The sequence below is a fragment of the Elgaria multicarinata genome, chromosome 17, assembly GCF_023053635.1.
Source record: "Elgaria multicarinata webbii isolate HBS135686 ecotype San Diego chromosome 17, rElgMul1.1.pri, whole genome shotgun sequence".
NCBI classification, from domain to species: domain Eukaryota; kingdom Metazoa; phylum Chordata; class Lepidosauria; order Squamata; family Anguidae; genus Elgaria; species Elgaria multicarinata.
In genome coordinates, this window is record NC_086187.1 from 18,777,506 (window position 1) to 19,003,671 (window position 226,166).

The following is a 226,166-nucleotide window of genomic DNA, read 5'->3' on the forward strand; positions in this document are numbered from 1 at the left end:
ACACTGGATTCCCACAGGTATAACCAGCGGTTGACTTCGAATTCCAGAACCTACTTCCCTTTGTGAAGTGCTCTCCGCAGGCATCCAACCATTCGTTTTAGTAAACACCTACCCTCTAGGGTAGAAGGTGATCTGCTCATACAGACATCATATGAGATGGAAGGCACAAAGATAAAGGATATCCCAACCCCCTCAAATTGGGCGACGGTTTGCCCGTCTCCCCCCTGAAGAGAGAAAACAAGCTAACGACTGTTCCTATAGCTGCTCCGAAACAAATCAATCACACCAAAATCAACCAAAAGAAAGGGAAGTAAATAAATAAGAAGAAATACATCTAATATTTAACATCCACTCGTGTTTTTTCTGCTTTACTTTACAGACCAAGGTAGACGTGGAGTCCATAGGCTGGCTACATTTTTTCATTACAATTCTTCAATATAGATTCAGTCTCTTCCATAATCTGAGGAAAGGCTGTGACAAACACTGGCGTGTCCTCATTTCGGACATTACACTGCTAACACGAGTAGACCGCTCCCAGGCGCTATTCGCTACAAGAGCTGAATGGCTGTGGTAATGGAGATAGGAGAAGCCGGGATGGCGTGGTTCGCACCCACCACATTCACACGAAGGCAGGCTTGGGCACTCCGTCCCGGAGATGCAGCTGACAATAGCCTTTTTTCAGGCGTTCCCTTGTGATTGTAAATCACATGGAAGGGGAGACCCGCCGGCCGTCAGACAGTTGTAACGGCACTTCCAGCAAGAATAATGTCGGGTTGGACAGCAACAAGCGCTGGTTAAACAGAAGCAGCTGTTCCTCCAAGTGTGGGGCCCACTGGCTGGAGGAGTCCGCCGGCTCAACAAATGCTCTTGATGTATTGATGACTTTGCAGGCGTTTGAGATGTGAGAGCAAAGGGCTCAAGCGAGAATGACAGACTGCGTTAGGTGGGAGGTGGAGGGGGGACGGAGGGAGCAACTGCTCTGAATTTGGAAAGAGGATTGCTCAGTCGTGCTCGCTGCTGAGTTAACGCCTCCGCAGGCGTATTCGGCCATGCGTTTCGGGAGGGCAGCCGTCGTGGCGTGCAAAGACAGCAGCCAAAAGAGCAGGGGGGGGGGGAGAGAGAGAGAGAGAGAGCACACGCCAAGAGTAAGTTGGCATGCAACCACCTCTCCCAGTTCTAGTCAAACTTCTCTTTTAAAATTTTGTTTGGATGTCAAAAGCATTCATCTCGTAAAGAAATGGGGCAGGATTGGGCGGAGGGTCCCAAACACTTGGATCAGACTTAACGAACTGCGTCTGCAGCCTAATTTGGAACGAATGCAGCAGCGAATGAAAAGAAAATGTTTATTTCCCAATATATATTTTTGAAAAATGAGTTTTAATACCGCACCACCGGCTGGATCAGTGTTGTTTCGCAAGAGCAGGCTGGGCCGATCCACTCTTAAGCAAAGGCTTTTCACTCTTTGGTCTTCCCCAAAGAGGTGGGTGTAATAAGCCCATCATTCCCCTAAACCAAGAGTGGTTCTCGCTGGGTCACACAGACCAAAGGTGTAACTAGGGCAACATCTGGTTTCCTGCAATGACCACCGAGATCTCTCTGGGAAGACCACAAGCAGGACATGAGGGCTTGGATATGCAGCCCTTGGAGAAGAGAGAATTAGGAGGTGATACAATAACCACTTTCCAACATCTGAAGAGCTGTCCCAGTGATTGACCAAAATGGCTCTCTATTGCTCCAGAGCAGTTGTCTTCAACTGGTGAGTCACGACCCAAAAGTGGGTGACGAAATCAATCCAGATGCATCGCGGTAAAGCTGTTGCTGCCCCAATTGTGAAATGGTAAAAGTGGGTCCGGTATTGCAGGCGGCTCTGGACCAGTTGAAGACCACTGCTCCAGAGGATAGCTCAAAATAAAAAGGGATTTTGTCTAAAAGTTAGGAAACACTTTGTGATGGTTTTCAAGCAGAGTTTGGACAGCCACCTATCAGAGATGCTTTTAGCAGCGGATTTCCTGCATTGAGCAAGAAGTTAGGACTATCTGACCTAGGGAGGTGGTGGGCTCCTATAAGCCTCTTCCAACTCTACTATTCTATGATTCTATGACCATGGATGTTTCTACCAACTCTACGACCCCTGGGGTTTTATGTGCAGTAGGCAATACTCAGTGCAACTGAGGGCAAAGTAACACACATTGGCACAACGCATCCTAACTTTACACATAAAAAGTAGGACCTAAAATTCGCTGGGCCGTTTGGAGGCCTTCTAAAAGGCTCAGCAACGGCAGCTGAGTTGCACTACAGCAGCGAAAGAAACAACAGCACAGTAAGGAAGCATTCGTAACAGAACTGAAAAACAAAACAGCAGGGCTAAGAATGCCGTTACATAAATCTGGCCCATTTAAAATACAGTGTGCCTTTCTGGACAGCCAAATTAAAAAGCGATGTTGCAGAGCAGGAGGAGAGGGAGGAGGAGAGGCAGGGACGGAGGAAATGAGGCAGTAAAAGGCTAGCCACGCGTCTGAAATTCTCCTAACCCAGATATCTTCCTGACTGTTAGAGCAGTACGACAATGGAACCAGTTACCTAGGGAGGTTGTGGGCTCTCCCACCCTAGAGGCATTCAAGAGACAGCTGGACAAGCATCTGTCAGGGATGCTTTAGGGTGGATTCCTGCATTGAGCAGGGGGTTGGACTCGATGGCCTTATAGGCCCCTTCCAACTCTGCTATTCTATGATTCCTTGATTGTGGAATCCTGAACTCTGGTCTTCTTTCTAAAGTAGAACTAAAATATTAAGAATCCTTTATTTTTTAAAAAATAAAATTGTATACAGAATTTCCAAATTTTTTACCCAACACTCTGCACGAGCCGTTTGTTGCAACACATGTCCCTGTCTCTCTCCCTCAAGGGATCATGCTCTTGGGAAGCTGAGTTGGAGCAGAGAAGGTTAGGCTGGAAAGGGACGGATTGGGGGTGGGGTGGGGTATGTGTAGTCCTCCAGATTTTTTTGGCCTACAACTCCCATCATTACTCCTTGATGGCTATACTGGCTAACGCTGATGGGAATTGCAGTCTTGCAACAGTTGAAGGACCACGGAGCACACCCCGTTGAAGGGCTAGATAGAGGCGGTTGGTGGGGGAATCTAGGATGCTGGGGCATTAATTTGGGGTGAGAAGAGACAGAACTGTAGGCCGGTGGCGCTGTGCTGTGATGGTGGAATTAGTACTGGAAAAGCATTTCCTGCCTTCAGTTCAGAGGTGCTACTCTCAGCATATGGCTGGTGGGAGATCGAGCCAAGTATAGTTTCATATCTTCTCAGAAATTCAGCAGGTCAAACAACTGGATTCTTATTCTGCTTTGTCTCCTTGTTGTGGTTGAACTTGTCTTTTGGTCAAATGACCCTCAAGACAGCTAGCATAATGATATAAAACTATTTAAACATGAACAACATTTTTAAAACCTCAAGTACAGCCGGAAGAGTATGCAGATCCTCTCTGCAAGAGAGAAATTTAACTATTGTACTCCTTGTGTAGAGTATATTGTATAGCCAGAGAGCTTTGGCTATTGGGCGGTATAAAAATGTCATAAATAAATAAATAACATTACCAAGGCACGCATGCGCGTTTGATAAGCCATCTCGCTGTGATCATACATATTGCATCAAGATCAGCATTGTTTTACCACCCAGGCACATGAAACGCACCTGCGCATCAGTACGATGCTGCATGCAAAGGGTACAGGGAGAAATGAAAGCACTGGGAGCCTGTGGCAAACTGCCACACGTATTCCAACTCCAGAGTCGGTTTTAGTTAAAGCGGAATTCAAGAAGAGCCAGATGTAGGGCAAGGTTAGGGCGGTGTAGTGGTTAGAGTGTTGGACCTGGACTTGGGAGGTGAGGTTCTAATCCTCACTGGGTGACTGGGCCAGTCACCATCTTTCAGCTGGACCTACCTCACTGATTTGTTGTGAGGATAAGATGGAGAGAAAGAAGGCCATGTAAGCTGCCTTGGGTTTATTGCAAGAGGGGAAAGGGAGGGTTATAAATGGAATAATTAAGACACATGGAACAATCAAGGAACAGAACAGGGACCATGGCTAAAATGCGAACTTGCATAGGAGCTAGAAAGGTGTTGTTCTGTTGACCAGCAAGGACAACAGGACAACTTCCTGTTCTCTGTACCTGGCCAATCCAGAGGTTTTTATCATGTCTGCCAATCACCTGGAGCAACTCCTCTATGAGGAAAGGTTACAACAACTGGGACTGTTTAGCTTAGCAAAGAGGTGAGGAGGGACATGATAGAGGTATACAAAATTATGCACAGTGTGGAGAAACTGGATAGGGAGACATTGCTCTCCTTCTCTCATAATACTAGAACCCAGTGGGATCACCCTATGATGCTGATTGGTGGGAAATTCAGGACAGATAAGAGGAAGGTCTTCTTCACACAACACATGAAGAATTTGCTACCATAAGACACAGCGATGGCCACCAATTTGGATGGCTTTAAATGGGGAGTGGAAAAATTCCCGGAGGAGAAGGCTATCAATGGCTGCTAGTCCTGATGGCTATAGGCTACCTTCAGGGTCAAAGGCGGTATGCCTATGTACACCAGTTGTAGGGGAACATGGGCAGGAGGGTACTGTTGCATGCATGTCCTGCTGGTGGGTTTCCAGTGGGCAGCTGATTGGCCGATGTGTGAACTGAATGCTGGACTAGATGGATCCTCAGTCTGATCCAGCAGCACTCTTCTGAAGTTTTGCTGTGGACACCAGACACACAAAAGCCACCCTGCAAGGACATAACCTAAGGTTTAGTAGGGCTGCATTGTTGGCCAAATCCGGGTACTGTCGTCTCAAAATGACTCAAAAGCCCTATTGCTGTGCCATCTGTCGGAAGTGTAAATATTTTATCACCAGGAACAGGGTGGGGAAGCGAAGAGATAAAAACACATTTCTGGAAAAAGGCAGCAGGAGGCCACAGAGATTCCAGCCTTCGGCTCATTTGCCAGCAGTTAATTACCAAGAGTGTGTTAAACGAGTCGCTGCTGCCATTTATTGCCAAGTTGCAGTGAGTTTCACTACGCGCACCAAATCAATGCCTAGTTTTACAAACCAGCCACATGTTTAAGTGAGGCCTAATTATCCCCAAATGCACGTATTAAATTATTAGGTAGCAACAAAAATACACAACGCTGTTTGGCCTGGTACACAATCATTCACATTTCAATCATCGAACACGCACAGGCTCAAATTTAAAGAAATTTCGTAGGGGCAGATGCCTGACAGATTAAATGCCCCCCTCCCCCAACACACACACACAAGCCAATTTGTGGAGTGGTGGCGGTGGCAGCTCTGGAGTGACGGATGCTTTAATGCAATGGTACCCGAACTCTTGATTTTTCTGGATGAAAATTTGGAGCACGCCCAAAAGACGCGTGCATATTTCATGCGTCTTTTGGGTGCAGAATGGCGCAAGGTAATATTGCCTCTCTGAATCCTACCTTCTGCTTTGTCCAGTATAATCAGGTTCAGGAACAGAAAGGTGCTTTCTGGGTAATGATGACGTTTCAAGCGCATCTTCTTCGCCTGTGTCATAGGTCTTAGTGACACCTGCATACTGCTACTCCCACCCTGACAGAAGGAAGGTTGGAGTGAAAAGAAGAAAAGAACACACAATATTGCATAGGGCCTTTCTGCTTAGAGAAATCCTAGAGTGGGAGAAGCAGGCTTAATTTTGAATACTGCTAAATATTTTAAAATGCTAACTGTACCCGGCATAACATACGCCGTTGTAGCATAAGTTTATTAATTAAGTATCATCGCGGGGGCGCGGGCTGCTTGGAGGCTGCCGATACAGCGCCGTCTGGCAGACCTGGGGGGGGGAGAGGGGGAGCAGGTGTCCCCCTCTCCCCAGGGTTCCTGTCAGCCTTGGGCTGCCCGCCCAGCTCGCATGAGATTAGGCTGGGGCCTGGGCTCGCAGCAGGCGAGCGGCCCCCCACCCGGCCACCAAGGGCCCCGGGCGTGCCTCACTCATGCTCCAGACCATGGCACTGCCCCCTTCGTGGGGGGGGAGTGAAGAGGCAGAAAGGGGGGTAGGATTACCTTGGAAAGCCCGGAGGAGTCAGGCGAGGGGCTTAGCAACCTGTATCAGCTGTTACACGTTGTTACTGTTGCTTAGCAACCTGTATCAGCTAAAGCCTTTACGGAAACATACCTAAGCGTTTTATATATAGAGATAGAATAGATATTGTGGTATATCAATCTATTAAACAAATAAATTTGCCTGGGGGGGGCACCCTAGTGCCCTCCAGATGTTTTGGACAACAGCCACCCCTAGCCAGCATAGTCAATGGTCAAGGATTATGGGAGTTGCAATCCCAGCCAACTGGATCATCCCAGGTTGCCTTCCCCTACTACTAGAATGTCTAACGAAGCACCTGTCCTGGCATGAACCTACCCATACATTACACTCAACTAAGGCCCTCCTCCAGGTGCCTTCTTTGAGAAAGGCTCAGGTGGCAGCAAGGGAGAGGGCCTTTTCGGTGGTGGCCCCCAATTACAGAAAAAAATCCCCAGCGAGGCTGGCCTGGTGCCAACGTTATCCTTTCGGTACCAGCTTAAGACCTACCTCTACTCCCAGGCATTAGGCAGCATACAATAGGTGTGGGTTTTTTATCCAGTCATGCATTATTGTTTGGATGTGTGTATGTATCTACTCTTGTTTATATATTTGTAGCTAAATTATTTTTATATTATGCAGAATACTGAGTGTTTAAGGTTTTTAATCTTTGTCAACCGCCCAGAAAGCTTTGGGGCGGTATAGAAAAGCAATAAATGAATTGTAACAGAAAGTTGCCCAATAACAAAGTCGGACTGTCTAGCTATCCAGCCCAGTACAATCCACCCTGACTGCCCACAGGTCCCAGTCAGAGGAAATCCTTCCCAACACATGGTAGAAACTGAACCAGAGACCTTCTGCATGCAAAAACACATGTTCTGTTTTGGGAAGCACTGTCCCAGGGAAATGCTGGGGCTACCTTGGCCTTCATTATTGTGGGGAGGTAGCGGGTTGTGCAGGGAATGAACGACGTTCACAATTCTATCCTCTCCCTCGTAGCAAACTTTTCAAACTTATAAACCAGATTTCCAAAACATCCATGTGCCCCATCAGATTTAAATTGCGGCTGCTTGCAGGGCACCATGAACCAGAGACCTCTGCGTGCACCTCAAAAGCATCACATTCAGGGGTTCCCTTTCCTTTCAATCTGCAAGGTCAGAGGACCACGTATAGGCTATTCTTTCTCCAGTGAAGTTCAGGCCTCCTGTGCCTGAAACAGGCAGACTGATCCAGGGAAACGTTTCTGAACGCTTGGCGCTTCAGCATGGAATGGATCCGGGGAGGGTGACGTCAGCACCAAATTATATGAATCTGGAGTGGTCCAATTTGCATCTTTTTAACCTTGGTGCAGAGCCACTAATAACCGCTACGGTCAGTTAAGAGTAGGTGAAACGGCTGTGTACGAAGCGAAAAACATCAGTCTATTATGACGAGCAGTGACTCTCCAAAGGCTCAGGAAGAGAATGACTTTCGCAGAAATGTACCTGCTACTCAATCCCGTTACTTGGAGCTGCCAGGGGTTGAACCAAAAGGAACAGGAAGACTCACCCGACTCTGGGTAGAGAATCAAATCTCTCGTCACAATGGGGTAAAAACCTCACCCCCGCCAGAAGCGAGGTTAGAACTCTAGGCAAATGATAGAATAGTAGAGTTGGAAGGGGCCTATAAGGCCATCGAGTCCAACCCCCTGCTCATGTTGAGGCTGCTCGGATCCATACGGATTTCTGCAGGGCTTTCCAAAAAGAACAATCCTATCCCTGTTGAGAAAGTAAGCCCAAATAAAGGAGATGTTTTGAAGCAATCCTGACTGAAGCATTCAAATGAGCCTGCCCTCATTCGCGTCGGCAACATGGAGTTCTCTTTGGCATGTTCTTCTCTGGGGAGGCTGCAAAAAGAGATTAAGCATTTCCAGAAGGTAATTACAGCTCAGAAGTGAGCCTCAGAGAATGTGCTAACACGGCGGGATGGGAGGGATCCCCCGGTCCTCTTATACTTTCAAGACGTTATGTAGGAGCATCCCATAAATTTTGGGATTTCCTCACCGTCAAGCAAGTAAGTTCGGGATCAAAACCCAAGATGTGAGATTTCCCCCCTTCTCTCTCTCTCTCTGGGGCTGTTCACACAACACTCAGTGGTTGAGTGTGGGCTGTTTTGAACCATGGATTAGTGTGTTGTTTGAACTCAGGGTGGCTTTTTAACCGTGCAGTGTGGCACATTTTTCACCTTGAGAACCATGATTTGTTGTTGGGTTATTCAAGTTGGGTTAGCAAGTCACCCTGGCAGTGTTCAGACAACACAATAATCCACTGTGTGCGAGAAATGCTGCACTCAGGTAACACGCAAACCCACAATTCAACAAACCCACAATTCAACAAACAGCCTACAGTTCAAAACAACCCATATTCAACCACTGGGTTAGCATGCTGTGTGAGCTACTCTCTCTCTCTCTCTCTCTCTCTCTCACACACACACACACACACACACACACACACAGAGTCTTCTAATGAGGCTGCTGGCTAAAATGGGTCTTTTCTTTCTCATTCCTGCAATAATTCGCGCAGCAACTTTCCAGACAGAGAATCTCAAAGGCACAAGCTTGCTGTCATTCATTATGTGTTTAATAATCAAGGCTTCTTCTCAACTCCTCTGGGCTAAACCTTCAAGCAGGTGGTTAAATACTTTGCAAGGTCAAGCTGGAGGTTCCCGGGCCTCCGGGGACCGATTTCACACACACCAAAACAGCGTTCCCCTTCGCTTTTAGGCACAGAACATCCTTTGCAATTAGAACCAAAAGATGACATGGAACAGAATGTGCATGCAGCCTTAACAGCAAAGTAAGAACCTCCTATCTGGACTCAAGAGGCCCAGGAGTCACCTGTCGCTGAATGCAGCTATACTTTTAAGAACAGCACCTCTGGCAGCATTTGCACAATTTTTTTTAAAAAAAGGTGTTTTAATGCAGTCAATATTAATTTAAAAAACAAAAACAAATGGATGTCAACCTCTGCTCCCAGCGGGTGAGAGAAGATGGCGACTTTCAAGTATTTATTTATTTTTTATCTGCCCCAGGATTGTTAGCCATTTAAGATCCAGATGAGACTGTGTCGACGGAACTGCCCAATTGGTACAATCCAAGTGGGCCCATGCAGACGCCATGGGGAGGAACACAAAAAGGCCGGGGGGGAGAAGGAGGAACGTCACCAGGCCTGTTCTACTGCACGAAGGGGGCAGGAGCAACACAGGGAAACAGAGCTCAAAAGCTCACACTGCACCAGGCTCAACGGAAAAGAGGCGTCCTCCTGATGTCTTGGACAACACATCCCATCAACACCAGCCGGTGTGGCCATGCCAGCTGGGGACGATGGCAGCTGTGGCCCAACGTAGCTGGAGGATGCCAGGTTGAAGCAGGCTGGTGCACCTGCTGCCCAACCTGCCATGCAGCAGAAGAGGTGGCTATTGGCACCCATCCCGTGTTAGTTACAAACTCTCCATGAAATGTACAGGTTTAGAAGTCATTTCAGAAGGTAGCCCAAGTGGGCCACTGACTCAGTTGTTGTTGAGTTAAAAACTACGCCTCCTTTGAGAGCCTTCCCTTGGGAGAGTGGAAATCAAGTTTTACTGTCCTTTCCTTTTCCAACAGTAACATGGAGGTCAGGCGAAAGCCTCGGCAGCTATTCCTTTTCCCAAGTTTTAAAATGTTGGCAAGGTGTTGTCATTGTTTATAAAGTCAGTCACAACAGTTTCAAGCAAGCAAATAACTCCCAGTACAGGTAAAAATTTAAAAGGGGAGGGGGGAATATCTAGTTGTAGTTAAAGCATTGTTACATCAGCCCAAAATGAGGCGCATAAACTGATGCCGTTAAGAGCCCATTCCAAATGGGGGGCACCTTTGTTTTCTCCCCCAATCCCATTTGACAGAAATCTGGTCCTCTGACAGCACCCCGACAAGTAGAAATCCAACTGGTGCAGCTTTTTCTAATCACTGCATTTCCATGCAACAACAAAAAGAAGAAACATCTGTCAAAATCTCTGTTCGGGATGCAAGTGATTAAAAGGCACAGGAGCCCTTCCGGGAACAAAGTGGAAATTCTACTCGTCGGGTGCAAATTCTCTCGTACAGAGAAGTGGGAGGATTGCTACAATTAAAGGTTCTCTTAAAGAATGCACATAGCCTTACATGAATATACTGTACTTCTCAGCCAAGTAAGATAACATTTTCATCTGAGCGTCAAATACAGCAAATTAAAGCAGAGTTTTGAAGTTTTTCCCCACCTGGAGGGTAAAATTTGCCACTTCTCTCAACGTTAATAAATCTGGAAAAAAACACCTTTGGCTTTGAGTCAAGTAAAGGTGTTTTCACACCGTCGTGCAAATACAATCCCTTGTCTAAAAGAAGAGCTCCGTTGGGGTGGGGGAAGGGGACGGGGGAGGCGGATGGCCTTTAGAATTGAGGTAGCACTGCTCTATTGCATCTCACGCAAAGCGAGGGATGGAGATTGTGGCCTAGACAAGCTGCAGGAGCCCTGCTGGCTGTGCGCACACCCTCCTGCATGAGAGGGGAATCCGCTCACATCACGTTTGGGGCGGCTTGATTTAGCAGACTCCCTGCAAAACTGGCTATTTCTTAAGGGGAGGGAAAGCCCCAGTTCTAGATGGTCTGAGGTTTTTGTGTTTTCGAGAAGAACTTATTAAAATTTGCAAGTTTCTTCATAGAGGGATGGAAAGTACCTAAACATTTTAAAAATGGAATGTGGGAGAAATTGAAACGGACAGATTTGTCCATCAACGAAGTTCTTTGAGTGCTGAGCTAGCTCTTAAAAGTCTGGGATTGTATCCCTTGCAGTGCTGTATTACTGCCTCTTTTCCCGAGAAGTTTCTCATCTTCAAGAGCTACCTATGTCAGGCAGGTACATCACGGTGTTCTCCCTGCTCGGAAAAGTGGTACGTACTGAATTTGGCCCGTGTAGATGGGTGACGATGGCATTTCATTGGTAAGAATGGACCAAAATTTGCAGATTCATTTATGAGACAGGAAGAACTTGAGATTTTTAATCATTCAAGTGTGGGAGGAAGTGACATATCCATGCATTACTACTTCCTGTGCTTACTGGGCATCTGGTGAGTATGGAGCTTAGTACTTATACAGCCTGCTGTTGAAAAGTGAACAAAGGAGCCCCAAATTATAATTATGGCAGAACTTTTTGCAGGGGGGGGGGACACTCCAAAGTACTGGAGGGCAAGAACGAAACACAACCCTCACCACAGAACCAAATGTCTCGTGGTCAATGGTTCAAAAAACTTAATAATTCTCAGCTGACTGGCAGGTACAGTATATTCTTTCAAACAAAACCTCAATATTTTTCATAAACGCCAAGGGCCAACTTAAAAGAAGTTAACCATGCTACAAAGGAAATACTGCTGCTTTCATTGGCTTTCAAAATCGTATTTACCTGGGAATTAAATGCATTTGTAATTAACAGTTAACACTGTTATTAATCATGGTATAAAACTTAAAATTATCAGAACCTTAAAAAAAAAATTCAGCAAATGTAAACAGCACTACACACAGTAGAGACCTGCCCTGGAAAAAAAAAAAAAGATGTAAATTTGAAGAAATTCAGTCTGGCACTGTATAATTTAGCGATGTTAATTTAACCTCACCAAAAAACAAAATAGAAAGAAGGTGTTTGTGGGTTGTTGTTTTTTAAAAAAAAAGTTTTGTAACCAACGTCAAAACGGAATTATACCAAATCTGAAACCATTAAAGAAAAATCATTTCACTTGCAGCCAGGGGTCAAACATTTCAGGAAAAGAAGAAATCGGAATAACCCAACATTTAAAGAAAGTGCCTAAAATATGGATACAGCATTTTAGAGCCCTTTCAAAATACAAGGCAGAGAAAGGTGTAAAGTAGAAAAATCTGGAGCGTCTGTAAATTCCAGAGGAGTCCAGAGCTTATGGGTAATGAAGGGTTAGCAGGTTACAGCGGTCGCTGCTGCGTTTAAATGCTGCTAAGTATAATGGTCTGTACACAGGCCTGCTGTCTGTGAAGCCGCAATGCGTTTGGTGTCGTCTTCCCTCTTCCGCTGCTCCATTTCCCATTCCACAAAGGTGTCAAAGAGACTAGGCCAAGCCTCATCTTCACTGTAATTGCTAAGGTCCGGCCCAATGACCTGAGTAAAATTTAGGAACATGTTCCACGTGTCCCGGGAAATTCCCTTGATTCCTGAGGGGTTCTCGTTTAAGAAGTGTAACCACTGGTCCAATATGGGAGGCTTGTTTTGAGTGAAGACTAGTTTCCAAAGGGCGACGGCTATTTCCCGATGCAGCGACCTCTGTCCCTCTTCGGAGTCCAGGCCAAACTGAAAGGTGAAACGATAGAGATCCTTGAACTGATCCTCTTGTTTGGCTTCGTTTAAGAGGCTGGGGAACCGGGCGCAAATCCCGTCGATGCTGTCTGCGTTTATTGCTTTGCAGCCCTCGAAGAACTCCGTCCTGTTGAAGGGAAAAAGAAGCCCGGTTTTAGTGCACAGAGCTGGCAGCGGCACTAACACAAGGCAGAAAGTTTCCCGTCTCTAAAACGTACCGCTGCATAAAATCCACTGGCCTATTGGGTGGGTATAACGCCACCAGACAGAGTGGGCCTTTTCGGAGTTGTAATCATTCTCCCCACAACCTCAGGAAGCATGCACGCAGACATAAGAAGTATAAAATTACTTTAAAGTGTATTTTTCGTTGAAAATTAAATGCAGGGAACAGTGTATGCTGCTATTGAGTGGCCATGCCCTTAAAAACATTCACAAGGATTCCAGTACATATAATTTCCAAGTGCTAGGTCCTCCGTCGGCAGAGGCACATCTAACTCATCTAAAGAATTTTCTATCCTTCATCCTGGAAGATCCCAACCATCAGACCCAGACTCAGAGAAATGTTTAAAGATGTTTTCTTAGGACACCCGTTACGTCAGGAATGCGGCCTTTACCCAAGTGGTAAGTCCTTGGATTCAAGGTGATGGGCCTCTTCTTCCCAGGTCTTGCCTTGTAGGGCTACTTCCCAAGGGGTGAGGCAGAACACTTTCTCCACTGGCCTCCTGTTTGTGCTTCTCTGGGCATCACCATGACGTATTGGACTCCTGGAGCCTCCCTATGCCCAGGGGATCTTCTCCAGCGTGGGGGTTCCTGCTGCAAAGTTTGACTCCATGTTGTCTGGTTTGCTTGGTCACAGAACGGCACCTCTAAGTGAAGATTCAGGGTCAACCCTTACTCCCTGACCACCCCCTCCCTCCTTGGTCTTTCGTCCTTACTCCACTTCCAATCTAGTCTCAACCCACCTCTTTCCTTCCCCCTGGCTGCTCTCTCGCTCTCTCTCCCTCTCTCCCCCTCCCCCTCCTCACTCCTTCCTAGAGACATGACAGAGGTGGACAAAATTCTGCACTGTGTGAAGAAAGTGGACAGGGAGACGTTTTTCTCCCTTTCTCATAATTCTAGAACTGATAATTCTGGCACTGATTAAAGAGAGTTGCTCCCATGGGACGATGGAAATGTGCAAATGCTATCTGACAGCTAACCCACAAAGGTACCTTTAAATTAGCCAATCCAGACATTTGGTGGGAAATATCTTGAAGCGTTCCTACCCACCAGGTTTAGAAAACACCTGCCCCCCCCCCCCAGTATACTTTTTCTTTTGCATGCCTCTAGCTAATCATTTTTCAGGTGCTTACCAGGGCATTGACCAGCTTCATGTTACGGGTAAAGAGGTAAGCGTTCCTCCCCTCCAACACGCGCAAAATGTGCCACGCGACACCCAGACTCCATTTGGCGTGCCTATTTGCAACTTTATTCTTCTTCAAAAGGCGAGAAAAACAGCTTGATGTGTGCAACACTCTCTCCAATCATTCCCATATATATTTAAAAGTAGGATCCAGCATTTTTCTTTCTCTTCCTAAGGGCAGCAGCAAGTTCTTCTTGTAACCAGTGCATGACCTGCCAAGATTTGAATGTCTACTGACCCCTCTGGTCTCACTCCATTGTAGGACTCTCAACATGCAGACAGTGTGACTTCACACACCCCTCAACATGCTTTTTGTAACAACTTGCCTGATAAAGAGATCTAGAGATCTCAACGCTTGCACATTTTTGGTGACCTTTCAGCTGGCCTAATAAAGATATTGCACGAATACAGATTTTGGTATTTTAAACCAAACGACTCGACAAAACTGCCAGTGTTATCTTAGGGCGTAATCCTATGCATGTTTAGATAGAAAAAAGTCCCACAACTCTGAGCGTGCCCCAGCCCAGCTATCCGACTTCTGAAGATGAGGCATGTGTACATCAAAAGACACAGCAAGTACAGTTTGCCATTAGAAAAAAAAAAATCTCACATGCAAATTCAATTAATGGACAGATTACGAAGTCGAACAGGGTACGATCCTTTCAAGTCGGTGGACGGCCCTAGGACGTCGCATGGACTCACCTTGTGAATTTGCACATGGTAGCTGCTTGGAATTTCCAGGCCAGGACTAGCACTTTGAATTCAGTGGGGTCAACACAGAGATCGTTGCAAAAATGCTCCATGCCTTCCTCCAATATGGCGTCTTCTCGTTCGTCCTTGTACCTCCTAAATAATTCCTCAGTCCTGTGGAGGGAGGATTCCTCCGTGCCAGAAACTGGCTCTTTCTTGGAGTCCCCGGAGGAAGTCGGAGGCTGACTGGATTCTACGGCCGCCTCCATCTTCTTCGTCCCATTGACAAGGATATCCCCAGAGGATTTCCCGCCAATGGTGCTGTGCTCTTCCTTATGGATCGTGCTCCGTTTGCTGTGAGCCTTGCTGCTTGACTCCCGATCGCCATTTTTGCTGCCGAGGGTGGAAGAAGGGTTCTTGCACTTGGTGACGCACTGGCCCATATTGGTGCACACCCAGTTGTTAGAGCCGCCCCCTCACTGTCACGCACCCACTCCACCGCTGCTCAGTGGGCCTCAACATGCCATCAGTTGGCTGACAACCGACCTACAGGGAAAAGGAGAGGGAGAAGAAGAAGAAAGGGTTAGGAGTAGATTGATTGAATAGATCCATCAAACACTTTTGTAGCTGCAGACTTCTACCACCACCACTACCACCAATAAGCATTGACATGGCTCAGGACCACAATACCCAATGCGCCTCTCCCAACCTGAACATACACGATCAACATCTGAGGCCTTCCTCCAAGTGCCACCGCCAAGAGAGGCTCAAAAGGTGGCAATGAAGGAGACAGCCTCCTCAGTGGTGTCCTCCTGACTATGGCTTACGCCTGCCTGGGTAAAGACCGCCCTCTACTCCCAGGCCTTTAATGGCAATTGATGGGGCATCTATGTCTGCTGTTTGGAACAGGCCTATTAGGAGAAATGTTGTTTACTTATATTGTTTTCAGCTGTTTATATTTTAATTTGTGTGTTAAACTTTTTTTTAGACAGTTTATCATGCTGTATGTTCTGTAACACTGGTGTATTTTTATGAATTGTTGTCAATCGCCCAGGGAGCTTCAGCTATGGGGTGGTATAGAAATAGAAATAGCAATAATTATAATAGTAATTTATATCGCCCTTTCTAGTAGGGGGTTGTCACCTCATTAACTCCATTGACTAAGATTTCGTGAACCTTGAATCGATCAAACCATTCACTCTGACATATGCAAATGAACGCTAACAGTAGTTTTAAGAGAAAAGACCTATGGTTTTTCAATGGTGCACATAGCGGATACCACCTTGAAAGAGGCATTCCCTCCTGCATGAAGGAGGAATGCCTCTGAGTCAGTGCTATCATCTGAAGTTTTTTCTAACTACTTAACTTTTTACTTTAAAATAAGAAGTGTGCTGTCTGATCAGAGGTGCCTTTATGGTCGATTAAGGAGGTTTTAGTAGTTTAATCTCCCTCCCCCTCTAGAAGCTATTAAAAACCCGTAAATACATTTTAATTCCTAATAGTTCAAGAAGCTTTACAGCAGAAAAGTGGAGACTACGTAAGCCACCTAGGGTTCTTTGCAAGGGGAAAAGGCGGGCTATAAATGTAACAACAACAACAACAACAGATCAAATTAACTAACCATGGTGGCTTACAACGATCTTATAAGGCAGGTCGCTATCTTCTCCATATTGCACATGGGGAGGGGGGATTTGAAGCAGAGAAAACTGCTTACTGAGTTTCAAAGAGATTCAAACTACGCCCTACCTCAATTTGCAGCTCTTGCTCAGTTTAGAGTCTGCTCAAATGCCACCACATTGGCATCCCTCCCATGACAGCCTCAGCAGGACCACATGCAAAAAAACACAGTCCCAGAAAGAGTTGCCTCCTGTGCTTCTTAACGGGGCCTGGCAGGACCCATTTTGCGCTCCTGCGTAGCTGCGCTGCACCGAGGTGTGCCCATGAACGCTTTGCGGCAAAGAGGCTCCATTCACGGAGGTGATCCAAGACTTGCACCCTAGTCTCCCGGGAGAGGAACTCAGGAAGCTGTCCTATACCAGTCAGATCACTGGTCCATTTAGCAATGGGTCGTCTTCTGTGACTAGCAATAGCTGTCCAGGGTCTTGGTAGAGACAGGACTTCCCCATCAGTGGCTGGAGAAGCGAGGGGAATGAACCCGGGCCCGTCTATACGCAACGCATGTGCTTTACCCCTAAGCTAGCCTTCATCCTGAGCAGGGCTGGATCAGGATTCCAGAGTTCACCTCTTGGACTGGCATGTTGCTTTATTGGTGTCCCGAAATATATCGCCACCTAAGGGATACCCATGTAGTGGGGTGGCCCAGGTTGACGGCTCTACAGTTCTGTGCTCTCCCTTCCACCCGCTCCCCCAAACGAAGGAGGGATAGATGGTGTGTTATACAACCGTCCCAAGACCAGGGCTTGCGTGGACTGAATTGCCCACCCTGCGCCGCCTTCAAACACCTCCAGTTTGCCAGGAAAAGGCGGAGACTCTGACTGTCTCCACTTACGTTGTGGGTGCACCTAAACATGCCTGACTCCTCCCCTCCCAAAATGCTCCCCCGTCTGGAAGCCCCTGTAACCGCGTTGAGCGAGGTCTCCCGGCTCTCCCTAGAAAGCAACGCAGCTTCTCCCGGCGGCTGACCGACAGGAGCTAATAAAAGGAAATTCCTAAAATTCTTACTGTAACATCAGGTTACAAAGAGGTCGATTCATGCGCAGAATTTGTCAAGGCAGGCTCCTCTGACCCATAATATCCCCCCTCCCCCTCCGGAAGCTATTAAAAGCCCATAAATGCATTTTAATACCTAAGAGTACAAGCAGCTTTACGATACCACAGTTTGCATCAAGCGACTTGCCAAGTTAGGACTTCTGGCTCCAGCCGCCAGGCTCACTCTCTCTCTCCCGCATCGCTTTGCAAAGTTTGGATTTCACAGTGGAAATCTAAGCTTTTAAAAATATGCTCGAGAGAGTTGCCAGAGGGGGGGGAAGGGGGAATAAGGAGAAATATTGTAGCTTCTCCCCTCTCTCTCTCTTTTTCTTTACGCTATAAAAAGTTATTATGGGGAGAACCAGTATGTATGTACATACTCTCAAGTACTTGGCTTCTTACGTGATAAAGCAGAGAGGACCTCCATGTTTTCCGTCTCTGAGATCAAGTCATGGCCCAGTCCCATAAAAACTGAGGGGTTGTAATTAAGGAGGACATGGGGTTTCAAGATGGACAGATGTGCCCCAGCTCCAATCAGCCAAGTGTGACCTGAAGGCGCGGCTGTGTTGTGCTCTACGCGGAGCTGTCCTTGAAGATTCTTGTGTTATGTCCTCGCTGGAGGGGTCCTCCTCCTCCTCCTCCTCTGAGGAGCCAGACTCCCACCCCCCACCCCGCCTCAGTTCCTGTGTGAACCACTGCCCTGACCCTGTCACACCGCTCGCCAGAATTCTTGGTGTTTTGTCGGATGTTTTCATAAAAAGAGGAAATGGCATGTTAAGAGTGTACGATGACACTGAATCACAAGATGTAATTGTGACATAAGGGGACCTCTCTGCAGCCACGATGAAGTAAATATTTTACACAGTCGCATGTGAAACAGGAATAAACGCTAAATTGAGGCTCAAGCTGGCAGTGAAATGTATCCTTGGGAGGGTGGAAGGGAGGGGCCCTGCTTATTAACTATACGGCAGTTTAAACTCATCACGTTATGAGGACAGGGCCTTCTTAGTTGTGGCACCACTGTTGTGGAATGCTCTCCCCAGGGAAGTCTGACTGCGGGAGAACGACAGCAGGAGAACAACAGCAGGAGAACATTCCCATAGCCATGTGCTGCTTGTAGTCTACCCACAAATCATCTGGCAGGCCATTGTGGGGCAAAAGATGCAGGAAAAGAGGGGATTTTGGTCTGAACCAGCAGGTTTTTCTTTTGGGGTGGGGAGAGTTATGCCAGAAGGCCCAGTAATACAATATTACCTGTGTCCTAATGTCTATGCAGAGTACAAAAGAAAACAAGAGACAGTCAAAAGAGTTAGAAGAGCCAATCCGTGTGACCCACTTCCAACTGGTTAGAAACAGGCAACGTGAGGATGGAGAACCTTGCCCGGCTTGGTGCCCACCAGATGTGTTGGATGACGACTCCCATTATCCCCAGCCACCATGGGGAAAGGGGACCTGAAGAGGGGCTATTGCTTTCTGTAATGAGTGAGCCACTCCCAGCCACTCCTTAGCCCAACAGTATCTAACCCTGCAAATGAATTTGAACTCCGCTGCTTCGTAGGAGGGCCGCCCATTCCGGCTGAGGTACGCAGCAGCATGTCCAGTGCTCCCTCTCGCTGGCTTCCGTGCGGTCAGTCATTGCAGGACGGCAGCCAATCGGTTGAAAAGGATCAGAGCCTAGTCTGCAGGGCTTACATGCAAATGCAAATTCAGGCAACTCCCTGATTTCATGGAATATGGGGGAGGAAGGGGAGAGGTAACTGCCTAGCTTTATACACAGGAAGGAAGCTGCCAGCTATGTCTCCCCTAGCAATTAAATACCTCTCACCAAAACACGGCCAACAGTATGCTTACAAAAGCTCTGCTGCCCTTTGCAACAGAACCAGAGAACCTCGCTCTTCCTACAGCCTGATTTATTCATTTGGCATTTTTAATTGTTATGGTGATTCTCCACTTATTTGTTTTTTTTAAAATAGGTTTTCAGATGGAGGAACAGACCCTAAGCCATAGAATGAGTTCTCAGCGGAGGACAAACACAGGGTTTTCAGCTTCTGGCTTTTGAAATGCGGACAGCAAGACACAGGCTATGAGAGATCCCAGCCCTGTTCGCTTGGCACTGGTTGCAAGCCAGTGAGATTGGAAATGGGAATTCCCAGTTGAAGCCTGCTAAAGATTCAGGACAAATAAAAGGATGGACTTCTTCACACAGCCCATAGTTAAATAAAGTTATTCACTACCGCAAGATGTAGTGATGGCCACCAATTTGGACAGCTTTAAAAGGGGGTTGGATAAATTCCTGGAGGAGAAGGATATCAATGGCTACTAGCCCTGATGGCTATGTGCGACCTCCACTATCAGAGACAGTATGCCTGTCTGCAACAGTTGCTGGGGAACATGGGCTGGAGAATGCACCATGACCTGCTCTGTTGGTCCCTGGTTGACAGCAGTTGGCCACTGTGTGAACAGAGTCCTGGACTAGATGGACCCATGGTCTGATCCAGCAGGGCACTTATTTTCTTATTTTCTTAAAGCCTCATCTAGTTCAGCATCCTGTTTTCCAGTGGACAACCAGATGCTTCTGGAAAGTTCTATTTAACCAATCTGGTGTGCTCCAAATGCTTGGGACTAAAACTCCCAGCATTCCTGACCACTGCCCATGGTGGGTGGAGCTGGAGAAAGCTGCGTTTACCTGTCGTGGCTAACAGCTGTTGACAGACCTACCCTCCGCTAATTTGTCCCATATCCTTTTACAGCAATCTAAGCCAGCCACTGCCACCGATCCAAGACGAAAGCTGGAAGATGCTGTTTGGAACAGCTGTTACAGTTCAATACTTATTTCGGCAGACTTTCAAAAGATGCCATTCCCAGCATCCTAATGTGAGTTATTGAGATATGTTTTGAGTTCTCTCCCACAATCTACCACCCCACCAATCACTAATCACTCACTGAGTCATTGTGAAACAAACCGAAGAGGTGAACTCTAAACTTGCCCACTGAAAGAGGGTCTAACAATAGCATGGTCCAGACTGTCTGAGGAGCATCCTCTCTATGGGAGGATTGGGAAACCTGTGGCCTCTGGTAGTTGTTGGACGCCAACTCCCATCAGCCCCAGCCATCATGGCCCATGGTCAGGGATGTCGGGAGTTGTTCTTCTTCTTCTTAATTTATTTATTTATATTTATTTATTACATTTATATACCGCACCATAGCCGAAGCTCTCTGGGCGGTTTACAAAAGTTAAAAACAGTAAACATTAAAAAAGTATACAAAATTTAAAAACCATCAGAAACATAAAGACAATAGTGTAAAAACAACATTATCCATTTAAGAACAGTTCTGGGGTCTGTTAAAAACAAACTTAGCGTTGTTAAATGCCTGGGGGAAGAGAAAAGTCTTGACCAGGTGCCTGAAAGATAACAGTGTTGGTGCCAGGCGAGCCTCATCGGGGAGATCATTCCACAAGTCAAGGGGCCACCTCCGAAAAGGCCCTCTCCCTTGTTGCCATCCTCCGAATAGAACAACATTTATACACCACCCCATAACGGAATCTCTCTGGGTGGTTACAAAGATTAAAACACTGAACATTAAAAACCGACACGCAAGATTTAAAAGCATAAAAACAGATGAGATAATATCCATTTAATTGTAATCCATCACCACCTGGCAGCCCAGCGGTTGCCCAACCATGATCAATAAGAACGTAACGAAGAGAAACAAAGAGGACTTACGCGAGATCCTCTGAAGCGGAGAATGGCATTGCACCATTTAGTCAGATCTTCTTCGTGAGCGTCAAGGTCTCTCCATGGACTGCTGTGGGAAAAAGGGCAGCCGTTTAGAAATCCCGAAAGCAGGAAATGCAAGCACCTGTGCATGTACAAAGCGCAAGCAGCTGCCACAAAGCAAAATTCAAAGAGGCTTTCTGCCTTCAGTTGAAAAATTTAGCTAGCTATATTTGGCCTCTCATGCATGGGTACTGAAAAGAGAGTAAAACTCTGGTGTTTGATGAAGTAATTGAATGGTTTTAATAGTTTTCTTTCAAAAAATAATCCAACTATTAAAACAATAATAAAAAATTGTGTATTGGGAGCTCAACATTTCGGACCCAGAGTGGTCCTTCCTCAGGAGCTAGAAGTCAATACATTGAGATATTAGTAAGCTGCACATATTCAATATTTTCACAATCCATTAGAAATATATATAACGTATCTTGGAAAAAAACAGGTCTATATTGTTGTATAAATCATCACACAACGGTCCCTGTTTTTTTCCATTGATATATATTTCTAATGACCTTTTTATTCTCCCAGCATTTTAACAATCTATAAATACATTTTAACTTGGTGTTTTAAATTTGTAATTTTGCATTGCTGCAGTTTTTGACTGGTTGAGCTTTTATATTGTATTTTATATTACGGTTTTATACTGTTGTTTTATACTTCGAATGGTTTTAATTTTTGTGAACCGCCCAGAGAGCTCCGGCTATTGGGCGGTATAGAAATGTAATAAATAAATAAATAAATAAATAAAGGATTGTGAAAATATTGAATATGTGCAGCTTACTAATATCTCGATGTATTGACTTCTAGCTAGTGAGGAGCTAGAATAATCGTTGCATTATGTTTGAAAGAAAACTATTTAAACCATTCATTTACTTCATCGAACACCAGAGTTTTACTCTCTTTTCAGTAGCAGTATTTTGGTGTTTTCCTCCCTCTTTCTCTCATAGACAGCTATTGCTTACCGCCTGTAGCATTAACTCCTACCAGGACAGCTAGTTGATAGCAGACATTGTTATTGCATTAGAGCATTTCCAAGGCCAAGGTGTTGCACACAGAGAGTTTGCAACACTGATGAAATATCACCAAGGTGAGATATATTTAGGGAATATACACAAAGGTATACATTAGCAGAGCGAAACCAGCCCCCATGCAGATATAAGTCCTACAGGCATTCAGAAAATAGAAGAAGAGATGAACACATTAAGGGTGCAATCCTATTTAATTAATCTATTTGTTTGTTTATTTCATTTCTATACCTATGCATGTTTAGACAGAAAAAGTCCTACAACTCCCAGCATGCCCCAGGATTTTTTTTCTCTGTCTAAACGTGCATAGGACTTCACCCAGAGAGAGAGAGAGTGCAATCCTGTCATCTGTGTAGGGATGTTGGAGAAATCCGTGACAGAATCGAATGAATTCGGATTTCTACTCATCTGAGCCACGGATCCCGCTGCATGGGTTCTGCATGGGCTTTTTTCCCCTGGAATTTTATGCAAATTTAGTCATTGAAAAATGCGTAACATAAAAAGCCACTGGCCCAATATACCTAAAACAAAACAGACAAACAAAAACATTTCCCCTGTAGGCTAAAGCATTTGGGGGGGATCTGTGTATTTTGCGGAAGATTTGGGGGATTTGCGCATTTTCATAAGTGTGAATTTGCGCAAACGTGAATTATCTATTGAATGACATCTAACGCCCCCTAAACACACACACCCTTTGCCCTCACAGAACGGTGGTTCACACAGAAAATTATTAAGTCAATTTAAGCACGCAACATAGATATGCTTTCAGAGAAGCAACACTTCCACTTGTACACGCCAGCACTTTGAGATAGGCAGGACAGGCTCACACATTCATCCCTATGAGTCTTAAAGGGGTTTAGGTTGGCTGTAGGGTTTGTCTGCCCACCCTCTAAATCTAGGTACCCACATTGCCAGCTACCTTTCCTCTGACAACTAGAGAGAGGGCCTTCTGGGCCATGACACCCCACCTGTAGAACATCCTCCCCAATAAAGCTCACCTGGCATCTACTTTGTCTTCTTTTAGGCAATGAAAAAATACCCTTATTCTCCAATGCCTTTTAAGAACTTCAGTATTTATTTTTACTAATAGATATCAAGAGTTTGCCTGCTGCTATTTGAATGACTGTTTCACTTCTATTATTCTGTTTTAACATTTTATTTATTAACCTGGTTCATACATAAGGCTAAGCCATGGTGTGATTTGTTGAAATCTAGCTTGTCACTGGGTCCAAACTCACCCCTGCTGACAAACCATGGTTTGTTAACCAGCTAAAAACCGCAAATAGAAACCATGGGTTGTTGCTGGCTGACAAAGTCTTGAGTTGTTTAAACCATGGCTTATCGTGATGTCTGAACCTTGGTTTATCCTTGGCTTGTTTGTGCTATTGCCAGCCCTGAAATAAAAGTGCCCAGCAAGAGCACACTGAAAAATGACACTGTTCTGAAGCCTGGTAAAATGTGAAGGAGGAAAAAAAACCAGGTAAAAGGGTAAACAAGCTGCGGTTTGTTGGCTTGTCTGCAAAGCAATTCATAGCTAAAGCAACAAGCCACAGTTAACATAAACCATTACATTCAAATGCAGCCACTGTATTATACTTGATATATTATATTGTTCATATTGCAAACTGCCTGAGAATATATGATGAACTATATAAATCTTTAAAATAAATATGGCCCGATTCTTACAAAGCCTACATTCAGGTCATCCTGATTTTTTGCATACCAACAGTTCTTTGCATGGTAAACTTCTGCCTGCATCCACCACCTCAGAGTGAGCTCTTGCTTTCAATGCCTGCCTGCCCGCCCGCCCTCTCCCCAATACTTTGAGATGACACAACCAGCCAACGCTGCAAGAAGCCAGCATCATGCAAGACTGGCATGTCACCTTTCATTCATGTTGTTACGTGCAAAAACCTCCATGTCTAGTGGGCTAGAGATTACAACCCATCTTAATACAGGAAAGCAGAAAAGTCCATGGACAAATCTGTTTTCTTCACAGCTCCGGCCTGTTTTGCAAGACAGCCAACTCACCCGCCGAGGAAAAGTAAAAGTGATGTTTTCTGCCCTACCGAGGTCGGCCTGTAAACACGCTGCCGTGTACCAGGTGCCAGCAATTTGAACATCTGTTGTTTAACAGACAACGGCGAACTCTCCCATACTATTTTGGATTCTGTTGTGTTGAAAATTGTTCTGTAATCAGGTTGCATGGTAGCCCTGACGACATTTACCCATAAATAGTTACAGACTCGAAGGCAGCCGGGGGGGGGGGGGAGGAATAGGAGGGGAGGGGGGAAAGAAGAAGTTTATGCTTCCAAAAATATTTTTAGAGGCTGATGTTTATGGAGTAGTGGTAGGGGGGTGGTGTACATTTGCTGGCTGCTTAGGAGAAGCAGACTTTTTTTTAAAAAAAATCTGCTGTTCTCCCAAAGACTTTGCTAGTCACATTGACACCAGCGATGAGCAGCAACATATAGGAATCTGCTTTATACAGACTGGGTACGCACAACACACTAAGCCACACACAGTGGTTGAGTGTGGGTTGTTATTGAACCGTGGGTTATCATGTTACTCGAACCCAGGACATTTTCCACAGGCTGGCCGATTAAACAGCCAAGATCATTGTTTTGCGTGAACAGCCAAGACCATTGGTCTCCTTAGCTCAGTAATCTCTCATGTTGACCGGCTGTAGCTCCCAAGGCTTTCAGACAAGAGTCTGCCAAGAACCCAACCCAGAGATTGAAACAGGGATCTTTGACATGCAAAGCAAATGCTCTACTATTGAGCAAGGAAGCCTCTGCCCAGTAGGCTGCTGGCCACCAGGACTAGCCAGCCTGGAGCTACAAGACTGACTGGGTTCACACAACATGACAACCCAGAGTATGGGTTGTCATTGTGGGTTGCTGTGTTGAGTGAACCCAGCTGTGCTAACGAACCATGGTTTGTTAAATCACAAACAACCTATGAAGGGAACCCACGATTTGTTGTTGGGTTGTAACTTCTGGTTGGTTCGCAGTTAAAAAAAAGCATGGTTTGTCAGCACAGCTAGGTTCACACAACACAACAACCCACAATTCAACAACAAACCATGATTCAGCCAATACTCTGGGTTGTCATGTTGTGTGAACAACCTCGCTGAGTCTGTTTGCATGTCTAATTAAACTCTAATTTAACTCTAATTAAATGTGTTTACTTTGGAATTGTTATTTTTTTACAGAGTACTAAGACCGACGTTTTTGAAGAAGGTACTTCGAAACAAGGGATAACATGAACCTTGTTGACTAAATTTGGTCTTAATATACTGTTGATGTAATTAAATGAAAGTGTTTGATGTCTATGGGTCGGATTTTCATGCAATGACTGTTTAAATTTGGTTTGAAATGATTGTTAAGTACTATTGAATGCTATTGATATGTAATGAAATGCTACACTGATGTGATAGTTGACTGCTGTAGACTTGTATTAGTATTGGATTGTAAATAGTTATTCTAGTATAAATAAGTGTGTATAATTTTTGAATGACGATTTAATTCATTGGGTTTATTTTGTTTCTACGGTGGTCGCCTTTGGGGTTCCTTTTGTTCACATTTTCACCACCACTGCCTCCCTTACTATAGTTGCATGTCACAAGAGCCTACTGCAGCTTAATTTACCTGCAGGGGCTGTTGTGGGTGTGCAGCTTGTTATAGCTTGTTGTGTTATGCGAACCAAGGCAGCAGGGGTTGTTTGAGGGCTTGACAACCCTCTAATAACCCATGACTTGGTTACTTGAGGTTGTCCCTCAAGCAACCCCTGCCACCAGGGTTCACATAGCATGACAAGCTGGGCAACAAAGGGCACCATGTGAAAATGGCACCCAGCATGACGTAAAAGAGAGAGCTTCGGCTATTGGGCGGTATAAAAATCTAATAAATAAATAAATAAAGCCCTCACAGGTAAATTATGCCCCAGTGGACTGTTGCGTCATACAAACCAGGACACTGTGCTCAACGTAGGGCCATATGTTGCATTTTGCCTCTCGGATTTCCTCTCTCACTCACATCACCCTAACTTCCTATAAATCCTTACCCACTTTTCTGAATTGCCTTTGGCACAACCACTTAGTCTCCGCACATCCCACTGCAGCTAAGCTTAAGTACACAAGACTGAATTAGGCAACTGGTCTCTCCCCTGTTGCATTCTTTCGCATCTTCCCTGCTGTGGGAGTCAAATTCTAGATCGTAAAATATTTAGGGTAGGGACCTGTCTTACATTTGAAAGCAGCCTTGTACAGCCTGGTGCTCTCCAGCTCCCACCACAGCCAGGCAGCATGCCATGATGTGAGTTGAAGCCCAAAACCTCTGAAGTGGGGAAAGGCTGGACTCAAGTATCGTGATGATAACGACGATGGCTGAGCGCACAGCTTCATTTCCCTTAGAGAGATATTGGCTAGGCAGAGAGGAAAAGGGGTAGAGGAACTGCATGATAGCGGGCAAGGGTTCAAGCGACACTGAGCCATGAGTACCCTAGGAACACTTGGCCTGGGACCGGATGCAAGGAAGCCAAATCTAAGCTTGCACAAAAATCCAACAACCCATGGTTTCAGGGAAGAGTCTGCACTTCCCACGATGAGCATCTACACTTTTTTAGGGCGGCCTATCTCACCCGCAAAAGCCATGGCTCTGGAGAAAGGGTGTAAAAAAAAGAGAGAAAAAGACCAGCTACTAAGGTGGAGGGAGGGAGAGCAAGTGGGCCAATTCTACACAACACAACACATCAAAATTAAGTGCTTAGAGGTTACGCAGGCTAGAGGAGAAATTCTACAGCAAAGCTTGCTTTCTTTTCAAGAGAAAGATTTGTCGAGCCACCTTATAAAGGTGAGGAACTGCAACCAGACTGAAACCTCTGTGTGTGTGTTCGTGTCCAAGTTGTAACTGTGATTTTGTAGGACAGCCACAAGTTCTCATTTTGTTGCAAAAACTCCTCCGTTTTCCTCATTAAAGAGCTGCTCTGCAAAATCTAGATGCAACTGGTGCTGAAGGTTTATACAAGACTGAAAAAGGATTCAGCACAACACATTGCACAGTTGAAGCTACAGATGCCACCCATTTACGAGTGAGGGGACTAGCAGTGGGTAGGAAACCCCAGGGCACTTCCGATCCTTTTGGTATAGCGAATAGCGTGTGACCCTGTGCCTGATGTTGGCGCAATGCCAAATGACAATGTCATCAACTCGATGGAAGAGTGAGGCTACTCATTGGGACAGCGGAAGTTCATGCCTCCGGGATCTTTTCAAGGAGCTCACTGGAAGCAAATATCTCATTTTCGTCCCCTAGCAAAATCGGGAAATCCAATGGAGCAAGGAGAAAGAGGGTCTCAGGGAGACGCTGGATCACGGTCATGCTTCGTGGGTCCCACAAGTGGAAAACAAGGGGATGAGCCAGCAAATCATGCTAGCATCACCATCAGCCTCACAAATAAGTGAATAACAACCCACCAACTGGAGGAAATAGCGGAGCTGTAAATTTGCAGACCTAGCTTTACCCCCGCCCAAGACCATAAACCTGGGTCCGACAAGAAAGAGGTGATTTCCCCTTCGCACCTGTCCAGCATTCCACAAGGTGACCATGTCACTGTTTCAAGTGTTATTGAGTTATAGAGTTTAGTTCGAGTCAAAGCTCAGCAGCCATTTCTGAATGAAACCGTCCTACACTCATCCGGGATTGCAGTTCTAGCAAGTTGGCTTGAACTCTAGCATCTCTCTCTCTCTCTCTCTCTCTCTCTCTCTCTCAAAACCAAAGTTGACCCAGCAGTTACAAGTTCAGAGAAAAGTTACACTTCCGTCAGGACTTCAGGCCCAAGCTGCAGTGTCCAAAGTTTACAACCCAATCTGACCATTTTGTTGCACAACTGACAAGGAAGAAGGCACATCTGCTACCCTGGATGTGTGGCTGATGTGGCACACTTCTAATCCCTGATCAGTCAGGAGGACACGGCCAAGAACCGTAACAAGGCCAACAGCTCATCGGCAGTGCACCTGCTTTGCATGCAGAAGGGCCCAGGTTCAACCCCTCTTGGGGGGGGGGGACCTTCTGCCAATCAGTGTAGAAAATACTGGGCTAGATGGACAAATGATGGTATAAGACAGCAAGCTCCATTCAGCCCACTCTGCCCGCTGCCACATTGCCCGCTTGCTTGTGCCCCCATTCTATAAGGGCCATCGATGAACCTGCTTGGCCAACTGAAATAGTTGTCCTTTGCCTATGGAGGTTAGGCAGCTGGTGACAACAGAGAGAGGGTCTTCTCTATGGTGGCAGCCCAATGGTGCAACTTCCTCCTAAGGAAGATCCATCCTGCAACTTCACCGTCGCCTTTCAGATATCAGACAAAGTTTGTCCTGTTCACTTGGTCTTCAGGTAGTTAGGTTAGTCGAACTATTTAATTTTGGTTTGCTTCACTATGCTCATCCACCAATTCTAGCCTGTGTAGAGGATTTACTGGTTGATAAAGTAAATGATGCTTTCTTTGCATAATGGAGCGTTTCTATTATGCTTGCTATTCTATATTATGGATGTCGACATTTTTACGGAATGGTGCTAAGCTGCCTTGAAGTCAGCAAAACCGGCATTTAAATCTTTGCAATAATTATGAGTCACTCTAAGGGAAGTTTCTCTCTGCAATGCCTTTAACCCAAATATGAACAGGTGAGTCCAGGAACTGTTAAGCCAGTATCACCTTCTCCAGGTTTAGTAATCTAGAACAGCCTTCTCTAGGTGCCCTCCTGATGTGTTGGACTACAACTCCCATCATTCCAGCCAGCATGGCAAATGCTCAGAATGTGATAGGAGTTGTGGTCTAAAATGTCTTCAGAGCACGATGTTGGGGAAGGCTGCTCTAGCTACAGCTGTTTCTAGAGAACCCCTCATCTTGTCCTGGGTCCACCTGAATGAAACTGGAGTTCCTCACCCCAGACAACCCCTTCTCACCACAATCCCAATGTTTAGCAAAATGGGTCACAGTAGTGTCTACGCAGGTGATCAAATTAGGACCAAAGAACCAAGGAGGCTTGGATATGCAAGTAGTGCTGTTTAGGGATGTGCTCCGCTTCTCCTCGGACCGGAGAAGCAGGAGCGGATTGGGGGGCTTCGCCTCCGCTTAAGGCGGAGGCGAAGAAGATCGGGGGAGCCGTGGAGTGTTGCGGAGCGGATCGAGGTGAAGGCGGATACTTCGCTTCGATCCGGAGCTCTGCAAAAAAGGTAAGGGGGGTTTACTTGGCCCTGCCGCTGTCGCTGCCGCCCATGCGGCGACAGCGGCAGAGCCAGGTAAGGGGGAGGGGGGTCTTACCTGCATCCGTCCGCGGTCCCGTGGCTGCTTCAACGGAGCCCGAGGAGTCCTCAGGCTCTGTTGAAGCAGCCGCGGGTCCGCAGACGGACGCAGGTAAGGGGGAGGAGGCCTTACCTGGCACCACTCCCCGCCACTGCGGAGCTCCGATTCGGAGCCGGAGCTCCGCAGCGGAGCGGCCCCTAGGCGGATCGGGTGGTCCGTGCACATCCCTAGTGCTGTTCATTTTCCAGCCTGCCATTCAACTGTTTCAACTATTGCTCCTAGTAACATTTAGCATCATTACTAAATCACTTCTTACATGAGCCGTTCTAGACATCCCTTAAGGGGAAGGAAAAGACGTGGAATTCTATCAAGAACTGTTCTTTTCGTGTGCGTGCGGCATCTGAACAGAAGACGCCGGGCTCTGCAATACTCATTAAAAGTATGTAACAATGGGGGAGGAAAGGGAAAAATTTTCATAAGGCCTTTCAAGCTCTCTTTAAGAAAAGGAAATCGAGTCTGTTACTAAGTGGTACAACACCCCTGCAACGCATCATGCTATGTTAATTACAGAACAAATTTAGCTGTTGCGAACAGATGGAGGATCAAACTGAAAGATAGTGGGAGAAAATCCTCTAAAGAAAGAGGAAGGAGAGAAAATAAGGCTTGCTGTGTTTCTTTGAGCCATTATTATTAAACATTACACTCTGTAATAAAAAAAAGATAGTTCAGCAGCAAAAACTAAAGATGAATGGATAAGAGAAAACAAGAACCCAGATCTATAAACGTAGTAAAGGACTAGCAAAAGCTGTATTTGGTCTGAATTTTTAATAACGTCGTAATTGTTTCCACTCAGCCCAAAGTTATTTGCACACAGTCCTTGATTAACTCAAACAGACCAAGTTAATTAACTCAGAATTATGATGAGGTTGCAATCGTATGCACACTTGTCTGGGAAAAAGCTCCATTGAAGCTAGAGGGATTTACTTCTGAGTAAGCATCCTCAGGACTGTGCTGTAAAAATTTTTAAAATAAATACATATTTTAACTCCACCTTTCTGTTTCAGTTCCGACTCCTACACCCAAGGCAAAGGGCAACAGAAAACAATCTATTTTAATCAGTTTTAATGCTCTTACTATTGTTTTTATTTTTAGTGTTTTTTGTAAAACAGATCTTTTTTTTTTTTTTTTTGTATGACACTTTGGAAAAATGTTGGATTTTGAAAAGCAGCATATAAATCTTTTTAATGAAATGAAATCCATATTAATATGCAATCCAAACGGAATGCTAAGATTTATCAATCAAGCAAGCGAGACATGTTTGCTACCAGGAAAAGGTAATACAATATCTTCCGATTGGTAGCAAACGGAGTGCCCTGTCTAGAAACACTCTTCTTGTTTATTTCACCTGTATTTAATAAACCTGCTGAACTAGATAACTCTGCAACATCAGAAAATGTTCTGATGCAAACTACCCTCTGCAAACTGGCCTAATTTGCAAAGGATTCCCTCCCCCAAAACACTTTCCAATTCAATATTTTCTGGAAAACCCACATCACTGTGTAGGAGGGAACTCCTCATCTAAGATGGTGTTTACCATCTGCAGCTTTTTATGCAATGATATACTTTTTAAAAAAATCTACATCCTGATTAGAATCAGGGATACCTTTTTTAGTCCCTTAAGTATTGATTAATGTTGCCAATTAGACACGGCAGCCCTAGTAAAAAGCAAGAGAAGGACCTACTCAAATCCCAACTCAGCCAAGATGCTCACTGCATGGTCCTTCGTGAAGTCACCGTCTCTCAACTTAACCTACCTCACGTGGTTGTCGTGCAAACAAAATCAGAGAGGGGAGAAACCATGTGCACCACTCTGAACTTAGACGGATGGGTTAAAAATTTAATGTGTACTACAGTCCAAATTCTCCAATTATCTCACCCCCAAAAACACATTCAGAGGGCTCTTCATTGAGCTATGAGGAAAGCCAACCCGTCAGTCATGAGGATCCCTGAGCAACTTCAGAATCAGGATGGGGAGTGGAGAGACAGAGGAGAGAAGGAGATCAGGTCTGTGACACATATATCCCAGAGACCAGCTTTCACCACCCTGGTGCTTTCCAGATATTTTAGACTACAACTCCCGCTATCCCCAACCATGGTGGCTGGCGGTGATAGGAGTTGTAGTTGCAAACATCTGGAAGGCATCCGGTAGGGGAAGGCTGTTATAGACATCCCACCACACACCAGCTTTTGTATCAGCAGTTCAAAACACTTCTTTTGAAATGCAGATCTGGACAGTGGAATAGTAATTATTTTGCTCCTCTTGCATCAGCTACACTACAGGATCTCTTTCTTTATAGCACAATATTCCAAGAGCTAAATAATTCCCTTTCATGCGTAGCACCGTGAAGATCCTTCTCAGAGGGCACGTCTCCGCTCATCTTTTCCAGTCTGCCTCTGCCCACCCCCACCCGGCTTCCATTGTGTCAACGCTGGCCCGCAGCCTGTGCCATGGAAATCCAAATCCCAGGCTCAGAATAAATTATGCATATCCCATAGGTTTTGCATAAGTGGATTTGCATAGTTTCATGCCAACTGCAATGTTTGGGTTCTCACAGGGCACCGTGGCAAGGCATCATAGGAGGAGAAAGAGAGCCATGAGTTGAATGGGGACAGAAATGCATCAGAAGAAACAGGAAGAGAAAAGACAACAAAACGTGGGTCCTTCATGACCAGAGCCCAGCCCAAGGTCCCCCATCCTCTCCTTTGAAAGCCTTCAGCCTACGGTGCTTATCAATTTGAATCTATACTAGTTTCTAGATCGCATGAAAGTTGCATACACGTGTCAGGATATGGCACAAACACTCACATGAAAGCTCTCAGGACACCATATTCTCCACTTGCACAGTGATGCACATGAAAGACTCCCCAGGAGAGTAATTATCTTCACCTCACTGGACAGCCTCCTTCCAGACAAGAATGTTCACTGAGGATCCACCATACAGATAGGCCAGTTGTAAACACCTTTTTAAGAGTCATGACTATCCTCAAAGAATGCCGGGCTCTGTTTTGATGGAGCAGAAGTTCCCTGGGCACAGTCCGTGTGCCAGAAGAGAACATCCAGCATGCCGTGGGCAATTTGTGCAAGGGCCCACTGAATCCAGAGTACTCTGGTACAGAGGAGGTTGCTGGCTCTGGCCATGCCTCCTTCCAATGAGGAGTAGACAGGATAGCTTCTCCTTCTAGCTCCTGATCAACTTCAAAGCCTTACCCGGAAGCTGGACCTGGATATGTCTAAAACTCCAGTTTCAGAGGCTTACTAGTACTTAGAGCGCATCACAAAGGATTGCGCCCTAAGAGTTCTATAAACACATCCGAATTTCTGAGGGGCTTGAAGTGACGTTGGCTGTCAAGACGCCATGCAAAGGCTCCACCGGGCGTTTTGTTCGCATCCGTCGCCAGACCCAGGCCATCCCGCCTACCTACCGGTGGCCCGCTGTTTGCAAAAGAGCAAATTGCACTTGGCTTTCCACCAGACTAAAACATATGCTAATAGGAGTCGCTATGCAATTAGCATTGTTTTCAGCTACTCTGCCATCGCTGGAAGAATAGGGTACCACCAAGTACACAATTAACACTTGTCACCAGAGCGGATACGCCACAGAAGACTGAAAGGCCAGTGTTTTTTGAAGGAAGAAAAAAAAAGGGTGCCACCTACTAGAAGACATTGCAACAGCCCCCACCCACCCACCCACCCAGGCAAATAAAGGTGAGAAAGCCAGCAGCAAAGGGTCTAGCCGCCTTCGTTGCAGCTGCAAGGCAAAGTGACAGCCAATTGCAGCCAAAGTTTATGAGAATGTGTTTTGGGGGGATTAGGAGACTTGGCCAGTTTGATACGACCTTTTCATTAATATCAAGAGAGCATATGATTGAGAGAGTAACATAGATTTCTAGGCACCCACATCAGATTTTAAGGCGCGCGGATGATTAGGGCAGTTTTCCAGCTCAGATATAGCGGTAGTGAGACACAAGTTTGGATTTCAGCCGTACTATACGTTAAACCAATGAGAATTCAAATACTTTGCTGCGACCATTAAATAATTCCCGTGGCACTTATAATCTGCAAAGTGCTTTATAATCTGTTCAACTTCATTCGTCCACCCGGTGAGTATTATTTTACAAATGAAGTACCAACTCCCAAATGTGATTTGGCCGTGCATTAACTCCATGGCGGAGGTGGGGATGTGAACACTGCTCTCCCTGATCTAGTGCTGTGATCGCTAGACTGCATTTTGCTCTTTTTCTTGATCCCCACCCCACTCACAGAAATAAATCTCAGAACGATACATTCTGGAACAGTCTTGGCACAAAGCAGCTTTCAGACTGGAGCACCGTCAGCGGTCCTGCAACTGGGGAGAAAGACTTGGGTGCGTTTTCTTCACAGAATCAGCCATGCCCCCCAGCACCCTCAATCCTTGGATATTTCATGACCCACTACTGGCAAAAGCCCTGGTTGAAAGGCAACCAGGAAAAAAACAATGGCCATGCTAGCTGGGAATTCTGGGAGTTGCAGTCCAACACATACACCCTGTGGAGTCCCTGGAGAATCATGTTATATTGCATCACACAGATATATAATACACACGTACACACACAAAATACACACATGGATCATGCCTCGCTACAAGCCAAACATTCAGTGTCCTCTTGGGGAAAGCTGCTTCTACAAAAGAAACAGCAGTTCCTGGCTGGAAAGAACGGCAACGTATTTCAGCCTGTTCAAAAGGCTACTCACCAAGTTTAACTTGCACGTTGCTGTTGGCATAAATACGCCCGTCTGATGATACCATTGCTATTATCTTACCACGTTTGGGAAGATGGTGGTTTTTTTTGGGGGGGGGGTGTTAAGGAGGTGGGGAAGAGAAGACTCTTTCTGGATGAGGAGTCAAGGAGGAAAACTTGGGAGGTGGGAGCCACGCACAAATGAAGTTATGAGCTTGTCGAAATCATTCAACGAACCTACACAAGCCAAGACGCAAAATGTTGAGCCAAGCCTCAACATCCCAATAAAAAGCTTACTGCATTACGGGCTGAACAACCTGCGGCCCTTCAGATGATGTTGAATTACCAATCACATCATCCCCCCCAACGATCGATCATGCAGGTTGGTGTTGATGGGAGTCCATCAACCACCACTGAAGAGCCGTGCGTTCCTCAACACTGTCTGAAATACTTCGTGCCGCCCAAGTTGGAAATAGCACCCCAGAGATTCCCCTAAAAGGAGAGGTAAATCCGCTTGCAGTGAAGAAGCTAAGCATCTTTGCTTCCACTGCACACAACACTAGGCTTGGCAGAAAGACACCATGTCACCTCTAGACCAAGGACTTCCACTTTGGAGGCTACCATTGCCATGGTTTTCTTACATCGATACTCTGCTTTCTTAGCCAAAATCCTTGAGACGAAACACCATCATGAACGCAGGATCTTCTGCATCCATTATCTATGTGTCAGCTTTCAATACCATAAGGAATCATAGAAGCCAGGGCAAGAATAAAGCCTCTTCCTTGGTTTCCCCAGTCAGTTTTCAAAACCACCTCAGTGTTCCCCTCCCACACCGAGAATTGAAATAGGGCAAGAGGTGTTCCCATTTTCAGAGGCGAGAGGGCTATGGTAATGTGAACTCTGACTAAAAGACGGTAAAAAAAAAAATGAAAACTGCTTCCTTGCTGACCACTTCATTCGTTTTTAACAAGTTTTAAATTGAAGTTTGCTATATTGGCGTCCTTCTTTTCCCCTTAAACAGCCCTGCCGATTTATTTATTTCATTTCTGTTCCACCCAATAGCCAAAGCTCTCTTTGGCCATTGGCCAAAGCTGATAAACTTCTCCAATCCAGTGGGCTCTTTTACAGTTGTTTCTTGAAGGACCCGAACTACCAGAACCACAACTGTTATATTTATTTTATTTATTTTTTATTTATTTATCATACTTATACCCCGCTCCTCAGCCAAAAAAGGCTCTCGGAGCGGCTTACACTTAGCAAAAAAGACAGTCCCTGCCCTCAGGCTTACAATCTAATAAAGACATGACACACAAGGAAAAGGAGTCAAGGAGGGAGGGAGAGAGGAGAGAGAGAGAGAGAGAGAGAGAGAGAGAGAGTCTTATACTTATTGGCTTGTTCACATGATCAGGCAGAAGGCCTAGTTTCGGAACATAAACTTCCATTCAGTGATCAAAGAGAACATTGAACTGTAGCCGTTGTGGTTTGGAAGTCACCAAAGATAAAATGCTTAAGTCTGAGAAACATGGCAGCAAGATCGGGTCGCAATGAAATTCTCAATTGGAAAATGACAAAACCACATCTGAGTAGTTCATTTGGGGGGGGGGTGACCCACCTTCTCCCCCAAATACCAATTAAGAGATGAAGCACAGCCCCCTGGGGCAGAGTTTCAGGGGTTAAAGCACACCAATATGGCTTACAGGAAATTATTTTCTTCCATATTCACTGACTTGGCTTCCACCATTTCTGGAAACGAAGCCCTATGAAGAGAGACTGAAACAACTGGGCATGTTTAGCCTGGAGAAGAGAAGATGGAGGGGAGACATGATAGCACTCTTCAAATACTTAAAAGGTTGTCACACGGAGGAGGGCCAGGATCTCTTCTCGGTCATCCCAGAGTGCAGGACACGGAATAACAGGCTCAAGTTAAAGGAAGCCAGATTCCAGCTGGACATCAGGAAAAACTTCCTAACTGTTAGAGCAGTACGACAATGGAACCTGTTACCTAGGGAGGTGGTGGACTCTCCCACACTAGAGGAATTCAAGAGGCAGCTGGACAACCACTTGTCAGGGATGCTTTAGGGTGGATTCCTGCATTGAGCAAGGGGTTGGACTTGATGGCCTTGTAGGCCCCTTCCAACTCTACTATTATATGATTCTATGAAGCAAGGGCATATGCTTCCCTGTCATGCTGTCTCCTGAGTTTTATCTTGAGGTGCTGCTACGTGGAGACTTCCCATGCTCCCTTCCTGGCACATTAGCAATGCAGAGTACACCCTCCTCTGGGACCCCCACCAAATGAAGTTAGGTGGGTGCCTACAACAGTGTGGGCTGCTGCAGCATCCCATTTATGGCATGCTTTTCCCAAGGAGGCTTGCCTGGTGCCCACACTGTTCTCTTTTTTGTGCCGAATGGAGATCTTCTTTTTCTCCCAGGCATTTCAGATTCTAGATTTGACAGTTTAGATCAGAAAACATTTAAGTGTTCCTAGAGTGTTGGAACAACTGCTCATATTGCATTTTCATTTCCCATACTGATGGTTAGCATTGCTTTTTATTTACGGTGTGTGGGTGTTCTTGTGCTTTTATCATCATATAAACCACCCAGATAACTGCAGAATGAAAAAAAAATATAAATAAGTGACACAACTAAGGAAAACTGTATCAATAACTCTCAGGGACAGTACGTTGAAATTGTTACACAGGTACGTTTGGCAAGAATAGCCAACACAAACCACACAAAATGTTGGAGGAATTGCAACCAGCAAGGGTTATATATTCATATGTGGTGGACATGTCCTATTCTGTCACAGTTTTGGAATATTTTATTTTCAGAAATGGCAAATATTACACATCAAACTATACATGTGACATCAGCATTGGCCTTATAGGAAGAACAAAATGCAAAAGTGATATCTAAAGACTTCCTTCAGTCCATGCTGAAAGTTGCCCCAAGAGTCATAGCCAAAAGTTGGAAAACTGCAGAACTTCTAATGTTGAAATCATAGTATATGGAATTATGGCAAAAAGCCACGGCAGAAAAATTGGCATACCAACAGAAACTAGCTAAAGGCAAAACATCTGACTTTTATAAAACATGGCACGAATTTATTCTATATACTGATCAGGGACATACACAGAAGTATTTGTCCAAGCCTTTCCTCAGATGATGGGGGGGGGGGGGGGAAGACTAAATTTAAGCTTGACATACAGAAAAATTATAAAGAAAACATCTAAGCAACCCATGGATTCCACGTATGTTGACTGTAAAGTAAAGCAGAAAAATATGAATGGAGTTTCAATGTGCTACCTTCTGTCAATAATTTGATTCAAATTCATTGTATTTCTTTTTATTTCCTTCCTTTTTATTCTTTTTTTCTTTTTTATCTCTGTTGATTTTGTTTTCAAAAACTAATAAAATATTTTAAATATATATTTATAAATAAGTGACTAAATACAGGGAATGCTACCAAAAGAAGAAAAACATATTACAGGGTTGAGATTGACAGGACCGTAGTTCAGCTGCAGAGCATCTACTCTGCATGCAGAAGATCCCCGGTTCAATCCCTGGCGTCTGCAGGTACGGCAGGAAAAACCATTGCCTGAATCCCAGGAAGGCCATTGCTGCCAGTCAGTGCCGACAATACTGGGCTCGATGGACTCAGGGACTGACTCGGTTTAAGGCAGCTTCCTACAGTCCTATGAGATTGTGCCACCCACCTGTGCATCCTTTTATATATATAATTTTTATTAAACACTAAATAAAAAATACATCAACATAAACAAATCATAATACATGACAAATTACTTGATTATTTAAGTGTTAGCATATATATATATATATTATCCATAAACATAATCAAAAAAGAAAGCAAAGTGCTCCCCCTTCCCTTCGGGATCATTCCTGATTCCAAAACCTTAAGACCTCTTCTGGAGGCGGTTTCCCACTTCCCTTAAAAAACACATATTCAAGGAACTGTCTCCAAATCCCCTCAAATTCATTCGTTTTTGCTATACCTCTTCTTACTTTAAGATTACATGTCAGTTTATCGTTAATAGCAATATCCCAAACTTCTTTATACCATTCTTCAATACTATAATCTCCTTGACTCTTCCAGTTCCTTGATACAATTAATCTTGCAGCAGTCAGCAAATTAGTTATCAATTCTTTAATTTCTTTAGTACACTTTACATCTTCGTAAAGCGATAGTAATGCCACTCTTGGTGTCTCTTCAATCTTTATTCCTAAAATATCTTTAATCTCAATAAACACCATCTTCCACAATTTTTGAACCAATTTGCATTCCCACCACATATGTAAATACGTTCCTTTCCCCCCACAACCTCTCCAACAATTTGCTGAATGCTGATTATTTATGATATTTAATCTCACACCACCTGTGCATCCTGACGCCCCTGACTTATCACGACATGTGCTCCCAGGAATCGTGAGGCTTGTCGAGACTGGATCCTAGATCCGTTAGATCAGCCCAGCTGAAGCTGCCACATGCACGCCCAACGCAACGAGTCCGTAGGGACATGGCCTTAGTTACAGCAGAGAAGGTTCAAAACATTGGTATTTATTGACTACAGGAGGTTGGCCACCATTTACCACCAGCAGTGTTGGGCGGTGCAAAATTTTCCACAACGGAAAAACTTTCCGGAGAATTTTCCAGTGACAATCTTCCCTTTGTAAAAATGAACTGCTTCATAAAATTAATTAGTAACATAACAAATGGATATGATACCATTGTATTGCGGCAGAAGCACCTGGATCACAAGGAAAGAGAATGGATATCTGGATATTTGCAACTAAGATTGTAGTGCCTGAATTTGCTTTCCTTTTCCCCCATCTCCTCCTCCCTCCCAATCCCCTTTCCTTTTGTGTCATGTCTTTTAGATTGTAAGCCTGTGGGCAGGGACTGTCAAGAAATACTTTTGTAAGCCACTGTGAGAGCCTTTTTTGGCTGAATGGCGGCATAAAAATACTTAAATAAATAAAATAAATATCAAGTTCAACCCAACCCAACCCTGTTGAAACTTTTATAAACTGCAGCAGAATGAGGGAGGGGGAGGAGGCAGAGATTAATTGCTGCAGAGATCAACTGCTGCAGGGCAGCATTGGGCAGCCAGGAGGGCATAGGGAGAAACTTTGTACTTTACAGCCTGTCCTCGTCTATTGCTACCATGGAACGGAGCAAGGGTTGGAATGCTATGCTATTTTCATTTGAAGAAAAGAGGAAAGGAAATATACTAGTGACCCCCCAGGAGGGGGGGAGACCACTAAGGACCCACCCAAATTTGTTCTAATTTTTGCAAATTCCCAATCTTAATGTAGATCCCTCCTCCCACTCCAACACACACACACACATACAGCTATCCTTAAGAAAGATTGTGTTGATACTTCTGCACCCAGCATTATTTATATTGTAAGAACTCTGGCCACCATTTTCTGGACTTGACACTTCCAAGGAACAAAGTCCCGATTATATAATGTATTCATACCTGACCACTCTGGAAAGTTTTATCGTATTTGACTCTAGTTTTTGTACTTTAACAAGTAATAAATAGGAACATCTGCTCATTATACAGTAATTCATCTTGTAACAAATCTGAGATATCATGCGACTATTATTGAAATAAACTGTTTTAGAACTGGGTTCTTTCGATTGCTATATTACGTTTTGAAACGTGCTGCTAGTAGACTTCTTGCAATGATGCTTCAATATATCTTGCTCTTCGTGTGTCGTGAGCCACTCTGGGCACATTAATCTCGAAAAGCAGCAAAGAACAACATCAAATTGGGTGGCTTCTACATCATAATTAACTTTGTTCCACAGACAGCTCTTGGGATGTGCTAAAATTAGCTTGTTAGCAGTTTTCAGTGCCTTCAATTGTTTGTTTTTTTCTTTCTTAAAATTTTAACAATGCAAGGGAAGTATATACTACTGAGATGCCGTGTCTTAGAATATATACAAATATTCCAACAAAAACCCTTCCAAAGTAAAGTTTTGAATTTGTTTAAAACATGTGCTTTACTGATTCCCCTCACACCCAAAGTATTTCAGTTCAATTTCAGAATGAAATTTAATAGGGATAAATGCCAAGTTCTACATCTAGGAAATAGAAACCAAATGCACAATTACAAGATGGGGGATACTTGGCTCAGCAATACTACAAACGAGAAGGATCTTAGAGTTGTTGTGGATCACAAGCTGAATATGAGCCAACAGTGTGATATGGCTGCAAGAAAGGCAAATGCTATTTTGGGCTGCATTAATAGAAGTATAGCTTCCAAATCATGGGAAGTACTGGCTCCTCTCTATTCAGCCCTGGTTAGGCCTCATCTAGAGTATAGCGTCCAGTTCTGGGCACCACAATTCAAGAAGGATGCAGACAAGCTGGAGCGTGTTCAGAGGAGGGCTACCAGGATGATCAGGGGTCTGGAAACAAAGCCCTATGAAGAGAGACTGAAAGAACTGGGCATGTTTAGCCTGGAGAAGAGAAGATTGAGGGGAGACAGGATAGCACTCTTCAAATACTTAAAAGGTTGTCTCACAGAGGAGGGCCAGGATCTCTTCTTGATCATCCCAGAGTGCAGGACACGGAATAACGGGCTGAAGTTACAGGAAGCCAGATTCCAGCTGGACATCAGGAAAAACTTCCTGACTGTTAGAGCAGTACGACAATGGAACCAGTTACCTAGGGAGGTTGTGAGCTCTCCCACACTGGAGGCCTTCAAGAGGCAGCTGGACAACCATCTCTCAGGTATGCTTTGAGGTGGATTCCTGCATTGAGCAGGAGATTGGACTCGATGGCCTTTTAGGCCCCTTCCAACTCTGCTATTCTATGATTCTATGATAAAGCAACTTATTTAGATAAAGTGTATTAGAAAATGTTCCAGTCCAGGTTGCTTTTTAAGAAACAGGCTGATGAAGGCTGTCGAGGGCTACTAGTTCTGAAGGCTACATGTTACCCGCAGTATCAGAGGAAGTAGGCCTCTATATGCCAGTTGCTGGGAAACATGAACAGGAGGGCTATTTGTGAATTTCCCGTGGGCAGCTGGTTGGTCGCTTGTGAACAGAACGCTGACTAGACAGATGCTTGGTCTGATCCAGCAGGGCTCTTCTGATGTTCTCAAGGTGGGGAGTGCAGTGCAGGCAAAGAGGGCTTAAGCCTTTCCCCACATGCCACATTCCCCTCTACTCAGTGCTGTTTGCAGCAAATAGCACCTAAGCCACCAACCAGCAGCTTCAAGCAGAACATTTTTCAAAGAGGGGCACACTACGGTCTCAATCCAGGTTTGGGGCGGGTGGGTGCGGCGGGTGCTTTTCTGTCTCTAAGCAATGGCCCACTTCTAAGCAGATGGTTGTAAAAACGCTGTTACGGCAATGTGTAATTTGTTCCCCAACCTGCATTTGCTGACATTCTGAAGCAGCCCAGGCACAACTACTTGTCAACATGGATCAAAGGCTCTGCTTGTCATGTCAGCTACAAACTCTCCAACAGCACAATCCTATCCATGTCTACCCAGAAGTAAGTCAGTTGAGTAGCGATGTAGCTTTTCTGGGGGGAAATGTTCATTGGAAAATAAGGCTAATTTGCATCGGAACGTTTTCAGATGCTCCAGAGAGTGATCTCATTTAGCATGTTTAATTCACTTGCATTTAGTAAACAAGCTTTTTTTAAAAAAAAGTACCCCACATTAATTATTTGTGCCAGTACACCGCAAACGTATATCTGAGGGGGATAAACTTAAAGCACACTTAATGTTACATCATATGGACATTTTTATTGGAATACTTGAAGATTTAAAGGCAAAAGCACATGCTTACCTTTCATTGTTTAACACGAATAATGCACTGTGCATGATATCCTGACAGCCGTTCACCTATTTTAATGGAGTTCAACTCTCTTCCATGGGGGCTGTTGAGGCACCTTCATTTTGCTGTCCCTACTTATTAGTTCCACTGAGACATATATCTATTTCAAGGATATATATGCATATTCTCTCGCAGACTTGCTAGGGATAATCACCTAAAGAACATTAATTACAACTTTGAAACTGCCAAGCATGCTTGGTATTGTATTTGCAATTGGCATCCATTCATTACTAATGAACGCATTAAAATGGACCTTTTTCCATAGAAAAATAAAAGACTGGAAGATTTCCAAGGATAATTTCCACCTCAAATCACAGCCACTGAATTTAATGAGTCTTACTCCCAGGCAAGCATGTATACCAGGGGAGCACAACCTTTTTGGCTCTGAGGGCCACATGTGATGCTGGCTTGGGAGTCAGTGGTGAAAGATCAGTGGGCTGGTGTACACGCAGCCCACTGATCTTTCATCACTGCTAGCAGCAGCAGGAAAAGAGTATAAAGATTGCTGGGGGTGGGGGGAGTGTTCTCTCCACCCCTCCCCCAGCGATCTGGACACAGAGTGCTCTTCCCAAAGAGGAAAGAGCAATCTGTACCAAGATTGCTGGGGAAGAAAATCTGGAGGTGGCAGGGATGGCAAAGACTGAAATGAAGACCTTGGGAGCCATGTGTGGCCCTGGGCTGCAGGTTATGCACCCCTCGTGTATAGGATTACAGCCCAAGAGGTCTTAAGCAAGCTTCCCTCTCTCTCTCATCCTCAGCTCTCCCCTCACCCTCCATCCCCATCTGCAATATCGGGATAACTGTGCCGGCCGGCCTTCGGCCACTGTGATTATGTACGTAAATCACTCTGAACACCAAAAGCTCCACATTCATGCCAAGTATCACTTCTTGCCGATCCACATGCTCACTTTAAAAACAAACAAAGAAACACATTGCCTTGAACTCAAGAGTCTTACAGTAATTAAAACCTAACGAACCACACGCAGGATAAATACAAGTCCTATTTATGCCAAGAAGAGGAGCGATGATAGAACCTACTGTTCAGATTGCAGCCTCAAGGCTCGTTTTTCAGCCTGAACAACAAGTTCACCGGGAGATTGGGTGGGGGGTGAAGGGTGCAACAAGTAGGTCATACAAAGCTTAAGACAAACCCCAAGTTACAGGTGGTCTTCCCTGAAGAGATTCAGGACAGATACAAGGAAAGACTTCTTCACACAGTGCTTAGTTAAACCCTGGAATTCGCTAACCCAAGACGTAGTGATGGCCACCAATTTGGATGGCTTTAAAAGGGGGTTGGATAGTACTGGACTAAATCGACCCTTGGTCTGCCCGAGCACAGCTCCTCTTACATTCTTCTGAATGGTATTTCATGCTCATTGGGATAAACCAAATGGCAAATGTTTGCAACATGGAGATTCGCAACTACAACAACCAGCATAAAGATTCCCTGCCCCTACCTCCTGTTCCTCTTCTTTCCCTCCTTTCCTTTTACATTTTCTTTACACTTCCAGAAGAAGGACAGTATGTGTGTCAGCGATAACTGTACATTGCTTACAGAAAGAACTAACGCTGCCACTCTGCTTAAGCAATCAACGTAGCACTAGAGTAAGAGACTTCTAACACAACACCGATAGCGTATGCTCATGTCAAGGGGTTCTCCGGAAAACCCATCATGCCAACATATATTATCGGCATTGGACTAGAGATTGCTTGTGCTCATAATAGTCAATTGAGTAAGTGGAATGGCAGCTTTGGATACTGCCTGAAATCTGTAACTTTAAAGACACTGATTTCATTAACCTGGGGGAGAGGAAAGAGAAGAGGGAAACATGGGAAGTGGAGGCTTATTAATATTTCTGGGTGCAAAGATTACTGCAGACGCTGACTGCAGCCAGGAAATCAGAAGACGTTTACTTCTTGGAAGGAGAGCAATGACAAATCTCGATAAAATAGTTAAGAGCAGAGACACCACACTGACAACAAAGGTCTGCATAGTTAAAGCAATGGTATTCCCCGTAGTAACCTATGGCTGCGAGAGCTGGACCATAAGGAAAGCTGAGCGAAGGAAGATAGATGCTTTTGAACTGTGGTGTTGGAGGAAAACTCTGAGAGTGCCTTGGACTGCAACAAGATCAAACCAGTCCATACTCCAGGAAATAAAGCCAGACTGCTCACTTGAGGGAATGGTATTAAAGGCAAAACTGAAGTACTTTGGCCACATAATGAGAAGACAGGACACCCTGGAGAAGAGGCTGATGCTAGGGAAAGTGGAAGGCAAAAGGAAGAGGGGCCGACCAAGGGCAAGATGGATGGAGGATATTCTGGAGGTGACAGACTTGACCTTGGGGGAGCTAGGGGTGGCAACAGCCAACAGAAAGCTCTGGCGTGGGCTGGTCCATGAAGTCACGAAGAGTCGGAAGCGACTGAACGAATAAACAACAACAAATAATAGAGAAGAATGGGGTTTTTTTCTATTGTAAAAATCTTGAAAACATTTCATTGACCAATAACAACTACATTCCGGAAATATTCCTAGATTAATTGGTAGCCCATAGAGTGAAGCTGAGTCGTTTGCAAGTAGAGCAAAGCTAACACAATTTGGCTGCTAACCTATCAGGGCTCACTGTTCAACCCTCTGACTGAGCATAAGAAGACCCATGCTGGATCAGACCAAGGCTCCATCTAGTCCAGCACTCTGTTCACACAGTGGCCAACCAGCTGTCGACAAGGAACCCACAAGCAAGACACGAGTGCAGTAGCACCCTCCCGCCCATGTTCCCCAGCAACTGATGTATATAGGTTTACCGACTGGAAGGATTTCCTCTTCTTTCCCCTATGACGCTTCATAACTTGAAATCACAACATAGCTAAGGAATATTTTCCTTCTCCTCCCCCATCACCCCAAGCCTCTCATTCAGCCGTTTGGCCTTAGAGCTCGAGCAGCTTAGATATCTGCATACATACCTGGTTCCTTTCGAGCGGGTATTCCAAGGGTTCCTTTTTTCTCCCAGTCAGTGCACCGATCATGAGCCCAACAGTGGCATTCCAATTCCTCAAAGCTCGGCTGGGCGCCACAAGATCCAGAACCTAACAATTCACAACAGTTATTTTTAAAATGGGAACTTGCATAGGTTCGGAGTCACTGACAAAAATCTCGGAAAGTTGTATATCCAGTGGCAACACCGCAGTCTTGCCAACCCAGGTCTGGAAGGATGCGCCCCAACCCTCCTGCTCAACTGCTTCGTCGCCACCCACAAAGAGGTGAAACCGGTATGTGTGTGTGGTACAACATCTCTTTCAGCTTAAGGGCCAAACTGCATTTCAGAGAAGCTCTCAGGGGATGCATTTCAGTAGCGACCGGGGCTGAAGGCAAAAGCATGGGGCCAAAAGTACCAGCTTATTTCAAAATAAGTAACTCCCAGTAACTAAGTCTTAGGATAGGCATTTCAACCTTTTAAAATAGGGGAAAAACTGCACCAAAGCTAGGAAGCCATCAAACAATCAGTGAATTGGGGCCAGGAGATGGGGCCAAGGAAAGGGGGGGTACGGCTATCTGGGGGACCACAGAGGGTCGGATTGGGACCTCTGTCCTAACTTTCACCCCCGCATTAAACTCTTCCTGGATTCTAATGCACATCAGCATTCAAGCAGCCTAGGTGTGTTATAAAGACTACGGCATACCTTGGCCAAGAAAGATGCTTGGCCTAAACTCAAAACAAAGAGTTTAATCAAAAGTAAGCAACTTAATGATGTTAGAGCATGGGTCACCACTGAGCTCCCCTCCAAAGTCTTTTTGTTTCTTTTCTTTTTTTGGTAAGCCTGTATGACAGCTCGAAACCTGACCAATTCACTTTTCATTTTTCTATCCATTATTCTTCTTAAATCTGTTTCAGCCTCTTAAATCTGTTTTAGTCTACTTTTGATTCTCCACTTTGAGTTTTATGCAGCATCACATTTTATCCTGATGGTGAATGGATTTTAAGCTTGTTTTTATTTGATCTCATAAGCCCCCCTGAGAACTCTGTTATAGGGTGGCCTACGCGTCTTAGAAATAAAGCACAAAAGGAAATTTAAAGGTGGGTTGTGATCAGGAAAAAAAATTGGTCAGAAACATAGCATGCCTGCGTGTGGACAAACAGAGTGTGGGGTGTATGGCAGTGTCTGGTCACACTGTCAGTCACATGACAAAGCAGAAGGGAAGCTGCACAGGACAGCAGAACCCAGTTCCCACTAGGACTGTAATTCCTCCAGATCAACATTTCTTCAGATAAAATAAAGACAGACAGTAGATTTGACAGAGAACACCCAAATCCACCCGGTTGCAAAGAACAGTGTTAGTGATCACTGGCTAGCTATGCTTTGGTGTTCACACCAAAGGCCCCAAATGGGAAAAGATTTGGTTGTTTTAAAGCCTCGTGGTCTCCCAAGCCAATTCAGATCAGAATAATTAAAAAAAAACATATCTGAGGTTAACAATTCAAAACCACAAGTATCACAGGAGTGCAACATATCTATCTGTTGCAGCTTGGCACCCAGCATATGTGTGAAAGTGACCTATAAATTATGGTAATTACATGCAGCTAATATATGCAAGCTGCTCTAGCCCTCCAGCTTGGGTTGCATCTCCAAAGTCGCCCGCCTTTCCTGATCGCATGACACAACCTGCTAAGCATCTCCTCATCCTGAGGCTGCCCAGTATGAGATGTGAGGGAGAAGAGACGGAATGAAATGCCAACAGGGAGAGCGCACTGTGTAAGAAGTCACCTCTGCATCTTAAGGAAGGTTAACCTGAAACTCTTCCTTAAGAGCCAAGCATCAACCTTTGTACGTCCAACTCTTAAGCAATAAAGCCAGGCGACCGAGGAAGAAAAGAAAAACTTCCACAAGCTCCAGAGGAAAAGCTGCAATTCTAAAGTATATTCAAAGAATAGGCATCCCACTGGAGTCTAAAGCCATACTGGAACAGACAGAGCATCAATTGTTTTAGTCCAACTACCCAAAGAGTGCAAACATTCTTCTCAATGGTCACTGTAAAAGGCAACAAGTTCTAGTTAATGTTTGCTTAACCACTGCTTGCAACAATTGTTAGCTATTTCTCATTAAATAAGTGCCTTTCTATTACCCTCCACAAAAATGATTAACTCACACCAAGGCTTCAGAGTCCTTTAGAATATACCATTTTAAGTGGTCTAAAGTAATTTAAAAAAAGAAGAAGAAGAAGACCAGTACTTCCCGATGTACTGACTGGGAACATTTTAACTGTTCCATATCAAAAGGACACCCTTGCAATTTTCCCTTTAGAATTTGCAGCGAACAGAAATCCGGAAGCTGTATTTAAATCAAAATCATGATGATGATGATGATGATAATAAATACTTTATTTCTTACCCGCCTCTCCGTTTGAATTGAAGCAGGGAACAACAGTAGGTATAAGCACATATGACCCTGCCCAGCCAAGATTTTCTAACTAAAAAGCAAGTGTTTCAGAAATAAAGAAATTTATTGTGAAAGCACAAAGAAATTATTCAGGATATTAGAAACATAGCATAATTTCCACAAAAATGAAATATTGTCCCTTCGTGGAAAAAAATACACCTCTGAACTCATTACTCACATAAACACTAAACCCCTTGGGGGCAGGGCGTTATGCTTTTTAAAAAGTTGCCTCCACACCCTTCAGATAGGAAGAGAATATGAATAATGACTGGAAAAGCAAACTACGCTGGAATGTGGCATTTTGTTTGCACGTTTCCTACAGAGCCAAATAAAAGAACAACAAAAAAGGGAACATGTTCTCTACAGTTAAGAGAAACCCTACTTCTTGTTTCGATTAAGCAGCAAATCTTCTTCACAGTTATCCCTGGATCTGCCAGACACCAGACTTATCTTTGACAACTACCACAAACTCCTCCTCCTCCTCCTCCTCCTCGAAGTCGCAGGATTCTTTACCTGGACCGCAAGCAGCAGCAAGTACTGCAAAAGGTTGAACATGTGTCTCTTTTTAACATCCAGCAAATCAAACGCATCTGTCCCCTTGCACTCAATCACCCTGTACTTTCCATTCCTTCATCCCGAACAAGAACTTCCACCTCCATGTACTACGCTCACAATTATTAACATAGTATATAATACTGAAAGTGTGCGCATATGTATAGAGGTTATTATTATTATTACATTTATATCCCACCTTTTTTCCTCTTGCAAAGAACCCAAGACAATTCACATGATCTTCCTCCTCTCCATTTTTACACTCACAATAACCTTGTGAGGTAAGTTAGGCTGAGAGTCAGCCACTGGCCAAACTCACCAAGTGAGCTTCATGGCCGAGTGGGAACCAGGATCTCGCAAGCCCTAGTACAACACCCTAACCTTTACACCACACTGGCTCTCCACTTCTTAACCACACTTCAAACATGCCAGTATGAACACACCAGGGTAGTTAAAAGCTTCAACGGTAGCTGCCCTTAATGAGTGATATCCAAGAAAATAAGAAGAGCCCTGTTCATTCAGACCAAAGATCCAGACACTGGTTAGCTGGATGCATATGAGAGTAAGTGGCATACTACCTTGGGAAATGGAAGCTCCTGCAAAGTGATGCATTATGACCAGATTTCAACAAACTGATCTTCTGAGGAAAGGAGTTGGAGATGGGTACCTTCTATTTGTGGTGGGAGAAAACTGTAAATGTTCCAAACAAAGCAGGGTGTGTGTGTGAGAGAGAGAGAGAGAGCAGGAGACAGCAGGGGATAGGTCACCTTCCTCCACTCCCTTGCAGACATTAATCTACAACAAAAACCATCATCTCCAAGCTCCATACTCATTAATACAGGTTACAATATTCACCCGTTCAGGCAGGTAACAAAGCGGGAAGAGAGAACATCGTCTGTTTAAACCACAGTTGAAGCACATCACTGCACACACAGTAGTGACTAAAAAGACATGAAATGGCAACTACCTTCAAACACTGAATGATCTTGAATATTTGACTCCAGAGGAGTAAGTACTTCCGCAAAAAGAAAGAAAAACCTGATAACCACACACCCCAAAAATCTCTTGAGTAGGTAGTGTGTAATCTTTATAAACATGCCGAATCTTTTTGATCACCCGCCTCTGAACACACCAGGGTGGTTGATGCAAGAACTACTATCCCCACCAGTTCAAATCACACTTTTGAAGGCTACAATCCTATGCACACTTACTTGGCAGTAAACCCCTTTAAAGTTCGGAGGCCCTTCCTTCTGAGTAAACATGCACAGGGTTGAGCTCTAAGCGGATCCTTAACATCTATCTACCCATCCACCAAAACAAAAATGTGGGGGTGGACGGGGAGGAGGGGGGGAACGGCAGCAGGGAGGATAACTATCTTTTTAACCTTGCTGGAACCACCCATCTGAAAACACCGGTATGTGTGTGTTGAAACCGTAGTTACTACCCTACCACCGCCCCTTCAAGTCACATATTAAAAGTCTGCAACCTTGTACACATGTACACACGTACCTTGTACAGACGTCAGCCTCTTTGAATGTAGCACCCCTTCCTTCTGAGTAACACCCACCCCCCAGAACAGAGCTGTAAGTGGACTCTTTTGCACCTAGGCTAAAGATGGGGGAAGCTCCCTGCCCACCCACCCCACCTACCCAACCCCCTCCCCCAAAAAAGCTGACTTCAACGAACTCACCTTTTGAGAAAGGGGGAAGAGGAGAACGGCGGTTTCTTTGGTAATGATTTGTGTAGAGTGGAGGTGGGGGGGACCCTACATGTCCCAAACTAGGGAGGGGAGGGGCTCTCCCCCGACCCTGCTCTATTACCCCCACTTCTCCTGTGGGGGCATATAAGGGCTCCACATGACTACCCCCCCAATTCGCCTCGTGAGAGGGAACAAGACCCTTCCCCCCGCTCCACACCCCCCCCCCCCCAAAAAAGCAGCCTTCCTCCTTCCTCTCCTCCCCTTCCAGCTGAGGGCAGCCCACAGGGGGAAGAAGGCTCCACAGAGGGGGAGGAAAGGGACTGAGGAGAATGGCAGTTGCTCCCGGAGGGGGCCCTGACGACGCCTGTGTGAGAGAGGAAACGGGAGGGGGGATAAACGGGAGGCTCCGCTGCCCAACCCCGACACGGTTACGGGAAGAGAGACAGTCCAATTCACTCACCCCCTCCGCACAAGCTCCTAACCAGAGCTCCCACTCGGGCTCAGCCTCCCCTGCATCACTTCCGGGGGGTGGTGCCTAAGCGGGGAGTCAGCTGGCGGCGCGATGACGTAGAGCGACGCGCGCCCCCGACGTGCTTGAGGCCGCACGCAGCGTAAGGGCAAAAGGGGGGATTTTCAACCCCCTTCTCCTTGCCGTCCTTCGAACCTCTGAGGTGAGTGAGAGCGGGGGAAACGTCGGATTTGGGTCGGACTATACAAGTCGGGGGGGGGGGGCGACGGCGGAGAAAAGATGAGGAAAGGTATAGGAGAGATAATGCAGGCTTTTTCTCAAGGAACGTTAGTGCGGATGGGAGAGGGGACAGGTGTGTGTCATAGAGGCGAAGGGGAGGGTTTTTAAACGAGTGTGATTGTGGCGCTGTGCACCCCTCTCGTTTATTATTGGTACAGCCCAGAGGGCGCTGCTGGCTCCCTAGAGACCCGCGCATGCTCTGTTCTTGCCCTCTCCGCTAGGGGGCGCTAAAGCGCTTGATAGTAGTGACAAAATGGCGTCACCAATGTCAAAGATGGATATGGGAAGAACCTGACCCCCAAATAATCCCATTGACTTACACCTCCTTAAAGCTTTCATGAGGCCCCTTAACGGGGAACTGCACCCCATCTACTTCCTCCTCAAAATCCCAACAAATTGACCCCTTACCACCTGAGTAAAGTTGCCATGCCAACTAACTCTCAGGGGGTGGAGCCTGATGAGCTAAGGGGTGGGGTGTCAGGGCTCAGAGGGTGGAGCCTAATGGGAAGAGGTGAAGTCTGGCAGAACCTGTTAGCTACTGTACTGGGCAGATCCAAAATTTGTATATTGTTACATGGTTCTCTGCCAGGAGTCGTGTGTCTTGAAGGGTTGCAACACAGCCAGAAACTGAAACAACATCACTTCTGGCATGGAGTTGCATGGATAGAGGAAAGCTTTACCGGCTGGATTTCTGCATAACCTGCTTTGCCAGGCAGGGAGATGGCAAATGTAGCACCTTCTTCAGACAGAATCCAAGGACCTGTTGTATAGATCATGACTCATATGCATCGAAAATAACAAGACTAAGCCCTAGTAAGCCAAAAAGGAATTCCTTTGGACAAATGTATGTAAGGAAGTCATGTCCCAGACTGTGCCTTCAACAAAGAGAAGAGTTTCTCCCTCAATTTGAGCCAAACACCCCTCTCATGCACGCCCCAGCATAAAACAGAATCTAAGGCTGCAATTTTATATGCTATGCCCCAATGACGACAATGGGACTTATTTCTGAGTACACGTGTATAGGAGTGCCCTCTAAGTGGTTGTCACAAAAGATAAGAGCTCTGAAACCTTGTAAATTTGAGCATTTCCATCCCATAATGCATGGGATAGCCAACTTTGTGCCCTACTGGTGTTTTGGACTACAACTCCCAGCATTCCTGACGATTGGCCTGGCTGGGGCTTATGGGAGTTGTAGTCCAAAACCTCTGGAGGGCACCAGGTAGCCTACCCCTAGCATGACACATAATTTCAATAACCTATAATATGGTGTTATATGTTTCTCCCCCCTCCCATACAGTAGTCAATAATTCGTAGATAGGTAAATATAGTGGTAACAAATTATATGCAAAATCAACCATTTGAAAAAGTTGAAACCCAAGGACTAAGGAGAGTGCACGCGCCTCCATCTTAAAACCAATGCCTTTGTCTTAAAACATGGGCCTAGACTTCGAAGAAATCCCCCCCCCCCCACAATGGAAAGAATGACAGCAGCGATAACACAGCTTATTGTGTGGTTGTGGTTTTCCAGCTGCAAGCCACAAACCACCAACATTTTTAGAACATCTTCTGAATAGGCTCCATTGATCTGAGACAAAGCAGTGGGAGGCAGAGAGGAACACACCAAGCATAAGGCATTATCTCCAAAAGAAAGAAGGTGGAGAAGAATTAGTGGGCTACATAGATATTTCAATCCATTGTAATATTTTTGCCTTGTCCCAATGCTAGACAATTTCTATCACAGTATTTCTCGTCACGTTTGAGAGAAACTGAGAAATGTGTATATGTCCACAATCCCTGCAGCTGGAACCAACGTTATTGTCCAAATTTCCTTTGGTTTTAGGTCACCAATATACATTATTTCCTGACACAGCAATATCTCAGACATATTTGAAGTGATAAAATGATTTCCCTGCAAATTAGCTGGAGTCAAAGTCAAATTAGCTGTTACACCAAAGGGAGATAAATTCCGTTTGTGCCCAAGTAAGTTGAAGATTTAATGCAGGCCATGCACTGGAGAGAAGTGGTCTTTTTAATCAGGCAAAGACCCCTAGCTCAGTCCCCTTCTCTCCATGCACACGCCGGCTGTTCATTTTCCTTATAGGAATTCTCTACTACCCTGGCAGAAAGTCTCTTCTCTCATCTTACACCAGGGATGAATTTTGACCCAGTCACTTTTAGCCGTTGCGACGCCATGTGCAAGCGGCATGAATTATGATCTGCCCACCTTTCCCCAGCTGCAGAGCAATTGTGGGTCATCACTTCAGCTAAACGTTATAATTTAGCTCCAAAGACAACAAAATGGGGAATCGCGATGCTGGCGTTTTGGAAAGAAGCCCAAGAGCAGTGTTAAATGTTTGACATGAAGAACAAAGACTGGACTATCTTCTGGTGATCGTGCCGATGTAATTCCTCCATGCGTGGGTTGGGGCAGCCTGGCCGTGAGGGTTGGGGCAGCCTGGCCGTGAGGCTTGGGGCGATGGGCTTTGTAATCCCACACATTTGGAGGGCATCAGGTTGGGGAACGCTGGACTGGGAGCATGAAGAAGCAGTCAGGAGGTGCTTACAAATGGCCTTAGGCCCAACTTAGATCCTGTGCTTTTAGTAGCTCTGTTGCAAGGAGATATTTGGTACGTGTGGCCTTTGCAAACCATCAGCTGTTAAAGGACCCAAAGCCAGATTTTAGCATCCTCCTTTCCCCAACTCTGCCATGACTGTAATAACACGTATGAGCGTGGCGCAGTGCTTTCCTTGCTGGGTTTCATCGACTGGGAAGACCTAAGCTACAAAGATCGCTGGGTGAACTTGGGCCAGGCGGCCGCTCTACCTCCCAGCTTAACTTCCATCATGGGATTGTTGTAAAGACGACGAGCAGGGAATGCACACTGCTCCTGGAAGTCTTTGGAGACGGGGTGGGATCAAAATGTGATGCTAAATCATGATGTCCACTATTTGTTTCTCCAAAGGAGATCAAAGAATCAGCTGACAGTGACTTTACATGACTAGCAAGGGCCTGGGGGACATCTCCCCCTGGCTGAAGTCCCATGTAGGTAGTACAAGGACGCAGACACCCACCAGCTAATTGTTGGGTTATTGTGCCAGAACTTTTCTCTCTCTGGAACTCTGTTTGTGCTCAGAAACAAACACACATCACGCAGGTCTTACACAGCAGAGCTGGTTTATTCCCTTCAGGCTTCTGTGCAGTTCAATTCAGATCAGTTCAGATCAGCACACTGAGGCATACACAGAGAGCAGTGATCATAGAGCAGTGATCAGTAAGCAGTGATCAGTTCCATTTTACAAAGTGAGAAACTATATACACATCTTACACAATTCTTATCTACATTACATACAGCTGTGATGAGGCTAACTTAGAATCTTGGCAAGGTTCCCAGAACAGCCTCTATCTCAAGGTAATTGCCCACAGATAGACTTTCTCTGTTTAACCCTGAGATAGCCATACACACACAATTTTAATGACTAAGCAAGTATTTCTTTTCATATACTTAACAGTCCTCCTCTTGCGCATGTTGTTTAAATTGTGTTACAATCTGAGACCTAGCTTTAAAGCATCTCTTTGTGTTTTACCATTGAACCTTCCACCTGTCCTTTCTCATTTTGTTTTACTTTGAATACCCATTTACAGGTAATGGCTTTACGACCTTCAGGTAAAGGTACTAGCTCCCACGTTTCATTTTTTTCCATTGCTCTGATTTCCTCTGACATTGCTTCATGCCAGCCCTGAGCTTCTGTAGGTTCCATTTCCTGAATTTCCTCAAATGAAGTAGGTTCATAGGCTATTAGTAAAGCTCTATGAGAAACCTGTTTGCTTTGGTATTCATCTGAATAACGAATTGGAGCTTTGCGTTCCCTTTCTGGTCGCTTTGGCATAGTTACAGGCACAGTTTCCTCCTTTACAGTTTCTTCCCCCTCCCTCTCTTGCTGAGATTGTTCAGGAATTTCTTCTGTTTCTACAGCTTTCTGTTCTACAGGCAAACTTACATACTGTTTTGTTTCCTGCATTTGTTCATGAAAAACTACATCTCTGCTCACAATTACACTTTTGTGATATGGAGACCACAAACGATAGCCTTTTGTTTGTGTATCATATCCCAACAGTTTACATTCCAAACCTCTTTGAGCTAGTTTTCCTGGTCTGTTTTCTTTCTGAACATGAGCAAAACATTTACTTCCAAAAACCCGTATATGTGACACTCTAGGTTTTCTTTTGTAAAACATTTCATATGGGGTTTTTTCATGTACAGAGTGATAAAGCCTGTTTAACAAATAATTTGAGGTGGACAAAGCTTCTGCCCAGAACAGATTAGACAATCCTGACTCTTTCAATAGAGCTCTTAACATGTTCTGCAAGGTTCTGTTTTTCCTTTCTGCAACTCCATTTTGAAATGGTGAATATGGAGCAGTAAGGTCATGTTGTATACCCTCATCACTGAGGAATTTTTTAAATTGGTTGCTAAGAAATTCACCTCCCCGGTCCGTTCTTAGATTAGCTATAGGTTCTTTAAATCTATTTTTACTCCACTTAACAAAGGCTTTGAACTTTCCAAAAGTTTCACTCTTCTGTTTTAACACATACACAAATCCAAATCTACTGTAATCATCAACAATAGACAAGAAAAATCTGTTTCCTCCTTGACTTGTCTCAAAAGGACCTGCAAGATCTGCATGAATTAATTCAAAAATTCTTTTTGTTGTTCTCTCACTATGTTTTGGAATGTTTGACTTATGACACTTGGTTTCACTGCATACATTACATTCTACATAGTTAGAACATGGTTTGATTTTCACCCCTTCACACAATTCTGGAATCTTAGAAATTGTTTTATAGTTAGCATGACCAAACCTTTTATGAGTTAAATGGATACACTCTTGGTGTGGTTTGCAATTGGCTATTGTTTTTGTTGTGACTTTGCTGGCTACAACTTCATTTTTTGTAATCCCACCTTAAGTGTCCTGTGGAACCACAGTTAAAGCATTTCCTTGCCTTTAATGCAGCCACCACATCAGAAGATTTATGGCTTTGTTGAAATTCAGCCACAGGATGTTTAAGGCTCTGTTGTTTTGAAGCTTGTCTTCTTTCATAGGTTTCCAGTAGTTTTCCAGCTACATACTCGAGGGTTAAATTTTTCTCCTCTTGACTTTCCATCATGGTGACAACCGCGTCGTACGATGAATCAAGACTTGACAAAATCACATAGACTTGGTGTATAGTTGTAAACTCCATCCCTCGTGCCCTGAGTTGATTGAAGATTTCTCTCATGCTTTTCAAATGGTTTGACATAGACTCCCCTGGTTTCAGCTTCATTCCATACAGCTTCCGGGTTAGAATTATTTTACTGCCCGCTGTTTCTCTTTGATATACAGCTTGTAGCGCATTCCAGCACTCTTTTGATGTATTCAAAAACTGAATGAAGGAAATTTGAGAGTCTTCCACAGCTAATGCAATAACTGCCATTGCTTTTGCATCGTCCTTAAACCATTTAGCATTCTGTGGATCTGCTCTATCTGGTGGATCCTCTGTGACTACATACCACAGTTCAGCCTGAATCAGATACATTTGCATTTTGTAAGACCATAATGCATAGTTAGAGTCATTCAGCTTTTCCAACAATTGATGCAAACCAGACATATTAGCTCCTGCCATTCCCTCTGCTTTAGGAATTGGTATCTCACCGTCCTCCTGCTCAGAGTCCTCCTCAGAGTCAGCCGACTGAGATTTTTCCTCACTTTGCAGCACTGGCTTTAGCTTGATGTCTTCCTTCATCAACAGTTTTCTGTTTTAGCAGACTCCTGGTTCTGGTTCTGATACTGCACCGTTCCCATCAAGTTCTGGTTCTTCTGCCTGGGTTAGGCTGGCGTAGGCTGGTCTAGGCTAGACTGGACTGGGCCCATAACCTTTGTTGGGTTATTGTGCCAGAACTTTTCTCTCTCTGGAACTCTGTTTGTGCTCAGAAACAAACACACATCACGCAGGTCTTACACAGCAGAGCTGGTTTATTCCCTTCAGGCTTCTGTGCAGTTCAATTCAGATCAGTTCAGATCAGCACACTGAGGCATACACAGAGAGCAGTGATCATAGAGCAGTGATCAGTAAGCAGTGATCAGTTCCATTTTACAAAGTGAGAAACTATATACACATCTTACACAATTCTTATCTACATTACATACAGCTGTGATGAGGCTAACTTAGAATCTTGGCAAGGTTCCCAGAACAGCCTCTATCTCAAGGTAATTGCCCACAGATAGACTTTCTCTGTTTAACCCTGAGATAGCCATACACACACAATTTTAATGACTAAGCAAGTATTTCTTTTCATATACTTAACACTAATTGCATAGCCTCCTTGTAGACCAGGGCTGGGCAACCTGCAGCTCTTGGCCTAATGAGATCTACAAGCGATCTCTTCTGACCTCTGGCAATACCGATTTGCCTCTCTGCCAACAGCCCACTATATGGGGAACATAGGAAGCTCCCTTATCCTGAGTCAGACCCTTGGTCCATCTAGTACTGTTGCACTGAGTGACAGCGGTTCCCCAGGGTTTCAGGCAGGTGTTTTCCTAGCCCTGCCTGGAGATGCAGAGATCATACCTGGGACTTTCTGCATGCAAAGTGTGTGCAGAGCTATGGCCCCATCCCCAAGAGAAAGAGGGGAGCAGGAGAAAGATGGAGAGAAAAGGCTTCAGCCCTGCCTGTCGCTGGCATACAGACCCCGACAGAATCCCTCCTCCCCGAGGGAATGTACCCCTCAACAGAAAAATGGTTTCTCCTTCCCCCCACTCCTCCTGTAGAGTTTTCCCTATGGCCAAATGGCTGGGCGAGCTCAAAACAGAAAACATGACATTCACGTGATGGCGTGACCCACTCATCAGAGGAGTGGTTCAAATCTGTTTTGCTTGATAAATCCACCAGGCAAACTAGATTACTAATCCCCTATTGTGGGAGTAGCAATCTGGTTTAACCGGTCCAGTCTCTAGGTTGTCCTGAAAGACACCCCCCCCCCTCCGGCCTCCCCTACCCCCAGCCTCTCGAAATCTACAACGTCTGGTTAAACATTTGCCATCTGTTTCCCTTCAATGACAACAAGGAGTCTTTGCTGAGAATGGTAAGAAAGAGCGCATTATGCTCGTCTTGTCAAGAATCGCTGCCTGAATTCACAAACAACGAAAACTTAGTCCTTAGTTCGCAGAACGTATTGGCGTGAAAAGATCAGCAGCCCTGAGCAACAGAAAATCTTCTGTTCTGGGACGTAGGATGGTTTTCTGCATGGTGGTTGTTTTTTTGTTTTTAGTCAAACTTTTCTTTTTATAGGATGGTTGGCTCGCACCCAGCGTGCCCTTTGCACAAGTGGCGTGCATGTCTACTCGTGCACGGTGGGGTTGGTCACTAATTTCTGCCGAAGTCTCCTTTCCCCACCCCCCTGATTACAGCCTTAGGGATTTTTAATGGTGCAATCTTACACATGTCTAGTCAGAACTAAATCCCATTGAATTCATTCGCAAACCTCGCTACTTACTCCTAACTCCAGATCATTAATTGTATGATATATATATATACATCATTCTTGTACTTGTGTACAAAGGCCTAAACAACTTGGGACCAGGATACCTGAGAGAGCGCCTTCTCCCTTACCAACCTGCCTGGTCACTGAGGTCATCCGAGGGCCTGCTCCCGGTGGGTCCACCTAGATCCATCCTCAGATTGGAATCCACCAGGGGAAGAGCCTTCAGCGTGGTGGCGCCCATCCTGTGGAACTCCCTGCCTCTGGAGGTCAGGCAGGCTCCAACCTTGTACTCCTTTCGGTGCCTCCTGAAAACATCTTTATTCCAAGAAGCCTTTCTTTAACATGTAGCCTTGGATTTCTGTGTTGTTGTTTTTTGCTTCTTTTTAAATTTTGTTTTAACTGTTTTATTCTGTTTTTATTTTCATTTTTACCTTGTACACCGCTCCGAAATTTTTCAATGGAGAGCGGTATATATTCTAAATAAATAAATAAAAATAAATAAATTAATGAACAAGGTTAAAAGCCCCAGTTCCTTGGGGAGGGGCAGAGTTCATACCCCTCCATTGTGAAAACTGTCCCATTTATTCCTACTCATATATTTGCCATTTTATTTTTGGTCTGTGTCCTATTGATCTTTAGGATGGCATTTGCTGTTTTCACTTTGAACTGCTGGCACGGACAAATGGTTAAGGACACACTCAGCTCCAATGCAGAACGCTGGCAAGAAACTTCTAAATCTGTATATAATAGCAGCCTTGGCCAGCTTACCAACTGATTCCAGCTCCTGCCAAAGAATTTAACAATCCGAAACATTGAGCTTCTTGGATTTCGATAAAAGCTTTCTACAAATCTTTCAGCACCAGAGCCTGCCTCTCACCCACACCTAATTCACATCCATGCAACTCAATTCACACAAATGTTTTCCCCATTTGGCTGTTTACCTATTTGCGTAGGGAAAGTGGTTCTTAACGGGGTAAGTCTGAATTCAAGCTGGCTCTTTTCAAAATCCAGGTTTAAGCCGTGATGGATCAGGCATAACTCTCTGCATGCTTGCATAAAGCATGAATAATGTGGCACGTTACTGATATGAGCAGAATGGGGGGTTTTCTCCCCCAATTGGTACATGGAAAAGTAAATATTCTGGATGGTTGGCAGATAATAGTAGTTTTCTGCCTCTCTGGTTCCTTTCACGTTCACTAAGAGAGCCAATACAATATTTGAAAACTAATTAAGACATGTGTGAAAATGTCCCATCTGCTTGGAGGCCCTTTTTTTTCTTCAACCCAAATGTTTATGGGTTATGTTCCTGTTTCTCTAGATGACGCCAGTCGCTCGTCAAGAAGTTCTTGGCCTTTACCGCAAGATATTCCGAATAGCCCAAAAATGGCAATCAGCATCCGGGCAGATGGAAGAGACCGTGAAAGAAAAACAATATATTATAAATGAAGCTAAAACATTATTCCAAAAGAATAAAAATGTGAGTGTATTCCAGGCCTGCCTGTGTCGCTGAATAATTATGGCTTTGCATTCGTATCAGAGATGGCGAGAGTATGTTTTTCTCCCGTTTTGTCCCAGCTGAAGGCAAAGGTGTCCTTTAGATGGAGACTGCTGCTTTTTTTTTTTTGGACTATTGGCTGTGATCAGAATGTTCTCTGTTGAAGAAATGCATCATAGTTCTTGTAAAGGTGGTTTCCTTTCTTGTTCAACACATGGTAACACAACGGAGTGGCCCTGTGTCCTACTTTATAGATGACAGTCCTCTATTTAAAAGGCAGTAAGTTGCCTGTCCTCTGTTGGAAGGCTGTCAATGGCTATATGCTACCTCCAGTATCAGAGACACCTTGCCTCCCACTGATTTCAGTGGCACGTAAGGACGTTTGCTTTCTTTAGAGTGCACCAACTAGCCTCGATCCAGGTGCACTGTGGCTCCGTTGCATGCAGGTCTCCTTTCCCCTTTGACAGCTGCAAGCAGGAGTAGCTTTGTGTTTGTGTAACAAGAGCCAAATCCTTGAGGAGAGCCATTGGCAGCCTGTGCAGGCAGGAGCTGTTGAGCCTCTTTCAGCCTGAGAGATTAATTCCATTTCAGAGAAGCTCTTGGAGGTGTTTTCCAGTGGTGGGCAGGGCAAAAGGCCTGTACCACAGAAAACCAACCAGCTTAGTGTTGCTTAAAACTCTTACATCCAGTAACTAAGTTTTAGGAGAGGTGTTTCAACCTTTGAGAATGCGGGGCGGGGGGACTGCAGAAGAGCTGGGAACCCACCAAACCATTGATGGTCAAGGGAAAGGCACTGGGGCCACTTGAGGAAGTCCAGAGAACTGGACTTCCCCAAAGGTGGATTTGGCCCTCAGTTCTGCACACCTGTTGTAGGCAATACTGAGCTACTTGAGCCAATGGTCCGGCTTGGTATCCAGTCTCCCCAACCTCTGGATTGAGGTGCAGTGGTACAAGAACCAAGGCCTTTTTTCCATCATGGTACTGATGCTTTGGGATGCCTTCTCCTCAGAAGCCCATTTGGCTAACATGGCTGTTTCGGGGGGGGGGGGGCAGGCAAGGGAAGACCAATGGCTGAACTTTCCTTCTTCTGTAACGATATTGATTATTTTACTGCATTGTTTTATTGGTGGTTGCTTGTTTTAAATTTCTTATTGTTAGATACTTTGGGCTCTTACATAGGAGGAAAACATATATATATATATATATATATATATATATATATATATACATACATACATACATACATACATACACACACACACATACATTGAACGGTCCTCTCTTGGGAAGGGGCAGGGAACCTGCACAAGTTAATTTGTGAGACAGGTTTAATTTATCCATTGGTTATACGGTTTATGATTGCCATTTTCTATTTAATTTTTGTTCTCTTCCCCCTCATTGTTTGTTTGATTAGATAACAGATCCCGAGTTGATTAAACGATGTATAGAAGAGTGCAACGCGAGAGTAGAGATAGGACTTCACTACAGCAACCCATATCCAAGGCCGGTAAGTTAGGAATCTGCCAACATGAATTTATTTGTGCCAACGCTCAGCAGAATTGCACACAGGCTGGAGTTGTTGAATAGTCACATCTGCTTCTCTAGCAGCAATTAATGTTGAGCACATGAGTCAGGTTGAGTCAGGACTGGAGTTGCTGATCTTCAAAGTTTAAGAGTCATTAACAGGGAGGCCTTTCAGCAGTGCAGTTGCTTGGAGAGCCAGGAAGTTGGCTTGATGTTTAATTGCTACGTCGCATCGATTCCCAAATTTTTAGACATCAAACGATGTTCATTATCGTCTCTCTGTCATTCACAAATCGCCAGACCTCTCCTCCAGTCAGCATTCAATTTCGCTGCAAAGAGGAATCCAATATGGTGGTAATGATTCATCCCTAGGTTTGCCCCTCCCCATCCCCACAGAGTGTTTACCGTGGTTTGACCACAGCCACTCAGTCTATTGTTAAAAATTGTATATATGATTATGAGCCTTTAGGGACAATTTACAGATGGTGAAATATGATGTAGTGTAAATGACCTGTGACAGCTTTCCTCAATCTGAGGCCTTCCCATTGTTTCGGACTTCAACTCCCATCAGCCTCAGCCAACATAGCCTATGGTTAGGAATGGTGGTGGGAGTTATAGTCCCTAACATCTAGAGGCCACCAAGTTGAGGAAGACTGGTAGGATGTTGGAATGGTTACATTTATTGGTCAACCTCCTTCACTGCTGCAGTCCCCGTATGTGCTCTGCTCACTACCATCATTTGCATAATTTCCCATGATGCAGCGCAGGTTGGTGTATCGTTTGAATGTGGTGTACAGCATTGCAGGGGGTAGCTTCATAGCCATCCTCCACTCCCTCCTACAAGTGTTGTTAACCACCCTGAACAACCCAACAACAAACCATGGGTTCTCAAGGTGGTTGGTTGAAGAAAAATTAGCCACCCTGTGGAAAAAATGCTGGATTCAGACAACACGCTAACCCACGGTTCAACAAACAACCCATGGTTCAATAAACAACCCACACTCAACCACTGAGTGTGAGTTAGCATGTTGTGAGAACCCAGTCTCTGAGTAGTTCTGCATTTCTCCGTTTGATTTTTATTTTATTCTTTCTTAATATAGATCCATCTGCCTCCCATGGGACTCGCGCAACAGCAAGGGCGTACGTTTCGACATCAAGAAAAGCTGAGAAAACTTTCCAAGCCAATCTACTTGAAATCGTACGATGAAGTTTCATAACCCAGTATCAGACTGTAGCCAATATCATCCTGGACTATTTAGCAAATACATTTCACACCCACAATGATAAACGAAACTGCTGTGGTTAGCACTCGCTGACACCTTCCTCAAGGCCAGGAACCCGCTTGATCCCAAGCAGATGATGAGTAAGGATATACTAAAACTGTCGTGTCTTTCTTAAGAGTCAACAGATGACTCATCAATAAAAGGAAGACATTTTGTGGTCAAGTAAAATGTGATACAAAAAGCAAAGTCTAACAGGGCTGATGTTGTGTTGTAAATCAGCCTTCCCCAACTTCAACTCAGTACCCTCCAGACTAAAACTTCCGAAACCCCAACCAGCAGGCTAGCTGGGAATGATGGGAGATGTAGTCTAACATAACTGAAGGGCACCAGGTTGGAGAAGATTGTTGCAGATGGATACATTGCACTGTCAATATTACCAAGTCTTCAAATTACTCTTCAAAGTTCTGTTCACTCTGAGGAGACATTGAGGCTGCAATCCTATACTTACTTACTGGGGAAGAAGTCCCATTGAAGTCAGTGGAGCTTACTTCTGAGTCGGGAAGGAAGGAATCTGTCTGTTTTGCACATCTTGTTTCTGTATGAATTTGTGATTTATTTATTTTTAAAAAAAGTCTAAACCAAGAAAGATGTCAACCTTCAATAAGAAGCACCAAATGAATCAATATGGACCCTCAAAACGAATCAATATGGACCCATTGTTCCGTTTGGTGGTTTCTAAAAAGTCTACACAGAAATTTGTATGCATATTCTGTGTGCGATTTCCCTTACTATATGCAATTATTTGCAAGCATCTGTACCCAATATATACCGTTTTGTATGCCATTTCCCCTAATGTAGGGATGTTTTGATGGGAGAATTGCATAACAAAATTCGGGAACGTTTGAAAACCGAAGGAGAATTGCATTCCAGTTTGTGTATTAGCTTGCACGGTGCAAATTAAGTTAGTAAACCAAACAAATTTTGCCCCTAATCCCTACTTCCAGATAAGTATGTATAGGATTGCACAGGCAAAGTGCTTTTGAAGACAAGGGTGCTGTTTGTCACGAATTTATGAGTTTCTGAATCCCGGCAACACTTTTCAAAATGGACAGTTGCTCCTGGAGCAAGTTGCTGGGTTTCCCCACCTCCCGCAAGACGCACCAAGATGACATTGTCTCTAGGTGACATGGCAATAATGTAGGTCCACCAAATCTTCTTCATTTGAAAATAGGGCGATGCATGCTGCCTCTACTTCTCCAAGATTTTCCATTGTACAGTAAGAAACTTGCGTCAATAAGTCCAGGATCCTTTTTGCAGGCATCTTGAAAGCGCAAGAGTTGTGCTCATCTGTCCTTTCAGAGAATGTCTATGCAGCAGAGACCCAAAGACCTGTTCAGGTCAGGGATCGAGCAATGCGTTTTTGCTCAGCCTTTGTGGAATCAACTTCAACGTGGGGGGTTAGTCTCCATTCAATCCCTGCTTTTGTCGCCTTAAATTTGGCCCATCCATTCACCACTTAAGATATGTATTATCCTTCAGCCACACTTGGATGTGCAGGTACATAAATCCCCATCTTTATGTAATGTGTCTGAATATGCTAAATAACCTCAAATACTCAGCAGAGTCTACATAGGGCAAGTGAGTTGGTGTGTTAAGGTATCGCACAGCCTGATTAGTTGAGTCAATATTACCAAGTGGGTATGGCATAAACACAGGGGTTTAACACCCCAATTTCTGCAAACGACTCACTTGGTGGCCCCAGACAACTGTTGAACATTCAAAGATGAAGCAGCCTCCAAAACAATTGACTCTTGGGAAAATATAACTTCGTTTTCTTTCTTGTTTTTTTTTTTTTTTTAAAAGAAATAGTTACATATTTCCAACTTCGTAAATTTAATCAGGGCCTCCTGAAAAAGCCGTTCTTTGGAAATGCTAAGTTATTACACCTGAATAAACAGAAAACATCTTCACAGAGTTAATTAGAGCTTCTTCAGGAGAAGGCTTGAAGGCATAACACAACAGAGGATGTGTCTAGACGTACCTAAAAGCAGGAGGCGGTGCAGTTTTTTTCTTCCAGGTGGGCAAAGCTGCCTTTCCTTGCTCTCAGCTTTGCACCTTCCTCCAAGCTTCAAGTGGGTTGTTTGCCTCTCTAAACAAAAATGCTTAAGCACCAGTTGTATATTTATGTGATTAAAAGTTCTAATGATTTTTTTAAAATACACACTTTAAAAAAAAAATGCCTGCCAGACTGTTCTGGGTAGTGGCTGGAGTGGGGAAGACCTGGGATTGCAATGACAAAGCTACTAGCCCAAGGCTAGCCCAACTTGTGGCCCTCCAGATGTTCTAGCCTACCACTTCCATCAGTCCTAACCTGCATAGCCACAGGTGAGGGTTGAGGGGAGCTGTAGGCCAAAATCTAAAGTTGCCTGCCTCTTTACTAGCCGGTCAACACTGCAGACATCCAGCTTTGGCATCCAACCTGCAGGAAATGTTTCCTTTGTGGTTGACTGGAGTGGGATTGAGTGCGCTTCGAGAGTGCAGCTGAGAAATCCAAGATCCCTTGTTTCTAGGGAAGTCATTGGCAGAGCAGGGTTTATTTTGCAAGCAGAAGATCCCTAATTCCGTGCCTGGCCTCTCCAGCTTAAAAGGACCAACTTGTTGGTGATGGGAAAGTCCTCTGCCTGACACCCTAGAGAGCTGCTGCGAGTCAGAATTGACGATATGGAGCTAGATGGGCAAACATTCTGACCTGGTACAAAACAGTTTTGCATAGAAGTGGCAAACCAAGCAGGCCCTGCTCTGGGCTTTTTGGGCTTTGGGGAACGAGGTTTATCTAGAAGTAAAGGCAGAGCTTCTAATCTTTCAGTGCCAGTCCCAGGTTTGGGGGGACCTGCAAGCAAGGTGCTTTCAGAGGGGGGCCCTTTTCACTGCTTGCCTCTCTCCCCGTGGGCCCAATCAATGTAAACCTTCCAGAAAGAGACTGAGGACACTGCGGGTGGAAATAATTGCTCCTTCTCCTTGCTTCTCTTCTTGTTCTCTTGGAGCTTTTCTACGCGAGGCATTTATTGTGCACTAGTCATTCCTTACTGTGAGTTCTTTAGCTGATGTTGTGACTCTCCAGTTTTGCTTCTATTTTTTAAGAGCACTTCCATGGGTGCTTTTTTAAAAGAAATGAGTGGGGGAAATGAAGTATTTGTGAAGAAAATGCGTATATTAGGCAAAATCACCTACAAAAATGTATGTATTTGGAGAAACGCATACAAAAATGTGTACAAATTCCATGCAAACTTTTTTTCTAAAAAAACCTCAATGTTCAGATGAATTGAATTTAGGACTGGAAAAACAAAGTAACTAAATTGACAGATTTGCCCCATGAGAGAGAAAAATCTCTCCCAGTTCACTTCCTGAACACTATGCATAACATTTTTCAAAGCTAAAAAGCCCCACCCACCCCTGACGCTGTTACCTTTCCTCCTCGGGGGAGTTGCTCCAGGCTTTGGATCATTCGGGGAGCCCTTTTCTGCACCTTGCTGAGCTCTGCAACATCCTCTCCGAGTTCAACGAGAGAGGATCTGGCAGTGGTCCCTTTCGCTTCCTCTGTCTGGGAACACCCTCCTGAGTCACCCTGAGAGTGAATGGGTCACTGTGAGCATGTGCGTTAGAACAGAGAAAAGGAAAGGCACACTTCTCCATCTCTCAAGCCAAACAGCTGAAAAACAATAGAGGAAGCAAATGGTTTGATAAGTCTGAAGGCTGTGGTTTTAAATAATAAACGGTGCCAGTTCCAGAGAGTAAATCTTTTAATTGGAAAGTACTGGTTCTTGGCGTTTAAAAATTCAGTCGTCTAGTTGGCAAAGGGCTGCTACGCCCCGATTTATCCAGTGCTTCTCAGGAAGGTGAGACGGGAGCTCAATGGAGAGGACGTAATTGGTGGAGTGGCCCGTAGTAGATAAGGTGCCTCTCCGGGCGCTGGTTTTGTAGACGGGACACAAGTAGATCTTTTCGTGGAGAAACTTGGCGCTCTCTCCGGGTTTCAGCCAAATGATAGGCAGGGCATCGTACAGGATTTTGGGGAAAGAGTCGCCGATTTGCATGATTTCCCTGTCCCACCGGGCCCCTTCCAAAAACAGCCCTTTCACGTAGGCACCGTCTTCAGGCTTTCGCTCCATACTGTGCTCTTGTCTCGTCACCTGAATTGCGGAGATAAGAAGTAGTGGTGGTATGACAGAACACGGTCTGGATCCCGGGGAATAAATGAGGAAGTGTTATGCACTCTCTATGAGTGGAGGTGGGGAACCCTTGTTTTGAAAGGCCCACAAGTCAGGTACGTTGCACTTAGAAATAGTCCTCAGCTGAAAGTTCAACAGGACAGGCATTCACCACAAATTAGGGGATGTGAAGGGGAGGGTATTATGCCCCATTTGCCTCCCTCTTTTTGTCAAATGCCACTGCTGCCAGCAGTAGCCAAGAGTGCTTTTCTCCAGTAGTCATCTGGGACAATGCTTTGTGATGATGTAGCTTTGTTCCCAAGGGACTTCTAGATGGAAGGGGACAGGAAAAGGTGGAAGAGTACTCCTTGCCATAGCCAAGGAGCCTCCCTATTTTGCCCCAAGATTGTCCAACCTCCCCCACACAAATAGTGCATGCACACACAAGCCTCCCCATTTTGCTGCACACCGTTTTGGCTCATCACTACTTATAAAAGGGGTCTTGAACCTCTTTCATCCCGAGGGGAGAATCCCATTTGGTAGAAGCTCTTGGAGGCTATTCCAGTAACAGGTGGGACTGAGACCAGAAATACCACTGGCACTAAGAGCTTTAGTTTAAAGCTCTTATTAGCAATAATTAAGGAGAGGCATTATAACCTCTTAGAATGGGGAGAACGCTGCACAAAATGAGGAAACTACCAAACAATCAGTGGTTGGGCAAAAGCGATGGGAAGAGAGCACGGCCACTTGGGCAACCTTCGAGAGCTGGACTGGAACCCCAGAAAGGCCAGAGATAACCTCTCGGCCTTGAGGGTCTACACCCCTGACCTAAGAACATAAGCAGAGCCCTGCTGGATCAGACCAAGTGTTAGATCAATGTCCATCTAGTCCAGCATGCTCATGTTCACACACTGGCCAACCAGCTGTTGACCAGGAACCAGCAAAGCAAGACATGGTGCCACAGCACCCTCCCACCCATGTTCCCCAGCAACTGATAAATTGCTCTTCCAGGCCAATCCCTTTGCATGTTTTCCTGAGTCGCATTAGCTTTGATGGACCAGTACGTCTGTCTGTCTGTCTGTCTGTCTGTCTGTCTGTCTGTCTGTCCATCCATCCATCTGACTCCTGATCTCACCCTCACCTTTTTCTATCCCTATGTCTTTTCCAGCCCTGCCACTAAATGCCTTTTCATCCGAGATGCAAATATTTCAACCTGGGACCTTCTGCATGCAAATAATTCACTTTGCCGCTGGGCTACAGCCACTTCCTCGCATCAGAAATGCCCTGGTGGTGGTGGTGGTGGTGGTGGGGAAAACCAAGTGCATTTTTGCTAAATGCCCACCCCCACACTCATTTTGTGTGTCACTGCTGGCACGCAAGGCTAGAAATCTGTACTGTTCCTGTTGGCCATAGAGACGAGCAGGGACGAGCGCAGGCTAAAACGGTAAGAGTGGAACTGGAAGTGGTGAAACGTTCCCTCCAATCCCCACAGGATCAAAACTGTCCAGAAATGCCCAGAGTTTCCACGGGGACTGCCCATCAGGGTTTCTTTCTTTTGTCCTCCTACCTAACTCATGACAAGCATCTTAAACATAAAGAATAAAGAGAAATTTATCTACAGAGACTTCCAAAAGCTAGGTCCCAGGTTGCACCTGGTGTCTCCATCTGCTCATTATATAATGCCCTCCGGACTTATTATTTCAAACCCATTTCTGTACAGTTCCCTGAAGGCTTGTTTTGTGAGAGGACTACGCAAGATCCCTGCATTTCTGGGGTGTGGTTTCTGTTTTGTTTTGGTTCCCATTAATACATGCCATCAATTATTTAATATTCGACTGACTATTATCTCCCAACACTAAGGGATCAATTAAATAGAAAAATGGCTTCTACTGTTTCTGGCTTTTGAAAGCTCTGAACGGGCTCTAGAGACTGCAGCCTCAGAAATCTATGTTTTGGGGGAAAGAAAAGAAAAGTCTTCTCTTCAACAACAACCAAGTCTTACAGCAGAGAAGCCTTTTTGTTTGCTGGTATCCAGTTCATGCAAACATCCCAATCTCGGCCAGCATAAATGCGATCTTTAGAAATGGGTTGGCTGAGGATTGTGGAGGGAAGACAAACTTTCAGAATTTATCAGAAGGAAACGCCCCGCTCACCTCTTGTCTAGACTACTCCATTTTCCTCTTACTGTCTGCTCCAGTCAAGTGCTGCTAAAAATAATTCCTCTGTCCTATCGCTGCAGTAATACATTGACATTTTTATACTAATGCAGGAAGCCGCCTTATACCAGGTCGTATTATTCATCCTTCTAGTCCAGTACAGTTTTCTCTGACTAGTAGTTGCTCCCCAAGGTCTCAGGGAGAAGGAGGTTCCTACCAATCTCGTGCAATTAGATCCTTTTAATTGGAGAAGCCACGGATTGAATCTGGGACCTTTTTGCATGAAAAACATACGCTCTACCACTGAGCTCTTTCATTTAGGTCTCTCCCCACATACTCCCACGAGTTGATGGCCTCTGTCTCATCACCCTTTACTTTCCTCTTAGGTCCTTCTAAGCACCTCTGCAACAGCTAACTCAACTCTGCTCTTGTCTCCTACCCTAGTCTTTGAATTTAGAACAGCCTCTATCCACCAATTACCCTTCCTCTCCACATCAGATCGTTCCTCAAAACTTCCTCGGCCACCAGAGGCTTTCCTTTCCTGCACTTTTATTTATTTATTTGTTTGTTTGTTTAGAATATTTAGATACCGCTCCCCATTGAAAAATTTCAGAGCGGTGTACAAGGTAAAATGAAAATAAAAACAGAATAAAACAGTTAAAACAAAATTTAAAAAGAAGCAAAAATCAGAAATCCAAGGCTGCATGTTAAAGAAAGGCTTCTTGGAATAAAGATGTTTTCAGGAGGCGCCGAAAGGAGTACAAGGTTGGAGCCTGTCTGACCTCCAGAGGCAGGGAGTTCCACAGGAGGGGCGCCAACACGCTGAAGGCTCTTCCCCTGGTGGATTCCAATCGGAGGATGGATCTAGGTGGAACCACTAGGAGCAGGCCCTCGGATGACCTCAGTGACAGGGCAGGTTGGTAAGGGAGAAGGCGCTCTCTCAGGTATCCTGGTCCCAAGTTGTTTAGGGCTTTGTACACAAGTACAAGAACCTTCAACCTGGCCGGTAGCGAATAGGCAGCCAGTACAGTTCCCTCAGCAGAGGAGTTACATGCTGGAAAGGGGCAGCTCCAGACAACAGCCGAGCTGCAGCATTCTGCACTAGCTCCAGCTTCCGGAGCAGCTTCAAGGGCAGCCCCACATAGAGCGCGTTGCAGTAATCCAATCTTGAGGTTACCAATGCCTGTACCACCGTGGTCAAGCTATCCCTGATAGATAAAGCTATCTATCACTTTTTGGCTGCCACCTTAACCATCCCAAGCCTCACCCTCTACTCTTGCTAGCCAATGTTGCATTCTTCCTCCACCTCTGTCCTGTGACGTCTTATTTACATTATATGCCCTGTGGGGGAGGGGAAATGGTTTTCTGTACAGTGCCTACAATACCCAGCATCCACATTACACAAAAACTTTGACGCCTGGAATTAAATTATTCCACATACTTTACCTCAAATTCAAATCCAATATGATCAATCGGGATGGTATATTTTCTGGCATAGTTCTGCGACACACCCGTCAAGAAAGACTGTGTAAAGTAGAAACCGGATATCCAAAACACATTTGGCGGCCCGTGCTTGATCCACTCCTGGATTTAATATGAATTGATAGACAAATATATTTATTACATGGGATTAAAAGAAAAAAACAACAACACCCACATATTTCACTGTAAAGTTGTAAAGGCCAAGGACCCGAGATGGCGGAATCTCAAATCATCTGCTTCAAATGTCAATCTATAAAGCTTTCTATCCAAATGTATAAATATTAGCATAAGAACCTGATGCTATAATTAGCCTGGCATAAAATATCAGTATTATCAAAAGAATTGTTAGGTACATAAGGCTTGAGGATGAAAAAACCCAGGCAAGGATTTTATTATTTAAAAATAATATATAGCTATTTGATGTCAGTATTGTGACTACGTAAAAATGCAACAGAATGGACTTAACTATACTTAACACTAGACCAATTTAAAAACCACAGCCAGGATAAATTTGACATGCGTATCTTGGTTTGCATGTAATTTAGTCTGGGGCATTGATTCTGCCATTGTCATTTAACGTTTATATATTTGGATTTTCTATCCCACTCCAAAAAGTGGCGTTTAAAAACAACCGGACCAAAAATATAATACTAAAAGTACAAAATATCCACAAAATAGAGCAGCAGTAAGGGCAAATTAGACAATAAAGGCAAACTCACAAAAGCATGACAAAGCTAAATGGCCTTTGCTTGTTTACAGACTGCCATAAAAGAGGGAGATAAAGGAACAGTGGATGGATAGAAAGGCCCTTTGAACCGCTTGGCAGGGCTGGGCCTTGGGGGTGCTGAGTTGCAGTGGTTCTGATCCGTTCCGTTGGGCTGGGTCCAGAAAGTGATGCCGGGGGTGGGTGGGTTCATGTTCGACCCTATCTTGTCTCCCATGTTTTTTTAATATTTACGTGAAAGTGCAGGAAGCGGTCATTCAGAGCTTTGAGCGTACCTGGAAGAAGGCCAGCCGTGTGAGTAGGTCAGACACGTAACTCCCTAGAGGCTTCAGCGATGGGTAGGATTTGCTTGCCCACATAGCTGGCACTTTACCCACCAGCATGCTGTTGAAAACGTCCTCAAGCTCTGAAGACATCAACACCAGGCCTTTGATGGCCTTGCGTAGGTTGATAAGGCTGCTCCGTACAACTTCGGTAAGCCTAGAGGGGAAAGGAAAGAGCCTTGAAAAGCTTTGTTATTAGGGGTTGTTGGTCTCGGTTCTGCTCAACTGCTGGTTCCATGTTTGGGGGGGGGCATTGTGAGAGATGGGCCCCTTCCCTGAGCGTCCTCCTCCTCCTCCTCCTCCTCCTCTCCACCACTGTTGCTGCCCATCTGAGGCCCAATCTGCATCACCTCCTAGGAGAAGACAACGCAGGCAGAGTTGACTGGACCTTCTCCTTGCTCTTCTCACTGCTTCCTCAGAAAGGGCAGTCCAACAGGCAGCAAGTAGGAGAAGTAGGTTTGAGGAATTGGTCCCCTCTGTCAAGAACATGAGCTTCAGCATGCATCCAATGATGCCATTTCCTAACACCAGCCCTGATTCTGCCAGTCTCAAAACCCATTGAGAACAATGGTTCAAAATACCACTGATTTCTGTGGGGAATGAACCCTATGGAAAACGTCTTGAGCTTCTGCTGTTGGTTATGGTGATTCTGAACAAGGAAATGAAAAGGCAGTGTCAAAAGAGGCCATATCTTCTCACGCTGATTGTAAGTGGTAGAACGCAAGCATTGTTCTGGGAAACCTACCAAGGAAAAACCTTGGGGCATAAATACTATTGGGTGATTTGTGTTACTGCAGTGCATGATAACTGCTGAAAAACCTCTCCCCTGTGGTCTAGGTCCACATTAGCTTGATAATATTATGGACGCTCTGGGAGCCCTCTGAGCAGTGAGCCGCTGCCCCATGTGATGAGCCACTAAGACTACACATCAGAAGGATCTCAGGCTACGGGTGACCTCACACACCCAAGAGGTCCACCAGCTCCCCTGATTGGGTCAATCTTGGACATTGCCTGAACAACAACTGTCTCATGTGCACCTGGCTTCTGACCCAATGGCCCAGCACTGACACCCGCATAATGCTATTGTTACCAGTTATATTTCCCATGCCAGAAATAGCAGCCAACCCCACCCCACCCCAAATTCAACCCAGACCCCTACCTATTGAACCGGATCAGTTCTTGTCTAAGAACTGTGTTCATGGACTCCTGATAAAGGACTGGGTACTTTTCCATCACCATTTCCAAGTCGAAATCTGGTGGTAACTTCGAGAGAACATCTTGTGCCAATTCCTCCACAGTTTCCTGAAATCAGAACATTGAATAGTTATCATCATCATCATCATCATCATCATCATCATCATCATCATTTTATACTGTCCCATAACCAAAGCTCTCTGCACAGTTTACATAAGATTAAAACAATCAAAAACAATATACAAAATTTAAAACCACAAACTCATACAACATACAGAATCATATATCTAAAAACAATTATAAACAACTATAACAACAGATCTAAGTTTAACATTTTGGAACCCTTGCCTGCCTACTGCAAATCAGCCAGAAATCTCTCGGTATCTCCCTACCAACCTTCTGTCGACTCCGGTTAGCGTTACTTCCAAAGGTGACCCCCCGTTTAGCTTTTGTTACCTGTGGCGATTTGCCTGCTCCCCCTGCTTGACGAGGCAGAGTCAACAAGACCCCGTTAAAAAGTAGGTTGGTCTCTTGGTTATCTTTAGTAATATCCGCATTGTCATGGAGCCCAAATACTTCGGGATGGGTCGAAATTGGCAGACTTCTCAAGTAATCGATATAAGACTGTAAAGAGACAAGACTCTTATTTTACAAGTGAGGAACACCAGGACTACGAAGTGAGCAATTAGCACAAGGCCAGCCATGGCAGAACGGTTGCTTTTAAAAAAATAAATAAATTGTAATTTCACTTGCTATTTTTAACTATTGCCTGTTTACTGCAAATCAGCCAGAAAACTCTCAGTATTTATTTATTTATTTTATTACATTTATATACCGCCCCACAGCCGAAGCTCTCTGGGCAGTTTACAACAATTAAAAATAGTAAGCATTAAAAGTATACAAAAATTAAAAAAACATAAAAACAGTATGAAAACAACAGTATCCATTTAAAAACAACAATTCTGGGGTCCATTAAAAACAAACTTAACGTCGTTAAATGCTGTTAAAATGCCTGGGAGAAGAGAAAAGTCTTGACCTGGCGCCGAAAAGATAACAATGTTAGCGCCAGGCGAGCCTCATCGGGAAGATCATTCCACAGTTGGGGGGCAACCACTGAGAAGGCCCTCTCCCTTGTTGCCATCCTCCGAGCTTCCCTCAGAGTAGGCACTCGGAGGAGGACCTTAGATGCTGAGCGCAGTGCATGGGTAGGTTCATGTCGGGAGAGGCGTTCCATCAGGGATTGTGGTCCCAAGCCATGTAGGGCTTTTGTATAATCTTCTTTCGACCCCAAAGTGGCCCAGACCATGATTTTTTCCATTTCTCCCCTTTCCCCCTCTTACCTGGTATGTCCCATTGGGTGGTATATAATATTCCCCCCCAGGGGAGAGTTTATAGCATTCTTGTACTTCTATATCTTTACAATACACAATGGAAAGAAGCGAGAGGAGGAGGCGCCTGTCCTTGTCATCCGTTACTCTCCCGCCGTAGTTACATTCCCCTAGGAATATAAGTAAGCAGCATGTCAGGATGAACATGGTCATATGTTCTTATGCCAAAGACATAGGTGTCATTTCTTTAAAACAGAAGAAAGGTAAAGGATCAGCTCACTATGTGATCAGAGACAATGTATTGCTGGCTCAATGGGCGATTGGAGCCACCAGGTGGGATATTTTTAACCACACAGTAGGACTTGGTCTTATTTATTTATTTAAAACATTTATATCCCGCCCTATATCAATAAGATCTCAGGCCAGCTTACAGATAAAAGCATACAGTATAAAACAGTAAATATACCCTGCTAAAACCAAATTAAACCATCACCTGGGTTGCTGCTGTTTGTCAGAGTTAGACTCCCATCCTGGATTCTCATATATTTAGATCTAGTCCTGGATGTATCTTGACAGGGGTAAAATGCGGAGGCTACAACACGTTTGCCCAGGTCGGGAGTAATCATGGTTTTGGGAAGAAGCTGTAGCCCAGTAATAGAGAGCTGCTTTTCATGCAGAAGATCCCTGGCTTACACACTCCTCTCTCTCTCTTCTTGTGCACTTATACACAGGCGATCAGAAGCTTCCATTTTTTTTTGTTTTAAACTAACCACAGTTCCCTGTGATGTCTGAATTCAGGAAACTGTGATTTGTCTAAACGATGGTTTCAGAACAAAACAGGGTTGAAAACACAGTTTGATTCTGGCTTGTTCTTAACCAACAGTTCAAACTAAACATATTCCCCAAAGTTCAGATGTCACAGAGAACTGCCATTAAATTGAAAGCAGAAGCTTTTGATCTCTTTCTCTGGCACACACATGAGGACAGGGAAGGGGGTAGTGTATGGGGCCCAAGGTTCACCACAAATTGCTCATGTAGCAGGAAATTGTGGTTTCTTATTTTGTCCAAACTGGGCCCTTATCTTTTTATGGGGGCTAAATTGCCTAATTCCTTTATTGCTGCCACGAGATGTGGTGATATCCGCTGGCTTTGACATAGGCATTTCTCATTGGAGAATGATGGGAGTTGTAGTTGAACACATCTGAATCACCCAGAGGGCTTCGGCTATTGGGCATTATGAAAATGCAACAATAAATAAATAAATAAATAAATAAATATAAAACTGAGGGAAATTGGCTGGGGAAATTTGGTCTAATACAACAGACTGCATGTCTAAACTCTTCTGAGTTGCGCTGATATTGTCAAATACTGAGTTGTGCTGATATTGTCATTATCTTTTTTTTTATTGATTTTTTTTTTAAAAAAACATTTTTTGCAAGGCTCCTGCTTCTCCAAAGGTACCTTTAAAACATGCAGGTATAGCTACAGACTGGCTATTCATTTGTTAGGTGGAATTGCTGGTTATGTTTCACCTGTGGGTGCTAATGGTTAAGAGAAGGCCTCCTCATAATTAGATCTCTTCTTTGCTTTTAAATGAGACACCAATCAAAACAGGGAATAGGTGACAGCCCTCCAGCTGAGAGGGTGTTTGCAGAGAGAATGCAGAAAACATCACTTGGCAGTACTAGAAAACAGTACACATAAAGGGTGAAGATGTGAATTGGCTGAAAACACACAGAGATGTGAATTGGCTGAAAGGTGAAGTACAGTAGATCATTCTATTTCTACAGAGCTAATACGGACGAATGAATTTGTTGTTTTTTAGGCGTAACCCTTAGCCTCTGTATATGCTCTGTTTGTAAGTAAAATAAACATTATCGGGGTGGCTTGTGGCTCCAAGATCAGTGGAGTCTAAGGAGCTATCCAAGGTGCTGAACGCTATACTATAAAATGGCTCCAGCACTTCAGATAGCTCTGTTAGGCTTCTAGCTGGTTGTAAGTAAAATCCAGAATAGAATCTCTGCCCTACAGAAATGGGAGCTACCACTGGCTATCACTAAGGCTGCAGTACCTGGAGTAAGTCCCCTGGATCGTAGTGGGAATTACTTCTTAGACATGGACAGGACTACACTGTAAGGCAATTTAAGACTCTGGTGCGCTTTCATTCAAAGCAACTAATGGGCGTGGCATTGCCCCCAGGACTTGTCACTGCTCAAGGAAGTGTTGGCAGTGGTGGGGAGGATGCAACAATGTTTTGGACCTGCTCGCCTCCATCAGCTGCTCAGCAGGGGATAAGAAAAAACTGCCCTGTGAATTGTCACTCTCAGTGGTGGTCGGAAAGGCTTGAACAAATGTTGGATTTTGCACACATATATACACACATGCACACACACACACACACTTTGGAAGGCTCCTGCAATGCCACCACCTCACACACAAGGCTTTGACGTGCATTCACCTCCCTCAGGCTAAGCACCACCACTTCAATACCTGAGGAAGGGGTAAAAAGAAAAGTATAACCTTTCCCTTATAGCAGAGGGAAAAGGTAAGGAGATTTGGAAAGGGCTTCTCTGTGAATATAGCAGGCTGAAGGTTTAATGTAAGGTGTTTATTCAAGAACCAATAGAGCAGGAGACACAGCCAAACTGACACGTGGTTTTATGGTAGCAAAATAAAGAAAACGTTTATTGTAGCTTATAGTTCTTAGTTCCTTTGAATTATATTCCAATCCTGTGTATTCTTAATAATTCTGGTAGTAACCGATCTAATAATAACAATCCTTAGTCCCTATGATCTTATTTTCACTCACTCCTCACACAACTCCTGACAAGAAATCACTCAGCTAAACCCATCTACCCTCCAAACCCACTCACCAACCGAACCCCTCAGACCACTCAGCTCCCCCCTATATAGACTCCTCCCCCTTTCCACAGCATCACCAGCCACACCCACTCAGTCCAACATTCCGCACTCTCTAGACATACTCAACCAGACATACCTAAGGGGATAGAATTGTGGGTAACGCCACAGCTCCCTATGACAAAATTTGAGATTCCCCATGCTACAGCATACTGGGCTAGTTCAGACATTAAGAATGAGCCTAACCTCCCCATGACTTGTACGGTGCCTCCTCTTCCCTCCTCCTCTGGTGCAGCCATGTAGAGGAGTTTGGGAGCTGTCCCTGCTGTTTTTGATTAACTGCAGCTTGCCATGTCATCCAAACCCAGACAAACTATGGTTAATCGTAACTAGGGATAGTGAAACAAGACAATTCAAACCATAGTTACAAAGCTGGCTTATTTTTACTAACCATAGTTCAGATTATCTAGAGTTTAGGGTTTGGACAACACACTAAACTGCATTTAATTTTAAATGGAAGTGTAAATTTCTGACCTTGTGACAGCCATACCAGAGAGGGAAAGGGGGAGTGTGTGTAAGCCCAGGGGGCGTCTAGTCTCATTCTCATAATGTTAAACTATAGTTTAGTGTTATATCTGAATGCAGCCATTGTGTCCATACCTGTAAGATATGTTAGAGCTTCGAACGGGGTTTCTTCATATTCATTCAGAAACATTTGGATCTGCCGCATACTGATTCTAAGATCAGATTCATTGAATTCGTAAGGAATGTTCCAGCCTGTTCCATTCAGAATAAAATAAAATAAATGCAAGTCCAGAGCATAGTAAGCTTCATTCTAAATATGTCAACGGCAAGCAATAAAATGTCATTGAAAAGTAATGTGCTTAGCCAGCTAAGACAATGCCATAACAAAGTCCAGGCATTTGCTTCAATATTGTAACCAAATGGGAGATATTTATCTTTAATTATCTTCTCTTCCAATGCAATAACATATTCCATGTCTAATAGTAGCCCAAACTGCCAACGTGAAATATTATTTATGTGCCCCTTAGCTGTCATTTTAGACTGGCTGAGAAACTGAAACAGCTGCATTCTGATGGACAAATCTGAACAGCAGCTGTCCACATGGCCACCTTGGAGATCCGAATGACAGGTTCAAGTTTACCACCACATATAAAATGCTCCCATCTGCTTTTCAGGGTGACTTTGGTGGAATGAAATGGCCCTGTGAGTGAAACGTGTGAAGAAACCGTTAATAAAACTAAGCCCCAGCTTAACTGCAGAAGAGCGCGAACATCTGTACATCAGCCATGTGTCGTGTTTCTCAGAAAGCCCCTGCTTTCGATGGGAGGCAAATGACGAGGCCTGCTAGGTAATCCACAAAGCTTTTATTAAGCAGCAAAATCTCTTCTACCTGAAGAGAGCCTAATCTCTTGGAAACTTCCCCCTAGGCAAAACTATGCAAACTAAGTGACATAATTGTCTGACAAAGGAGAACAGGAAGCCCCTTCCCAAACGCCTGTAACTTCAGAGAGCCTGGTGTGGAGGCAGGTTCTGGCACAATCCTAGTTGGATCAACTTTCTCACACCTTGCTACCGCTCTGTGCGTTTTAGCTTCCGGCGGACCCTAGCATCAGCTAGTTTGTCAAGGTGCTCTCCTCCGGAAGAAACCTCACTTTCCACTCAGTGTGTAGGATTTGTCCTTGAGGAGATAAGATCTGGAGAGGGCTGACTCCCAGCTGGGGAATCGCCCATGAGAGCTTCCTCCCCCACTGGTACAGGCTGGCTGGTGTCTGGCGCCTCCTCCTCTAGGTCTGAATCTGATTCTGATTGATTACTAGTTGAAACACCTTCTCCCAAAACAGGGGCAGTAGGGTTAGACTTTACACCATGTACCAGTGTGCAACTGGGCTGCAGGATCTGGAGCACAGACTGATGCAACCATTACTGCAATGGCCGTGGCATCAACAGGGTCATAAGCTGTTGTCAGTAGCCAGGTTAAACTCAAGTCACACACTTTCTAATTCTAGAGGGGCAACTTATATCAAATAATGGTGAGGCCAGTGTAGTGAGTTGGTTAGCAGAAAAAAATCAAACTTCACAAAGTTCCTATATGCTGGTAGTAGACCTGTGTAATTTATCTTAACCGGCAGCTTTGTAGTTAATTAGGCAGGCCTTTCACACAGGCCGGGAACCCGTGGCTTTGACGTTGAAGCAGTTTTAGCCAGCTGTATGAAGATACGATAAGGGTGAAGCTGTTTTGTCCCACTCTTGAGCTGGGAAGTGTTCTGGCCCAGGTTGGAATGACTTTCTCTTGAGGAAGGTAATTTATTGCTCTGACCGTGATGCTTTATGCATCCACTAGGACATGTAAGGAAAGGTATATAAGCATTGTTTAAAGCATGTCAAGCTGGTCTCACTCCATGGGGCAATACGTGCTGTCAGCGTGGAGAACTTTTGTGGCCCTGAGAAACGGCCTTTTGTACTCTGTTGGGGGGCGGGGACACCAGAGTACAAAACAGTGTGACAGAGGACTGCTCTTGTCACTTGAAGAGAGATGTGAGATTTCTTTGCATTTATTTTTTGCATCCATTTCTTTTTGCACAAGAAGGCCTCCAGATCAGTACAGCCAATGTGGTGTAGTGGGCAGAACTCTGGACTTGAATCAGAGAGAGCCAGGTTCACATCTCCATTCAGACGAGACACTCAATGAGTGACCCTGGGCCATTAACTCTCTCAGGCCTTAGCTAGACCTAAGGTTTATCCCGATATCATCCCGGGGTCATCCCTGTTCATGTAAATGACACACAGGCAGGGCCAGCGCCAGACTATATTGCGCCCTAGGCAGGTGCGTTCTGAAGCCGCCCCACCCCCCCACCCCACCCCACCCGCTCGCTCACTCACTCACTGTCTCCCGACACCCGCTCCTGGCTTTGAAGCCAGGATGCTGGGATTGGGGGGCCGGGCCGGAGTGCGTCACGGGCAAGAGCCAGGCCGAGGCGAGGTGCGATGGTGCAGGGTGGGGCCGCCGCCACAACGGGCCGGCCCACCGACCCCCTCACCACCACCACCACCACCTCCGGGATGTGAGGAGCCACTGCCACTGCTGCTGCTGAGGGGCCGCCAAGGCCGCCCTCCGCCCGGCTGCCCGGCTGCCCCTGCTACTGCTGCTGCTCCCCCCCGCGGGCCGGTCAGCTCCAGCCCCAGCATCCTGGGTTCGATGCTGGGGTTGGAGGCTGGGGCAGTGGCTTCCGGGTACGCTGTTTGGCGCCCCCACCCCCCAGTGTCCCAGGTTGGCTTCGGCTGAAGCCAAGCCAGGGACGCTGGGGAGCAGGGCGAACGGCGCACCCGGAAGCTGCGGGAGGGCGACTTCCACGGGCGCCGAACTTGGCGCTCAAGGTGGCCGCCTTAGTGGCCTTTATGGACACACCGGCCCTGCACACAGGGGATCCCAGGAGCAGGCAGGGACAACTCCGGGACGATGCCGGGATAAACCTTAGGTCTAGCAAAGGCCTCAGTCTAAACCACTCTCAAGGCTGTTGTGAGTGACCACGTATACTGGGTTGAGCTTCTTGGAGGAAGGGCATGATAAAAGTGCCATTCTTGTTATGTGTTTCAAACTGAATTAGAAATGAAAGAGGCATTGCTCTTAGGCTTATAATCTTCTAATCAAATACCACACACATTAGGGAGTTTAAGAAAGCTGTAAAGACTTATCTCTTCCAGCAGGCCTACCCAGATGAATTTTAAGTTGTCTGATTGTTAATATTATATCAGTTTTATATGTTTTTAATCAGTTTTATCCATTTTATGGAATTTTTGTATTTAATGTTGTTCCCCACCTCGATCCAGAGGGAGAGGCCGGTAAAAAATAAATAAATGTATTATTATTATTATTAAATACATAAATAAATACCATTTGTTTAGCACTATGGCAGCTGAGGGTCTGAAGACAACGTCCATCAATGAGAATGTGAAAGCTGCCAGCCGTTACAGAGTTCTGCTTTATAAATTCGCCAGCAATTCTGAAAAAGAGCTCTTTGAAGCTTGGAGGCTGACACACTCTCATCAACAGAAGCTGGTCCATGAATGGTACTATTTTCCGCACTTTGCTGTGCTGCAGACGCTTGAGAGGTGAACTTTTGAGGGTGCTGTACTGCAATGCAAAATGCATTGTTTTGGAGAACAGTCAAATGGTTGCAATCTTACCCAAAGGGCCAAAGTTTCTTCTTTCTTGCACAAGAGCATGGAAAAAGCAAAGGCCAAAAAGCAGCTTCTGCCAGATTTCTTTCTTTTCGCAACTGTTAAAGAACGTGGGGTCAGAGACTGGGTCGTTGAGATAGGATCGAAGGAGATTTGCCCTCACTCCTTTAGGGGGCTCATTGGTCATTTTTATCCCATTCTGGAGAATGCTAACAGGAAACTTCTCCGATGGATAACTGGTTAGCCACAATCTGATGACACAAAAGCAGATGGTTAACTGGTTAGTCACAATGGGCAGATAATGCGTTGTCATTTGTTTAACGGGAATGGCCCAGATCGGGTATTTGAAAAGCATGGCGTATGGGGGATTCTAGACGTCGTACTGAGGGCTCTTCTATGTGCCCCCAGTGTGCCCCCAAAGTGATCGTGTAGCTTGCCTTTCGAAGAGACGAAGAAGAGGCGTCCTTGCCGCCGCCACCCGCCACCTCCCTCCCTCCCTCCTTGCCAGCCGGGTCGGAGAGCTCGGCGGAACACCCCGCCTTCTTCCGCCAAGCTCTCCGACCTGGCCGGCGAGGAAGTAGGTGGGTGGCGGCGGTGGCGGTGGCAAGGACGCCTCTTCTTCGTCTCTTCGAAAGGCAAGCTACACGCTCGCTTTGGGGGCGCACTGGGGGTGCATAGAAGCGCCCTCAGTACGACATCTAGAATCCCCCTATGTGTGTGCAAATAGCATTTTCAGAGCAAGAACAGGAGGCATTGTTCTTATTCTGATTGTTTAATGGTGACACCAATTGTATCTCCCCAGCTTCTTTTTTGTGAACCGTCCAGAGAGCTTCGGCTATTGGGCAGTATAAAAATGTAATAAATAAATAAATAAATAAATAAATGCTATTTTATTTGTATAGGGTTTCCTCCTTTCTTTTCCCTTATTTGTGATCGATTGAAAAATGTCAATAAAAAAAGATGACACCGTGTAAGGAGGTGGCATTATCATGAAGCCAAACAGCCTTTTGGGGAAGTGGTGGTGGTGGTGGACACAGGGTCTCCTTCCAACCAGGAGCACAATTGCCACAGCGCCACACGGAGGTGTCTGCAGTGGAAAACGTGAGCAAGGGAGGCAGTTTTGGAGTATTCTCACACACACCCTCCGACCTAGAGCTGTAAAAGAGCTATCCAAAGTGCTGAACCCATTTTGGGGCTGGTGTTCAGCACCTTGGATAATTCATCTAGAGTTCTGACTGAAACCCAGGGCGAAACTCAAAGGCAATAAATAATAAAAAGATTGTCACACAGAGGAAGGACAGGATCTCTTCTTGATCCTCCCAGAGTGCAGGACATGGAATAATGGGCTCAAGTTACAAGAAGCCAGATTCTGGCTGGACATCAGGAAAAACTTCCTGACTGTTAGAGCAGTACGACAATGGAACCAGTTACCTTGGGAGGTTGTGGGCTCTCCCACACTAGAGGCTTCAAGAGGCAGCTGGACAGCCATCTGTCAGGGATGCTTTAGGGTGGATTCCTGCATTGAGCAGGGAGTTGGACTTGATGGCCTTATAGGCCCCTTCCAGCTCTACTATTCTATGATTCTTTGATAATTCACTGCCCCATTGAAAAAGGAACCACAAGCCTCCCCTGCTTTTGATCAAGAAATTCTTAAAAGAACATTCAGCTCAACCCTTTCATGATATGCATTGGGATGCCTAGAGCTCAGGTAACAAGATTCCCAGATGCAACCGCTTTGAATTAAGGAAGAGTATCATCATTCCTCGCCTGAATTTGACATGGGTGTTCTCGGGCACGATGACTTCTTCGCAGATTTTTTCTAATGCCGGCATCCAGCTGGTTGCAAGGTGGCAGTTCTGGAGCACAACCCAGGTTCCCTCAACAATCGCGTGATTAATCATCTTGGCTGCAATCGGACCTTGGCCTTGTCCAAGCGAAATCGTCTGAATGCTTTCCATGCCAAGATCCTCAGCAAATTTCAGCAAGCCTAGCATCAAATATTTAAACATAAATACTTGGACGAAATGGATACTTGGAAGAAATGGGAGACTATTCAAGAGATATTCAAGTCAATCCAAACTGCAACTAATTTAACTTAAAAATAAATTGACGAGAGTTTTCCTGGAAGGGGGAAGGGGGTTGGGGGAACTTAATCACCACGCATTCCTATTTCTTGTTTCAACTCTTTCTTTTTGCCACAGGGATATGTGGAAGGAAAGAAGGAAGGAAGAAATGGTTTCGCAAAAAGAACAGGTGGACAGGAATGGATGGTAAACTGCCCAGAGAGATTCAGTTATTGGGACAGTATAGAAATGAAATGAAATATTATTATTATTATCATCATCATCATCTCTTTCTCACTCGTAACAGTTTTTCTAGATGGACAGGACAGGCTTTGCCTAGTCATGCTGTCTTTTACAGATTCGGGAATTTCCTGACAATTGAACAGGTTTTAATCATGACTGCTTTCTGGATGTTAGTGTAGATGTAGATGGTGATGATGATTTCATAAGCTTTATGTAAAAGTCACTGGAAGCAAATGTAAAAACCTGTTTCTATTCTGAAGGGTGGCAATGTACAGGACCTGTGACGTGGTGGCTGCTCTTCAAAGAGAAAAAAAACCCATTCCACTGAACATACCCAAGCTGTCGGGTGCATCTCAGTGGGCAGAAAATGAGCTTGGGGATGCCAGTTTTGAGCAGACATATAGCAGGAGAGAAATGGTTAAACAATCACCTGCCCTCAATGGTCTTTCACTGCTAGCCTACAAAGCCAGCCATTTTCCACGTGTGTCCCCTGCACATCATCTAGCCTGGCCCTTAGCTTGTGCAGTTTCTGCTTCCCAAATCCTTCTCTCTATCTAGACGTGTTTTCCCAAGGCATTGTGTCATCCAGATGTTTTAGACCAACCCCTGACCATTGACCATGTTGGCTGGGGCTTATTGGGAGTTGTAGTCCAAAATATCTTTAGGGCAACAGGTTGCCTACCTTGGATACATGACCTACAAGGTTTAAAAGGGGAATGGGAACGTGACATATGCAAACATAGCTCCATTCAGCTGAAGGTCTCTGCCTATTCTTTTCAGAATATTTCATATTGTTATTCAAGAATCTCACCTGCCATGGGATCAGCACCGGGAGATAATATGAAAATCAGAGGTGCGCAGCAATTAGAATCATTGTAACTTCCTGCAAGATCAAACGTCGGCGGTTCAATATAGATCCTTCCCATATTTTCTGTGATGAATTGTTGGGTGGCTGGAATAATTTTATCTGGTCGCAGGCAACGGAGAATGACCATGCGATCAAGCCCCATGACCAGATTCCATTCACCTGGGAACACTTCTTCATGAGGTTTGGCAGAATCATAGATGGCTTTCCATTTCAGGAGATTGGATTCTACGTGATCCATCAACCGGTCCAAGTTTTTCAGGCCTGATGCACGTACTATCTCAGCCCACGATTTCTCAGTCAACCATTCTGGTGCAGGGTTGGGATAAGGGTTATCAAGAGCAACCCCTCCTGTCAGCAAGAAACGCCAAACTTCATCGTCTATCTCGTCTTTCCCTTTCATTATCCCTATCGTCAGGAGGAGGGAGAAAAGAAGCTTGTCCTTCTCAAACAAGGACCGGCACACGTTGTTGTAGATGCTTATTGTGAAATGGTCAATTATGTGTGCAATTCTCTCCCCCAGAACCTCACTCTTTCTGCTATTAGCAAGAGACTGGACGTAGAGGTTAATGAACCATATCAAGGAATATTGATACATCGGCTCAATATTTGCCAGATCAGAAATACAGAAGAAGACAGTTGCTGAATGAACGGCCACAGGCTTGTATCCCATTCGAGTAGCATCAATTTCCATTTCAGTTATACTGGCAATTTCCTGCTTTTCGGAGATTTCTTCAGACAGCTCTTTGGAGGAAGAGAGAATTTTGATAGCGGTTTCATCTTCTAAGATATTTCCTTCCGATTTGGAAAGAACTTCAAGGATCTTATCTTCAATCTCCTTCAGCTGTTTCTTATTAGCTGCACTCTCAATGATCAGCTTGTTCTTCTTCTCTTCCAATTCTGGTTTCTCCTTCGCAGCTACAATCCCAAGAAGCTGGTCCTGAAGTCCAAGAGGTGTAATCATGAAATTGAGCAGGCAAACTTTCACCGCCACTTCAGGGAGATAATGAGGGTTCCTTAAGCGAGTCGTGATGTAGAACCTGAAATCTCGTGAGTACTCAATAATATTTTCTCCTAGTCTCATGTACTCCACGCCTTGCTGTTTGAAGGTGGTCTTCAGCAACACCGGCTCCAAAAAAGCATCTAGTTCCTCACCGATATTTTCAAGCAAGACTGGGGTTCCAAACTGGATGGCATTTTCCAACGACCTTACATAGTTAGTATCGGACAACTTGATGACAGAAAGCTTATTGCCCTTTTCCATATTTTTGACCCATTTGTTGGCTTGTCCTTGAGGGTCGATCATCAAGGCCCACCGTCTGGAATTGGAAACAATGATGCCATTATCAATGGAAAAGGAATCAATGGGCAATCCTGCAATCTGCCAGGCACGGATCTTGACTGGATCCCCTAAGGTGTTGCTCAGGCTGAAATCGTTCGAGCATGGGATCATTTGCTCCTTGCACAGAATCAGCCACTTCTCCTGGCATTCCTGGCGGTAATCAACAGTAAAGGCTCCCAGATAAGCCACCGTGCCTGAAGATAACAAAACATCTCCGGTAAGGTCTGTGTATCGGATTCCTAGCAAGCGGGCAGCTTCCGTCCACCTGTCCTTTTCTCCTCCCAAGCCACTGATCAGTTTTTCAGCCCGTATGAGCTTCTGGGAGCAGACTTCAATATTGTCCTCAAGCTCTTTCTTCTGGTTATTCTTATTTTCGAACTCATCGTTCAAAGCTTGGAGCCGGTCCATCACGTTCTTGAGTTCTGCACGCTTCGTATTGAGCTTCTGCATTTGTATGTCGAGCAAACCTTCAGCCTCCCAGAGTCGTACACGTTTCGGAGCGACTACCTTGGCGACACGGTCGTAGACTTCCATGGCCCTCACCCATTTGCATAAGCCTTCACAGGCAGATGACACATTTTTTATGACAGCTGGCTGGAAGTCTGGATGGTTGATAAACTTCTCTCTAATTCTCTTCATTACAGCTTGAGGAATATTATCTTTGTCGTACGTCTTCAAGCCGTCAAGGAATTTCAGATCTCCTAGAACCTTTTTGGAACTACCCCAATAGTCTTCTATCATTTTACCTACATTTCACAAAAATGAATATATATGTAAAAAAAAGTTTTTTAAAATACAGATCTTACACAGGGGATATCTTGTCATTGTATATCTGTATCTATGCCAGCATTTCCCAACCTGGTACCTTCCAGGTGGGTTGTACTACAACTCCCATTGCTCCCAGCTGCTGTGCTGGCTGGGAGTGATGGGATTTTTAGTTCTTGACCTTGTGTTTAGTCCAACACAAAGGCTGATATACACACACACACACACACACACACACACACACACATACTTTTTAGCTATTGTACTATAACTTCTATTACTAAACTTTTAACTTCACAGTCCTTTAAGAACATCGGAAGAAAGAGGAAAGATGCTACTTGTGGTTATGTTTAATTAATCAAGGGTTAGTCACCTTGAATGCCATTTTTTGGTAGAAAGGCAGAGTATAAATCAAATGAACAAGTAAACATTTAGTCAGAAGAAAGTCCTACAACTCCCAACATCCCTGGCTGAGCCATGCTGGGAATTTAGAGCTTTTTTTCTGTCTAGGGTTATGTCCTAAACATATTTGTATTTGAAAGAGGGATCTATCCAAAGTTATTAGCCATGATAGCTAAATGATGGAGCATCCACTTTCAGGGGCATTCCTGAATAGCAGCTGTTGGAGCGAGGAGATCAGCAGGCTACTGGCTTTCTGCCCTACTGAAAGACTTCCTGGAAACATCTGATTGGCCACCAAGGGAAACAGGATGCTAGACTAGATAAACCTGCAATACAGGGCAGTCTTTTGACTGAATGATGTACCAGATCCTTTTAGGGTTTGGAGTGGTGGGGGGGAGAAGGAAGGACAATAAAACTGTGTCTTTCATTATATAGGAATTGGAACTGTTCTTCAATGTTTATAAAATTATTCCAGGACACCCCTAGGAAGGAAAAAAGAGATTTGGGGAATAGTACTGACATGCTCAAAGATTTAAAAGGAAAATTATAGGCATTTTCATTTCAAAATTATTACATTTTACCTAACAATGCCTCATTCTAACCTTGGCTTTAACCCAGCAAGGGAGATATGCAAGACACATAAGCTGCAAAGGAAAAATATATGCAAATGCTGGGAAAAAAACCATCCAGAAGGCTTCTCTGAAGTCTGAAAATAGAATTATATGTATGGCAAAATACAGCCCAGATGTTGAAACCAATGGCAAAAAATCATCTTTTCTAATCAAAGGATCTGGAAGACTTTAGGACCGTTTCTATACCTGCCTTTTTTTTCCCCGGGATCGTCCCGGGATCATCCCTGCGCATGCAAATGATACACAGGGGATCCCGGGAGCAGGCAGAGACGGCCACTCCATTTTCCTGGGATAATCCTTAGGTATAGAAAGGGCCTAGGTATCTTGGTCTTGCCCTGAAATCATTTTTGAACATCCAGTTAATTTTTAAGTCAAAGCATATGATGGATAAGATGACACAACAACTCAATATCAACAAAGGGGCACATTTATTTATTTATTTGTTTATTTGTTTGTTTGTTTATTTAGAATATTTATATACTGCTCCCCATTGAAATTTTTTGGAGTGGTGTACAAGATAAAATAAAAATAAAAACAGAATAAAACAGTTAAAACAAATTTTAAAAGAAGCAAATACAGAGATTCAAGGCTGCATGCACCAAAAGGAGTACAAGGTTGGAGCCTGCCTGACCTCTAGAGGCAGGGAATTCCATAGGAGGGGAGCCACCACGCTGAAGGCTCTTCCCCTGGTGGACTCCAATCGGAGGATGGGTCTATGTGGAACCACCAGGAGCAGGCTGTCGGATGACCTCGGTGACCAGGCAGGTTGGTAGGGGAGAAGGCAGTCTCTCAGGTATCCTGGTCCCAAGTTGTTTAGGGCTTTGTGCACAAGTACAAGAACCTTAAACCTGCCTGGTAGCGAATAGGCAGCCAGTGCAGTTCCCTCAGCAGAGGAGTTACATGCTGGAAAGGGGCAGCTCCAGACAACAGCCGAGCTGCAGCATTCTGCACTAGCTCCAGCTTCCGGAGCAGCTTCAAGGGCAGCCCCACATAGAGCGCGTTGCAGTAATCCAATCTTGAGGTTACCAATGCCTGTACCACTGTGGCCAAGCTATCCCTGTCCAGGAGAGGCCGTAGCTGGCGAACCAACCGAAGCTGGTAAAAGGCACTCCGAGCCGTGGCGGCTACTTGAGCCTCCAACGACAGAAATGGGTCTAAGAGTACCCCCAAACTATGAACCTGTTCTTTCAGAGGCAGTGCAACCCCATCCAGAACAGGCTGGATGCCGCCTGCCGCCACCCCTCACCCAAATATTCCACAGGCCTAGAGGTTTTCGTAATTATTTAATTTTACCGCTTCCACTTGGATCAGGCTTTCTTTCTGGTTTTATCCCTTTCATGACACAAATGCTCTCCATCACAAGCTTGACAGGCCCTGGTGGATTCTGCATGGATTTGACAAGAGAGATGTCCGCAGGGTTCAAGGTATCGAGAGCCGAAAGGGCAGCTTCTAAAGCGGGCATGGCCTCCGCGAGGTCCCCTTCACATTCTTCCTGTAATCACAAACAGAATCCCACCACACCGTCAGCACTGCTCTGCTCAAGTTGAGTGAAATAGTAATCTCACAAGAACGCCCCTTCCTTTCTTTCCTTCCTTCTTTTTAAAGTGATTTTTCTCCCAAAGAGCGCCAGGGTAGCTTATACTGCTTACCGTACAATCCTACACCTGTTAGTCAGTCCCATTCAATTCAACGAAGTTTGCTTCCAGGTTAACAAGTAAAGGATTGCAAACTTAATGTCACATCCAGTTTGGCATGGGGAGTCCAAATAGGTCTCATGGGCGATTCCCCAGCTGGGAGTCAGCCCTCTACAGAGCTTATCTCCTCAAGGCCAAATCCTACACATTCAGTGGGAAGTGAGCTTTCTTCTGGAGGTGAGCGTCCTGACAAGCTAGCTGATGCTAGGGTCCGCTGGAAGCTCAAATGCACGGCACGGAAGGAAAGCGTGAGAAAGTCAGTTCAATTACGCCAGAACCTGCCTCCGTACCAGGCTCTCTGAAGTTATGGACGTTTGGGAAGTGGCTTCCTATTCTTCTTGAGCGGACAATTGTCTCGCTTAGTTTGCACAGTTTTGCCTGGGAAAAGCTGTTTCCAAGAGGTTAGACTCTCTTCAGATAGAAGAGACGTTTGTTGCTTAAAAGCATTGTGGATTACTTAGCAAGCCTCGTCATTTGCCTCCCATCGAAAGCAGGAGTTTTCTGAGAAACACGACAGCAGGGCTGAAAGAATAACCGACTGCTTGCTGTGTACTCTTGGTTCAGGCTTTCTCATTTATCAGTTTGCATTGTTGGAAATGCAAGCTCCAACGGGGAGCGAACACCACAATGAGCCGTAAAATTACCTTAATACCCTGTGCGACTGCGGCAGCTTCATTGGCCTCCTTCTCGTCGGCAGCCACCAGCTCCTTCTTGGCGTCCACCTCAACGGTTTCTTTTTCAATGTGGACCATCATTTTCTCGGTTTCGGCAGAGGTTTTAATTAATTCCGGCTGAAGAGCTGTCAGCTCCTTCTGCATGACTGCAACCTAAAGAGGACACCAGGGTGGGGTGGAGGGCAGGGCAGAATTATCTTGACACCACATGATTGTGTAGTAAGGCAATTCTTATTTCAGAGACCAAGGCATAAGAAGACTATTTGTTTTTTAAACAAAGATGGTGATGCAATTCAAATTTATTTATTTATTTATTATTGCATTTATATCCTGCCTTTTTTTTTCCTGCAAGGAACCCAAGGCGGTGTACATAATCCTCCTCTTCCTCCTCTCCACTTTATCCTCACAACAACAACCCTGTGAGGTGGGTTTGGCTGAGAGTCTGTGACGGGCCCAAAGTCACCCAGTGGGTTTCCATGGCCAAGTAGAACCCGGATCTCCCGACTCCCAGTCTGACACTCTAGCCACTACACCACACTGCCTCTCCAATGAGGATTTGTTGCAAACGAGGAGGAAAGGGAAAGATTGATAGACAGAAGTGGGTTGATTCAAGTTGGGTCAAGTTTTTTGTGTTATCTTTAAGTTGTGTTATCTACAATTTGTGTTTATGCAGCTTTGCTGTTTGGCTCATTACAAACCAATGTTCCCCAACTTGGTATCCTCCAGGGTGAGAGCTACACTAAGCTGGATATACCACTTATAAACTTTTTTTATTGTATAGTGAGTCTTATCTTGCCACATGACGCTTGCCTTTAACGTTGTATCACTTACCCTTTCTGTTGTTTTATTTTCTGATCTTATCTGTATAAGTCGTTGTATTTTCTCTTATGTGGCCGATTGCATTGTAAGAAACCTTCCTTTTTTTCATATGCTTTTCCTTAGCCAATCACCTTCCTCAGGGCGTGTTCCTTGTGTTTCCATGCCCAAAGTAGCAGCCGTTTTTCCTTTTTTCTTGCCTCATGTTCCTCTTTGCAGCCACAACCTCCCTCCCCCCTTCCATGTGTGGGCATTGTTCTATATGTGTTTACTTAAGACTCTCTCGGTTCAATGGGCTTTCCTCAAAAGTAAGCCAGCATGTGATGTTAGCAGTTGAAATCAATGGGATTTACTTTTGAGTAAGGGAACCAGCACACCTGTAGTTCATGAACTTGAAGATGCAAGCAAGCAGGGAGGGAGCCTCCAGGCAGGATTAGGGGATTTACTTTACTCAAAAGTAAATCCCATTGACTTCAACTGCTAACATGACATGCTGCCCCTTGGTCTGTGCTTAGGAAAAGGGCACAGAAAGAGGGGAAATCTTTCCAGCCCCCCTTCTCTCCGTTTCTCTCCCCTCCAAGCACAGACCAAGGGGCAGCAGGTCATGGTAGCAGTTGAAATCAACGGGAATTACTTTTCAGTAAAGTAAATCCCCTAACCCTGCCTGGAGGCTCCCTCCCTCCCTCCCTCCATGGCTCCAGCTTAGGAAAAGCTCCCAGGTGTGGAAAGAGGGGAAACCTTTCCACCACCACCCTTCACCGTTTCTCTCGGAGGAGGGACAATGGAAGAAAAGAGGAAGCGGGAGGAACAATAAGCGGATGGAGACTTGAGAAAACAACGATAAAAAATACAGTGTGTGGCCCAGATCAGCGGATATCTACAGACAATACAACGGTAAGAAACGTATTAATAAATACATGTGCCCGGGGACGTATAAAATTGTAATAAAACAATACGTTTAATGACTCAAAAAAAAAAGATGTTTCATATATCTGTGTAGATCCGCTCTAGATATACTGGACTTACAAGCCCCATTATCCCAACCTGCTGGTAGGTGAAAACTGTGTATGGATAAAAATTCCTTCCTAGCCCCATTAACCAGTGACTATCCATAGCCCATAGCAAGAAATGAGCCATGGCCCAGCATTTATAGCCCCTTGGTGGTCCAGAAAGGGATAATTTATCCTCCATCCCCTGCCCCCACTGAGCCAATCTAGCCCCGATGGATGAGCACTCAACGCCAGCATGCTAGGTCGGCTTCCTCCACCCACCACACTTCTCCTCCCCTCCAGGACCATGTGCCACCACAACATGGCTCCCCTCTATTTGCATGTCTACTGGTCCCAGTCTATACTTACTTGTGAAGCTGCGAAATCAAGTTTTTGAAGACCCACAAGATAGCGATTCCTCATCACATCAACCTCATGCCTTTTGCTATTTAGTAGTGTCTTAAAGGTCAGAATCAATTCCAGGTAAGATGTCGGTGTTACATAATTGTGTCTTCTGAGAATATTGTAATAGCTAACTGAGAGCTCTCTCACACTTTCCTGGAAACATTTGCACATGGATACGACCCTACAGGGGGGAGGAAATACTTGCAAGTTATGAGGCAGCTAATATAATCAGGTGAGTCCAGATGTGTACTATCCAATGAAGGTTGTGTAATAATGTAGCAGCCACAGATGTCTTCTGATCCAACTCTGACCCAAGATCTAACTCTCCAAAGGTAGTTTGGGGCTAAACCAGAAAAAAATATGTTACATGTTCTACCTAACTGTATCAAAACAGCTACTTGTGCAGATGTTTACCCTGAAAAGTGGGACATAACTAAGAAAGTAAATAAATCAATAATATGAAAAAGAGAGAGAGAGAGCACTTTCCTAAATGAGGCATTTATTGTGCACTCATTATTGTTTATGGGTTCCTCAGGCAACATTGTAACCCTCCAGTTTCACTTCTGATTTTAAATAACACTTTCAGTGAGATTTTTTAGAGCAGGAAAAATGAGGTAGTATTTCTGAAAGTGAATGAAAACACTCTTCTCATGTGTAATTGCGCTACACCACAGTGCCACCTAGAGGTTATCTAGCGGGAAAGCAGGAAAGGAAATGCTCTTTGTGTAGTGCTTGGATCTCAATTCTGTGACAAAATCGAAAGTAGATACAGCAGATTAAGTCTCGTGTAGGAAAGCTCAGAGAGAGAGAGAGAGAACAACTCTATAGAGATCTCATGACATACGATTTTCTGATTTCCTCTTCCAGCTTCACATCCTCTAAGAATTTGTTCGCAACCATTTCCAAAGCATCCTTGGGCCATCTTTGGAACCAATCAATAGTGCAGCAATTGATCAGCGAAGGGAACATTCTTAAGCGATTCCGGAACGCATCTCCAATGGGGCTCATTGCTGAAAAGAATACGATGATCATTTCCAGTACGGTTTAGTCAACCCTTCGTAAAGCCTTCACCAACATGGTGTCCTCCAGATGTATTGGACTACAACCCTACATGTGTAGTTCAACAGTCCCGGGAGTGTACCAGGTTGGGGTAGGCTGCATCAGCAGAAAGAAAGCAGAGGAAGCAAGGAACATGGTTTATCCATACCTAAAACTATATGCAGATTTTTCCTCACGCGCTCAATGAAGAAGTTGTACATCGCCAGAGGGGTGGCTTCGATTCTCCGGCCTTCAGTCCGTGCGGCGCTCTGCATTTTTTCAACAATATCAGCCTTCTCATCCGCTGCGAAGATGTTGGGCACGTCACCCGTGTTCAAAAGCATGTTGATATCCTCTACAAATGACTCATCCTTGATCTGGTTATCGCAAAACAAGAACGAGGTGCTTTTGTTGGCCACTCCGGACTGCAGCATGACCCTCTTAATGTCCTCTCTCCAGTCGTTGGTGGTGTAGAACTTGGTGATTTCGATCATGAAGAGCTCATAGGCGTTCATGAAGGTGCCCAGTTTGGTGGTGCTCTGCCGGCCGCTCCCACCAATGCCCACCAGCAACAAGTGGCCGTTATCCTGCTTCAGCACACGGCATATCCGTGAGATGTGCTCAATGGCGAACTTAAACATGACCAAAGACATGGGCGCCTTGCTGATCTGGTTGAACTCCTCCAGATAGTATTCCATGACGGACGTCAGCTTCTTTAAGTCCGTAATTTCGTCGTAGATTTTGGTATCGCTGGACGGTTTGAAGTAGTCTCCAAAGAACAAGCTCCGGATGTTGTCGTCACTGATCTTTCCAGTACGTGACAAATGGCTTAGTACCTATGGAAAATCATCATAGAATTGTGGGGTTGGAAGGGACAACAAGGATCATCTAGTTCAGCCTTCTTCAATGTGCAGGAAAACCAATTCAATGATCCAGCCTCTTCTTAAAAACCTCCAGAGATGGAGAACCCACAACCTCTGCAGATAGACTGTTCTACTGGTGTACAAATCTTACCATCAGTATGTTTTTCCTTATATTTAATCGAAATCTAGGTAGCTGTAACTTATATCCATTATTTTGGCTCCTAATTTCTGTTGCCGCAGAAAATAGTTCTTGACCTGTGGCACTTTTTTAAGTACCTGAGCACTGCTAACATGTCTCCCCTCAGTCTCCTTTCCTTCAGACTGAACATCCCAAGTTCCTTCAGCCTCTCCTCACAGGGCATGTTAAGTCCCTGTATCATCCTTGTTGCCCTGAGCCAGATGGATGCCTCAATTCAAGGCACTGTGCTGCCTTTTAAATGGCTTGGGACCCAAGTACCGTAAGGCAGGCATGGGGAACCTCTGGCCCAGGGGCCAAGTCCGGCCCTCCGGATGGTTCCCAGATGGCCACACCCCTTCCCTTGGCCACACACCCCTTCCCTCCAACCACCAATTATTTGGTAGTTCCCTGGCTTTCATGCAGTTCCCCCCACACACACACACAATTCCAAATGCCTCTCCAAAGGCTTAGTTACTGAAAAATTCCAAAATTTTCCCTGCCCTTTTTGCATCCTGAAAACAGGCCTGCCAATATGGTGGGAGGCATTTAAGCCCAGCGTTACAGAGATCTCAAATTGCTGCAAATATCAATTGTCGGCCTCCTGGATTCAAACAATTCAGTCTCCTCCAGGGCCAGCCTACCTTATCAACGCTCTGCTTGAAGCAGTCAGAGGTTGTTTCTTTCACCATGTTAAAGAACACCTCCCGGTCCTCAGCATCTATTAAGCGGTCATAGAAGACACGATAAACTTCATGAATCCAAAGCCGAATCAGTTTCTCTCCGTCCTGCCGAAGGAAAGAGGAACCGAAGAAAAATAAAATAAACACACGCCTGTTTTTGAGATCATAGAATCATAGAATAGCAGAGTTGGAAGGGGCCTACAAGGCCATCGAGTCCAACCCCCTGCTCAGTGCAGAAATCCACCTTAAAGCATCCCTGACAGATGGTTGTCCAGCTGCCTCTTGAAGGCCTCTATAGAATGTATGTAAGTCAGATGCAAAAACCTTAACACAGACCAGATCTTCTTCCTTTATACATTGTGCATTTACAAAGGAGAGGGCCTTCTCTGATGTGGCACCCTGACTTTGGAATGCCCTCCCACACGAGATATGATTAGCGCTGACTTCGATTTCTTTTCAGCACCAAATTTAGATGTTTCTTTTTGACCAAACATTTTCATGTTTGGAATTTTACCATTTCAAAATGTAAAATTTATTTTCTAACTGAATTGATCGCTGTATTTTGCTGTGGCTTGTTGGTTGAACAGTTCCTGTTCTAGGGAGCAATCCTATGGCCCCTAGACAGCATCTGGAGGGAGGGGAGCATAGGATACTTCAGATCCTTGGATCCAAGATCAGAGCCAGTGTTCCAGCCTCGGAGCTTGGAATCCGTGCTCCTCCACCTCACTGGTTGCCTCTCTAAGGTCAGGGGATCAACCTTGGAGAAGCGGTAAAGGGAGTCCGGTGGGTGTGGAGGGGAGAGGCCTGGAGAGGCCAGGACATGAGCTATCCCGAGGCCTCTCCAGCCTCTTTCCCTCCCTCTCTGATGTACCCCAGCTAGACAGGCAAAAAAACTGGCCTAGTAAAATCGTAGCCTTTAAAAGGGGGCTGGATAAATTCTTGGAGGCAAAGGCTATTAGTGGCTACTAGCCCTGATGGTTGTGTGCTATCTCCAATATTCGAGGCAATAAGCCTGTGTGCACCAGTTGCTGGGGAACATGGGTGGGAGGGTGCTGTTGAACCATGTTCTGCTTGTTGGTCCCTGGCAGATGGCTGGTTGGCCACTGTGTGAACAGAGTGCTGGACTAGATGGACCCTTGGGAGGTGAAGAGCTTGGGAAAACCCAACATTCACCCTATTCAAACGACACGCTAAGCCATGATGGTTAAGCATTTGGGGCTAAATATTATGGCTTAGCGTGTTGTGTGAACCATGACTTAGCGGTCGTGTGAACCATTCCTAACCATGGTGGCTACATAACCATGGTTCAGTTTAAACACACTCACTAACCACTTGCTGCAAAAGAGCAGCCTAACCCTGGCTTAGCGTGTTGCCTGACATGTGCTTAACGACGGTGACAATGCCACATCTGCTGCCAAATTAAAACAAAGCGAAACGCAGCACACCTGCAGGTGGGTATGTGGGCACAACAGCACACCTCTAATCACCCGGGAGAAATCGCGCAGGTTAAAGACGTAGTGAGATTTTGACGGAGTCGGGAGGAAATTTTCCACGGCCAGCTTGTAAATATTCATGGTCGCGTGGACCAACATTTTGCCAAGCCTTTGAAAAGAAACAACAATGTTGAATGCAATCCATAGTCCTCAACTCTCCCCCCTTTTGTACTCTTCTCCCGTTTTAACTGTGGCTTTCCCCTCCCTGCTTCCAAGTAAGCGCCTTGAATCCCTCCCACAAAGCCTCTCTAGGCCATCGCAGCTTTGCTCTTTCTTCAGCCGCCAGCTAATCCTCACCAAAACCTACTTCCTTATCAGGGACAGCCCAAGGCATTCTTTCTGCCTGAAGCCAAGGGCATGAAATTTGCATGTGCTAAATTATACGTACAGGTGCAAATTTAGAAAGAATGGCTTTAAATATAGATACAATATATCCAACCCTAACGGGGAAAGATGGTGGCCAGGTGAACAGTCTGCTGTCCAGGGGCTGGTTGTTGATGGGCAATTTCAAGGCCCCGGCTGCTCTCCCATTTTAGGATTTTTCATCTTTAAACCAGGCATGGATTGAGCAGCCCTTCAAATAGAGGGTGGCTTCAAACAGAGGACGGTCCTCTAAAAGAGGATATAGGGCCATCTCATCTACACCAAGCACTTTGAAAACGGTTTGAAAACTGTATATGGAATGTGTCCCCATGGAGTGTGTCTTGAAGAAAGAGGACATGCTCCTTTCAAAGGGGCCTTTTACCTTAAAAATGAAGCCTCAAACCCTTTACTGAAGTGCCAATCAATGATGGAAGTGAAAATCTTGGTTAAAATTTCATCATCAAAAGCACTGATGGAGATAATGTTCAAGTGCCGGGTGAAACGCCCTGTAAGGCACAAGGAAGGCAGAACAGTCAGTTTCATGCAGCTTGCTTTTCTTCCCAGATGAACCCAGGCAGGTCATTTTAATCAAAGCACACCTCCGTTGTCTACTCATTCACCAACTGAGTTTACTATTAGAGGGAATGATGATATCCTATTGTATTTAAGCAGACATCTTACCTGTTATATCATTCCTTCCCCCACCTGGAGGTCCCATTGCTGAAACAAACAGAACGTCAACAATATCGAGCCTTGAAGTGTCTTTCTTGTCATACCAGTGGCCATGATCGATCCATTGTCTAAGGAGTTCTATAGGTGGCTGGGCTCCGTACACCTCCTTTGCTGGCATATTTAAATCATCTAGGAAGAATATTGACACGCTTGTTTTCTTAAGACAAAGAGCATCAGAACACAAGAAGAGCCCTGCTGGATCAGACCAAGGGCCTTGCTAGACCTGCCGGATAAGCCGGCAGGGAGGAGGGGCGATGGCGCGCTAGAGTTAGCACGCGCTGTCGCCGGCTTCCAGACGCACGACGCGATGGGGCAACGGGAAGCCCCGTAGCGTCGGCCATTTTTTTTCTTTTAAAGGAGCCATGTGCGCCGGGGAGCCGCCAGACAAGGTAGGTGCTTTTTAAAAAAACAATAAAGCCCCCCCCGCCCCTGATTCCCCCCCAATGCCCGATGATCCCCTCCCCCCTAGCTCACCCATCCTCCCCCCATCCCCGATGTCATGTCCCTGGCTTCCCCCCCGCGCCATCCCCGATGTCGTGTCCCTGGCTTTCCCCTCCCCCATGCCATCCCCGATGTCGTGTCCCTGGCTTTCCCCTCCCCCACGCCATCCCCGATGTCGTGTCCCTGGCTTTCCCCCCAGCGCCATCCCCGATGTCGTGTCCCTGGCTTTCCGTCCCTTGCCCCCGATGGCTGCTCTCCTTCCCTCGCCCTCGTCCCCGATGCTCGTCCTTCTCCCCCCCTCTCTCCTGGCGGGTCCGGCCTTCCCCCCGCCCCTCTCTCCCCCCCCCCGGGATCCCCCCCTGGCCCGATGGGCACAGCGCTCATATGAGCGCTGTGCCCAGTCCGTGGCTTTTCCCGGCTACTCGCGAGTAAGCAAGCAGCCGCAAAAAGCCACAGACCCTGCTAGACGTTTCACAGCCGAAAAAGACGGCCCATAAGCGAATTTGCTTATGCCGGCTCAAGGCAGGTTTCAGCGCGGCCTGACCCCGGATTCCCCTGTGCGTCATCTGGATGCACAGGAGGGAAACCGGGCCTCTCACCACGCTAACGCCTGGTCTAGCAAGGCCCCAAGGGTCCAACACTCTGTTCACACAGTGGCCAACCAGCGGTTGACCCAGGATGCACAAACAGGACACGGTGCAACAGCACCCTTCCGCCCATGTTCCTCAGCAACTGGTGTATATAGGCTTACTTCTCCCCATCAACACAAAGGAGAGGAGAAGGAAAAGTGAACAACAATAAACTAGAGATTTCCAGCAGCCCAGGATATAGTTAAACCAGAAGCTTTGAATAATTAGTCGATGCGTTTTTAAAAGACACTTTAAAATTCAACTGCATTTTAGTCTCATGATGACTCTTCAAGAGACTTTAGCCCAGCAGTTTTCAATAGCATTGATGTGGACTTCCAGAATTGATCCGAATTTTTCCACATTTGGGGGTAAGGGTCACAGCAGTGTAATGCAAGTTCAAATGGGGCCAGACCTTCAGGTGTGGGGAGTATCAGCTCCTGCAAACTGGATTATGGGGTGGTCGGAAGGCTTTTCTTTTCCTCACTGTAAAAGTAAAGCCTCCGCTCAACCGAGTGCTTGCTCGTGGCACGGGTACCACCCACTTTGAAAACGTGGCTGCTAAAAGGATGATTATGAGCCTCGTGTGGCGCAGAGCAGTAAAGCAGCAGTTTCTGCAGCTGAAACTCTCCCCACGGCCTGAGTTCGATCCCAGCGGAAGCTGGTTTCAGGCAGCTGGCTCGGGTCGACTCAGCCTTCCATCCTCCCAAGGTCGGTAAAATGAGTACCCAGTTAGCTGGGAGAAAGGTAATAACGGCCGGGGAAGGCAATGGCAAACCACCCCGCTACAAGGCCTGCCAAGAAAACATCAGTGAAAGCTGGCGTCCCTCCAAGAGTCAGTAATGACTCAGTGCTTGCACGAGAGGTTCCTTTCCTTTCCTAAAGGGATGATGCTATGCACAGAGCTGTTTTCCTGGGTTTTTTTCTTTTTCTCACTTCCCCCTTGGAAAAAAACACCACTTTGCAGAAATTTGTCCAAATATTCCCCCCCCCTTTTTTTTTTTGAGGCAGTCACTATTCCCACCCACCCCCACCCCACCCCCAATGACCTGGAACAATGCTACGTCTGGGGCATCGTAGCGGATTCAGAACAGTGGAGAGTCTGCTGACGCAGTTGGTGCTGCTATGTTGCGGCATTAGCTGCAAACAAATAATCCAAAACCTGAGGTTTGGGGAGCGGGTGGGGAGAAAGAAGCTGTATTACTGGCATTGCTACTGGTGAGTCTGACCTTTGAGGAGCTGTTGGAGAATTTTTTCTTGTCCCTGGAGAAATTTGTTGAAATGGTCCCTCCAATTTCTGTGACCACAAATAGGTTGCTTAGTGCTATAATCCCTATCTCTCTTTCTCTCTCTCTGGCCATGGCTAGACCAGGCCTACATCCCGGGATCATCCCTGTGCATCCAAATGACACACAGGGGATCCCGGAAGAAGGCAGGGACCCCTCCATTTGCCTGGGATAATCCTTAGGCCTCTCTCTTTCTCTCTCTCTCTCTCTCTCTCTCTCACACACACACAAACAAAATACAGGGCTTTGGGAACCAGATCAAACCCAGAGGATTTTTCTACCCTGTTTGCTCCCAAAGGTGCTGTTTCTTGCACCTTTGGGGACTGATTTTTTTTTTTTTTTAAAATAATAGGGCGAGAAAATGTCACACTGCGATTTCTCTTTGAATAGGGACCCAGCAGCTTTATTTATCTTTATTTTGTGACAGGCTGTAGCTGCAGCATGCACTTAGAGCCATAATGTGTAGCACGACCCTTATCTGATGGCAAAGAAAACATGAATCTGCACTCAGACAGGAACATGCAGAAGACATTGGCTGCCTATATGTTTCCGAGCCCAATTCAAGGTGCTGGTCTTAACCTATAAAGCCCTACATGGCTTGGGACCACAATACCTGATGGAACGCCTCTCCCGACATGAACCTACCCGTACACTGCGCTCAACATCTAAGGTCCTCCTCCGAGTGCCTACTCCGAGGGAAGCCTTCTCAGTGGTGGCCCCCCGACTGTGGAATGATCTTCCTGATGAGGCTCGCCTGGCGCCAACGTTGTTATCTTTTCAGCGCCAGGTCAAGACTTTTCTCTTCTCCCAGGCATTTTAACAGCATTTAACAACGTTAAGTTTGTTTTTAATGGACCCCAGAATTGTTGTTTTTAAATGGATACTGTTGTTTTTATACTGTTTTTATGTTTTTTAAATTTTTGTATACTTTTAATGTTTACTATTTTTAATTGTTGTAAACCGCCCAGAGAGTTTCGGCTGTGGGGCAGTATATAAATGTAATTAAATAAATAAATAATTAAATAAATAAATAAATCTTACCCACAAACACAATCCCCGTTTTCCCTGCTGCAGGTCCGAAAAGGCCTTTCCTTCTCCTGTCCAGTTTCGACATGATAATATCTTGGGTCTGATTTGCTGTGGTTCTGGCCGAGAAGTTGATGAAGTTGGGGGTGTATTTTGTTTTCGGAAGCTGGATCAGAAAATTGTTGGTGATCGCTGATTTCCCTGTCCCAGTGGGTCCCACTAACAACATTGGGATCTCGTGTTCCACGTAGGTTTTTAGGAAAAAAGTCTGCCTGGCTGTCTCCATTGTTGGGATGATAAGTTCTGAGACCTGTTGAGAAGAGATGGTTAGGCTAGGGCAGAAATGCCAAGGAAAATGTCTTACACTGTTATTTGAAACTGGCAAATAAAAAACCACCAAAAAAACCACATTGCTACAAAGCAGGTATATGAGTGTATTTATCACTTTTACACTGCAAGAACCCTCATGGCATGCATATATAAATGGCATGCATGCATGCATGTATAAATCCACATATACATACACATTGTCCTTCCCCAACCTGGGGCCCAGACATTTGGACTTCAATTCTCATCAGCCTCAGCCATGTCCAACGATCAAGAACCCTGAGAGTTGTAGTCCAAAACATCTGGAGGGCACTTGTTCGGGAAAAGATGACATCTCACGATATTTCAGCTGACTCTCCCACAATCCCCCTGCAGCTGAGGACAAAGGTAGAAGCAGCTGGTCAGTCAGTGAGCAGAGAGGCAGGCAGGTGCCAGAAGAGGAGGCCCGCAAGGCCTCCTGGGAGGATCAGGCAAGATCTCTTGTGATATTACAGCTGACTCTGCTATGAGGCCCTCACGGCTGGGGAAGAAGGTAGAAGCAGCCGGCCAAGAGGCCGGCTGGTGAATAGGGAGGTGGGTGGGTGCCAGAGGCAGCCACTGTGCAGGGTGGCACAGGGGGAGGGATAAAGGAAGACAGTGGTTCTTTAGGTGGGGAGAATAACACAATTCACCACTCTTCCCGTTCTGTGCCACGTCATCCCACGTAATTGTAGGGCTATGCAGTCCAATTGTAGCCCATCTGCAGTCCATCTTTTTAACTATCAGCCTTGTTGGTCTTTTCCCCCCAAAGAGCTTGAAAAACTTCCTTGGCTTTTGCACTTCCATCAAAAGCTGCACCATGAAACATCCCAGATCCTTCATTTCATCAGACCAATAGGATAAGAGCATCCTGATCCTTTGCAAAGTATTCAAGGTGAACGTTTTACCTTTGTACCGGCGGAGATGACCTGTTCTTCCTTTGTAATGTACTCTGTCCACATGTTCCACTGTCCGCCAGCTTGCTTGTGAAAGTAAAAGTCATACACGCTCCCTGTTTTGGGGGTGGGGTGGGAGATTTTTTTTAAAAAATGTCATCAGGAAAACTTACTTCCAGGCAGAAAAACTGGCTTTGTAATTAATGTTAGATCTATCTATTTGGGCAAGCTTCTCCTTATGCTTCCTTACAGTGGAACTTGAAAGCCCACATACCATTCTATACCAATAACGATTCAATAAGACAAGTTGTTGTTGTTGTTATTTATATCCCACGTTTTTTCCTCCAAGGAACCCGTGGCATACATAATCCTCCTCCTCTCCATGTTATCCTCAAAACAACAACCCTGTGAGCTGTGTTGGGCTAAGTGGCCCAAAGTCACCCCATGGGTTTCCATGGCCGAGTGTGGACTAGAACCCGGATCTCCCGACTCCCAGTCCAACACTTTGGCCACTACACCACACTGGCTTTTGTCGCCAGTCCCACACAAATGGGCCGGCAACAAAATGTTGCAGCGTGAAGTGCTCCTATTCAGGGTTCCAGCTACTCCACTCCATTCCAGTCTATCTCCCGCCCCACCCCATTCTAGTCTTCTGGATCCCTGACCCCCCTCCCCAATATTCAGTTAGCATTCCATGCCCACGGAACAAGTTTAATGTTCTGCAAATCTTGGGGTTTCGCCAAGTCTGCTGAGACCTCTCTCTTGGGCATGGGAGGTACCATTTTGGATACATCAGGAGGGATGCTCAGAGAAGGTGCTCTCTGTTAGGTGTTTAGCCCCTTTCCTCATTTCTGGGACCAGTGACACAATGACTTAATGCCCAAAGGGAATACAGGATGTTTTTCAACGTATAGGAAAGAAATGGGTTTTTAAACGAAAACACACACGTAAATATTCAGGTGTAAACATGCACCTCTTTCTGGAAATAGATTGTTTTTGGTTAGCTTCACGCTTTTGGGACGTGGGTGGTCATCGTCCATTCCCATCAAAAGGTTTCGGTAAAAGAGGTCGAATTTCCGCCGGCCTTCTGCATTGATGGTGCTACCAATGGTCCAAACTAAGGCAAAAAGGAAGAGGCCTTGTAGCCACAGGGTGATTTGCTGACTGGACATGGTCTCTCCTCCTTCTTCTTCACCGGAATGCCTTATTTCATCTAAAAAATCAGCATGGGAAAAGTTGAAAAGCAGAAGGTAAAGGCTGTTCCCAGAGGAAAGGCAGAGTCGACTACTTGATTAGGGATCAATGGATTTCCCCCTTCCCATCCCTTTATTGTTTCTCTAGTTTGCTCCATCCTGATAGGGCCAGTAATGATAGGTTGGTATCACTGGGCATCTGCCAAAGCCCACATCACAGCAGGGAATCCAGTATCAACCTTTGGAGCCTCTGAGCCTTGCTCATGCTTCTCCTTGATGTCACCTGCTCTGTCCAAGAGAGCAAGAGAACAAGAAGATGAGGAAGGGGAAGGAAGGAACAGCTTGTCTTCAATCTCTTTCAGGGAGGTGATGCTGATTGGACCCAGAGTGAGAGGTGAGGGTAGTGGTGAGGAGGAAGGCCTTCTGAGGGAGAGGGACTCACTGAGAGCATCTTGCCCAAGTCATCACTCCCCAAAGAACTAACACCATGTCCCGCTTTTCTCTCCTCCTTAATTCTGGTTAAACAAAGACAGCGATGGGTAACTTGCGGTCCTCCAGATTTTGAGAGAGTCCAATTCGCATCAGCTCCATCCACAATGGCCAGTGGTTGGGGATGATGGGGGCTGTGGCTCTCCAACATCTGGATGGCTACTGATTCCCTACCCTTGAGCTGGGAGGAGAACATCTTGAAGTGAAATCCAGAATTGGAGCATGCACATTAAGCCATAGCTTTGGGTTCCTTCAGTTTGTTTGCATCCTAAATGGCTCAATAGGATGGAGCTGTAATTATATTTATTGAACACATAAGAACACCCAATAAAATGGGAGGAAAATCATCACAAATCATGACTGGGGGGTGAACATGGTAGACAACACAGAAAACACAGGACTCTAATACTTTGAAAAGAACATAACCTGGGCAGGATCTACACTACTGCTTTAAAGTACTTTATAACAGTTTTGACAACTGTTGGGACCCAGGACACACTCCATATACAATTGTCAAAACTGTTATAAAGCATTTTAAAGTGCTTTAAAGCAGTAGTGTAGATCCGGCCCTGGATTCTCCATAAAAAGCAAGCAAACCATATGAAACAGGGCTCCTGTATCTTTAACAGTTGTATAGAAAAGGGGATTTCAGCAGGTGTCATTTGTATATATGGAGAACCTGGGGAAATCCCCTTTTCATCAGAACAGTTAAAGTGCAGGAGCTATACTAGAGTGACCAGATTTAAAAGAGGGCAGGGCACCTGCAGCTTTAACTGTTGTGTTGAAGATGAAATTTCACCAGGGCCGGATCTACACTATTGCTTTAAAGTGCTTTATAACAGTTTTATAGCGCTTTAAAGCAGTTAAAGTGCTTTATAACTGTTATAAAGCGCTTTAAAGCAGTAGTGTAGATCCGGCCCAGGTTCCCCATATATACAAAGGACACCTGCTGAAATTCCCTTTTCTATACACTATTGAAGATACAGGAGCCCTGTCCTCCTTTTCATATGGTCACCCTAAGTTTGTTTGCAACAAGACCACCTGGGAAAGAAACCCAACTCTGGCTTACAAACACTTGTGAAATTTTCCATTGGGTTCGTTTCTTATGCATATTCCTGTGTTTTGCTGTTTAAACTGGAAACAGCTCAGCACAGGCTTATTCCATGACATTTCTGCATTATTCCAGGAAAGAAAAACAAATGAATAAGAATACAATAACGAAAACAGTTCCACAATCTCATGACGCATCCAAGCGGCTGGGTCAGTGGGTGGAGGAGATGAAGCTCACCGGATCCTTACCAAGCAAAGCACTAAACAGTGTCATCATGGTATGGGAAAGATGGATGGGAGAGGTCTGAAGTATGACTTTGCAGTGATGTCGAATAAACTCCAAACAAGGCTGAACAAGCCACATAAACAAGTCGTCAATCTGTAAGTTGAAAAGGGTAGGCGGCTTTCAACAGAACTCCTGTTGCTGAAGATTCGTAATAGTTTGGCCAACAGCCAGGACATGCAATAGGTTATCATAACCAAGCTAGGGCAACTTTGCTATTGTCAATTGCTGCTGTTGTGAATGGCCAGCACTGACAAATCTTTGAACTTTGCATGGTCCTTGCACATTGAGTGGCAGACTAGTGCTAGAGAGGCCTAGGTTTAAAAAAAAAATTCCCTAATCAGTTTTAAAATCTCTTCACTGGCTGCCAATTAGTTTCCGGGAGAAGTATAAAGTGTTGGTTATCCCCTTTAAAGCCCTACATGGTTTGGGTCCAGGCTACCTGCGGGATCGCCTTCTCCCGTACAATCCGCCCCGCACACTCAGGTCCTCTGGGGAGAATTTACTCCAGTCAACAAAAACAAGGCTGACAACTATTACTCAGAGGACTTTTTCTTCTGCCGCTCCCAGACTGTGGAATAGCCTGCCAAAAGAGACTCGTCAGCTTGACAATCTTTTAGCATTCAAGAAAGCTATCAAGACTGATCTCTTCCGGCAGGCCTACCCACTTGAATTTTAAATTTGCCTTTTAATAATGTGCTGCTTTTAATAATGTATTAGTTTTAAATGTTTTCATTGGTTATATGATGTTTGCATTTGTGTTGTACCCCGCCTCGATCCAGAGGGAGAGGCGGGAAACAAATACATAAATTAAATTATTAAATTAAATGGAGCACAAACTAAAGCTGTAAATTGACCTTAAATAGCTTTAAACCAAGTTGCAAGTGATGGGGCTTCCTCAGCGGTGGTGTCAAGACTGTGGGATTCCCTACCAGTAGATATCTGCCTGGCTCCCCTCTTTAAGATAATTATGAAAGGCCTTTAGAATCATAGAATCATAGAATAGCAGAGTTGGAAGGGGCCTACAAGGCCATCGAGTCCAACCCCCTGCTCAATGCAGGAATCCACCCTAAAGCATCCCTGACAGATGCTTGTCCAGCTGCCTCTTGAAGGCCTCTAGTGTGGGAGAGCCCACAACCTCCCTAGGTCACTGATTCCACCGTTGCACTGCTCTAACAGTCAGGACGTTTTTCCTGATGTCCAGCTGGAATCTGGCTTCCTTTAACTTGAGCCCGTTTATTCTCCTGTAGGCTAGAATAGAAGCCAATAGTCTGCCTGTTAGCTACTGAACCACATCCAAGGAAACAGCAAATGAGTGATCCAAATTTGCTCTTATTGCCTTCCTGCCTCCTGCAGTTGTTCTCCTATACGAGAGACGTGTGAATCTGTCCAGGGATCAGCAGTTGCCCTTGAGTTTGATTCTCTTGGGAAGGTTGTGTGTCTCGATAGGAAGGGGTGTTTGCAGACCCACTGCAAGCTCAGCCCTCAAACTAGGTAAGTCTGTGCATCCCCAAAGGACACCAATCCAATTCCTCCCCTCTCCCCCATTTGGTTTCATAACATATATCCAAAAACACAAATAGAACTAGGCTTGCGCACCAATTCTGTATGTACGTCTTGCAAGTTCGGAGGCAACGTGTTCATATAAGAATCCTTCAGAGGCTTCCAACCTAATTGATGAGGTTCCATGTAAATCATGCCACACCTGGAAGCAATTAACAATTTAGATGCAACAGATTTGCTTGTAAATGCAAAAGAAAAACTTACGCAAGCTGGTTCAGTCTTCTGATGAAGCACTATGTTTTATTTTTTTATGTGTGTGTTTTTAAAAGGGAGTCTTGTGGCACCTTAACTGCTAACACATTTATTGTGGTAGAAATATTCATGGATTTCAACCTTTTCTCCCTTCAGCTTTCCCTGATCTAATTCTCTCTGTGGGCTCATCTACACCAGCAGGATATTCCACTATGAAAGCGGTATATAAAAGGCAAGAGTCACACTACTGCTTTATAGCGGTATTGAAGTGCACTGCAGGATCTACACTACTGCTTTATAGTGGTACTGAAGTGCACTGACAAGTGTTGGGACTCGTGACACATCTACACCAAGCAGGATATAACACTATGAAAATGGTATAAAAGCAGTATATGGTATGTGTCAGTGGGCCCCAACAGTTGTCAGCGCACTTCAATACCACTATAAAGCAGTAGTGTGGCTCCTGCCTTTTCTATACCGCTTTCATGCTGCTTTCATAGTGCAATATCCTACTTGGTGTAGAGGAGCCCTGTGTGTCTCTCTCCCACGTACGTGCGTACACACACACACACACACACACACACACACAGAGCTGCTATTTGCTCCATTGGCAAAATTTACCTGCTGACTGTCGCTGGGGATGCTTGTTCCAGATCTTCTGGCTCAAAGATTAAGCTCATTTTTGCACTCATCTGAATGATTTCACCACTCATTAAGCACAGCTAGAATGAAAATTACATGTAAGCATGATTCAGCCAGTTGTGCGGTAGAGACTGTAACAGAATTACTGATGATTTTGCTCATCCATCCAATAGCATGTGTCACTTAGTGTCTCACTTAACCGTGCACCAATAAAATTATATTGATGCAACCTCATAGACTCAAGTAGCGCAGAAAAAAATAGTTACCTTCTTGTTATCATCTAGTACTGTGTTCATGTTCTCTATCCAAACAGCATCTACTGGACCATCAAAGATAATCCACTTCCTGTCCTCTGTTGTGGAAGATGCCTGTTCTCTGAAAGTGGTTGCAAGAACACCATCTGTCCACTCATGGCTCACAGGGTCAAAACAGCCATACAGCTGCCCCATGGTGATAGCTTTGGGATTAATAATTCTATATTCGACTGCAGATTCCTCTGTCGAGCTGTCTAAGGAAAAAAAAGTGTGTCTCTGATTAGTCAGAAGGCAAAATCAGCAGAATATATTGGTACCTAAAGCCTTGCTAATTGGAAGCTATTTTTCACAACCAATTTAAATGTTGTACCTTAATTGTGTGTTATTTTCTCCCATTGTTCTGTTTGTCAAATCCAAACAGATTTGGTGTATTCCTGACTCAAACATCTCTTAACTGGCCCAGAGTCAGGCCAGTTCAACATGGGCATTTGGCACATTTTCTTGCAAGTTCTGCAATTTGCGCAAATTTCAGAGCCAATTGGGCAAATTTGACTGAGATTTGCACAAATATCAGAGCAAATTGCACAAATTTGGCCACAATTTGCACGAACTGCCTAGAAATTTGCACAAATCGCAGAACCTGTGAAAAAATTGCAAAAAAGTACCTGTAGTTCAGGGGAAAGACCACAGCTCAGCTCACAAATGCAAATCGAGTCATACACACTGTAAAACTTTGGCGAGTCAAAAAAAGAACTGGATTTCCCAGGAACAGACATCCCTACCACCAACCAGAGCCAGGAGCTAAACAGGGTCTCAAGTGGATCGATATATGCTAAGAATTAAGGAACAGGGTGCTTATGAGCCCATGCTGAGCCCAGGAATTTGTCGCTGGTACCAGAACCAAGCTCACAAGTCCTTTCTCACACAGATCCACCCCTGGTTCTTCCCTCTCCCCGCACGAGGCTCCTTCACTATTGGCCTTTAGGCTGGTGGTAAAAACGATGTTGTTTTGCCAGACTTTCAGTGATTAATGGCATTACTTGATTTTAAAGAGTTCTCTTGTTTTATTGTAATCTCCGTAATTTTATCTGCCTTGTTTGAGCAGTTGGTGATTTTTTGCATTTTATTTTATTTTTTAATTGTAAATTGACTTGAGCCCTCATGAATGGGGGAGCAATTCATAAATACATTGAATAAATAAATATCTGATGAGCAGATGTCAGGCTGAGGAAATCACTTTTGGGAGTTTCCAGGGAATTGTCCAATATTTGCAGAACACTGGGCACAAAGTTGGCTTCAGCTTAAGAAAATGCTCAAGTGATTTTATTGCCTATTCATTCCAGTTTTGGATTCAGGCAGGCATGTTTCTGCCAGTGGAAGCTTTCTAGTTGTTGTTTTATGCTCCCTAATTATCCACATTCTCTTCTGTGGTGTAGCCTAGTAACAGCAAAATTTGCAATTTATTATTATCTACTTAGAACTCTCATTAGCCACATCTCTGCAGTCCAACAGCTCAAGGCAAATAATAATAGTTTTTTAAAAAAACACAACTCACTAGATGTAAGCTTTATCTTTCGAGATGAAAGGGAAGAAGCCAGTACTCTTTTTAATTAAGAAGGTATTGGTCAGAATTCATTTCATACGTACCTTGGCTCAAATCCCCAAGTGCTGCAGCTAGCACTTTGTAGGCACTGGTTTTGCCTCCCATCGGGTCCCCAACAATCATATAGCCGTGCCGGACCATCATCATTTCATAAATCTGCACCAATGACATTGCTGTAATAAATAAGTTGCACGACTGAATTTCAACCTCAATCAAATTTAGCTTCCATCTTGCAAAGGCGAGAGGAATCCAACGGAAGGGTGAAGAGGTTGATTGAATGTATTCAAAAAATGAGCAAAACCCCAATGCATTTTGAGCCACAGTTTGTCCCATTTCGCAGGGACTGTATAAATCTGGATTGTGCTGCCATAAACCGAGAAAGACAATGAACATTGTTCCCCTTTCCATACAGTCAACAGTAACTCCTCTGCTGAGGGAACTGCACTGGCTGCCTATTCGCTACTGGGCCGGGTTTAAGGTTCTTGTACTAGTGTACAAAGCCCTAGACAACTTGGGACCAGGATACCTGAGAGAGCACCTTCTCCCCTACCAACCTGCCTGGTCACTGAGGTAATCCGAGGGCCTGCTCCTGGGGGTTCCACATAGGCCCTTCTGCCGATTGGGGTCCACCAGGGGAAGAGCCTTCAGTGTGGTGGCCCCCCTCCTATGGAATTCCCTACCTCTGGAGGTCAGGCAGACGGCAACTTTGTATTCCTTTCAACGCCTCCTGAAAATGTCATTATTCCAGGAAGCCTTTCCTTAATGACGAGCCATGGTTTACTGTACATTTTGCTTCTTTTAAAATCTATTTTAAAGTGTTTTATTCTGTTTTTATTTTATCTTGTACACCACTCTGAATTTTTCCGTGGGGAACGGTATATAAATATTGTAAATAAATAAATAAATGTCAATCTGCAAGTGAAACCAACATCACTGAAGATTCCACCCAATACATTGAAAAGTCTATTGGCCATTAATTGGGGGGGGATGAGGGAGTAGATTAGTCTGCTTGAATTGGCTGGCTGGAACCCTGAACAGGAGTATGGAATGAGCCTGTACTGCAACAATTTGTGATGGATCTCAGCTTTATCTATATGGATAAGAAGGTTTTGCTGAATAGTTTTCCTATGTGTAAATATTAATAACAAAGAAACCTGAATAATTTTCCCAATAAACCATGGAACCGGCTGAAGATTCATTTCTTTGATGTTATCATTCAGTGCCTTGATGAAGAGCTCATAATCAGGTTGTGGAAGAACCACCCCAGGAAACAAATCAGATATGATGCCCTGTGAAATGAAAGGAGAGAATGTAATTTAAGAGCAGGGCTACTGGGAGGAAAAATGCCCACAAGTTTGTTTCAAGCTGTTATGAAAAAAGAAAAAAAGTTCATCATGACCGCACACTCAATATTGGTCTGCCTGCATTTATATAGAAGCAAGTAGCATTATCAGCATCTAACTGACTTCATCTGTTATCTTACCTGAAACAGAGGGACATCTTGAGACAAGAATTTAGCTAAGTTAACATCCAGCAGGGCCCTAAGCAACAATACACTTTCATTTTCATCTGGGTACTTCAATTTTAAGTTTCCTGCTGCTGTCAGAACCGATTTTACTGCACGCATCCCATAGTCATAGTGATGTTGTGATGATAACTGTTCAGAGCAAAGTCGGTAGGTAGCAACAATTTTCTGGGCAAGGCTGTGAAAGATAATAATACATTACCGTTCATGGGCACCAAACACCAAGGGTGGGGGGGGGAAGGATAAAATGTGACTCTATATAAACAGCAGAATGTTTAAAGTGGATTTAATCAAGTCGGTTTATAAACAATTCAAGGATAGCTCATAATGGATGAAAACCCAAGAGAAAGATTTTTCTTCTTATTTGGGGGATGTTACTGGCTAAGGTACTAATAACTGGAACATGTTATTGCTTTGGCTTGTGGCTTGAACGAGTAACAATAAATTAATAACTGAAAAGTTATTTTCTGTTTGAAAAAATACAGAGGGCCTGTTCAGACAACATGGTAAGCTGTCGTGTTTCTCAGAACACTCCTGCTTTCCATGGGAGGAAAATGAGGCTTGCTAAGTAATCCACAAAGCTTTTATTAAGCAATAAATGTCTCTTCTATCTGAAGAGAGTCTAACCTCTTGGAAATGGCCCTTAAGGCAAAACTATGCAAACAAAGCATGACAATTGTCCATTCAAGAAGAACAGGAAGCCACTTCTCAAATGCCCGTAACTTCAGAGCACCTGGTGCGGAGGCAGGTTCTGGCATAATCTAACCGACTTTCTCACGCCTTCCTTCCGCGCTGTGCATTTGAGCTTCCGGCGGACCATAGCATCAGCTAGCTTGTTGGGACAGTCACCTCTGGAAGACACCTCACTTCCCACTGAGTGTGTAGAATTTGGCCTTGAGGAAATAAGCTCTGGATAGGGCTGACTCCCAGCTGGGGAATCGCCTGTGAGAGCTTCCTCCTGCACTGGTACAGGCTGGCTGGTGTCTGGCGCTGCGTCTTCTAGTTCTGAATCTGATTCTGATTGATTACCTGAAACATCTTCTCCCAAAACAGAGGCAGTAGGGTTAGACATGACATAAGCCATGGTTAGGCCACTAACCCTTTTGCAGCAAATGGTTAGTGAGCGTATTTAAACCGTAGTTATGATTAGGAATGTTTCACACAACACGCTAAGCCATAATGCTTAGTTCGAAATGCTTAACCACCGTGGCTTAGCGTGTCATCTGAACAGGGTTGGAGTTAACACATCATTCAGCCATGATACGTAGATGAAACCTTGCTCTCTACCAATAGCTTAACAGAAAACAAACAACGTTGTCCTTTTATTCTGTTTGGCAACCGTGGCTCACTAACATCACCTTGCCAGCTACGTGTTCCCTGACTGGCTGGATTACGTAGCAAAAAAGGGGGGGAAACGCTTTTTGAAAAGTAGAACCAAGGTAGCTGCCAAGAAGGGCAGTGAACTGGAGCAAGCCAGCATAGGGGGAAAAATGAGGTTTTGACGGGTCATTTGGAAAACATGATTCAACCGTGAATTTTCACCCAAAAAAATTCAGCACAATGGTAGCAATATGGCACAGCAGCCAAACAACCAAATATGTTTCTGAGTCAGTTATAGGGGCTCCTTTTTTAATGTGCATTCTCTGATGTTACACCCACAAGTGAAGGCACATACACAATAATCTGAGCATTAGACTATATGAAAGAAGGTGGGGAGTCCTGCAACTCCCAGCATGTCCAGCTACGCTGGCTGGGGCATGTTGGAAGTTATATGTCTAAACAAGCATAGGATTGTGGCCTTAGAATGTGAAGCCCAGATGGCAGAAAATCACAGCGTTTCCATATATAGCAAGACTCCAAGAGGTCTTCTGTTGCTCACACATTGTCCCTGGGCGGGAGTTTCGTGTATAGTACATGAAGCCGAGGTTTTTAAATGTAAAAAAACAGCCCTAGATGAACATACCCTGACTAACTTACCTTCTGGAATCAAGGAATCCCATTGAATAAAGTGAAATTTCACCAATCAAAGCGTAATCTGGGACCATCATGGCTACTGTACGGAATAAAGCCTAAAGAAGCACAGCAGGAGGAAACAATAAATAACTGATCACATTGTGCGCTCAGTGTTTCACATGACACACTAATCAGGGGTCTGGAAACAAAGCCCTATGAAGAGAGACTGAAACAACTGGGCAGGTTTAGCCTGGAGGGGAGACCTGATAGCACTCTTCAAATACTTGAAAGGTTGTCACACAGAGGAGGGCCAGGATCTCTTCTCGATCCTCCCAGAGTGCAGGACATGGAATAACGGGCTCAAGTTACAGGAAGCCAGATTCTGGCTGGACATCAGGAAAAACTTCCTAACTGTTGGAGCAGTACGACAGTGGAACCAATTACCCACGGAGGTGGTGGGCTCTCCACCCTAGAAGCCTTCAAGAGGCAGCTGGACAGCCATTTGTCAGGGATGCTTTAAGGTGGATTCCTGCATTGAGCAGGAGGTTGGACTTGATGGCCTTGTAGGCCCCTTCCAACTCTACTATTCTATGATTCTAATGTAAAATCTGGATCGCTGCAGATTCAGCAGTGGCAGTGAGTAGGGGCAGACAGTAAAGGCCACAAAAATGGACAGGGGGTTGCACGCAGCCTGCAGGCCACACATTACTTGACCCAATTTAGAGCGCAATGCTATGTAGGTTTAGACAGAAAAAAATCCTACAACTCCCAGCATGCCCGAGCCAGCATGGGAGTTGTAGGACGTTTTTCTGTCTAACCTGCATAGGATTGTACCCTTACAGGATTTTTATTGTCCACACATAGGACCATAGGAAGCTACCTCCTACCAAGTCAAAACATTGGTCTATCTCATTCAGTATCATCCACACTGATTGGCAGGTGCTCTCCATCAACAACCAACACAATATTTATTTGGCTGCCACTTTTCCAAATGATGTTCGAAGTGACTCCCATGAAGAGTAAATGTGTAGGTAGAACTGAATATAGAATCATAGATATATTTCATTTCATAATATTATATCCACATTAGCAAGCTAGTGAAGACACTGCAGTTAACATTTTCCTAAGAGCATCATTTTCTGGGCAGCTCCACAAAGATGAAATGATGAAGTACAATACTTTAAAAAAATAATTAAGGTAGTTTTAAATTAAAAGTACAGCTTAAAATAAACAACATACAATCAGTGGATAAAAATCCAGCTTTTAAGACCGTGGATTTTTGAAGCCCGGGAGAATAAAAAGATCTTCATATGTTATTGAGAAGACCATTAAGAAAGTCTGAGGTGAACTCTTCTGGAGAGCTAGGCATGTTTAGCTAGTCAGAGTAACCTCTGCAATCCTTGGGTGCTGTCCCAGGTCCTGAAATGTGACTCTCAGCTCCTCTTTGGAAACCTGCTACGAGATGCCTTCTCCCTGATATCGATGCCTGCATCCACCTACCTATTTCTGCTCACCACTTACTCCAGATCAAGGTCCTTCAGGCCTTGCCCGGTCTCAGCTTCACCAGAAGAGGACACAATTTACCTTCAAGTTATCAGGAAGTTCTGCCCGTCCAGCATAACCAGGATTCATAGTGATGAAGACCGCACAGGTTGGATTAAGGGAAATCTCTGTGCCTTCAAAGAGAAACGTTCTGAGCTTCCGAATAATAGCCTGCTGAATACTGAGGATCTGCTGTGCCACTACAGACAGCACTTCAACCTAACAAGAAAAATCAATCAAATAAAGCTTCAGAGATAAAAAGCAGTAACATAAAAGCTCATATAATGTGTTCACATTAGGGTTTGCTTTTCCCATGCTGGAGGCTGTTTACATATAAATCACGATCCTTTGAAATACTGGAAGGAATCAATGACAAAAGGGCTACAGCCAGAAATTTTAGGAATATAGGAAACAGCCTTATACCAAGGGAGACAACTGGTCCCAGCTACCTCAGTATTGTCAACACTGACTGGCAGTAAATCTTCAGGTTTTCAGACATGAGTCTTTCCCTGGGACTCGTCCTGGGATATTTTGCATGGAAAACATGTAGTCTATAGGATAAGGTGTGTGTGTTGTCCCAGGACCATGGAAAAACCAGGAAATCCCCGGTTTCAATTATCCGGGGGAAAGTCTGTGGTCGTCCCTGGTTGACCCTGGGATCCCAGTTGACCCCCGGTTGACCCTCAGATCCCCTGTGCATCATTTGGGATGATCTAGAGACGACCCCAGGATAAATGAATTGTGTAGACATGCACTTGTTCACCCAGACTTTCCCTGCTGCTCCATTTTACTGCTCCTAGTTTTACTGGATTTGAAAATGTTTTAATGTTGTGTTTTTGTAATTAAATGTCTTTTAATATTCATTCTGAACCACTGATGAATTTTACTATATTCAACAGAATATAAGTGTCACAAATAAATAAATAATCTCTATTAATACAAAATTACCTCAATCCGGTTGAACTCATCAAAACAGGCCCAAGCTCCGGCTTGTGCCAGTCCTTTAAAGAATTTGCCCATGGCTTTGTAATCAAGGCCGTCGGAGCAATTGAAGACAACACACTAAAACAAATCGCAAAACATATCGTTCAAAGTTAATACAAAGTTGTTGCTGACAATAATGTTGCCAACGAGTGTTTTCCCCCCTTTCCTGGTGTGGCTCCTGTACCTTTCACAGTTGTGTGATAAGCAGAAATTTGACAGGAGAAGATCTTATAGTTCACTTGCCTACTGAGGAAAACGTCACCTCCCAGATTTCTTTTTCTCCCCTGTAGGGTTTCAGACGTGTGTTTGCCTTCATGGATTTTCAAGCTAAAGAAGGTCCATCTGACTACAGTAGCACTAGTTGGCATATCACATGTAGTTTGGTTCAAGGAAACACACCAAAATAATTCTAACTTAGCTGAGGAAGTACCTGTTCATCCCTCCACCAGATGTCACCCTCCCCTTACCACGGTCACAGTTTGATCGTAGTTTGTTTCCATTAAAAGTAGTAAGAACAAGCTATTTCCCAGCACCAAGTTAGGTTGTTCCCTAAGTTCAGATCCCCCCCCTTACGCATGCGAAGGCGAAAAGAGGCTCATTCCTGTAATGTTCAGGTGCAAACAAGCACATTCCTGTAGTACTAAATGATGGTTTAGCATTACATCTGGACTAGGTTGTTGTCTCCAATGGCATTAAGAAGAGGCCAAAAGGACACCCATGACTAGTTGAAGAGTCTAGGTGCATCATTAAGGTGGATAATTTCTTTTGTCATTAATACTATAAATATCTTCTCCCCTAGGGGGTCTAATTTAGGTGGGTCTAATTTGAATGGCTGTGCTTCTCTGTTCCCCAGAGAGTCTAGGCTTGAATTTGTGCCAGTCCCTTCAGGCACCACTAACAAGGACAGGAGAGAGGGCTTTTCTGCAGTTAACTCAACTTGACTTCCTACAATCTCCAAGGAAGTTCCTGGGATGTGAATGACATGCATGAATTATCAGGAGTGATCACTAGACCTGTGCTCTTTCTACGAATGTCCATGGACTTCTGATGCACAACTTCAGCATATGAAGATGCTCCCTGAAACCTAACTTTTTAAGCCTCTAAAGAAAAGGAGAGATTTCAGGTACCTGCTTGGCCAGCGCTTTTGCCAGATCTTTGGTTGTTTCGGTTTTTCCCGTCCCAGCAGGTCCTTCAGGGGCACCTCCCAGGTTTAATTTCAAAGCCCCCATCAATGTCCTAACACAGAACGAGGAGAGAATAAGCACAAAGTACATTAAGATAGGTTGGGTGCTAAACCTCTTTCAGCCTAGGGGTCAAATAACGTTTTGGAGAAGCTCTTGGAGGCCACATTCTGGTGGTGGAGAGGATGGAGGCAAATATATCAGCATATTTTAGCTTACAGCTCTTAGTGCCAGTAACTAAGCCTTGGGAGAGGCATTTCAACCTTTTAGAATAGGAGAGAAACTGCACAAAAGCTGGGGAACCACCCCAAAGCTCAGTGAGGGCGGGGAATGGGGGGTGTAATCTGTCTGGGGAAGCCAGGTGGGCTGGTTTGGGCCCCAGGGCCTGAAGTTTTGCTCCCCTGAGATGGGTAGAAAGATAAGAGCTAGACACACACACACACACAGAGAGCACTTCTCAAACACACTGTCAGGTACAAATGAACATCTCCTTTGCTTTAGACTTTGGTTGATATATGCTGATTTTTATATGCTGAGATGCTGGTTATGCATGTGTATGTAAGAACATAAGAATGTAAAAAGAGCCGTGCTGGATCAGACCCAGGGTCCAGCATTCTGTTCCTATAGTGGCCAACAAGCTGTAGACCAGGAACCCACCAGCAGGACACGCAACAGCACATGCCTGCCCATTTTCCCATGTTGTTGTTGTTGTTGTTATTATTTATTGCATTTTTATACCGCCCAATAGCCGAAGTTCCCTGGGCGGTTCACAAAAACTAAAACAATTCAAAGTGTAAAACAAACAGTATAAAAACATGAGATAAAATACACATTAAAACGAATTAAAACATACCATACATGATTAAAACACCCTGAAAGCATTCTAAAATTCCACTGGATAGGCCTGCCGGAATAGATCAGTCTTTATTGCTTTTTTAAATTCTAAAAGACTGTCAAGTTGGCGAATCTCCTCCGGCAGGCCATTCCACAGTCTGGGAGCAGCAGAAGAGAAGGTCCTCTGGGTAACAGTTGTTAATCTAGTTTTTGTAATGTTCCCCAGCAGCTGGTGCACACAGGCTTACTGCCTCTGAGACTGGAGGTATCACACAGCCATCAGGAGTAGCAGCCACTGACAGCCTTCTCCGCCGGGAATTTATCCAACCCCCTTTTAAAGCCATCCAAATTGGGGGGCATTTCTACATCTTGTGGTAGCGAATTCCATAGTTTCACTATGTGCTGTGTGAAGAAGTCCTTCGTTTTAGTTGTCCTGAACCTTCTGTAGATAGGTGTGTACGTGTCTGTATGTTTAGGGTGTGTGGGTGGGTGTGAGTGTTGTTGCTTTGGGTTCTATCAAATGATGTCCTCCCACCTACCCCCTGCACCCTCCAGCCCCAACCTTTGGCCTGTCCCCTAAAGAATCAATGCCCTAGCTCTGTGTGATCCATAAGTATCCTGCAAAGTGAAATTTTACCTATAGCATCGGTCTGTCAGCGGAGTTATCACCAACCGCAGAGAATTGCCCAGGTATTCATAACCATATCTGGCTTCAGTGGTGATCATTCGGACCATCACTTCTCCGTCTTCCCAGTAATATCTCAGCTGGGAAATCCACTGGAAATCATTCAGATCTGAAATTTCGTCCTCCGCCAGTTTTGCAACTACATCACGTGCTGCAGAAACGAAGAAACGTCCTCAACCCCCCCTCACTATTTAGGTCAGATGTTTAGTTTTCATTAGCTCAAAGGATGTTGCAGGATGTGCCAAATTTGGTTAGCGATATACTCTCAAACATTTTACAATCTTATTTTCTGGGTGAAGCCAGCGGAGGCTGGTGGCTCCAATTTCGGTCAGGATATGTTGGGTTGTATTTTTGACCGCATTTTTAACTCCTTCTCAAAAGCTCACCTCATCCCTCATCCTAACTCACGCTCTATTTTATTTGGAAGGGCTATTTCAGCTTCTCATTTCATATTGTTCGTGAAACAATATGAAATGGAGAAACACTTTCTCCATTTACCATGGACGTCGATGACTGTGAGGGCCCCCAGGGTCAGCCGGGCCCCGCCTGACAGCTTTCCTCTCACCAGCTCAACTATTTCTCCAATCTGCTTGTTGCTTTTCTCCAAAAATGCCTGCCGCAAAAAAAAAAAAAAGCAGAGGAGGAAAGTGTTATTTCAAAGGAGCATTGACTTATTTCTTTTAAGTATGGGGATATTTAGAACACAGCTTAAAAGAATTAAATCTGCAAATTCATGCAATTCATTATTTTGTCATCTATTTATTTCGGCCTTTACACCCTGCTTTTCAACGATAGCTCATATTCAAAGTGATTTACCAATATGGATGCCGCCATTTGCAAATCTGGCCCTTTGGGGGCCTGACAAATGCCTCTGCCTGCCCGGCTCGGCTTACATTCGTGAGCCAAGCCATGGGTCTTCCCCAAAATTTAGGAACTTTTTTCATGTGTTTCCACCCCCCCCCCCATAAATAAAAAGTTGTGCAAATTGCAGCTGCAACCTGTGTAATTGGCACAAATTCCACCCGATAAAATTTGCACACGTTATGTACATTGCGACCAGAAATTGTGCAACTTCCTATTTATTGGGGCGGCGGGGGAGGGGGAAGGCAATGGTAAATCTGCAAGCTGATCAAGTTGGGCCAGCTTGCGGGAAAGCGAGCCAAAGTCCAAGGGGCCAAGCTGATGAAAACCTGGCCAGCTCCACGACCCCTTGGATGGTGTGCTTCGACATCCCTATTTGTATATATATTGTGAAGGATAGGGGAGCAAATCTGTACCTTTAACTTGCTGTTGCTATGGGGCTGTAAGATCTGCCCGTAGGTAAGGTCTATGGTCTATTGTTCAAACTGGCTGTGCCAGGCTTTGGTGGCTGCCAGCCAAGGTCATCCTTGCCTCGTGCCAGTCCAACTCCCACCGGCACCTGGAGATTATCAGGGCGGTGGACAAACTAACGGGATTCAGCTGTGGCTTGGCCCCTATGGGAAGGGGGTGGGCTGTAGCCCGGGAAGGGCTCTGGTTGGTCTACTCAGGTCATGGGACCGGGGGTCCCAAAAAGAGATAAAAAGCTCTATGATGAAGACTCTCCATCTTCCTTGGTGGTGTGTGCGTATGTCAAGTGGGAAGGTCAGGACCATGGCAACCACTGAGGTTGCCCAGAGTTAGAAAGGGTTTTTATGTTTTAACGTGTTTGGGTATTTTGGAGAAGGCCAGCCGGATTTTGGCTGGGTGTGGGGTCGTATGAATGCTTCTTAGGGTAATGGCTAAGTATTAGAGCTTTTCCTCACTTTCTTTCCTCACTCTTCCTTGCCCACATTCCCTCCAGGCCCTTCCCCTCCCTTTCCTTATTCTCCCCCTTCCTACTTTTTAAGGGGCTGTTTTACGACCAAGGCCTTATGTGTTAGTTTTAGTGATTGCAATAAAGTTGCTTTGGTCCCTAAATGTGGGTCTGTGGTTTATTCCCGTGAACATCTGGCTCGTCCCGGTTGTGGACAGGGCAGGGAGGTGGGTTACTTGGGAGTTTGGGACATTTGGTCCAGGAGCCTACCTTGCAGGGTTGTCAGGTGGACCCTGACTTCCTTTACATATATCACAACAAATTAAAAACCTATCCTTACAATACAACAAAGAAACGGCAGTAAAAGAAAAACAACAGCTTCCTCGTTGACAGTTCAAGCTCTTACCCCCTATGCCACAGCCACTTTCCTTTTAACTCTGACACAATCCCAGAGCACAGACTGAAGGCACATGACAGAGCAACCTTGCTAGAGTTAAACAGTTCCTAATCGGGTCTGTGACGAGACGGGAGGCCAACAGGAAGAGCCCATGTAGACTAACTTGGATTTCATCCCAGAAGAGAGACAGGATATCAGTTAAATAAACAGCAATACATTAGTTTAATGTAAGCGCTGTTGGATTAATCTTTTGATAGACATGCAGCATAAAATATGGAAGGTTTTCAAAATGTAGGAGGGCAAATTAATCAGGGTCTTCCCGTTCGTAGTTTGGCACTGCAGTTTGTTTAGAAAAGTGATCTGCGTAATAGCATTGAACACTGCTAAGCTATAAATTTATCAGCACATGCACGAAATGCCATTTACTGTCTAATACAGCCATCAAACAATATATTGCATGCTTTTTGTTTATTTATTAAGAGATCTTACAGGTAATGTTTTTTCCTGTATGGCTTCTGCTACTTCTTTTGTCCAGAAGATTGACGATACGCAGATCACTACTTGTCCTGGCCACTGCAGCACCCACTTATTCCTGGGAACCTGTCCAAAAACACAATGAAGAACAACATCAGATTCCAACCATGGGCCTGGGATCTGAATGTGAAAAGTAACGGTCCTATTCTGAAAAGTGTGGGTGGAGCAACGTTTTCAAAAACATCTCTATGATTTACAAACTTGAATTGAAATTTGGGATGGACAGAAGGCAGATAGGTAGATTTAAACAATAGTTGAAGGACACCTAGGCCCTTTCTACCCCTAAGGATTATCCCAGGAAAATGGAGAGATCGTCCCTGCTGGCTCCCGGGATCAACCTGTGTGTCATTTGGATGCACAGGGATGATCCCAGGAAAAAAGGCAGGTGTAGAAATGGCCCTAGAGTATTTTGTATATAGGCAGGAAAATAATAATAATAATAATAATAATAATAATAATAATAATAATAATAATAGTAATTTGTAGTAAATAAGAAGGTTTCTTATCATTTAACAATGACAACACCAAAAAGACTTCCTTTCCTCTGGGTCAACGACTACAAAGTCACTAATAAAAAGTCAACTAGCGTTGATATCAACCAAGCTGTGGTCCTGCCACATCAAGAAATATGATGTACTATAAATCTTTTTTGTTTTGTTTTGTTTTGAGTGGTCAACTGTTTCAGTGGATGGCAAACACGATTTGTTCCTAACAGCTTTGTTGAGTCTGTAATTTTTATTTAAATCGAGAAAGGTATCTTTTAAACATTTTTATACATTGTAAAGGCCTTTGGCTATACACAATGAGGTTTACGTACGCATGATATCAACCAAGGAAAATGGTCATGTGAAGCCAATGAACAACCACAAGGAAGGATTGGCATATATGATAAAGTTGAAAGCCAAATTAACTTTATAAACAAGACTCCTAAGCTTTCTTATTCATTTCTGATAAATGTACCATTTAAAATACATAAATACAGCATTTATCAATGGGCCATTTAAAGTACTGTGGACTCTGTGGCACAGAGTACTTGGGGTCAGCCTTTCCTGGACAGGGACAACCTAGCCACAGTAGTGCATGCACTGGTAACTTCCCGATTAGACTACTGCAATGCACTCTACGTGGGGCTGCCCTTGAAGACCACGCGGAAATTGCAGCTAGTGCAAAATGCAGCAGCTAGACTGCTGGCAGGTACATCTTACAGAGCCCACATAACACCGGTTTTAAAGGAACTGCACTGGCTGCCTATATGCTTCAGGTCGGAATTCAAGGTGCTGGTAATGACGTTTAAAGCCCTAAACGGCTTGGGACCTCGATACTTGAGAGAGCGCCTCTCCTTATATATCCCTGCCCGAGACCTTAGATCTGTTGGAGGAGCCCTTCTCTGCATCCCACCAATACAACATATACGTTATGATGGGACAAGGGAGAGGGCTTCCTCTGTGGTGGCACCCCGACTGTGGAATGCCCTCCCCTTGGAGGCCCGATTGGTACCAACATTGATTTCATTTCGACGCCAAGTGAAAACATGGCTTTTTAACAAAGCCCTTGATGGTTAAACTCACTGGTACATTGTTTTAACTGTTTTAACTGCATCTATTGCTTTTAAATTATATATTGTTTTAACTTGGATTATGGTTTAATTTGTTTTTAACTGTGTATATTTATTGTTTTATACTGTATGTTTTTATCTGTACACAGCCCTGAGATCTTAGTGATATAGGGCGGGATATAAATATTTTAAATAAATAATAATACTGCATTTGCATTTCAGCTACCTTAGTTAGAATGAATTTTTTGTTACATTTATAGCCTGCCTTTTCCTCCAAGGATCTCAAGGCAGAGTACATGATTCTCCTCCTGTTCCACACTTAATCCTCACAACATCCTATAAGGTAGATTAGGCTGAGAGTCAATAACAGGTCCAACGTCACCCAGTGAGTTTCATGGCTGACTGGAGACTAAAACACAGGTCCCAGTCCAACACTCTTACCGCTATACCACATTGACTCTCTAAGATGTCTTAGATACAAGTATGTCTTTATACGGCATTTGTGAATGGGTTGTTACCTCGTCATACCCTCCAATGCCATTCTCTATGACTTTTCGAATACTGCCCAACATCATTTCTTCTACTTGCAACAGCCATTTCTCAACCATGCCCTTAAAAATAAAAACAAACCATAAACATGTGAACACAAAGAATCACTGGGATCCAGAAATATACAACGGTGGAAAGAAAACATTCACGGCGAGAAAGAACATTTGGACACTGAAGGGAAGGTATGTAGGCCAGTCTTCCACAACCTAGCCCCCTCCAGATGTGTTGCAGTGGGCTCATCTACACCAAGCTGGATATTCCCCTATGAAAGCGGTATATAAAAGGCAGGAGCCACACGACTGCTTTATAGCGGTATTGAAGTGCACTGCAGGATCTATGCTACTGCTTTATAGTGGTACTGAAGTGCACTGACAACTGTTGGGGCCCAGGACACATCTACACCAAGCAGCTCTATGAAAGTGGTACAAAAGCGGTATAGGGTCTGTGTCAGCTGGCCCCGACAGTTGTCAGTGCACTTCAATACCGCTATAAAGCAGTACTGTGGCTCCTGCCTTTTATATACCGCTTTCACAGGCCATAGCTAGACCTAAGGTTTATCCCTGGATCACCCAGGGGTCAAACCTGTTCATCTAGGTGACACACAGGGGATCCAGTGCTCAGACAGGGGCGAACCCTGGATGATCCCAGGATAAACCTTAGGTCTAGCTGTGGCCACCGTGGAATATCCTGCTTGGTGTAGATGAGCCCAGAGTAACTCCCAAGCTGGCTGAAGTTGAACAGAGCTGTACTCCAACACATCTGGAGGACACTAAGTTGAGGAAGGCTGACCTAGGCATTCATTTCAACGGGCTTGCCACATAAACGGTCCTGTGCAGTATGGCATACAGTTGTTAGTAAGGTTTTAATTAGAGGTGCTTCTCTGAAAAGGAATTGGGTACTTCCACAGACGTGGATATTTTAACGGCACCCAATCATAGCTTTTGCCAGTGCAAATCTTGAGGGGGAGCGATTTTTGTAGGAAGCATGGCATGGTCTGGGGGAGGTTAAACACTCTCCCCCCCTTTGCAGTCCCTATTCTGATTGCCCCCTGCCCAGGGCTCCAGTTTTAGTGAGGGGTGTGGGGAAACTAGATGGCAATGTAATGCACATAGAATGAAAAGGGTTAAAGTGGATGAGTCCTTTCCTTAAGAGGAAGGGCAGACCATAGAGACAGGAAGTGTCTAGAGTGAGCTGTATGGGCTATAACAGAGAATAATATTTGCTGAAAAGCTATGGGACAGCTCTGTGAAGGTTCTCATCTACACCAGCAGCGATTGCACAGTTCAATTGTGGCATTTAATCTTTTTTTAAAACAGGTTTTCTGAACTCTGAAAAGAAAAGAAAAACAGGTAAACGATAAAACATCAGAAGAGAAGGGTTTCAAAATGATATAATGCAGATGCCCCATCAGAATGTGAGCAAGCAAAGCTCACGGTAAACATCTGGAGTTGAAGCATCACCAAATCTAATTCTTTGTTGGCAACAATTACTCCCATGCATCTTTTTAAGACACGTTCTAATTCATATGCTGGTTCTGCCATTGCTCTTCACTGTTTAATCGAATGAATAAAACTTATAGTGGAGTTTCAGAAGGCATTTCCCCCAAAATACATTTTTATGGCCATAACAACAACAAGAAGAAGAACAACAATAATAATATGCAAAAATTACTTTGGCATGCGCTGGGAAGATTTTCTTAATAAAAGGAACAATTTCCTTCTCGGAACTGATCATGCCTATAATCTCCATGTTTTCTGTAAAGTCTAGTTTCGCAATTCCCTCAAAGCACTTCTTCAAGTGTGGTTGTACGCGAAGAGGATCTTTGGTTTCCGACAAAATCTCCAACAACTCGTCATTGGAAAGGAAGAAGAACCTGTTCAAAATAGGTTTTAACGTACACACATCAGTTTGTAGCTCTGAACCGGGGTGCAGTGGGCATCACATCATTGACCCCTGGCCTTAAGGGGGAGGGGCCATGTCTCCATGAAAGAGCACATGTGGCACAGGCAGAGAGTCACAGTTCAACCAATCATCGTTCTTCTCCAGTTAAAAGAATCTCAGATACTAGGAAATACAGTACTTGAATCCAGTTACAGAAAGGTTTACTTTCTCTGATACTGGAGGTAGCACATAGCCATCAGGAGTAGTAGCCATTGATATCCTTATCCTCCAGGAATTTATCCAACCCCCTTTTAAAGCCATCCAAACTGATGGCCATCACTATATCTTGTGGTAGTGAGTTCCATAGTTTAACTATGCACTGTGTGAAGAAGTCCCTTTTTGTCTGTCCTGCTGATGGGCTTCTCAGAGACATCTGATTGAGCACTCTGGGAAACAGAAGGCTGACTTAAATAAACCTAGATAGGCAGGGCTTTTTCTTACATTCTCATATAAAGCAGGTCCGTTATTGTACTGTCAGAAGTTCACAGTACAAGAATCCTGACCTCTATGTCAAGTGGCTCAACAAATCAAATTTATCAGCAGATATTCATTTGCAGCAAACTGGGATTGTTTCATGAACCTACCTTGGAAAAAACAATCTTTTCTTTTCCAAGTAAGTATTTAGACCCTTCTGAATGTCTTCCAAAAGTGTATTTGCTTCCTGAAGTCTCTCCAACATCTTCGGTTGTTCAGTGGCAACCAGAACTCTAGTGTCTTTCACCTATTATTTAAAAGGTACATAAAAGAGAAAAGACAAGCGCAACCTCCATTTCGGTAAAGATTATATTATATTAGGCTGCATCACAGCTCACTTGCTTATTTACTTGTGTGATTTTATACCGCTTTTAAACAACTGTTGTCTAAGTGAGATATACATAGAACAGTCAATCTATGCCAATAGTGAACTCATTCACTAAATGTGGATCACTATGTAAATGAAAAGGTACCATCAGCGGGCTTCAGGGTGCCTCAAAGTTTGCAGAAGTACCAAATACAAAATAAAACATACAACTTAGAAAGAAAGAATTCTCAGTACACGGCAGGGTGGGGGAGGAGGGCTGAAATAGCCTGATGAAGTTTGCACATGCATGGTGGCCATGGAATGTGGACTAATTCTTGTGGGGTGGATGGAAAATGGTGCTTGGGATGGAATGGAGTATCCTCAAAAAGGGCACGGCTGCCTGGCTGGCAACCTGAACAGGAGCACTCTGCCCAGCAATATTTTGTTGCACTTGTAGAACAAGTAAAAGCCAACTGAAATCCAAATCTCAATATAACAACAGATAGCAATATTATGCCTGTAATCTAAGCAGCAGTACTGCTCCTTATCATCAGACACCCCTCTTCACTTAGAACATCCTAAGATCTGGAGGCTTTGGTAAGGCTCACTGTTGACACCCCAACTACCCTAGGAGATTGTTTAGGCTGAACGACAGTGGCCCAGTAAGCTGGAGCAATGATTTAAACCCGGTCTCGGTCCAACTCCGTAACTGCTACACCCATGGGTGCTGTGATGTCGGGTGGATAAGCTACGTGTGTAGAAAGAGCTGTAAAGGGGCAGGTGGAAATGCCAAGTGTAGAAAATGCAAGTACTTACTGCTTGCACCATGATGTCCTTCCAGTAAGTGTCCACTATCCCAAACTTCCTACCCTCTTCTGGCATTTGAGCAATAATGTCCTCAGAACTGAAGATGGGTTCCAGGTAAAGCCACGTTGCCTGACATTTTAACCAGTTGTCTAAAATTTCCTGCATCAGGACAAGCTTCTCTTCCCACCTCTGCAAAGAGATCATTTCAATTTCAGGTCTCCGAAATGTAATATTTTTAATCCTCACTCAGCAGAAGAGACACAAGTTTAAATAAAATTTATTGTTTTCTCTTCTGTCCGTGCTGCTTCATCAGTGTATTTACAAAAGAGTGTGCTATCGTTTAGCTTGGAAAAAAGGAGGCTAAGAGGAGACATGATAGAGGTGTACAAAATTATGCATGTTACGGAGAATGTGGATAGGGAGTCATTTTTCGCCCTCTCTCAAAATACTAGAACCCCCTGGGGTCATCCCATGAAGCTGATTGGTGGGAGATCCAGGACAAATAAAAGGAAAGACTTCTTCACATAGCACATAGTTAAATTATGGAACTCACTACCACAAGATGTAGTTATGGCCACCAATCTGGATGGCTTCAAAAGGGGGTTGGAAAAATTCCTGGAGGCGAAGGCTATCCATGGCTACTAGCCCTGATGGTTGTGTGCTATCTCCAGTATTCAAGGCAATAAGCCTTTGTGCACCAGTTGCTGGGGAACATGGGTGGGAGGGTCCTGTTGCACCATGTCCTGCTTCTTCGTCCCTGGCCAATGGCTGGTTGGCCACTGTGTGAACAGAGTGCTGGACTAGATGGACCCTTGGTCTGATCCAGCATCAGGGCTCTTCTTATGTTCTTAAGAAAAACACACCCTTCCTTTTCTGCCACCCAGGCCTGATGAACACTTTCGTGCAAGACTGGGTATATTTCAGGCTTGAAGGATCTCCTTAAACTTTTCGTAGAAGCTCAAGGTCCAGCAATCAGAGCAAGATGGGGGTGGGGGGAACTTTCCAGCAAAACTGCACAAAAAACTGTCTAAAGGCAACCTGTCAATATTCCTGTTTTACAGAGGAGGGATAATGAGGCTGCTAAGCAATTAGTACAAACTAGCCTTTGCACAGAATGTTTTTCTTGCAGCTTTACTTGCTATCGTTAAACTATTAGGACAGGATTGGGGAACATGTGGCCCCTGCAGTCCCCACGACCCCCTGAAATTCGGGAAGACCTCCCAGCCAAAAATCACTTCTTTTTTTGCAAACAAAATGATATTCAAAGCTGCTACAGAGTGCCAAGGGGGTCAAAAATAGTGGGGTTGAGGGGTTGGGAGCTAATTTGTTCCTTTGGGGACTTCATAGTAGATACAGAGACCCCAAAGGGTCGTTGTTAGCTTGCAAATAAGCTAATTGTGACCCTTTGGGCACTCCGTAACAGCACTGGATGCCATTCCCCTCACCCCACCCATTTCTGGCACCTGCAGGGAGTGTGTGTGGCCAATGGGAGAGCCTGGGGGGGGGGGGAAATGCCACCCCAAAGTTGCTCAAGGTTTGTATTAGGAGTTTTGCATACAGTTTGGTATTAAGAGTTTGAAAACTTTGCTGTCTGAACTACTGCAAATCACTCGAAGACGATCATCTTTAAGGGGTGGATCAAGATGTTTGAAGCCAGCTAATCTAAACAATACATTTATTCAACACCAAAGCCCTCCTCCACCACCACCTCCTCTTCCTTCTTCTTCTCCTTCTCCTTCTCCTTCTAAAGCACATCTAGAGGAAGCATTTCATGGAAGCACACGGCAGCACAGACCACCCCATTTCTCCTTACCCGGCATTCCGTCTCGATGGGTTTGATGAATGGAGAGCCGCACATGGTCTGGGTCTTGACGATGTGATCATCAAGCAAAAGCTGGATGTCATCGATGGATGACAGAATGCTGGTGTCCTGTAAGGAAGCCACACTTAAGAATGAGGCAAATTACTCAAAGCTCCACTCCCCGGGTCTTACAACGGTAGCATTATTCTAGGCTCATCGCGTCATTCCTCTCTTTCCCCTCCCCAGTCATCATATATACTACATGTGATCTCAACTCTCCGAATGTGGATCCTTATGTAAAAACACCACCTTCCATGCTTAAGAGGAAAGTATCAGGAGGTTGGGGGAATCCCAAGGAATGCAGAAGTACCTTTGCAGGGTGGGGTGGGGGAGACAACTCCACAGGTCGGGGTGCGGGACCAAGACAGCCCAGTGAGGACTAATTAAGGGTGCGATCTTATGAGGACTGAGCATGCTCAATGATCATGGAAAGTTTACTGATTGTTGTGGTGGCGATGGACATCAAGGGTGGTGGAATGGAATTCTGAGCGGGGAACATTCCCCGCTGCAACTTCCTTTTTGCAGCTCCTGCTTGAAATGCTCTGGTTGTTACAAGTTTGGTCTCGTCACATCTGGATGTGCTATGCTTTCCCCTTGATTGCCATGCGATGTAGTGATGGCCACCAATCTGGATGGCTTCAAAAGGGGGTTGGATAAATTCCTGGAGGCTAAGGCTATCAATGGCTACTAGCCCTGACGGTTGTGTGCTATCTCCAGTATTTGAGGCAATAAGCCTGCGTGCACCAGTTGCTGGGGAACATGGGTGGGAGGGTGCTGTTGCACCATGTCCTGCTTGTTCATCCCTGGCCGACGGCTGGTTGGCCATTGTGTGAGCAGAGTGCTGGACTAGATGGACCCTTGGTCTGATCAAGCAGGGCCCTTCTTATGTTCTTACATATATCCCAGGAGTTCACACTGTTGGTATGGAGAAACTCCTCCTCCAATGAGGTCTCCCCTGGCCCATGGATGTTACTGCCAAATTAAGAGCAGACCCACTGATTTCAGTGAATCAACATATCTGAGAAAAGAATTAGAACAGTTGTCTCAAACAAAGTTCTCCAACGCGGGTGAAATGTACTCACGGTGTCCCTGTATTTTACAAAGCTGAAGCAGATGTTGGCCCATTCCGATTTCATTTTCTCCATGTTCTTCTCTAAGGAATATTCCTTGCTAGCTGCTGCACCAATAGGCTCTAGCCTACGTGGATATGTAAATTAGGAAACAAGTAAGTACAGAACAATACATCATAAAGCCAGAAAAGGAATAAAGTAGCACTGCAAGTTTTAATTAGCTCATAGAATCATAGAATCATCAAATAGTAGAGTTGGAAGGGGCCTAAAAGGCCATCGAGTCCAACCCCCTGCTCAATGCAGGACTCCACCCTAAAGCATACCTGACAGATGCTTGTCCAGCTGCCTCTTGAAGGCCTCTAGTGTGGGAGAGCCCACAACCTCCCTAGGTCACTGGTTCCATTGTCGTACCAGTCAGGAAGTTTAAGGATTTTTAAATTTAAGGGTTTTTTAAAGGAAGACCACTGGGCAGGCTATTGGTACCGCTCTCTCCTTCCTGTGCAAAATTGGCTGAGAGCAAAATGTAAAGATTTGGCATGGTGTCCTGGAAGCAGATGCAAGTGTCTCACAAAATGGGAGAAACTGGGTAGCTTGCAGAATACAGGTAGGGGAGTATCTTTGTTGCCTTCTCCCATGACATCCTCAGAAAACTGAGGGCGTGGCTCTTCCCCATACTTGGACTGAGTTGATGACTCCTCCCTGTGCTAACGTTAGTCCAAAGTGCTCTCTTCTCCCAAGCCCAGGTAGTACTGCAGGAGGCATTTCAACCCCCTCAGAGCGCCATCCCTTTAATTTCCAAGCAGATTCTCTCCAGGGAGGTGGGACTTCAGCTACACCTTTCCCTGCACAGAACCTTTATAAACCATCCTTTACCAACTTGGTGTCCTCCAGATAGTTTGAACTACAATTCCTATCACACCTGACCATAGGCTGCGGCTGGGGGTGATGGGATTTCTAGTCCGGAACATCTGGAGGGCATGAGGTTGGGGGAAGACTGATGTAGACCATCAGCCAGCTCCAGAACTCTGCTGGAGAAACGTTCCTAACTTCCTCCTTCTAATTAAAGGCGCAATCTTAGGCATGTTTATATAGAAACGAAGTCCTGCAACTGAGAGCATGCCCCAGACAGCCATATTGGCTGGAGGATGAAGGAAGTTGTAGGACTTTTTTTTCTGTCTGCATAGCATTGTGCCCAAAGGGCTCCTCTAAAGGAGAGATTTATTCCACGCTCGTGATTTTTTACATGACGTTTTTTACATGATGTTTTTTACATGATGTTTTTTACATGACGTTGTGAATGACCAGGACATCTCCTCCAACATCTGTTAGAAATTCCACCATGAAAAGAGCCACTTTTAAGGTGGTAACATCCTGAAAAAAGTGGGATCTTCCACCACTAGATGGTGCTGTCTCAATGGAAGTGAACAGAGCATGCTTAGAGTGGAAGTATTCAATTCAAATCATGTGGTCACTCCCTCCACCCATATAATGCAGCCCATAACAATTGCACCAAAGAGCAGGAAGCACAAGTGCCCTAGGTAAGCAATACGATTTCCCCTTAATTTAAAGATGCCCTAAATATCAATGTTTTAAAGCATACAACAAATATTCAGTAGTTACAAGATTTGGGTGCATTTCTTACTTTTCAATAAATTTTGATAGCCCGTATTCTAACATATTCATGAGAGAAGTAGTGTCATCAGGTCTTATCTCATATCCAACTATATCACTGATCTGGAAATAAATAGTGGGGGAGACAAATATAATCATGACAAATGGCCAGAAAAGGAGCTCAGGTGAGGATAGTAACACTGGTCTACTTTACAGCATTATTATAACAAGTACTGAAAGCATTACATGAAACACTCTGAAAACACTCTTCTTTTAAAAATCTATTTTAAGGTGTTTTATTCTGTTTTTATTTTATCTTGTACACCGCTCCGAAATTTTGAATGGGGAGCGGTATATAAATATTGGAAATAAATAAATAAATTTAACTGTACCTGTTCCCAGTGCCTGTCTTTCATCCCACGATTGCAGGCAATAGAGAGGACAGGCAGATGTTGCTTGAACTTATCGATCTTAAACTTCACATTCTCCGCTAAACGCTTCGGTCCAGGTTGATCCACCAAGGTCTTTGTCAGCTTGTACATGGTCCTCCACATGTTAGAGACTTCCTCGGTGATTTCTTCGGCGTTCATGTGTAGGAGAGGTCCTGCACGCAGAATTGGGAATGGAAATGAGCATTCTGAAAACGTCACAACGTTCCTGCAATGATTCGCTGTAAAAACCAATTAAATGCCAAGCTGCTGTCTTAAAGAGCACAAGGTGCAATCATGTAAGAATAACACACACACCCTGCACATGGAGAGATTTTACACTTTCAAAGTGCTGTAGAAACACATATTAAAATGATCTTTACACATTCGTGTGAGAGCAGCAGGTATTATAAATCCTTCTCGATAGTCAAGAAATGGTTGGTCAGAGCTGTTAATTAAGCAGCTTAATCCTGTTCTGTAGGAAGGCTTGAAATTAGTTTCATTTGGGGGATAGTACAGTCCTTGTGCTTGGGCTGTACCACCCCTGTTTCACATTGGGAGGCTTCATCTTCTACGTTGCTCACATGGGGAAAATGTAGCACCTATTGCAACAGAGAAACGACCATTTTCACATGGACATGACCTCTGACAAATGTCTACCTGGGTAAGCACAATACGATCGAAAAATATCTTAAGAATCATAAGCCATTTTAAACCTCTGGTATTCAAGACTTGGGGACTGCCTATATGCACTCAAAATTCCTCAGTGGCTGCCAATCTGTGCTGTGTCAGTTATATGCCGCAGCCACAGATTCACATCCACAACGGGGCTTTTCTGCAAAACTGCAGAGAAAAAAAGGTCAGGGACTGTCACGTCTAACCCTACTGCCCCTGTTTTGGGAGAAGATGTTTCAGGTAATCAATCAGAATCAGATTCAGAACTAGCAGATGCAGCGCCAGACACCAGCCAACCTGTACCAGTTGGGGAGGAAACTCTCACGGGCGATTCCCCAGCTGGGAGTCAGCCCTCTCCAGAGCTTATCTCCTCAAGGCCAAATCCTACACACTCAGTGGGAAGTGAGGTTTCTTCTGGGGGTGAGCGTCCCAACAACCTAGCTGATGCTCGAGTCCACTGGAAGCACAAATGCACCAGGCGGAAGGAAGGTATGAGAAAGTCAGCTCAATTACACCAGAACCTGTCTCTGCACCAGGCTCTCTGAAGTTACGGGCGTTTGGGAAGTGGCTTTCTATTCTTCTTGAGCGGACAATTGTCTTGCTTAGTTTGCATAGTTTTGCCTAGGGGGACGTTTCCAAGAGGTTAGACTATCTTCAGGTAGAAAAGACGCTTATTGCTTAATAAAAGCATTGTGGATTACTTAGCAAGCCTCGTCATTTGCCTCACATCGAAAGCAGGAGTGTTCTAAGAAACACAACAGGGACTTATCCCAACTTTTTCAGTAGGAGCGAAGTCACCCCATCTCTTCCACTGTCTGATCTCGCTTCGTAGCCTATCCATGGGGCAGTCCTGGCAGAAGGCGACCAGCAATGGTTCACCAGAATCCAGGAAGAGAGTGGGGCGGTGGCTCCAGTACCCATATGACTGCCAGAAACCCCATACTCCCCTCTTGGCATCGGGATTACTCAACACCACCCTAGGTAAGTGAAACCTCAGGGTTTTGGGGGGAAAGCAATGCCGGCTGAGCACCATGAAGTCAGCCCCTTGATCTTTCTGCTTTCCTTGGATTGATCACACACTATATTTCTGCCCATCCTTCCCACGGTTGGAACATGGGACCAAAGTTCCTACAGCCATAGGTCCCCAAATGACTACCCAGAGAGCAAAATCAGTACCAAACTCCATTTTATACCTGTAGTCAAGATGGTGCTAGGATTTAAGTGAATTTAAAATCCGAAACTGCGCACGCTCAGAGTATTATTATTTTTTAAAATCAGAGCTGGCAAACAATTGTGCTGCTGTTTTAAAATACCAAGAATGTAGAAGCAGTTGCAAAACGGGAGAAGGAAAAAGAGAAATGTTAGCTGTGTGTAGCAGAACCAAAGTAATACACATGGCCATTTAATGGAGGGGGGGGACATAAGATAAGAATTTAGGAATGAAAGAAAAGAAGAAGAGCCCTGCTGGATCAGACCAAGGGTCCATCTAGTCCAGCATTCTGTTCACACAGTGGCCAACTAGCTGCCTACAGGAAATCCACAATCAGAATATGAGTGCAACACAACCTCCCACCCATGTTCCCCAGCAACTGGTGTACATAGGCTTACTCCCTCTGATACTGGAGTTAGCCCATAGCCATCAGGACTAGTAGTCATTGATAGCCTTCTCATTAAGGGCACAAACCTATGCATCATTAGGCAGAAGTTGTAGGACTTTTTCGCTGGGAGTTGTAGGACTTCTTCCCGTCTAAGCATGCATAGGATTGAGCCCTAGGCTGAGAGTCTAAAACCGCCTAGCTGCACCACTGCCTCCCCCAAAGCAATAAAACTCAGGACTCGTCACTTTAAAAAGATACAAAACTCATTCGTGAGCAACTTTTTGCCAAGTACGATTCCTCACCGTTCATCCATTCCTCAGACTTTATATGAAAATTGTAAGCAGTCACCCAAAGCTGCTCAAAGGGCTGTTTGTTTGTGATGACAGTCTGCAGTAGAGGAAACTGACTTTTTTCTCGTTCAAGCAGCTCCTCTTCTTTATTAATAGCCTGTAACATAGATGCCCATCATTTTAAAGGATTGGTATAGCATTGGCAAAAAGAGCTATAATGGTTGCTTTACAGATAGGGGCAATCTTTAAATTTAAGTACACAGAGATGGCTAAGGTCTACACATGCAGGATAATTAATTGGTGGAATCGTAAAGTGGAAGAGTATGTATTACACTGTGGGATGCCATTTTTCAGGTCTGATGTCAATACCCATCATCCTTTGAGCAGTTGTGTCAACGTCCAACACTCCTTGAGAGCCTACTGGCACTCATGACCACCCTGGGCTTTGCAGGCTGGCAGGCCATTAAAGTCACCAAGATAAATTTCCCACAATGCCCTATAGTACCCAACAAGACATCGCTCTATGTTATTGTGGGAAATTTGAAATGGCACCACTGCTATTCCCAGATAAATCCACCAAGTAAAATACCATAGAGGACATCTATGGTCATCTCAGATGGCTGGGCCATTTCTGAATGCTTCCCTGTGTAAAAGACCTCTTCCAAGTACACAAATTCAGCGCAATTTCAAACAATCAATGAATCAGCTTGAGTATCAGCAACCTTTGTGGACATAAGAACATCAGAAGAGCCATGCTGGATCAGAACAAAGGCCTATCTAATCCAGCATTCTACTCCCACAATGGTCAGCTAGATGCTTATGGAAAGCCCACAGGCATGATAGGAATGCAATAACACCATCCCACTCATATTCCCCAGCAACTGGTATTACATACAGCCTCTGATACTGGAACTAATATATTGCCATTCCATGAATTCATCTAATACCCTTTTAGAATTGTCCAAGTTGGCTCCATCTTTTGGTAGCAATTTCCATAGATACCCACTACATGAATAAGGACTTGTTTTATCTGTCCTGAATCTTCCACCATTCAACTTCATGAGATGACCCCAGGTTTAATTATTACGATGGGAAAAACCTCTTCCCATCTACTTTCTCTACAACATGCATTATTTGATACACCTTTATCATGTCCACCCATTATTCGCCTTTATTTCTGCATAAACATGCCTAGGCTGACACCATAATGTAAATAAAGTTAATGATTGCAAATTCAAATCTAGGAAGACTAACTTCATATTCAGCTAGGGCATAGTCCAAATTCTTAGACAACTCATTAAATTTTTCAACATTGTTCTTCATTTCTTCCATGGTCATGACATCCTTCTTTCGGAAGCTTTCAACTTCTTTGTTATAACCTTCAAGTACAGCCTCAAATTCAGAACACCTGTTTTGAACCAAAGCACCATAGTTTACTGTCATCTTAAAGAACGTTCCTCAATTAAAAAACAAACAGAAAATGAAATCAAGAATGAAGCTGCTTTGGATTTATTTTTTGTAAAGAGAAGTGTGGTGTAAAATTTTCTAAAGAAAATCAATTAACAACCCTAAACTTAACTGTAGATCTACATTTTGCAAAGTAAGCATAGTCTTAAGTGCCATTGATTTCAATGGGTCTACTCTAAGTATGGCTACATCTGGATCCAACCCTATATCTTTATGTTACAGAACTGGAGCTGCCCCTAAATCAAATGGTACTAGGGTGACCATATGAAAAGGAGGACAGGGCTCCTGTATCTTTAACAGTTGTATTGAAAAGGGAATTTCAGCAAGTGTCATTTGTATATATGGAGAACCAGGTGAAATGCCCTATTCATCACAACAGTTAAAGCTGCAGGAGACCTGCCCTCTTGACCAGCTACAAAAGTGTTGTGCTGAAGAGGATATTTCACCAGATGCTGCATACATACAAACGACACCTGCTGAAATTCTCTTTTCAATACAACTGTTAAAAATACAGGAGCCCTGTCCTCCTTTCCATATGGTCACCCTAAATGGTACCCACAGATGAAGAGAGACTTTGGCAATTTCTGAGGTAATCTGATCCTGAGTAGGAACTGACTTATCAGTCCATTTCCAGTGCATATCAGTTTCACAAGTCTTCATTCATTAGTTCGTTCTGTTTCCACATTTGTGATTTATTTATTTTTAAACCCACTAAAACATACAATATTTTAATGCATTTTTTTTAAAAAAATAAACTTTTTAAAGTGCATTTTGTATGCGTTTAATTCTAAAATGTGCATTTTAGTATATTTTTGAGTCAAGAATGGCATCACAAAATTCACAGAAACAGAAAAACCAAAGAATAACTGTGTTCTGATCTGGGAAGTGCAAATCAGGTTGATTCCTTTAAAAATGCAGATCAAACAAAGCCCTCAAGCATTCCTAGAAGTTAGTAAACTACCTTTTGATCAGAGCAAGCTCAACATGATCTCTTCTGTTCATCAGCTGGTTCCTACTGGTTTCAAAGATGACCTCAATCTCGTCCGGCCAATGAAGAACAGTACTGTTTAGTTTTATATCATCATCTGGGATAAATAAATATATATATATTGAAATGTCTTTTGAAAAACCATTTATAGGTCAAGAAAGCACCACAAAGTTAAACCAATTAGTCTATAAAAAAAACACAAAAGTCACATTTATAATACACATTTCCTCCAATGAATTTAGAGCCTTTTGAGCTTCACAATATCCTGCATTTTGTCCATGACACTTCATTTTTACTCTGGATTGGATCCAGAGTTATACACGAGAAAAATGCCTTTGTCAAATTAAAAGTGACTGTTGGCCTAACTTCCTGGGCCCTGGGGGTGGGGGCTGTCTCTGACATACTTTGAGCAGTCCCGTTGATATCAGTGAGGCATGTAAATCATGACTAACTTAAATCCCATTGATTTCACTGGGTCTACTCTAAGTACAGTGGGCAGAGCAATCCAAAGTGGGGCTGGGGAGGAGAAAAGCAGTGGATCCATGCAGCATCCCAAGCCCTGCTGGTTGACACTTTCCTGGAGTTCTCGGTATGCCAACAGAATCTCCTTGGATGTAAGAGTACTACCAACCATTTCTCCACCAGTCATAAACCCAATCTGGGTCATCCCAGGGGCAAGGTGTATTTGGATCCCAACGCACCTCCTGATTAGGATGGCCACTTCAGAATCACCAAAGGAGAGGAAATAAATCCCCCCCAATGAGGACAAAATTTGCTTAACATTTGCATGTGCTAATTTATATGTATACATGGAAATCTACAAATGATTATTAGAATTTTAAATAGAAATGCAGTACATCTCATTACACTGCAAAAGACTATGACCTCTGTGCTTGCCTGTCCAGCATGCTGTTCAGGTATTAAGGGTCGATGGCTAATAAAATCATGGCTCATTATCTTTAAACTGGAATTGGACAGGACAGCGCTTCAAACAGAGGATATCTTCAAACGGAGGACGGTCCTCTGGTAGCCCTAGAAACAGAGGGCTGTCCTCTACAAAAACGGCCACACGGCCACCCTACTCTTAATTGGCCCCACCAAGGAATGCCAGTTCCAGGCTGGTGCTGGTATTTTTCCTCCCATTGTTTTCGACACGAGAGAAATTTTAAAAGGCAGAACAAACTAGCATGGCTCACTCTCACCCAGACTGAGTGAGCCAGCAGGGCTCTGAAGTTGTGAGTTGTCTGCCACAAAATTTCTCAATGCACCCCACCCCAACAGGGCTGGCCCTACCATTAGGCAGAGTGAGGTGGTTGCCTCAGGCGGCAAATGCTTGGGGGTGGCAGCAAGATGTTGGAGGAGAGAACTGGGTGGAAGCAGACTGCCCTATGCCCCCTAAGCTAGCCTGCTGCCTTCGGGTGCAGTGGAGGATGCTATTCCATTGTCAATGCCGAAAAAACAGTCCAGTCGGCTTTCGTACATGAAACGGGAGAGGGCGCCATCTTGCTCTTTGCCCAAGCAGCAAAATGTCTTGGGCCAGCCCTGCACCCCACTCAGAATTGCTCTGTAAGATTTCTTGCCCGGGGTGACAGTCCCCATGCTAGGACCCTTAGCCAGGGCCGGTGCTACCATAGAGGCCACTCAGGCGGCAGCCTAGAGCGCCAAGGTAAGGGGGGTGCCTAACGCCGCACCCGGAAGCCGCTCTCCCACAGTGGCTCTGAGAGGGCGGCTTCCAGGCATGCCATTCTGAAGCCGCCCGCCCGCCCCAGCGTCCTCGCTTCGCTTCAGCTGGGCACTCACCCAGCCGAAGTGAAGCCACGCCCGCCCGCCCACTCCAGCGTCCTGGCTTCGCTTCGGCTGGGTGGGTGCCCAGCCGAAGCGAAGCCAGAATGCTGGGGGGGAGGGGGCGGGCAGGCAGCTTCGGAACGGCGCTCCCTGAAGTTGCTCTCCCAGAGCGGCTTCCGGCCGGGCACGCCGTTCTGAAGCCGCCGCCCCCACCGCAGCGTCCTGGCTTCGCTTCGGCCGGGCGGGCGAGATGGCACCCTGTGCCTAGGTTCGCTGGGGTGGGGGGTGAAAGCAGCTCACCTGCCTAGGGCACAAAACAGTCTGGCACCGACCCTGCCCTTAGCCTGGACTCAGGCCCCATGCTGTAGTTTTCATATCAAAACGTACAGGGAAGGTCAGCATAGTCCATCAGGAATTCGAGCCTGTAGATGGCCTCCTTAATTTCACGACGCAACTTGAAAACAGTAATTTCGCTGGATTTTTTCAAATAGGCTGTGAGCTCAACGAGTTCCTCGGTGGTCAAAGGCACTTCGCTGACTTTGTCCGCGATGATGTTGTACTGGTTGCAAATGCTACAAACAGAAGCAGAAGAGGATTGCATTATTATCACACAGCCATCACAATGAATGAAAATACCTTTTTGTTGCAAAGCACTCCCAATATTTGTATTTATTTATTTAGAGCATTTTTATACTGCTCCTCAACCCAAAGGGATCCCAATCAATCAATCAATCAAAAGCAATACAGTCCCTGCCCGCAGGCTTACAATCGAAAAAGACACGACACGCAAGGGAAAAGGGATGGAGAGGGAACAGGAAAAAATTGAATCGCCTTTCGGAAGGGCAGAAGGAACGGCCCTGCTTCCCCTCTCATCTCCCTCTGCATAGACTGCTGGAATGGCTGCGGGTGACAACAGATGAGGGATGGGGAGCCTTTATAAAGACTAGTGGAATGGCACAACTATTTTATCCATGACACAGGTGGGGAACCCCTTCCAGCCCGAGGGCTGTCTTCCATTTTGGAAGCTCTCAGGGGCTGCATTCCAGTGGTGGGTGGGACCAAAAGCCATCGGAGCAGGGCCAAAATAGAAAAACGCCAGTATATGTTTGCTTAGAGCGCCTACTGCCAATAACTTAGTCTTAGGAGAGGCTTCCCAGTCTTTTAGAATGGGGTGGGGGAGCCAGGAAACCACCAAAGTATTTGAAGGAAAGAGTCATGGCAATCTGGGGAGACCCAGAAGACTGGATTGGGACCCCAGGAAGGCCAGATTTGGCCCCTGGGCCTGAGGTTCCCAACCCTTGATTTAAGTAGAAACATAGCAAACATTTATTTGTGAAATGAACCGGCTAACCAGTTCAGAGAGAAGTGTGCGGGAAACACACACACACCCTGGTGCAAATCCCAGAAGATGCACCTGTGCCAGAAGGCCCCACAGGAGTAGAACCAAAGCAGCCAGCCCTGACTACAGCTCCACCGCCAGAGGAGGTTGCTCTGCCCTCCTTCTTCTCCTCTGAAGGTGGCACCTTCAAGCCCTTGGCCAAGCAGGAGATTCATAGAATCTTAGAATAGTAGAGTTAGAAGGGTCCTATAAGGCCATCGAGTCCAACCCCCAGCTCAATGCAGGAATCCACTTTAAAGCATCCCCGACGGATGACTGTCCAGCTGCCTCTTGAAGGCCTCTAACGTGGGAGAGCCCACGGCCTCCCTAGCTCATTGGTTCCATTGTCGTACTGCTCTAACAGCCGGGAAGTTTTTCATGATCATAGAATAGTAGAGCTGGACTGGCCCTCTAAGGCCATTGAGTCCAACCCCCTGCTCAATGCAGGAATCTACCTTAAAGCATACCTGACAGATGGCTGTCCAGCTGCCTCCTGAAGGCTTCTAATGTGGGAGAGCCCACGACCTCCCTCGGTCATTGGTTGCATTGTAGTACTGCTCTAACAGTCAGGAAGTTTTTTCCTGATGTCCAGCCAGAATCTGGCTTCCTGTAACTTGAGCCCATGATTCCGTGTCCTGCACTCTGGGAGGATCGAGAAGAGATCCTGGCCCTCCTCTGTGTGACAACCTTTTAAGTATTTGAAAAGTGCTACCTCCAGCTCCTCTGGAATAATGCCCAAAGAATATTTGAAGTATTTGAAAAGTGCTACCTCCAGCTCCTCTGGAACAATGCCCAAAGAATTGGGCATGGTCCCTTTAAGTACTCGTAGATTCCCCAGAGGGGACAGAGGTAGAAACCCTGCCCTGCCTACACCCTAATTGCACTCAGTAGGAAAGCTCGCCTGACGCCAACTCTTTCATCCTTTCCACACCAGGCAAAGACGTTTCTCTGCTCCCGCTAAGGCCCCAACCATAGTCATGACTTTTGCTATTTATTTGTATGCTGGAAAAGAAATAGTTGTCAGTGATTTTTGGGATGGAGATTTTTAGTACATTTGTATGGTTTGAATGAAGATATTATGATATATTGTGTTCTTTGTACTTTAACCTTTTTTTACAAATCCCGTCAGGGTTTCTTTTGGTTGTGTGAAACAACATATAAATTCAGTGAACTAAGCTAACTAATAAACTTACTATTTAAGCCCTTAGTTGGCTCCACACCTTTGTTGGAACATCATTCTAGCCTGATGCTCCTACTGCCTAATTGCAAGCCTGGATTTTTCTCAGCTCTGTTCAGTGCTGTCCATGGTCCTGCTTTTCCTTCCCTGAACTTTCCCTGCAGACTTAACCTGAAACAGGATATTTAGCCAGTACCTGAAACGGGATATTTAGCCAGTTCGTGAAATGGGACATTTAGCCAGTACCAGAAATGGGATATTTAGCCAGTACCACCCATCCCATTCCATCAACCAACCTATCACTTCTTTATGCCTTAATAAACAATTGTGGGACCAAAATAGCGCTTTGCTCAAGTGATCCTACGTTGCACCATCCAACATACTCATAATTTCCTCCTCTCTATTTATTGTATCCCACTTTAAGACCTGAATGCTTTTAGGCAGATCAAAAAGAGACCAACAGTTCACTTTCTGTGACCCTGAATAAACCATTCTGTTTAAATAAAAGAATATGTATAGTGCCACTTTTCTGCTTGAAATGAACATTCAAAGCGACTAAATATATATATATATATAAAATGCAGACAGATAGATAAAGCTACCAAATGCAACAGAAACCATCTTTAAAAAATAAATAAGGTGGCAGAGGAGAAGCAAAATAAAAACAGCAGAACAAACAGTAGCGTAACAAATAAATAAATAAATCCTTGGTGTGGGGGGAGTTCTACCCAGCATCGGAAGGCCAGGAGCCAGACAAACATCCAAACTCTAGGATGAGGCCCACATGAAAATATGATTATTATTTTTAAAAAAGCAATTTGTTGCATAAAGGAAAGCACAGCAGTATCCTTTTCTCCTTTGTCCTGGAAGCAACTTAAGCGTACCTCTGGTTGACTTCCCTGTTTTCATTTACTTCATATTCAATCAGTCTGTCTTTGAGCTGTTGGGTCCGATTGCAAAGCACCTCATTCAGTTTGGATGTATCCAGGCAGAACATGGCCAGTGGGACTGTGATGTGCATGGAAGCAATTTCTTTTTTCAGTTTCGTCAAGCCATCAATCTTCTGCAGCAGGATAAAAGCGCCATAATATATATAGCATCATAATCAACAACAACAACAACAGCAATACGATTGTTTTAGACTACTTCCGAGCAAACAGGTTCATATTTGATTCCAGATAAGTTGAAAAAGGGAAAAGAACGATCTACAAATGCATTCTTTTCCTGAGTGATGCTTAAAGGTAATGGTCTACATCCAGAGTCTTTTACCCAGATATTCTTATTCCTTATCAACTCCATCTTCTGTTCACTCAGTGCTTGCAGTGAGTTCTTAAGCTCTTGCAAAATCAATGTGCCAGAGAAATTGACTACTGCACATAATAAAAAAAGAAAACGTTAGCAAATCACTTGAAATGAAACAGAAGTGAGGCCAAGAGCCATTGATTATTCAGGGCTCTTTACCCCATTTTTGTCCTGTATTGGTCTCTGTTTAGCTCTCTTGACTGGGTATAGAAATAAGGAACTGAATTGAGCTTAAGGATTTCCACTGCAGCAATTGCGTAAAAACAACAACACCAAAGTCAAAATCTCTGGGGCTTCCAAGTTGCTCCAATCCACAGAAACTATGCCAGTGGACACCAAAGGCTGGTGAAGTTTTTGCTGGTATGCGATCAAAGAACACCACATAAAGGAGTAGCACACAAAAAAGGAGGGGAAAGTAGATTGATCTGGCTACATCTCAGTATTTATTCACAGCGCATCCAGGCTCCATCCTGCAAAGCATTTCTGATTCGGACATAAAAGCTTGCCTTCCTTCCAAAAGATCTAAGGTTTCTTGATCAGAAATCTAAAAATAAGGAAGGCTGTATAGAGGTATGTTGTTAAGTCTAACCCTACTGCCCCTGTTTTGGGAGAAGATGTTTCAGGTAATCAATCAGAATCAGATTCAGAATTAGAACACGCAGCGCCAGACACCAGCCAGCCTGTACCTGTGGGGGAGGAAGCTCTCACGGGCGATACCCCAGCTGGGAGTCAGCCCTCTCCAGAGCTTATCTCCTCAAGGCCAAATCCTACACACTCAGTGGGAAGTGAGCTTTCTTCCGGAGGTGAGTGTTCCAACAAGCTAGCTGATGCAAGGGTCTGCCGGAAGCTCAAACGCACAGCACAGAAGGAAGGTGTGAGAAAGTCGGTTCGATTACGCCAGAACCTGCCTCTGCACCAGGTGCTCTGAAGTTATGGCATTTGGGAAGTGGCTTCCTATTCTTCTTGAACAGACAATTGTCATGCTTAGTTTGCATAGTTTTGCCTAGGGGGATGTTTCCAAGAGGTTGGACTCTCTTCAGGTAGAAGAGACGTTTGTTGCTTAATAAAAGCTTTGTAGATTACTTAGCAAGCCTCATCATTTGCCTCCCATCGAAAGCAGGAGTGTTCTGAGAAATACAACAGTTGTCTCGCATGCATTCATCATATTCTGAAATAAAGGCTGTAATTCTGCTTCTCTTCCAGTAACTCCCACGCCTTTTTGCTAAGGAGAGTCACCAAAGAGAACCTGACTATTACAAGAACCATCTGTTGACTGCAAGAAATAACATGGACACAAAGCTCACTCCTTTGTGGCTGCATTTCCTGCAAAACTCAAAGCAAAACCACCCCCTAATTAAACTACTCAGGGCTCTGTTAGAGTGCTGAGGGTTTACCTTTTTCATGTCTCCAGTACACACATCCAGCCCTTGCAAAGCCTAGTGCACAAAACCCTCCAAGAAAGTGGTGGCTTTCACTACAGGCCTAGCTTTCTGTACCGCTGATCTAACCTGCAAGCATGATTCCAGAAGCGCAGGGCGCCCCCTTGCGATCATGCCATTCAAATAAAAGCTCCCCATTACAGAGAAGTCAATCGGGACCTACACATGTACGTTGCTTTCAATTATGTAAGAAATGGGTACCTCCACAAAATCATCCAGGTCGTGTCTTTTGCTTAAAAATTCAGTCACACCTTTTTCGGCATTGTTATTCAAGAGATCGCTGTATTTCCTGTACACATTTAAGTACCTTAAATGCAGAAGGGACATAAAAGGAACGGAAATGACACAGCAATCATTTCTGGATGCAGCGTTGCAGCTAGGTCATTTTTAAACCTGGACTTAATGGTGTCACAGGGCATCCCCTTTAGATGGCCATGGGAATTATTTCTGTTGCAAAGCACCCAACTAACATTTATCTTTGCCATTCCATTCTTTACAATTGCTTCTACATTCCTGACATGTTAGAGCAAAACAAAAAAACTGTGAGCCAGATAGAAAAAGACATACTCTGAGCATGCACACATTTTAAACTCTCTTAAAGCCCAACACCTCACTTAAATCATAGCAATCATAGACTTTCAGGAAGAGGGCCTTTTCTGCTGTGGCACCCTGGCTGTGGAATGAGCTTCCTAAAGGGGCTCGCATGACACCTACGTTGTACTCCTTTCAGTGCCAGGTGAAGACCTTTTTTTTATTTTCCCAGTATTTAAACATTTTAGCATCCTAGTATTTTAGCTCTCCTTTATTAAATCTATATTTTAAATCTCTCCATTGCCGATTGGTTTTAATCTGGTTTGTACTTTCATATTGTGGATGTAAGTTTCCATATTGCAGTACATTGCGGTTTTAATTTCTGTGAACTGCCCAGAGAGCTTTGGCTGTTGGGCAGTACAGAAATGAAATGAAATAAATAAAATCGCACCATCATAGCTGCAGAATTAAAATGGAGTTTGCTTCTCCTGCCCTGAATCTAAAACACATTTCCTTGGGAATAAGCATCATTATGTGGTAGGAAATTATTATTATTATTATTTATTGCATTTTTATACCGCCCAATCTATATATCTCAAAATAATAAATACATAAGTGCTCAGCTGCTGGTCCTTTGGTTATAAAATGTTTTGAAAAGGAAGAAGAAAGGAAGGGTGCAGCGACAAGCAACATCAGCTCCAGTGGGCCTTGGCACGTGCATGACAGCCCAGGTGCTGACACTGGGCCTGGGTGGCCATTTGGCAGCTCTCTGGGCTGTGGGGCCTTAGCAGTCCCACCAACATTCCAGGCACACCTGATGGGTACATGGGAGAGGGCCTTCTCGGTGGCTGCTCCAGGGCTCTGGAACTCCCTTCCCAGAGAGGCTAAGCTGGCTCCCTCTGTGCCAGTTTTGGAGCAGGCAAAAACATTTTTGTTTGAGCAGGTTTTGGAACTATACTGGACCTGTGTTAATGTATGTGTTAATGTTGACGCAGACAAGCTGGAGCGTGTTCAGAGGAGGGCAACCAGGATGATCAGGGGTCTGGAAACAAAGCCCTATGAAGAGAGACTGAAAGAACTGGGCATGTTTAGCCTGGAGAAGAGAAGATTGAGGGGAGACATGATAGCACTCTTCAAATACTTGAAAGGTTGTCACACAGAGGAGGGCCAGGATCTCTTCTCAATCCTCCCAGAGTGCAGGACACGGAATAATGGGCTGAAGTTACAGGAAGCCAGATTCCGGCTGGACATCAGGAAAAACTTCCTGACTTTTAGAATAGGACGACAATGGAACCAGTTACCTAGGGAGGTGGTGGGCTCTCCCACACTAGAGGCATTCAAGAGGCAGCTGGACAACCATCTGTCAGGGATGCTTTAGGGTGGATTCCTGCTTTGAGCAGGGGGTTGGACTCAATGGCCTTGTAGGCCCCTTCCAACTCTGCTGTTCTATGATTCTATGATTCTATTGGACCACCACCACCCTTTTAACCTGTTACAGTTTTTAACATTTTTAACATGTTTTTAATTTTACTGTAGGTTTAATTCTATTTTAACTTTTGTAATTTATATTTATGTTTTAATTGTACATGTTTTAATCTTGTAAACTGCCTTGAGTCCCAATACTAGGGAAAAGGCGGGATATAAATATAATAATATTAATAATAATAATAATAATAATAATAATGCACCACCTGTTGCCAATGGCTTTCATCTACCTTCTGCCCACCCCTGTTTTAAGTGGTCAACAGATTTCGCAGCAAATACTTACTTCTGTGGACCAACTATATTGCGCTCAAATATCTCTAAAGCTTTATTCACATATTTTGAAACTAAAGATTCATCTTCTTGGACAGTACGAAGAATTAGGTCATCTCCTTTTAATTCTGGGAAAAGTTTAACTTGTACCTAAAAACAGGGAGGGGGGAATCACAGCAAAAACAGGATGATGCAGATAGAATAAATGTATTGTGATACATATGAAAAGCACTTCATCCTGTCTCAAGTTTCGTTAGGCATGTCAACCAACAATGCAAACATATCTTTGCAAAATGTACGGCTCAATCCTATACCTGCTTACACAGAAATAGGGCCCAATGAGTGGAATGGGACTTGCTCTTGAGTACGCACACATCAGATTGAAGCCTTTATTAACAGTATACACAGTCATAAAACTTTGTCTACTCAAGATCACATTGCAGAGCATGGGGGTGGAGGGGGGCGCAAGAAGAGAAGAGAGTCCAACTGGTTCTAGCATCTTAGCTGCCATGGGCTCTGTTTCCACTTCAGGTCTAGCAGATTGAGCGCTCTAGGCTGCAGTACCATGCTCAGTCAGCTGACCACAAGGGCCAATCCCAGCCCACCAGCCTCTATAAAGCCCCAGCCTCCTCAGTTCAAGGAAATCGTCTCTCACGTGAAGGCAGCAGCTGACTAAGCTCCTGCTCTTTACCCTGAATTGTTGCCTTGCATCTTGATCCCTGCCTGATTTTGACTATGTTCCTGCATCTTATGATCCTCTATTGCAGCCTTACCCAACCTGGAGGGCCACACTCTTAATCTCCCTTGTCCGTACCCTTGGAAGTCCCTCGGAATTCTTTAGGATCTCTGCGAAGCAGCGGTAGATTAATTCCCAGCAAGCTCTCAGATCTGGCTCAAATACGATTGCGGGGTCCTCCACATCCAGTTTGATGACCAGGATTTGCGGTATGAAGAACTGCATTTCATGGTAAGTTTCTCCAAAGTCATTTCCATCCTCAAGGCAAAGAATGAAAGGACATTATGGCTGGCAAGTAACGACGAGGAACCACGGTCATCCATGGTGGAAAACTGAATTCAAAAGCCCTCTTCAGGTGTTCTAAATCTTCCTTACACCAAGACATGAGGAGAGAGAGAGCTTTATCACACCAGCATTATACTGTGCAATCACTGTGAATTGCATGCAAGGGACTCCAAAGTTTTCCAGCTTAAAACCTGCTTTTATTGTGAAGTACTCTGAAGTTTTCCAGTTTATAATCTGCTTTGACTGTGAAGTACTCCCATGCATCCTGCTTTAATTGTGCTATAAAAGGAAAAGACCCACCCTATTTTGCTACTAGTTTTTGAGCAAATCAATTTGTTGTTTTCCAAGCGGCCACTGGGGCACAGGAGCAGGATTTGATATGTTTAAAGAAAAAATAAACAAATGCATACATCTGCGTAAGCTTTAAAGATAAAGACATCAAAATTGTCACAGTAATAGATATGAAGGAGAGCTTTAAGCATACCAAATTTGAATTGAATTGGGTCATCCATTGATTTTTTATGATTTTTTTTATATTTCCCCCCTTAAACCCTTTGCAAAGGATCTTAGGAGTGCTGCCGCCCAGGTGTGATTTAGCAACGACAACAACAATGCCGACAGCTTAGCACTGTAGGGGATAATTCGGGGGAAACAGGTACGTGGGATGAAGCTCAGAGAGTGAGGACAAGCATACTAGCTTCACCCTAGCATCATAAGAACATAAGAGCCATGCTGGATGAAAGCAAGGGCCTATATAGTCCAGCCGCATTCCCTCCAAGCCAATGCAGCCACTTCCATGTTCTCCCACACACAGTAGCTGCAGATGTGGCATCGCATATCTCCTCCACATGAGCCCTTTTATTCTGCTCCTGGCTTATGGTTTGCTGGGAGGGGTTGATGTTATATTTCAGGGTGATATTTTGCTACCCCACTTCGAATACCATTTGGAAGAATGGCAGCAGAAAAGGATGTTGTTGCTAAATAAATCAAATGAATACATATGTTTTATAAGAACGAGCTGGATAAATGTATAGACTTCCAAGTGGAGGCAGGTGGCTCTGATTTCCGTGGGTCTGTGAATCCTTTTTGGAGTTTCAGTCAAAACTCGCCACAGCTCTAAAAGAGCGATCCAAAATGCTGACCCGGATTTCCCCCCCAAAAAATGGTTTCAGCACCTTGAATAGCCCCCTTTCAAATTCTGGCTGGTTCTGATGGAAACCCAGAATAGATTCATAGCCCCACTGAAATCTGAGACATCAGCCTTCACTGAGATTATTATGTCTACATCACACCACAGACTAAAGTGACATGATCACATTCTGCCTTTCACTTCACTGTGACCTCACTACTTAAAATCCTGCCCCCACCCCACTCCAATCCGCCATCATCCCCCCCCACATGTGTATATATACCAGCAATTCAGGAAGTACTTCAGGCATCCAACGACTGTACTCCAGATACCATAATAAATCCATTTGCCTTTAAGATGCCACAAGACTATTATTTCCCTGCAACAGACTAACACCCCTGTAGAAATCCACATACCTTGTGTATCTCAAAAAAAGAAAGGAGGTCTTCTAATGAATTAATGACCAACTCCCGTAGCTGTAGCGACATGAGGATTGCCACCGAAGCAAAATATTCTTCTATTTGTTGGGAAGAGTCTAAGTCTTTCTGGGGGGCGAGATGAAGCCAGTTTTCCTTCTGGTCGATAAAGAGTTCTGCACAGGTGGGAATCCACCTGTAACATGCAAATTGCCTTTATCTCATTAACTCTGTGTTTTAAACAGTGAGTTGTAAGCTGCCTTGTCGGTCTGTGAGATCGAAAGGAGGCATAGAAATCTTTTCAATCGAATACAAACAAAATACCAAATGCAGAACATTTTCAAGATGGCATTGAGTTGACCGTATCGACATAAAACAGGCAATGAAATTGTGTTAGGTAGTGTCCACTGTTAATGTACAGGCCTCAGAGATAAAAGGAGGGGGAAGAGAGAGAAAGAGACGGTCCAACCCACCTTTTGCTCAGGATCCACTCAGCACCAGCATGTGCCCCCCACTCACAGCTGGCATGCACCCCAACAGATTAACCCCCATCCCACCCCAAGATTGCTCGCTGCAGCTGTGGCTTGCATGCTACCAGATGCAGGACACTGGCATTGTCAGTCTAACACAACTTCGGCCCATCCAAGTTCACATCCAGCCTGGCTGATCTCAGCACTGGTCTACCAAAAAACCTCTGCTGCCCTGGCTCCCAATGGCAGCTGCAAAACAATCCTAGCATCGTAAGTTCTTTTCAAAAGGTGTTTTGCCTTAGTCACCGTGGTTAAAGCCGTGGTTTAAGGTGTCTTCTGAACATGGCCCAGCTTTCTGGCTTAACCACCATGGTCAAGCCGTCGTTTAAGGTGTCTTTTAAACAGGGCCACTGTTAGCCAAGACAGGAACTGTCACTTTGGCATGAGGATACTGAAAGTTCTGCCTGTCTGTTTGCCTGAAAAATACTGACGGGTTAGGAGGAGGGTAGGGGGTCATTAGGAATTAAAATCCACTTAAAGCATTTTGACCTGTTTTGAAGGATTTCATGAGTTTCTTGGCAGTGTTTCCGAATCAATTCCTCGAACTCGTTGGGTAGCAGTGGCAACTCGCCGGCAAGTATCTCCTTGGTACGGACGAACCTCAGTTCACAAAACCTATGGGGTCGGAAATGCATGGCTGCAATGAACTTGAGCTAATGATGTATTTATGAGGATTAAATGCAATTATAATAACAGAGTTGAGGGATAGTTGAGAATTTCATTGGGTTGGTTTTCTTTTTTAATAAGGCCTTACAAAAGATATGTATATATTTATTTACTTCATTTTTATCCCATTTTCCAGACAATTATTGCCTCCCAAAACGACTCACATCAATAAAAAAAAGTGTGTGTGTGAGAGAGGGAGATATATCCACAAATTTCTTCAAAAAATTATTGATTGTTAACTTTTTAAGGGCGTAATCTATGCATGTTTAGACAGAAAAGGAATCCCACAACTCGTAGAATCTCCCATCTAGCTCACTCTCAAAGCAATATGCAGTCAAATGGATCGAAAGAACTTGAGATTCTTTTTTTTCTTTTTTTTAATGAAAGCAGGAGAAAGTGATTCATCTCTCCATTCAGGCAGAGTGTTTTGAGTGTTCTGCTCTTAAAAGGCTGGCTCTGAATCCCTCTGTATTGACACTGAATTACAGTTATGTTTTTCTGGCTGGCTCCTTAACGCCTACGTGTCAGGCAGGTCCAACGTGGTCCTCTCCATGCTGCAAAAGGGGACTGGAGAAATTCTTCAATGAGAAAGCTAGGGCCACTAGTCCTGATGCTTATATGCATATAAGTAAGGGAGGAAGCAGCAGCCAGGCACCTCTCCACCGTGCCTGGGTCCAGCTCCAGCTCAGAGCCCCCTCCTTCCTGCTACCAACTGTCTCTGCAGAGGCCACCAGTGAGGGAGGAAGCAGCAGCCAGGCACCTCTCCACCGTGCCTGGGTCCAGCTCCAGCTGAGAGCCCCCTCCCTCCAGCTGTCAACTGTAACTGTTGAACTTTGCAACTAAGATTGTAGTGCCTGAATTTGCTTTCCTTTTCCCCCTCCTCCTCCTCCCTCCCAATCCCCTTTCCTTTTGTGTCATGTCTTTTAGATTGTAAGCCTGTGGGCAGGGCCTGTCAAGAAATACTTTTGTAAGCCGCCGTGAGAGCCTTTTTCGGCTGAATGGCGGCATAAAAATCCTTAAATAAATAAAATAAATAAATAAAAAATATGCTACCTCCAGCATTAGCGGCAGTATACGTACCATATTTCTTCAATTGTAAGACGCCATCGATTGTAAGATGCACACTAATTTCAGTACCACCAACAGAAAAAAAAACCTAAGAAACACCCGCGATTCTAAGACGCACCCCATTTTTAGAGATGTTTATATGGGAAAAAAGTGCACCTTAGAAACGAAGAAATAGGGTATATACACGAGTTCCTGGGGAACATGGGTGGGGAGGTGGTGTTTACTCATGTCCTGCTTATGGGTTTCCTGTGGGCAGCTGGTTGGGCACTGTGTGAACAGAATGCCGGACTAGATGGACCCTTGTTCTAATCCAGCAGGGCTTATATTGTTCCTTGTTGTAATGTAAAGTATTTTTGGGGTGCCATGATCTTGAATGGGCTACTAAGACCCATTAGCTTTAACAAGACGTGCTCCCGGTGGAGATGGAAATTGCTACAATTGATTTGCTGATATGGATCAACAAAGCAGCCTGAATTTTTGGATTCTCCTTCAGGAAATGGCTACAAGGACTGTCATGATGAGCACCTGCACTTTAAAATGTACTGTGGCACCACTGATTGTGGCGTAGCAGAGAGGTTACAGAGTACTTTTAAAGAAGGCAACTTACTCTGTAAACCAGAGGTGTTGCAAAGTAAGCATCATGGGGTTGATGGTGAAGAGGTGGCTTTCATTCCAGCTTCTCACTTCTTGGTAGATCTGGTGCCACGGGACAGGGGCACGGATCACTCTTTGGGGGAAAGGTCGGGGGATGTTGTATATAAAGAGTCTTTTTCTCTCCTCTGGATCCATCAAGATGTAATCAACTAGAGTAAAACCATATGACACATGGGAAGAATAAGGAAAAGGCAAAAAAAACCACCAAACAATATAACCTGTCTATCCCAGAATTTGTAAACAGTGGTCAAGTGTGTAGTGTTAGCTGTGGATGCAAAAAGGTGGCACTGTGACAGGGACAGGGTGGCACTGTGACAGGGACAGGGTGCCCGTGCTTTCTGCTAACTCTACGTACGAAGAGTGCTGTGTGGCATCTTAAAGATTAAAAACTTTAATGTCCTCCCATCACCACCTTTTAAAATTTCAATGTTTCTATAATACAAAATCTATGTTAGAAAAATGCCATGTGAATGTAAATCCTAAAAAGTTTGTACTTTTTAGGATTTACATTCTTAATACATTCACCTTAAGAAATCAAAAAGACATAAATAGTTATGATAATATAAAATATCCTTAAATATTACCCCATGGGATATATGATTGTGTTATCTAGCAGTTTATCTTTCCAAAACAATATAGACTCCATTTTTTGTGCTTAATCAATGTTACAAGATTAAAGAATTTTTACAGAGCAATCTATTGTACTCAGTGGCTTGCATCAGCTGTGATTTAGTCAACTAATTAAATCTGCACAGATTTGCATATTAGGAAAAATCCAACAGTTGGACATTTTTTAAAGAGCATATTTCCTTGCTTTTAGATGATGCTATACACACTCCACACGTGCTTCAGCATGCATTACCTGTCTTTGACACTGGAGGAAAGTATGGGGCTGGCCCTAAAAACTTAAGTTGTAGAATGCCGTTGTTCAGCTTGTAGTCAGCTAACGCCCTAAACTATGTGAAGCTAAACTCTAAGCATCACTGCGCCTGTCAAAGCACTCTCTTCTCCTATCTTACCAATGTCTTTCATGAGCCAAATCTGATAATCGTGTTGAATCTCTTCTTTTAAGCTGTTCAACAGTGCCTCCAAATTTGGGTTGACGAGAAAATGACTAGGGATATGCTTTAAGATATTGTCCATCACTTCTTCTTTCTGTGGTGCTAGCATGTCCTTCCGGATGCCTTTATGGATGTAATAACAGTAGCGCTACAACCCCCCACAAAAAAAATCAGTAGATAGAATTAATATTATTGGATTGAGTGTAAGTAATGACAAGAAATCAAGGGCCAAACTAGAATCCCTTTTTAAAGTCATCTAAGTTGGTCATGAGCCTCGTGTGGCGCAGAGCGGTAAAGCAGCAGTTTCTGCAGCTGAAACTCTCCCCACGGCCTGAGTTCGAGCCCAGCGGAAGCTGGTTTCAGGCAGCCGGCTGGGGTCGACTCAGCCTTCCATCCTCCCAAGGTCAGTAAAATAAGTACCCAGTTAGCTGGGGGAAAGGGAATAACGGCCGGGGAAGGCAACAGCAAACCACCCCGCTATAAGACCTGCCAAGAAAATGTCAGCAAAAGCTGGCGTCCCTCCAAGAGTCAGTAATGACTCAGTGCTTGCACGAGAGGTTCCTTTCCTCCAAGTTAGTCATCATTACTATATCTTGTGGTAGTAATTTCAACTATGCCTTTTGTGAAGAAATACTTCCTTTTGTCTGTTCTGAATCTCCTACCATTCATGACCTTGGGTTCTAGTAGTATGGAAAATGAGAAAAACTTTCTCCTTCTCAACTTTCCCACAATATACATCATTTTATACACTTGTATTTTTTTTCTCCCCGTGCTTTTTTCTTCTAAGATAAAAAGTCCCATACCTTGTCAGCTTTCCTCATAGGGGAGTTGCTCTTGCCCCTCCCTGCTTTGCAGTTTACTATCTCTTTTTGTTTTAACCATACTTAAAAATTTGGGGTGATCAGCAGACAGAGGGCTCCTCTAAATGAGCAGTTCATTGCACGCTCGTGATTGGACACTCACGGAAGTTTGCAGGTCTTTTAAACAATGTGGTGAATGACCAGGACATCAGTTGGAAATTCTGCCACGAAAAGACTCACTTTAAAAGTGGTAACATCTGAAAAAGTGGGGTGTTCTGCCACTAGATGGCACTGTCTCACCGGAACTGAATGGAGGGGAAGTATTCAATTCAAACCACACAGTCATCCCACTCTATGCCCATGTAATTAAGCCCATAACAATCATGCCAAAAAAGCAGGAAGCAGCAGATAGAGGGCAAAATGAAAAGGCAATTTAAAAAAAAGGTAGTCATTTGCCCAAAGCCTTAAATATGGCTTATGTTTTATATTTATTTTGTCGCTTAGACCTGTACTCCTCCTCCCAAGCAGGCATGTGCCTTGATTATAAAGGATGCTTTGAAATATTTGCCTTTCTCTGTGTTTCATCAATGGTGCACCTACCTCCAGATCATTATCTGTGGGTGAGTTTTCTTGCTGGCTTATCTCCTCCTCATGATGGAGCATCACAACCAACTGTTCTTCTGGAGTCAGAGGCTGGCAGTCAGAATAACAGGGAACTTCCAGTTCTGAGATTTGCTTTTCTAACCGTAATGTATCCAAACTGCACATTTGGGATGTTGATGCGTCTCTGAAATGAAAGGCCACCAGCTTAGTGAGCTAGAAACCAGAATCACAGATTTAGACAACCCAAGTCCCTGCTACACATTGATTGTTTCCATACCTTCAACAAATCTCAAGCTTCTTTAGGCCAATGATTTCATTCATTTCTTTTCATTTGTTATATTTCTATACCACTTTATAGCCGATGTTCTCTGGGCAGTTCACAAAAATTAAAAAGCATTAAAAACTAAGAACACATTACACACCTTTCCTGGAGGAGCTGCACTGGTTGCCAGTATGTCTCCTGAACACTGTTCGCATTCCTGACCATTGGCCATGGTGGCAGGGGCTTCTGGGAGTTGAAGTCCTAAACATCTGGAGATCTACCTTCTGCCCATCCCTGTATCTGCCTGCCTGCTGTGTAAGATCTGACACACAGAGCCTTCTTTGCATCCCAGCTATGGCGGAAGAACAATGGGTGGCACCCAAACACACGTCTCAGTGATCTCACCCAACTTCGGAACACCTTGCCTCGTGATGTTTGGGTGGCCCCCTCTGTAGCTGTCTTCCACTAGTTAGTAAAGACTCTTAAAAAATTTCGGCAGACTTTCGTCCTGATGGTCAAGTGATTCTTTTGTCTAACTTTTGGGATTTTATGAGCTTCTCTACATGAACGATTTATTGCATGCTCATGATTGGCCATTCACGGAAGTTTGTGGGTCCTTTAAATTATGCTGTCAACCTCCAGAACCTCTCCCATGCCTTCCCCAAAAATTTTACTTTTAAAAAGGTCAGCCACTAGATGGTGTTGTTTCATTGAACTTTATGGAGCATTGTCGAGAGGGGAAGTTTTCAATTACCAATCATATCATCGCCATTGGGTGCCATCTACGGAAGCCCGTAGTAAATGTGGAAAGACCCCAGGAGAAGAAAGCCTTGTAAGGGTGCAGCCCGTAACAATTGTGCCAAAGAAGCAGGAAGCAAAAATCATAGATAAGCAACCCAATTTCCCCTTAATGTAGAGACACTCTTTGATACCTGTCTGATTCACGAACAACACTTCTTGATGAAAGTTTCACTTTCTTCTCAGAAGGAGCATATTCTTTTGGAACTATGAGAGTCAGTCAAGGAAAAATACCAGCAACAAAAAAAGAAGGAGGAGGAGGAATGGAATGGAAAGGAATGGAAAGGAAAGGAAAGGAAAGGAAAGGAAAGGAAGAAAAAAAATGAATTCAGATTTAGGGAATGATTAAGGAAGTCGGTTTTTGCACATTCTGATATGAACTGACCTATTCTGCACCTCTGAGACTAACATGTGGATCAGAATTTAGGGCACAATCCTATGTATGTCTAGACAGGGGGGAAAAGTCGTACAACTCCCAGCATCCTCTAGCCAGCATGCATAGGATTGTGCCCTATGTTAAATGAGCAAACTGTCCACAAGGTGGCAATGAGCAAGGCCATATGGTATAGTGATCTTTGTTGGAAGTGCAGCGCAATCCTCTATCCGTGTACCCAATGTTTAATAGGGCACACCCCCAGGAAAATGTGTCTACGATTGTAGCCTGGAATGAAGGAGAAGCTGGCTTTTTCAGTCTAAACATGCATAGGATTGCGCTGTTAGTTTTCCTCCAGGTTTCACACTTCCTAATTGTTCGGATGCAGTTCACAACTCCAAGGGGAAAAAGTGCAAAAATGCATGTATTGAGGAAAAGATATGTTTACAAATCCATATTTTGAAAGAAAATACATTTTTAAACTTTGTATCTAAATACATATTTCAATGTACATCACAGAGTAATGCAAAAACAGCGCAAACCAGAAAGGATTGACCAATTTGCCTGTTTGTATCCACATTACTACAAAGTAGAGGAAAATGGTATAAGCCAGAGACACTCAAGACAGAGACAAACTACACTTGAGCTTGTTTGCCTAAAAACATGGGGGATATATGTTTTTTATATCAAAAGGACCACATGGAGGAGCAAAACGTCTGCCAGGGATGCTTTAAGGTGGATTCCTGCACTGAGCAAAGGGTTGGACTTCATGGCCTTAGAGGCGCCTTCCTCTATGATCCTGTTGCCAGTGTTGAAGTCAGATTCAACCACTGGTTCTGTCAGCTTCTGTTGATGGAATGGAGAGGGGGGCATCTTACCCTTTGCTTCAGGCAGCAAAATGTCTTGGGCTAATCTGAGCGCTACCTGAGAAAAACGAGCTCACTTATGAGCCTGGAGGATACGTGGAGATTCGGCTTTCTGTTTTGCAAACCCAAAAGACTTCTTTGCCCTTGTGGGTGAGACTATCTTCTGTAGATCTTTCATCTTCAGGTCACGTGCCGTGAGGGTATAGTTATTGGCAATGGAGTTGCTAGGGCTTCTGAAATAACGCTGCTCTTTAAAGGGAGCTGCCAACATCCAGGATGCTCTCTGCATCAGAAAGGGGTAATAGCTGCTCTTTTGAATGAGCTGAAATGGGGAGGGGGGACGGGGGAGAGGAAAAATAGCAAAGACATTAAACTGTGCTATCTGGTCACTTCCTTTGCTAGAACCAGGTAACAAAACCAGACAATGGCATCGCTTAGGAGTGTACTCATCTTTCTATGACTATCTTATTGAGGCAAAGTGCACCCAAGAGTACTGTGATGAGTGAAGAGTTAATATTTGCAGGAGGAGAACCAGACAAGTTGGGGAGGAGAACCCCTGGTTTTGATACTTTAAGATAGCTCACTATAGTTAGAGTAGGGGTGGGGCAGCTGTGGCCTTCTAAATGCTGTCGGACTACAACTCCCATCATCCCTAACCACTGGCCATGCTGGTTCAGGATCATGGGCATTGGAGTGTAACAACATCTGGGGGGTCATGGGTTCTCCACCCACGGAAGCTCTAGGACTCAGCTGTGTTTTATGCTAACACAAACAGTTTAAGTTTAGTCATAAGAAGCCATGGGTCTTAGAGGGATGTCCGTCACTGGGAAATCCAGTTCTTTTTTGACTTGACAGAGTTCCATGGCGCGTATGACTCAATTTGCGTTTCTGAGCTGAGTGGCAGACTGTTTCCCAAACACCGGGAACTGTTTTCCTATGGATTCTGTGATTTACGCAAATTTCTGAGCGTTTTGCACAAATTATGGGCAAAAATATGCAAATTCTACCATAATTTGTGCAAATCGCACAGAAATTGGCTCAAATTGTTCAGAAATTTGCACAAATTGCAGAACCTCCGGGGGTATGATGTTCAAAATTTGCAAAGTGGTCCAACTTGCTACAGAATGAGGCCTTAGCTAGACCTAAAGTTTATCTCAGGATCGTCCCAGGGTCATGTCTGTTCATATAAATGATACACAGGGGATCCTGGGAGCAGGCAGGGACAACCCCAGGGCCATCCCGGGATAAACCTTAGGTCTAGCTAAGCCCTGAGTCAGGTGCCTCAGTGGGAACAGGAATGATGTCCCGGGGCCGGGGTGGCAAACCTAGGAAAACCCTTCAAACTCCACCCCCAAATAGATTTCTCCAACATCCTGGCAAACAACATGCTACACAGCATGCAGGGAACCCTCTCTTCCTTTTTTGCTCACTAGTAAACCTGTGGAGCCATGATACCCATGCAGGGAAGTTTAAAACTTCCAATGCAGCTGCTTGTTTTCTAAAATCTCTCCCCCCCCCCCCCAGGAGGAGCTAAGAAGGGGGAAGTCTGCATTGGTGCCAGATGAGTCTCCACACACACACACACACACACACACACACTTTTTTTAACACCTGTGTGTGATGGTCCAGTTTTGGATCAGGGCCTCACATACATACTTGTGACTAAAACAGAAAGAGAGGCTGCACTCCACATAGTTAACATAACGTGTCATTTTGCCCTTTAGTGGAAGCAAGAGACCACCACTGAATTGTCAATTACCGTATTTCTTCGATTGTAAGTCGCCATCGATTGTAAAATGCACACTAATTTCAGTACCACCAACAGAAAAAAAAAACCTAAGACACACTCGTGATTCTAAGACGCACCCTGTTTTTAGAGATGTTTATATGGGGGGGGGGGGGGGAAGTGTGTCTTAGAATTGAAGAAATACCGTACATTTACCTACTTTTATTTAAGTGCCCCATGCCTCAAATTTTCAATTATATAACACAAGAGTTTTCCCACTTAGAATATTGTTATTAAGAATAGCATATAGCCAATTTATTCTCATAAGGACTGCAGTTAAACTCAGCCGAAGCACTATGTGACCTCAGCAGGATCTACACTACTGCTTATAACGGTTTATAATGGTTATGACAACTGTTCAGGCCCAGGACACATTACATATAGAGTTTTCATACCATTTTAAAAGTGTTATATCGTGCTTGGTGTAGATCGGCCCCTCCAGAAAAACGGAGAGTATTAAAACGTAAAGCAAAGTGAGGTACTTTTCAGGCATACGCATAGGACTGCATAGCCAGGGGGCCTTTTCCTATATGCCTAAATTATGAATGATGAGAGTAAAAAGCTCGACAATTTGGAAGAGCTGAGATAAACCACAATTACAGCTCCAGCAATGGATTTCTGCCTTGTGACTGACAGGGCAAATCTTATCAATAAAGAAACAGGCGTCAAATTCTTGCTGTGGTCTCACTCAACATCCAAAAGATGCTTCCAAAAATACTTTGCGCAGGTTCTCTCTTGTTCTTTTCAGAATCTGATACTTTCCCCTTCATTTTGTCATTAAACACCTCTCAGAGTCACCTTGGGATGATCTTAAGCAGGAGGCAAGTAATTTTCTATTATATTTAAAAGGAAATGTACCATTTGGGAACCAAGAAAGGGGAAAAACCTGATTGGCTTAATTACAATATTTCAGATCCTGGGGACTGCTGGGCATCCACAAGACCCATACGAGTGGCCAAACCATTCTTCATTTTTTAAAAAAATAAATAAATAAATCCTGCTACAGTGTCTAGAAACCAAATTGGCAACCAGTGGTGCAGCCATGGCTGGATATCATGGTCAAATTCCAGGGTCCCAAAGCCCAGTGAACCACCCAGATGACCACCCAGAGAGCAGCACTGGAAGGGTGCAGCGACAACCAGGCCTGGCAACAGTCACTGCCGCATCCTTTCTTTCCACTACGCTTTAAAAACATTTGATGGCCAAGCACGTACACAGTTACTGATGCTCACTTAATTATTTTTACTGTAATAATATATTCTCCTTTTTCTACAGCAAAATGATGCCTGTTCTCAAGTCAATGTGTTTTAGCATCAGGGCAGCAGAAGCAAACTCCATCTTATTCTGATTGTCATGCCACGCCATGATTTAAGCGGATTTAAAATGTGGAACTGCGCATGCTCAGAGTATTCTCTCTTTTTTTTCCCCTCCAGGGTTGGTGTTTGTGTTGTGTTTGCTCTAATATATCATGATTATAGATGCAGTTGTAAAGCACAGAATTATTAAGAGTGTGCTTTCCAATGAAGAACACCTCCTCCCCAGCCTAAAGCTCTGCCTTTTCTTTTTCCTAGATTGTCACTAGCATCCAAGAAACCCGAAGGTGCGTTAGTAGCTGTAACCCAGAATAGACTTATACATACCTGATACAGTTCAGAGGGATCTACAGCAGCCAAAGATGGCAAAGGAGGTAACTCTGGAATTTGTTTAGCATGGCTCATGTTATAGATCGAGTCATTCTGTGCCTAGGAAAAATAGGAGGGTGGAGTAACATTTGCAGAAAGACTATAATATCAGGCAGATATACGAAGCATGTCTAGGGGCGAGCATTAGCTCATTTTGAAGCGGCACTACACTGCTGTGCCAGAGTCATTGCACATGACAAGATCGGTATCAAGACGCTTGGGAAATCCTGCATTATTTGTTCATAGCAAGTGAACAGTGAACCTAATTTCACACGGAAAGGTGAGCCCTTTTCAGTTTTTTACCAAATAATTCTCAAGCTTGACAGTGCTTATTACTATTCTGGAAAAGGTCCACATATAATTATCTAGTATTATCTAGTTCTAGTATTTTGGGAGGGAGACAAAACAAAAATATCTCTGTCAACTAGCACGGCAGGGAAGAAGATGAGATTCTGATTAGTAGTAAGTATATTTACATACTCAAGGCAGCTTTACAAGTGGTCTCCCACCCAGACCCTAACATCAGCAAGGTGGCTGATTCAGATGCCTTCAGACCATGCCCTGATTGACTGATAGACAGAGAGCAAGTCTCACAGGTCAGCATAGTTGAGCACTTGTCAAGGGCCCAAACTCTAGCAGGGGGACCAATATCAAGAGCCACAGAAACCTTGTTGTCCTGCCTCTCAGAGTGGCCAGGCAACGGAAGTATTGTGAAGAAGGAGCAATAGATGCCCCTGTCTACTCGCTCACTGGCTCTCTGCCTGTCAACCAAGCAGGTAGTAGCAACAGAGTTGCAATAGCAGATAACAACACTGGTGAGCAGGTAGACTCATAGAGGGAATGGGCCCGTTGAGGGTATTGCAGAGAAGTGCCTTCCAAAACCCAGAGCCCGTACTGTATAGACAGACAGTTAAGTATTTGAATGCCCACTGGCAAACTAAAATGGTGAATCCCATAAATACTTAGGAAAATGCCTTCTATCAGATCAAACTGGTTTTGGGAAGACCTTCCTGATGATGCCTCGAAAGGTGCGGGCCCATCTTTTGTTATAGGTTGGCTGGATGGCCACCTATCCAACAATGTATTTCCTGCATCGGACCTTTGGCATCCCTTCCAACTCTATGATTCTGTGACTGGCAGCAACTCTCCAGGGGTCCCAGTCAGAGAAGGGTCTTTGCCATAATCTGCTACTTGATCCATCGTTTTTCCTGTTTCAGTTCAACTTTTTTTAAAAAGCCAAAACATTGAGAAGCTAGTCAATATGCAAAGAGACAGAAGCGATTAAAAACTAATCCTATTGAATCAGCTCAGCCTTCGTGCAGATGAACATCACAAAAGCTCAGACTAATACTTCCCAGCTTATCGTACTTGAGCCATATTAAAGGTAGCCTACTTTACAGAGTGGAAGTCCCACCGATATTTTAACACCACAAAGCTTCCAAAATGCAAAATTAGCAGCGAGGGTAATTAAGAGCTCTTAACCAGAGAAGAAGGGCCTTCGTGCAAAGTTTTCAAACCTCTTTGAACATAGTCTTCATCCAAAGGCCCAAATGCAGCCAAATCACACACACACACACACACACACACACACACACACACACACTTACCCTCACAATTTTGGCGGTCTGTCTTGGATTCATTATGTTTCCTTGGCTACAGTCGTTTAGGAATTGCTTCAAATGTACCAACTAGTATTCTTCTCACAATAATTTTTTAGCTAACACTTTGTTTTAAGCATCTGGAGGAAGCACAGCAATTGAGGGAAATAATTTCAGGACTGATGTTCAGTTCCAGATCCTACAAACTCTATTTCCTAACATCCCTTCAAGTCCGTCAACGGAAAGAAATGCCTTTCCCATCTTTGTTATATTCAAGCTTGCCACATTCATGCCCTCCATCCAAGGAATGGCTATTAGTGCCAATTTTTCTTGACAAAAGTCCCAAACGCACTTCAGTCCTTCCTTCCTCCCTCAAATGTTTACCTTTAATTTCACTCTTTATTTATTTAGGGTGCAATCCTGTTCCTTCTTGCCTCGATGATCATAAGACTCAAACTTGGAGGCTTATGAGGATCCACTGTGGAGCAGGAGGCTCAGCAGAGGCAATCTTCATCTCTCTGTCGTCCCACTCTGTATTTTTGCTAGATGGGCTTCTTTGCCCATTTAGCTGGGGCATTTCAGAGGAACAAAGTAAGTTGGGAAAGGCCTCGGGATACCTCACATCCTGGCCTCTCCAGTCTCCTCCTTAGCCACTACAATGCCCTTGTCGACTTCAGATCCAGCAAACCAAAATATAACATCCCCACCACCACCATAGAAGATGCTTTCTAGGGGGCATAGGATTGCTCTTTTATCTATTCAGCACATATTTCACTTTTCATAGATACACCCTAAAAAAAATAACTTACAAACGATAAAAGAGTTGAACCCAAGCACACACACACATACACACACATTTTTCAGTTATGTTTTAATTAAGGTTTTGGTTTCAATCTGCATTTTGTTAGCTGCCCTGCATACCACTTTTGGGGCAGAAAGGTGGGATATGAATAAAATAAACAAATATACAAAGAGTGCTATCAAAACTTGAGGACTTTAATAAAGGCAATTTTGAGGTTGTTGAGAGCAGAAGACATCTATTAATTACTTACATGGGAAAGGCTAGTTTGAACAAGCACGTTTATTCGTTTATAAAAAATTATATACCATCCCGCATCCACATGAGAACCCAAGTCAGTATACATAACATTATAAAAAGGGAAATGCAATATAATGACAACAATAAAATTACAAGAGGTATAGAAATGATTTAACCAACCAACAAACACACAAACTTATTTTTTTAAATGTAAAATGTTAAATGCCTTGGCCAAAAAGGACATTTTGATTAGGTGCTAAAAAAAAAAAGCAGGGCTGGTACCAGTCACATCTCACTCAGAAACCTTCTTAAAGGTCAGAATCTCTGTTTCCAAACTCCCACCTGTCCCTTTTTATCACCCTCATTCACTGCTTACTTTGCTTGCTTTCTAGCTCCCCAAGATCTCTTCCTCCTTGCAGCCTGTTTCTCTCCTTCCCTCTCAATAGACTTTCCCCGCTATCAAATCTGACTTGCCCCATTTTGTGGGACGGCGACAAGTATGCTTTCCAAGAAGGGGGATGGAAATGAAAGCAACCCAAGGATGCCGAAAAGAAAGCAAAGTGAACTGTCTCTTCTCAATACCCTTACGGGGTGCACAGTAAGGAACCAGGAGTAGTGGGGGACAGGGGTGTGCTTCTACCTGTTGCTGCCCTAGTTACCTGTCTCTGTGCCCGATTGCTGCTTGCAGCTCAAAAAGAACTTCTATGTATGACACTCTCTCTCTCCTTCACTTCTCAGCCTGAGTAACCAAGGGGACAGCATTATTGTCACCAGGCAACGTAAGAATGAGTCCTCTCTCCCTTCCTGGCACAACATCCACCCCTCCCACCCCATCGACCCAGTTGGCTGGAACAGCAACTTCTTCCAGGCTGGATCTCATCTAGCCGCCACTGTGAAGGACAGTTGCTTTAACAACCGAAAGCCTTATTGATACAGTAGGATGGATTATTAACTCGGAGTAGGGTTGAAAAACAAGTGACAAATCCGGGGGGTGGCAGGAACATATAATCCTTCAGGTAGAGAGAGAAAGAAAATAGTTGAAGAAGGCCAATATTGAAGGCCAATAAACCAAAGCTAAGATCAGGTGGAGGTGCTGCTGGCGGGTGGTTTCAGGCTGGTGGTTGTTCAACATGTTCTGGATGAAATGTTTTAGGGCAGTTGTAAACCCACTGGAGAGGGAAATGGCCTTCATGGACCTGAGGATCCTTTCTACCAGCTTCAAATGATGAGACAACTGCAGCTCTTTCAGGACTGAGGTAGCCTACCTTCACTGATCCATAACGTCCATGTTAGACTACTGGAATGTGTTATCTGGAGGACTGCCTTTGAAGATGGTTCAGAAATTGCATTTGGTTCAGAATACACCTGCAAGATTGTTCATTGGGATTGGATGTTGAGAAGATATCTCACCACCACTTAAGTGGTTGCCCTGTTTCCTGGTCCGTTTCCAGGCTAATGTCAAAGTGGTAGGCCTTGCCTTTAACACTTGTTATTATGTTTTATTATATTTTATGGTTTGAAATTTTGTTCCGTGAACCGCCCACATGGCTTCAGCTAATAAGTGGTATAGAAAGAAAGAAAGAAAGAAAGAAAGAAAGAAAGAACGAACGAACATTGGAAGGATTTGTATCCTTAATGTTTGTAATAGTGATAATCACACTAAATGATAATAAATACAGTAACCATTAATATCTCCCTTCATAAAGGGAAACGAAAGAAAGAAATAGAAAAGAAAAAAATAGAAAATATTGTGTATCGATATGTTTCATGATATGATATTCCCGTTTTGCTTTTTAGTGTCCGTTCTTACTGCTGTGTTGCAAAGAAAAAGATCTAATTCTTCTTCTTCTTTGGGCTGTTTCGAGGCTGCCTATTAACAACAACACTTATTATTTAAAATATTTCCGGGCTGCCTTTCAGGGGAGAAGCTCTGAAAGGAGGGATGATGATGATGATGATGATGATGATGATGATGATGATTAAACAAATTTCTGGGCTTCCTTTTCAGATAGAAACTCTGAACAGAGGCATAATAATATTTTATTTATTTATTTATTTTATTTATTACATTTTTATACCACCCAATAGCCAAAGCTCTCTGGGCGGTTCACAAAAATTAAAACCATTAAGAACATCATCATCATCATCAACATCATCAATTAAAATATTTCTGGGCTGCCTTTCCCGGTAGAAACTCTGAAAGGAGGCATACAGGGCCGGTGCCAGACTATTTTGCGCCCTAGGCAGGTGAGCTGCTTTCACCCACCCACCCACCCCAGCATTCCTAGGCACAGGGCGCAATCTCGCCCACCCAGCTGAAGCGAAGCCAGGATGCTGGGGTTGGGGGGCGGCTTCAGAACTGCACACCCGGCCAGAAGCTGCTCTGGGAGAGTGACTTCGGGGCACGCCGTTCCAAAGCCGCCCGCCTGGCCCCCCACTCCAGCGTCCTGGCTTCGCTTCGGCTAGGGCAGGCGTGGCTTCGCTTCGGCTGGGGAGGTGCCCAGCCGAAGCGAAGCCAGGACGCTGGGGCGGGGGGGGCAGCTTCGGAACAGCGTGCCTGGAAGCCGCCCTCTCAGAGCCGCTGTGGGAGAGCGGCTTCCGGGTGCGGCGTTTGGCGCCCCCCTTACCTTGGTGCTCTAGGCGGCCGCCTGAGTGGCCTCTGTGGTAGCACCGGCCCTGGAGGCATAACAACAACAACTATTATTACTATTATTCGAAATATGTGTAAGCTGCTTTTCAGGGTAGAAGCCTTTGAAAGAATAACCTTATAAGTTATTCTTTCAAGAATAACTTATAAGGTTATAAGTTATTCTTGTAAGGCCTTATAAGAATAACAGCAACAACAACAACAATTATTATTATTATTATTATTATTATTATTATTATTATTATTATTATTATTATTATTATTCCTAGGCCGCCTTTCAGGGTAGAAGACCTGGGCTAATTAATTAATAAATAAATAAATGAAATAAATAAATAGCAGCAGCGTTGCTAGAGCACTTGACGTGTGTGTGTGTGTGTGTGTGTGTGTGTGAGTGTGAGAAGACCTGGGCTAATTAATAAATAAATCAATCAATGAAATAAATAAATAGCAGCAGCGGTGGGTGGGTGTGTGTGTGTGTGTGTGTGTGTGTTTTGAAGGATCTAGCTTTGCCCCGGCTGTCAGGGAGCGTCTGAGGGAGGGAAGGCGGGAGGGAGGCAGGGCGGCAGGGCGGCCTTCCCTCAGCTCCCACAAGGAGGCCCGTTTGGCCCGTCAAGCGAGCAGAGAAGGCGGAGAAGGAACCCGGCAGGAGGCGGACGGCAGTGGCCACCGCGTTCGCCTCAGCTCAGCTCAGCCAGCCCTTGCAGGCCGCAGGCGCGGCGGGGGAGAGGCGTCCGCCGCCCCGCCGAATTACTGCCCGGCCAGGCAGTGGCCGAGGAGCTAGCAGCCGGTCGAATGAGCCTGGAGCTGACGGCGGTGTCGGCGTCGAGCTGAGGTAGGACGAGAGGGCGAAGGGAGCGAGCGAGCGAGGCAGGGAGGGAGGGCGGCGGGTCTCCCTCAGGGGAGAAGGGGGAGACGTTTCCCGCCGCCGCCGCCGCCGCGGCCCTCTCCTGCCTCACGCCCCGCTGCAATTGGGGTTCGTTTCTCTTCTTCGAGGCCCGTTGCAGAGGGGATTCGAGCCAAAGCCGACCGAGAGCCACGGCCTGGACGTTTCACGAGGCCTTCATTTCATTTCATACATTTCTATACCGCCCCATAGCCGAAGCTCTCTGGGTGGTTCACAAAAATTAAAAACATGTGTGTGTGTATGAATGAGTGAGTGAGTGATAGGCTGAGATTCAACATAGCAATGGCTGAAGGCATGACAGGCAGACATTCAACGGGGTCAGTTCTCTCAGTGCGCCTGTCGCCCTCCTCTCCTCCTTGGCTTCTGAGAGCATCATGGCAGGCAGAGGTCGAATGGAGCAGCTTTCCCCAACCTGGTGCGCCCCCATAGGGCTGGGACTACAACTCCCATCAGCTGGGGGTAATAGGAGGTGTAGTCAGGAACATTTGGGAGTACTGAGTCGGGGAAGGCTGCAATAGGGCGATGCCACCACCAGCACCAACCCCACTTTGCTACCAGTGTTCTGCCTTTGTGAGCCTCAGAAGGCATGAGAGGCAGAAATTCAACAGGGTAAGTATAACTCACACCACTTTTGTGAGCTGGATGTGATCCAGTTGGTAACAGGATGCAGAAATCCTCCAGTTTGTTCCTCCTTACCAAGGAGGGCCCCACCCTGGTGCATTGCTTGTTCCTGTTTTGATATATATGCATGCGCCTTTTGGGGACAATTTTTTTTAAAAAAATGTTCTTTGGGTGAGTTTCTTCAGTTGTCTTCCTTCAGGTTTCAATTCCTAACCTCAGCGTCTCTAGAAGTTAACTCTGCCAGGGCACTGAATGCATCTTGTCAATAGCATTACTGTTTTTATTTCGATTGTTTTACATTGCCTTGGTAATGTTTGTTGAATTTCAGATCAAGTTTGTTTGCTTGTATATAGTCATCAGATCATGACGAAACAAACATTTCAGAAAAGATACAAGGTATCAATACATAGATAACATATTTACATAAGGTTGACACAAACCCAAAACATACAGAATAAACTTCAAATTCTGGATCTCTAGATAAAATGTAAAGTTACCCAAACGGAAAATTATATAAACTCACTCACAAACTTAAACTTCTCAATCTCCCTGACAAGGCACCGCATTCTACTGCAAGAAAAATTTCCCTAGCATCAATTACTGTAGATAGAAAACAGGCAGCCTTTGCAGTTAAATATCAAATTCTGGATCTCTAGATAAAATGTAAAATTACCCAAACTGAAAATTATATAAAATCACTCACAAACTTAAACTTCTGAATCTCCCTGGCAAGGCACCGCATTCTACTTCAAGAAAATTTTCCCTAGCATTAATTACTGTAGATAGAAAACAGGCAGCCTTTGCAGTTAAATATCTATCTTCCCCACAAAGCACATAGATTGCAGTGTCATTGACAGACCTCTTTAAAATCTGACTCAGATATTGTTCCCTTAGCACATTATACAAAGGGCAATATATAGTAATATGTACAAGATCTTCCCCTTGTTTTAAACCGGTACACTCAGATTAAAGCCTGTTTATGGCATTTGTGGGAACACGGAATACAAATAGTATAAATAAAAAGGTGTGCATTTGGATAAAAGTGTGCATGTGAATGCAGTCTGCCATTTTCCACACAGCACAAGCAAAGGGATATTTTGATGGCATATTGTCATACAATGATGGGTGTGTTTTTCTAATATATCATTAGCCTTTCCTAGACTTTGTGGCATTTTATTTTATTTATTTTTAAATGCATAAGAGAACAATCCTATGCCCCCTAGACAGAGTCAGGGTGGGGGGCAGGCATAGGATAGTTCGGATTCTTGGATCGGAAGTTGCAGGCCTTAGCTAGACCTAAGGTTTATCTCGGGATTGTCCCGGGGTCATCCCTGTTCATGTAAATGACACACAGGATATCCCGGGAGCAAGCAAGGATGACCCCGGGATGATCCCAGGATAAACCTTAGGTCTAGCTAAGGCCAGAGACACTGCTCCAATCTTGGACCCAGGGATCTGAGCTTCCCTCCTCCTTGCAGCCGGCATGAAGAGAACTGTGCCAGCTACTCCTTCGAGGTCGCAAAGGCAACTTTGGGAGGGAAGGGAAAGGGATGTGCCAGTGGGCAGGGAGGGAAGAGGAACGGCCCACACTGTATCCCCAGGCATCCTCAGCCTCCATTCCAACCCCTCCCTGACATCTCAGCTAGATGGGTGAAAAAGCCCATCTAGCAAAAATGCAGAGCTGGGGGAGTGCAAAGGCGACAGCTCTGATTGGATGGCCATAAGCCTTCGGAGGCTTATGGCCATCCCCATAGGATTGCAGTCTAAGTTGCCTTTCAGCCTAAATAGAGCCCCAAAGTGACTTACAGTCAAAACTTGAATGCAAAAGAGCACAGTCCCTCTTTATAAACTCATATGTTGATTTAAGCAGCTTGAAACCTGTTACTCATGGTGCACTTTGGCTGTAGTACAGTCTCCTCTAAAATATGCACTACATGTGACAGGTGTAGCTACTATTGTAGAACTTTGCCTTAGTTTATATCTGCAGCAGAATTAGGAAGTGATAAAATCTTTTCCTGGCCTGTACCTCTTGAGGGTGTAAGTGGCGGCATGTTTAAGTGCTCCCTTGGCTTTGAACAAAGTACCATATTTCTTCGATTCTAAGACACACTTTTCCCCCCATATAAACATGTCTAAAAATGGGGTGCGTCTTAGAATCACGGGTACGTTTATTGTTTCTAAGAATCAAAGCTTTTTTTTTGGTGGTGGTACTGAAATTAGTGTGTGTCATACAATCGATGGCGTCTTAGAATCGAAGAAATGCGGTAGGAATCATTCCAATATCTTGGTTACAATCCCCTGGATCCAGTTCAAATCTGTCAAAGTGGCCACAATATCTTTAATGCAATTCGTAATGCACAGGGGGGGGGGTGTATTTTAAATGCAAGTGCTGATGAATATTTGCAATGGAAGTTCCCAGGAGATTGCATCAGAAGCCGGGTTTTGTCTTTGAAGGCACATGATATAGCAACGTTCCCCAATCTGGTGCCCTCAGATGTGTTGGACTGCAATTCCCATCATGCCAACTAGTATGGCCATTGGAGGGCACCAGATTGAGGAAGAGTATGATATAACAGAAAGAGAGAAATTAAGATTGTGTTTTCTATCTTAGTGGTTTTTATTAATTTTTTATTTTTAATTCTGATTGAAGTGGTGTGTTGATATTGTCCCCTAAAAACTTCACCAAGAAAATGGTGTCTGTGTATAATCAAACTGGAAAAGTAGCTTTATTGAGAGAATGGGTCTAGCCATGGTTGAGAAAATGGTTCTAGTGCATGGGCGGGGGGAGTTTCTCAGATGCCAATGTATGCAGATATAATTGGTTTTAGAACCCCATGCGTTCAATCAAATAAGCTATCTTAAATCAGATGACAGAGCCCTACACACAAATAGAACGAGGGTCCCAATTGATCACAAATTGTTCAGTGGAGCCATGCTAATTGGGGAATGTTGGAAGTTGTCTAAACATAGATAGGATTGCACTTTTACAGTATTAAGGCCTACATTTATATTGTTTTCATCCACATGCCTGCTAGAAATAAAAAGAAATATTTTCTGACAGGCATGCAGAGGAAAAAATATATAACTGTAGGTCTTAATACAGTACTTAGGTGTATTATGCACCTAGCAGAAATAATATAACAACAATACATTTTCTCTCTATGTCTCTCTTTTTAAAGGTTTGATGGTTAAAAATGCATTGATGTTTTTATAAGGATTTGGACCCAAGACTCCAGCATGTCGAAAGAGATGAAGGAACTCCAGAAGCGATGGCACGCTGTGCTGGAAACTGTTCACAGCAATTCACATGTGAGTTAAGAATTTCTTCATGCCTTTATTATGACTCCCCACGCCTTCTCTTTGGGGATGGGCAGACAGACACACACAAAATTGTAACGAAGAACTGAGTTTGGAATTGCCCTTGGGTAAGCTGATAAGAGGCAGCATCTGCCTCTCTCACTGCATGATGAGCATAGTTCCTATTCTTGGTATAAGGCTGGCCAACCGATTGTTTCAAAGTAAGGGAAAGCGTGCTTGAGAGTTGGAGCATGTCTTATTTTTAATGCTTTTTTCTCTCTCTTTGCTACTTGGTGCAATATGCAGGTTCTGACGCTGACCAGCATCACCATTTAATAGGATAGACGTAGTGCATTATTAAAACACTGTGCTTCAGAATGATAACCTTGATCTCTGAACTACTCTTCTTCGTTGTTTTCACCTTCAGACGAAACTTAAAAATTATAACTGTAATACTAGTTTTAGCTCTGGTATCTTGACAGGTCTAATCTGCTTTTTTAACAACCACCTTTACTTTAATACGCACCTCAACAAAGCATGTCTATCCTGCTGCATACAGGATAGAACTTGTTCAGCTGTTGCATAGCAAGCAGCATCAAAAGAATCATTGTAGACAGACTGGATCTTCATACTTGAGAAACTCTTTTAATTAATTGGCCATATAAAATAAGTTATTTCCTCTTGAAATAACTTCGCCTCCCCCAAGGTTGTCTGTTTGCCTTAGAAAGGATATTTAAAATCTTCCTCTCTTTCGCTTTATATTACAGGTTGTTGCTTTTATGAACTCCCGGGTTGGCCAGTACTTAGATGACCACCCTTTTGTCGCCCTTTCACTGTTGGTCTTCATTGCAGCATCTGCAATCCCTGTTGCATTCTTTCTGGCTTTTGTTGTTGCCACAACTGTGATTGCCTGCATTGGAGTGATTATCATGGAAGGTATTTTGCGTTTTATTTTTAAATGGTGCAGGGTGATGGAATCCCCCACCCCCACCCCCAGGGAATGGCTTTAGCTCAGTGGCAAAACATAGACTTTGCATGCAAAAGATCTCAGGTTCAATTCCAGCATCTCCAAGGAAGACCCCACAAGTCAGTTCCGTAATGTATGTTGACCTGAGTGGGTGGAAACTGAATATCTTAGGAGTGGGGAGGAGGATATATAAGGGAATGACTGAGGTGATAAGGGGGTGTTTTTTGAAGTACTTTGGTTCGAGGGGAGAATTAGAGGATCAGGGTAAAGAGGGTTGTCTTTTGAGTGTAATGTGCAGATAGTCAGTTGGTGTATATTAAACAATCCTGATAATAAAGAAAGTTCAAGAGTGAAGGTGTGAGAGAAAGGAATGCGTGTATGAGAAGAGAGAAAGGATTGGATGAGAGGTTTTAACAAGGGTCTGAAAAGTTTTATTATGAAACAAAGTTTGTGAACATTGGAAAAAAATTATTCAGTTTGTTTTACTACCACAAAAATCCCACGTGTCTCCTTGGCATTTATCATCTGCAGTTATATACATATAAGCCCCGTTCTGACATTAATTCTCCATCAGCACATATAATTCACAGCACATTATTTTATTCCTGAAATTATTCCTGTTTAACCCCTTTCTCCACATAATTTGTAGAAAGGTGGTGTTTGTCCTTCACCTCAGGCTCATAAAGTGGTGGCGCTTAGCTTGAGCAGGGTGTGTCCACGGACAGGCCTGTGGTCAAGAGCCTGTGTCGTGGCACAAAGACTCCTGCCTCAAACCCTGGAGAGCTGCTGCCAGTCTGTGTCAACAATTCTGAATATGTTCACACATCACGCTAAGCCACCCTGAGAAGAAGCCATGGTGGGTTCTGTAGTTGGTCTGCTGGGATTGCTGGCTGACGAGGGAAATTCCCCTCACATGCACACACACCCCGCAGCAGAGAAATGATTTGTCTTCTAATGGAAGGAGCACATGACAGTTAAGAAGCAGGAACTCCAGTACTGCTTTTGACCTGGCACGGATCCCACCCACCCCAGAGGTATTGCTAGGCACTTCCAAGATTCAGAACCCAGACGCACAATTTATATCTACATATGTGAATTAAGAAATAATTACTAGGGTTTATTTAAATTTCACAGGAGGCAACGCCAGTTGATTAATTTCTCATTCAAGTCTTCTCAAATAAAAAATGCTTCAATCAAATTTGCACCCTGACCCAGACCAACCCAAACCAGTGGAATTTCCCCACTCTCAAGTTTAATTGTCATGCAAGGGAAGATTTTATTTTGGGTGGGTGGCTGGGTATTGCGGCTTGTGGTAAGGAGAGAATTAAAACTTCCTTCCTGAGCTGCAATCCCCCTTGAATACTGCCCTCTGCATTGGGGGGGGGGGGTGTTTGCTATTGGCACCAATGAATAAATCTGGTGTCCTGGGACATAGATTCGGGGCCAGAGCCCCATGGGCCTAAGCCTAATGATGCCCCAACTGCCCCCCCCCCCAGGTCAGGAAAAGAAAGGTCACCCCCAGTTTGCTAGATTAGTGTGTGGGTTTTATGTTACAGGCTATCCTGGCAGGACCTGTAGAATTTACTGTTTCTTGCTCTTGGTAGGTTTTGTAATATCGTTGGGCGGCGTCACACTGCTGTGTGTCCTCGGCGGACTAGGAATGCTATCACTGGCTGTGTCCGGAGTACTGAGTCTTTGCTACTTGTCTTTTACAACTCTACTGAATTACTGGCCCACTCCAAAGTAAGTGCTAACAGATAAGATAATGATAAACCTGATAGCGACTATCATTTTACTAGGGCCAGGCTGTATTCGCTTCTTTTAAACATCATTCAAAGCAGAGTTATACAGATGTTTCCGGGTATTTAGGTTAAACAAATTATGTGTGCAGGAAGATTAAGTGAGCTCTCCCAAGCCCCCTCTCACAATTTTCTGGGTGTCATTTGTACACTCCAAGCCTTGTCCGTATTTACCTCCACAAGCAAGCTAAGGGAACAGTGCTGGGATAAGACCTCTGTAAGACCTTAAGTCATCACACTGGTCCGCTTAATACTGAGCAAATGGATCAGTGGTGTGACATCATCCTTCAATATTATAAGTCTCAGGCAACTGTCCTACTTCTGTGTATGCTCTAGCTGTCCCTTTTTACAATGGATAGACCTCTTTCCCCTGATATCTGTCCCTGTCCCTGCTTTTGCCTTTTGAGATGCCTTTTCAAAAATGTTTGTATGCCTTCATACATTTGCCATTCTGCAGGTTTCAGCCTTCCCCTTCCCAGAGCTGAAATCTCTGAAATGGGTATGTGTGGCAGATGCATCTCATCTGTGATGCACATTATAATTGCATGCTCACAGATACTTTTCAAGGTGTTTTGTAAAGCTGCTGTCTGCTTTTATACACCCGGAAGCTCAGCTTGAGCTATGAGACAGTTTGGTATCTCTAGGATGCCTTGAACCAAACCACCTCTGGGTTTTTAAAACTATGCGGGACATATGATTGCCATGCAAATGAATATAGCAGACAGGGTATAATGGGTACAGAGTGTCATGGGTGGGATGGGGGCTTTGGCAGTGATCCTGGGTATGTATTACAAGGAACATCCCTGTTTTCATTGTGTAATGTTGGAGGGTATGGAGGCATATTGGCAGTGTGAATGAAGGGAAATGCACCGCTTCGTTTAGGCATCTGTCTTTCCACATAATCATGAGCATTTGTGTAGTCAAGAAAAGGCCAGAATAATTGTATAGAGATGGTAACATCTTGTGAAAGCCTGTCCCCAAATTGGGCACTTAAGCCCAAAGTTAGAATCATAGAATCGCAGAGTTGGAAGGGGCCTACAAGGCCATCGAGTCCAACCCCCTGCTCAATGCAGGAATCCACCCTTAAGCATCCCCGACAGATGCTTGTCCAGCTGCCTCTTGAAGGCCTCTAGTGTGGGAGAGCCCACAACCTCCCTAGGTAACAGGTTCCATTGTCGTACTGCTCTAACAGTCAGGAAGTTTTTCCTGATGTCCAGCTGGAATCTGGCTTCCTTTAACTTGAGCCCGTTATTCTGTGTCCTGCACTCTGGGAGGATCGAGAAGAGATCCCGGCCCTCCTCTGTGTGACAACCTTTTAAGTATTTGAAGAGTGCTATCATGTCTCCCCTCAATCTTCTCTTCTCCAGGCTAAGTTAAACTTAGAAGTTAAAGTTCAGGGGACAAGCCCTGAGAGAAGGTTACGAGGTCTTGAACTATAATTTCCCCAAAATATCTCCATTTAGGATCTCATCTGCTCTTGCAGCTGAAAAGACAAGGAAAACTAAATTCATTTACTTCTATCATAAGAAGCAGGTGTCGTGACCTCTGAAGTTGGCACGTTAAGATCCAATTCTTCGCTTTTGGTTAGCCAAATGTAAAGCCAGACTGCCTGGCCTGAATAACGTAACATTAGCTCAGATGTACTGTTTCTCTTGGATGTTTTGAACTTTGCCTGTTAGGATAGTCATTCCATTCTTATTGTCGTTATTGCAGTATCTCTCCTGACATGTATTCTAGTACTTTTTGAAACCTAAAGCTATTCATAGCACTAAATGAAACATGCACAATGTTAGAACAATTTTCAAAAATAATACTGCTAAAACAGCCTTACCGTCCTTCTCTCAATGCCAAAATAAGTGGCATGGTTTACTTCTGAAGAGCTTTAAGAAGATTCGCGGATGACAGCACCTAGAGAGAGAGAGATACTGCGAAAAAATGAGTGACTGTAATGAGGAATGTTCTGGAAACTTTGAATAATGGGCAAGCAAACCTATAAGACTTGGATTTTTTTGTGAGTTCCGGAAGCAGAAATCTTTTCTCTTTTCTCTCTTTCAGCAGTCTATCAAAGAAAGAACTCGCTAATGGAAGCAGTTTTATACCAAGCAGCCCTCCTGCCTTAGACCAGGATACCGCTATTAAGAAGAGTGAATAAAATTGATTGGTGCTTGGGAAGCTTCCTTGAGCAGCACTTTAAAATGCAGAGTTTGGGAGGAATTGTTACATTCTAGAAATGTTTACCTGTCAAAATGGTCAGAGCTTGGTCTGTTGTTTATGGGAACTGGGGATCAATTTTCTCTCCTGGTTGTCATTATAATGACTGGTCCATCATTAAATGTGTTGTCATACGTTAAGTAACTCAGCAAGCATAGAACAGGACCCGTTCTGTTCTGCCAGGTTTATCTTCCATATTTTTTAAAAAGAGATGGGGTGCTTTCACATCTGGTTTTATAACTTGTTAAAACCAGAGCCGGAAACTCTTCTGCCTGACAGGAGGTAAAACTCAATAGTGCTGGTAACAGTGCTTTTTCGAATGTGGAAAAATACATTCAAGCCTTAAGCTTTCTTACCACAGCCATTCTGATGGAGAATGTGGCTTGCACCAGGTTAACAGGAAAACCAAGTTAAAGGTGGTGTCTCTTTATGATTGTGGTTTTTTTGGTAGCTCAACTACTTCTGTTCTATGTTTTAAATTATTCAGAGATAATACACTTCTAGTGTGTTTTCCTCCTTATGATAGCGGAAGTATAAGGGGCTTTGCAGAATCCCCAATGTTTAAACATTGTGCCTTATCTTATGTGTGTGTTTTAAAGTATATGTATTTTGGGTCAGGTGTTTTCACACCTTCAAATCTTTTGTTAATAACTTTTTTTTCTTGCTTAACTGGTAATGCTGTTGTCATATATACTTTGTCACTAAAGAGGTACTTGCTTATCCAAGTTGTCTGTGTTTCTTAGGGCCAATTGGACCAACAACAAATTGAGAGTTAACTCTGGATTGTTTAACCCCTAAACAACCCAGAGTGTCCAGGTTCGGATGAAAGGCTGGCAACCTGCAAACAGGACTGTTGTAGGTAGCTAACTGAAAATGGAAGTGATGAGCAGCACAGCTGATCACTGCCACTCATCCCTGACATCTCATGGTTTAAAAATCCCATGGGTTGTCATGACATGCAAATCAGGTGTGTGTGTGTGTGTGTGTGAGAGAGAGAGAGAGAGAGAGAGAGAGAGAGGAGCAGAAAGGGTTCTAAGCACCCTCTGACGGCAACATGGGTCAAAGTAGCTTGATCTGAGACACTCCCCAAGTAGCATATAGGTTAGCTGAACTTGTCAGCCATGGCAACAAATCACAGTTTTGCACACCACTATTGAACTGTGTTGGGAGAGATGCACGTTGGCATATCAAAACATGATTGTCCTTATTTCATTCATTTATTAATTTAAAATATCTATATCTTGCCTTTTGAACCACAATGGCTAACTAAGTAAAAACATCAGATTTTATCATGTTTAAGGTAGAGCCGTTGAAATTAATGGGAGTTAAGTTAGTCAATGGGAGTTAAGTTAGTGCCAACAGTGAGAAGGCCCAGTCTCATATAGCAACCCACCTCTCCTAAGACCCGTACTGTCCTCATTACATGAGGTGGGTTCATATAGGAGGGTGCTTTCTTTATGGCATTTTGTACATCTCACATCCACATTTGGCCATCTTCACTGTGACCTTTAAAGCCCTTCACAGCTTGGGACCTGAAGGATCACCTCCCGTATTTAACTACCTAGGCCCTGAGATCATCAAATGAGGCACTTCGCTGAGTGCCCCATAATCTTAAGTACAGAGGCTAGTCACAAAAGAAAGAGCCTTTTCAGTATTGGTCCCCTAGTCATAGAATGACATCCCAGAGAGGCTCACCCAGCACCTACGTATTTTAACATCTTTTCATACCAGGCAAAGTTCTTATTTCCCCAGGTCTTTTAACACCTTTTAGTCTCTTCAGAAATGGTTTCAGCATTATTGTTTTAGATCTGTGTGATTTGTCCCTTTGGCTTTCTGTATGTATTGTTTCTTGCTGTGAAGTTTTACCTTTTTGATCTCTTTAGAATGGTCGTTACATTTTTAAAGTTGTTTTATTGTGATGCTTTATTGCTTTCTGATTTATTGGAACCATAATTGTTCTGTTTTGTATGTCTCCCAGAGAACTATTGCTTTTAAGCAACTGATGAAATGAATTGATGAAATGAATAAGGTATTACACAAGTCATTTGCCATATATTCAGTGCAGTGCCTATTAGGGCAGGAACATGCAGCAACATTCAGAGCAGTTGTGTGGCGTGGTTGTCATTGAAGATGGGGAAAACTGTGGACACAAACCCACAAAACTGTGCTACGGAGCAACCCTTTTATTCATTTCATACATCTACAAAGGGATTCTGCTGAAGTCATATTGAGGTAGACGACTTCACAACATATTTGACAAAGGGCTCCCTGGAGTTTCAGATCTGAAGCATTCAGAATGTAAACTTAAACATCTGAATTCTTTCTCTTGGTGTTAATCTAAACACGTCCACTAGTGGATACTGTACCCAGAGTTTGGCACTAATTGGCTGTTCTGCCTGCCTGCCTGCCTTTGCTATTTTATTTATTTATTTTAAAAAGGGAACCAGGATCCTCAGTAGAAAACGGCAGAGTTACATTTTTTGAAAAAGTAGAAGGCTTTTCCTAGCTGCCTCATTAGGAACTGGGGGCGGGGGATGCGGCTTGTTTAGGAACTGCATCTGTCTCTATAAAAAGTTATGGGAAGTGTCAGCAGCTGAGTGCATGTTTGATATGCAGAAATATCCCTTGCAGGAGTTTAGATGGGCTGGGAAAGACTCTAACTGAGGCTGCCAATCTGAGTAGACAACACTGGACTGGATGGAGAGCTAAGTGTCTTTATATGTGCTCTGAATTACCCCTGGACCAGACAGAAATAATGATGGAGAACAAAGCCCTTGTCTGCGGTTGACTGGCAATGTGTCATCAAATGTGGAAAGAAGAATGCACTCTCCATCGCTATTCCATGATTTTCCCCCCTGTCTCAGAATCCCAGGTCATCCAATAAAAGTGAATGGTGGGAGATTCAGGATAGACAAAAAAAAAAAAGGTCTTCACACGGCTCATACTTAAACTACGCAAGCTTCGGCTATTGGGCGGTATAAAAATGTAATAAATAAATAAATAAATAAATTTGCTACCAAAAGATGTGATGGCTGCCAACTTGGATGACTTTAGATTAGACAGGTTTGTGGAGGATAAGGCCATCGATGGCTAGTAGTCATGACAGCTATATAGTACCTCCACTATCAGAGGCACCATGCCTCTCAGGACCAGTTTACTGGGGAACACAAGTGGGAGGGTGCCGATATGCCCAGACACAACGCTCAAATCCAATAAAATGAACTATCCAGAACCAAAATGGAAAACAAGCGTAATACCAGACAGCATGATCTGATGCAATAATGCAGAGAGCTAAAACAAACTTCTAGGGCAAAGGCATGCTAGCTGCAATAAAAGAATAGGCTAAAATGTTAATATCCATTTTCCTTGTAGCCACCCTGTTGTGTTTCAAATGGAGATACTTGGGCTGAAGTAGTTATGTATGGGAAGATACAACTCATTCGTTCAGCCTTTTCCAACCTGATGCCCTCTGTATGCTTCGGACCACAACTCCCATCAGCCCCAGACAGCATGGCCAATGGCACATACACAAGGAAGCATCTTTTGGCACTTTAAAGGCTAACAGATTTATGGAGGTATAAAAGCAGCCCATGAAAATCTAAAGCCATAATAAAACTGTTAGCCTTTCTTTGCAAGGTGTGTAGGCAGCAACAACTCCAGGACTTTGAGGGCCCTTGAGCAAAGCATCCTCCATGAGCCACCTCCCTCTATGAGTCTACCTTCTCACCGCCATTGTTGCCAACTGCTTTTCCTCTTCTTTCTCATCTTTGCTACTTGACCGACAGCGAGCCAAGGAGCAAGCTGGCTGTGGTATGTACAGCTCCTCTTTCTCACCACCTCTGTTGTCTGGGCCAGAGCAAGAGGTGGGTGAGTAAGGCAGGTTGCAATGGAGAGGTGGAGGAGCGCTTGTCACTGGGCCCCTGCTGAGGTGTGGGCCCATGGCAGGTGCCCAAACATGCCTACTCTTGACACTGGCCCTAACCAAACCCATGGCGACACTGGACCACCAACATCTCTCCTGTGTTTTACTGCGGGACAATCCACAGTTCTTTCCTACTGCCTCAATCACCTTTCCTTTAGCATAGCATGCCTTTCCATATGCACTTACTTCTTAAACACCTCTTCCAAATCGAGTGTCCCCCTTTCCATTTCGCTGAGATTTTCACCGTTCATTTGCAAGTCACCCTCTGCTTTGCAATGGGCCTTCTCTACCTTGGTGCAGGTTTCCTTGCGCCTAGTCCACCTGATGGATGAGTGCCAAATAACCCATCCACAGTTAGACCCTGGACTGAGCAGGTCCAGGGAATACCCCAGGACTGTCTGCATGCAGGGAAGGCCCCGTGGTGACTGTTGATCTGTGCTCATTGGTTAGATGACACAGACGCAGGTTCGCAGCCAACCAGGGGCAGAGCCTGGTGGAAGGCAAGCAGTGATTGGTTGCCTTCCACCAGGAAAATGGGGCGGCTACAGGACCCAGATGGGCCCCCAGAAATCCCGCACTTCCTCAGCGTCAGGTAATCCCAACACCACCCTGGGAGATGGAAAGTGTGGGGTTGAGAAGGAAGGCGGTGCCAACCCATAGAATAGCACAGTTAGAAACTGTGAGGTATCTGATGATGAGGAGTCTGGGGATGAAGAGCCGCAGGCTGGACCCAGTACCAGCATGGCTGGGCAGCAGCCAGCAGAGCCTTCCCTCCAGCTCAGCCTTAGAGGAAGAGCAAACAAACATCTTACCGGTGCCATCGTTCAAACAACAAAGGGCAGAGAAGGAGGCGTTACGCAGATCCAAGCGTATTGCTACTAAACGCCAGATAAACAGGGAACAGCTGTGATTCTGGGCTTGGGTATTTGAGTAACAGTGCGCAGGCCAGGATCTTGTCAGACTTAATCTGGTTTGCCTGAGAAAGCTCTGGACCTTGAAACCTTGGCCTTGTCGTGTTACTGCTATACCGGTTGGACTACGGACTTCTTGGACTCTGTGACTCTCTCCTGCCCTTTGGAACTCGGACTGGCTTTGTGGACTGTCGTGACCCTCTCTCCCGGACCCTTTATGACAACTGGATGGATTTATGGACTGGCTTTGACTTCGGCGTAAGCACAGAAAGACTGTTCTGTTTCTTTATGTTTTGAACTGTGTGAGAAATACAAATTAAGTGTTATCTCTTCATTTGGTGTGTTTGCTGGTACCTGGCGGTCTTCCCAGTCTGGGCACACCGCCCATGTAGATAAGTTAAAAAGTGGCTGGTTGCAAAGCCACTTCCTCAGGACAGGGGCCTACAAAGCCATCGAGTCCAACCCCCTGCTCAATGCAGGAATCCACCCAGTTGCAATCTTTCCCACTATGGGGAGATGTCCTGTATTCCTATTGAAATTCAAGTAAATATTTCTAAATGGGTGTCCATATGTCTAAATTAGCTTATGCAAATGTTATGAAATCCATGTTCCCTTTTGTCTTCTCTTCTTTTGGGGTGGGTGGGTGATGCGTAAGTGGCCACCCTAGTCCCGCTGCGATACCTATGTCAGGAAACAGCCATCTGTACAACTCTACACCAATAAATGGGGTAGTGATTGGTGATACTGCCTGAGAAAAACCGAGGAGCCCAGTGTAATGAAAATATTGATAAGTTTTAATTGCTTTCTTCCTCCTTTGTCAAGGAACTAAATTAACTGGGACTGAAATGACTTGGTAATTTTGAACGGTTGGGGAAGAGCTGTAGGGGAGTGGGAGAGAGAGAGAGAGAGAGAGATTCTGTTCTACCACATCTCTTATGCACCATTTATTGTTCTAATGGCAGAGATGTATGCACACAAAGAGGATTATTATCTTAAAAGCTAAGAAATCAAAACAAAGTCCTTCCTTCTACCCACCACCAATTCTGCTGAAGAAGATGGATTGTTGTGATTGCTGTTAACAATTTTGTCTTATTATTTTTTAAAAAAGCGTCTTTGGAGGCTTGCGGGTGAATAAGAACCTTTCGATTATATGGGGTCAACGCTAATGCATGTTTTTGTTCTCTGTCTCTTATTTTCCTGTATCAGGATGGAATACTTGGAAACTTCTGTTTAATACACAAGCAGTATTTCCCTCCTCCTTTTTCAGATTGGGTACTGAACATCCCCTTATAAAAACCCTGCGAGGTAGATTCGGCTAAGAGAGATGAGATGGCAGTTTGCCAACGGGCAAGACCCAATACTCCAGCTGCTATTCTACCCTGATGACATTGTGCAAGATCCAGAGCTTAAAAGACTATGAATTCAAGTCTAACGAATGTCAGTGGCCCATAGGTCTTCTTATAAGAGCATGAGCCATAGTGGATCAGACCAAAGGTCCATCTAGTCCAGCATTCTGTTCACACAGTGGCCAACCAGCTGCCCACAGGAAACTCACAAACCAGACTTGAGTGCAACAACACCCTCCTGCCCATGTTCCCAGCAACCGGTGTACATGGACATACTGTCTCTGATACTGGAGGTAGCACACAGCCATTGATAGCCTTCTAGCTTTGGCCTAATAAGGATCAAACTGATGTAGCAGAGCTAAACTTCTCAGGGATGCAATGCCACCACTTTGGGATTAGCAGGGAAGCTAACATCATCTGTCATTTCCACCCCTATAGAATTCCCTGTTCTCTCTGAGCTTAGCTGCAATTCTCCCATTATCTGGGGTGGAAATAGATTTTCCCAGCACCAATATATTGTTCCTGTTTCTGGTGGAGACTAATACTGCTAAGAACTGATTTGTTGATACAGATCAACCCGGCAGCCTGAATATTTGGATTCTCCTTCAGGACCTATGAGGACTGTCATGGGGAATGCCTACATTTCAGAATTTACCACTATACCATTGGGACCTAAACATGATGTGGGAGACTGGTGTACAGGGTCTCCCATGGAACATACGGAATGGCCTTATACCATGCTAACATTGGTCCAGCTAGCCTGGTATTGCCAGTTTCAGGGGTGGACAACCTGCAACCCTTGAATGAACAGCACACAGGCCCCGGATTAATGTCAAAATCCTTCATTAAGCCAACAGTTCAGACCTCTGGCAAAAGCAATCCAAGCAGAGGGAGGGGGGAATAGGATTGTCAGAAAGAGAAAGGGGAGAAGGCGGTGTCAGAGAGTGGAAATGCAGGGGTCAGAAAAAGGGGGAAATAGGGGTGTTACAGCAGGAAGGGTGTATCAGAAGGGGAGGGAGAAATAGGGGTGTTAGAAAGGGGAAAGGGTATCAGAAAGGGGGACATAAGGGTGCTAGAAAGAGGAGGAAAAAGGGGTGTTAAGGGGAAATAGAAGTGTCAGAAAGAAGAGGAATAAGGGTGACAAAGAGAAGGGAGGATTCTCTCTCTCTCTCTTTCTCTCTCTCTCTCTCTCTCTCACACACACACACACACACGGAGAGAGGGACCCCACCCACTTTGGCCTCACCCACTGCCAGCAGCCCCAGCAAACTACCTTCAAGGGAACGTGCCCCAGGATAGGAAGCAGCTCTTCAGGGTCTCAAAGCAAAGGTCTTTCCCATCACCTGCTACCTGATGATTCCAGCTGCAGCCCGTCAGAGTAGAATATCCAAGCCAACTGAACAAGCCAATGGACTGCAATGGGGAGGTGGAGGAGACCCCCCCCACTAGAGCATCTTGCCCCAGGCTCCCTTCCTTCCAATCCTGGCACTCGGGGCCAGCTGCACTACTGCACAAGCTTTGGTGCTCCCACCTCTGAAACAAAGATGCTGATTTTGGCTCAGAGCCCAAATGCAACTCTGCTCTTTGCTTGCAGGCTGAACCGGTGACCCTTTTCCCGCCAGCCTGCAGAAGATGTTGCGCTGGTGATGGGGCTCCGCTTCTTTGGGCTCCGGTACGTCAGCTTCATCCTGAGGGTGGTGCAGAGAGCAGGCAAACTCAGAGGGGCTGGTGAGTCCGTGTTTTCCATTTAGTGCTGCTTTGTACGGCAGCCCCGGTGGCAGGAGAAACCGCTGCTGTTGCTTTCGCCAAAAGAAACAGCTGAAAGGATGACAGCTTCACAGCATCTTCCAGGAACTTGGCTCCTTTGCTCCACTCTTTCTTCCGCATGAAACAGAGGACCACCGCAGCATCTTCCCACCGCTGATGGGATCTCGTTCCTTTCCCTCCCTACCTCCTTGAAGGATGGATTTTCAAGCAAATCACACCTTTAGCATGGACGACTGCACCCCCAATATCTCTAAGCTGGGACAAAACTTTTCCCACAATGGTAAGTGGAGTCAGTGGCAAGGCATGCTATAAAAATATTCGGAGAAATCAAAAGGGGTTCACGTGCAACTGAAATTTCTCAGGTTTAACAGGCAACAGGGAGTGGATTTGGGGAGCAGAATAAGAACATAGATATCAATATATGCCAGAATGATCAGGTGGCTTAATTGCCTGCATGTAAAGATCCCTCCATCCTGGGGCTTTCGGTATTCAGAGTTTGCACAGCTGCCTCCGATTCTATATTAGACCCTCTTTCAAGTTCAGCGAGAAATGTCAGCAGCGCCAAAGTAGCTTTTGCTAGGTGTGTGCACTTTAGTGTGTCTGTGTGGATTAGATTTATAGCCCAGGCTCGCAAAAGGAATCAGGGCAGAGGTTGGCAACACTGCAAACAAAATAAATGTGCCACCCCAGGAAATAGTGTTTTATGTTAGTATAGGCAGACACAGGTCTGTAAGGACGTTATGCACAGGGAAGTGGAGACTTAAATAGCTAGGCAAACCTTGGTGTTTCTGCAATGTATGCCCCAACTTACGGTGGTGCCCATATAACACCAGTTGCTGGGGAACATAGGTGGGGGATGCTGTTGCACCCGTGTCTTGCTGTGGGGTCCCTGGTCGGCAGCTGTTTGGGCACTGAGTGAACAGAGTGCTGGACTAGATGTAACCTTGGCCTGATCCAGCAGGGCTCTTCTAATGCTCTTATGTTCATTGTGGGAAGGACCTTGGGAAAGCAGCCTAGATTTCTGCTCGGGAGTTCCCCAAATGCAGCAGAGCTGGCTTATCACCGTATAAAGTAAGTGGAGTAATACACCTTACCATCCAGGGAGCCCCCTCCCCTCCGTAAGACCACAAAATCGACAATTTCCCAGCTACATCATAGAGACAGATTGATTGACAGATGCATTTCCAGAGTATTTATACCCCTCTATCCATGTCAAATCCTCACTCCTGATATCGCAAAAAAGAGCACTGTGCTGTTTACTTACAAAATGTCTCAATAAAATAAAAGCTACGGAGAGTGCTCTGTCAGAGGTTGGCAACCTGGCGCCCTCCAGCTGTTTTGGACTGCAACATCCAGCCAACTTGGCCAATGGTCTGGGATTATGGAAGTTGTAATCCAAAACATGGAGGGCCCCAGGTTGCCTGCCCCTGGTCCAATTGTACACGCCTGCTTCCCAACTTTTTTCGTACAGTCTCTTTTATACAGCTGTTGTATGGTCTTCTTCATCCAATTCGCACTGCTTTTCCCGCCAAGCTTTCTTCATTTCAGCAGCCTAATTTAGAGTAGTGGTGGTAGTGGGACGTCTTTTTGTTGTTGCTGTTGTTAAACAATTGGGAATCAGAAACATTTTCAGGTCTACTGAAAGGAGATTTACCAGTAGATCCTGATACTAGCCTTTGTGGACTAAAGACCACCCCCATCAGACATATGAACTTGGAGGATACATGGCCACCTTTTCCCATATGCTCCTGCCCATGCTCTGAAATCATCATCTGAGACCCTGCTCTGAAGGCCCCCCCACACATACACTGAGATTCAATGGATGGCTACTCATGAGCAGGCCTTTTCTGCAGTGGCCCCCATATTATGGAAAGCCATCCTTAAAGAGCTTCACCTGGTGGCTAGTTTGTTGACTTTTTACTGCCTTTTTATTCTCCCAGGCCTTCAAAAATAATTCATTACTGCTGCTTGCTTTATTTTTAGTTATATGTTTCAAGGCGAATTTTAGAAATCATCTTTCTCCATGTTTCAGCTGCTCCATTATTTATCTCTTTTAAATTATTCTGTATTATTGTCACGGCTTTTAAAACAATAATTCCAATGTGCTTTATTACTGGTTTTATTGTATTTGTTTTTACCATGCAGGTTACCCTGAGATCTACAGGATAAAAGCTATAGGGTGATTCATAAATATGAATGAATGAATGAATGAATAATAGAGTGACTATAGGGTGGATCATAAATATCAATGAATGAATGAGTAAATAAGCAAGCAAGTAAGGGTGCAATCCTATGGGTCCTAGAAAGGGCTGTGCACGGACCCCCCGATCCGCTCCACACCCGATCCGCAAATTCCGGATCGGGTCCACTCTGCCCCACATCGATCCGCCTATGGTCTGCTCTGCTGAGGAGCTCCTGATCCGAATCGGAGCTCCATAGCAGCGGTAGCAGCAGGTAAGGCCCCCCTCCCTTCTCCCCCCTTACCTGCGTCCGTCACGTTCCGACAGCAGCTTCAACTGAGCCCAAGAACTCAAACAGGAAGACCAGGCCTGGTCTTCCGGTTTGAGTCCTCGGGCTCAGGTGAAGCTGCTGCCGGAACGCGACAGACTCAGGTAAGACCCTTGCCCCCTTACCTGGCTTTGCCGCCGTCGCCACACGGACTGCAGCAGCGCCAAGTAAGCCCCCACTTACCTTTTTTTGGAGCTCCGGATCGAGGCAAAGGATCCGCTTGGTCTCAATCCTCTTCGCCTCAATCCACAGCCCCCCCGACCCGCTTCGTCTCCGCCTTTGTCAAAGGCGAATCAGGCCGCCTCGCTATTGCTTCTACGTTCTGAAGCGGAGCACAGCCCTAGTCCTAGAGATCATAGGATTTTGGGGGGGGGGATTTCCCCTCCTGAAACCGTAGACACTGCTACAACTTTGGGAGGGAGACTCATAAATCCAATCCCTCCACCCACCTATCCCACAGCCACTGTGGAAAGAACCACTGCACCAGCATTCCAAGGTCACAAAAGCAGCCTCGGACTGCCTTGTAGTGATCAGAAAGGGGGCATTTCAGTGGGAAGGTTGGGGAGAGGCCAGATTACAAAAAATCCTATGTCTGCTCCAGCCCAGGCCTGCCCCAGGCAGTGTGCCTCCTCTTGAAGAAAGAGCACACAAAAAGGGGTATGGAGAGGCAAAAATCACCTCCATTGTACCTCCCAGCTTGGTAGCAGCAGTCAGACAGGGCACTGGATACTTGGAGATTGAGGGCTTCCATCTAATGTAAGTAAGAAGGTAGACTCCAGACCATAAATTAATAAAACATAGCTGCAAAAATAATCCAACAACTGGCCATCAAATTCATCCTCTTCAAACAACCTACACAATACTATACATACTCAATCTTGGAAAATGCAGATCATAATATATACTGGGACAGAACAATTCATATTGGACAAGAAAATACTTTGCAATCAACCAGATATAACAGTTCTAGACAAAAAAGAAAAACACACCTACCTCATTGACATAACAATGCCTAATGACAAAAATGTTGTAGAAAAGGAAGAGGAAAAGAGAGAGAAATATTCACCACTGGCCATGGAAGTTAAAAGAACTATGGCAACAGGAAAAAGTTACAATTATTCTGTTAAATGGCATCAGTCACTGGCATCACATTAAAAAAAAATTCAGAAAATCTTCAGAAACTAGGCCAATCAAAATACATCCAGAAAGGAGTCATACTTAAAACAGGTTCAATAATCAGGAAATTCCTGAATCAGGAAAAGACAGCATGACTTGGCAAAGCCCGTCACGTTCATTCAGAAATACCACCACAAGCAAGAGAAGAGAGATGATGATGATGATGATGATGATGATGATGATGATGATGATGATATGATCCATTAAAAACTTATTCCATGATCCATCTGTCAGGTGCCACCAGACTCTTTTTTGTGTAGAACTTCGTAGACATCATTTAACATGACTCTGACTTTTTGCTCTCTCTCGGTAGGTGATGTCAGCCCCTTGAGCTATAGCACCTTTATCATGCCCACCCTCTTTGGGATCATTTGCCTCTTGGGCATCGCTGGCAACAGCCTGGTGATCTGCACCATCTTCAAGAAACCCAGCCCTGGCAGCAGCGTCCCCGACATCTTCATCGTCAACCTCTCCCTGGTGGACTTGCTCTTCCTCCTGGGCATGCCCTTCCTCATCCATCAGCTGCTAGGAAACGGAGCCTGGCAGTTTGGAGAGACCATGTGCACCATCATTACCGCCCTGGATGCCAACAGCCAATTCACCAGCACCTACATCCTCACCGCGATGTCTATCGACCGCTACCTGGCCACTGTGTACCCTTTCACCTCCACCCGCTTCAGGAAGCCACCAGTGGCCATCTCGGCCATCTGTGCGCTCTGGGCTCTCTCTTTCCTCAGCATCACCCCGGTGTGGATGTACGCACAGCTCATTCCCCTGCCGGGAGGGCTGCTGGGCTGTGGGATCCGCCTGCCAGAACCCCAGCGAGACATCTACTGGTACACCCTCTACCAGTTCTTCTTGGCCTTCGCCATTCCTTTCGCACTCATCACAGTGGCCTACAGAAGGATCCTGCTGAGGATGGCTAGGTCCTCACAAGCGTTGACCGGGCAGCGATGCACCAGGCTCCGGACCAAAAAGGTGACCCGCGTCGCCATCGCCATCTGCTTAGCTTTCTTCGTGTGCTGGGCCCCGTTCCACGTCCTCCAGCTGGTCCAGTTGGCCATGCAGCAACCCAGCTTGCCTTTCTACTACGCCTACAAAGTGGCCATCAGCCTGGGCTACGCCAATAGTTGCCTGAACCCTTTCATTTACATCTTGCTCGGGAAGAATTTCCGCAGGAAGATTGTTGTCCCCCTCGGGCCCGCAGATGCTGGAGACGTTGGAGAAGATATCTCCCAAAACCGGCTCAAAAGCGCTCAGGGAGAACCCAGCGAGACTGGGCAGCCTCTGCTGCATTTGGTCGCTGTCTCAGCCAGGTAGAGATGGCGAAGTGATGCATTTGTCATTCACAGTGGAGGCTGGTGGCTCCGATGTCAATGAAGTTCTGGATGGGTTTCAGTCAGACCCAATCAAAACTCTAACGGAGCTATCCAAGGTGCTGAACCCCAGCCCCAAATAAGTTCAGCACCTTGGATAGGTCCTTTAAAGTTCTGACTGAACCCCAAAGCAGATTCACAGCCCAGTGATCTCGGAGCCACCAGCCTCCACTGGTCCTTTGTGGTCCAGTTAGGACTAATTCACAAGAACGAATGCAGATTTTGCTGGTTGTCCTGTCCCATCTACGCCCTCCTAAAACTATTGGCTTGCATGGAGCGAGCTGCAGCCATTGGCAGATGTTCCTAGCTCCTCTGCTCAACTGATCTTACATGGCAGGAGTTTGGAAGAAGAACAATGAGCAGAAAGAAGACCAAAACTGAAAAACTCAAAAAAGCCTCAACAGGAAGTAGACGCTTTCTGCCTATTTGAGCCAACTCCAGGCTTAATCATCCTTAGATTAGATCCACTAAAACCCACAGGACTAACCAAATTCCCATTAATTTCAATGGGTCTACTCTAAGCACAACTAAGTCTGAACCTCTATTACTGTGAAAGAATAAAAAGAGATTAGAACAATTTCCAGAGGGGTAGTCATATTAGTCTATTGCAGAAAAAAACAAGGGCCTTGTAGCATCTTAAAGCCTCACAGATTTTTGGGTCCATGATGTGTTATCCCAAAAATTTTGGGTCCCATGATGTGCATATGGTTGTGGAAATGGAGTGAAGGGGAAACCAGTGAGAAAGGAGGTCAGAGGGAAATGAAATGCAAAAGCTACACATTGTGAGAATTAATCCGGAATGTATGCACAACCATTACAGTGACCATGAACAAAATAGTGTTGATACTTAGACAAACATCCTGGCATAGACAAGCTAATGAAGACATAGTATGATTTGAAAGACAAAACAAAACCCTTCTCTAAATTCAGGCCATAGGGGACAGAACTGAACCTCTTAGTAAATTATAATTTTAGAATGTTTTAATCATGTATACTATGTTTTTAATCAGTTTTATGTGTTTTATATTCACTGTTGTTCCCCGCCTCGATCCAAGTGGAGAGGCAGGTAAGAAATAAATTATTATTATTATTATTATATTATTCACCAAAGAATAAAAAGGGATTTCAAATCATAGAATAGTAGAGTTGGAAGGTACCTATAAGGCCATCAAGACCAACCCCCCGCTCAATGCAGGAATCCACCCTAATAATTTTGGCAACGTGCATATGCATCCTAACACAGGTTTGTGACCTCCCCCTCTCTCTTACACCCCCCCCCCCACTAAACTGAATTTGCTTCAACTGTTTCTATTATTTACTATTTATTATTGACTATTTCCCCCTATTTTGGGGTGCCTCTCCCAGGAAATCCCCTGTCCCTTCAGTTTAAGATGAGCCTGGTTCGGTTTCCCACCCCCAATCACCTTTTAGTATGCAGAGCTCTCCTTCACAAGGATTTTTTCCTGACTGAGGCAAAACACAAGATGGGCCCCCATCTTCCATTCCATGAACAGAAGCCAACCAGACTGGCAGTTGAATCTTAATTCAATGCTTTATTTATTACATTTTTATACCGCCCAATTGCCGAAGCTCTATTGGCTGCCTCTATGACACCTGAGGGCACTGGGGTAGCTTAGGGGGTGCAGAGTAAGCTGGGTAATACACATACAGCTCTGTCTTCAAACACCTTGCTGCCCCCTCCCCAGAATTTGCCACCTGAGGCAGCTGTCTCACTCTGCCTAATGGTTGGACCACCACTGATAATGGACCAATGGGGGAGATGTTTCTTCAGAAACTTTACCCAATAGGTTCTAGTGACATTCAGAGCTAAATTAGAGAGGTCCATGATTGTATTACAAGGGGGTTAAGAGAGCGTGGGATCATAGATTGTAGTTCATTGTTCTTCATAAAATATGTGGACCACAGAAAGATTCCCAAGCAAGGATGGTGTACAAATACAGAATGGTATACAAGGACTCTTAGCACGCAAAATAAAATAAAAGACACTTCAAGGGCCTGTTCAGACAGCACGCTAAGCTACGGTTAGGCTGCTAACCCTTTTGCAGCAAACAGTTCACGAGCATGTTTAAACCATAGTTAAGTAGCCACCATGGTTAGGAGTGGTGCATGTGACACGGTAAGCCATAATGTTTAGCTCAAAATGTTTAACCTCCATGGCTTAGTGTGTCATCGCAGCAGGGTCCAAATGAAGTTGGCTAGACAGCCTAATATGAAAAAAACATTTCTTTAAATATGCCATCTGTCAATAACTCATTTGGAGAACCCTGTTTGAATGTATTTAACTCCACTGGGGTATGTGTATATATTCTTGTATTGATTGTATGACAACCAGAATGATTGCCAGTGGGCATCTGATAGATAACTTGAATTTGATTTTTGTTAGAACTAGGTGTTACGTGTTCTTGTTTCAGGTCTTAAATTGGGCTGCATACTTGGAAATCTTGAATAAAAAGAATGTTACCTTTTTAAAAACTGCCTTGTGATTCCAGCAAGATAGGAACCAACCTTGCATTTTGGTCCTGCACCTCTTCGCACATATTTTGATCCTCTTCGAAGCAGATGATTCTTTCAGCCCTATAAATATAAAATTCCTTTTCATTTTCGCAGCATCCTCACTGGAAGTCTCAAGCTGCTGTTCCTTTTATTTCTCCAACCATTTGAAATCTCCGTTCTTTAGTCAAAGAAAAGTGGGATGGGGGGGGGGAAGAAATAACATTGATTCAGTGTGGCACAATGATGTTTCCAGGGCAAAATGCAGCCCACGTTTTGCTCCTCAATGTCAGTCTGAGATTCACAAAGCATTGGAAATGCATTTCTCATCCTTTTCTCTCTCGAAATTCCAGCAGGGAACAGAAAAATAACCAACATGAAATGTTGATACTTATTGTGTTTGTGTCGGTTGAAGCATCAGCAAGACTTGTTTACTGTGAAAGAAAGAAAGAAAGAAAGAAAGAAAGAAAGAAAGAAAGGCAAACCCTTGACTACCTCGTGTTAAAATGGAAGACACACACCCACAATCTTAAAACATGCTCATTCCTGAAGACTAATTCTATCTTTGGACTGGGTTTTTGCCTACCTCCACACTGACCTCAGATGTGTGAAACTTACTGGGTTAAATACTTTGGCCCAACACGAATTACTCCTGGGGGTGGACAAAATCCCAGTGCTCGAATTCGCTCAGGTCATCATTTTTCCAGTGCCACATTTCTTCCATCTTGATTCTGCATTGGATAGCACCTTTTTGGGGGGTGGGGGTTCTACATTTAAGTGCACTTAAAATAAATTGTACGCATTTTCCCCAAATGTACACATTTTTCAACATTTCCATTGAATAGCTTTCTGTCCACATGGTTTTTTTTCATATATATATATACATTATTATGTGTGTGTTGACTGCATTGTCAATGTCAAGAATGCACACGTTTCAATGGGAAACTGTGTTCCAGTTCGTGTTTAGTTTCAGGGAAAAGCAAACTGAACGAATTCCTCATTTACCCCTAAGTTTCTACCCAATTACTGTTCTTCAGGTGTTAGGGCTGATTGTGCTCAATCCTCAGACTAGACATCAGTACATGGCATCCTAAGGCAGGTGATTGGTAGACACGTGGGGCACTATCCAATATTAGCAATCCACCAATGCCAACAAAATTGCACTAGTACTACTACTGCACTAGAACAACTACTAGCACAACAGGGAACTAGTGCACCCAAGGGCACTAGCTGAAACTACCATTTCCAGGATGGGACAAATCAGGAGAGGTCTCTTATGGAAGCTCTGCTGACTTATCCCATTCCTGTCCTGCATTGGCTGCAGCAGACTCTGAGTTAGAGCAACTTATGGGGCAATCTGAAAGGCAAGGCAAAAAAGCAGACCAACAGAAACGTCCAGTCAGAATGCAGGCAAAGGCAAAAGTGATGCAGATACAAGTCAAGGTCAAAGCACAGTTAAGAGCAATAAGTTACCACCCAGAGACCAGAAGCAAACGGGAGTCCAAGGGTCAATAGCATGGAAGGTCAATCACAAGGCAAGACCCCGAAAGCAAGGTACAAGGCACTGGAGCTGATGAACAATGTGGTTCCAACACTGGCTAGGTCTACAGTGAAGGTTTTTAACCCCAAAGCCTGCTAAGCCCCACCCAGAGCTCAGCTGCAGTAATCAGAGCTCCCTGCTCCTGAGGAGTTGCTTTCTCTTGAGGAGTATTTCTTTACAAGCAAGCACTCCATCTCACTGGAGCCCTGTCACTTGAGGCAACAATGCTCCTAGGGTTGCTCAGCTTCATGATGGGGATGGACCTGCAGCTTTCTCCCCTGAGGGTCCAGGCTCATCCGGTCTGCCCTGAGGAAGATCCTCCAGTGAGGACATGACAATTCTGGAAGCAATCATTTTAGATGGTTTCCGGTTGTGCTAGCCAGCGCTAGCTTCCAGTTGCACTACTGTTGCAGACTACTGTTATTTTTATTAGTGCAACAGCAGCATTGGATCATGCCCGTGCACAGCACGCCTACATATGTCAACAGAAAGTTGGCAGGGTTACCGACAAGGACCCCAGATGTTTTTCTGTAACTCCCAGGGCCTGTTTCATTGTCCAAAGGATGTGATCCACCCAAGCATTAGCGGCTGGCTGAAGTGATGCAGTTGGACGCCAGCGTGTTTCACGTAGGACTGGAATTCCACTGACACAAATTGGAGGCATTCTTTATGATTGCTTGAAAACGCAAAGGTACACCATCCCTGATGAAAATAACAGCATTTGACGAGAAGCATTTTTCGATAATCGGGTCTCCAAAATTGTCCCCGGCTGCAATAATGATAGCGTTCAGACAAAATAACCTTTGGGTCTTTTAACACCTGCATTGGATACTGAAGTCATTTTGATTCCAGTGAAGGAACCAGCCCGATAGTTATTATTACTATCATTGTTATTTACATTTCTATCTATACCACCTTATAGACAAAGCTCTCTGGGCAATTTACAAGGATTCGAAACCATTAAAAACACATTACACAAAGGGTAAAATCATTTACATAAAAACATATAAACAGATGGCACATAGGCCCAGAAAGGGACTGGCAGCTAGTACAGGTGGGAAAATATTGGCATAATATGATCTCTTTGGCCAGTCTTCATTAGCAATCTTACTGCGATCCGGAGCGGAGCACAGCCCTAGTTTCCAGACCATTTTCAAAGGCAGCCCCATGTATAATGCATTCCAGTAATCCAGATGAGAAGTTATCGGAGTATGGATAACTGTAGCTGGGCTATCTCTGTCTAGCTAAACATCCGTAGGATTGCACCTTAAGCAAGAAAGGATGCTGCTGTATCAGATCTGCAATGCCTATGAATGTGGCCCCCAAGGTCCAGTTCAGAGTTTCAATTCAAACAGTGTTCTTCCAGCCTATTTTCTGGCAAAACAAGGTGTGCAGATGGTGTACAGATGGTATAAAATGACTCTTTCTAATCTTGTTTATAATACATAAAGGCTCGGAATCAAAGCCCAGTTTCCCCACCCGTGGGCAAGCAGGAATAGGGCTTGCAGGCCAAAAACAAAACAAGAACAACTCGATTTAGAAGAAAACATAGATGAGTTTGTTCAAAGCTGTTCATTCATTCTTGCTGGGAAAGGTACCAGATAAAATGGTTAGCCCATTATCACCACCCTAATCCCCGATCTAAGAAGCCCCTGACCAGATAGCAAATGGAATAGCCCGTCATTTCAATTAGTATTGCTTGTCTCACGCTCCCAGCTTGTGAGAATTTGGAAATATTACGGTGGTTGACCAAATATATACAGAGATAGAGACTTGCCTTGCAATTGCTAATGGACTTGAAAACAGTTGACTGTGGGGTGGGGGGACCCTACAATGTGTCTTGTGGTGGCTTGTGGCCATTGGTGGGATGGAGAGCAGGCCAAATGTTCAATATCCTACTGAGGTTGCTGCAGCAGGACAGGAGACAATGAGATGCAGCACCCTGGCTCTGCCTGCTAGGCATTGAAGCAAATGTACCTGGTTGTGGAGGGAATCTCTCTGCCACAAGTGGATGTGGGACAGGGGGGTCACTACCCCATTTGCCACCAATATAGGGCTGCCTCTCTTGTGGTACCGCAAAGACGAATACTTTTTGTGGCATAAACTTTCATTGGGGACCACAGATTTGGGTGAAATGCCAAGGCTGGTGGAACGGCTCTGCTCTCCCTCAGCTCAGCCTGCTGGAATGGGTGCTGGTGGGGACAGTTGAGGCGGCAGAGGAGCCATCATGAGGAAAGTCCTCAGCAGGATGGGGGGAATGGCCCTGCTTCCCCTCTCATCTCCCTCAGATCAGCCTGCAGGAATAGCTGCTGGTGGGTTCACTTCTGGGAGGAGCAGCCTTCATGAGGAATGTCCTCAGCGGGACTAGCGAAATGGCCTCGCTCTCCCTGTCATCTCAGCCTGGTAGAATTACTGGTGGTGACACTTTAGAGAGGAGGAGCCTATATGAGGAGGGTCCTCAGCAGGACCGGGGGAATGGCCCTGCTTCCCCTGTCGTTTCCCTCAGATCAGCCTGCAGGAATGGCTGCTGGTGGGGACAGTTGAGGCGGGAGAGGAGCCTATATGAGGAGGGTCCTCAGCAGGACTGGGGGAATTGCCCTGCTTCCCCTCTCATCTCCCTCAGCTCAGCCTGCCAGAATGGTACTGGTGGTATTTGATCATTATCTGGATAAACTATACCAGACCAGCTGTATTTTCTTGGATTTGTGGGCTGCAAGACAGTGACATGGCTCATGGGAACCCACATGCGCACAATGGTTATTTAAAATCTTGCTATCTTCAGAAAGCAATTCAGCCGACAAGGAAATATCAAAAGCTAAATATGGAGGGAGGGAAAAACTGCTACTCCTCTAAATCATGTGAGGCGTACAAAGCTGTATCATCAAACTCCAGAGCTGGAAAATCCCCAGATAGAAAGCAGATAACCAAGAGCCTAATTGCAAGCGTGAGAAAAGCTAAGGAAGGGATCATCAGGCATTCCACCCCCTCCCTAAGATAAGATACTTGTCTACATCAAAGAACTTTCTCATGGAGGAGGTAGGAGCTGGTGATTAATGAGACAGGCAGAAAGAATGGGAAGGAGAAATTTGCATCAGAGAATTGCACCGAAGTTGGACAGGATGCACCAGGATGCCAATCTATCAGCTTTCCCCAACCCAGAGGACTGTCCAACTAGAGCACAGTCCTCTGTTCGAAAGGCTGCCTAATCCGGGAGCTTTTCCACTCAAGGCTGCTAATCACTGTATCTATGTTTGGATTCCTCAAAGAACAGACCTGAGCTCTATCCAAAGAGCTTCTCCTTTCCTGCTTTTCCACCACATACTCTCTTGGTGGTACTGTGCTAGTATTGGGCAAAAGGTGGGATACAAATAAAGATAATAACAACAACAGCAACAGCTTTTTTCACTTCCAGAAATAATACTCCATTTCCCCAGAAGCAAAACTGGAGGATCATAATGTTGTAAAGAACCAGTAAACAACTTTAAGGACTCACAGGCTCACAATAAATGTGTGAAATTCCCTCTTCATCACAACAGTTAAAGCTGCAGGAGCCCTGCAGCTTTAACTGTTGTGATGAAGAGGGAATTTCACCAGGTGCTGCATGCATACAAATGACTCCTGCTGAAATTCCCTTTTCAATATAATTGTTAAAGATACAGGAGCCCTGTCCTCCTTTTCATATGGTCCACCCTAGCAGACCCAGACACTATAGGTTAATTGTGGGTTAAACAATTAAACTAAGAACTAATCATAGGTTAACTGTGGGTTATTTAACCCACAATTAACCCATGGTGTCTGGGTTTGTATATCACAAAATAACCTCCCATCAGAGGTTTTATGTTCAAAATGGCGGCAGCACATGCAAACCGTGTCAAGGTAGTGAAGATAAGTGATTGGCTCACCCATCTTTTAAAATCAGTGCTTGCCACCTTGCGGACCTCCAGACGTTTTGGGCTTACAATTCCCAACAACCCTATCCAGCACAGCCAATTGTAAGAGATTATGGGATTTGTAAATAGTAGTATTTAGTATTTGGAGCGCTGCAAGCTGCCCGTTCCTCATTTAGATTATTGTATAAACCGGTTGTGCCCCAGTTCAGTAGGGAGCTGTGCTACCAGGGGAAGGGGAGTTAACTTTTTGCCCTGTGTCCTTAACCTAATGGAAATTACTCTCCCTGGCCAGCCTTCCCCTGCTTCCAAGCCATTATTTGTTTCATTAGGAGAAATGACTTCTAGTTAAATTTGAGTTTCTTTTGCAGAAGGTAATTAGATCAATATATTTTGCCCAGCTCTTGATCAGAATTGAGACTGGCGTCCTCTGTCTCAGCAAGAGTTTGGTAGTGAAGCAGCAGCTAAGGGAGAGGGCCCCGTGGCCTTCTACAGGCAATAGATTTTGCCTTCTTGTGTAACAGAAGACATGCCTTTTTTGACTTCTGCAAGCAGGGCTGATGTACAGACATGAATTTTGGACTCTGATAATACTCTGAATTGCATCATTCATATATGCAAAAGCTTCATTGTGGCAATTATTGTACCATGGAAGGGTTTGAACATCTACAGATTCAGCTCATTTTTGCTGAAGGGGAAAAAAAAACTGTAATCACATTTAATATCCAGAGTAATTGGACAATTAATGTAACTCAGTGCGCCTAGCTCTGAGACAATAGCATGGAAAAATAATAGGACAATGATTAATATCAGAAAGCAGTTCCGAATATAATCCAATTTTGCTTTTTAAAGAGAGAAGTAAGTAAGTAGGAGAGACTGATGATTCATAATTTCCTTTAACACTTTTAATTCGTGGAACCACAGTAGGGCTTGATCCAAAGGGACCTGGGGGTAAACCACACACAGGACAGGAACTTTCCCTGCCAAGTTCACTACAGCAAGTCCTGCTGCAAGAGACACACACCGGGCAGTGATTGAAAAGTGACCAGTTTCTTTCATAGCAGACCCTTTCACTGCAAGGGTCACCATTTATGTATTCCCTTCGCCCCTCTGCAAAAAAAGGACAAAAGTAGGGTGACCCTATGAAAAGGAGGACAGGGCTCCTGTATCTTTAACAGTTGCATAGAAAAGGGAATTTCAGCAGGTGTCAATTGTATATATCGAGAACCTGGTAAAATTCCCTCTTCATCACAACAGTGCAGGAGCTATACTAGAGTGACCAGATTTAAAAGAGGGCAGGGCACCTGCAGCTTTAACTATTGTGATGAAGAGGAAATTTCACCAGGTTCCCCATATATACAAATGACACCTGCTGAAATTCCCTTTTCAATACAACTGTTAAAGATACAGGAGCCCTATCCCCCTTTTCATAGGGTCACCCTAACAAAAGACAGTACAGATTTGCATTAAATTTGCACACATTAATTTGTTAAAATATGCAAAGTTAGAAATAAGTTACTGTAGTTTAAAAAAGAATACATCAGCCTCCCTGACCTGCTGCCCTCTTGATGCATTCGGCTACATCTCTCATCATTCCCAGCCAGCAACTGGCTGGGGATGATGGGAGTTGCAGTCCAACATATTTGGAGGGTGCTGGGTTGAGGAAGCTACGTTATAGCTCTCCAGAGTAACCAGCTGGTTTGTGGGCACACTCAGTTTGCTGTCCAGGTGTTCCCTGTTGATGGGCAACCTCAATGCCCCATTGCTCTCTCTTCTTAGGGGTCTTTATTTTTAAGAAGGACTTGGACAAGGCAGCCTTCTTCAAGCAGAGGACACCTTCAAATAGAGGACTGTCCCACTGATATGCTTCATATAGAGGGCTTTCCTCTTTAAATTACAAGACATGGCCACCCTAGGCCCGCAGGTGGTATCTGCTCCACAAGCTTCAAAGATAGGTACGGTTCTCTCAATCATATTTTGTACAGGTTGTGACCTGTATCATCCCCACCATACAATAAGGCAGGGATGGGAAACCTCTGGCCCATGGACCAAATATGGTCCACAGGTGTTCCCCATTCGGCTTGCTAGCTTCTTCCCCAGGTCCTGCCCAATCTCTCAGCAAGGAAAAGCTCTCCTCTGGAGCAAACACTTTTTCCTTGCAGGGGAGTGGAGGCAGAACCAGGAGAGAAAGCTGCTGAGTGATTCAATCCTGCTTACTTCTGAGGATTGCCCAACTTACTTCTGAGTAGACATAAAATTGATAAAAAATCATATCCTTGCATACAAAGCCCTAGGACCAGTTTACTCTAAGAAATGTCTCCCCCTATACCAACCTCCCATCTTCAGGGGAGGCCCTTTTTGCTGGGCCACAGTTTATGTATTTCCATTCTTTGACAACATGGAGATGAGCTTTCTCTGTAGTGACACTCATCCTGTGCAATGATCTCCCCTCTAAAGTATGTCAGGCCTCACCCCTGGGGTGTCTTAGGCATCTATTGAAAACATGTCTGTGTATTTTGGCTTTTCCCCCACCACCATGGGGAATGTTTGTACTAGCCTCATGGTGCTTGCATGTGTGTGTGTGGTCTTTTTTATTTCATTTTTGCTTGTTTTTATTCTTTGGTAAACCACTTTAAGAGTTGTTTTCAAGTGAGAAACAGTATGGAAATATTGATAATTAAGAATACCTCTTTGCTCCACCCACTCTGCCTTTGGGCTCCACCCACAGATGGAATGTACCCCATCCGCCAAGACCTTTTCAGGATTGGAACCCAGCCCTTGAAATAATAAGGGCCACCTCGCTTGTAAACCCAGCAGCAAGTGCTACCCTGCTTCCTGGTATACACATGGACTAGTTTGCTTCAGCTGGCTAGAAACAAGCATTTGCTGCATTCAGAAAATGTTCATTTCTGCCCTTTGGTTTAGCTGCATCAAGAACAGTCTTCCAGATGTGTGGGCCATGCTGGCTGAGGATGATGGTAGTTGTAGTCCAAGACATCTGGAGGACATCAGGTTGGGGAAGACCGATCTAGAAAAACTCTAGAGCAGCGCATGGCTACCAAAACAGCCGTGATGGTTTCACTGATAAAGCAGCCATTTCGTGAAACCGCAAATTACTCCCCTTATGCAGTGATCCCCGGCACTTGGAAGCCAATGGCAAGTGGGGCCTCAGCTTCCTCCTTGCCGGACTAGGTTCATTATTTCAGTATTACAGGGTTTTACTTACAGCCCGGTTCTTTCAGTAAAAAGACTCCCCCCTCTGTCTCTTTTCTCAATTCCTGATTCAACTGCAGAAACGGACTAGCTGTGCAATACAATCCTTAGCTCTTTAATCAATCCAGGCAGCTGATTAAACGGCTTGCAGTTTTTCCATTTTCAAAATTAGGCACACACGATTTTCCTTTAAGTTCTTAATTAGCGTTCCCTTTCTGGTTTGCTTATAGCTTTGCATTAGAAAGGGGGAGAGAGAGAGGAAGGAAGGAATTAGAATGATTAGAGAAAACGTCTGAGTGAAAATGTCTCCTTTGAACACACTTTCTACATTTCCTGGCCCATTTGCAATGGGACTACTTGTGATGCTACCCGAACATTGATGAATAAGGAATAAACGCTACTCAGAAGGATGGGAATCAAGGGCTCATCCCCCTCCCATTCCTGTTTTGCAGCCCGGGCTCCTCAGTGGTACCCTTCATTTCACAGATGCCTGGGGCAAATCTCACAGTACTCCCTTTTTTATTTTAGAAACACACACACACTTAAACTCACAAAGTCTTTAATAAGTCTGGCCAAGGGCCGTCTGAACTGTTGTTGGGTGATATTTTTTTTTTAAAAAAGTAACTTTCACAAAAAGCACACCCTTTCTAAAGAAACGTCACAATGCACCTCATGTTTAAGAAGGAAAGACATGCAGCAGTTAGAGGAGGGGAGCAGAATTTCAATCCTGGGGGCCAGATCCAGGCAGCCGGGGGGGGCGAAGCTGCCCCTCTGGGATTCTCCAAATGGCCGTGCCCTCCTTTCCTTGACCCATGGTGAGGCCATGTGGTCGTTTCCTGTTTTTGCAGTATTTTCCCCTATGCTCTAAGGCTAGTTACCGCTTTGAGGTAAAATATATTAGTATTTTCAGTAGCTTATTTGCCCGATCCTGTGGGGGATAACAGTTGCCGATTTTCAAAGTAAGCTAGAGTGAGTAGCTTAAAAACATCATGGCTTAAAGTGTACTTACACCATTTCACGTAATGTAACTCACAGAGTGTGGGTTGTCATTGAACCATGGACTGTTGTTGAAATGTGGGCTATCGTGTTGAGATACCATGGTTTGTTACCCACGAACAACCCACCATTCACATCCCAACAACAAAATATGGGTCCTCTTTATAGATTGTTCATGGTTAACAAACCGTGATTTGTTAGCGTGGCTGAGTTCAGACAACACAATAACCCTCGGTTCAAGCCAGACTAGTTTCCTAGTTTGGGTTGTCACATTGTGTGAACACAGTCACTATGTAGAAAGAAGGATTAGAAGCAATAAGCGAGGTATATTGAGACCTGCTAGTTACATCACTGGTCAGTTGGACCCCACAAACTACTTCTCTTTCAGGAGGCGACAAGGTATGGCCATTTGTCTGGAGTATAATGAGTTTGGACGCTCTCCTTTTCTGGCTTCTCCACCTTGTGTTCCTCCCATAGCCACAGGAAACCTGGGTGAAACAACCCTTGCATACCCCAACAACAAACCACAGTGTAGGGAGGAAAACACCCTGAAGTTCTCCTCTTATGGAGATGCATAAATAATCCCCACATACCAGAAAGAAATAATTCCATCCAAGCAGCCAGGTAGCTTACATCTCATTTTATTCTGTTTATCAGGACAGTTCTCTTCTTGATCTTGAGTAGACCTAGAACTGCCAGTGCAGTGCCTACGAGCCCAAGCGTCACAGCGACCACCTGTACAGCCGTTACCCACATTCCATTACTCCATTTCTGTTGGCCTATGAAAGAATTGACGAAATCAGAGGAAATTGCTGAACGCCTTGAAGGAAGAAAACGGCCGAATGGCTCATTGATCAGTTTTCATCAGGAGTGGTGTAGTAGGGCTCAGGTTCACTGGAACGCAACACGGGGTGGGGGGATAAATTTTCCCCACCCACAATATATTCTCCCCTGTTGTAATGCAAAGTATTTCAAGGTGGCTTGGGCATGAACGGGCAACTAAGACCCATCAGCTTTACAAAAGGGTGGATTCCTGCATTGAGCAGGGGGTTGGACTCGATGGCCTTGTAGGCCCCTTCCAACTCAGCTATTCTATGATTCTATGATTCTAAGACCTGCTCCTCGTGGGGGTGAAAACTGACAGAATTGGTTTGTTCTGTGGATCAACACAGGTGGCTACATTTTGGGACTGACCTTGGGGGCATGGCATGGTGATGCGCACTGTTTAAACCCCTGGAGAACTGCTGCCAGTCAGTGTCAACCATACTGGGCTAGATGGCCCAAGAGAATATATGGCTGTCCTCCTCAGTTGTAGTATCCCAAAGAATTTGTTTTTTGAGCCAACATGTTTTATCGGACATGCTGCTTCTTCACTGCTGTGGCCTTGGGAAGTGGGTTTTATAGTGGCTGTTTACTTTTGTGTTTTTAAAATAACATTTAATATTATTGTATTTGGGTGCTTTATTGTTCATTGCCTTGGATGGACATGTTTCAGCAAGGCAGCTTAGAAGTAATATTTGAATTTAAAATAAATCTGGGCCTCTCATTGGGCCTGTTTAGAAGACACCTTAAACCAAGGATTTAACCATGATGGTTAAGCCAGAAAGCCAGGCCGTGTTCAGAAGACACCTTAAACCACATCTTTAACTATGGTGAATAAGGCTTTTTGCTTTATTCCCCATGGTTAAAGCCGTGGTTTAAGGTGTCTTCTGAACACAGCCTGGCTTTCTGGCTTAACCACCATGGTTAAAGCTATGGTTTAAGGTGTCTTCTGAATGGGGGCAATGTGGCTCTTGTCAGAAAAGAGCTTGCCCACAGCCTGAGCTACTTCATCTTTCCCTTCTTCAGGGACAGCAACGTACAGCCTGAGGGAACATGCCATCTTCCCAGCCCCCGCCACTGAAAAGCATTTCTTTTTAAAAAGAAATGGCATCCGCAGCAGCTATGGAACACCAAAGAGCTCAAAATTAGATTACGAACAAGCGAGTTTTGACCAATTTGGTGGTCTGTAGCCACAACGGACACCAGTTTTATTTATTTTAAATTCTGCTGCCCACGGGGAGAGCTCTGGCCCACAGGGCTGGGTGTGTGGAAATATGTTCCTCACCCCCACTTCTTAATGGATGTTCTGTGGTAAGAAAAAGAAGACTGAAGTAGTGTGGGGAAAACACATTAGTTACAAATGGAAAACAACATCATCTGAACCATGAAGGAGAGAACAGAAACTCTACAGTAGAAGCCATATCTGGAAAACGCTCCAATTTACAGGAGCCCCCTTGAAGTGCCACGGTGCCTCTCCCCCATCCTCCTCGGAATCTCAAGGGTGCTCCCTCACCCCCAAACACTGGTGATCCAACCAATCCCAACCTATCAATGCAACAATTTTTTTAAAAAAAAGTCTACCTCTAATCTCAGGCTGCTCCTCTGGTACCAAAATGACAGCGTGAGGAAGGGTCACGACTGCAGCGTTTTCTGCTGGCGCTGCATCTGCAGACAGAAAAACCCTGGTTAAAGATTGAGGGTGTGTGTTGTGCATGCATAGAGAATGAGAGGGGCCACCTAACGGCCACCTCCTCCCCATCCTTCAACTATAACACCAGCAGCAGCCATTCCAGCAGGCTGCATGGAGGGGAGGGGAGGGGAGGGGAGGGAGGAGTTGAACGGCCATCGCACCTGCCCTGTTGAAAGGCTCATTCCCCCCCCTCTTTCCTCCCCATTCTTTTTTCCATGTGTGCCGTGTTTTTCCTAAGACTGTTCGCCTAAAGGCAGGGGGTGGCTGGCTTTCGCGTTAGGCAGGCTGAGGCAAATGATTCAGGTGGTAGAGACAAAAGAGTGACAAACTGCAGTTCCTGCTCAAGGTGCTGGTTTTAATCTCTAAAGCCCTACATGGCTTGGGACCACAATACCTGACGGAACACCTCTCCCGACATGAACCTACCCGTACACTACGCTCAACATCTAAGGTCCTCCCCCTAGTGCCTACTCCGAGGGAAGCTCGGAGGATGGCAACAAGGGAGAGGGCCTTTCAGTGGTGGCCCCCAATTATGAAATGATCTCCCTGATGAGGCTCGCCTGGCACCAACATTGTTATCTTTCAGGCGCCAGGTCAAGACTTTTCTCTTTTCCCAGGCATTTAACAGCATTTAACAATGCTAAGTTTGTGTGTTTTTTAATGGACCCCAAAACTCTTGTTTTTAAATGTATACCATTGTTTTCATACTGTTTATGTTTTTGATGGTTTTAAATTTTGTATACTTTTTAATGTCCACTGTTTTTAACTTTTGTAAACCGCCCAGAGAGCTTCGGCTATGGGGCGGTATATATACATTTATTCAAATCAAATCAAATAAATCAAATCAAATCAGTCCATTGACAGGAGAGGCTTCCTCCTCTAGTGGGTGCTCTTACAGAGCCCGACTAGCTGTTCTTGTGCCGCAACAAGGGATTGGCCAGTGGGGTTCTCTAGGACAGCCACCTTTGCTGCTGGCATGTGTCCCTGTTCATTCAAAGTCTCGTGAGAGCTCTTGATACATTGAACAAGCCCCCGAGATGGAAGGTGGCAGATAGGTTGCGCCCGGCCTGAGGCAGGGACTGTTCTGTTTGACTGGCTTTAAAAATAAATGATTAAATTAAGTCACAGAGTCCAAACATTAAACAAACATTGGGGCTTTTGTGCACTGTTGCTTGACCACACAACTGCACGAAAGATCAGTTCTGGGCTCCACAATTCAAGAAGGACGCAGACAAGCTGGACCAGGATGATCAGGGGTCTGGAAACAAAGCCCTATGACAAGAGACTGAAAGAACTGGGCATGTTTAGCCTGGAGAAGAGAAGATTGAGGGGAGACATGATAGCACTCTTCAAATATTTAAAAGGTTGTCACACCGAGGAGGGCCAGGATCTCTTCTCGATCATCCCAGAGTGCAGGACACGGAATAACAGGCTCAAGTTACAGGAAGCCAGATTCCGGCTGGAGATCAGGAAAAACTTCCTGACGTTAGAGCAGTACAACAATGGAACCTAGGGAGGTTGTGGGCTAGACAACCATCTGTCAGGGATGCTTTAGGGTGGATTCCTGCATTGAGCAGGGGGTTGGACTCGATGGCCTTGTAGGCCCCTTCCAACTCTACTATTCTATGATTCTATGATCCCATTGGAACAAGCTGTGGATAAGTAGCGCTGCAATGCACCTTATTTGAGAGACTCATATTTGGACAGGAGGGGAAGAGGAGATTGCTTGGAGCATTTAAAGGTAAAGACAGGGGTGTTGAAGGGAGAATCAAGTAATATCTGGAAGAGGGCAGAAGCTAGGGGATCTTAACTGGGTAGTAATGGCTTAAGACAGCCTTTCCCTACCTGGTACCCTACAGACGTTTGGGATTACAACTCCCATCAGCGCCAGAAAATCTGGTGCCCTCCAGGTTGTTGGACTGTGGATGATGGCGTTTGTGGCCCAACATGCCTTGGGGGGCGCAGATTGGAGAAGAGTGTTCTAGGAGAACTATCTTAATAACCACAACCCAGAAACAAAAGCACTGATTGCACTTAATTGCAACCGGTGCTCTCCTTCATTGCTTCTGGACGCTAACGAGATATGAAGCTTCTGTCAAATGCCTTTGAAGTGACAAAAAAGGCTCTGCACCCTGAGCTGCTGATGCTCATAACCTGGAAGCTTCGCTGCACTTTCATCCCAAAATGAGGCTGCAGATGCAATTAGGAACGGTTTCCTGGGAGAAACAAGCGTCTCTCGCTGCAGTTGGCTGGTTAGCACTTTGGGCTGAATCAAGATCAAAGCTGTACTGCATGATACAACCAAACGATATAGATCAGTCTTCTCACCAGCTCTAACTGCATTCATTCCACATGTCAGTTCACTGTGAATTTGTTAGACCTAGGCAATCGTCAATGAACCCCATGCTTAAAGACTCTGAATCACCACCACTACCCCAAGAGCACAAGACCGTGACAGCATCATCGCAGATCCTTAGAGTTAAGGATACTTGTTGAGAATCCAGGACATCGCTAGGCTTTGAGCCTTTCCATGTTACCTTACAGAGGAATAAGGTGTAGGGATGGGCAAACTCCCCTGAGTCCTGTTCGTGCCCTGCTCTCTGGACTTCCGCGGGTTGCCCGAACCCGGCATCCATGCGAGATGAGCTGCCAGATGGTCCACAGGCACCTGGTGAGATCGGACTTCTTTTTTTGTCCGTGCGCTTTGATTTGCATAAAAAATGCAGGCATAAAGGACCATTTACAGAGCGTTTTTGCACAAATTGTGCTATTTACGGCCGCCATTTTGAGCAAATAGCGATTCCCGTCAATATTCCCAGCCACAAGTTTGCCCAAGTACGGATTTGCACACAAAAAATAAAGAGAGCAGGAAACTGCAAGCTTGCCTGACTCAGTACACGCTGATTCGAGCCAGCCTAGGGATCCACAAGCTGGCATCTGGGAGGCTGAGCTGGCAAAAACACGCCAAGCTCCAGCCTCGAAACAGATTCCTCTGACATCCGTAGTTACACGGCCAATCGCTCTTGTGCCGGATAGATCAAAGATGCAGAAGCAAGTTTTAAGACAAGCTGAGGAGCAATTCCTTAGAGACTCTTCCAAGAACATTGATAGCCTGGGAAAGATTAGCTGTTCCGGTCCTCCACTGTCAGAAGCAACAATGGTCACCCCTATTCTTATTGCAATGAGTCAGAGGAGAAGAGAGCAGACAGGAAATCTTCATTTGGCAATTTCAACACCAGCAAAGCTGATTTACCAAGGCCAGACACCTAAACAGAAATGTTTTGCCACCAGGCGCACTCTCGACGGGGAGCCATACGTCAGTCCTGTCTCTGACACATGTGCCTGTTAGATGCACAGATTTTTAGTCGTTTCATGTTCAGGCAAGCGCCTAAAGCAGCATTAGGTGCCCCAGGGGGAAAGAAGCACCTCCAAAATTGGCCTGATTGGAGCCCTTTAAGACGTGTCAATTACCTCGTCTGTTTCTAGGAGGAGGAGGAGGACAGCTCCTTGAACACAGAGGGGAGTCTGGACGAAATCTGTCACAGATGAGCACGCTGCAATGAAAGTACACCTGACGGGGGAAGGAAAGACATCTGTTATTCTATCAGCTCCTGGGAAGTAGGAAATTGGACTTGAGCAATGTTCCTCATCCCTGCTCAGTGGGACTGCAGCTCCCATCATCCCTCACCATGGGCTACAATGGTTTGGCAACGTCCAGACAAGCCACATGTTCTGAACCAGCCAGTGCAGCCTGGCATTTTGGGACCACAATCCCCATGATTCCCAATGATCGAGCCTACAGGCTGGGGCTGATGGGAGTTGCAGTCCAAGATATCCGGAGACCCATCAGGTTGCCTGCTCCCTGTTGCCCCACAAATTCTCCAAGTCCCCACTCCTTGGAGCAGGAGCAGATCTAGGATTACTACCCCACACCATCCCTTCTTAGAATCCACCCTTCGCTGGAAGCAATATTGGAACTTTTCAGTGGCGACTCACCAGGCTGGGCAGAGCTTTGCCACCAGAAACGAAGGCAAATGCCTTGACTTCAAATCTTTGTCGGAAGTTAGGGTAGCTGACAGAAGGGCCTACTGGATGGAACAACGTCTTGTAGCTGTCGTGATCGTAGTCACACCTACAAGAGGCAAGTGGCACAATGCAAGAGTAATCGTCTATATTTTACCTCTCAGCTGGGAGGTGGTAGGGGGAACACCTAAAACCCTGCAGGGCCCATTACCAGAGACTACAAGACAAGCCATGTGTTTTAGCAAGAATCGTGCAGCATTAGCAACAGTGGTGTAGTGGAATCAGGACTCGCAGGGTCGAAAAACCAGGACCTTTTGGGAATCTTACCAGTAGCTACAGGGGGAATGGATTTTCCCAGCAACAATACATTGTTATGGGATATATCCCTGTTGTAATGTGAAGTATTTGGGATGACTTGATCTTGAACGCGCAACTAGGTCCCAACAGCTTTACTAAAGGTCCGCTCCTGGAGGAGATGAGAATGCTAGAATTGGTTTGTTGATATGGATCAATGAAGCTGACGGCATTTATGGACTCTCCTTGGGGGCCTGGCAATGGGGAATGCCAGGAGGATTCCCCACACTTCAAAATGTATCACTCTACCACTGATTCAGGACTTCATTGGCCTATACCCCTTCAGGCTGCAGATGTAAGTTGATGTGTATGTAGGAGAAAGGAAGGAAAGGCATGCTTGATCACGCGTGATGTGCCTAAAGGTGTTATGGTGCTCCTCACACCTTCACTGAGCGCGCACAAAAGCAGAAGTTAAGCCTATATAGCACAGGTGGGAAACCTGTGGCCCTCCAGATGTTGCTGGACTCCAACTTCCATCAACCCTGATTGGCTATGCTTATTGCTATGCTGACTGGTTGGCATGGCCAATCAGGACTAATGGGAGTTGGAGTGCCCCAACATTTGGAGGGACACAGGGTCCCCACCCCTGCAATACAGCACAGACATCTCTTAGCGAAGTGCAGCACTGGAGGAAAGCCTTAAGAAGTCCAGGAAGCCATGTATGAGAGTTTTGCATCTCGCTCCATTTAAGAAGGAAGTCCCATTATTAACATCATGAAAAATTGTGCAACCATCAAGGGGTTGAATGATTCTCATCCTTCATGACCCCTAGTGTGTTTAAAGGACTACAATGAAGAGTTTTGCTCAGGGACTTCTCTCCCTGCTTCCTCTTCCAACAAGAACCCAGGCCAATCCAGGTTTGGAATGATGTTAAAAATGACCTAGCTAAATGGGATAAAGTGCGATTGTCTCTTTTGGGAAGAATTGCCATGATAAAAATGAATGTGTTGCCAAGAATGTTATTTCTGTTCCAAACAGTGCCTACCGTAAAAGGGGATGCACTGTTCAAGCAATGGCAGAGAGATATTTCTAGATTTGTTTAGCAAGGGAAAAAGCCAAGAGTAAAAATTAAAGTTTTACAAGATGCCAAAGAAAAAGGAGGTCTGGGATTACCGGAATTGTATTTCTCTGCCTGTTGCTTGGTGTGGACGAAAGAGTGGGTTGTGTTAGAGAATAGATGGTTATTAGAGTTGGAGGGACATGATATAAGATTTGGGTGGCATGGATATTTGCCCTGTCCTGGACGGGGTTGCACTCCCCCTAAAGGATCAGGTCTGTAGTTTGGGGGTGCTCTTGGATCCAGAACTGCCACTTGAGGCACAGGTGGACTCAGTGGCAAAGAGCACCTTTTATCAGCTTAGGCTGATATACCAACTGCGCCCTTATCTGGACAGAGATAGCCTAGCTACAGTTATCCATGCTCTGATAACCTCTCGTTTGGATTACTGCAATGCGTTATACGTGGGGCTGCCTTTGAAAACGGTCCGGAAACTTCAACTGGTACAAAACAGGGCAGCCCGTTTACTAACAGGGACTGGCCGGCGAGATCACATTACGCCAGTCCTTTTACAACTTCATTGGCTGCCAGTCCAGCTCCAGGCCCAATTCAAAGTGCTGGTATTAACATTTAAAGCCCTAAACGGATTGGGGCCAAGTTATCTGAAGGAACGCCTCCTCCCATATGTACCTGCCCGGACCCTAAGGTCATCCTCAGGGGTCCTTCTCCACGAGCCCCTGCCAAAGGAAGTGAGGCAGGTGGCTACCAGGAGGAGGGCCTTCTCTGCTGTGGCACCCTGGCTGTGGAATGAGCTCCCTGAGGAGGCTCGCTTGGCACCTACATTATATGCTTTTAGATGCCAGGTGAAGTCCTTTTTATTCTCCCAGCATTTTAACAGTCTATAAATAAATTTTAACTTGGTGCTTTAAATTTGTAATTTTGCATTGCTGCTGTTTTTATCTGGTTGAGCTTTTATATTGTATTTTATATTATGGTTTTATACTGTTGTTTTATACTTTGAATGTTATTAATTTTTGTGAACCGCCCAGAGAGCTCCGGCTATTGGGCAGTATCGAAATGTAATAAATAAATTAAAAAAAACACCGGTCATGTCACACTTACCCATCTACCACGATGTTCCAGCGTGGCAAAGAGGCTGGATCAAGAGACAGTGTGGCCCAGCAGTCATCCAGCATCAGGTGGATGTTCGGGTCAACACGGTTGAGTACTTGAACTTCCAGGAAAATAGGCTGCCGCAAGTATTTCACAATAGGGTATTGGGCATCGCTGTAAGGAACTATGTAGGAGACATCTGAAAGACAGAAAAACCATTTGAAACGTCACTTTTCTGTACTCTGATTTATCCCAACCCTACATTAGAAGCTACCAGGAAGCCTCACCTGGATAAATAAGGAGAATCAAGGAGAGGGGACCTTGGTTTACTACAGAATCAGGAGGAGAAAGACTGCTTATCTCGACATCCAGTGAGGCATCATCACTGCCATAGGAGCACATCACTGTTAGCCTGTTAAAAAATGAGACCGGATGCATGCTGTTTGTCAGTGGCTGCACTTGCACATAAGCCATGGTTTATGTTAAACACAGTTTATAGCTTTAGACATAAATTAAAACCGTTTAGATTTAAAGTTTGTTTTTGAAAAATTGTTGATATTAATGTTTATTGCTTTATAGTATAAGCTGCCTGGGAAAGACTACTGGTGCGGAAAAAGAAGGAAAACCCCGTGAGGGAGTGAAATACAAGCCAAAAGGCAGGGGCAGAACCAAGGATATCTTCTGCAAAATATTATTTGTAAAAAAGTTTAATAAAAGTGCCGAGTGCCTACGTGTTTGGGACGCAATGCGTCCTTCCTCAGGGCTTGTCTGAAAGCAAAGAAACCTTTTGTAACAAAATATTTACAATAGAAAGCATTTTCCAAGTAACTATGCCTTGAAATACATAATATCTTGATAGAAAACAGTTTAAAACAATACGTATAAAGAGACATACAAATTAAAAACAAAAAGTTACAATACATCATTATTCAGCAAAGAATCATCTATGTTACACAAATAAAAATCAGTACTTGTTCTCACTCCCTGGGAAAGACTACTGACAGGAAAAGGTGGCTAAGGAATATATTAAGTAAATAAAGCGAATTGCCATGAAAAGCGCTAAACAGGATTGCCCTGCAGGTGCCAAGAGGTAAGGAAGGTGTCAGGTGAATAGCTGGGAAGGAAGTTCTGTAGCCAGGATACCACCATGGGAAAGGCCTTCTCCAGTAGGGGCATCCCAGAAAAAGATGTCCATCTTAACTGATACACCGGTTTATATTTGCCCTATATTAGTGGAAGAGGAACCCCCTGCAACTACTTTGAAACATCCTTCTCCTTCCACTGGGATCGGCCATCCATTCGTTAGTCTGACCATGCAAAGCAGCAGTTGACTGTGGACACAGATTCTCAGCTCGCTGTTCTGGAAGACTGAGACAGTGATTTATCTTGGAAGTTTCATAAGCAGATACCCTCTTTGACCCTTTCTGTTTTCCTACATACAAAGTGCATGTATGTAGACCTTCTCTCCATAGGAAGCTGGCTTACACCAGGTTAGTCTTTCTGTCATCCAACTCAGTACTTACTCCAACTGGCAGCATCTATCCCGGATCCCAGGAGAATTCTTCCTATTGCCTGCTCCCTGATGCACAGGGCCGGCCCTGCCACTAGGCATAGTGAAGCAGCTGTCTCAGGCAGCATATGCTGGGAGGTAATAGCAAGGTGTGTTAGAGGAGAAACCTGTGTACCATGTGGCCTGCTCTCCAAGCCCAACTTGGCATCTCCAGATGCATAGGAGGATGTGGTTCCAATAACTTACCTGAATTCGCTATCTCTGGAGATCCAGCGTGGTGGGAGATCCGCCCATAGCGCACTCACTTCATTCTCATAAATCACCTTCTCCCCATTGAACTGCAAACATAGGAGGAGGAGAGTAAGTCTCAGAGGTGTCAAAAGAGGCAAGTCAGCTGGGCTACAGCTTGGGCAAACTCACCCTTTGCCTGGTCCCACACCCGTTCAGAGGCACACGGAACCGAACCGCATCGTTCGAAGGAGATTGGAAGACCGGCTTGCAGGCAGGGTCTTTAAGCTGGAGCGTAGCCAAGTTTAGCATGGGCTTCGTGCTGCTACTAAGGATTTCAAAGTCCATGTGGCCATCTGATGTGCACACAGTAGCTGTAACAGAGTGGGAAGTCAAGTCACCGTACAGTAAGGATGTAGGAGAAAACTGTTTGGGGGCTGGAGTTTGAAGCGTTTCCAAGGTTCAGCACCCCCAGACTTAGTTTCAGTTCCCGCAGTAGGGCATGACTCAATCTGCAGTGAGTCAAGCCAGTTTGGGGAATTTGCACAAATTTCTAAGCAACCTGCACAAGTTATGGCTGAATTTGCACACATTATGCAAAAATGTTCCCAGAGTTTGCAGCTCAAAGCAAGTTGTAGATGCTGCGTAACTCTGTCAAGTCAAAACAGAACCAGATTTCCCCACCAACAGACAGCCTTAGGTAGGAGAGGCTCTCTGCAGAGCGTAATCCCACAGCTCTTAGGGAGAAGTAGCAGATGGGTACTGCAGCAGCAGTATCTGGTGCTCAGCATGGCTCCCCCTTCCCCTGAAGCAGAAATAGTGGATCTCTGACCTACAGTTTCCCTCCCAAGCCCCATCCCATCTCCCAGTGCTATGGAAAGGCGGCTTCTGGAAAGGCGGGAGAGGAAAGCCACAAAAGCAGGGATTCCCAGTACTACAGAAAAGCAGTCTCCCTCCAACATTGAGAGTGACTACCTTTCTCCATGCAAGGAGGCAGGAGGGATCGGCTCAACATCTCTCTTTGCATGGAGAAGAGGACTCCTATGAAGGCAGGAGTTTGCGATGGTCACCCGGCCCCTAGGAGATGATCTAGAAGGCAACCTGGCCCATAGGATCAGAACACTTCCCCACCTCTGTATTGAAGAGTGCTTTGCACCGACAAAAAAAAGGCGGACACCCTTACCTATGGGTGAATTTTGCTCACAAGGACACTCCGGGTGAGTCACCATCGTCGCGATTTCGCCGTGGTAGTCAAAATACATCTTCAGGGATGAGGCATACAGTTGAAAACCTGAGCAGTCATCATCTCTGTAAAGCTGAAGTGAGAAAAATGGGGGCATTGTCAGTTTCTTGCATCAATGGCTTGCCATCAAGGTTTGTCTTCAGGGAGTACATCCTCTAGCACAGAGGTGGGCAGAAGGTAAATTGGGATCTATTGTAGGTCTCTAGGTGATTTACAGTAGATCTCCGAGGGGTCCCCAACCCCCAATACTTTAATGGTAGCAAGTAAAATTCTACTAATTGTTTATCTCTTAGCCTCAGCATTTCTCATCTAGTAATGTTGGAAGAATCCAGTTAAGAGGTAGAGCTTTGACAAGCTTTCATTGGCTCTCCCCCACAGACTCCATTCCCTCTTCTGCTAGCTGGCCCAGTTCAGCTTGCACAGAGTTGGCCCAGCTAGCTAGTTTTCAGAGTTTCTGAATTTCCGCAAATTACACTTGCAATTTGCGCAAACGACATAAACTGCCCTAATTTTGGCTGTAATTTGTGCAAACTCCAGCCACATTTCCCACAAATGATGCAAATTTGCATAATGTTATGGCCGTAACATGTGCAACTCTGTATTTGTGCAAATTACAGCTGAGACCAAAAAAAATGTCCCTGAAATTCAGGGAAACCATGCAGCTCGGCTTGCAAGCGAAAGCTCAGTTGGATATACTATGGATGTCCGGTGAGTCCCAAAGGGGCCAGATTTCCCAGACATGGACATCCCTATTCTCATCTGCAAAATGGGAATATTCGTTAGTTCTTTTATGCAGTCTGCTAGCCAGGATTAGAGGGAAGTGTTAGGAGGAGTCCTGGCCTCTGGTAAGTCACATGAAGATTTGTCTCTATCTGCCAGTGAATGCTTTGTAATTAATACACCCTGAGACACCATTTTGGAGTCTGACTTCAGTTGCAAGACCTAATCCGGCCTCCCTCAACTTGGTGGCCTTCAGATATCTTGGACTTCAATTCCCAACAGCCCTTGGCCAATGGACAGGAATCCTGGGGTGTAGTAGCCCAAAACATCGGGAGGGAATCTACATGTCGTTGTGAGGGCGTTTGCGTGCGCCCTCACAATGACTGTGTAGACGGAGAAAGAAGAGACGGAGGAAGAGGCGGCTGGGGAACCGGCCGCGTCCTTGCCGCCGCCACCTCCCCGCCAGCCTCCTGCTGCTGGGGTAAGAGCCACCCAAGTCGGAGAGCTCAGCGGAAGTGGAAGCCGAGCTCTCCGACCCGGGTGGCTCTTACCCCGGCAGCAGGAGGCCGGCGGTTAGGTGGCGGCGGCAGCAGCAGCGGCCTCCTGCTGCCGGGGTAAGAGCCACCCGGGTCGGAGAGCTCGGCTTCCACTTCCGCTGAGCTCTCCGACCTGGGTGGCTCTTACCCCGGCAGCAGGAGGCCGGCGGGGAGAGGGCGGCAAGGACGCAGCCGGTTCCCCAGCCGCCACCTCCTCCGCCTCTTCCTCCGTCTCTTCTTTTTCCGTCTACACAGTCGTTGTGAGGGCGCACTGGGGGCGCATGCAAGCGCCCTCACAACGACGTGTAGATTCCCTCCTGGACAGCACCAGGTTTGGGATCTGGTAGAAAATATATTGTGCAACCCTAAGGTCCACCATCCCTAATCTAACACAAAGCTTACCCGAGACTTCAGGACTTTCTTGCTGATGTACAATTTCACACCCTTCTTTGTGTCTGCATCAATTCCGTTGGCTTGAAGTTGGTTGAGGGGAATGTTCTTATTGTCTAGACTCACAGCTGACAGTTTTCCTGGGAAATCTGGGATGGAAATTGTCATGTGTGTCGAATTGCAGATTGCTGGACCTGAAGAAGAAGAAGAAGACCGAAGCCCTGTGGGTGAGTGGTTCCCGAGTCCAGGAGACAGGCTCATTGCCTGTTCTGGATGGGGTTGCACTGCCTCTGAAAGAACAGGTTCATAGTTTGGGGGTACTCTTAGACCCATTTCTGTCGCTGGAGACTCAAGCAGCCACCGCGGCTCAGAGTGCCTTTTAACCAGCTTCGGTTGGTTCACCAACTACAGCCTCTCCTGGACAGGGATAGCTTGGCCACGGTGGTACAGGCATTGGTAACCTCAAGATTGGATTACTGCAACATGCTCTATGTGGGGCTGCTCTGGAAGCTGGAGCTAGTGCAGAATGCTGCAGCTCGGCTGTTGTCTGGAGCTGCCCCTTTCCAGCATGTAACTCCTCTGCTGAGGGAACTGCACTGGCTGCCTATTCGCTACCTGGCCAGGTTTAAGGTTCTTGTACTTGTGCACAAAGCCCTAAACAACTTGGGACCAGGATACCTGAGAGAGCGCCTTCTCCCCTACCAACCTGCCCGGTCACTGAGGTCATCTGAGGGCCTGCTCCTGGTGGTTCCACATAGATCCATCCTCCGATTGGAATCCACCAGGGGAAGAGCGCGGTGGCTCCCCTCCTGTGGAATTCCCTGCCTCTGGAGGTCAGGCAGGCTCCGACCTTGTACTCCTTTCGGCGCCTCCTGAAAACATCTTTATTCCAGGAAACCTTTCCTTAATAACCAACCTTGAGTCAATGTATTTGCTTCTTTTAAAATTTGTTTTAAGTGTTTTATTCTGTTTTTATTTTCATTTTATCTTGTACACCGCTCTGAATTTTTTCAATGGGGAGCAGTATATAAATATTCTAAATAAATAAATAAAGAAGAAGAAGAAGAAGAAGAAGAAGAAGAAGAAGAAGAAGAAGAAGTAGTCACCACGTCTTTCAAAAGAGCCATTTTTCAAGGAAGCTGCAGTCCTATCCACATTTATTTTGAAGCAGGGATGCTTTAGCAATTAGATGTTTGAACTCTGATGTGAACTCACCTTCCAGGCAGCTGGGCAGACTGTAGGGATATAGGAAGGATCTGTCCTGGGGTGGGGTGGGTGGAGTTTGCCAAGCTTTCAACGCTTCCCCATGAGCCAGCCTGACTCAATCTGCATTGAGTTGGGCCAGGTTTTCTTGACCTCCGGTAATTGCAGCTGGAATTTGCTCAGATTAAGCAAATTGCAGCTGGAATTTGCACAACTTTCTTTTTCAGAGAGAAAAAACAAAACAGGATCCAGATCTCAGAGGAAACCCACACCTTGGTTCACAAATACAAGCTGAGCCAGGTCGATACCGTGGATCAGTCAGGCCCCAAAAGAAGGAAATCCCTAGCAGATTGGAACTTCCACTGGAATTTGCACTTGTATGTTCCAATGCAGTCCTTGGCTCAAAAGTGTAAACGTTCAGAAATGTGTAGAAAAAGCCTATTTACACATGAGTTTTCCATGCATTTTTTAAAAACTCTGCAGATCGATGTGGAAATGTGGGTAGGACTAGCTTATGGGGAAAGCATGGGGGGAGGGGGGAAGTAAGAAGACTGATAACACTGATTTCGCCCACTCCTACGTCAAAGACAGTCCCGTTGGGAAATACTTCAGAAGAAACAAATAAGAATTAGACCACACTTGTTGGGAAAATAAACTCTTTACCTGGGGCACAGATCATTCTTGATTCCACAGTTAGCCGCTGTTCAGGAGGTCCATAGGTAAGCTTGAGCGCCACAGTGTACAGTATTCGGCCGTCTTGCTACAACATATTAAGTGCCATGAGTTCTCAATAATACACTGGGGTTATTCACACAAGATGCGAAGTGCTTGAGTGTGGGTTGTTTGTTGAACCGTGGGGTTAGCGTGTTGCCTAAACCTAGGATGGTTAACCATGTTGGGTGTCTTGTTAACCACCCAACAAACAAACCATCGGTTCTCAAGGAAGCTTGTTCAAGAAAAATAAGCCACACAGGATGGTCAACAACAATAGCTGTTTTTAGAAGGATACTGTTGTTTTTATGCTTTTTATGTTTTTAACCTTTGTATATTTGTAAACTGCTCAGAGAGCTTCGGCTATGGGGCGGTATATAAATGCAATAAATAAATAAACAAGCCACCCTGTGGAAAATGTTCTGGGTGGGCAGAAGGTAGATCTACACATAGTTTGCACTTCAATGCCCAGAAGCTCCTGTCAGCATGGCCAATGGTTGGAAAAGCAGACAGTTGAAGTCCAAAATGTCTAGAGATCTACTTTTTGTCCACCCTGATCCAGAGCAGGGCGAGACAACACTAGGTCCAATTCCAAGTGACTCTACAAGCAGTCAGTTCAAACTTCTGGCCGGGGAATGCTAGAGCTGTAGGATTCTTTCCTGTCTAAACATGCAGAGGACGGCACCCCTGTCTCTTGCGTTCCTATTTCAAGTGTTGGACTGACGCATTGCCCAGTCCAGTGCAGCAAGAGCAGAGTATATACTTGGAGGCTTTGCTGTCCTGAAAACATCAAAGGCATCCTGGCTGCCTTTGAAAACGGTCCGGAAGCTTCAGCTGGTACAAAACAGGGCAGCCCGTTTACTAACAGGGACTGGCTGGCGAGATCACATTACGCCAGTCCTTTTACAACTTCATTGGCTGCCAGTCCAGGTCCAGGCCCGATTCAAAGTGCTGGTATTGACATTTAAAGCCCTAAATGGTTTGGGGCCAGGTTATTTGAAGGAACGCCTCCTCCCATATGTACCTACCCGGACCTTAAGATCATCTACAGGGGCCCTTCTCCATGAGCCCCTGCCAAAGGAAGTTAGGCAGGTGGCTACTAGGAGGAGGGCTTTCTCCGCTGTGGCACCCTGGCTGTGGAATGAGCTCCCCAGAGAGGTCCGCCTGGCGCCTACACTGTACTCCTTTCGTCGCCAGCTGGAGACCTTTTTATTCACTCAGTATTTTAACACTTAATTTTAACTTAAATTTAAATTATACTGTTTTAACTCTGTATTTTACCTTATATCAATTTTGCTGTGTGGTTTTATCCTGGTTGTGCTTTTTATACTGTATTTTGTATTTGTGTTTTTAACCTGTTGGTTGTTTTATGATGGTTTTAATTTTTGTGAACCGCCCAGAGAGCTTTGGCTATTGGGCGGTATAAAAATGTAATAAATAAATAAATAAATAAATAAAAATAAATAAATAAATCAAACCTCCATCTTCTTCTACTCCCCATACCTTGTAAGAAATAACTCCCACAGCATCAAAAGGGACTTGGAAGATGATACGGTTGCCGTCTGTCAAGAAAGTGTAGCCTTGTTGTATGGCTTGCCTAAGGCTTAGCCTGTGTGTTCGTGTTCCATCGTCTATGGATACAATCCACTCCATCCGGGACACTGCAGTCTGCAATACAGAACTCAATTACAATGGTAAACATTCTCCTGGATCAAGAGGTACTTGTATAGCAGCCTTTCAGGTATCTGCCCTCTGTTAAGGCTTTAATGTTTAAACCCAACCAGTTGGTTTTGAAAAGAGGTGCAGCAGTTTTTAGAAACCAATGCTTATGAAATAACTGAAGACTGGAAAGAAAATCTTAAGAAAATCACCCCTCCTTTCGCAGGAGATAGCCACTATCACTGTAGGACACTATCACTATGGGCTTTTCTACATGAGGCTTTTAATCTGAGGTTACTGCTTCTGGATTCTTTAGGGAATTAAGATTGGCTCCTTTATATGTGTTTGTTTTTCCCCTGGGTTTTTTCTCTCTCTCTGCCTTTCTATATGTTCCATTACACAACCACTAGGTGGTGATGTGGCATTTGCAGAATTGCAGAAATAACACGAGAGTTTCATGCTGCCATTCACAGAAATATCAGACTTCCCTCATTAAAAAAAACAAAACACTACAATGGTTGCAAAGCACAGGAGAGGCCCTGGAGGATGACGACATGGTGTAAAGCACCCACAAACTACCATGCGTGAGGAACCACAAGCACACCATAAATGCCTCCTGTAGAAAGGGTCTAAATCACAGGCGTCATAAATCACAGCTCTACCTCTCAAAGGAGAGGTGGGGAACCTTGGCCCAGGGCCAAATGCAGCCCTCCTCCAGAGCCAAATCCCCTTCCCTCGGCTCCACTCCCTTCTCCCCCAATCACTGATTATCTGGTAGTATCCCAGATTTCGTGCTGTTTTCCCTCCTGTTCTAAAAGGGCTGAAAGGTCACTAAAGCTTAGCTACAGGCAATAAACTACAAAATGCTGGTTATTTTGGGCCCCATCACTTTTGCCATCAGCACCAGGTACTACTCGAATTCAGCCTCGAGAACTTCTCCAAAATCAAATCTCCCCGCCCACTCCTGTCTTTTTTTTTTTTTTGCTTCAGAACACTGATCTATGCAAGCTCATGCCACCGAGTCACACTTCCAATTTTGGGCAGGAAAATAGAGCTTTATTAAGTATTTCAAAGACCCAACCAATGACTTAAATGATTGCTGCCAGATTGGTAATAAGATATTGGAAGGATTTGGCTGGCGCCACACTAACAAATTAGTATAGCAAGGTTTGGCATGTAGCCTTAATGGAGAAACTAATAAACTGAGATTGGTAAGAGGAACAAGATCTAGAGAGACGTTTAATACAGACTGGCATTGCTTTACAGTATAGACAACTTTGACGGAATGGGAGAATAAAATTCCAAAAGCATTTAAATCTTTTTTGGGTTAGCAAAATGAAAAGTCTCTCTCTTGTGATTAGTTTATTTTATTTTATTATTTGCCTGACCTATAAAGGAAGGAAGCCAATGCTTTTATTTTATTTATTTATTGCATTTTTAGAAGTTATCCACGATGTATTAGCCAGCTCCCAGACTTTGCAGGGCCAGAGGTCTAACAGGGACTTACTTCCCAGAAGTCAAATTAGGTTTTCGCTGCCAAAATAAGTTCAGCCTAATTTAGCCTGAGTAATGTTCGCTTGCTGAGACTGTGCATTCTGGCGTTGTATTAAAAAAAATAATCACCCTGCTTTGAGAGGCGTAAGCTTTCATGAGTAACAAAAATGAAGGGAAGCGTTGCTGTGTTGCATACAAAGCTACGTACCGCATGTTCATCATCAAAGCTGGGAATAAGTCTTGGAAATGCAACCTGCAAGAAGCAAGCGGGGACATTTTAAAATGAACCACCCTCTTACCAAGAATGAAGAACTTATACTACCAGAGCAAGAAGTGGTCAAAGTTTCCAGGTTATAGACTAGTGCTGGGGTGTTGCTAAGCATGGGAAGTTGGAAATCTGCCCACCACTACTACCACCACCAACAACAACCCCTTGCAGCCAGCATGGAAAGAACCTCGCCGACTGCATCCCAAGGTTGGAAAAGCAACCTTAGAGGAGAAAGAAAGGGGGCACTGGTGGGCGGGGATGAGCCAGAAAGACCAGGATACAAGATATCCTGAGTCTCCTCCACCCTCTTTCCCTCCCATTCCAAAGATACTTCTCTAGGCAGGCTGAAAAGTCTGTTTAGCAAAAATTGAAAAAGACAAAGAATTGGGAAGTGAAGATCACCTCTGCTGCTCTTACTGCCATGCTGGTTTCAGCCCAGCAGGGCACAGGAGTCTCGGAAGCCTCTAATTTGGGAAGTTTCCGAGCCATAAGAGTGCAATCATAGGATTGCATCCTTAGAAGATTTGAGGTTCAAGACCACAGGACACAAATTTACACATGTCAATTTATATCTACATATGCAATTGTAGAAATAATTACTAGGGTTTGTTTACATTTCACAGGCAGCCAAGCCAGCCTAATTCCTCAGCCTGCAATTAATTGGCACCCTCCAGATCATCACAAACTAATGGAAAACATTTCGTTCCAAGCTTAATTGCCATTCAGGGAGAGAGGAGGGGGGTTTTGGGTGGCGGGGACACACGGGTGTTACAGCATATGAGGAGGAAAGAGTTAAACCTTCCCTCCCCAGCTGCAATCCCACTCCTGCATGCAATTAAGCTTTGGTGGTGGGGGGAATCTTCCAGAAGCACCGATAGACATTCTGGGGAATATATCTAGGGTCATAGGAAATAAATTCGGGACCAGGTCCATCAACACACTTAAACTGGCAAGATGTAACATCCTGTAATGGAAACGCAGAGTAGCCTATTGACCCAGTTACACAGAGTGCCTTTCACTGTGCTCAAGCCAGTCATACCCAGCCATTAGAGCCCATTACATGTTTTGGCCAGCTCAGTCTCCAACTTCAAGCACCCTGCAATGCAAGCCAGAGGCAGCTCAGCCGAGTTACAGGGATTTGGACAGATCCTTCTCAGCCAGTCCACAAGGCCCTTAACGGTTTCCTCCGCAGGCCCACCATCAGCACTAGAGACCACTGCTGTGCTACTTACAGCCATGAAGTTTTCGGTGCAATTTGTAGTGCTGGCGAAGCGGCCACGGCGAGAGGCTTCGTCGGCCTGGACAGCAGCAGCACAGTCAATGTGGTAGGTCGTATTCTCAGCACCCCTGGTCACCGTATTGTTGAACCGCAGCCGAAATCGCAGACGGTGCTTACTACGCTGTTGGCAGAAATGTGCCAGAACACATCAAGTTAGGCCATCATGGATTTTCTCAGAGAAGTTAGGAACGTAGGAAGCTGCCCCATACCAAGTCAGACCCTTGGTCCTTCTAGTCCAGTGTTGATGGCACTGATTGGCAGCAACGGCTCTCCGCAGCTTCAGGCAGGGGTTTTCCCAGCCCAACCTGGAGATGACGGGGATCGCTACGGCCCCAGTTCGCAAATCCCATCATGCAGCTGCCATATCATATTATCCCCAAGTTTGTTTGTTTTTATCATTTAGAGCCAGCAGTCCGTAGTTAGCACAGACACATTTCCATTGGTCAACCCATTTCAAGAAAGGGTACCAAGCTGAAACAGGGGAAAGGGCAACTTAACTGACCGAAGGGATCTCATACGTTCCCTACAATGGAAAAAAAATTAGACCAGTGGCAGGCAGAAGGTAGGAAACATAGGAAGCTGCCTTCAGACCATTGGTCCATACAGCCCAGTATTGTCAACACTGACTGGCAGCAGCTCTCCAGGGTTTCAGCAGGAGGAATATCAGCCTTACTGGGAGATGACAGGGATCGTGTTGGAACCTGGATCGGATCTGGTTTTACTTTGATCCACTGTTTTACAAGTGCCTGGAGGCATGAAGAAATATGAAGAAACCAGAAAGAGTGTATTTTCTAAATGCCAAGGCTACAGCTGGACAATTATTGAATAATTGGCTGAAGATGTGTTTCAATTAGTCAATTAATGATTCCCATGATTGTACAGATTTGCTCTATATAAATGCCTGTGTTTTGTGTCCATCTTTATTCCACTCCATCTGTAATGCTGTTGTGTAAAACTATCATGAACGTCTGTGAGTATGTCTGATGCTGTAACTAAGTTATTTAACTGCCAGTAAAAAACTTTGTTTTAACTAAGCAAAGTATCCTGAGCCTCATTTGTGTCTTTGCTGTCCTACACTGAGAGCCACTGCTAATTCTGCTTATCTCTAGAATAGAGAGTTTAACTTCCAACAGATCCTGGGTCAGGAGGAGGAGACGGAGGAGGCTGGGAGGGATCCGGAAAATGCAAGCGGCTTCCTGCCACCCCCCACACCGAAAGCCGCCCTCCATCTGCAACAGGAAACCCCCGCCAGCGGCGTCCCAGGGCCGCAGATGCTCTACGATTGAGCTACAGCCCCTCTGGATATACCACTTGTACAACCGACAAACTTGTACCACTAGGTCTCCGGGATATTTGCAGTAGATCAGCAAGCATTCCCAACTTCTAATTGCTTATGAACAAAACCACCAAATCAACACACAAACCTGCCAAATTATATGGCTGAAATGAAGGAAGTGTGGGGGAACCAGGAGTAGCTTTCATAGAATAGTATTATTATTATTATTATTATTTATTTATTTATTTATATAGCACCATCAATGTACATGGTGCTGTACAGAGTAAAACAGTAAATAGCGAGACCCTGCCGCATAGGCTTACATTCTAATAAAACCATAATAAAACAATAAGGAGGGGAAGAGAAAGCAAACAGGCACAGGATAGGGTAAACAGGCACTGGGTAGGGTAAAATTAACAGTATAAAGTCAGAACAAAATCAAGTTTTAAAAGTAGAGTTGGAAGGGCTGCAGGCAGCTCTGGATTAACCTTTAAGCAATATAAGCACGTGGTTAGGGCACCACATTGCATTTGCATTTTCCCCTTATAACAGTTTTATTTTTTAAAAATGCATAAAACAGTGGTGAAAATTTGTACTTTTTTCTGTTGCCCTTGTTATAAGTACGTAATTGGCTTATATTGCTTGCTACTACTTAGTGTTAAATAAATATAACCAAAAAAACAGTTTACATTTAATATAGTTGCGTGCTTTGGCATGGGGGATGGCCTTGAAGAAAACTGAGGTTTTAATGTCTTATTTCATCTTCAGTGCTTATTGAGTCTTAATGTCTTGCCGGCTAAGCAAGGAAAGGGCCAAGGGAGCACCATTATTGGGCTGTGCTTAGGGCGTTAGCTGGCCTTAGTCCGGCCCTCGCTGTGGGCTGTGTTCCGTTCTGGCCCACAAGACAAGTTCCTGGGCTCAGATTGCTTTATTTCTAAGGTCACAATCCTATGCACATTTAAACAGACGAAGTCCTACAATTCCCAAGCCAGATCTACACCAAGCAGGATCTAACGCTATGAAAGTAGTATATAAGAGGCAGGAATCACACCAAGCAGAATACAGCTACATGAAAGCGGCATATGGTCTGTGTCAATGGGCCCCAACAGTTGTCAGTGCACTTCAATACGGCTATAAAGCAGTAGTGTGGCTCCTGCCTCTTATATACTGCTTTCATACCACTTCCATAGTGCAATATCCTGCTTGGTGTAGATCTGGCCCCAGTTGTAGGGAGCTGCAGGACTATTTTTCTGTCTGTGCATAGGACTGTGCCCTACATTTATGTGTTTCGCAGCAGGTGCCAGTTGGCGGATCTCAAGGTTTGTACAGTGGAAAGTATTGGGAAGTCAACCCAGTAATAAATAGAGGATGGAAAGAAACAGCACTTTCTACATTAGCCACAAAGGCATTACCAATTGCATCATCACAAGTTACCTCCAGGTTTGTGCAGTTCATGTACAAAGCGGTTAGAGTCTGCTTTTCGTAGTCCACATCATAGTCGCAGTCTTCAATTCCTTCCCCACTTGCATCTAAAGGGAAAATGGGTCAATCTGGAGTGCTTTTTGGCAACCGACTAATTCATCTGGAGACAGGAAGTGGTTGAATTACATGGCCTGGACTGCAGGGCTGATGTCCGGGGGATGGGAGGACACTAAAGGACCATCAAGCCTTGTCATTGATAGTCTTGTCATCCAGGAATTTGTCTAAACCCCTTTTAAAGCCATCCAAATTGCCCCCCTCGTGCTCTTCGCTCCTCTGATGCCATGTTTCTTGCCTGCCCAAGGGCCTCTACTTCCCTTGCCCGACTTCGTCCATTCTCTTCTGCTGCCCCTTACGCCTGGAACGCTCTTCCAGAACATTTGAGAACTACAAGTTCAATCACAGCTTTTAAAGCTCAACTAAAAACTTTTCTTTTTCCTAAAGCTTTTAAAACTTGATGTTGTGCGGACTTTATACTGTTAGTTTTACCCTACCCTGTGCCTGCTTACCCTACCCTGTGCCTGTTTGCATTCTCTTCCCCTCATTGTTTTACTATGATTTTATTAGATTGTAAGCCTATGCGGCAGGGTCTTGCTATTTACTGTTTTACTCTGTACAGCACCATGTACATTGATGGTGCTATATAAATAAATAAATAAATAATAATAATAATAATACATCTTGCAGTAGTGAATTCCATAGTTTAACTGTGCGCTGTGTGAAGAAGTCCTTCCGTTTATCTGTCCTGAATCTCCAACCCATCAGCTTCATGGGATCACCCCCATTGGGTTCTAGTATTATGAGAGAGCCATGGGTTTTTTTGTATTCCATGCTCCCCACCCCCTTTCCTGATGGGCATCCTGACAACACGTTCCCTAGATGTATTTAGCATCAGGGCAGCAGAAGCAAACTCCACTTTATTCCTGCTGTCATGATAGCACTATGATTTAAGTGAGTTCAAAATTCAAAACTGCATGCGCACAGAGTACTTCTTTTTATCAGGACTGACAGTTTAGTTATTTCTTCTAACATATCAGGAGTGCAGAAGTAGTTGTCAAGTATGGAATGGCAGTGGTAGGATGGGGGAGAAATGTTAGTTGTGTAGCACAAGTGGCTATCTAAAGGTGGCCCTCGTAAAACCGATTAAGTCCAGGATCTAAAATTACCTGGCTGAGTAGTACATACCAAGAACTTCCACTTGCCAGGAGGAAGAGTTGCCAAACTCCTCAGGAAGCCAAATCTGCAGTCGATCCTCACGACAAGTTGTTGTACCTGTTGACAAGAAACCGTGCCAAGGAAGCCTGTGATTTACAACTTCTCGGAAGTCAACAAAATTCACCCGCATTTGTGCTCCACGGTTTCATCTCCATCTATGCTAAAATCCTGTACGCTAAAAGCAAGCTCAGTTCTCTGAATGCTGGTCCTTACATAGAAAACTCTGCATACTCCACGGACACTAGTGAGGCATCAGCCAGCTTGGAGAAAGGGGAAACCCTGAAGTTTGCAGAAATACAAAAAGTCTTTGTGGGGGATGGGGGATTATTGAGGAACCCACAAACAGCTCAGCAAGGACTGAGCATGCTCAGTGAGCACAGAATCCTAACCACTGCGGAGAATTCAGAAAGCCAGAGGGATTAAATAGAATATCCTGGAAGAGGGTATGGCTGATTGGATACCTGGACAGGAGCGATTTTGTTGTGCGTCTTTTTTGTTCTTTCATATGTCACTGCCACCACATAGGGAAGTGATTGTAGTACTGGCAAACTTGAAACAGTTGAAGCCTTTAACTTCTCCCAACCCCTAGTCTATAGCTGTATAACAGGCTAGCAAACACACCGGAAATGCACTTCTGTCCTTTGTATGTACCAGTGCTGAATGGGCAAACATCTTGGCTTGTTTCAAGTTGTTAGGCTTAATTCTGTTTGGCAACTGTACTTTGGCTTTGCTATGCCATGCCATATGGGGATAACGGGAATTGTAATTCAACACTTCCAGAGAGCACCAGGTTGGGGAAGGCTGGTTGACAGAGGCCAGATGTGTTTGATAGATGGCTGCGAGACCTGATGATTTGCATCTTCTAGAAGACGAGAATAGCTCTCAGCCAAAAAGGACATCGTTTCAGATGTCACCACCTCTAAGGCGTTGCAGCTGTATCAACTGAGCTGCAATTGAAAACCAGGTGCAAACTCAAGAAGGGAGCCAGGACGCAGGTGTTGATGGGTCAAATTAGTAAGACCTTTCTGGCAAGTCCTGCCTAGATTTTAATAGCAGGCCAGTTTCTGGAGCCCATGATAATTTTATTTATTTATTTATTTATTTTTGCATTTACATCCTGCCTGTCTTCCTCCAAGGAACCCAAGGCGGCGTACGTAATCCTCCTCCTCTCCATTTTTATCTTCACAACAACCCTGTGAGGTGGGTTAGGCTGAGAGCCTATGACTGGCCCAAAGTCACCCAGTGGGTTTCCATGGCCAAGTGGGGACTAAAACCCGGATCTCCCACCTCCCAGTCCGACACTCCAGCCACTACACCACACTGGCTCCACACATGATAATGAAAGCAGATCATATTTCAGACCTTTCTAAAGGGGGGGAAAGTATGATTTAATCTCTCACCCACCCCATACTCTGACCTTCTTCCGTGGCAAAGTCCACAAGATCTGCAAGAATTCAACTGTGTGCATTTTTTAAAAAAGTCAACAAAAGGTTGCGTTAAAAGCACAAGGCATTGTTATGTGCCCTGTACCTATTTGAAGAGTTCAAGCGTTGGAGTATCAATAGATGCTTTCCGAATTACATCAGAAAAGAATGCAAATGTGTGTTTTAAAGTCAGAAAGCAATAGGGAAACAGAGATACCATGCTTAGTAGAAATGCCATATCTACTAGGCAACAGCCGCAAACACCCATAAATTACTAAGAAGAATCCGAGATGAAAAAGGAACTGGACTCTCCAAAATTAACTCACTAACGCTCAGCTTGCAACACGGAGTACTGCGCAATAGTAGTGCTTTACTTCCAACAGAAACCCACCTACATTGCAATTACTTCAAAACTAGAACACGATCAACAGAAAATCCACTTTAGGGGGGGGGGGGGGGGAAACCAGCCTGAGTTGTTCGCAAAACTTCAGATGGAAGGAGGGGATTTTTTATTTATCTCGCCCACAACCCAGCAAGATTCTCAGTTACCTGGGAAATCTGAAGTCACGGAATCAAGAATGCGCCCTAGCAGGCAACAAAGCAAGAAAAACAGCCTAAAAGAAGAAACGGAACAGAAACATCATTACTTAAGGATCGCCCACTGCAAGCTCCCTGTTCTACTACACCCAGCTAAGAAGTTCAATTTACCGCATCTTACAAAAGCCACAATTTTCGGACCACCGGTATAAACCAAACCAATTCGCAAACTTCGCAGGGAAGTCGATTGAGTTTTTATAGCAAGCGCCCTTCCCAACCGCGCAGGCGTAACACCCATCCCGCCTCCAGGGACGTTCCCACGTTCCCCAATTAGCGCCTGGTCGGAGATTAGCCGCGGCTTCCTCCACGTGCTTCACATTCGGGATCTTTCCCCTATAAGGGACAGTGCGGTGGGGGAAATGCAGGCATCTCTTTGCATAGCCGGCAGTGCGATTTACAAGACACTGAAAACCTGGAGTGTATTTGCACCTGCGGTGCTATGCATAGGATCCGCGCATAGGATCCTATGCATAGCAACCGCGCGGCCCCGATCCTAGGCGTGCTTACTCGGAAGCACTTTAAGCCCCTTTGAACTTCAAAGTAGGGTCTACCTCTAAGTCAGCATGCCTATTAGGATCCGGGCTGCCCGGTTGCAAAGCAGATGATGCACTGTCCGATCGTCTGCATGTTTACTTGGAAGTAAGCTCCGCTGGCGCTTTATTCTCCCGAGTACAATCAGGGGGCAAATGACACGTGGCGTTAATAGTGTAGCATGTCATTACGGATAAACTTCTTTAAAACTC

The 226,166-nt window shown here is 44.8% G+C and overlaps 6 protein-coding genes across 14 annotated transcripts; 3 read left to right on the top strand and 3 right to left on the bottom strand.

The window, feature by feature from the left end:
* Nucleotides 1-9,149: 9,149 nt before the first annotated feature.
* DCUN1D3 (defective in cullin neddylation 1 domain containing 3) lies at nt 9,150-50,271 on the bottom strand. Of its 4 annotated transcripts, none has more exons than XM_063143526.1 (5): nt 50,214-50,271; nt 45,009-45,131; nt 21,009-21,090; nt 14,587-15,120; nt 9,150-12,609 (listed from the first exon to the last, which is right to left on the bottom strand). In XM_063143526.1, the coding sequence occupies exons 4-5, from the start codon at nt 15,015-15,017 to the stop codon at nt 12,126-12,128; spliced, it is 915 nt and encodes a 304-aa protein (XP_062999596.1). In that variant the 5' UTR covers nt 15,018-15,120; nt 21,009-21,090; nt 45,009-45,131; nt 50,214-50,271; the 3' UTR covers nt 9,150-12,125. The 4 variants fall into 4 exon arrangements, with proteins under 4 accessions (XP_062999596.1, XP_062999598.1, XP_062999595.1 ...); XM_063143528.1 differs by lacking the exon at nt 50,214-50,271 and adding an exon at nt 50,192-50,210; XM_063143525.1 differs by lacking the exon at nt 50,214-50,271 and adding an exon at nt 49,723-49,799.
* Nucleotides 50,272-50,336: 65 nt separating this feature from the next.
* LYRM1 (LYR motif containing 1) lies at nt 50,337-64,085 on the top strand. 3 transcript variants are annotated; one of them, XM_063142948.1, is made up of 4 exons: nt 50,337-50,402; nt 59,318-59,476; nt 60,909-61,001; nt 62,119-64,085. In XM_063142948.1, exons 2-4 carry the CDS (start codon nt 59,318-59,320, stop codon nt 62,233-62,235), a joined length of 369 nt encoding a protein of 122 aa, XP_062999018.1. In that variant the 5' UTR covers nt 50,337-50,402; the 3' UTR covers nt 62,236-64,085. The 3 variants fall into 3 exon arrangements, with proteins under 3 accessions (XP_062999018.1, XP_062999017.1, XP_062999019.1); XM_063142947.1 differs by lacking the exon at nt 50,337-50,402 and adding an exon at nt 57,580-57,600; XM_063142949.1 differs by lacking the exon at nt 50,337-50,402 and adding an exon at nt 58,955-58,972.
* Nucleotides 64,086-66,037: 1,952 nt separating this feature from the next.
* On the bottom strand, nt 66,038-160,596 carry DNAH3 (dynein axonemal heavy chain 3). The gene is made up of 61 exons (XM_063143478.1): nt 160,564-160,596; nt 158,915-159,016; nt 155,585-155,810; nt 154,384-154,456; nt 153,187-153,373; nt 151,745-151,934; nt 150,679-150,874; nt 148,827-148,952; nt 147,808-148,003; nt 146,056-146,235; nt 145,255-145,391; nt 143,157-143,262; nt 141,099-141,277; nt 138,047-138,231; nt 135,848-135,971; nt 134,674-134,827; nt 133,432-133,576; nt 130,821-131,032; nt 130,460-130,551; nt 128,830-128,944; nt 127,700-127,816; nt 125,896-126,075; nt 124,883-125,019; nt 124,029-124,230; nt 122,327-122,419; nt 120,209-120,319; nt 118,047-118,161; nt 117,501-117,699; nt 115,976-116,084; nt 114,813-114,926; nt 113,907-114,083; nt 112,347-112,438; nt 110,328-110,547; nt 109,999-110,133; nt 108,889-109,000; nt 107,254-107,495; nt 106,967-107,067; nt 106,190-106,295; nt 104,557-104,686; nt 102,549-102,788; nt 101,588-101,691; nt 100,350-100,644; nt 96,905-97,084; nt 96,606-96,729; nt 95,813-95,969; nt 94,329-94,472; nt 92,816-93,482; nt 92,453-92,618; nt 91,573-91,789; nt 89,369-89,551; nt 88,324-88,522; nt 83,836-85,977; nt 82,486-82,705; nt 80,725-80,969; nt 77,176-77,292; nt 73,669-73,826; nt 72,785-72,952; nt 72,294-72,436; nt 71,087-71,291; nt 70,052-70,189; nt 66,038-66,431 (listed from the first exon to the last, which is right to left on the bottom strand). The coding sequence occupies exons 1-61, from the start codon at nt 160,594-160,596 to the stop codon at nt 66,078-66,080; spliced, it is 12,216 nt and encodes a 4,071-aa protein (XP_062999548.1). The 3' UTR covers nt 66,038-66,077.
* A 4,411-nt stretch (nt 160,597-165,007) lies between these two features.
* Nucleotides 165,008-174,766, top strand: LDAF1 (lipid droplet assembly factor 1). 2 transcript variants are annotated; one of them, XM_063142989.1, is made up of 5 exons: nt 165,008-165,072; nt 168,945-169,074; nt 169,830-169,998; nt 171,634-171,772; nt 173,884-174,766. In XM_063142989.1, the coding sequence occupies exons 2-5, from the start codon at nt 169,003-169,005 to the stop codon at nt 173,978-173,980; spliced, it is 477 nt and encodes a 158-aa protein (XP_062999059.1). In that variant the 5' UTR covers nt 165,008-165,072; nt 168,945-169,002; the 3' UTR covers nt 173,981-174,766. The 2 variants fall into 2 exon arrangements, with proteins under 2 accessions (XP_062999059.1, XP_062999060.1); XM_063142990.1 differs by having other exon boundaries at nt 173,887-174,766.
* A 7,414-nt stretch (nt 174,767-182,180) lies between these two features.
* Nucleotides 182,181-186,989, top strand: LOC134410102 (melanin-concentrating hormone receptor 1-like). 3 transcript variants are annotated; one of them, XM_063143194.1, is made up of 3 exons: nt 182,181-182,265; nt 184,259-184,261; nt 185,983-186,989. In XM_063143194.1, exons 1-3 carry the CDS (start codon nt 182,181-182,183, stop codon nt 186,987-186,989), a joined length of 1,095 nt encoding a protein of 364 aa, XP_062999264.1. The 3 variants fall into 3 exon arrangements, with proteins under 3 accessions (XP_062999264.1, XP_062999265.1, XP_062999266.1); XM_063143195.1 differs by lacking the exon at nt 184,259-184,261 and having other exon boundaries at nt 182,181-182,278; nt 185,993-186,989; XM_063143196.1 differs by lacking the exon at nt 184,259-184,261.
* Nucleotides 186,990-199,828: 12,839 nt separating this feature from the next.
* Nucleotides 199,829-225,539, bottom strand: ZP2 (zona pellucida glycoprotein 2). The gene is made up of 18 exons (XM_063143479.1): nt 225,535-225,539; nt 225,376-225,440; nt 223,373-223,459; nt 222,143-222,237; nt 219,386-219,553; nt 218,094-218,138; nt 216,236-216,400; nt 214,685-214,781; nt 212,831-213,012; nt 211,113-211,245; nt 210,122-210,303; nt 209,948-210,039; nt 208,479-208,603; nt 208,201-208,390; nt 205,701-205,836; nt 205,176-205,275; nt 201,596-201,679; nt 199,829-199,971 (listed from the first exon to the last, which is right to left on the bottom strand). Exons 1-18 carry the CDS (start codon nt 225,537-225,539, stop codon nt 199,829-199,831), a joined length of 2,094 nt encoding a protein of 697 aa, XP_062999549.1.
* Nucleotides 225,540-226,166: the final 627 nt, after the last annotated feature.

Bases quoted from the DNA above. Each gene is read 5' to 3' on its own strand.
- DCUN1D3 (XM_063143526.1), bottom strand. From the start codon at position 15,017: ATGGGCCAGTGCGTCACCAAGTGCAAGAACCCTTCTTCCACCCTCGGC. The intron at 12,610-14,586 runs GTGAGTCCATGC...TCCCTTCAACAG, and splicing joins ACCATGTGCAAATTCACAAG to GACGGAGTTCTTCGAGGGCT.
- LYRM1 (XM_063142947.1), top strand. The intron at 59,477-60,908 runs GTGAGTGTATTC...TTGTTTGATTAG, and splicing joins TATTCCAAAAGAATAAAAAT to ATAACAGATCCCGAGTTGAT. The intron at 61,002-62,118 runs GTAAGTTAGGAA...TTCTTAATATAG, and splicing joins GCAACCCATATCCAAGGCCG to ATCCATCTGCCTCCCATGGG.
- DNAH3 (XM_063143478.1), bottom strand. From the start codon at position 160,596: ATGAATCCAAGACAGACCGCCAAAATTGTGAGG. The intron at 131,033-133,431 runs GTGAGGAATCGT...TTCTGCGTGCAG, and splicing joins GTCTGAGGAATGGATGAACG to GACCTCTCCTACACATGAAC. The intron at 71,292-72,293 runs GTAGGGGTCTGG...TTTCCCCTCTAG, and splicing joins GAACTGATCCGGTTCAATAG to GCTTACCGAAGTTGTACGGA.
- LDAF1 (XM_063142989.1), top strand. From the start codon at position 169,003: ATGTCGAAAGAGATGAAGGAACTCCAGAAGCGATGGCACGCTGTGCTG. The intron at 169,999-171,633 runs GTATTTTGCGTT...TGCTCTTGGTAG, and splicing joins TGGAGTGATTATCATGGAAG to GTTTTGTAATATCGTTGGGC. The intron at 171,773-173,883 runs GTAAGTGCTAAC...TCTCTCTTTCAG, and splicing joins AATTACTGGCCCACTCCAAA to CAGTCTATCAAAGAAAGAAC.
- LOC134410102 (XM_063143195.1), top strand. From the start codon at position 182,181: ATGGATTTTCAAGCAAATCACACCTTTAGCATGGACGACTGCACCCCC. The intron at 182,279-185,992 runs GTGGCAAGGCAT...AGGTGATGTCAG, and splicing joins CACAATGGTAAGTGGAGTCA to CCCCTTGAGCTATAGCACCT.
- ZP2 (XM_063143479.1), bottom strand. The intron at 213,013-214,684 runs GTAAAGAGTTTA...CTTCTTCTTCAG, and splicing joins AAGAATGATCTGTGCCCCAG to GTCCAGCAATCTGCAATTCG. The intron at 205,276-205,700 runs GTGAGTCGCCAC...TTCCCCCGTCAG, and splicing joins GCAAAGCTCTGCCCAGCCTG to GTGTACTTTCATTGCAGCGT.